The following is a 288,358-nucleotide window of genomic DNA, read 5'->3' on the forward strand; positions in this document are numbered from 1 at the left end:
GGGGTGAGGCCCCTCTGTCTTCAAGGACAGGCCACTGCTGGAAGGGAGGAAACGAGGGGGAGAAAATTAGAGTAAGTCAAGATATTAGTTTATATAGCACTTAGACCACCCTAATGTATCTTCAAAGCACTGAAGGGGAAGACTAGAATGACTGGAGGTGTAGCCTTAAGGAAACAAAATCAGATGAATATTGGGGGTGAGGGGGGTTGTTTTATAATGCTGGTGGTTTGTGTGACCTATAATTGTATACAGAATAGAATTTTGTTCTGTAAAGGTTACCTTCCAATACACACCTTAAAGCTAGACGCACACCCTTGCACTATTGTGGTTGCTGCACTGAATGAAATGTTAGTAAAAATATAAAATTATTTGCAATATAGCAAGTATACATAAAATCCTTAATCGGCTTGTGAAAAACAACACTTTTTAATGAGACCACTCCTCAATTCTCAAAACTGAACCAAGAAAGGAAAGCTGCTTATGCAATCCTTCAACCCCACCGTTGCAGGCCCAAAGTGTAAGAAGATTTGTCATTAATATTTACAATGTATAACTCACTTTCAATGACAGACTAATGAACCCCCTCCTGTCTGAAATGAAAATCTTCTTTACCAATGTCCTCATGCGATAGCCAGCTAATATCGTTAATGATGCAGAACTGGTGAAGCTCTCTATTGAACTTACGCTGGGCTCTGTTAATGGCAGAAAACATTTCGGTACCCCTCCAAACCCGCCTTGGCACCAGTGCGGTGAATATGATTAGGATGTCACAATTTTTGCCAAGTCAGCATTAACATCCAGAAAACCAGGCCCGACAGCGGCACCAAGTCATCCCCCCCCCCCCCCCCCCAATGAAGCAGTAAATCCATAGGTAATGGCTTAGAAGAAGCCAATGTGTATAAACTGGGCAAAAGCTGACCCCAACACATCACTCTTACCAAACCAGAAACTGTCAGTGTCCTCAAAACAAAAACCCAAATTTTAACCATAGTGACGACTTTCACCTTGTTTGGCCGCCCATCTCACGAATGAGTGTCCGATCCATACATTCGCCATGGATGCCGGTGAGGATATTTGGGGACCTAGAAAGAAATGAATGTTGGCAAGAATGAAATGATTTCTTAGTCATTCAAATCTCTAACCTATTTTAAACAGCAATTTGATGTCCAGCGGCCTAATCGTTGCAGCTGCTTTAAGGAAAAACCCCTTCTGAAGCTGCTACTATTCGAAAAGAATGGGTACCAAATTCTAGAGGGTTTAGGCCTAGTAAAAGCAAAGATTTTCTCAGTACTTCTCAAAGCTGGGAAGCGGTTAGTGCAGTTCCATTCTGATGCTGAAAAATAAAATTAGGGTAACTTTTTCAAACTCTTGAAATTGTAACCAAGCAAACCATGGGCATAGCGGACTGACAAACTTCCGCAACACTGCAGTAGCCCCTTTACTACTTTAATCCGTTTGGATTATTCTAAATAAATACGTAGTGAATCTGATAAGGTTTACACATTGAAATACTTTAAACCTTGAATGAACGATTTAACTAAACGCCCAGATATCCTAAAACCCCCAAAGAATAACCACAACATGCATAGTTCTAACAGTGTGGCTTCAAACTTGGAATAACAGTGTGGTTAGTATTGGTAAAAGCCCTCCCAATAAGGGAAAATATATAGGTTTGCGCAATACCGTTCTGTGCTTCTTTACCTTAGACCAACCTAGTCAAATTCTCCCAACGAGGGGTCATTACCCCAAAAACATTTACCATAACAAGAGATGCATGAAAGTTTCCCCGCAATAGTGGTAGCTGCTATATTCTTGTCAATGTTGCTCAGAACATAATGTAGTATGTCATCATTATGTAGTAAAGAGCCTATTTGATCATTGTTACAACAAGCCGCACCGGAGAAATTCCTCCCATGCCCTTCTGTAAGCCAAACATGTGCTGATAGCAAGAGTGCTCCATCAACATCCTTAATCTACAGTCTGCTAGAAACCATAGCTCCTGAGGAATTGGAGTCTTTTCTGGATCTGCTGTGGGTGCCAAACCACAGAATCTCTACCAGAGAGAATGCATCTGCTATATTATTATCCAGACTAGGAATATGCTTCACTCTAAAAGTTATATTCAGCAACTCGGCATAAACCTTTGCAACAATTGAAGCAGGTGTTTTATCTTTCGCCCTCTGAACGCTATTCGGATCAATGACCGTTTTATGGTTGACATGAAAAAGCACGGATGTATTAGCCAAAAACTTGCCCTAAACAAAGCTACCACCAAGGGAAATTCAAGGAACGCAATGCTGCGCTTCTTGACCACCCACTTCAGAGGCCATGATTCCGCGCACAGTTTTCCATCCCAGAAAATTCTATAATTGTTAGCTCATGACGCATCGGAAAAAATCTGTATGGACCACACAGTGATCATCAAAAGACATGTAGGAACACCATTGAAGTTTTTAAGGAACCTCAATCTGATCTCATGTAAAGAGACACCCTGACCCTGTGATGAGGTAATGACACACCAGCCATAGCACTGCCCAACCTCTGACAAAGATCTCCCAGCTTTTACTACTCAGCAGGCAAAGTTTTGTTCCCCCAATAAACGCTGCATCTTGAACAAAGTGAGTTTTGGTGACCTCTTGGCATGATCCAGAAATTTTACAATTGCTTGCACCTTAACTGGCAACCTGGCTTCCATTTTGACTGTATCAATCTCGATACCTAGAAATGACATGTCTCTCTTGCCAATGGCACACCTAATTCTTGCCTCAAGGTTTGGAAAAATTGTTGTTGCTAACTACACTGTTGTGATCCACCTTGGCCAACAAAGATAATTGTACAAATAATGAGACACTTGCATGTAACCTGAGTGAGAAAAATCCATTGTAAGAAAGGGCTAAAGTCTTCGAACAACTGACAAGACTGCACACTCCATAGGTTACACTTTGTCAACAAAGAAATGGCCTTGAAAATGTGTACATTGTGATTCAAAATCTTGGATGAACTGAAAGCAACCTTAAAGTGGATTTAATATTGCATTTGGCTAACTCTGCTCCTGAGCTGGCCCTTTTAACCAGATCAAGAGTTGCATCCACGGAGAACTGCACTACGGTATCTTCTTTGGCTATAAAACAATTTACTGACCAACATTGTGGCCAGGACAAATGTTAAATCATGTGAAATTCTCCTTGCGTCTTTTTTGGTACCACTCCTGAAGGAGACCTGATCAGATTGGGACGGTTCCAAGAAAGGAAGGGGCTGGCCATCCTATTCAGGAATTTCTGAGTGTAATTTGTGGGCAATTGCCTGTGGGAATTGCTTTGCAGACTTCAGGTTTTGTACAAACCTGTGCTTTCTGGGACCCTGACAACCCTCCTTAAACCCCCACTCCAACTTTAAAGCTTGCTCCCTGAGAGGGTAAAATTGAAGCCAATAACAGAGCTTGGAAATATTAATTGATGTAACTGCTTTTGAAGTGATGCTGGAAAGGGGTGCCTCTCCCTCTACCGGTAAGGAAGCTGGAGGTCTGTTTGCTAAAACATTGCAACATGGTGTGCTTTCTGCCACATTTAGAACATTTGTACCTGTATTTACATGGATTCTTCTGGCTGAAACCCCTGTTAAAATTCCAACAGGCTCCTGTAGTAAAAGCTGAGGATTTAGCCCACCCCTCCCAGAGTGGGTCTGTTAAGAAAGGGTCGGGGAGCAATAGCAAGCCCATTGGCGATATGCATTGTAGGGGGAGGCCTCTGGGGATACATCCATTGTGCCCATAATTGTTAACTTCACCCCAGGGTCTCTCTGGAATTAGCACTGGACGAGCTCTAAACTCTTCATCATAATGCAGCCAGGCAAAACCTCAAGACACTGCCTGAGGCTTTATAATTGTATCCAAGTATTTGAAAATTGAAACCAAATGATCTGGAAACTTTTCGCAATAAACACTTGCAAAAATCAGAGGCTTAGGTACAGGAAGCAATATTAGTGGGAACCCTGGGTCTCTTTGCCAGCTCCCAAGCCTCCTCCCTAGAACCTTCTTTGGATTGGATCTCCCTATGCAGCAACTTAAAATCATCCACGAATATTCTGTTCCAAATTATTTCTTTAGTATGCTTATTAAGATGTGAACCGAATAGCATGGACAGCCCCATGTAGGGACTCTGTTTTAAACCTATTGTTATTTCCTTACCGTCCTTCTCCCTGCGAGAATTTGTGCTAGATGCCAAAACTTGTCTTGAACTGTCTGTTTTAGGAGAGAACATTCTGAAACTTTGAAGAAGACTCTCAATGGCAACTAACCTTAGCATCTTTGGCTTTACCGACCACTGCGTCTGCTTTAAGTTTCCTAAAATTGGATTATTTAACATGACTCAGTGACCGGCTCACCTGGTTGACCAGGCTTGTCCAGCATTGCACGTCCTTTTGTATTGGCGCCGTCAGATGCCTTGGACAACCGCTCTAGCTCCCAACTCCTTTCAGATTCTTTCGTCTGCAAAATATTAGCTTGGGAAATCTTGTTAGTAAGCCCCCCCCCCCCCCACCACCACCTCCCCGTTTGGAGAGAAAAAGGCGGTTCGACAATTCATTCTGACTAGCAAGCTTGCCCTCTTCCAGGTCCAATAACTCCTCCTCGTCATTAGCATGAACCCCCTGTGTAGCCCCACTGCAGGTTGGCTGAGCTCCATCCCTCACACCACCATTTAATTGCCTCCAGTTCACCACTTTTTTGAACTGAGAGAGCCTATGATCAGGTAACTGTGTTGGGGAAAATCGCATCAGCATTCTTAACTTGGTTGCAATGAGATGAACAGACCGCTTGAAACCTGCTCAGCGGCAGTCACTGCACCTGAGGCCCTTCTGCAGCATCAACATAGCGTTGGCATGCAAGTCACCATTACTTAAAGACATGTGGGTTTCCTTAAATTGGTTGGGCATCACAGGGCAGAATCGCCCTTATCCGGAACATCAATCCATACCCACCTACCCGCACTTGGCGGCCCACTACCTGATCTAACCGAACAAACATTTGTGCCACCAACTTCATAGGCTGAACAACTAGCCTTACCCATCAGATTTACATGGAAACCCTAACAGTTCAAATCAGCATTTACCAAAGAAAAACCACTTGGACAAGCCTTTGTGGAGACATTTTGATAAAACTGAAACTGTTCAATGATAAATTGCTAGTATCAGAAGAAATGACAGGTGAAAGTGGCCTCTTGCAAGAACCGGAAACCCCAGCCTTAGACAATTGAAATTTAGTACCAAAAATAGGAATGTCACGTCTGTTAGACACAGTTGCAGAAAAAACATCTTGAACATCACCAAAACTGCTGAAATGTAAATTGCCACTAGATGGCGCCAATGTCTCACTGTCAGACAAAGTAATTCCCTCAAATTCTAGATAGCCCTTTAAGAGAGACTTGCTTCCTGGCAAACTTGCCCCTGACTGAGCGTGTGCGAGCCCTCCCTCTTCCCTACACAACAGAAGCTGGCTGCTGGACAGAAGTAAGAAGGGGAGCTTCCTTTGACATTTTACTCATTGCATTGCTAACTTTTACAGGCACAATCTGAGGGGAACTATCAGACTAGCACAGGCAACCACTACAGCAGACACACCTTCAGAGGAAGCCCTTTTCTTTATTTACAAACCAGTCCAAGTCTCATCCAAAACACCAGGGGCTAATAAATCCTCTCTCCCAGCCTGGCATAATACTCAATATTTTTGTTTGAAATTCTGGGTGGATTTACTAACACATTGAGCCTGGTTTGCAAACCTGGTGCATAGTGTTGTTTTGGGGCTTACTTTCCAGCACAAATCTTGTATTGCACTGGACAGTAAAGTTGAAGTAATATTCATGTAGCAATATGTGCTATTTTATGTCCGGAGGCGGAACATGGACATTCCCATGCAGTCACCCATGGATTTTGATGCTAATCCCTACTTACTAACTTTGATAGAAAGGGATTTGCAACATAAAATTACGCTTTCTCAAGGTCTAAAGTTGGAGATAAAATTAATTTTCTCCAAACCTTTCCAACTTTGCATGTGTGCTGCACCTAAAAGCGCATATACAGTGGTAAATTAATACAATTTGTCAAAGCATAGAATTTTGTACTGGAAGGGTACCCTTCAGGTATAAAATCTATGCTTGACATCACTTACACACCCTTGTACTATATTGCATGGGTGTGCGCATTGGGCAAAGCAACCTAAGACATGCCAGCACTAGCGTAAGGCGCATCAGCGCCATACATTATTAGATATAAGGTGATGAATATCTTATTAGATATGGTTCTGTTCTCTCTCCTTTTCATGCAATGCAGCACAGCAACTTTAGTTACTGTGCATTGGAAACATTTAGTTAATCTGCCCTTCGTTTTCCCAGACCAAGCACCCTTAACTTGTAATGCCTGCCAGAATGGATGACGTGACTCCTACACCTTTCAGTCCTCACTGCCTTAAGTAACATTTCCTCCACCTTGGTTTACACACTTGTATGACTCATTATCTCTGTGTAATATGTTTGCAATGCAAAGGGCTCCGACAATCTCCATTAGGATTAATAGCGCTATAAAATAAGTTATTGTGAGAGAGGGGCACCATTAGTGGGTGGTGGTGAGGAAATTTGTGCAGGAGGAGGTCATTGCCGTGGGTGCCAACAAAGGTGGTCGCACCGGGCATACCAGTGCTAAAGCAAGCACTCATTCTCAATATGTAGACGGTTGAGTGGCTATAAAGCTCTCGGACTGCTCTGTCATTTGTACAACTCAATAGGACATTAGGCCCCATATTCTGCTTTTTGAGGAGCCACTTTTCTATATCCTTCTCTAATTTCACAGACATGATACCAGATACTACAGAAAGATTGAATATCTTACAAATAGTTTTCATTAATCCAGGTGGATTTTGAGGGAACACCATAATTGGAAGTGGATCTAAAGGGAAGCATGACATTTCCTTGTAAGATTTTTAATTCTCTAACACTTTTTGAAAAATTGACAGTTTGTGGTTTGACGGTATAGCAAATGCCTGGGCAGTTGTATTCTGGAGTAGTTTAGCACAATGATGGTCTGAATAGGAGTTATTGGTGAAGAAGTTAGAAAAATCACTGCTGAGATTTTGGGAAGAGGTGATCCGTAGAGCTAAATTAGTAATGTTAGAGTTTAACCACATTGAAAATCTGTTTCTGCTTATTGCAAGTTGAAAGATTACAGTTAGAATAATATTTTAGGAGCTGTAAGCTTGGCCTGTTTATAGGTGTAGCTTCTTTTTATAGATTAGTATGAGATCAGACAAATACCAAGAAGTTATTTGCTTTCTGCTTGTCTTGTCTAACTGCAATGTTTGTAGTAAAGGAGTAAACAGAGAAACCTTTAATTTATCTTTGTAGATTATCTGACCAAGAGGCATTCATATCTCCTATGGAAGTTTCTCCCCCCCCCCCCCAAACCCTAATACCAAGGGCCTAATTCACAGAGGTAATTTACACTTTTGAATAATTTACACTTTTGAGAAAGTTTACTCATTTTTGGCTTGTCATAAAATCAGAGTGCAAATTTAATCAAATTGTAACTTGCATGTCTCCACCAAACTGAAGGGCTTTGGGGATATACGCTTTTGAGTAAGTTTAGTCAATTTTAGCTTATTCACAAAATCCAAGAATACATTTACTCCAAAAATGTAACTTAAATTCGGAGTTTGTGAACATCCAAATAGTGGTAAACATACTCAAAAGTATGAATCGGTCAAAATGGTAAATTACCTTTGTGAATTAGGCCCAGAATTCTGAGTAATAGGACTCTATACTGGATAGGAAGGGAAGAGTGCTGAAAGCATTGTTTAAGGGCAGTGGACTGATCATGTTCCAGTGCCTACATGTAACATAATACTTGTGAATTTATTTTCTACAAGGAGCACAAAAGGAGTAATCTCAATAGATAGAAGATGGTTGAGTGGAACTCAGTGTCATGGGTGTGGCCTGCACTGAGTGGAATCCTAATTAATAGTCAAGCCACATTTTTTTGCGGTGTTTAATCGTTTCGGACAGGTCTAAATCAACCATTTCATGAAAATATAGGTTAATGTCCCCCAAAAAACGGGATTAATTGTAAGTAAAACAAGCACTGGCGTAGCCAATAGGTCTCGCCTTTGGGACCTTATAAGTATTTAGTTATGCAGCACAATATCCTTGGTGCAACATTAACTGTTGCATGGTTAAACACTTATAAGGCCCCAAAGGTGAGACCTTTTGGCTATGCCAATGTTTGGTTTTTTTTGTTAAAAGGACAACAGTGCTATCAGGCTCTGGCTGCCACTTGGAGGTAGAGAGAGAGGTGGGGAGAGAGAGGTATAGAGCGAGAGCGGTAGAAAGAGGTTGAGCGAGAGAGGTTGAGAGAGAGAGAGGTTGAGAGAGGGTGGAGGAAGAGAGCGAGAGGGCGGAGGAAACTGCAGCCTACTTGCTACATAGTTGCAGTTGTTTCTCAGCCAAAAAAATGCAAACAGTAGATTATTGCAGCCTAAATTGTAGCCAGGCAGTCTGCGGCATTTGCATAATGAAATGCAGAGAGGTGATCTGGCTGACTTATTATTTCAGAGAGGGTTTAACTTTACTACAATTCAATTTCTGGAAGACGTGTCACTCAAACCAACCCGCCATTTGTAAACAGAAACAATTGCCATGGTATACCGGTCACACTGCTATTCAGGGTTAAGTGGCTCTGCGTCATGGCCAAAGATGATAGGCGCATACCCTGTTTATGTAGCAGCACAGAAATAACAGAATGGAAAGTCCAGGCAGGCCCTTCAATTCCCTCTGAATTTAAGGACAGGCAAAAGTAGGTCTGGGGAAAAGGACATTTCTATAGGCAGAGTAGAATGAAGTGGACGTTTGGCTAATTGCTTTGCCATATCTTATTGTACAAACCTCATGTGAAAGAGAACTTAGAATGCCTAGTGATAGAAATGTGACGTCCGTGCGCAGACATGAACAGCAATAGCATGGTAGTTGCAGCATCCTCCTGCAAAATACACACAATCTATGATGAACAATACCGCCTTGGAACTTTGAAGCTGCTGTCTACAATCCGGCTCGGTGTTACAGCCATGGCATAATGCAGTAGTGACTGTCATCCACAGACGTTGAGAGATTGAGGGGTGACAACAAAAGAGTGCGTGAGAGACAAAGAGGACACGTGAGGATGAGAGAGAGTCTAGAGAAAGAGCTGGGAGAAAGAATCAAAACATACTAACACTGCAGGAAAGATAGACATGTTGTCCAGATGGAAAGCCCCTTCACACACAGTAAATAAGTTGGTGGTCTTTCAGTCAATTATCAGTGACAAAAGTAGAGTACAGCGTCATCCAGTGTTAGTTTGTGGGTGCTCTTCATGCAGAGGAGCTATGCAGCAGGCTTGATGGACATTTGTGAAATGCATGGTCACATGACCTGGCGTTACATACTGATTTAATCTTGTAAAAATGTTTTAAATAAAATCCAGCAAACTATTCTGTTTCATGAAGGTTAGCAAGGGGGAAGGATTCATTCAGACCAGCTGTAGAATGTTGGCGTGTTCCACATTCGGATAATCTCTCCCAGTGTTCTCTTTAGCTGCCTTGGTCCCGGATGGGTACACAAACGAGGGGCTGTGGTTTCCCCGCTCAAAGGATGCGAGCCTGGAGCAGGCCTTGCTACCTCTACATTTTCTCTATGATGTTGCTCCGACAGCAGGAGCAAACAGTTTACCCGACACTGCTTTTACCGTGAGGTGAGGGGAGGGGTGGCTTAATTGCGCTCATAATTGTAATCACGGCCACCATTGTTGTCTCGGGTTTGGTTGTAGTTTCCAGTGGGGAGTACAGGCAGCCATGTAGTTAGCACATTAAAGAGACTGCGCATCTTCCTATGCATTATTAAATAGCTGCAATATTGAACCACTCGTTTATTGGGATGGCTGAGAAACATTTGGCACGTGCCAATTGAAATGCGCGTCTTTAATTAGAGTGTTTTTAATCGTCTTCGCCGGGTCAGCGGCTGTGCGGAGGATGGCATGCTGCGTGCTAAGTTCACAAAACAAGTTATGCTTTCGGATACTGCATTCTATTTTAAGGATTTTGTTCACTGAGATAAATGTGGCTGGAAACATACTGCACAAGTTTGTTCTACAGCCCATGTGGGCACACAAGGCTGAAGTCATTTCTTTCTGTTCTAATCATCGTGGTGTTGTACTGTTACAAGCATTTATATTACACAAAGTTGGCTATGAAATCAGCAGAGTGCTGTCTGCAGGGGGGAGAAATCAGGGAAGGGAACAATTCATAAATCCTGTAAACACTAGAAAGGGTTGGGGTGTATCCCAACAGGGGGCAGAGGTGGGGGGTTTGGGATAAGAATCCAATGAGATAGAGAAAAAGAGAAGCTAATCAAGCAGAGAGGCGACTGAGGGAGAATGAGCGATAGACGGAAGACGCGCTCTGTGGTGGGGAGCAGCGCTGAAGTGCAGAGAGCAAGCAAGAGGAAAGCCAGATGGCGCCTGATCGCGTGTTGTAAGGGTGCCCATGAGCGATATGCATCACTGTGCGCGTAACCGCACGTTCTATGCCGCCCAAAAAGCTGTGGTCGGCTTTTTAAAGCCCCACTCAATAAATGTCTTGCCAGAGTAGCACATGCGCTGGCTCAGGCGATACCTAAAAATGAAGAAATTAGTTCTATAGTCCTGAAAAGAGAAGGTGGCATGCCTGGAGGACAGTAATTAAGCATTATTGAAGTAGTGTTAAATAGGGAGAGTGCAGAAAATGTTACTAAGATCTCAGAACCTCCAACATTAAGGTTCTGAGTATTAAAGGTGGTAAACATTTTCCAAAAAATAATGGCAGCTCATCCCATGCGTCTCTCTACCAGTTTATTGTATCTAAGTATAGAATATCTGCGGGGATGGCTTTCAGCTGACGTGAGGTAATACAATTCTTTTAGGCAGGTCTCAGAGAATATCAAAGTTGTGTAAAGTTAAAATGTCTATTTCGGGCAAAATTAGGTCTGGGACGTATGAACGCTTATCCCCCAATACATAGTAATATCTCCCTCCCAAAGGTCTTTAATGATGGGCATATAAGATATTGGTATGACAAGGGTGTGAGGATATTTGAGGATGTTCTAGACGAGACAGGGGTATTATTGTTCTTTAAAAGGGACAGATTTGAGCTGGATTATGCAGTTTTTTTTAATATCTTCAGATAAGAGATTTTTTTAGTTAAGAAGGCGGGGTGTTCCTGTGGGTTTTCTAGGGTGAGCTTAATGGAGATGCTACCTAGTGGTTCAATCACATTCGGCGGGATATAAAAAATTCTGAATGAGTTGATACCTTATGATTTGACTAAACATTCTGATCGGTGGCAGGAACTTATACAGGTGAGATTGGGGGAAGTTGAAGACTCATTGTACTTGGCCTAGACATCATTTATTACGGCTAATCTTCAACTTCAGTGTTTTAAAACATGGTTCAATCTTTACATTACACCAGCTAAGATTGCTAAATGGAGTTGGGCGGCAGGATCAACCTGCTGCGGCACGGTTTTCAAGCTGCCGATAGTGTTCATGTGTTCACCTCCTGCCCTCTTTTAGGTACTTTGAAACAGGATGTTACCATTACTTTGGAAATTGCTGGGAAGGAAAATTGATTTGTCAGTACAACTGATTGTACTCTGGGTGGGTTGTCCTTTATTTTCAAGTCCGATTCAGACCTTTTTGTATATTGCCATGACGTTTTTTAGACTTTGCCTGGCCACCCATTGGCTTGATCCTGTTGCCCCAACCTGTCAACAGTGATTAGGAAGATTTCTAGCTGTGATAAACCTAGAGAACAACTGATTCATAGCATTATACCATGTACTACCGATAGTCAAGTGAATGGCCCTAAAAAAATATAACATTTTTGATAAAAAGAGCATCTTAATGACATTACATCACCCCACCGTCGTAAGTTTAAGGTTCTCAAGTCTGATACATTCAGTTTTAAACTTGGAGAGTAATGGGTTCAAATACATTTCTGTTATTTTAGACACATCTGCCGTTACCTCCACTCCATGATATACTGCTTTCTGTACCACTTGCGGATCATTCTGCTGGTGCCCCTTGCCAACCAGAACTTAGGTTTTATTTTGATTAAGGCGGTAAACAGAAATCTTCCCAAAAGTATCAGCTTCATTTTCAATCTCCTCTAATACATCCATGGGATTCGAGGTAATAATTGCAAGATCATCGGCATATGACAATATCTTAGTGCTCCCTCCATTGCTTTGTACTCCTAAAATCCAATTATTACACTCAATCTTTCTAACTAGTGGATCGATATATAATGCAAACAATAGGGGGTAGCACGGACATCCCTGACGGGTCCCACTGCTGATCAAAACAGGATCCAACATCTCACCCATTATTGATATTCTAGCCACCAGGTTATTACACACTATTTCAATAGCCCTAATGAAACTTTCCCCCAGCCCTCTGCTCTTTAACCTGTTGGCTGCTTCGAACGTTCTGCGCCAGTGCTGAACGTTCGAAGAAACGGGTGGGGCCGCGTCAGCCAACGGACGTGCGCAGCACTACCGAGGTAGTGCTCGTGACGACCGTTGGCCAACGGCAGCAGACAATGGGTTAAAGTTGCCCACAAAAAAGACAAGACCCTTTCAAAGGCTTTCTCCGCATCTAGCAGGATAAGCCAGATAGGGTCACTGGTAATACCTGCAGCATCAAAAAGAGCAATAACTCCCTGAATATGGTCTATTGTACTGCGTCCTGGGACAAACCCATGCTGAGTTGGGAAAAACAGTTTCCTAATAAGTCCACAATCGTTTAGCCAAAATCTTGGCATATACCTTAACGTCGCTATTTATTAATGTGATAGGACGATAAGACCCCCATCTCTCTGACCTGCTTGCCTTTCTTGGGGAATACGGCAATAGCTCCTTGCCCAGCCTGAGCTTCCAAAAACACATCTTTCTTCAATTCCTGTAGGGAGGGATCAAAGATTTTACAGAATTCCCCCGGAATGGAGTCTGTTCTTAACGCCTTCCCATTTACCAGCAAACGAATTGCCCCTTGAATTTTCTCTGCCGTAATTGGTACCTCTAACGCCTCACTTTCTTCTAGGGACAATTTCTCACATGACATCCCGGCTATGTAGTTCGGAATTGCTTCCTCCTCATTGCTAGTGTCTTCCGTATAGAGTTTCTGGTAAAAGCGTTGAAAGGCGGTCCGTATTTCCAAAGGCTCAGCGACTAAACCTACTCCCGGATCCTCAGTTTGCTCTATCCCCCCTTGTGTTATCCGCTGTCTAGTACGAAGCACTAGGAGATGTCCCACTCTCTTGTTACATTCATACATTTTGGACCGCCAGGTACAGTATTTCCCAGCTGCCTTAATTGCTGACAAATCCAGAATTGTGAATTTTGCCAAGGCCACCTTTATTTGTGCCTGCTCTACTTCCCCATTATTTGTAAGTGCCTGTACCAACTAGGTTTCTGCCTCACGTAGTCTTCTATACTGTTCTTGAGGATATTCCTTTTCCTTCAACTGCAAGACCCATCCATATATTGAAGTTTCTCCTCTTATCCCAGCTTTTAATGCATCCCTACTGTCCCTAACCACGCACTACCCCATTATCAGTTATAAATCTTGGAATCCATGACCTCATATGTTGAATATATTCTCCCTGATAAAGAAGTGCTCTGTTGAAGGTCCTGCGAGATATAGGGGGCTTTAGTGTTTGCATTGAAATTTCTAGGACTAACGGAATGTGATCGGACATCACACGGGGAAAGTTTACAATGGAACATTTGTCAGCACCTCCTGAGACACAAAAACATAATCTAACCTAACGTCAGTTTGATGTGGGGCAGAAAAAGAGGTATATCCTGGATCTTGCAATTCCAGTCTGGCCCAAACATCAGTAAGCCCATGGGTCGTACATAAGTCACATAATACCTTGAAAACTTTGGGCTTACGGACATGATATTACCGCTCACAAAGCTTAATATTGTTAGTACTTACATTTATATTAAAATCCCCACAAATGATCTGGGGCAATGGCCACCCAACCAACTCCGTATTCAGCCAATTAAGCAAGGCAGGGTCGTCAAATACAGAGCCATACACTGAACAAAGAGTGAAAGAAAATGTATCCACAACACATTGCATGATAACCCATCTGCCGAGTTGGTCCGATTCATATTGTGGAAATCTAAATGTTTTCTTGCGAGCCATAACAGCTCCCCCTCTAGTACATGTTCCCTGTGATGTGGCAGCAATCAACTGATATCCAGCTAGTTCAGCTGCTTTCTGTCGGGTAGCCTCTATGTGTTTCTCTTGCAAACATATTATGTCTGCCTTCAGATATTGAATATCTTCATTGACTCTTCATTTTTTAAGAGGTATATTCAAACCACAAATGTTAACAGAGGCAATTCTTAAATTACCCAAACCCTTTGATACAGGAAAAATCCAGTCTGTTTCTAATCCATGATACCATTACATCAAAGTTGGCCTGCTGGATCAGCCCCACTTCAGTCCCCCCACCCACCTCCCCCGGACCAAACCACCCCTTCCCCATCCCTAGACAAAATAAGTTTCCAAAGACCCTTGTGATGGCTCCTGTATAGTGCTGCACCCCACCGCCACCCATCCACTCCATCCAAAAGAGAAAAAAAAGAGAAGGAAAACCACTTATTTACACAGATTCATCCGAACTCCATCTAATCACCCCTCAGGTTCTAACTGGTTTCTGGTCTCAGAAATCTCAAGTTGAAAATCCTGAGCTTGTATCTCCGATGAGAATACTCTGGTGGTTACCCCATATATAATTTTAAGTTGAGGCAGACTTAATAAATGAGCCTCACACCCTGTCTTTTGGAAAGGCATTATTAATTGACGAAGCTTCCACCTTCTTTCCACCGAAGTGTGGCAAAAATCTGGCCTGATAAAGAAGGTGTGCCCCTCGACCGAGCGACATGCTTCTGGCCGGGCTTTATCGAATACTGCCTTTCGTAAGAGAACATTTCCCAAAAAATATTAGGATGGCTCTGGGCTTTTCATTTACAATATTCTGCCCTTTCCTACTCCTGGGCATAAGTAGGAAGCGATGAACACACTGGACCTCCGTCGCCCAATCCCAGTGTGCTAGTTCGGGGAAGCCACCCTTCAATAAGCACAACACAAAAGCTCTAATATCTTCCCCTTCTTCATTTTCAGGTATGCCCAAAAGTCTCAAGTTACTGCGCCTTTGGTGATTTTCAAAATGTTCAAGTTTCCCCATGACATCCACCATCTGAGATTAATTTGCAGTGGGTTGACGAGCAAAACTCTCAGTTCCAGCCTCTAGTACTACTATTCGCTCTTCCAAAGCAGAAGTTCTCTCTGTAATCTCAGTACATGCCTTGTTCACTTTCCTAATAGCACCTTCAAGTTTTTGTTGTTGCAAGATGGGCCCTCTTGTGCTCCTGTCTAGCTTCCCCCTGTATCTGTTTAAGCGTAGAATAGATTAAGCTCATTGAAGGGGAGGAATCCACTGCATTCTTAGGTTCATCGAGCAGCTCTTTAGCCCCTTGTATGATATCCTCTCCCTCAGGACCACTGTCGTCCGCAAAGAAATGCAAAGTTGAATAATCCCATCGTAATAGACTAAGAGAAAATATTTTTTCACCATATTCTGGGGTCTCACCAGATTTACCCTGAGCATGTAAAAATGTAGGGCCATTTACTAAGCCATCATACCCTGTTTCCTTTGCCAAAATAGTCTATACCGCCATGTAAGGACTCTAAAAGTTACAAGCCTCGTATTCAGATTGTCCAGGAGTGAGGGGCTAGAATTATCCACAGAAGGTTTAAGCAAAGTCTCACCGTCAACACTAGCAGGAATATCTCCCTTCTCCTTCACCTTGCCACGGCCAGCAAACTTCCCTGGGATCACCTGCTGCTTCGGAGGTCCCACCACCTCACTAAGATGCTGACCTTTGGTTTTGTTTTTCCCCACCTCCAACTCGCTGTTTCCTGTTATGGGAGCAGCATCTCCAGCCTTCCTTCCAGCCAGTGCCTTCTGCGGAGCTAAAGGACCACGGGGATTCCCCACCACCCAGCCCCCGTTGCACTGCCCTCCGTCCAGTCCCAGGGGTGCTTCACTTGTTTTGGAGGCATACCGAAGAGCAGTAGGCGGCGTCTCCCGCTGCACCAATCAAGCAACACCCTCCGTATAGCGCAAAGCAACAGGTGAGGGAAATCGTCGATTCTTTGCTTTAATATTCTTCCTCCTGGCTGCCTCAAGTCCTCCAAATCCAAGGGGTAACCATCATGATCGCTTCAAGCCATTTCCGAGTAGTTTCAAGCAGTTTCACGATTAGCCATGGAGTGGTCGATGGGTGGCTACTTGCAACACTTACACAGCCGCCATCTTGTCTGAGTGGGGTTTAGCTCTTTAAAATGTCAATTAGTTACCCTTTGTTAAAAAAGACATGTTTAACAATTGAACCTGTGGGTGTGCTGTGCACCTAGAAATTATACATCTCAATAGTGCGTCCAGATGTTGGGTTGATTGGGACGGTGTTAACCTCAAGTCATGAGGTAATGCATCAAAGAGACAAGGTTTAAAACAGCATTTCAAAATGCAGTCAATGACAGTATCATTTAAAAAAATTAGTTCTGGAGCACAATTTAGGAAACCACAAAAGCATATTATACAAATTCGAAAGCACAATACAGAGATAGTAAAATGCAGATGCAGAAGTAGTTTTCTTTAAATACATAAAGTCATTGTCATCAAGGCTCTTAGTAAATTGAACAATACTGACTATTAGGCACAATCAGAAATAGACTGAGTCCCAAATGTGCAGCACATCAGTGAAAAATCGGGCAGCGTCGTTGAGGGTCAGGATAAGTCTTTTGGCTTCCCACCAAATACAAGGGTTTACATACAATTTTCTTGCATATGAAAGTATAAAGTCAGCATGGTATGGTCATTGCCTCCAACAAATCAGTTTTACAATTTTTAACATCACATAACCCTAAATATTGATTCAGCTCTTCTGACCTAAAGTCATCCAAAGGCGTCAGAATAAACCGTTGTGAATAAATCCAATACCGCATGTAAGTGAAAGGTCATTGGGAAATGTTGCAAAAAGATCTTTCCAGCAGGGTGTTTGAACACAGAGGGCCCGATTCACAGAACGAACTTAAGACTAAATCCTAAACTTACTACCATTTTGGTATTCACAGAATGCACTTACTACTTTCGGCATTCACAGAATGAACTTACTACTATTGGGATTCACAGAATGAACTTACTACTTTCGGTATTCACAGAATAGACTTAGGACTACTAACTTTACGTCCGCCGCCGGGCCGTATTTTCCGCCACCGGGCCGGAATTTACGGCAGTTTGGCGGACTTTACTATTACGGGCCGGAAAACCCGATTTTTGGCAGTTGGCCATGTTAGCCAAGGGTAAACACGTGTGTACCATCCCCCACCATTGATCAGTTGACACACTGCAGCCAATCCCAGCCCACAAACTTGGATAAATGCAGTGCAGGCACAAACAAACCCTATCAGGATGTCTCTGAATGTATTTGTAGCACTGCCCCTTGCCATGCGGCAAAACTACTTGAGGAGGAGGAGGAGGAGGAGGAGGAGAGCAGAGAGCAGAGAGGATTTTCAGGCAGAGGATCAATCTATTTGGAATGACCAGCCAAGATGTAAGGGCCAGGTACCGTTTCCCACCAGAAGTCATCTTGGATATGGTCTGTGAGTGGGAGCAGGAACTTGATTCTGTGACCTGCTGCTCACATGCAATACCAGCATATCTCAAGATCCTTTCTGCTCTCCACTTCTTTGCCACTGGCTCTTTCCAAAGGGTCACCAGTGACCATGTGGGCATTTCCCAGGCGAGCCAGTTGCGGTGCCTGCATCAGGTCCTGAGATGCATCACTGCTAGAGCCCCCAACTACATACAAATGCCAAATACACTGGCCATGAGACAAACGGCAGCAAGAGATTTTTATCTCCTTGCACAATTCCCACGTGTGCTGGGTGCAATTGACTGCACCCAGGTGGCCCTTCAGCCACCCCGCCACATTGCACACATCTTCTGCAACAGACACAGATGGCATTCCATCAATGTGCAAGCTGTCTGTGATGCCAGTGGGAGGTTCATCGACTTGCATGCAGTGTTCCCAGGCAGTACGCATGACAGCTTCATATTCCGCATGTCACCTCTTGCCCGGCGGATGGCTGCTGGAGAATTTGGCAACATGTGGCTACTGGGTAAGTACCAAGCACTAAAAATGAGTGATATGTGCCATTGTAATGTCTGAATGCCCCCCAATATTAACCATTGTACAATGAGAATCATGGCCCAACAGACACTGCATGTACAAACGTATAGATCATGTTCTGTGCAAGTCAGAGAGGAAAATGTTAACAACTGCCCTTTCTTCCCTCCAGGTGACGCTGGCTATGCACTCTCCCCACATCTACTCACCCCTTACAGGCGTGCAAACACTGTACCTCAGCGTAGGTACAATAGGGCACACATACAGACTAGAGCCATCATAGAGTGCACTTTTGGTCTGTTGAAGTCGCAATTCAGATGTCTCCACCGTACAGGGGGTGTGCTGCAGTACTCCCCAGAAGTCGTGTGCAAGATTACCTTAGCCTGTTGTGTCTTGCACAACATTGCTTTAATGCATGGCTTACACATGCCTCTGGAACCTCGGCTAGCTCTGAATCTGGGAAACCGGGCCATTGCACATGACCGACGGCAGGGCGTGCAAGTCCGTGATCAGCTCGTTGCCACGTTTTTCACATGAGCAACCTGTAGTGTCATGGACAAAATGTGGTTTGCTGTCAACTTGGATAGACACAACAGTGTCAATATATCCCACCCTGAGACGACTTAGCAAGTCACACTAACTGCATGCAAATCACAGCCGCTGGCAGTAGTCATAAGGTAGAGTGTGCCTCAGGTAATGTGCCCATGTCAGTGATCAGTGTAGTGGACATCCCTAAAACCAACAATTCACACTGATGACAGACAATACATGTCCTGGGAGACATACCTGGACCTCATAAGGATGGGTCACCAATTCACAAAAGGCCATAACCCTTGCATTCTCAGGCCTGTGACCTCAACAGATTTGACTCCACCACAAATGATGGGCCCTGAATATGAGTGATGATGTCATGGGAGAATCAGGCACCATAGGTCATATTTACAATAACTGGTGCATCCCTGCATATCGTCCATCAACTGTCCCCACGATTAGGAACAGAGTGTCCTCCTGTGTTCCAGCCATCATTTGGAACTACGCAGAACTCGTGATCTCCTGATTTTATATGTGGCTCCTGAAGAAGGCGTTCTTGTTCAAACGCCGAAACGCGCGTCGAAGATTATTACTGTTTGCCACTGTTTTATGAATTTATAATTAATTGTGTCATTGATATTTTTACTTTGTATGTCAATCAGTGTTGTTTTTTTTAATTAGAATAGGTCAAGTGTATATTTTGGTTATATATTTGAACCCAAATGTTTTTATCCTGAGTATATACACTCAATAATAAAGTAGAATTTTGTACTTTTAATTTGTATGTTGCGCCTTGTGTTGTCGCTACCTCCCTGGTGATATCATATTTGATGGTTACTTTTCACAGCATCCCTGCATATCAGCAGGGATGCCCCAGTTATTGTGCGTCACGACAGACACCCATGTGCCATCATGGATGCACCGCATTTACAATACAGCGTGCCACGGGGCAAGTATAGACAGAAGTGTGACGCATATGCTGCCATAAAGGTGAAGCACTGCTAGAGTTGTGTTGCAAGCGCAATGCAGGTCCAGCAAGGCAAGCGCTGACCCTATGCCTAACATGCTGCGTCAATCTTTACACCTTCAACTAGCAGGTGCAGGGATGTGACGCAACATGGCCATTAAAGTGACTGAGTGAAATTTTTCAGATTACACCCTGTCACTTCCTGTGCTAGGCCCCCCCCCCCCGCGCAGGAACGCGGAACTGTGGCGCAGGTCCTTACAACATGACACATATCCCAGATGCGTCACGTTAAAAATAACCCACAGCATGGCGTTGGCTTCGCACTGCCGCTGCGTCAGTAAAGTGACGCGAATGTGGCGCAAATGTGGCATGCAGGGCTCTTAAATCTGCCCCCATGTGTCTGTGATATGTCCACACTGCTCCACACCAATGTTACGTAACACATCACACAACTCTGATACTGAGCACTCAATATGGACTACATGTCCCATAATGCAAAGTATGCGAAAAAGAAACCGGGGTCTGATGTTGTCTGCCCCCCCCCCCCCCCTGCCTTTGCAGAAATTTCATGAAATTATCTGTTCCCCCTTTAGATACATATTCATGATTCATACCTGCACTGTCATTTCACTTTATACTACAACAGAACAACAGGATGGCAGTGGATTAGATTACTGTTTGTGGATGGACCTGGATGAATTCAAAATGGCTGCCAACTACTTCCTGGGATGTATTTACTGTTTCACACTTCCTGTATAACATCTCCTGTATGATATTTTGTGTTCCGGGTCATTTTCGGAACTTACGGCGCAAAATCGTAATTTCCGCCGCCGCATCGTAATGCGCATGCGCGTATACTACGCTTCGGAACCGGAAACTACGTTTTCGGGCCGCAAATTGCGAAAATAGACTAGAACACATCATTTCATACAGGCAATGTTATACAGGGAGTAGGAGACAGGAAATACATCACAGGAAGTAGTTGGCAGCCATTTTGTGTTCATTCTGAGTCATCCTCTTTCACTGAGCAGATCCACCGGCATCCTGCTGCTCTCTTCCAACTTATTTCCCCATAATGGCTGAGGATTATGAGGAGAGAGCACCCCCTTTCTCAGAAAGGGAATTGGGCATCTTGGTGGAGGGGGTGCTGGCAAAATTTCCTCAGCTATATGGGGACCCGGAGCACCAGCTGAGCACTGCAGCCCGGGGCAGGCTATGGGACAACATCGCAGAGCGCTGCAGTACAGTGGGAGTATCCACCAGGAGTGCTAGGGCGTGCCGCAAGCGCTGGGAGGACCTAAAGCGCTGGGCCCGTCACAAGGCCACGGAGCTGGCTGGCCTGTCTTCCCAGCACCATGTGCATCGTCCTCGCCTCTCCCCACTGTACAGGAAGGTCCTGCAAGCAGCTTGGCCGAGCCTCCATGCTCAGCTGGAGGAGCATGAGCAGCAGGGACATAGTAAGTGCATCATATGCAATATGTGTCTGGGAGTATGATGTGAGTGAAACAGTGCTGTACCATTGTGTGTCCCATGCCTCCATTCACCAATCCTGTGTCCACGTAGCAGTCACCAAGATTAAAAAAGGCACACTGTGGCATATGGATTGTACAGGGCAAAGTGCATTTTGGGAGTTGTAGTTTCTTCATTACAACTGGGTAAATGAGCCACACTCATGCATTCTTATTGAATTGTGCTCTGCCAGCACCACTACCATTGAACCAAGTAAATCATAACTGATGTGTGCATTGGATGAGCTATGGTACAGAGACTGTCCAGTGTGCGCATGGAATGACATAGGGTATTGGATGTTGTGATTCGCATTGCACCTGTAGAGTTGGGTTCCAATTGAGACAGATTATCATGTGCCATGGAGTCAAGACAGACTTTGAGATCCTTGCATCACTCTTAGGTGTTCCTAAATTTGCAAGGAGTGCCTACTGACAGACATCTCACCCTCAGTGGCCTGTATGACATTTTACATGTACAGGTAGCTGTCACAACCACCCACCACTGTTCACTGGTGTACGGCACCAACTTTTAAGTCAACAAAGCCAATATGTGGCACTGGATTGTCCGATGATTGGTGGGGATGGCAGAAGGCTAGACTCACAATGTAGCCAGAGTAATAGTCCAGACCCTATGTGGATCTGTGACCCACATTTGGCTTGTCCCATACAATGCTCCAAAGCAGATGACACTTGTCCAGACGTTAAATAGCTGCAAATCCATATCAATGACAAGAATCAATTTAATCTGGACTCTCCATGTTCTCTTTTGGTGGACTGGTTTTTGAAGTGCCACATGTAGCAGTGACAGGACACACAGATCACAGAATGCCAAAGTTAAGGTTCGGCCAAGACAGTTGCGTAAGCCACAACAATACACATCAGATGCCCATGTCGAACTCAATTCAGTATATGACAGTGAACATACATGTGATGTAAGTTCATAAACAAAATGGGGTTTGGGAGCACACTGCCTCACAGTCCCAGCACTGTTCGCCCCTTTGCATCCTGGTAAATGCAGTACACAGTTCGAACTCACTTCTAAGTAATCTGGAGTCAATCATCAAAGTTGGTGCAGACATAGCTGTAAATCTCTAGACACGTGTTACTGGATTGAGCGTTTCATAGAGTGCAGCAGTTTTAGAGAGCAAAGAAAAATCTTTTTGGGTTGCTGTGTGCCTGTGAGTGGTACTGTGACATGAGAGGTACTTGGCAGCATTTCCAGCAACCACAAATGAATTTGAAGTAAGTTTGAACTGTGTACTGCATTTACCAGGATGCAAAGGGGCGAACAGTGCTGGGACTGTGAGGCAGTGTGCTCCCAACCCCCATTAAGTCCATAAAGACTGAGGGGAAGATTTACAAGGCACTTGCGCCTCTTTTACGCCGCCATTGGGTCACTTTTGTGACGCTGCGGCGGAGCAAACAAAGCGCAATGCTGCTGGGTAATTACAATGTGATGCATCTGGTGCAGGGGCGCCTCCTAAAAGTGGCGGAGTGAAATCTACAAGATTTCACTCAGTCACTTTTAGGGCCATGCTGCGTCAAAACTCTGGGCATTATTGAAGCAGGTGTAAGGATTGACGCAGCATGTTAGCAATCGTGCACCCCCGAGCCTTGCTGGAGTGGGCTCGCAATTGGCACGCCACTCCAGCAAAGCACCGCTATTCCACCAGGGATGCATCACGCATCTGCCCACCCAAGCACCACGGTGTGCCGCATTGCAAATGCGGCGCATCAGGGGTGGCACACGGGTGGGCAGATGCGTCGCAACTCTTCTTGTACCCCTCTGCTGATTAGCAGAGATGCGCCAGAAGTTGTAAATTGGCCGCTGACAACTGTAGAGTGTGATCAGAGGAGAAATAAATCTGGCCTTGGCTCAGCTATGTATGTGTATCGTCCTGCATTAAACAACCACCACATCAGGATTTTGCTTACATCTCTGCAGGCACGGTTGGTGAGACATCCGATGTGCAGGAACAAGTCCGGAGCAGGAGGCCATCAGTTCAGTGGAGGCTACACCCTCTTTCCACCAGCGAGGAAGAGGAGGAGAAGACATCTGCAGGCCAGGGGGTTTTGCCCACCCGGGATGAGGAAGAACTCAAATCTGGTACTACGTCCCGGGTGGAGGCTGTGGACATTGTAGGGGGGGAGGAAGGACCGGACATCTCGGACCATGATGTAGTGGAGAGCCACTCACCCACACACTCTTCACCAGTGGCTCACAATGAGGTGTCCCCGGGGCAGGCCAACATTCTACCTGGGCCTGCCACCTGCCCCTCCCTATCTCTAGAGTCCCCCATGCTATCGGGGGCTCCAGCTCGATCCTCTGAAACCTGGCCCCCTCCACGTTGCCGCCAAGCTGGACAAATTAGCTCCGGACCAGAGGCACCACATCCCTTCTGTCCCCCCCCCCCAACCCCTCCCAGTGTTGTACCTCCTGTGGTTGTGCCAGAGGACTTGATGTGGATGGTCGAGGGTGAACCTGACAGGTCCGCTCGCATGTTGCTACAAGTGTGTCTGGAGATACGCTCCATGCGAGCGGAACTTGTCAACCTCAGCACCCACATCCAGGCCATGAGCACAGCCATGACGTCTTTTGTCTCCCAAACCCCTTCCCATACCACCGTCAATGTGTCCCCCTGTCCGTTGCCCCACACTGTTTTCCCCCGTATTCCTCGTGTGTCACGTCCCCATGTGGTGCCAGTTCCTGCACTAGCCAGCCGTGTGGATGTGTCCGACCCTGAGGATCTTGACATTGTGGTCCTGGAGGATGACCAGAAAGACACTTGACTTTTGGACTAAGACATTGTTCTGGACGAGGATTTATTTTTCCCCTTGTGAATAGACTGGTTTACCTGACGCTCCCTGACGTATTATATTTGTTTTTCCCCACCCCAATCCAAGTTCCCTTCTCCTTCTGCATTAAGATCATCATTTTTTTCCTTTCTCCCTTCCAATTGGACGGCTAGTTTTTGTTGCCAGATAAATCTCTTTGCGGAAATCTACTTTGTTTAACTTGTTTGACTTCATTATGAATGTCTGTTTCCAAAGATGGACACACATTTGGTTAGTCATGTGCTTGGCACATAATAATGTGTTGCTATGTTGGGTCACTCTTGTGACTGTCTCGCACACACACACACACACACACACACGTCTACATCGTTAGACAGGACATGATACACAACAGGATATTACTTTTGTAGATCTTTATTTACACTATACACATAAGGACCCAAAGACAAATTGGCCAGGTGATTTTCAGTGCCGATCGTGTTTGCGTTTCCGCATTAGTGGGGGTGATGACCGCGGGGAGGGGTGAGGTGGAGCTTGATGCCTCCGTGTATGTGGGTGTTGTCCAGGGTGATCAAGAGGTGCAGGTGCAGGTGCAGATGGTGTCTGCACATTTGGAGTCTGTACCTGGACAAGGGCTGGTTGTGCAGGTGGTGAAAGTGACTGTCCAGAGGTTGGTGGTGTTTTTGCAGGGGGTGGGGGTGGTTGGAGTGACGGTCCAGAGGTTGATGGTGTTTTTGCAGGTGATGGGGGTGATTGGAGTGACGGTCCAGAGGTTGGTGGTGTTTTTGCAGGTGATGGGGGTGATTGGAGCGACGGTCCAGAGGTTGGTGGTGTTTTTGCAGGTGGTGGGGGTGGTTGGAGTGACTGTCCAGAGGTTGGTGGTGTTTTTGCAGGTGGTGGGGGTGGTTGGAGTGACTGTCCAGAGGTTTGTGGTGCTTTTGCAGGTGGTGGGAGTGACTGTTCAGAGGTTGGTGGTGTTTGTGCAGGGGGTGGGGGTGGTGGGGGTGCCTGATCAGGGTGCAGGTGTGTTTGTGTACCTTGGCTGTGGTGCTGTGCAGTTGGTGTTACAGGTCTGGGGATGTGCTGTCCTGCAGGCTGACATGATTGTTCCCCTCCCTGCGTTGGCCATGAAGAGTGACTTTGGAACACTCTCACCATGCCCTCCATCATCTTCATGGCCAAGGTATGGCGTCTTGCACTCTCTTCCCTTTGGATGGATATCAGGTCAGTCATATTTCTAGACATTTCCTGCCAAGTGCTATCCATCCTATCCAAAGCTTGGCACATCCTGTCCACTCCCTGAGGGAATTGGACCATGTCCTGCAGGGACCCTGACATGACTGCCAAGGTCGCCCCTATGGCACGAATGTCCTGCCTCACATCTGTCTGCTGTTGGTAGAAGTCCTGCTCCCACTGGCCACCATCGCCACGTGCAGGCCCCCTCCGCAGGTGTCTGCAGGGATGAGATGAGCAGGTCCAACAACAGGGGGGTTGGCAGGTGGAAAACTGTGGGCAGGAGAAGGGTGCCCAGGAGATACCTGCACCGCAACAGGGCTGTTACTTCCCACAGATGGTAGAGAGGGTGTCAGGGATACACTGCGTAGGGAAGAGTGGGTAGGGGAACTATCATGTCGGTCCCGGACATGAGGGCTGTGAGGGGGTGATGTTTGTGACTGGATGTGTGTGAGCCGTGGCTGGTGTGATCTGTGCTGAGGACATGGTATTGTTTGTGTGAGAGGAGACAGACGAGCGGTGCTTGGCAGTGGATGTGATGCCGTGATGTCAGTATTGTCAGCCCCCAAGTCAATTGATATGTGGTCTTCCTCCTCCTCCTCCTCCATGTCAACGTCTTCATCTTGATCCTCCTCTTGGGCCTGACTTGCTGCCGACATTACTGCCTGGAGGATCAAGGGATTCTCCCCTCTGATTCCCCGTCGGCCAGCACTGGTTGTCGGTCTGTCATCCTCTCCCCTGGCACGATCTGAAACACAGAGGTTGCAACCGTATTATTGATTGACCAGGTATTACATGTGCTGCAACACCAGGGTTGTATTAACTGTATTAAACATCAGCAGATGAGGAACATGTGATCTGCTTAGGGTACCACCACAAATTACCGCTCACACCATGGCACTGAGGAGTTCCACGGAGATGTACATAATACTAGCAGACTCACCAGCTCTAGCCACAACTCGCTGTCCCTTTGCGTTCCCCCCTGGTGTATCCTGCTGCACCTGTCTCATAGTTGTTGTAGACATAGCTGTAGAGGGTAGAAACTACATTCTCAATGATCTGCATCAGCAATTGTCAGACAGGCATATGTGATACTCCTGGTTCGTATTTTACTTTGTAAACAACAACTGTGCAGAATGGGATCTCGATCTCTGTCATGGTTTAGTAATCTAAGCTGGTGACACACCTCATCCACTATTTACCTGAAGGACAGGTGCGTGATGGTTTCACGGCTGCAGCCAGGATGACATGCATTTCCCGGGATGTTGTCCGCTGCAGTGGTCTGGTCCGGTCAGCACCTGTGATGTGAATTACATGTCCATATTTTAGTACAACAGATTGTAGCTATGAGCCAACATTTAATTCTCATTAACCATTTGCGGATTATCAAGGACGATGTGCAGCATGTTTACCTCATTGACTTTACATGTGGGCACCTGCTCACAAGCAGCATTTGACAGCTGTTACATCCATGCAGCAATGACATCAATTAGATGACACATCAACTGACACACTTGTATGAGAAGGTTACTGATAGTTCAAGGAAGGGGATAAATGAGCCTGACTCATCTGCATCACACTGATTTCACCTTTACCATTGAGACTAACTTTTATCATGGGTGAAATGTTGTCTGTTAACAAGTCAGAAAGGAGTTCATGTGTGAGATGTGCAGTTGTCAGGGACATGATGTTGCCCATTTTTGCTTTCCTAACCATGAGGTCACAGGGCTAATTTCTGAATGAGAGAACACAGATTACTTATGTCCATTCTTTGAGTGTTCTCTGTTCCCATACTCCATTTCCAACATCATGTTACTACTTACATGACAACGGATGGTGTCTTGTGCAGCAGACATTCAAACCTCATTTGTCAAACACTCACCTATATATGTGAATACGATAGGAGGGAGGCAAGCAGAAAACAACATTTGGTTATGATCACACATTGCATATGAGGTGAGAAGCTTTGAGGCTTCCCGCCTGCACTGGATTATCGTGTTGCTCATCAGCCAATTCATTCTGCAGGTGTAACTGCATGAAGAGTCACCTTAGCAGCCCCTACAACCATCTGATATGTACACAACTGGCACCAGTGTGTGCCTCAGCCATACCTATTTCATTTTGATTTAACCATGTACAGTTTGCTTGGGATTCATCCTATTATTGAAGTGCAAGCCTGTTGTGTTTTGGTCAGTTCATATGACACATTGTTCCATTGTATGTCCATTCTGCACACACTTGGCATACATTTTGTGTCAACCTCTCAATTGCCACCAGGGTCTGATCAGCAATGTGTTCAAATGCCCTATGTGAGCATATTGTGATGCAGGACACCAGTGTTGTACAACACATACGGTGGAGGTGAAAGGCACAATTAATGAGCATTCAGCCAGGTTGACTTACCTTGGCCCAGCACCGGAGCAGTGTGTGGTCCCAGGACAGATGTCAAGTCCAACCTAGTAGCAGAAGTCTGTGCGCGTCTTTGATTCTGGGAGGACCACATTGTACCTAAAATGATAATTATGTTTGGCAACTTTATATTCCTGCTGCCACATGTGATGCATTCTATTTCTGGCACAGTGGATGAGCACAAGCAGTTCTGTGCACCACCGTTGCAGAAGTGTGTCATACATAATGCAATGAGTGATCCCACATGGGCCCACTACCTTGGTGCTACCTATATCACAATGACATGCCTATGAATCCAGAGGTAAGGTCCACCAGAGTGCAAATAGATTTTCTTGATTAGGTCTACAGACACTATTGCAATATAGTGGGTAAACCCTTTTGACTAGTTGTGGCCCTCGATTACAGGATTGGTTTCCCCGGTCTGTCTGTGAAATACATGTTGAGTACCACAATTACAAAGGGATGATGAGGCAATACATTTCATATTTTGTCTTTCGCTGTTCACAAATGTCAAATGGTAAAGGTGAATGTCCATTGACAACTCCAAATGTAATGAAGCAAATTTTGCATCTCTGGTTGACTTACATAGGTGGTAAGCCATAGAGGCGCTTGTGATGCCTTACTATGAATTCCACAAGCATGGTGGTCTCTTCTGCTGTGAAGTTCCTTTTCCTCCTCATGCCCATTTTCAGGGTCACTGTGTGTGTAGTAGATACAAACTCTCTGTGGTCAAACCTGTTCCTTCAATGTGTGCTGCTTTTATGTGTTTTCTAGTGCTGGTCAATTATTGTTAATTGGCTTCAGCTGGAGCGTGGTGGGGGATGGTAGGCACTGGCAACATTCTCCATGCCAAAATGGAGCAGTTGGCTGGGATTGGCTGCAGTGTGTCAGCTGATCAATGGTGGGGGATGGTACACACTTGGACAGGTGTTTATCCTTGGCTAACATGGCCAACTGACAAAATCGGCCCGTAATCGGATTTTCCGGCCCGTAATTAGAAATTACGGCACCGTATCGGAAAGTGCGGGCCGGATTCGTAAAGTCCGCCAAAGTGCCGTAAATTCCGGCCCGGTGGCGGAAAATACGGCCCGGCGGCGGACGTAAAATTAGTAGTCCTAAGTCTATTCTGTGAATACCGAAAGTAGTAAGTTCATTCTGTGAATCCCAATAGTAGTAAGTTCCTTCTGTGAATGCCGAAAGTAGTAAGTGCATTCTGTGAATACCAAAATGGTAGTAAGTTTAGGATTTAGTCTTAAATTCGTTCTGTGAATTGGGCCCAGAGGGCCTGATTTAGATTTTGGTGGATGGGTAGCTGCATCAAAACATATCCGGTCCACTGAAATATAAATCCCATTATGTCCTATGGGATTTATATTTTTGCCATCATAATGTACCAGCAAGGCTACTTTAGTATATATGTGTGTGTGTGTGTGTGTATATATATGTATATATATATATATATATATATATATATATATACACACACACACACACACACTGGAGAGGTTTCTACTGAACAGTTATTTCTACTAATGCAGTGTTTAATTTGTTTAAAAACAATAAAGGGCCAGGCCTTAAACAGGGTGTGCGGGCGCTGTGCTCGACTCAACAGTGAGGATCTGAACACTTTATATAGTACAGCTCTGCATTCAGATGTTTCCTGAATAGCAAGTGGGGGCATGCCCAGGGGTGTACCTACTGTTGGTGCAGTAAGTGCAGTGACACCGTGGTCCATTGAACCCTGATACTTGCTGTTCTTAAAACCCCAACAACAATCAAAAGGGCTATTCCCTTGCTTGCTCCAGGGCTCATGACTTCCTTACTACGCTACTGGCATAGCCATAAGTTGTTGAAAGGATACACCACCCTTCTTAGCCTTCCTCAGTAAGGCCAGCTGATCAGTGCTTAATTTATAAAAGAAAGAATGCAGGTGCCCAAAGCTCTGTTCAGAATCTCTCTGCATGGTGATAAATAAAGCCGTAAGTCTTAAATCCACTTTGTGCCTCATTAACTAATAGACCCTACCTGTGTCTTTATCTCACTCTTAAATTTTTCTGCTTTTTCCCTTTGTGAAGTTTTTTGCATCTTTCTCTTCCTCCGTCTTTAGTTGTGTGTTTTTCCCCGTCTTGTGCTCTGTAAATACCTGATGTGGAAAAATAAGAGCAGGTCCACAAAAAGGAGTGCCTGTGGGCTCAACCGGAAACTACCTGCTCAAATTAAGTACTGTAGCCAATGTAGACCTTAAAGCGAGAAGAGGTGCGTATTTAAGGAACAAACTCTTAAGGTAGCAAGGTCTTTGATCAATAGTGCGATAACAACTTTGAAAATGCCCCTTTTGTACGGATTAAGCCTGTGTAATCACCATAAATGATGACAGACAGGCTTGTATTTCTTGATGCCCAATTAAAGATGAGCAGCAGCATTCTGGATGGCCTGTAGCCTATGAAGATATGTTTGGGACAGGCCAATAAAGAATAAAGTGTGGAAATACAGGGAATGGCCCGACTATCCAAGGGACAGGGTACCAGCATATGTCAAAGAATAAAATATCCCTTGGGTAGAGCAATCAAACTACCTGATAATGCACACTGGACTCACGCATTCATACTTCACCTTTTCCTTTTTATTTATACCATACATATACTCAATGATTCTAGATACAAATCACCCCTCAATTATAATTATAAACAAACCTGAACAATTCAATATCACAATGTGTGAATTTATTATATTAGAGTCAAATATCAATTAAAAACATTAAAAATAATACAGCAGAAATCTTCCTTCATAAACAATTAAACACACTATACAAATCTAAAAGCAGGAAAGAGACTCGAAATCCGTGATGTAATATACAAACATCGGTATGTCAATTCATAGGAATCAGAATATCAACCACCACAATCAAATAAATCCGTTCTGATACATTGCTCCTTGAATTTAACTTGCAAAGGATGTGCCCGGAGGAGTCTTTGAAGGACTTTTTATTGCGGCTGAACATGGGGGACGTAAACCTAAAATTCACAGCGAACTACAGTAACAGTGTAGTGAGTTTCCTAGATTTAAACATAAAACATGTGAGCGGTAAACTCGAGGTTGAATTATATTCCAAACCCACGGATAAAAATACATTACTGCATTATAGCAGCTATCACCCTCGAGCTCAAAAAGATAACATACCGTTTGGACAGTTCCTTCGGTTACGGAGGAACTGTTCAACCCTCCCAGACTTTTATAAACATTCAGAAAATTTGAAGACAAAGTTAAAGGACAGGGGATATCCTAGGAGACTCATTAATCATTCTTTTAAAAGAGCAAGGTTTTACAATAGGGACAGTAGGTTTGAACAACCTATGAATGGTAGCAGTGAAGAAAAAAAAACCTGATAAAATTGTGTTCATAAGTCAATTCTCAAGCTTGAGTAACAAGATCAAAAATATTATTAACTCAAACTGGGCGATATTAAATGATAATGAACAAATTAAGCTGAATCGCCCTATGTTTGCTTTCCGAAGAAACAACAATCTCAAAATGAATCTAGTCCAGACCTACAGGGAACCTTGTAAATTCAAACAATTAGATCTGACAGGACAGAAAGCTGTAGGAAACTACAGGTGCGGCAATTGCAGCATATGTGATTGCTGCATTGAAGGAAAAAGTTTGACATATAACAATCACACCATAATGGCGAGGGACCTTAATAATTGTAGAAGTAAAAATGTAATTTACTTTCTCATATGTCCATGTCAGTTAGGATATGTTGGCGAGACATGTCGGGAATTAAGAACCCGCCTGTCGGAGCATAAATCAGCTATTGCCAATAAGAAGTTAAATGCTCCTTTAGTAGAACATTGTATCTCAAAAGGACACACCTTTGAGGACATTAGGAAGTTCGTGATTGAAAAAATTGTAGGGAGCAAACGCGGTGGAGATATGACCATGAAAAGGAAACAGCGCGAGCAATGGTACATATCAATATTGAACACCGTACGCAAAGGGCTCAACTCCAAGGAGGAGTGGGAGCGAATTATAGGTACAGCATAATCTGACTTTAGAACTAGGCATTTGAGCAATGCTGTCACAACATCATATCAGAACAATAATGTAAATTGAAATATCTGGAGAGGGGGCCATTAAGGGGTAGCAGCGGTATCACCGGCCTTGGGGGAGTCATCCAGCCGACACACCTGAGGTTGGTGGCCCGCGTTACTCCGTGGCATCCTGGTTTAAATTCCTTGATGGGTTTAAATAAGTCACTAACACCCAGAACTAATAAGAGAGAGATGTAGAATATAAAGATGAGTGGCAACCTCGATAGAGATCGAACTGTTAAATAGGAAATGATTACTTGCACTGGAACCTTAGAACAAAACAGAGTAAAAATGTGTAGGTCAAAATATCGGCGCATCGTTTATGCGATCTCTGATGTGCCTTGAGTAATGGATATATTATCAGCATTACGGTAAAAAGGACCAGGGAACACGCGATGACGCGGCACGTAGATCACGTGTTGAGAAAGGCGGAAGTAAGCAGCTCGGCTACACACCGGCGGCTTAGTACGGGTAATTATTTATCCTATATATACCGAAGCATTCGGTCATCTAAATTCTTTCCTGATCCCAGTAGAACTTTACCGGACCGCGATACAGGTATTTTCCTTGAGGCGTAAAACTCGAGCCGATCCCGGAGGGCGATACATGGACAGGGAGGGGCGGTTTAAATGTTGAAAAGTCTCGGCACCCCAGATAACAACGAGGGGGGTTGGTGACAAATTATTGTTTTGTTACCAAAAAGTGGTTTATATAACGGGAGTCTACTTTTGACAATGCCACTTGGCTTAATACAGAGTCTGCCGACATTCCGTAATAGGACGGCATACAGGGAGCGAGGGGTGGTTTAAAAACAGCTAACCCCGGGCACGCAAAATAACAACTAGGTTAATAGCTGAGATAATATCGCCATGTCCCTAGGTGGTAGGTCGGAAAAACGGAAGCCTAATGAGTCAATGTTATATGCTTTACTGTAGGATCCGCCGTACATGGGGACCTGAGGCTGTTTCCTTAAAGGCACGATCGGTCTCTACAATAGACCACGGAAGCCGACAGAAAAACTATCGGTGATCAGTCACACACTATTGGATACCAATTCCAGGTATGAAACGAAGTGGAACCTGGATAGGTATATTGTTGGAAATCGTAATTAACCCAAGACTAAAAGGGTTTTTCCATGTATATATTTGTAGATTAGACCATACAGAAAGCAAGTATTGGTCCCATGACACAGCACCAAATCAGGAGAGTGTTAGGAGTGATCTACCGGGTGTGATCTCGTACAGGTAATAATTTTCCTGAGAGTTCAGGTATCGAATATAAATACGACCTGAAAGTAGAATCAAATTATAATTTTGGTTTACCCGATAGATCCAGTGGGGTTGTTGAAAAATATTGTAGAAACTTCCCGAGGAGTGACTAGCACCCGGCACTTCAAAAGTTATATGGTATGTGAATGCATGCAGATATGGAGAGTATATTAGAAGTAGAGGGTGAAGGAGGTTTGGTAGTGGATGTATGAACAATTATGACTCTCTGGGTACGCAATCTAGAGTAAGAAATCCGCACGGGGGATGGGACAATATAATGTAAGAATTTGTGGAATAGGGTGTGAAATGTTTTTATATATATATATATATAGAAAAATTGTGTGCAGAACACTGATGGTTTTAAAATGTCTACAATTAGGCTTGTATGGGTACATAGGTAATGTTGGGCAGATTGTGCTTAAAAATGTGAACAGGAGGTAGGGCGACATTGTGTCCTGGGGCCATGTGTTGAAAATGTAGCCATACAATAGTTGTTTTGGGAGAAGAAAAGAGAATCCATTAGTATTGAAAATTAATAGAGGATTACTAGCAATGGGTTTGTTAAAAAGCAATGTAAAACAATAATGAACATAGCCTGAATAGTTCTATATAGTCATTGTATAATAATATTTTATAACACAGCCTGAGCAATTTCGAATAGCCGATGTGTAATTTTATTTTAATCTTTTTTATTTGTTTAGATAAAATTTGTTCAATTTGTGGGTTACGAAAGAGACAGAAAGAACATTTATTCGTGATAAAGGTGGTGCACATTAAGCAACACACCGAAACGCGTTGACGCATCCTTTGCAAGTTAAATTCAAGGAACAATGTACCAGAACGGATTTATTTGATTCTGGTGGTTGCTATTCTGATTCCTATGAATTGACATACTGATGTTTGTATATTACATCACGGATTTCGAGTCTCTTTCCTGCTTTTAGAATTGTATAATGTGTTTAATTGTTTATGAAGGAAGATTTCTGCTGTATTGTTTTTTATTGATATTTGACTCTAATAAATTCACACATTGTGATATTGAATTGTTCAGGTTTGTTTATAATTATAATTAAGGGGTGATTTGTATCTAGAATCATTGAGTATATGTATGATATAAATAATAAGGAAAAGGTGAAGTATGAGTCCAGTGTGCATGATCAGGTAGTTTGATTGCTCTACCCAAGGGATATTTTATTCTTTGACAATAAAGAATAAAGTACAATAATCCATTCTTGGTAGAATAGATGCTTGAATCTAATTTGTACAGCAATCTTAGGGCATACGTCCTATCGACCTCTTTAAAACTTTTAAGAAAAATAAACATTTTGAAACAGTTTTAGAAATTAGTTCCTGAAAAATGAGGTTAGTGTCAAGAGATACACAAATTTCTTGCAAAAAAGGCAGCGGTAAGTCTGAGTTCTAAATGTCTTGCAGAAAAGGCCGTGGTAAGTCTGAGTTCTAAATGTCTTGCAGAAAAGGCCGCGGTAAGTCTGAGTTCTAAATTGAGGGACCTCCGAAACCCAACACCTCTGTTTTAGAAGAGTTGAGACTGTGCATCCATCCATTCAGCAATCATGAACATGGATTGTATAAACCTGAATTTGAGGGTAGAAAGACCCCCTCCCGCCCAACAATGAGTTGTGTATCATAGGGATTCTAGAAGTAGAGGAAACACAAAGAACAGATGTTTTTTGCTGAAGGGATAACATGGGGGTGGAATAAGAGTGGTTCAAAATAGAGCCTTGAGGGATGCCACACTGCATACTTGGCAAAACTGAATTGAAAAGGAAGGATGATGATGGCATGTGATCTATTAGACAGACACGAGTGGAACCACTTAAGGATACAGCCTCCCACACGTTTCCAGAGGTCTGTGGAGTTTAATAGGGTGGGACACAATGCCGAAAGTGTCTGACAAGTGCAATAAAGTAAAATATAACAGATCTTCCTGCATTTGGGCAAAGTCAGTAAGTAATATTGCACATTTTTGCACGGCAAGGACTGTGCAGCCCGTACCATGAAGGAACGTGTGCCCCCTGCATGAGCCCCCATGCATAGGAGCAAGGGGGCCTTTTAGGGCCCTGTGTTTCTTCACCGCCAGCCTTTACATGGCAAGGGAACGGCCATGAGACCGCTGGCGGTGAGGAAACTCATAATATGCTTGGTGGTGCTGCAGCGGCACCACCTCTAATGCGAGTTTGGCAGTCCCATGGACTGCCAAATTTGGAGTAAGACCCTTAGTAATTTCCAGTGGAAGACCAGAATTGCTTGAAAGACGGTAAGAGATTTTTGATTTTATTCAGAAAGTATTCAGAAAATCCTACATTTCCCTACCTAGATGTGAGAGCCTGAGACATCTTCCATCTTGTGATGATATCAGGGGTCTCGTTCGGAGTTAGCCATGTGGCATTATCAAAAAATTATCCTTCCGCCCTATCAGATACATTCCAGTGCAGAATATATAAGAACATACCTCATGCTAATTCCACAGGGACGAGGTGCAAGTCGTGAGAAGATTAGATGCAGACAACTACTGATCCCATGCGATGCACTGCTTGAAGTCTATGCATAGTAGAGGGAGGCAAGTGCTTCTAAATCAAGTCTAACAAAAATGTACTAAAATAAGACAAGGAGGAGCAGCAGAAGTAGAAGGGCAGAACTGGCCAGAAATGGGTAGCCCCAGAGAGAAAATCACTGCTTCCTGTTTGATGACTGGATAAATGAGACACTAGTATGGGAATTGGTGCTGCACATAAATGGGGTAGAGCTCATTCGTGCTAAGGGTAGTTCGCACTCAGCTGCACGAAAAGTACTAAAAGGGACAGTGCTGTTTTTGGAGAAGCTTCAACCCACAGCCTGTTAGGATGGACAGAGAGCAGGACAGGGTTGGATTTACAAGGGGAACGATACTCCGCATATACTAGTGTTCAGGAAACATTTGCAGAAATGTATGGTTTTTAAGCCAGATGGATGGTAATTCTGTAGTTTGCGCAACCGTATGTGTATTTGTTATCAGAACTGCTATTTTTTCTTTCAGGGAGGTAGGCAAAAAGAACTTAGGGGCAGATTTATGAAGGCCTTGCGCCGCCGGTGCGTCACTTTTTCCCATGTTAAAAATGACGCACCGGCGGCGCAAGGCCTTCATAAATCTGCCCCCTAGGTTGGTATTATTAATGTTGAAAACCTTCATGAATACGGTAAATTTTTTAAACAGTTTTGTCATTAAATATGTTTCCTATTGTACATTTTTCTTGAATTCTATTCATTATAATAAAAAAAAACACAAAACAATGCCTCTGACCCTGGATAAAGCCAACTTATGGGCACTTTCTAGTTGTCTGCTTTCTTATTTTGAAGCCCAGGAAAGGCAGTTAATGGAGTGGTTCATGTTGCGAGTTATCTTCAGATTTTGACCATCCTTTGAGAGGACCATACATCTGGCCCCACCGGACTTCCATAGGTACAGTATACTGGGAGAGGTGTCTATCTAGCTCAAGATGGGCTTTTCTTGCAGAATTCAAAGAAATACTTGAAGTGCTAACAATATTATTATAAACCTTAAAATACTAATGTGGCACAGCCTCTTTTGTAATGGTAGACCTTGGCTTGGTGGACCTCTTGTGTAGCTTTGTCTTTTTGCAGATGTCCCAGAAGGGAGTCGTTTTCGAAGATTAACTACCACCGGAGGAAGTCTATCACATTTTGGGAGGTCAATATATTGCCCCCCCCCCCCACCTCTGTTTCCATTGTGATCAAATATATTCCTGCGTGGGTATCAGAAAAGTAAATATAGAAACATCGGAATCCTCCTCTGCAAAGATTTGCTTCAGTACTAAGGTGGACATAGTTTCAAGTAAATGTTTCCCTCCATGTAGGAAACCAGCTGTGGCTTATTCGTTCGGGCAGAGGGGCTACGCCCCAACACATTTCTTCCCGACAAGAGTGTCAGTCGGCCTCAGCAAAGGTCTGCCTGACAGATACTCTTCTTGTTCAGGTCAGGCAGCTAGAAGCTAGACATGCACTAAGTGGACAGGTGTCTGGCTGCCTGAGCTGAACTTTGCCAGGTTGATAATTTCATAGCACTGTGGGTGTGACCTCCTTAGCCTGGAATAAGTGCCTCAAGGCCCTCCCCCTCATGATGAGGGGGAGCGTCACTGGTTGCCTTAGGCCTAGGTGCTTCAGTTTTAAGCCCTCAAGTGCCCAGGGCCGTGTGTCAATTAGTAACACTTTGTCATAGAGTAGGATGGGGTCAGCAGTCTCACTGACCCCATCCCAGACTATGACGAGTAAGGCAATGCTGCCTCTTCTCATTGGCTGACCTTTGAAACTAGGCAGCAGTACCAACCCTCCTGGGCCCACCAAGGCTTTCCTGCTGAGCTGCAGTGCAGGTAAATTTAAGGTTTTCGAATGTTTAGCGTGTGCATGAATGAATGTTTGAATTTGTGGGTATGTGCAGACATGTATGAATGCATGGATTTGAGTGAGTGCGTATTTGTGTGTGTGGCCCGCCCCTGCTAAAATTACTGGAAGCCACTGTAGGAAACTTTCATTAAGTGTTGAAGTCTGGCCTTCTTTCAAATAAGGTAGAACCTGAACTTGTGAAACATGAAGGTGGTTGACTGATGCGCAATGTTTATTTCCTTGACCAAAAGCCTTTCATAAGACAGTGGTTTGGCAAGGGATATATATGGAAACCTTTGTGGTGCAGAAAGGCTATCACTGCAAATCCCGCAAAGTTTCTGAAAAACACTCTTGGCGCAGATTTTAACACAAAAAGAACTTTCATCCCATAGTGCTGCTTCTCCAACACAAAGTAGAAAATGCTTGAAACTATGTTGTCACAGCGATGGGGAGTCTAGAAGATCTAGCATGGCCATGTAGACATCTTTCTGAAAAGGAAACATCACCATTTTGAATTGCTCTTTTTCTACAAATTTCTTTAGGTATCTCAATGCTAAGATGCTTTTTTTATTGTCAAGACCTTTCTTGAGTAAAAATCCTGTCACCAATCTTGTTGTCACTAAGAGGTCTGTTACCAATGAAGATTTCCTGTAGTTGCACTGGTTGTGGCACGAATTAATCATTTTATACCCAATGGCCTATACCCCATCCCCGATTTTCCCCCTTCTCTTCTGAAACCCCTAGTTGCATATCTATGCGATTATGGGTTTTTTCATAGCGCCTGGTTAAACAATATATGACGGTTGCACTTTTATTTGTATCTCATATTGTTCTTCGTAAAGTGCCTTAATGCCAATCCGGTGGAACAAGTGCTGCATAAAACTATTGTTAGAACTGGCTATTTCTGGTAGGCTAAGGCTGACGCCAAAGCCAGGCAGAAACCACCATTCTAGTCAGGGCAAGGGAGTCACACGCCAAGATAACCCCTGCTCACCCCCTTGGTAGCTTGGCACGAGCAGTTAGGCTAAACTCGGAGGCAATGTGTAAAGCATTTGCGCAAGCACACAACAGCAACAACATCTTAGGCACACCACAAAAGGAACTCCACACAAGCTTATATTAACATAACTTTTGTATTGTCAAAACACATCAGATAGAAATCACACATGTACTGGCACGGGCAATATTCACAAGGGATTATATACAAGACAGGGCCACATGGGCCACTGTCAGAATCAACACTTTTAGAAATTAGAATAAGTATAGCACAAAATAACAGTTATAAATCACACCCAGTAACTACTGGGAACAGGTAAGTACCACCTACGCAACCCTAACCACCTTAGGAGAATATCACGCAGGGAACCAGGACCTTACTAGGACCACCTGTACTGGAAAGAACAACCACCTAAGAATAAAATACATTTAGGGGTGTAAGCAAGAACACATTACACATGATGCATCAAAACATTCAGAGGTGTAGGGAAAAAGGTAAACATATGATGTATAAAAACACATTCAGCGGTGTAATAATAGGGCACATGATGCATCATAAACACATTCAGAGGTGCAGGGAAGGAAAAACACATGATGCATAAACCAACACATTGAGAGGTGTAAAATCAAGGAAGACACATGATGCATAAAAACATTCAGAGGTGCCAGACCATAACTCAATAGCGCAACAACACATGATGCATAAAAACATTCAGAGGTGTAAGATCAAGGTGCGTAATCATATTAAATGCATTACATTTCCTAGCACCATATCACATTGCGCAAAACTCACATTAGGCAAATACCATCACATAGATAATCACATTGCGCCTAAATAAAGTCACATACCAGCCCCCATATAATAAAGGGACTAAAGAGCCCTGTGTCCAGAATGTCAGGGCGCGCTGCCAATGCAGCGCTAGTCAGGGGTGCGCCAATGGCGCAAAACCTAAACATTTCAGGTGCCCACTACTTGCTGGGCACCTGGGAAGAATCACAAGACCTAAACGGTGCAGCTGCCCACTAATTGCTGGGCAGCTGTGAATCAAAAACTGCAACAGGGTCCTCACTGACCCTTAGGCGCAAACTGCGCCCACTGCTGGAGCCACACAGGCTCTGACAATACTCGCGTCCATGTTGGAGCCACACAGGCTCTGACATATCACATGCCCCCAAACGTTGGAGCCACACAGGCTCTGAAACAAATATGCCCCATGGAGCCCTCAGACTCTGAAAACAACTGTGCCCCCTAGAGCCTGAGGCTCTAAACACAAAATTGGCCCGTCGTGGGAGCCTTGCAGGGCTCAGAACAAACAATGCCCCTGAGCCTCTCTGGGCGGTGGGGTCCCTCACAGGGGACCCGGGAACACAGGGGGCACCTTGAGCCTCTCGGGGCTCTAAGCAACACTGGCGCCGCTTTGCTGGAGTCCCCCTCCTGGGGACTCAAAAGGACAATGGCCCCTGGAGCCCTCGTGGGCTCGAAATCAGTAAAAATGCCCCATAAGCCCTTGTGGGCTTCACAAGCACAAGGTGCATGAGATCGCGCTACTGGGGGGGGGGGGCGGACACCGGCAATGTGTCCCGACGCCCCCCCCCCCTCTCCTCACAGAAACATCCCTGACTCACCGGGACTTCGCCTCCACTTGGCGCTCTCTCCTCGCAAGCCGCATTCCCTGTCTCCCTCTCCCTACGGGAGACCGGCAACGAACGAAGAAAACAGGCTTCCTTGGGGTGGACCAATGAGGTCGCAGCTCCACGGACGAGCCTCCCTGACGTCACAGCTTCTGCGGGCAATGCAGCAAATCGGAGCGCAGCTCTCTGGGACAGGCCTACGGCAAAGGCCAATCAGAGCGCGGCTCCTGTCAACGAATGACCAATCAGGTCGCGGCCCCTTTGTTTCTTTCTCCACGGCTTCTGGTCAATTTCAGGCCTCGGGCCGCGGTGGTGAGAACACGGGGCAATGCCGGGTGGGCACCGGCTTTAAATAATTACTCAAATCGAGGTGGGCACTCGATAGGCTCCTCAATCCTGGGCAAATGCCGGGTGGGCACCGGCCAAAGCTCTCCCCAGCGCTAGAACCACATAAGGCGCTATGGGCAAGGATAAAGCGCTCCTAAGCACTAGGGACAGCATACAAGCGCTTCCAGGAGCTAGAAGCTACAAGTCAAGCGCTCCCAAGCGCTAGCAGGCAAAAAGAAGGTCCAAGTAAAAATAAACGCTCCCAGGCGCTAAGGAACAACAAGTCCAGCAAAGTCCTTCAGGAGCCCAGGACCTCAGCAGTCCAGGACATAAGGTGGAGCACAGCAGCTCCCAGAGAAGGAAAGTCCATCAGGTGTCCAGGGCCTGGGCAGGGCCCAGGGATTCCCCTGGGCACAAGCAGCAGCACGCCCCTGGCAGGATTCAAGTTAGAAACAAGAACATTTTGGAAGGGGACACAGCCCCTTTCTATACTATAACATCCTTTGTCTAAAGGGTGCAGGCAGTGTGAGAACCAGCTAGAACTGGTTATAGGGAACTCCTTTCAGGGTGAGGGGCATAGGCGACAGTCGCCCAGCAGGAGGTGGAGCCAGCATTGTGGCAGGCAGGCACAGCCCTATTCACTACCAGGTGCTATCTCCTCCCACTTCCCTGGCAGCAGATGCAGCCTTTCATCCACGGGCTGACTCAGACAACCTCCTGGGGGCTCCCCAGCCCCTGTCATCCTCAAACCAGGCAGTCAATCCACAAGCAGGCCCAGGCACTCCTGGGCCAGGCTCACCAGCCAATCACACGCCAGGCACAAATTACACAAATATGCCAACTTCTAAAAGTGGCACTTCTACACTAGACACAATCATGCCGCATATACCATTTCGCAGCATTCAATCTCACGAGTTCGCACATACCAAACCCGACCCTGCACTCCCCACACATCAGGAACTACCATGGGCATACATATTCCCCATTCATTCCTATGGGAGGGCAGGTCACTCACCACACATACACAGAGAGCTCACGCACTTTACACTGTACCACAGTGAAAAAGTGCGCAGAGGCCTAGAATCACGAACACCAGGTCAAAGAAACAGGCTAGGAAAAAGGAAAAAGTTTCGGGGTGAACCTGCCAAAAGGGCCAGGTCCAACAACTATTAAATAAATTATTTGATGCCAAAGATTCTTGTGCCAAGGATGATGAGAAACTCCATACACCAAGAATTCAATATCTAAGGAGAATTGGTAGCATAAGGAGTCGGTTTGCCTTGCGTCTTCTTGTGAATTCTAATTTTTTTTAAAACTCCGGTGACGCTCCATGAAGGCCTGGGGCTTTTTCTTGGACCACGGTCAGCAGACAGTGGTATGAAGCTCAGATGAAAGTGGATAACTTACTTACCTGTAATCCTAGTTCTCTTCCAGGGGTATCCTCATCAAAATCAAAAGCACTGAATATTCCCGCCCAAGTGCGGGGACCCCTGAAATATTATAAAAATATATATGTAAATTACATATAAATAGTTCCACAAATATGTATGCACATATATCATTTTTTCTCACACCAATGCAGCCCCACATATGAGGCTAAGCAGCAATGTAAATAATCATACATATACTGAATTAGCAATGAAACAAAAAAACACATTAGGCCAAATAGGTCTTGAACTCTGTGTTTTAATGATCAAAAGACTCAGAAATCTTGTAAATTGCCAATAAATATACATTGTTAGCCACAGGCTGCATTGAACAGCAATAGCATAGAAAATGAAACCATTTTCAACAAAAACTGGCACCGTGCCTTTAAGGCAGCCATGACCCCTGGCTTCCCATCATGCCTCAGGGGTGACAGTTAGGTCAGTTGTTCTTTACATAACCCTGAAGTCAGGGCTCAACCACAAATCATAGAACAGACCACTCTCATTTACCTGGGGAGGAGGGTGTGTGTGCTTATGACTTTGATGAGGATACCCCTGGAAGAGAACTAGGATTACAGGTAAGTAACTTATCCTTCTCTTCCAGGGGATCCTCATCAATAGTCATAAGCACTGAATAGAGTAGCAAGCCCACCTGCAGGTAAATGAGAAATATATGACCCAACCAAAAAAACACTTATAACAGCTGAGTACTCAGCTGCTAAACAGATTCCGCAAGGAGGCCTGGCCTACCTGGGTATCTGCTCTAGTGTCAGAATCAAGACAGTAATGTCTGGTAAATGTATGTACGGACCTCCAGGTCGCCGCCTTACAGATCTCAGACATGGGCACATTCTGGAGAAAAGCTGCAGTCGCAGCTCTAGCCCTGGTGGAATGCGCTTTGGGAGAAAACCCGAGAGTTTTCTGCGCCAACTGGTAAGCAAGCTTGATACACGAAACGATCCATCTCGAAATAGACCGTTTCGAGGCTGCATGACCTGTTCTGATCGATCCATAGTTAACAAACAGTTGATCAGAATGACGTATAGCCTTGGACCTATCCAGATAGAATTTTAAAACCCTTTTCAGGTCCAAAGAGTGCAAAGCCCTCTCAGCTGGAGAAGAGGGATTGGGAAAGAAAGTGGGCAGAGAAATGGTCTGATTGACATGGAAATTTGACACCACTTTAGGAAGAAAGGACGGATGTGTCCTTAGTACCACTCTGTTCAAATGAAACACAGTATAGGGTTCCTTGGAACAGAGAGCTTGGATCTCGCTCACCCTATTAGCTGACGTGATTGCTACCAAAAATGCCACCTTCCAGGAAAGGTGCTGCAAAGTAGCTTTATGAATGGGTTCAAAGGGCGGACCCATTAACTTCGATAGCACCAGGTTCAGCTCCCATGGAGGAGAAGGCTGATGCACTGGAGGGTACACTTTTTTCAACCCTTGCAGTAAGTCCTTTACAGCCGGTAACTGGAAAAAAGAAGGTTGTGACGGTGACCGCCTATACGCTGTTATAGCGGCTAGATGCACCTTAATAGAATTAAACTTTAAACCTGCTTTTGCCAGATATAACAAATAAGGAAGAACAACTTCTTAATAGGATGATGACCATTTTGCATGCACCACGGATAGAAGCGCTTCCATTTACAGGCATAGGAATGTCTCGTGGAAGGTCGTCTCGCTTCCTTCAGGATGGACATGCAGTCCTGTGGCAATCCTAGATGGCCGTATTGTATGACCTCAGGAGCCATGCTGTCAAGTTCAGTGACGGAAGGTTGGGATGATGAATCCTCCCGTTCATTTTGGATAACAGGTCCAGCCTGCATGGCAGTCTCTTGTGAGGAGCCACTGACAGATGAAGCAGGTCCGTGTACCACCATTGTCTCGACCAGTCGGGGGCAATGAGGATCATTGTTGTGCACGAGTGTGTCAGCTTGCGCACCACCTTCAGGATCAGCGGAAGTGGTGGAAAGGCATACACAAATTCCCCTGACTGGTCCATCAAAAGGGCATTCCCTCTTGCTCCTGGATGGTAAAACCGCGAGGCAAAGTCTTGGCATTTGGTGTTTTTGTCGTCCGCGAACAGATCTAAGGCGGGACAACCCCAAGACTGGAAGATTCCTTCGAGCACCTCGTTGTTTAGAACCCAGTCCTCTCTGTCTTCGAAATGCCGACTCAGCGCGTCCGCCCTCACATTCTGTTCTCCTGGGACGTGGACCGCCGTGACCGACAATTTGCGAGCCAGAAGCCAATGCCAGATGCGCTGGCCCTCCAGTGACAGAGTCTGTGAGCGCGTTCCCCCCTGCTTGTTTAAGTAGTACATTGTGGTGGTGTTGTCCGTTTGTACTAATATTGATGTTTCCTGAAGCGAGGGGAGGAACGCTTTGAGAGCCAGGTGGACTGCTATCAACTCCAGCATGTTGATGTGATACGTAAATTCCTTGGGAGACCACAAACCTTGCACTTTGAGGTGACCAATGTGTGCCCCCCAGCCTTGAAGAGAAGCATCGGTGATCAAGGTCTGTGCAGGAGGTTGATGGATCAGAATTCCCACCTGCATGTTCTGTTTCTTTGTCCACCATGGAATGGAAGCTCAAGCTATTTCTGACAGAATAATCCGATCGTCCCAGCGAGCTGACTGTTGGTCCCACTTGTCCTCCAGATCCTGCTGAAGAGGACGCATCCGAAGCATGGCATTCGTGAATAGAAAGATGCATGAAGCCATCAAACCTAGTAGGGAGGCAATCTTTCGCACTTTCTGAACCTTGTGGCGAAGTACCAGCTGACACTTTTGGGTTATAGAACACTGTCTCTCCTCCGAAGGAAACACTTTTCCTACCTCGGAGTCTAGAAGAGCTCCTAGGAAGTGAATCTTCTGGGTGGGTTGCGAGACTGATTTGCTGAAGTTGACACGTAAACCCAACCGGTGACAGAGCTGGATGCAGGTTTGGAATTGATTCCTTACAGCGTCTGGGGAAGGACCTTTCAGTAGCCAGTCGTCCAGATACGGGTACACGAAGCCTCCCCTTCGGCGTAGAGCGGCCGCTACTACTGCAACACATTTTGTGAATACCCGGGGAGCTGACTTCAACCCGAAGGGCAGGACCTTTAATTGGTAGTGAGAGGTCCCCACCTGGAACCGCAGGAATCTTCTGTGTTTGAGGTGCACGGGACATGGAAGTAGGCATCTAGGAGGTCCATCGAACACATCCAATCTCCCTATTTGAGATTCGGATATATTTGGTGAAGTGCCAACATGCGGAACTTTTCTTTTTTGATGTGCAGGTTGAGCGTTCTCAAGTCCAGAATGGGCCTGAATTCTGCCTTTTGCCCCTTTTTTCTGAACAAGAAATATCAGGAGTACACTCCCTTCCCCCTCTGAGCGATAGGAACCCTCTCGATGGCTGATTTTGCGAGAAGTATCGCTACTTCTTTTTTCAAAGGATGAGCTGATGACTTAAGGTTGGCCTTGGGGGGACGGGTGGAGGCAGGTATTTGAAACGAAAACAGTACCCATTCCGAAGTGTAGTCAACACCCATATGTCCTGAGTAATGCTTTCCCACTCTGACATATGATGCGCAATGCTTCCCCCCACTGGAGTGGTCAACGGCGCTGGGGGAAGGAAGAACTCATTGCTTCTGCTGGGACTTATTGGAATTATTGCCCTGGCGTTGATTTCCACCTCCTCTGGAATTTCACTTGCCTCTGAACTGGGACTTCTGTTGCCCCTGTTGGTCCTGCCCCTTCTGCCATTGAGGGGTTTGAACCCTCTGTTTGGAAGGGCCCTTGTTGTAGGAGCGGTACTTCCTCTGAAATTCCTTCTTCTTTTCAAGCCCTACGGCCTTAAGAGTGTCCAACTCTGACTTCATGCGTTGCATTTCCTCATCTGTGCTTGCCCCAAACAGTGATGTATCCGAAAAGGGCAAGTTCAAGATCCTAGCCTGAGCCTCAGATTTCAAGGCTATCAGGCGCAACCATGAAGACCTCCTCGCCATCATTCCATGCGCATAGCCATGCGCTGCAAGGGTAGCTCCATCCACCGCGGTACGTATGATCTGATTGGAGACCTGGCTGCCCTCCAAAAGAATCTCCTCAAAATCTTTACGGTCCTCTTGAGGGAGCTTCTCAATGAACCTTTGGAGAGAATCCCACAGGGATCTGTCATACCTCCCCAGAAGGGCTTCCGCATTAGAGACTTTGAGAAAAGAGGCTGAGGTGTTGCAGACTCTTCTCCCCCACTAATCTTGTATTTTGCTTTCCTTATCTGGAGGCACTGTGGATGAGGAAGCTACAGCACTGGATTTCTTCGCCGCCGCAATGATCACAGAGTCTGGTGGTGGGTCAGACCTGAGGAAGATTGGAGCCTCCTCTGGCGAGCGATACTTTTAAAGAATCCTTGCTAGGGCGGCCTTTATAGTCGCTGGAGTAAGGAAGACCTAATTCACGGGATCTATGATTCCAGGTACCAAAGGCAGCAGAGGCTTGGGTGCTGTGATGCAAGGTCTCAAAGATCACAGAAGTCTTGACCTGTGGAGAAGTCATGGGCACTCCCAGTTTCAAAGCACCCCTGCCCACAATGTCTTGAAAAGTGAAAATGTCATCTATAGGGGATATTCTTGATGGAGGACTGTCAGTCAGAGTCGGAGAATAATCCCTGTGAGAACGGGTTGTAGATGAAGAAGTAGTCGGAGATCTGCGAGCCCGTCTCCTAGACCTCGATCTTCGCCCATGGAGCGCACTCGGGAGCGCAATCTCTCCCTGGGTCGGGAGACTTGTTGGTCCCGATGAGCTTGCAACCTGGCTGCTGTGTCTTTGTCTGGAGCCCAGTGATGCAGAGGCCTACACCATCTTGGAGATAGCCTGATGGAAGGAGACTTCTGGGTGCACTCTCTCACTGGCGAACGTGCCGGAGGAGGCAAATCCGTTTGCCCATGCTGAGAACGAGCAGGAGAATGTCTGGACCTCTCACTATCCGAGGAGTAGAGGATCACATCTGAAGGTCGTCCACGGTGAGACCGGGAGCCCGAAGAGGATGATGACAAACTCACCGGAGACCCCCTCTGGGATGGTGTCTGGAGGTAGACCTTGTGCGACTTCTTGTAGCACGTTCGTCCGATACTCTTTTTCTCTTGGCCGGAGGACTCCTATGCACGATGCCGATCTTGGAGACCTCTGCTGTGGTGTTAAGGCATGAGCCTGATCCGAGGGTTGACTAGCTGTTTCCTGAGCAGTCTGCCCTGAAGGTGACCTCCCCTGAGATCTTGGAGGAGAGACTTGCCTCAAAGATATATCTTTTGACGTCAACCCACGCTGCTGCGACAATGACAGGGACCCTCTCGACGTCGAACGCCGTTGACCAGGCGCCGACGGAGGCTGCTTCGACGTCGAACGTTGATGCTGTGACATCAACGGGGATCTTCTCGACGTTGACCATTGATGGTGTGACAGCGAAGGAGGATGCCTCGACGTCGAGCGTCGCTGGCCAGACGCCGAAGGAGGGTGCCTCGACGTCGAAGGCCGATGACCGGGCATCGACGGACGGTGCCTCGACATCGAACGCCGATGACCTGGCCTCGACGGAGGAAGCCACGACGTCGAAGACTGGTGATGATGCTTCGACGCCGGCTGTCTCGACGTCGAGCTCCTATGCTCCAACGGAGACATTTCTCTTGACGCTGCACGCCCCGTAGACTGCAGCGGAGGTACCTTGCTTCTCGACGCTGAAGTCTTCATCGTCTTCGCCGTCATCGACGGCCTCTTCAACGCCGATCCCGATGCCGAAGGAGAGCAAGTCGGGACTTCTCACGACGCCGATCGCGTCCTGCGCTTCTTCTGCCTCTTAGGAGACCTACCTCTCTCAGAGAGACCATAAATACGAATTCTCTCCCTATCTTTGAGAGTTCTATTTGATAATGTCTTGCAGTGTTCACAAGAACTCACAGAATGAGAATCAGGGAGGCAGAGGATACACACAGGATGTGTGTCAGTCTTGGCCTTCTTCTTCCCACAGGAAGGGCAGTTGTCAAAGAGAGAAGGCATTTTTGACAGAAAAATTCCTTTTTTCAGATTAAAAAAAGGTAGCACTAACACTCTATGCCCAAAAGACGTCGAGTGAAAGTAAATATTTTTAGAAATTCTCTAGTATTTTTTGACAGAAAGTCAAAAAGAAAGGGAGCTGTTGAACCAGGGTCCCCCGAAAGAACAACTGACCTAACTGTCACCCCTGAGGCATGATGGAAGCCAGGGGTCATAGCTACCTTAAAGGCACGGTGCCAGTTTTTGTTGAAAATAGTTTCATTTTCTATGCTGTTGCTGTTCAATGCAGCCTGTGGCTAACAATGTATATTTATTGGCAATTTACAAGATTGATGAGCCTTTTGCTCATTAAAACACAGAGTTCAAGGGCTATTTGGCCTAATGTGTTTTTTGTTTCATTGCTAATTCAGTATATGTATGATTATTTACATTGCTTAGCCTCATTTTTGGGGCTGCATTGGTGTGAGAAAAAATGATATATGTGCATACATATTTGTGGAGCTATTTATATGTAATTTACATATATATTTTTATAATATTTCCGGGGTCCCCGCATGTGGGCGGGAATATTCAGTGCTTATGACTATTGATGAGGATCCCCTGGAAGAGAACATAAGAGGCATGCAGAATGCCTGTTTAATTATGTCATCTCAGCATCACAGTGTGCACAGCACTTCAAACATGAGCAGAGACCACAGATGGCTGTCAGAAATCTTTTCCACTCAGAGGAGGAAAAAGTGTCTCCAAAATGAGCGGTAAAGCCAAACATCAAGAAGACATTAAAATTGAAAAATAAGGCGAGTGTTCAAAAATCGTTCTCAAAGTTGTACACAAGAAGTAAGGTGGCTGTCCTCGGATCTGAACATTCTGAGAAGTCAGTGAGAACTGCAACAAAATTGTGTACCACTTAGCCTTTTAGCTGTCCATTATGCAATTTTTTTTCAATTTTGTCTGCAATGGTTTAAAAAGAAAATACATACTTGCATTGCTTGTCATTTTAGAAATAGGTTGGAATAAAAGCTATGTCAAGGTCCCATCAAGCAGTGTCAATGTATTTTACATCTTATTAATATGGAGAGGATGTTCTGCTGCAGTTTACTTATCTATACACTTGCATCATTTTCTATCATTTCTGTAAGCTGCCAGATGTTCAGCACCAGTTCATCTTTTGAAAATTCTGTTCGTCATAAGACGATAGATTACCTTAAAGACCTGCCCAGACAAATAACTTCTGATGCCTTCTCGTTATCTGGGTGAAATTGGCCAAGAAAATTAGAACTAGAAACTTAGTCTTAATGCTGTCTGTACAGGCAAACAATAAACAAATTCAAAGGAGCTCAGAACATCCTTATCCCACTCAACTTCCTTCTGCAGACAATCCTTTCCATCAACGCTACAACAGATTAATGAACATATTATCACATCGAATTTTCACGCGAGTTCACTACCCTGGTTAAAACTAAAAAAATATGCACACTCCCACTCTAAGGTTTGTGGGTGACCCGGACTGGTAGCAGCGCAGGGGTAGGGATACGGGTGGTCACACATGTACTTCAATGAAGCCCTGACCACCACCAAAAAGTGTAGGTAGGTCAATTTTTTTGGGTCCTGAGGAATTGCCATCAATAGATAAAAGGCAAGAAACATGTTGACCTATTACACCAGCACATATCTCCACAAACCTTAGAGTGGGTTGTGCGTTTTTCTAGTTTTAACCAGGGTAGTGACCACAACTCATTAAAATTGTTTTGAGTGGACCACTATTCCCTGTTTTAGTTCACACACTCACAACATCACCACCTACACCCCTATCTCACACCAGTTCCCTCACACGCACTGCACACAACGGCTTAAGGAATAAAGATCTCCGCCAAGTAGGCCCCATCATGGGCGCCTGATCGGGTATTGCTTGTAGATAGAACAGGAGTAAGGTACCCGTCAACCTTGTTGGGATTGGGGCGTAATAGTATAAGAACAACAGTGTCCCAACTGGTATTAATTAAAGACAATTAGTGGAGATATGTAAATACATTATCTGAAAGGAAACAAGGAGACTTTCTATAATTCTGACATGTGCTAAAAGCATCATTTTATGTATAAAACATTTTTGGGGAAAAAGAACAGAAGTATAGTTTACAGTTATAGCAGCACTGCAGTATATAAACCACAGCAACTGAAAAAACAACCCAAATTGTACGTGGTGCTCTAGGTGTAACAGTGAACACCAATATAGCGACGCAGGTGACAATGTGAAACAGCGTGAGTGGCGCAAAGTGACTAGGGAATAAATATACAGTGTATTCATTGATATACGGCGGTTCCAGATAGATTAGAGGTTCAATTCGAAAGTATTCAATGTGTTCAAACGCTTCGTATCTCGCGCCAATATTTGTGCTGAAAGGTCGACGGCGTTTCGATCCAAGTTACTACAGGATCTTCATCAGGACTGGGTCGTTGGCAGTGCTGGGGGCCGTTTGGCTGGTAATCAATCGCCGGTTGACAATAGCCCAGAGGTATATTGAGCTTCTGATTCTGTAAATGGCAGGCGGTTAGTTACGAAGTGCAAAGGGACTTCTTGGCCCGGGTCTGTGTGGTTGTGTCCCGTGGCAATCCCGGGAAAAAATGGCTCCAATATGGCCAATCACAAGCGTACTCAGTTGGCTGTGAAGATCCGGGTCAGAGATATCAAGTTCCTTCCCGATCCCGGAAGAAGTTAATTTCTAGAAAGCCGATCCCTAGCGTGGTCGGCTGGCTGAGAGTCAATCTCAGATGTAAACCACCTCGCGAACTGTCCGTGGGATCGAAAGTCTCCACACCGGGATCGGGTATTGCAGCGCCAACCTGAGTAGGAGTAGACCCAATGATGAAGCAAGACACCTGCTTGTTGGGTGTGTGAGGGTCTTTTCTAAAAAGGAGGAACCACCTCTCCTGCCAGTGTGAATACCACACAACGGGGTTCACTTTCGAGATCACATACCTCCACCTGCAACACTCATTAGGAACTGCATACCTTGTTGGTTACACTGGTTAAATTAAAGCTTCCTCCGCACGCCTAACTTGAATGACAAAATGAGCTAATTGGTGATTTTGCATTTACCCATACATAATCCAACGCCCTAAATATTATATACACAGTGGTTTCAATTCCAATATCACGCATTTGGATTTTATCCTTTAGCTTAATCTCATGCTGCATTTTTTTTAGTTTCCTTCTGATCAATTCTCTTTTCAATTTAAATTTGAAGATCACATATTGGGCGTGCACCCGACCATTCATCTGTATCCTAAAGTCTTCAGTTGTATTGACGTGGTCGGAGGGCTTTCAACAGAAAATGATGCTGGGTGTGCATTTGTAGGTATTGCAGCTTTTTCAACATGTCTGCTTGCAAGCAAGCATAGATTCCATAGCAGTTATTCAGTTCAGGAGCACTACAAGGACAGGCACTCTCTTGTGAGTCAGTGATATGAGGAGAAGGCGCTCCTAAGACACCTTGGGCTAGATGTAGGTAAATCTATTTTACCACTTCTTAAATACCGAATTTTACAGATTCGGTATTTAAGAAGTGGTAAAATAGAGGGGGGGAGATGTAGGTAATGCCAGATGTGGAATTACCGAATCGGTAATATTCGGTATTTACCGATTCGGTAAATACCGAATCGGTATTTCCTATTGATTCCTATGGGCTGTGAAGCCCATAGGAATCAATGGGAAATACCGATTCTGTAATTACAGAATCGGTAAATACCGATTTTAGCAAGGGTGCAGGGGGTGTCACTTTGACACCCTCTGGCACCCCAAAAATTGACATGTGCGCCATGTGGCACACAGACATGCCCTAAGGGCATGTCTGTCTGTCACATGGCATAGGTGTGCATGCACACATGTGCATGCACACCTGAATTCGGTATTTTAACACCCAACTGGATTGGGTGGTAAAATACCGAATTTGTAGGGCCTTTGGGACTCTGAAGAGTCCCACCTACATCTGAGATTTACCGAATCGGTAAAAATCCCATTTCGGTATTTTACAAATTCGGTAAATTTACCGAATCGGTAAATTTACAGATTCTGTAAAAAAGTGCCCCTACATACCGAAAACCCATTTACCGGTCGGTAACGGCCGAAATCGGCCGTTACCGGTCTGTAAATGGCTCCTACATCTGGCCCCCAATGTGGTACAAGGCTGAAGTCATGATGTCATTGTGGTGTGAATTAGAGGTGTAAGTCAAACATAAGGTACAGTATAAAAACTATAAGGGAAGATTTGTTTTTTGTTTATAAAAGTTGATGTTACTTTATTCTGCTTCTCTACTGCTTCCTTTAGAAGTGTTTAAGTGAAACGACACGTGTGTAGTAGAATTTATTTATTATATACAACTTTCTTCAAATTCAACAATCTTGATATGTTCTTTTCCTAATGGGTTAAATGGAAATTAATTAAGAGAACTAAAAATATTAAGTAACCCACAAGCTTTGTACCTATGGTTTATGGTGAGAATTGGCTGATTGTGGACCTTCATACCAATAGACCCGGGCCATCAAGGAGGGTCTTTGTTTTGGCTGCATCTAGGCACATGCAGTTTGCTTTCATTCTTGTGAATGGGTAGGAGGATGTAAGTCATTGACAGCTACCAGTCCCATTAAGTCCCAATGGTATTAAAAAATAATTTAGCATCATAAATTACATTATCGAACTAAAATTAAGTGACAGCAGTCCCACTTAAGATATTTTACGCACCCCTTACTCCTACCCCAGTAATGACAATACATCCTCAAAGTAGAGTGCTTTGGTTCCTTTGGAGACGTACAGCTGCCATGAATGCAGACTAATTTGTCGTTAGAGTAACTGGTGGCTAACCCAGTAAAGTTAATTCGCCCTGTACCTATTTTTTCTCTGCTTTTATCTCAACTTCATTATTTTGGAAGTAAAGATAACCCTTAAAAGGAACCATTCTACTAATTTTACGATGATACAAAATGTCATGCATTTTTGGTTTGAGTTCTATTAATGCAGAAAGGAAAAGGTTTTCTGACAATATAGATCACATTGGAGAGAGTGCTGATGAGCAAGAGCTTGCCCCATTTAATCTGCTACATTCTTATGGTGGGAGAAATCATCCACATCAAATATAATACACAGATCACTATCACTCGATGAAAATTACTGAAGTACTACTACACTTCAAACAAATGGTGCAGAGTTTGAAGTCGGCAAGAGCAAAACAGCCAAAAAAAAGCAAAATAAAAATATGTCTCATGCCTTCTGGTGATTCCATGCTTACCTTGAACACCCTAGAAAAATTTCAAAGCAATATCAGTGAATAAACAACATTACGATGCAATATGAAAAGAATGAGTACTTAAAATGTTTCTGCCATGATATGTGTTGGAAAATACACAGATGAAGCATCTTATTTAAAGATGCCTTGATAACTGGCAACAAAAAGACAAATAATAGCTCTACAAATCTATGCTGATAAAGCTGTAGGCTGTTTACCTGCCACCAGCTGAGAACCTGTTGGCACAGTGTGTGAAAACCTATAAAGTATCAGTGGTTCCTCAACAAATGAGAATCGAAGGGGGAGGGAATTCACGAAAGAGAGAATGAGTAATTTTGACTACAAGCGCAACTTAAAATGATGCACTTTCAGGAAAACACAGAAAGAGGTATAAATCCAGCCAAGTTTTGACAAGCTCCACAATAACTAAGACCACGTTTTATTAATCATAATAATACATAGTAGTGAATCCGTACAAGATATACTAATTAATAAGGCTCTCTTCATGTGTGGAGGCAGATTGGGATCTGTACCAAGAGCTTCTTTTTGAAGAGTTTGCAGAGGCTCGTGAACTCCTGCCGTCTGAATTTGATGCTTCCTTTTTGGCTAATATTTTCGCCAAGAACTAAAAGAGAAGAACAAAATAACATTATTTAAGATGGCTCCTAACTCCATTAACATGAGGGAATGATACAGGTGTTAATAATTATCATTATTCCTAGCCAGTGGTGTATTATCATTAAACTATGCAGCCAAGCAGTAGGAATAACAGGATATTTCATCAAACAGAGGACCCAAGCACTTTACTATACTTGATTTACAAGCTTAGGAAAAGGATACATAGATCAGACTCTGAAATGGGTAAAGGCACAGGAAGTTCCCCTCTGTCAAGCAATGACACACTTGTACATAAAAGCTGAGAAGGGAGATAGCAGGGTTTGGTAAATGGCTGGGGTACAGCTTATAGGACACTGGTTTTCAAACTGTGGGGCAATCCCTGGAGGGTGCTTCAAGAGAGGCTGAAGCCTGTGGCCAAGGAAAGCACTCCTATCTCTGTGGAAAGGAGACACACTTCGTGTTGATACACATTGGTGAGATAAAGTGAAATAAAATTAAGCGGCTTCGAGCCTCTATGCAATGGGTAATTAGTAACTCTTTTCTTATTAATGTCCTGGCTGGATAAAGAAGCTCTGATAATATCCTTTCCCTACGCTCTATTGACTTACCTGCTTAGTTTTTATCACGGCTAACACTCTGGACATTCTTAGGGCACCAGGTCTGCCAGTAGCATGTTGGCAATCGTGTTTGAGTGTGCTTATAAAAGGGATAATTGAACATCACTGCAATGTCCAACAATGTTAACTGTAGTGATGGCTGCCAAGTGGACCATTACCTGTGCAACACCTCCAACCAATCCTAGTATTTAGGTAACGGTGCACTGCATTTTGGGAGTTGTAATTTTGCTTTTAACATGGCAAGTTTAAGTGCAAAAATCCCACTCTGAGCTTTTGTGTAGGGTGGGGTGGAGGGTGAGGGTGTGTAAAGTAGGGGATGGAAGAGGAAGCATTGTTTGTTCCCCACTGCCAGAAATAAATAGGAAAGAGGCTTGTCTGCTGCTGCAGCTAAAGTTGCATGCAAGTTTGCCTGGTCGAACTGCCGCCCAGGAAAATTGGGTCCAGGAAAGCCAGTTGTGGAAACACCAGCCCACTCGGAATAAGGCAGACAGGAATTTCAAATGGTAATTCCACTCTGACTGAATCATAATCACGGCCTCAGTATGATAATGTGAAAAAATAAACATACATTTTAGTTTTTTATTTCTTGGATGCCCTTCAAAGCCCCTTACCCATTTTGATTCTTTTGCTCTCAACATGTTTTAACATGTACAAATGGGATTTGGTATTATAAAAGCTAACAAAGAACATTGATTTTGAGATTATTTTCATAAAATTCCACCAGCCCTGCAATCTCAATCGAAATGCTGGGCTTGCTTCATATATTTTCCAGTAGATACATCTATTGTTATCATTTCAAAAGCATTACTGAATATCAGTTTTTCTAAATTTATGAGAAGGTCTGCTCTCAAGCCCCATGGATTTTACCTTCATTTAAGTGGATGTGTAGGTGGCTGTGAGTTATTAGTTGACGGTTACCAGCACCTTCCTATAGCTAGAGGTTGATTTTTATTATCAGTTTCCATAAGGTAGTCAGTCTTATTGCTGCATGCTATCAAGTTAGTGGGCCAGGTAAACACTGAAGAGTGCAGGTGATGTATGATCGCTAAGGAGCTTCAAGCGGGATCATCGTGATCAAAAGTGTGAAGGGTGAAAGTTTTGGCGTGATCCACGAGGAAGGTGGCAAACCATTTTAGAGAGATTCCATTGATTCTTTGAGTGGGTGAACCTGTCAAATGTGTACAAGTTGCTGGAGAGATCAAGAACGATCTATACACAGGAGAAGCCCCGGTGGTGGGCAGCAATTGCATAATACACTTTAGGAGTGTTTCGATACTCCACGTGGGACTGAATTCTGATTGATAGTCGCTCCGAAGTCCAGTTGCTGGTGATAAAAACACTCATACTAAATATACCCAGGTTACTTAGAGATGTGCTGATGAGTTGTTTTAAGAGACTTGTGTTGCAGTAAGACCATACGTGGCCAGACTTCACAGCAGATGTTGTAGGAAGACAATCAAGTTTTTAAATACTTTAAATCCCTTTCAACAGCTTTGTCAGTGAGACAACAAAGGAGGGGACTGAAATAAAGAGGCATTGGGAGGGACACAGATAGTGATAAAAATTACTTGTTTCTTATATGATAATTTATATCAAACTTCTGTTGTTTCAAATTAAATAATTCTACCAAATAACCGGCCTTTGAAGGATCGAAGGCTTAGTTATCCTTGTCGAAATTCAAACTAGTGATCTTCAGATCACCGCAAGCGTTCAATAAATTGAGTCATTCTGCAATGACATGGGACCACCAGCAGTAGTAGTTCAAACAGCCTCGCCCTGGGTGCAGAAAAAACAATACCTCACCAGCTCAACAGTCACATTGAACATTTTCACAGACACCCTCCGTGGCTAACCTCAGACTCCCGCATCAAAGACGAATCGCCTACACCAGGCATATTAAGGACTCCAAAGCAACATTCTTTCAAAACCAACTGGACACTGCTACTAATAGACCTAAGAAATTGTTCCAAATCATTAGAACCCAATCAACCTTCAAAAGCGATCCTGCTTCCACAAACAACAAAGCACCCCCTAACTGTGAATCCTTTGCCCCATTTTTTACTGAGAAAACATTGTTAATCACTAACAACATCTAGACCACCATCAATCTTCTGCCCCAACCCCTCCTACACAGGAACCATAAAGCTCGCCCGTATAATCGCCTCATCTCTCCCAAAAATGGCGCCACCTTGTACGACTCTGGAAAACAGACTGAGTTTGAAAACCTGGCTCTTCCCTTGATCCCTTCTGCCTTCGCACTCTCCCCCTACTACCTATCACCAGCGCTGGGACGCTCAAGGGCAGCCATGCGCTTTATAAATCCTCATTTCATTTCATTTCAACTGCGAACTTGCACGCTTTCATTTAAAACTAGCATTTGCAATGCAATAGGTCTTGCATTTACGTGAGTTTGAACTATTGGCATTGCAAACCAATGCCTTTTATTTTCGTTTTTAAAACATAAATAAAAGACTTTGTCAATTACAATGCCAATAGCTTAAACTCACGTAAATGTGAGACCTTTTGCATTGCATATGCTTGTTAAATCTAAGCTGCAGAATCAAAGGACAATCGAAAGTATTTCATGACTGTATTAAGCTTCTGAAATGTAGAGCAGTATACAATTTCTGATGAAAAATGGAAAAAAGCAATAATAAAAGCAAAGCGTTCCATAAACACAGGTAAAACACTGTTTCAGTTGTTTTTTATGGCGCAAAAATGAGTACCCACTGAAAAGAACTGTTTTTTGAGGTATTGAAATCACTGAAAAACACTGAAAAAACACCACTAGAATTTGCCAAAAATAGAAACTGAAAACAGGAAAGCCTAAATGCAGTATAGCATGTTGACAGATCATAAATTGAGCAAGAAGAAACCACAGCGTTCATGGTATCCAGACCTTCATATTGATAAAATGTTACAACAAATACAATTAAAGAAAGTAGCAGTAATGCAAATTTCACTAAAATATAGTTCAGGAGTCTCCTCCCTTCGGCTCCGCTATTTCCTTCCCAATCAGGTACTCCTGGAAAAGTCCCCAAAAGCCCTTGGGGCGGCATTGTGGTGGGAGTAGCTCATTATATGCGTCGGACCGCGTATAACAATAAAGCATGTCCACGCCCCATTCCGTAATAAGGGGTATGGGGCCCTTCGCCCAGTGCATGGCACTCTACGCTTGGCTAGCAATAATCCCATTGCTACCACTTTCCTGCAGCTGGCTGTTACCTCCTTGACATACCCCAGCAGTGCAACCTGAGGGCAGGGCTTCAAAGGTTGCCCAGTGACCTCGCCAAGCGCCAAATAGACCTTCTCCCAGAATGCCAGTACATTCGGACATTCCCAAGCAACATGAAGGAACACAGCATCTAGCTCCCCACATCTATCGCATTCGGCACTATCCCTTAGCCCATAGAGGCATAGTCTTTTGGGAGTGTAATTCACCCAGTTGATGTGTTTAAAGTTAATTAGGCGGTGCCTGCCATTTAGGGACACATGCCTTGTAGCATTACAGCAGTATGACCAGCACTTATCATCTATAGGGGTGTCAAGATCGCGCTGCCACTCTTGCCGGCTCCCTATGCAATTGTGCCTTCCTGGATTTCAGGGCAGAACAATATAACGCAAATATAAGTTTCACAGGGGTGTCCACACATATAATATGTGCGAGCGCAGACAGTGTGGGGGTTCCTGCATGTCATTCTATATAAGCTCCTACCATGTATGCCGGACCCTAAGGAACTGAAACTTATCCAATAGCAAAAGATCCAGCAAATCAGCAGACACGTCCTCACAACTACGCATCTCCCCGTTCTGGAAGAAGTCATCCAACAAACGCATAAACTTAATGGCTTAACTATTAACAGCAGGCCCAAGGGTACATAGGAGGTAAGGTGGTTTGATGACATATGCTCTAGGGCCCATAGGAATTTAATTTATGCCCTTAAGCAATGCCCGAGGGATGAGGCAGAGGTTAGGTCTTCCAGAAGGGCATATAAACTAGCAATCCAACAGAGGAAGAAGACTATTAGGGCCCAGGCATGGGAGGATCTTGTTCAGGCAATTGTGTTGACAAACAGCAGAAAGTTCTGGGAGGTGGTAAATAGCCCCTTTTTTCAGACACAGCAAATGCCAGAACAGATTGCACTATAGCCACTGAAAGATGGGTTCTTCACTCTGAAGGGATGTGTAGTGACGATAATGTAGTGGGGTTTGACTCACAGTGGGACATTGGCACACAATAGTGTCCCATTGCATTTTAATATCGAAGAGGTACATAAAGCTATCCTGGCCACAGCCGGGGGGGAAAGCGTTGGGCCCGGATGGAGTCTCAGCGAATTTGTATAGAGCAGACCCCCTGACCTGGGCCAGGATACTGGCACGATTATTAAATGTGGCCAGTTCTAGTGACTTCCCCTCTTCCTGGTCAATGGCCATTACAATACCTATTTTTAGCCTCTTTGATGCGTCGGACGGCCCCCAGCCTTCCGATGCAACGGTGGGCGTGTGCGTCGGATGGCCAGGGGCCGTCCGTTCTGCGCACGAATCAAAATCCGGCGCACCGCGGCGGAATTTGCGCCGTGGCAAAGCGGTTAAAAAGGGCTCGAGGGACAATCCAGCGTGTTACTAACCAATTTCCCTCGTAAACTCGGCTGTAAAAATAATGGGAAAAGTGTTCCTGGATCGGCTAACCTTCTGGTTAGGTAAGTATAAGATTATCTCAGACCTCCAATACGTCTTTAGACAGGGCAGAGGGACGCTAAATTGGTGCATTAACCTACATCTGTTGGTGGGGAAATAGCTAAGAAAAAAGGCCTGCATATGCATTAATGGATCTAATATCGGCATTAGACCTTGTCAAAAGATCCAAGCTATGGTCGATTCTCCTGGAGCTGGGTTTGGAGGTAGACCTAGTGGCTTTTTTACATTTTGCCAATAACAATACCAAGGCTGCGGTGAGATATAACGAGCACGGTTGTGTGTCAGCTTCCTGGGATGTCAAGAGAGGGGTCAGGCAGGGGTGTATTCTGGCTCCTCTGTTGTTCAAGCTGTATATTAACAAGCTGAGTGACATTCTCTCGGCAACTAGTAAAAACATCCCGAGTGCAGGCTCTAAACTTATACCAGCACTTCTGTATGCAGATGATGCAGTGTTGTTTTCCAGGACAGATTTAGGTGTCCAAAAACTTCTTGATACTTTTATAGATTTTATGGACTTGCTTGACCTTGCACCCAATTTTTCTAAATCACATACCATGACAATTGGCACTAAGAAGGCTGTTAGATGTAAGTTTTTCTGCAGGGAGTAGAATTAACTAAAGTTCCAACCTTTCATTATCTAGGTGTGTTGTTTGACAAGAATGGGTCATGGGTTGCGCAGAGAGCACACAAAAAGAAAGATCTTGCAAGAGCAGTGGGGGCTACTATGGATTTTGCAAAAAAGACTGGGGACAAAGCCCGTTCCTATACTGTTAAAGGTGTACAGTGAGAAATGTATTCCTGTGGCCACCTATGGTTGCGATGTGTGGGTGTATAAGGGTGTGAATGACTTGCAGGTGGTGGAAAATAAATGTATTCGTAGGCTCCTTGATGTCCCCTGTAGTACCCCGGCCTTTACGCTGCATGAGGAGCTTGGCATGGGATACCTTTCTGATTACACTGCAGTTGCGCCCTTAGTGCAGCTTTGGTTCGCTGGTTGAGAATTTGGTCTTTCCCAGGCCCCACCTTGAATCAACTTGTTATAGCAAACTGTATGGCTCTCAAGGGGGGCTTGCATATCTTTTGGCTAAGGTATATATCGGAGCAGATGAGCTGGCTAGGCTGCTCCGATTTGTACATTAAGCCCAAATATATACTATATTCCGCCGCAGCGCTAACGGTCGCGGGAGGGCGCGGGAGGGCGCGCGGCTCACCTGCGCGGGTGACAGAACCGTTCCGTCACGGCTCGCGGGTGAGCTGTACTTGTGACGGAACGGTTCCGTCTCGGCCCCGCCCGCTTAATGAAAGGCGCCGCGCAGGCGCGAAATCAGCGCCGCACAGGCGCGGCAGCGGGCGGTGGCGGAACCGTTCCGTCATGAGCACAGCCCACCCGAGGGGCGTGATGGAACGGTTCCGTCAATAGCGTCCAAGGACTTAAGTACCGATTTCTGGCCAGGCGGCAGGAAGACAGGGAGGGTATAGAAACTGCTAAGCCCACGGTGAGAAATGACATCACACTTAGCCCAATCCCACTGGCGTATCCCTCCCTGTCTCTAGTTAATAACATACATCACAGCTTTTTGCTACCCAGATTCAGACTGAATCTTATTCACTGGTTACTAGCTTTTCCAAAAGGCTTTGCGAAGCCCGGGGACTTAAAGCCATGTCCATGTGCCAACTTTTCCGATCAGGACACTTTGCACTTTACTTTTTTTTGTGAACTTGATGTCACTCTGCGGAAAAAGTACATTCTTCCACTTTTAAGCTCATGTAATTTTGTTCAAGCAAGGCCAGCATTATAATATCTACAGATGCTTTCCTCGCCCATGGTCTGTTTTGGGTTTTACAAGCTGAACTGTCATTGTATGTATCTCTAATAATATTTTTACTCTTTTTGTAAATATGGTTTTAGGAAAACTCGTAGGGGCAAATTGTATTTGTTATGTATTTCATTACCCTTTTTATGTCTTGTTTAAATAACTGTTGTTGGTACATTTATTTTCTTTTATCTTTGTGCACTTATGGCTTCTGGTAGCTGAATAAAGAATTTTTGACTGCCTGACAAGGAGAGTGGCTTTTCAGTGCTGTTGGAGACCATGTAGGATGACCGTGGAGGCAATGTGATTCACCTCGATGAACTGCAGGGTTCGAGTGCCCTACCTATCCACTTTCTAAGGCCAATGGGTAATACCTGTCCAGATTTCACACAGATTACATAGCAGTAATGTCTCTAGCTGCAGGTGATTATAAGAAAAAGAACCTCTTAGAATGATTCACTCTTACATTTAAACGCAAAGTGCCCAAGTGAAGAAATTATACTTGATTGTGATTTTGTTATCCTGTCTCTAGGATAAGCACTGCAAAAATGTGAACTTGTAATTTTTGACATTAAATTATCTTTTTGGGATTACTTGATCTCACCAGGGCATTATGCTTGTGGCAAGCACCTACTATACAGCTGGCTCTTTGAACTATTTAGCATGTTACCTGTGACCACAAACTAAGCAAGAGGATATTAACAGGGTGTGATGATAGGCTCCTTACAGTTGCAGCTGCAGCAAATATACAGTGGTAGGTCGGGGCGGGGGCGATGAATAAGACATTTTAAAAAAAGACTTACCTGATACTGCCAGCTGCCTCGTGCCTCGGTGCTCCTCTGCTCTCCTGCTGCTCCTGTAGTTCCTGGGACACCATCACAGACTCCCCATCCAATCCAGATGCTGCTGTCATCCTATGAGAGCAGCGCTGGGAGTGATCTGAGAGAGCTGGTTTGACGTTCGCTCAGGTACGGGGGATCTGTGTCGTTTCTCCACCCGACCGTGGAATAGAGCTGGGTTGCAGAAACCTAAGTGCGCATGTCGGTTTGGCCATTCTAAGATGCCTGGTCAAACTGACATGGTCACTTACAGAGCCAACCACTCTTCCTCCCTGCCATGGCTGCCACATGCATGGCTCACTAAGTCACTTAAAAAAATAAAATGATAATAAGATTGTTTTATTATCATTTTATTTTCAACTACTGGATTTGCGTAGTGCGGTGACGCTCCTCTGCCATTACGGAGGAGCCGTCACTGGCTTTTTAAGAAATTCAACAATATTGCTTTGGATGGCCTGTGTGAACACATTAGTTTCTTTTTGTTCACTGTTACAGTGTGCAAACAAAGCTGCAAAAGCTAGTAGTGGGGATGAATTAAAAAAGAAGATATTCAGCATAATATTATTTTCTGTTGGCCTTCATTACCAGTAGCTTGGCTGTCACAAGGGAGCTTGTGAAGGTCAGCAGGGGTTGCTAGACTCTGGTTTGGTTGATTTATTTGCTGAACGTTACTTGTTTTTTAAATCACCGGGTTGTGCTGAGTAGCTTCCCCCGACATGCTCCCCCGACACGCCCACCCGATGCGGGGCTTCAAAGCCAGCTCTACAGTGCGTCCGCGCAGCTCCCGGAAGGAAGATTCAACCTTCAGACACTGTGCTTTCAGAACCTCTAATTTCCATGTAACAAGAGCGTGTATCTAAGGTGCCTGGCTCTCTGGTCGCCATCTTGTCATGATAGACTCCCTCTTCTATTAGATTTATTTGATGCTTTTATTAGTGTTTTACATTATAATTTCCTGTTTGTCTTCGTTAACAGTAGCTGTGCTATAAAAAGGGAGCTTGTGAAAATTGCTTGACCTTGGTTTGTTTGACTTATTTGCCCTCATGTTACTTGTTATTAATATCACCGTGTGGCGCTGAGTAGCGCCTCCCTACATGCCCCCACCGAACCACCCCAAGATGGCGTAAAACTAAGGTTCTGTTATTCAGCAGAAATACATCCTTCTGGTCTAGTAAGTGGTGGCCGCAGGAGCCTGCGAAGCTCCCTGCCCCGTCACCATTTGAACAACTTAGGGGTTTACTTTGATAACAAGATCTCCTTTGAAGGCCACATAAATTCCATCGCTCCCTTCTCCTTTTTCCTGCTAAAAACTCTTAGGAAAGTCTTTTCTTTCATCCAGTTAGATTTGCAGAAATTCTTGAGGTCTACACTTATGTCCAAAATTGATTACTGTAGCGCACTTTTCACCAACATCCAGAAAAGATACTTAAACAAATTGCAGACTCTACAGAACACGACTGCCTGGCTTCTTCTGGTCATTCCAAAACATCAATGGGTATTGCACATTCTCCACCAAATACATTGGCTTCCCATTATAAAACGAATTGAATTTATGGCTCTCTGTATCGCTTTTAAAGCAATGTATAACTAGGGACCTGATTACCTCTAACAACTTTTTTAATGATACGTCCCCAATAGATCCCTGCGCTCTTCTTCTGCATCAAATCTTGTGATATCTAAAGTCAGAAGATCCAACTGGGGAGGCAGGAGCTTTATAGCATGCACAGCTAGGTTGTGGCACTAGGTTGTGGCACTGCCTTTTTCTTAAGAAAAAGAGAGGTGTGCTTTCCTTTTGAAAAGCCCTCAAAACCTGGCTTTTCATTCAGTAGTTTCTTACAGCTAATGTTTCTCTCTGTTTTCTGTTTCATGTCTCCTTTTTTTCCTTCCGAGAAGCAGTTTCTAGACATCCTAGAGTAGTAGAGCTCTTTATAAATTTGCACACAAAAAAGTAGAGGGAGAGAAAATAGTCCCTCCTTTTCACAACAAAACAAGGTCTGATGTAAGCAATTGAAGGCTAAATCATCCAATCCAAACACTGACACTGAAATGCTCCTGGCTGGGATAAAATCCAAGAATAGGGCAGAAAACCATTAATTCAGGAGCAAAGTGAGATAGCATTAAACCCATTCATCATATGCAAAGAGCTGACCAAAGCCCATTCTGTGTATATGTAATGCATTTGAAACGATGGGTCTCCAACAGGAAGTAGCCGAGACTTAAGAGAGAAGCTGTTGCTACTGGGACCATTCCTTGAAAGATCTTGAAGAGAGGCTTGGAAGGAGACTCTGAGAAATTATCTGAACAAGGTTCCAATCCATTGATACAGATGCAGCTACCATAGTCCTAACTATGAGCTATATTACAGAATGTTTTCACTGGTGCAAACAACAATGAAATTCCATGAATTCCACTTTTACTACTTGTGTATTATGTAATGGAGGAAACAAAATCTGTCCTGAGTCCACATTACAGACAGTTTTCAACTGGGAAAAATAAGGGAAATGGAATGTGAAAAAATCTATAGCGTCCTCCTTAGGAGCCAGTCATCGGTTCCTAAGGAGGACGCTGCGTTTTATTGTGCATCGTCTCAGTACGCAGCTGCGGTCTCCGGATTTATTCATTCAATTTTGCCGGAATTGTATTTTTTTTTATAAAAGAGAACCACTCAACCACGCCCCAGTATTCCCATGCCAATTGGTTTCCCCCTCTGTAAATGGACGACACAAGTTGGTTCCCTCACCTGTTGAGGCAATTTCTTAATCATGTCAGGCATGTATTCATTAATGTCCTGAAGATGATCCTATTATCATGTTTAAAGGATCGAAACGTCGACTCTTGTTAGACAGTTCTGCGCATTACTCAATGTATAAAACAAGTGCACTAACTGTCTTTAAAAAGCTTGATATAATTTGTAATTTGACAAACTATACTTGACTTGCCTAAAATGTCTTTGTGTATGTTTTGTGCTTGTCATGTTCTAGAGAGGATACAGGACTGTGTCCCATTAGATTGATGTTCTCAACCACGGTTGTCCAATTGTTCATATCATTAAAATTATTGTCCGGCTCGACATGTGTCACATAGCTCTGATTTCAGTCTATATTTATCGTGCTATAACTCTGATTGTTTAAGGCCATTTTTATTGCCGTTTTGTAAAACAAATTGCCTTGATCGATTTAAGCTTAAGGTGGAAAGGGATCCTTTCTGTTATTCATGTATATACCCTGTCCCTTTTCCGTGAATAAGGGTAACTCCTTTGTAAGTTTGTGATGTCAGCCTCTCACCTACACTCTTCAATATATACATGGAACTCCTCACCACCATACTCAAACAAGCAAACATCCTCTATCACCTCTATGCGGATGACACCCAGATCTACCTGGAAATATCTTCACTAGAAAACGTACGACAACTTAACACAACTCTCATAAAAGTCTAAAACTGGCTCTCACGAATCACCTCAAACTTAACCAAGATAAGACGGAAATCCTACTCCTATCCAACAAGACCCCCTCAGGCCCAAGAGTGTATAAACTCCATTGACGCTTTGAACTGCAAACTGATGCTTTCCAAATCCGTCACCTCTTTAGGGACATCCCTTGACCCAAGTGTGAGCATGAGCCAACACATAAAGAACACAGCTAAGAGGGCATTCGACAACCTAAAACTCCTACCAACACAAAATCAAATCCCCCCCCCCCCACAATGATCTAAAAAAAGCCACACAAGCATTGGTACTGTCTAGATTGGACTACAGAAATGCCACCCTCGCAGACCACAAAATGGCACCTAGTCCCCTTCAGAGCCACACTAAATACAGCAGCAAGGATGGTCACCAGAGCAAAAAGACAAGATCACATCTCCTCCTCTCTAAAAAATCTTAATTGGCTCCTGATCACAGCCCATTGCTGCTTCAAAATGGCCTGCCTCACTCACAAAGTCCTCCATACAGGGAAACCAGCTTACCTTGCGTCCAAACTATCTAAGGCTGGCCAGAAAAGAAATCTTAGAAGCACCAACACTCTGCTTCTCATACCTCCTAAAAAGCACAAACAAAATTCACTCATGCGCTCCTTTTCGGGAAATACACCCAAAATCTAGAACGCCCTCCCAGTGCATATCAGGACGAACCCCTCCTTCATAAGCTTCAAAAGACAATTAAAATACCTTCTCCTCCACTGACTCTTCCACCCTTCGGACCTCAACACCTAGTCCACCACTAGACTCTCTTCTTCATATCAGTTGTTTACCCTCCATGAACTACTGCAACCTAAATCTCAACAAGTATGAATTTTACAATCTATGCTCTCCAACACTGCCTTGTCTATTGTCTTTGTCATTGTCTGTAAAGTGCACTGAAACCGGGTCTTGCCAGCAATGCAATATTTAAAACTCTTTAAATTAAGCAATAGATCAAAATAAATATTGCGTTTTAGGCCCTTTCCAGCTGCAGGCACTATGTTCACTCACACAATGAGGTACAATTTTACTCCAGAGACATGGGGAAATGCAAGGTAGTAGGAAATGTGTGGCTCTACATATTCCAGACCTTTGCATCACACAAAAGTGAGGACCATTTGTGTTTTAGCCAAAGTTTGAGGTTGGCAAGGGTTTCTGGGTACATAAACCTTGTAAGAGACATGCAAGTCACACCATCGTGCAGTTCCCTTGGTGTCTAGTTTTCATAAATCTGCAGGTTTGGTAGTTTCAGCAGGTGCCATCTGTGCAAGGGCCCAAAATACACCGCTATCCAAATTGCAAAAAAAGGTGGGTTTTGAGTGGAAAATTTGATGTGTACATGTTGCGTTTTGAGCTTTTCCTATCGCAGGCGCTAGGTCAATCCACACAAGTGAAGTTCTATTTTATCAGGAGATGTGGGGAAATGCAGGTTAGTAGGAAATGTTTGGCTCCTCACAGATTCCAGAACTTTCTCTCACATACATTTAAGGGAAATGTGTTTTTGGCTAAATTGTGAGGTCTGCAAGGGCTTCTGGTTAGGAAAACCTGGTGAGAGCCACACAAGTCACAGCACCCTGGACACATCTGGCTGTTCAGTTTTCAGAAATGTCTGGGTATGGTAGGTTTACCTGGGTGACGGGTGAGCTAGGGCACAAAATCCAAATTGTAAAAAAGTGTGGATTCTGCTGGGTGAAATATGTTGTCCCAGTTTGGGTTTTGGGTCATTTTGTGTTGCAGGTGCTAGGCCCAGTCATAGAACTGAGGTAGATCCACTCAAGGAACACAAGGGGTCTAAAGCAACACAGCGTGTGGATAGCTATCCTAAACTCCAATCTAGCTTGTGAGTTGGTGCCCTTGTCACCCTAGATAGCCTATAAGGTAACAATACAATGTTACAATGGGTCTGTGTGCATGGATTTACGTACATACCGTGCCAATTTACTTAATCCCAGAAAGCTCAAAAGTGGATAACCATCAAAATGAACATAGTGATCAGTCCTATCATATGGTTCACCAGTATCAAGTGGTAGGTCCCTTGATCATCGAGACCATTTAACCACGATATTGATAGTGGAGCAAGTTCAAGTGCATCGGCACTTATGGACCTCCATGCGACAGCCGATCAATGATGGTTGAAAAAGTAGTAAGAACGCAGTGCAAACGATAAAGTGGTGATTATAAAATAGAGTGGAATGTTCCTAAAAAATCTTTATTAGGTGAAGGACATGCCCTCTAATTAAAAACAGAACAGTGCAGGCGACAGTGGAAACAAATATCTGTCGTTAAACAAGGCCAACATGTTTCTGCTTATCAGGGCAAAGAAGTCCCCTTGGCTTTCATCAGGGCCTCTGCTCTTAGTGTATTGCTACTGCTATACAATTGGTGTAAATAATAAATGTGACCAAATAAACAAAGGTTAGAACAAATACAACCTGTGATTTGCTAATCCTCCATGTCAGTGGATGCATAAGTACATCCAGCTTGACCGGGGACTGGACCTCACCTCACCTGGACCGTGCTCAGGTATCTCAAGGCCCCGCTCTCTCCGTCGGTGCCTCAAAGCTCAAGCCTGAGTCGTTGGGGGAGGTTTAACGACAGATATTTGTTTCCACTGTCGCCTGCACTGTTCTGTTTTTAATTAGAGGGCATGTCCTTCACCTAATAAAGATTTTTTAGGAACATTCCACTCTATTTTATAATCACCACTTTATCGTTTGCACTGCGTTCTCACTACTTTTTCAACCATCATTGATCGGCTGTCGCATGGTGGTCCATAAGTGCCGATGGACTTGAACTTGCTCCACTATCAATTTCGTGGTTAAATGGTCTCGATGATCAAGGGACCTACCATGTGATACTGGTGAACCATATGATAGGACTGATCACTATGTTCATTTTGATGGTTATCCACTTTTGAGCTTTCTGGGATTAAGTAAATTGGCACGGTATGTACGTAAATCCATGCACACAGACCCATTGTAACATTGTATTGTTACCTTATAGGCTATCTAGGGTGACAAGGGCACCATTTCACAAGCTAGATTGGAGTTTAGGATAGCTAGCCACACGCTGTGTTGCTTTAGACCCCTTGTGTTCCTTGAGTGTATCTTGTATTGAGCTGCGGACTTGAAGCAAGAGTGGTCTTTAAATATGTGTTTGTCCCTGTGACCCTCTCCTCCCCGTTTGTTTTGAATAGAACTGAGGTACCCTTTTTATCAGAAGACACGTGGGAACACAGAATAGTAGAACATTTGTTATTACCAATTAGATTTTGCTGCATTTGTGGCTTCCAAATGTAAGCCAGTGTTTAAGAAAGAAGACATTTTGAAAAATGCCCTCTGTATCGCATGGATAGTATGGGCAAAGCCCAAATTCAGAGGTGTACAAACAACCACTGCTCCAAAACTCAGTATGTACAGTACATATCAAAAATACATAGGTTTCATTCATATCCATTTTTCATTCTTATTTTTCACCTCGGGTTCTTGGGCAATCTACAACCCCTATATATCCCTGTGACCAGAAGGCTCTAAACAATGTAAAACGTACTGGTGTATATCTTTTGTAAATTGCCCATTGTGACAAGAAGTTACAGATGGAAACCCTATAACAAATGGCTGTTTTTTTCTACTCAGTTTTAACACTTTTTTTATTTCGACAATTAGTTTCTTTGAGAAAACATTGGGGAATCTACAGTCTACATAAATGACGCCTTGCTGAATTCAGAATTTGTCTGCTTTTCAGAAATCTATAGCTTGCCGGGATCACACGAGTTTTTACCATAAACTGTAATTAGGTTGAAAATTGGCTACATGCCTTGCTTGTTGTAAAACAATGTTTTTGATACAACTCTGATTGAGCCTTAAAGCTAGGAAGATGGTGATTTTAGCACAGCAAACCTTTTGTTGATGCAATTTTTAGGGAAAAACCAGACACTTTGATGCAGAGCAGTTGCTTCCCATTTTTCCCCAAACCCTCAAATTGTAGCTATATTTTTGCCATTTTCTGTGCCCCCTCCAGGGGAATCAAAAAACCCTGGGTATTCTTAGAATCCCCATGATGTTGGGAACAAATTATGCAAATTTGGCATGAAAATCTTATGTGGAAACACAGTACTGACAGCCTTAGAGCAAAGTGCCCCAAATAGCCAAAAAGGGGCTTAGCATTTGGGTGGAAAAGCCTCCGTATTCAAGGGGTTAGACATGCTTGAATTATAAACAAATTAGTCCAGAAGAGCAAGTTAGTTACCTTCAGTAACACATTATCTGATAGGGACTTTATCTTAACCTGAATATCCTGGACTTGCTGATCAGGGGGATAGGCCTGAAACTGAACTGTATCCAGAACAGCCACGATGAAAGGGAGTGTCTGAGAAGGAGTCAGGTGTGACTTCGGCACGTTTATCGAGACCCCAGCGAATGCAAGAGGTCTGCTGTAATCTGAAGGTGGGATACGACAGCTTGGGGCGAGGTCGCCTTCAACAGCCAGACGTTGAGTTAGGGGAAGACTGGCACCCCTAACCTACGCAGATGAGCTGCGACTACCGCCATCACCTTGGTGAAGACCTGAAGTGCACTGGCATGGCTGAAGGGGAGCACGGTAAACTGAAAGTGCTCGCGACCTAACTTGAACTGCAGGTAATACCTGTGGCCCGACAGGATGGGGATGTGAAAATACGCATACTGTAGGTCCAACACTACCATCCAGTCTTCTTGGTACAGGGCAGACAAAACCTGAGCTAACATGAGCATCTTAAACTTCTCCATCTTCATGAAGAGATTGACGGTCGAAAGATCTAAAATGGGCCGCAATCCTTTGTACTTTTTCGGAATCAGAAAGTAGAGGGAATAACAGCCACTGCCTACTTCTGAATCTCGGACCCTCTCTATAGCTCCCTTGTCCAGGAGAGTTGTAACTTCCTATTGGATTGCATTCTTGATTTGGCAGAACGGGAGAAGGAAAAGAAAGGAACGGAAGAGAATAGCCCTGCAGAATGATCTGCAAGAACCTCTTGTCCGATGTTATGGACCTCCAGCGGGGGAGATGATGGATTCGCCCACCAACTAGAGTGGTGTGGTCTTGCACTGTCAGACTAGGAGTACTTTGAGGCCTGCAGCTGCTGAGGGCAGGGTGCCCGATGACTTCTGAATTCCGTTCCTTGGTCGGAATGAAACGCGTCCACGTCCCCACACAACTTGGGAAGTCTGGGCAGGACGGTGGATGGGATAAGGCTGACGCGGCTGGAAACCCCTTCCGTTGCCACGAAAGGGGCAAAAGGTAGACTGGCCATGAGGAAAGGAAGAGAGGCCCAAGGATCTGGCCATAGCTCGAGAGTCCTTGAACTGCACTAGGGTCGAATCTGCCTTTCCCCCAAAAAGACGGGTTCCGTCAAAGAACATGTCCATCAGATTTGCCTGGACATCGCCGGAGAAACAAGTTGCTCTAAGGCAGGCATGGAGTTGCAAGGACATTGTCGAAAGAAATTGCTCTGCCCAGCAAATCAGTCATGTCAAGGCCACATCTGATGGCAAATTTTGCTGCATCTCTCAAATCAAATCAGCAATTTGCCCCGGAAGTCTCATGGCGCTTTGCAGAATACTCAGGAGTTGGTTTAGACAGAAGCCAGTTAGGAGTCAAACAGCCATGTTTTTAGCTCCCCGCGAAAACAATTATGATCTGAGATAACGCGTACTTGTAAAGGCAGTTTATTCCAGAGAGCAGGTGCGAGGAAAGAAAAATATCTTCTCCCCTTTCTTATGGCACAAATTTTGATGGGTGTTGGAAGGAGTTTGTTGCTGGATCTTAAAGTCCTGCATGGCCGGTACCAACTGAGTTTCTTTTTCCAGTAACCGGGATCATTGCTGTATATGTTCTTATGGGTTAGGCGGAGAATCTTGAAACGGGTCCGCTTCCTGACAGGAAGCCAGTGAAGAAGTCTTAAGTTGGGTGCCGAAAGGGATCCCGAAGGAAGATTCAGCACCAACCTGGCAGCAGTATTCTGCCGGATTTGGAGCCTTGTAAGAAGATCTTCATTTTTTGAAGACAGCAAAGCATTTCCGTAATCCATACGGTTGATCATCAAACCTTAGACTAATGGTTTCCTGGCTACCATTGGACTGGGACCATTGCCGTATATGTTCTTATGGGTTAGGCGGAGAATCTTGAAACGGGTCCGCTTCCTGACTAGAAGCCAGTGAAGAAGTTTTAAGTTGGGTGCCGAAAGGGATCCCGAAGGAAGATTCAGCACCAACCTGGCAGCAGTATTCTGCAGGATTTGGAGCCTGGTAAGAAGATCTTCATTTATTGAAGACAGCAAAGCATTTCCTTAATCCATATGGTTGATGATCAAACCTTGGACTAATGGCATTGGGAGCCATTTAAAAACTTTGCGTAAATTTTGCATAATGCCAAAACAGGAACCAATTAGGTAGTTGACCTGGTCTTTCATAGACAGTTGGTTGTCTATTTGGATGCCTAAGTTCCGAACTGATTGTCTTGGCACTGGGCAAGGGCCAAGGGTTTGAGGCCACCAGTCACTTGACCAGTGTTCATGTGCTTTGCCAAAAATAACTATTTCAGTTTTATCTCCGTTTAGTTGTAGGTGATTTAGGTTCATCCACCTGTCGATTTGGGTCATACAATTTTTAAAACATGATTTTGTGTCTGTTGAATCTGGGCCAAGAGTGATCAGGACCTGCATCTCTCCTGTCCTAAACCGCCTGAGAGAGGGCAGCCCGGGCCTCCTCAGGGACTTGTGGCAGCACTTGAGCAACCTTCCCACAAAGGGAGTGGGCGAAACGGTCCAACAAGCATGCAGTATTCATTGACCACAATGTCAGGCTGGAGGAAGAAAACATCTTTTTCCAAAGTGAGTCCAGCCTCTTGGATTTCCTATCCGGAGGGCAGGTAAGGGAATGCACCCTGGAAGCGTGCACCACCAAGCTTTCAGGGGTGGGGTGCTGGGTCGCGCGGAGCCGGGTGATAGCGGCGTGCAATTGTCCTATTAACAGGAGCCCCTGTGCTAGGCGTGAACCATGTGCCGAGAAGGACATCAGTAGGTGCCTCATTAAAGGGCAAAAGGGGTTCGGAGGTGGAAGCCCCAAGTTGAAGCGCTTTGGTTAGGAGATTAGTCCTGACCTGCACAGATGGCAACTCTAGCCCAAGGACCTGGCTTCCCTCTTAACCACCATGGCATAAGATGCCCCCTCCTCCATAGCCACAGTTGGCGGTGAGAGCATGCCAGTATCTGGAGAAGCGTCCGGTCCACTGGCCTCCCCAAGTTACCCATACCAGACAATCTGCTCTGCAGAAACATCCTGGTATTCTAAAGGGTCCATAGACCCTTTCCATTCCTCTTCTGAGTCTAAAACATCCTCAAAATGAACAGGTGACAACATAGAACCCAAGGTTCTGTCAGAATCAGCATCGAGTGACGCTGTTCCAACTCTGTGTCATCGGGAATAAGGATGGTGCTGGCACCAGCGGCACTGACTTTGGGTCTGATGCTGGGAAAGTGCGCGTTGGCACGGCCAGATTTGTCCCTGATCTGGGATCGGATTCTTGAGGCCCCACTGGCACCGTGGCCGGAGCCAATGGTGTTGGGTCCGATAGGGCCCATTCTGAACCTGCAGGCCCGAGAGCACACCAGAGGGGTCGAGCGGTTCAAATATGCGGTGCACGGCCTCTTAAAAATCTTTAATTTAAGCGGGTCGCTCCGGCACCCGGAAAGGGAGGGAGGTGCAGAGTCGACCTTGGTTCCGGCTCCGCAGAACCGTGCCTAGATCATCGGTGCTCCTTACCTTGGTCATTGAGGGATGACAGTCGAGGCAAAGATGAAGTCCGCTTGGACTTCTTCTTCTTTTGTGCCTTTTACCTGAGTGTCCCGATGGCCTAGAGTGGGACGAAGAGGACTTGGAGCTCCGGGAGCGCGACCTCCTCTTTTTTGATCAGGAACGGGACCTCCGCGCAGTTTCGCTGGTTGGTGTAGACTGCAAGGAGCTTTATAGCCAGCTTCCGCAAGGCCTTCATAGTCATAGCCCGACAGTCCGAGCATGATTTCGAATCGTGGTCGCGCTCGAGACACTAGACAAAGACGAGGTGAGGATCGGTAACCGACACCATACGGTGACAAGCACCGTACAGTTTAAATCCTGTCTTCCTCGAAGACATCCTCGCACACAATGTAGAAAAAAATCTGAAGTCGACAAAAAGTTGAAAAAGGCCTGTCAAAAAGCTTCAGAGGGGTGGTTCTTCCCGGATCGGTGCTTAACTGGCATGGAAAGAAAAGAACTGATGTCCGTGCACCTGGGTGGCCCTTATATAAGTGACCGAGACCTCCTAACCCGCGCTGCTGATGACATCACGCAGAGCCGAATGGAGCCACCCGACGGCGCGGGCAAGGGGTATTGCTCGAGCAAAAGTTTCCAGATCCAGCCTGACGCCTGTGAAATTCAATGGTTATGAATCTGCAGCTAGAAGTCACTATCAGATACCCATAAATTGGGGGCCAATAAGTGGTGGGGGGAAAAGGGGCAGTATCACGATGGGTGGAATTATAAATAGAGCAGTCAACGTATGTGTTCATTTAAAAAAAAAAAAAAACCTTTGCTGCAAGGAACCTGGAAACAAGGAGAAATGCCACAGTAAATCTGTTCTGGCTTACTTAATTGGTCATTTAAAAAATCCTACAGGGTTAGGCACCTGCAGCAGAGATCTCTGTGCACCCAGTAATTTGCTGAGGATAATAATAATGGTAGAATCTGTGTTTTGTCTAGCCACAGTTTTGACATCATGTAACATGCAAGAATTATATATTTTAAAGATAGGTAAGTTGGTTACCGCTTATCACACAGCTCCTTTTGTTATGTGAAGTTAATAAGCTGCAAACCTTCTATTATAGAACAGTAAGCTATGAACCAGTATCAACAAGGAGCATGCAAACTGCAAGGCATGGGTTTAGAATCTTACTGTTTTTTTCATCTGAATCTATTGTTATTCTGAGGTTGCTAAAAAAAAGTTTCCTTGGGATAATAAAGTCTTGATAGTACAGACAACCCTAAACACTGTTACATTTTAAATCTTGACTACACGCCCTTAACGTATATTACCTACCACTAAGGACGATAATGACTTCTACATCTTCTAACCCTCCCGGTCATATGTAACATTTCCTGTACAATGATATACAGGGACACATATATATTTATTACCTACTGGCAGTTGCCAGTAGGTAGTTATAGTTAGGACCTAGTTCCATAGGAAGAACGTTTTTTGTTTTGCTAATAACTTCGGCGCTGTTTGACAAATTTTCACAAACTTTTCAAAACTAGTTTGCCAGTCACTTGAGCTGCTGTCTGAAAAGTTTCAGGGTGATCCATCAAGCGGGGGCTGACAAAATGGGGAGTTCACATGACACATTTTCCCCATTTAATTTCCCAGAGGAATTTTAGACACAACTAGAGCCTGAATTGTTGAACGGAATCACACCAACTTTGGCAGAAACCTAGACCTTAGTCCAGAAAAAGTGTTTTGTTTGTTATTTGGTGTAAATCTGTTCCGTTGTTTTGGAGCTAGTAAAGTAAAAAGACTTATGTGTATCTAAAGACAAGGATCCACCACTGAAGATCCGCGGAGCCACGCACCAACAGCAATGCCTTGATTGGCTTGCCGCGAGCTGAAAAGAAAATTGCGACTGCCATTTTGTAAATGTAAATGTAAATGTAGTTGAGCTTATATAGCGCACAGCTACCCGCAGTGGGTGTCCCGGCGCTTGCTTAGGGAACCCTTCCTGGTATTCCCCTGTGAGATAGCAGGGTATCCACAAGGTGAAAGTCAGGCATCCCGCCACGAGGGGCCGTTGTGGAGATTAAGCAAGCTATTGCCCAGAGTCGCAGAGTGTGAACCCGTGAGTCGAGGAGGCACCGGGGCGAGAATTATCGAGTCCGTGGAATTTTTAGCCCAAGACCCGCCGAGGCGGGGAATTGAACCCTGGTCCAGGACCGATCTCAGCTTCCGGGTCTGCTGCCTCTAACCCCTGAGCCACACTTCTCCACATGTGCATCTAGATGCAGTTCCCAGGGGGAAAATAACATTTAAAAGGGATCAAAGGGGTCAGGGTAAAAGTACCCTGAACCCATGGGACTGATGCAGGGGTCTTTGAGGGGCCCCTCATGAGCAAGAAATTGTCTAAAAACATTTTTTTAGCGCACAACAGTTTGTGGATCCACCGCAGTGCTATATGTGACCCTCTGTTTGCTCTGCGGCAGATCTGCGGATCCAGACCCCAAATAAACAAGCATTTGCAATGCAATAAGTCTCGCATTAGGAAAGTGTGAGCTATTGGTATTGTAAATGACAATTTTTTTAAATATGTGTTGGCTTTGAAAATATATAAATTAATAGCATTGTTATTCACAAAGCCAATAGCTTACACTTTCCTAATGCGAGTCCTATTGGCTATGGCAATGCTTGTTGGTAGCAAGCAAGGACAGTGCTGTTGTGGTGCTGAGTGATGATGTGGTTGGGCTGAGTGATGTGGTGGTGTATTAGAGTGATGTGGTGGTGTCCTAGAGTGATGTGGTAGTGTCCCAGAGTGATGTGGTGGTGTCCCAGAGTGATGTGGTGGTGTCCCTGAGTGATGTGGCGATGTTCCTGTGTGATGTGGTGGTGTTCCTGAGTGATGTGGTGGTGCCCCTGAGTGATGTGGTGGTGGCCACGAGTGATGTGGTGGTGTCCCCGAGTGATGTGGTGGTGTCCCCGAGTGATGTGGTGGTGTCCCCGAGTGATGTGGTGGTGTCCCCGAGTGATGTGGTGGTGTCCCCGAGTGATGTGGTGGTGTCCCCGAGTGATGTGGTGGTGTCCCCGAGTGATGTGGTGGTGTCCCCGAGTGATGTGGTGGTGTTCCTGAGTGATGTGGTGGTGTCCCTGAGTGGTGTGTTGGTGCCCCTCCTGAGTGATGTGGTGGTGTCCCAGAGTGATGTGGTGGTGTCCCCGAGTGATGTGGTGGTGTCCCTGAGTGATCCTGAGTGATGTGGTGGTGTCCCCGAGTGATGTGGTGGTGTCCCCGAGTGATGTGGTGATTTCCCTGAGTGATGTGGTGGTGTCCCTGAGTGATGTAGTGGTGCCCCTGAGTGGTGCCCCTGAGTGATGTGGTGGTGCCCCTGAGTGATGTGGTGGTGCCCCTGAGTGGTGTGGTGGTGCCCCTGAGTGATGTGGTGGTGTTCCTGAGTGATGTGGCGGTGTCCCTGAGTAAATGTAAAAATGTAAATTGATACTTGTATAGCGCACTACTCACCCGCAAGGGTCTCAAGGCGCTTGTACGAATACCGCTGTGGAACCCATCCTGGCTTTCCCTGTGAGGTGTCCACTCCTGGGCACCCCCAAGGTGGAGGCCAGGCATCCTTAGCGTTGTGGGGGCCGTTGTGGAGATTAAGCAAGCTATTGCCCAGAGTTGCAGAGTGGGACTCCATGATTGGAATAGGCACCGAGGCGAGAATTATCAGGTCCGTGGAATTTTGAGCCCAAGACCCGCCGAGGCGGGGAATTGAACCCTGGTCCCGGGCGAGACCTTTGCATCAGGGTCTGCCGCTCTAACCATTGAGCCACACTTCTCCACGATGTGGTGGTGTCCCTGAGTGATGTGGTGGTGTTCCAGAGTGATGTGGTGGTATTCGAAAGTGATGTGGTGGTGTACCTGAGTGATGTGGTGGTGTCCCTATGTGATGTGGTGGTGCCCCTGAGTGGTGTTCCTGAGTGATGTGGTGATGTCCCTGAGTGATGAGGTGGTGTCCCTGAGTGATGTGGTGGTGCCCCTGAGTGGTGCACCTGAGTGATGAGGTGGTGTCCCTGAGTGATGTGGTGGTGTTCCTGAGTGATGTGGTGGTGTCCCAGAGTGATGTGGTGATGCTGTGGAATACAACGTAAACAAACAAGACACTAATAACCTGGAAAAAGTCGTAAATGTAACCAACTGATTTTGGCCTCAGAAGTTCACGTGCCCACGCGCACTTTCCCAGCATCAGACCCAAAGTCACAAAAATTACTTTTAAAAACACTTAAAAGTTAACTTATTACTTCATACTGCCTGGTTAATACATCCTGAAGCCCGTTGGGACTTTTTGCGTGCTTTAGGAACTAATAAATACACTCTAATAGCACTAGGTAGCGCCCCGGGCCGCTTCCTATTGGTTTAAACACCGCACAGAGATGGGCGAATAGATAGGGACAGAGCGACTAGTGGGATTGGCGCCTCTTCTTACTCCGCAGCCCTGCCTGGCCCCCTCACTTGTGAGCGCCACTGCCCTAGCTGTAGGTTCAGTTAAGTGACTGATTAACTCTTCCCCCCCGCCCCCACAGGGATAAACACGGCTTCCCCCCTCCCCTGTAATGAAAAGTAGAGGTTTCAGAGAGGGCTGTTTTTAATCCCCTACCCCCTCCGTTCGCAATTAAAAACTAGGTTGTCTTTGGACGCTGCAGTAAGTTATGCTTAATTTACGTGCAGGTAAAGAACTGCAGGTCAGGTGACTTCCACCGCAGGGAGCCCGTGTGGTAAGTGTCTGTTAGTCACTGACAGCCCGTTCCCTAAGTAGGACAGAGTGTGCCAAGGAAGTCCTCTGTGCAGCGCACATGCCCTGAATCTGCCTACAGGTGGGTGGGGGTTTTCGGGTGTCAGGGGGGCAATTTTAGGGTTCAGGCTGGGTATGGGTTTTGGGGTGCCAGGGGGTAATTTTAGGGTTTAGGGTGGTAATGGGTTTTGGGGTGCCATGGGGTTCATTTTAGGGTTCAATGCGGGTATGGGTTTTAGGGTGTGAGGGGGGGACATTTTAGGTTTCAGAGTGGGTGTGGGTTTTTGGGTGTCAGGGGGCAATTTTAGGGTTCAGGGTGGGTATGGTTTTGGGGTGCCAGGGAAGAATTTAATGTTCAGCATGGGTATGGGTTTTGGGGTGCCAGGGGTAATTTTAAGGTTCAGGGTGGGTATGGGTTTTGGGGGGCAAGGGAATAATTTTAGGGTTCAGTGTGGGTATAAGTTTTGGGGCTCCAGGGGGGTGATTTTAGGGTTCAGAGTGGTAATGGGTTTTGGGGTCCAGGGGGTAATTTTAGGGTTCAGGTTGGTATGGGTTGTGGTGTGCTAGGGGGGTAATTTTGGGGTTCAGGGTGGTAATGGATTTGAGGGGGCAAGGGTGTCATTTTAGAGATCAGTGCGGGTATGGGTTTTGGGGTGCCAGAGGTAATTTTAGGGTTCAGGGTGGGTATGGGTTTTGGGGGGTAAGGGTGTAATTTTAGGGATCAGCGTGGGTTTGGGGTTCTAGGGGGATGATTTCAGGGTGGTAACGGGTTTTGGGGTGCGAGGGGGTAATTTTAGGGTTGCATGTTTTCTCCGCTTGACCTGAGCATTAATCGATCCTGATTATCTGCCATTTTAGCCCCGCCCCATTGATTAACATTAGCCCCGCCCCTTCATTTGCCATGTTAGCACCCCCCCCCCCGAAATTAAGACCTAGTTGCGCCCCTGCGTGGGACCCTAGTGCAAACAAGGTCTGCTGTTTGCAAAACATAAGTGAGGGCTTGGTAACAGACTCTGTCTTCTACGGGCAGATGGGACAGATTGCATACACCTTCCTGTCCCGTGACAGAGAGCTCTGTAACAAAAGGGTGGGTCATTTCTGTAAACAGCTTGCCCTTGTCGTGTGTCTGAGGTTAAGGGCCAGTGTATTCGGGCAAAGAGGGCGCTGTGCGATGTAAACAAAGGAGAGTCATGTTCTAAGCGCAATGAGGCTAATGGTCCAACCAGAGTCAGCTTACACGGCTCGAAATCACGCTGCACAACACCAGAAGTACACGCAGAACCTCCCCTAACAAACCCTGAAGCAAGATAGAATAAGTCACCAGTAGCAGAGGATGTGGCGCAACGGCCATAGCTGCCGACTTTGATGTTCAAGTCTCGGCGTTGGCTCTAAATCGTGCTGATGTAAAGCACTCCAATACCCTTCGGTTAAGTTTGCGCTATATAAAAACTGCAAAAAAAATCGAGCTACACGAAGGGCATGGCTGGGGAGGGAGGGAGAACAATGAAGGACGGGTCCACAGATTTCTCTAATTAACACAGTGCCCGCTTTGCGCGGCGTCTGTGCAGCAGGGGAGGGACAAGCATATTTTAAAGTTATAGCCGATGCCCATTAAGCGAAAGTGAAAGCACGCATAGCGCTGTAAATAACCAAAAGCTCCATTGTTAAAGCTGGCCTTCCACCAGTGCTTTTTAGATTAATTAAGCAAAGAGTTCTCTGAACGGCTAATGCACATACATGCCAACATTTCAGGAGAGCAAAGTGGGAGATTAAAACAAACAGCAGCCTTTGATGTGCGAGCGCGTTTGAGAAGTGAGGCGCGCGCTGGCGAAGCGTCACGTTGATTATCTCACATGCATTGAGGACAATCCTCGCTGGTTTCAAGAGTTATTTTGCCTACAATACTCTCGAAGAACAACGCATGCGCGTTGGTTCTACGAGACCTAAAAATCACATACACCCACTCACAGACCCACACTGTCACTCACACACCCACACAACCCCTCATACACCCACTCACACACCCACACAGCCACTCCCAGACCCACTTACACAACCACACAGCCACTCATATACACAGTCACTCACTCACCCATACACAGGTGATACAATGGCATATGATGTGTATTAAATGAGTTGTTTGTGAGTGTGATGTAAAGCGCTCTGATTTACCTTACACTGGGATGAGCAGTGCTATAATAGAATCACATTTTTAAAAATGTGTGTTATTTAAATCAATATTTGTGTAATTACTCACACAGACCGATACATCTGACATTCATACAGTGAATGCACGTATCTTGCATACAGGGGTTGAACAAAGTCAAAAACCTGTCTCCAACCCATATTTTTTTTAAGTTCTGGTGATGTGATAAATGTGTGCTTTTGTTTCCCTCCATTGCAGTGACGATTTTAAATAAGGCCTTTGTTTTGGTCTCCTTCACCCCCGGCCGGTTGTTGCTCTAAAAGCAGCCGGATACGGATGGATTCCCCTTATTTCCTTCACTTGCCCTTAAATTAAAGGCATTTTGAAAAATGCAGAACGCCGCAGTTAATTTACGACAAGTTACTCTCTCCCCATCGTTTCCCCGTGGCTTGGTCTCATCACTATTACTATTGTTTTCTTACCTCGGGGTTCCTGTAGCCCTTGCTCTCGATAAATTCCTTAAAAGCCGTTGTTCCGTGGAGTTCTATTAGTTCCAAATCCTGAAATAAGGTTTAAAACAGATTTGATTAACTAGAAAGCCATTTTTTGGAATCTGAAGAACAGAGGTATCATACTACCCTCTAGTGATAGCTAGTGGAAGTTTCATGCTGGAAGCATCTTGAATATTTTTGGCACATTATTTCAAAGTCTGTTCAATAAGGATGTTTTGTGACAATCCGAATTATTAGGCAGTAGGTACCCAAGACTTTCATTAGCTACAACTCCATAACCTTATACTTATGGCTGCCCACTACATTATTTTACTAAAGAGTGCGATACATGCAGTTCAGTGATAGAAGTAGGCGGGGACGGAAGGGCACGGCGTGCCCCTACTTCTAAAAAATTGTTCAGTCCGTTCCCCTACTTCTTGCTTTCAAAAAAGCGTCCCTGGACTGCAAGAATAGTCCAACTTTAAAATGATAACTTTTTTCTTTCCGCTTCCAGGGGCTGCTCGCACTTCTCTGTTGAAGTCCAGAGGCTGCAGCAGCCCCCGCCCCCCCTGAGCTCGCACAGGCTGAGGGCAGGCCCATTGTCATTCCGATTGAGGCAGATTAGCCCCTTTAGAATGACAATGCGCCCGCCCTCTGCCTTTAACATATCAAGTGCCCCTGAGATCGGAGTTGGTGATTAGAGAGGAGCTTTCCCCAAGCAGAGTACTGTGGGGAACTTGACACCTTTGTCAATGTTGTACACGGAGTGAAGTGAACTGGGCAGGAGCAGTGACCACAGTGACCGGACAGAAGAGGCGACAGGAAAGGAGAGGAACTAGGGCAGGAGAGGTGTCGGGGCAGGAGAATTGACAGGGCAGGAGAATTGACAGGGCAGGAGAGGTGACGGGGCAGGGGAGGTGACCGGGCAGGGGAGGTGACGAGGCAGGAGAGGTGACCGGGCAGGAGAGGTGACGGGGCAGGAGAGGTGACGGGGCAGGAGAGGTGACGGGGCAGGAGAGGTGACGGGGCAGGGGAGATGACGGGGCAGGGGAGGTGACGAGGCAGGAGAGGTGACGGGGCAGGAGAGGTGACGGGGCAGGAGAGGTGACGGGGCAGGAGAGGTGACGGGGCAGGAGAGGTGACGGGGCAGGAGAGGTGACGGGGCAGGGGAGGTGACGGGGCAGGGGAGGTGACCGGGCAGGGGAGATGACGGGCACGAGAGGTGACGGGGCAGGGGAGGTGACGGGGCAGGGGAGGTGACGGGGCAGGGGAGGTGACGGGGCAGGGGAGATGACGGGGCAGGGGAGGTGACGAGGCAGGAGAGGTGACGGGGCAGGAGAGGTGACGGGGCAGGAGAGGTGACGGGGCAGGAGAGGTGACGGGGCAGGGGAGATGACGGGGCAGGGGAGGTGACGAGGCAGGAGAGGTGACGGGGCAGGAGAGGTGACGGGGCAGGAGAGGTGACGGGGCAGGAGAGGTGACGGGGCAGGAGAGGTGACGGGGCAGGGGAGGTGACGGGGCAGGGGAGGTGACGGGGCAGGGGAGGTGACCGGGCAGGGGAGGTGACCGGGCAGGGGAGATGACGGGCACGAGAGGTGACGGGGCAGGGGAGGTGACGGGGCAGGGGAGGTGACGGGGCAGGGGAGGTGACGGGGCAGGGGAGGTGACGGGGCAGGAGAAGTGAAGGGACAGGAGAAGTGAAGGGACAGGAGAAGTGACGGGACAGAAGCAGGGCCGGACTGGCTACTGGGCAGTTAGGAATGCTGCTGAGCTGGGGGGTGATTTCGATAATGGGGACCTGCGTGAGCTAAACGAAATTCGTTTTGCTTTCAGGATTTCGCAGCACACGCAGGTCTCCACGGACGAAATCCGCCTCCACTGCAGTAAAATCAGGCAGCAGCTCGGCAGCATTCCTAACTGCCCTGTAGCCAGTCCAGCCCTGGACAGGAGAAGTGAAGGGACAGGAGAAGTGACGGGGGCAGGAGAAGTGACGGGGGCAGGAGAAGTGACGGGGGAGGAGAAGTGACGGGGCAGGAGCAGTGACGGGGGCAGGAGAAGGGAGGGGGCAGGAGAAGGGAGGGGGCAGGACTGTTCCTATTGGGTGCAGAATCTAGACTGATTTGCATATGGCTGGGTCCAAACTGGAATGGCATGGTGAGCAAAGAAACAATGGATTTAGGCCCAGATCTCTGTACTGGGGAGAATGTATGATATTGTTCTGCAGTCAGTTGTTCTTTTTGCTATATTATGATTGAGCAGCTAGCTGGCTGACATGAATATGAAGGAGCCTTTGTGGGTTTCCGTGAGTATAGATTCTCCTGAAGAGTTCCTTTCTCTTCTGAGCCCTGCATAACACGTGTACAGGAGGAGCCCTGTATTCATGTCATCAATGTTTGAGACAAAAAATAATCATGGATTTCTGAACATTGAGTAAAAGCATTAAGGTAACATGTTGTTCCTGGTTAGTGTTTGCTTTTTCTAGAATTAAACCTCAAACATATTTATCCATTGTTTTAATTAAATAACGTTATAAGCTGTAACTGGTCAGTGAAATGCTAAACGTACTAAAAATGGGTATGTTTTGCTATTTCTAGCCACGCCCCTGACTCCGCCCACTGATTCAATCTTCGGTTATTCCCGCCCCCTGATTCTCCACCCACAGTTCCCCTACTTTTTTTTCCCCACTTCGACCACTGGATACATGTGTCTTTATTGTTTCCTTTGCTTGGAAAAGGCAGCATGGTTTAAGCTCTCAAGTCATTTATCGGTATCCCCCCCCCCCCACCCCAAATCCCCCCCGCCCCCCGAATTGCTACAATGTGGTGAGGAACACGTGGCTAGCGAATGACAGGGGCATTTTTGGCTATAAACATCAGGGTCGGACTGAGACAGAAAATAGGGCCAGGCACCAAAATAAATGTGGTACCCGTTATTGAATTGGAAAGTTAAGAAAGTGGTCCACGTTCGCAAATTGGGGTAGTTTTGAACATGTAAAGTGTTTTCCAAAATATATGGACAACTGCATCGATTTGGGCATGTTGTAGGCAACGTCTGATATTATATCAGGGAAATCAACAGTAAAAACCGAGTCAGCAGACCATAAAACAGGTCCACAAACAGCCACAAAAGCGGCCCACACACTGGCCTTTCAGAGTAGCCCTTCAGACAATGCCTGTTTGACCCATAAGCCAGTCCGCCCTTGGTAAAACATCTGCTTGCGGATGAAAATGTTTTTTATTTTAAGACTGTCAGAAATTCACATAAGGACTCCTGACCTGTTAAAATGGTTTTACTACTATGTAATTCTTTGCCGCGAGTGCGTAGTACGCCTTAAGGCTGATTCTTGAGCTTTTTTGAGGCCCTGCCTGTTATAACTTATAACAGAACCTTGACAGTTTCTTCTTGAGGCAGCTAATCAGCATTACCACTAGGTGGCGCCACATACCGTGTTTTCTGTTTTCTCAAACTACTTGCTTTGTTAATTATGACCTGGTCTTTCGATCGCAAAGGCTCAAAAGCTTCAGAGATGTCGGTCGTAGAAAAACACGACAGTAAACCCTACGCAGGGGGGCGGGGGAGGAGGAGCGGACACAGAGTGGTGTGCCTTGTACATTTAAGAATACCCACAAAGCTCTGAGAGTTTGTTGACATTCAAACTCTGATCCAAATATTTGTCACCCTGGAAACATGGTGGCGTGTTACTCCAACATAGGTTTGGAAAAATTCCCCTTCCAGAGTAGAAAAGGGAATAGATCTGATCGGTCTATTGGGGAAAAAAATTTATTTAAGAGAAAAAACGAAAACAAGTCAATTTGCACTTCCGGCTCTAATTCCCCAATCCGTAGATATCCAGGCATACCATAGGGAGTATTCGTAAATTGCAAGTGGAAAAGATTGTTGAAATGAAGCTGTAAATCTCCGCAACGACATTTACTCTTCGACTGTTAATTTGGACTCGAGGACAAACAGGAAGAAGGAGTTAAAAGAGTGAGATGGTGTGTGAAGGTGGGTGCAGTAAAAGCAAGATGGTGCCGTCACTGCAGCAATGAGAAAGGGGAACATATGGACCATTAATGGGAGGGAACATTATTGGAGTGGATTTTTGTTAGTATTTCTCTGTTGATAAATGTTTTGTCCTCGAGTGCTAAAGTCATTCCTAAGGGGAAATCATGCAGCTTAAATATCTTTTCTTTTTGTACTTTGTTCCTAAATGCTTTAGCCACATAATAGATCTCGGGTAAAGTTAGATTGTTCTAAGGGTGTTGGGGGGAGAGGGGAGTTTTTTTCCACAGTTATTTAACTTTTAGAACTTTGGATGTTCATGCAAAGATTAAGTTAAAATTCTGGCCAAGAGCAATTTAGGCTTTGAAAGAGCAACCAAATCGAATATATATATTTAGAATAGGGAACCCAGTAGAAGCCCAACTGAATGCAAATTTAGAAGGTGAGGACTGTGCTGCAAGAGAGACCTCAACACAGACCGAATACAGCGTCACACAGACACTAGCTCTCTTTACCTGTTGATGGAGCCGAATTCTTGTTTTTGGGCTCATGGTATCTTCTCCATCATGGGGATCATTTAAGGTCTCGTTCGCCTGTAGCTTTCTCCAGAGGTTCGGCTTAATGTACCAAGCTCCATACTTTATTTTCACCCAGCTTGGCTGGTAAGTTGATTCCTGCATATAGCAGAACATTAAAAACATAGGATTTTGAGTTGGTTGCAACAGTGGCAATGGTAGGGTGGTACATTACTCACAGAACTTGAAAGCCATTATCTCACGTTTCCATATATCTTAATGCATGAATGCACAGATAAAAGGCATACAACTGTAAATCAGTAAAGGTCAATTAGAGATTCCCAAAAATGCAAACGACTTTACTCACACTGTGAGTACATTTCCTTACATGGGCAGGTTGAGAGTGTTTCAGGAAAATAAATACCTTCACAAGGCAGCAAACTCATAGTAAGTCACACATTTTGGCCATTTGTTGATAGTTTCTCACTTTGAAAATGTTTGCAGATTTACACTTGTCACAGATAAGTTTACATTCTTTTTCAGGATGTTAAAGGGGATGCTCCAAAATTTGATAGGTTTTTAATTCTGGAAAAATTGCCCACAACCTTATTAAACCAAAGATTTGACATAAGGAATTCCTTACTTTAAGAACAACATCTGTTTATTTTAAAAGCGATGGTTGTTTCCATTGTTTCGTTCATGCTAGAGGTTTGCATTGTCAGAAACTGTGATAATGTATCATCACCCAAAGGCATCCGACGTGGGTTTGCTATTACCATCATCGGTGTACCCTATTGATATTTTATGAAGCTTGAAACTTCTTGACATTTAGCTAGATCAGGAAAACCCAAACCACAGTGGCACATTTAAGTTTTAAAGATCACCGATGCGAAAATCAGAACTTTCTTTCATCCCTAAACAAACTAAGAAAATTATATTACAAACTTCACTCAGAGAGTTCTCAGGTAAAGCAATAAGAATACAAGAAATGCATGCAATATCTTTTACTGCATATTTATATTTGTTTAGTATTTACTATGATCCATAATCCACACTGCCAAATTTAAAAGAGGCAACATTTCATACCTTTTTATTTTTGCTAGAACGTCTTTATTTGAGGCAGATCACAAATAATTTAAAAATCTAAGATAGTGAACTTTTTGTTTGCCTACTTAATTCTCCATCAAGACAATGGAATGTACTATTTAAAGCTTCATCTCTCTGTGCAATACCTAAAACAGGTCTTCAAACCTGAAAATAAATACATTTTTAAACATTGATCCAAGTCTTCCTGTTTGCTTTAAGATATGATCCAAGGACACCTAACGATCTGATAATAACAAAACAATATCACGAACATAAAATAAATCTCAGACTCTTTTCTGAACAAAAGACTCCAATAACATGTTTTATCTAACTGCGAAGCAACCCAAGAAGTTCAATCACAAGGTCAAACAAAATAGGGGGAAAAGGACAACGTTGTCGTCCCCTATAGAAAGAAATGGTATTGGAAGCTAAACCATTTGTCTTGCCACATGTCTTTGCTCTTGAATACTTTGTCTAAATAAACTTTACAAAAAGAGGCGGAACCATGGTCAAATGTGTCCCCCTCCCACCTCAATCAAGATAACAGCTGCAAAGAGAATATATTTAAAAACATTTAAATTAATTATATTAGTCAGAGAATTTGTTTGAATGATCATGCCTGTCCTTAACTAAAGTGCACAGGGAAAGGTGAATCAATTTAGCTAAAATAGATGGTCCGTAGTCCATAACTGCAAGTAACAATTGTAATGCTTATGTTCAAGTCAGAAATTAGTCAGTAATTTTTTTATGAACCTTGCAATCTCCATCTGGCTTGTGGACCAATGTAACCAAAGGCAACCCCCATGCAAGGAGGTTTTAGACCATTATGAAGTGTTTCTGAATAAACCTGAGTTATTAGGGGAGACAATGATTTTGAAAATCTATCATAAAATTGTATTGGGAAGTCAACTAACCGAGAACTTTCCTTTCTTAAGAATGTTAAGAGTTTCAAAAACATTCTTGCAAAGAGATATCTGCTAGCAAATTCTTCAAGTTCTTTAAAAAGGGAAGTCAGTAAATAATTATACACTTCTGAGTTACAGATACTGGAAATATATACTTCCTATCATATCTGCCACTAAAGACTTAGTCCATGTGCCAATAAGAAAAAGAGAACCCACTGGACTGCAACACCCTGTAACTCACTGAGCATTACTTGGGTAAGGTGCATACTAGGTAACAAACAATCCTGTGAGATTCACAGGGATACTCTGTGGAAACCAACCCCTCTTTTATGATGAAAAAAACACTCAAGAACTCTAGGAAACATGGAATATATTTTTAAGATTTATTAAAATTAAAAGGCTATCTTGGTGCACCCAATATGAATAGTAGTCATTATGAAAAAATAAAACAAGGTAGTGACAATGAAATTTGTCAATAGGTAGAACAAAAAATATTGTAACAGTATGACAGTATCTTAAGGTTTTGCAACATTGATAGCCTCAAACCTCCCTTCTCCCTACCCTCGGCTAACTAACCTGACCTTGGCACCAAAATGGGACCTACTCAAGTTTCATGGGTGCCTTTTCTGAATCTTAGAAGCAGTGTTCAATCAGGAGACAGCTGACATTATCGTCTCTGCGCACACAGGCAGATACGCCCAAGGAATGCATGTGCCATTCCTGTAGCCTTCAACCAGGAAAGGTGTTTACAGCTACTGAAAGATCCATAGTCTGAAGTCTCTGGATTAAAGTTCCTCTCGATCTAAGAATGCTTCTTTCTAGTTTATATACTGAATCTGAACATTGTTGGACATTGTCAAGCTAATAATGCCCATCTAGCCTTTCACCTGCTTATATTATGTAAACATTGCTTACTGTTCAAAAATAAACACTGAGAAATCAAGATATTAATTTCTATGAAGCATTGTTACTTATTTAACCACAATAATTAGAAAAAGCCATTCAAACCATTCTAAAATAAACATGACAATATTTGACCAAGTTGAATTACAATGTTGCAATAAAGCACATTTTTTATATGTGACGCATACACCTGAATGTATGAATATGTATAAACCAAAAGGGATACATAAATAGAAAATCTTTGTAGATTATCCCAGAATCTACACAAGAAATCTGTGGTAAAAGCAATTCATTCAAGGAGGAGGATATATTAGCAGTGGACCTTTGCTAGACACTAGGATGAGAGATGATTTTAGTGACCACTGTGATTTCTGTATCCTCAAACCTATAACCCCAAGGGTGAACAGAACTTAGGTCGAATTAATAATAGGTTTTGGGGTTGTGAGGAGACAGCAAGTTAAATAAGCAGATGTGTAACTGTTGTCTGTAAACGAATAATTATATATCCAAATCATAGGGAACTTGTGCTGAAATTATAACTATTTTTAGGACGTCTTAGGAAGGATTACCCAAAGTACTAATGGGGAGAGTATGGCTTGCTTGCCAGGCAACATTATTGTAATATTTCATTACTGTCCCTCAGACACTATGTTTTTAGTTAATTTCTGTGATAATTCTTCTGTAAAATTGACCAGTGTGCCCTTTTTTGATTTTTGGGGGGGGGGGGGGGGGGTAGAGCCACCTTATAACCTTTAAATAAAGTCAGACTCACTTGCACAGTCAAATTCAAGAAAGGTATTTATGCACCGCTACTTTAAACATTAATCTGCTTCCTAAAGATATGGGCTCCTGCCCTCCAGGAAAACCTCTTGCACACAGAGTTTGTAGAAATTTTGATAAGAGAATCAGGTACTTCTCAATGGATATTCCACTCATACGAGGAGTTATCAAACTTGCTCAGTCTGTTGATGCCTGCCAAGTGGCATACCAGTAAGAACATGCTCCTACTGCCTTATTTCTACTGCCAGCCTTCAGGGTTGCTGAAAACCAGACTGCCCTGCTTTTAAATATTCAGTGATGTGCAAAAATAAAGATTCAATGGTTTTACATATTAAGACATATGTGGCATTCATCCATCCTCAACAAGTCCAACGCATAATTTTAACCTCATGTGACAACAATCACAAATTTTACTTTGTCATTTTTTAATAAACAAAAAACAGCCAACATTTTATGACTTTGTGAGAAAAAGTAGGTGCATTCTCTGATTCTGTAACATGTGAAAACTTTCTTTGTAACTGGAAGTAAATAGTTCCTTATCATACTCTAACATCATATGGGAGAAATCTTCGCCCACTCCTTCTGCAAACTGATTAAGGTGAGATATTGAGGGTACTCATTATCCACAGCTCTCACTAGGACCCACCCCAGCAATTTCAATGGGTTTGAGGTTTGGACTTTCCGGAAATGATCATTCTTTTCACTACTAGCCATTCCGTTGTACATTTACTGGTGTGTTTTGGACCACTACCCTGGCGCATGACTCACTTTGAACTAAGCTTTAACTGCTGTATGGGCTTACATTTTGTTCTAGAATGCACGGGTTTATAGTGTAATTCACGATGGACTCAATGTCCTTGGGGCGTCCAGTTCCTCTGACTGTAAAGTAGACCCATATCATCGCCCATCCACTGCTATGCTTGATAGTAGGTTCATGTAGTGAAACACAATGTTAAATTTGTAACAGTCTTTCTTAATGAGAAATGATGGAGTTCATAGTGTTTGGAAATCATTTCATAATCCTTTCCAGACTTATGAGCAGGACATCTTTTGACCTAGGCATAAAGTGTTAACACAAACATGAATACTCCAGACTAAAAATACAATGCTTCTTATTTGGTACCCTGGTGGTAGCCCTGGTTGACGCTCAAGGAGTGTTGTACACTTGTTTAGCAGCAGTTGATTCTAATTACCTTCTTAACTAACATGAAACAGTAGGGGAAGGTTATTTTTTCTTGCAACACCTTCTGAATGGTAGATTAGCTTTTTGTTCAATAAATTATGACACAGTAAAAAGTTGTTTGTGATGTTTATGAAATAGGATTAAACTTCTCTACTGCTAGAAATTAGTAAGGACTAAATGGATGCAAAATATATATAAATAAATATATAAATCTAAAGAATCGTTAGAGGGTGTGCTTTCCTTTTCTCGTCATTGTGGGCTATGGTGTTGCCCATGTGGGCCATCTCACTCTAGACAGGACCAGTGGAAATAAGGCATCGACAGAAAAACTGTTTCATTCCGAGTACAATTATGTTGATGGTTTGAAGCTGACCTGTCCACAAGGCGTTTAACCCCTTCGACGCTCATGACGAGCTGGGCTCGTCATGAGGTAGCCTCCTCGCACGCTCATGACGAGCCCAGCTCGTCATGTAAAGTGCGAATCCGCAAAATCCAGCGTACGGGCGGAAATCATGCCGCACGCATGCGGTTAAAGGAGGGATGCCCAAAGTAGGTCCCAAGTGCCAAAACTAGAACTCTCATGAATCAATACTGACCATGAGTCTTGACAGCAATTTGTGGCTTCACTAAGTAAAGTGCCACTCCACTAGAATGTTGTACGGATAGGCCCAGCATCTCAGTTGGTATGACACAGACAGGTTTGGACTGTCTGTTCAGTAACGGATCCAAGTGATCTACCAGGCGGAGCTACAGAGAACATATTTTGAGCTCCATGTGAGGAGCCATCTTGGACCAAGATGCATGTAGTATCTGAAGCCACTGGAAGCACCAGGCTGACAGTGTTGTTTTTCAGTTGACAGTTAGTAGCTTGACCGATGGCCAATACTGTCCAGGGAGACAATTCTTAGCAACAAATGGCACAAATGAAGTAGTTCTCGTTTAACAGTATCAGTTAGGAACTTGGGTAGGGCATTTAAAAAGCAAGCTCAAACAGGACCCTGTGGGTCAGGCGGGATTCTGCAAGTTCACTTGATAAAGCGGTGTCTAAGGAATCACCTCAGCAGGAGCAGTAGTGTACTGTCTGCCACCAAAGAAAGTGAGCCAATGGGCCAGGGTCTTGGTGAAGAACTGAGGAGTTATGTTAAAGTTTAAGAGCACTGTTTTGGCTGGTTGTCTTGAATTCTCAACATGTGTTCCTGCAGGTTCAATGAAGTGAATTTTCCTGTGCTTTCATTTTAAGGGCCGAAAATTCATGTCAGTCTGCACTCAGATGTACCTTTGCCTTGGTTTAGAATAAATGTATACTCTTTCTGAGTATAGTATGCAAGTAAGATGATGCAGCAGTTGACCTAGCGCCACAAGCGCAACAAAAAGATCACCATAATGGAAATGGAATTATTCTGTCTGATAAACATATGTAGCTGGTACATCTTCTGCTTTAGGATTCAAGACCCTTTGCTTCTTTGTCCATGTCGAAGAATGAAAATTTGTTCTTCAGAAAATCTGTCAGGGAAGTTTCGTAGCACAAAGAGAGAACTGTCTTTTGGTGTCCATTATTTTTTTCCAGATACTATGAAAAAATTGTCTTAAAGTATGGCTTTTTCCAGAACTCCTGTACCAGCTTAAAAATCTGTGGTTCAATGCGAGTGCCGGCCTTGTTGAGGCAGCTCAGGCTGCCACCATCATATTATATGCACTCATTCTTCATCTGGTGCACTGTGCCACTGATGTCTCAAAGGTCACAGCCTTAAGGGCTGTGGTTAGCACTGAATAATACTGAGGGGTGGGGTGAGTAGTAGTATCGGCTTGGTTTGGTTCTAGTCTGGCTACCAGCTAGACATGGGTACCATCCTCAATGTTAGAGTGCAAGTAATCTCTCCAGATCTCCAAGCCCAGCCACATATATGGAGAAGCCCATAAGAGATGGAACAACTGCAGCCAGGTCCAGGAGGGTGGTGCTTGAAGTTGCCTCCTTGTAGCTTGTTCCGGGTGCAGTACTACAAATAGGAGGTGCAATCAGAGCTGGTAAGGAGACAGTCCTCCGGGGAATAAGGCTACCTCACTGGCATTGAACTTGGGGTTTTATAAGAGACTCTAGTATAACCTTTGACCTGCAAATACGTAGAATTGATGTGAGAAGGGAAATGTCCTGCCAAAAGGACTTGTTAGCTGGTCCTGCATCGGTGGGGAATGAGGCACATAGCGCTTCCTTTTTGTACAACTTGTGCTATTGGAGAAATTAAGTCTGCATCTGACCACCAGGAGAGGAAAGGCTTTTAGTCTCCTCTCTGGGCTCGTATTCTCACTTGTTGGCTTAATAGTCTTCCTTTTATGAGTGGTCTCATACATCACGTGAGAGCAAGGCTCAATCTTAGGGGAAGAGAAGCATGCAGAAGTTTGGGGTATCTTGTTAGGCTAAGATTGCAACACATGGTGCTCATTGGAGGAGGTAACCTCCACTTCACAACGCACCATCCATGAGTCCCTGGGGCACATTAAGAGTAAATCCCCTGTCCCACCTCCAGAAAGGGATACAAGCTTCATCCATTGGTAAAATAGGTCAGCAACACCATTCCCTAAAGGAGAGAGTGTCTCAAATCAATGGTGACATGGCAGTAGGGATCTCTACACTGAGACAAGGAGTGCACCTCAACTCAATGGTGCCATATCCTCCGAATTAACAGATGATGTGCTCCGCAAACGGCCCTCAGCACTCTAAGGGCCTGATTATGAGTCTGGCAGCCCACGGACCGCCAGCGCCGGACTCACGGTGGTGCGGCAGTGGTGGTCCAGCCACCGACGCACAGGTGGTCTGACCGACCTATTACAACTAGGGCTTCGGACTGTCAATGCACTGCTGCAACCTCCAGAGATCAGTGATCCCTGGCAGTGGTGCAGCAGTCTTGAGGCTGTAATATGCTTGACGGGACTGCCGCAGTGTGCATGCACCCTAGTACCTGCACTGCATGGACTGCACAAGTCCATGCTGTGCAGGTACTGCCTTTGACGCACCCAGTGTGGTGCCTTTTTCATAGGCACTGCTGTGGGACTGCCAAAGAACCGCCCGCCAGAGACAAAAAAAGGTGCAATCTGGCAGGCAGTGCGCACACAGGTTTGGTGGTGCGGGAGCAGCCTGGCGGCTATGCGGTCGCGGTCCTGCACCACCAGACTCATAATCAAGCCCTAAGTGTTTGGTGCTCCTTTCCAGGATACCAACACTTGACAACTTGATCTGGCTGAAATAGAGTGTCAAGGACCTTAGGAAAATGACTGTGGTATTTTCACCCTCCCTTAGATTGCTCACATCACCTGCATACAGTGGGAGAGAGAGACCGCCAAATCAGAAAGGTGGGTGGATTGCCTCGGGAAGGTACCATGTTGGGTTTCCAAACCCTTATAGTAACTCAATTTCCTATAATACCTCATCATTGAATTTCTCCTGCACAACAAGGCTATACTCACACAGCATGAACACCAGAAAGTTGGAGATGGATCATTTACTGATAGCAGCACAGTGCACAGGCATGCACTTAATATATGATGCAGCCGTTATGCGCATGAGCTGTGGCAAACATCCAGTGACAACTAGAATGACTATAACTCAGTGTTTACGTATAAGTTACCCAAGTTGAAGAATGAAGAGGGCAAATAGTGAGAAAACAGCTGAATCCAAAGGCATAACAACGCAGTCCCAGTTCAGAAAATTACTGAGCATGAGAGAAGCTGGTCCCAGTCCACACTGATGAGAGGAAAAAAGGAAACTAGTGAGGATATGTACCAGGACAGGGGGTGTCGTACACCAGCAGAGAGAAGTAACACACTTTTCACTACTGTGATTCGTTAATAGTTCCAAAGCAAAACCTTCTCAGCAAGATTTGCTTCCTAAAGGTTACCATGCCAAGGACATAGGACCTGAAATAAAGAGTAAAGAAGATGGACTAAAACAATAACACTGACATTTCAAATGGAAAGAAGCATTGGCAAAGCCAACAGTTCTCGCCCTACTTGGTAATGCTTTTTTTCCCCTCAGATGACTGTCATGCATCCACACACATGCATGGTGTCCATCTTGAAATAAGTCTTATGAAAGCAAAAGAAAAACCATTTCGAAATGGCATGGTGTGTCTGTTGCACTGTGGACACTCAAAAGGAAAACTCTCAGAGTATTAAGTATACAGAATTGGTGGAATTAGAGAAAGAAGGAACTTAAACAAGGATGTCATTATATGAGTGTAAGAAAGGAGGCTGAATGAGTAATGAGTTGTAAGATCAACAATATAAATTAACTTTCAAGTATCTCCTATGTTACTGAGCTTTGAAGAATTAACTATTAGGGATGTTTCTAAAGTTTATTCCAGCTGGAAAGAAGTCACCAACTGAGTGCGCTGCTGTCTCTCACTCCCTCCGTTTTCCCTTGTGCTCGAAGGTTTCCTTTATTTTATTTCCATTTTCGGGGAGTCTGCCAAGCCCCGTAGCACAAGGATTACTCAAAACGCAGATATGTGCTTCCTAATGATACACTTTGTATACCTTGTAGGAGGGCTAACCCTAAAATGGTCTCCTACGGAGCAGTCTAAACATGGATCATGGAACATGGACATTTGTCTGAATTCCCAAACTATGATCCACCTCATTTCCATCCTGGAAATGGTACACGATTTACTCCAACTCAGAACTAGCCTAAGTCTCTTTCCAGGGTGGAATGGAGAAGTGACCAAAGAGGATTTGGTTGGACTGCAGGGCAAGGGCTTTCTTTCTCCACGGGGAAACATACTTTCCACAAAGTGAATTTTTTTTTTAAAAGTACATCTACGCGAGGGAATCATTCTCCATTTACGGAAATCTCTGCTGCTCAGAACAACCTAAAGGGAAAATTAAAACAAGTTTTTCCAAAAGGAATCTGGCTGGAACCAGGCACCGTTTTCGATGCAGAGTCCAATACGAATTTGATTATTAAAAGTAATACATCTGCGCACACACACATAAAAGTATATCTGTGGGTGTAGATTTACTACTTTTGTAGAGAGGATCTCCTAATATGAATATGTTTAAAAGGAAGGAAATATGTCCATAACTGAAGCATGATTAAGAGAGATCATTGAGGTCGTGACAAGCTGCTATGCACGTTGCACTTTATAAATGCATATTGGGGTCAAATACATTTTTGTTTGTTATTGGCTAAATTCTTAAAATTTTTCTAAAACATTTTAAACATATTTGAGATTTTGTGCAGTGTATTGTATTGAGTATTGAGGAGAAATTTTACATGCTTGTAATGGTATAATTTGTAAGTATGTGTGGCTGAAAGATATAACCATGTATAATTGTTTTAGGCTATTTTAAAATTGTCTATTTTGGAGTAAATTTAGAAATATTCCCAGGATGGACATGGCCATGCAAATCGTTTGTGCAAACTCATAGCATGAACTTTGTGGGTGTTCCATGTTCCCTCCATGGCTTCCCTAGTTAAAAACACTGGGGCCGATTCACAAAGGGCCTCGTGGCAGGGCCCCCAAAATGGGTAACTGCAGTACGGAGGTCCCGCCACGAATGCGGGTCTCCGTCACGAGCGCGGATACCCTTTCTGAGTAGGGTCCACTATGCCTAAACAGAACAGAGAATAACATGGCCAGATCATCACATTAGGCTAACTATTAGTGTACAGATGAAAATTAAATGCAGGTTTTGAATAACTATAATTTGAACCTAACATGAAAAGCCAAACAGTGTAAGGCATGTGTAAGCTATGACAAAAGCACTTTTGAAGCATTTATAAGTTTTACTTTAAGTACAAAGATCATGACAGTGTGAACAGAAAGAAATTAGGGAGATCCACTAGAGTATCAAAATGCTCCAGCCATGCTTCTAAGGAACCAAATCACCCTCTCCATACCTTGTAGGTGTTGGGATCCGGCAGAAGAGGGCCTTCCTTTCTCAGTCACAATTCATAAGAGTGTCTCTAGGTGCAGCTTGTGCTGTACCGCATTCCTTCACTTGCAAAGTTCCTCCTTTCTGAACGGTCTAAAAGCGCGGCAGAGTATTGTCTCATCATGCCACAAATGCTGTGGAATTTGTTACCAAAGAGTTCATTTGTGGTTGTGTGGAAGGCCACCAATAGGAGCCTCAGATCACTTAGACTGAAGGGCCGGGATAGTCATGCCAGTCTACAGATGAGTAAAAAATTGGATTAAGAGGCGAGTATCTTCCATTTACTTCATTGGACTGTCTGATGAGTTGCTGTTGCGCTAGGTTACATTTTGTTGTTTTATGTTATAATAGTAAAACCTTGTGGATGGAAGAGTCAGCTTTGAAAAGGTAATGGCTGTCTTAGGCATCTGACAACCCAGTTGTAAGGAGGGGGCAATGAGTGTACCTGGTAACAGACCACCATGAAATGCTCGGTCTTCGGGCCTTTGCAAAACTTTGCAAAATCCCTTTAGGGCCGGCTCTCAGATGTAGAGGGAGGGCACTGGACAGGTGGATGCCTTGGGTCTACTGGGATTTTATGCTGATTTTTTTTTTATCTGGATGAGCAGATACGAAATATGTTATCAGTGACTCATCTTTGGCTACAGGGACATGACATGAAAGCACATCTCCCTTTTCAGTTTTCCTAATCCCAAAAACATGGCTGATCCACCACTAATGATGTACTGTACCATTTCTCGTTCTTTTCCTTTGCTTCTGCTATGTTTCTCCTCATGTTAATCTCTCAAAAGCCTTAAAACTGATTGAAAACCGATATGGGTGATCCAGAGAAGATCAGAATTTGATTCAATGCTCCATAAAGCTGCTGACAATCTAGAGAAAAGGAACCATCTCTGTAGCATCCATGTGATATACAAAATACGAAAGATAACAGAAGCTTTAATAACCTTTCGCTTCAAACCAAGTGTGTTTTATTAGTCAATGCAAACCCTTAAACTTCGGGGCATTATAAAAATAACTCCATGTATCCTTGATGGCACAGCCCATTACTTTGACCATGGCATCATCTGAACTACAAAATCAACTCACTGCAGGATTGGAAATCTTCATATACACCCCACTCCCTGTTTTTCTTTTACTTTCATAAAAAGTAGACTTGTACTTGCCTTCCGTTTCAATTCCTGGTCCTTTCCCTTCGATGCTTTCAAACCAGAGCGTGGCTTTGTAGCTCCAACAGACTTCCTCAGCTCCGCCGGCACGTTGTTCAGCTCCACCACATGGATGGGCACGGAAAGAGCTGGCGTAGTATCAAAACCGCTAGCAAACAGACTGAAAATGGTGGATTCATCAATGTTGTAAGTGTCTCCACCCTGAAAAGAGAATGTGATTCATCAGTAGTAAGGAACATCGATTTTTCTGAGATATTGTGGCATAAATTAAAACAGTTTCAGGCACAAGACAAAACCTTTGCTAATGCCTGCAAATAATGTAAATACATTGCTGAAGTTCTTCATGGGCTAGACTTTCTGCAAATGGCCTAAATATGCCTAGTACATTAGAGGTTCTTCAAGGAGAGAATTTATGTAAGAAAGGCAGTTTTGAACATGAGTGGGCATTAATTGTGTAAAATGCAGGAAAACCGACTTCTTCCACACAATGTTAGGTGATGAGCATAACGCGCAGATGCCACGACTTTGGCAAAGGCAGGGAGTGCCAAGCTAAACCACAAAATGAGCACTGTTCTGCTAACATACCTGGAAATCTCTATGAGGGTATTGCATAGGGATGTGGAATTATGAACCCTTCAAGCCAAATGAAAACAGTCAATGTGTCATATGTTCAAGATCTTGAAGAAATCACTCGGAAGAAAGACGTTAAAGTTTATGACAGTTCAAAGACCCTCCTTCACGTTCTCCACCACAAAGAGTCTGGAGCAAAACCAGAAATCCCCCCCCCTCGAAGAATGATCCTAATGTGTAGCTCAAACAGGCTAGCAATTGAGGTCTTTGAGATCTGGGAAATGAGGCAGGGAAGAAGAGCATAAACTATAAACTTGAATAGCCCCCCGAAATACCCTATTAAATACCCTAAAGGAAGAAATCATTCTTGCTTCTTTTGATGGGGAGACGCAAACACAGGGTAAAAGGTATTTGAGGAGTTCTGCTGCTCGTTTTGTGATGTTTCTTGGATCATCTAATAGGGCTTATATGCAGGCATAGCCAATACCCCATGGAAGCCACAGTATTGGTATGTTGTCAATGGTTCATCGCTGCTGGTCTCCCAAAATAGGAGGCCATGTATGCTCTCTTGAGCATCTTGAGATGTAGACGGAGCAGAGCAAAAGACTAGTAGAACCCCCCATTTATGTCAAACCCTATTGGCCGTCTTGAGATGGTCAAATCTAGAGACAAGGAACCATCTCTGTAGCATCTCTGTGATATACAAAATACGAAACACAACAGAAGCTTTAATAACCTTTCGCTTCAAACCAAGTGTGTTTCACTAGTCAATGCACACCCTAAATCTTGGGACATTGTGGAAATAACTCCAGGTATACTTGATGGCACAGCCCATTACTTTGACCATGGCATCATCTGAACTACAAAATCAACTCACTGCAGGATTGGAAATCTTCATATACACCCCACCCCCTGACTTGGGAAAGTAGCACCTGCTGGAGAATGGCAGCAGGAATGCCCTCCTTTTAACTTATCTACAATTTGATGAAAACATGAACTTTAAGATAGGCCCTTTATCTGGGTACTCAGTATATTGATCAGCCTACTGCTCACATGAGCTGCCTTTACAATAGATTGGTGCTCCAGCAGCTGCCAACCTTGCTCACCTTTGTGTATAGATGTTGCTTAGGCCCCACCACCTTGGGGCAGGTCATTCTTTCTTCCCTTCTGGTATATTTGGAAGTTTCTACTAGAGGTGGGCAAGTCAACAAATTAACAAGGAGTGCCAAGACAGAGCCGAGCCAAGGGCCTAGCTTGGCTCTAAAAGCCCATGCATGAGCCAAGCCATTAAAGATTTGCAAGGTAATTCATGCAACAAACATCTTGTAAAATATGATAACGTCTTTTTTAAATTGTTGATTTCTTTGAGAGACAGAAGTGTTTTGCCTTAGTACATCAGACTTTATCACTGCATCAAGAAGCATTCATTAATTGATAGCTTGTAAACATGATCACAGAAACATTCCTGCCCACTCACCCTGAAGACAATGCTATTATCATGCACACCCTACACGTGGCTCTGACTTTTACTGCAGATGGAGTAACTTTCTAGTCTATTACCACAAGAGGTTTTTGTAAAGCGCATATCCTGAGTTTACATGGTTTAAAGGTGCTCTCATATTTGATAATGAGCCAAAAAGGAGGCTTGGCAAAATAAGATATTTGACTAGGATAACATATTTAGGTAAATAGGGAAAGCTGTGATTGATCAAGGTTTTCTGTTTTTACAATCTGCAATTCAATCGCAAAAATTGTATTTCTTTCCCTCTCCTTTTTTACGTTTGAGCTTGGTCAGCCGGCAGAAGCCATGGGAGAACTAAGCTCATTTTTGGCTCGAGAGCCCTAGAGAGCCTCGAGCTGAGCCACAGGTAGACATCTGGCTCAAGCTTTCAGTGGCTCACCTACCTCTAGTTTTTACTCAGCCTGCAAACTTTGATCGAGGCACAATGTGGACAGAATTCTAAAAATGTTTTCTGTCGAATTATCAAGGGCCCTACTAATGTATTTGAGGTTTCTTTCAATGCATCTATTTTAGAAGAAGTAGCTGGCACTTGTCAACAAGTTCAGGTTACACTGAATAGAGATTCAACAGGGTTTTCTAGGAAACATTTGAGGACATGTGTGACAATTTTGTATCATTTATTTCATTTGACCTCATCAGTGATGCTATTCATGATTTCACAGAACTTGTCAATTTCACAATTTTTTATAGATTAAAAAGATTTGTTTTAACTGACATGTTCCCCTAACTAAGATACTGCTTTAATATCTGTTTTTGTTCAGCGAATTTGTAATGCTTATTAATGTAAAGTAAGATATTATTACCATAACTAACTATAATGTCACGATAACCTTTCTTTTTTCCCCAAAGAAATAATAGGGTTTTTGTAATGTAAAGTAATAGATCATTACCATATCTTACTATATCAACTTAGCACCATGCTTGGCCGAAGAATGTGTGCAGCAAGGGGGTGGGCGTTGGCCAGGCCCCTGGGCCCATCCCTCTGTGGGCAGCAGAACACGGCTTGGAGTTTGGCATGCGACTGTGACCTATGCCATAACACCCCCCCTTCCCGTGAACAGCCAATCGCCATGTATGGACAATGCCTCGGGCCCACCCTGTCCCCTTATATGTTTATTTTATTTCATATAACACGGGGACTCTGTCGTCGACCCCTAAAATTATGGCAAAAAACATTTTCTTCAGGTGGCAGCCAGCCAATCAGATCACATAGTTTGAGCTCGAGGAATCTCCGCGAAGGTACCTCAGCTGAAATATACATACATTTGAAGCTCAATTTCTCAAAAACTACTGAACGGATTTAAACCAAATCTCTGTGAAGAGTTTTGCACGGGTCCTAACTAAAATTACCCAGTGGCAACTGACATTGTCATTCTTCATTTTTAACCCTTTGGTTATGTCAACAATGTCACATATTTTACAGTAATTGTATTTGTAAAATCCTGTTTTAGCGTTAAACCAGCTTAATTATTTCATTTGTCTGAAACGACTGTGTAGCAAGGTGTCTTTAGTACTTCTTGCTCTCTTGTATGTAATGATTGGATGTCTCACTAAGATTCTGTCAAAAGTTGAATCACTTTTCAATATTCCCTAATTTTTCTTTATTATCCGTTTTTCTGACAAATGCTAGGTCAGCTGTCAATATTGTCCTTAATTTGATGGCTTTTGCATCATTGATATCTTATTATCTTTCTTTTTTGCTTTCTGTAAGTCCTTTCTATTCCGTGTTGCATCTCTTTCAACACCTTTCTGTAGGCCCAGTCCCCTTTTGTTCATCTACAGCTCCAGAAATTGTTCTCAGGAGGGTACTGGAGATGGCACATGTATGCCTGGCTATTTGTAAAGAAGGGGGACCCCTACTAGTGATGCATTCACTACTCGTAGGGAAACATATGAGAACTTTCTTGCAAGGCAATAAGTAGTGAGAAATATTATAACGCCAAAAATCCAAGACAGCGACAATTAATTACACAGTTATTGTGACATGTAATTGAAAGCTGATAAAGACAACAATTATTCTTATGATATGAATTAATATTTTTGTTTTATTTCAATATTTTTTAGCATTTTAGAAGAACATATTTAATTTATAAAAATATACATTTCTAAGTTAAAAAGTACGTGATAAACATGTTAATTTGTCAGGTGAAAAAATACAAAAAGAAGAAAAATACAGGGTGGGCAACAAAGATGACTCCGATGTTAAATAGGGCTTGATTGTATTAAGCAAAGCGGTAGATAGGACTCTACGCGCGTTTCGGCATTAGCCTTCTTCAGGAGTCCGTCAATTTGCAGTGTAAACATAGACACAACAATAGGATTATTAAGGTGCACTATTGTGCTGTTGATGTTAGTTGAAGGCAACTCTTGAGGATTATCTTTTTCTTTATTCTTGTCTTATTATTCTTTGTTGACAGAAGAAGAGTGTACACTTAATGAGAGACTGATCCAAGTTGTAGGTATGATATAGCCTACTACTATAACTCCTTTTAGGTATTGATTCCTGTCTTTAAACATCTGAGACAACTCAGCTCTCTAGATAACTACAGGCACAGTGACCGTGTCCTTGATATAGATATAGTAAAAGTTGGGCCACGTACGTAGGTAGTCTTCAGATTAAAACTTGTTGATTGTATGTTGCCTAATATAACCGGGAGTCAGAGCTGGTCCATCGTGATGGTCATGCCGAAAAGCATGTATTTCAAAGGCAATGGTTCTGTTCACTTTTAGCAGCACACACAACCACACACACAACACACACAACCACACACAACCACACATACAACCACACACACAACCAAAACCACACACAACCACACACAACCACACGCATTACAACACATACAACCACACATACAACCACACACACAACCACACACACAACCACACATGTATGCCTGGCACCAGTCTATGGGTCAGAGAAACTCCTGGCCACTCCTTAAGCAATGGGGTAAGGGTTTCCAGGAGTGACCCTACGTACTTTTGCAGTCTTTCCAATGTGTTCTACTGCAAACAGTCATACAGTGTCTCTCTCTGCCTAAAACCAAGATGGCATATCTGTCTTCCCCTGTTCAGAGGTCTTGTTCCCATCCCTGAGATGTGGCCAGGGAAATGAGCAACCCCTCCTCTGTGATCGCTCTAAACCAGTTCAGGGGGTAGCTTATCTCCCACTGGGATTAGTGCCTGGCTGGCTGAGGTACAAAGATAGACCCCAGCCAGGTTTCAGCCAACATTTGCCTGTGACAAGGTAGGCCTCTTTAAAGATATTCAAGCTCTTGTGAATAGTCCAGATGACCCTCCTGCCAAAGGAACAGAAAACACCTCCCTACACCCATCTGCTCTGGGAGAAGTTTATACACCTCACCAAAGGGGCTAGTCAGGTGGCAGTTGAAGCACATGCATATGGGCCTTCTGAGGCTTTAGGTAGGGAAAAGGTAACTTTACACAAGTATATTTTCCAAAATATTTATTACAAATTCAACTTCACCAGTGAATTGAGCTTAAAATAACGATTTCAAAAAGTCCAAGAATTAATTTTGCAGGTGTTTTCTAGACAGAGATAAAAAAATAATATAATATTGTATCCCTATGTTTTCCTATGGAGCAGTCAACCCAAATACAGTCAACATAGCTTTTAGGACATTGTCACTGTGAGGAGATGCTTAACATTAAACTTTTAGATGTCTTACTTTTACACACCATGCACCCGGCCCTAAGGGCAGTAAGGACTACTTCGGGGGGACTTATTAATATTTAAAAGAAAGGCTTAGGCCGGTCGAGGGGTTATTTTGACAGAATTTGCAGTTTTAAAACTGCACTGCCAGGCTACACAAGGTAGGTATTCAGGTATGCTTACAATATCACTGTAGTGGATGGACAAATGGTTGCTGCAGGCCACTGGTGACATTAAGCTTACAGGTCTTGGGTACACTTTTGGACCATATACTAGTGACTTAGAGGTAAGTTAAATACGGAAATCAGTCCAAGTTTTAACTTGGCAAGTTGAAAATACCAATGTTATCATGTTGAAAGGGGGCACACAGGCTCTTTACCATGCGTTAGCAGGGGTAAAGTATACAGAGGTTCTACGGCCAGCAAACTAGGGTACAGCAAAAAAAAGGGTGACCCTGCAGAAACGGAAAATTTACAACTTACACACACATGAATTCACTGAAAAAATAACAAAGGCTTAAGGGAAGTTTTAGTTAGGTGAAATGTTAGTTAAAACATACTGTTTTAAACTAATAAAACTACTGACATTTCCCAGTTATTGGTATCGTAAGTAACTATAGCTCGTGACATAAAGTTACTATAACTCGTGCCCATGCCATGAACAGTGTTGTCATCCATGATGTAATTTCAGATGTTGCAGTGATGTTAATGTTATCAATGATGTCATAGATCAGTGCCCATGGACCGCATGAGGCCCTCCTGATCTTAACGTGCGCCCCCCACCATAATAACTGCACGGGCTGCTGTTTACTTGATCGAACAGTTACATTCAGAAAGATCTTAACTAAACAGAAACATTAATTTACACTTACTGAAGTAAAAGAGAAGCAGCAAATAAACTGTCCTGCACCACTTAACTTTAGGAAAGCATTAATATTTTTTAAGACATTTTGCAACAAACGTGTAAAAATAAGATAAGTCTCTTCAAAATTCAACAAGCATTTGCAATGCAATAGGTCTCGCATTAATTAAGTTTGAGCTATTGGCATTGCTAAATATTGCAACATCAATTGCAACAAAAGTCTATAATTTGTAGGCCAAAGAAAATGTGTATTTATTTTTTAAGCAATGGTGGCCCGCTGTGCTTTAGATGAATATGTTTAAAAGTAAAGTGTGCCATACTGCGATTGCTACAATAGTTTATTGTGGATGCGTTAACAATTGCTGTGTGCACCAATAGCTGGTGGTGTGTGTGCCTGTAGAAATTGTGCACTGATGGCTGGTGATGTGTGTGCCTGGTGGAAGTGTTGCCTGCCGGCTGGTGGTGGTGTGCCTGGTGGAAGCGTGCACTGACGGCTGATGGTGTGTGTGCCTGGTGAAAGTGTGCACTGACGGCTGGTGGTGTGTGTGTGTGTAGTGAAAGTGTGCACTGATGGCTGGTGGTGTGTGTGTGTGCCTGGTGAAAGCATGCACTGACGTCTGGTGGTGTGTGCATGGTGGAAGCGTGCACTGACAGCTGGTGGTGTCTGTGCCTGGTGAAAGTGTGCACCGACGGTGTGGTTGTGTGTGTGGTTGTGTGTGTGTGTGGTTGTGTGTGTGTGGTTGTGTGTGTGTGGTTGTGTGTGTGTTTGTGTGTGCGTATGTGTGGTTGTGTGTGTGGTTGTGTGTGTGGTTGTATGTGTGGTTGTATGTGTTGTAATGCGTGTGGTTGTGTGTGGTTGTGTGTGGTTTTGGTTGTGTGTGTGGTTGTATGTGTGGTTGTGTGTGGTTGTGTGTGTTGTGTGTGTGGTTGTGTGTGCTGCTAAAAGTGAACAGAACCATTGCCTTTGAAAGAAAGTGTAAGCAAATAGGGGGGAAAAGAAATTTCTGTAACTAAGTAAAGTAAAGCAGTTACACAACAGCTTCTGGAGTGCGGTGCTTCTTTTGATTGAAAATGGTTTGTGAGGTATTGTCCAACCTTGACATCTGGCACCTACTGTGAAAAGAGCGCCGTTTAAGGACTGTTTTGTAAAATGATTTCATTTGAAACGGCGGCGCCCAACATTAAGCACTGTGGTATTCAGTGGAGAATAGAAACGGTAACATTGAGGAGGGCACAGAGCAAACATTGCTATCCAGTCTTGGAGAGAATTCTACAAACTATTTGTTCTGTGTTGGCTCATTCGAACGAAAAATCTCAAGTAAAAGCAATAAGAGGCCACGCAGACAAGCAAAAGTGAGGCACAGCTGTTTTTCTGAACCCGGAGGGGGAGCACCGACAAGCGGAACCAGTGGACACTGCCTGATCAGAGACTTGCCAGGCAAAGAGCAGACTGGGGGCCTGACTGCCACCTGAATTTTATTTCACCAATGTTTCAGCAACCGGTGAAATTTGGGCACAGACATTAAGTCCAAGTTACCGCTCAGAAGCAGGAAACTGATTGAGCACACGCCACATAAAGCCAAAACACAATCTGGAGTGAGACGGGACGCAGTGATTTTGCAGATCACAATCCCTTCTAAACAAACAAATAACAACAAAATGAAAGCGAGAGAAGCAAAGAGGTGCTTAAAAGCAGAAACACTCTTTAACAAGTATTTGCAATGGGGGGGATGGACATGCGAGGGAGAGCAGGCACGGACAACAGGAGGGAGAGAAGACATGACAACGGGAGGGAGGGAATGGATAAAGAAGGCGCCAAAGCCTGTCGTGCCTGAGGAGGAGATGTGATCACTTTCGCTGCCGCTTTGATGTTCTCAGTAGCCACGCGGCTCACTGAGAACATCAAAGCGGCCGCGAAAGGGCTCCCAAAGGTTGCAGGCGGACAAAGGGTGCACGCCCCCGGCGCACATGCACTGAGCCTGATCCGCATGCAGACTTTAAGAACATTTTTGAAAGCCCCTTACTATACTCTCCCGCAGAACAACGCATGCGCGTTGGTTCAGCGAGACCTAAAATGTGCAATAACATGCAGATGCATTTCACCTTAGTACATCAGAGTATATCAGTGCATTCAGAAGTATTTTTAAAACTGATAGTTTTCAAAAATGAACGTAGAAACATTCACGCCTCCACCTACCCTGACAACATTGCAAATAGTGTACTAAGAGGCAAGGCAGTTGTCACATAGAACCTTCTGGATGGTCTGGGTTGTTCTTACACATTGACAACATTATAGGTTATTAAATCAAACACAAGAGAGAAGGTTTTGTACAGTAAATATCCTGATCTAGTTTATTTCAATGTGCTATTATATATCATTATGAAGGAAATTGAGACAAAGTGAAATTAAACAATTGTCTAGGATCACAAATTTGGTGAAGCAGGGAAGCCAGGATTGACCCCAGGTTTTCTGGTTTCACATTGTACAATTCTATTTCATTCCAATGCACTTATCAAGTGACTTGCTTTTCACAAATGAATCTCTCAGGCTAGCCATAGCACCCACCTTAACCCCTCTCCTCACAAAGTGCCACTTCCACCATGCTGGCTTCAATCCGGCCCTCAAGCACAGCACAAACCACACTTTGCAGCGTGGAGTGGCGACGAGTGGAGTGGCGGAGAGCGGTGGCGAAGATTGTAGTGGAGCGAGGTACAGTGTAGTGGGATGCAGTACAATAGCGTAGAATACACTATCCTACAGTGGAATGGCCATAGAGTGTAATAGTACATAGTGGAGTGTCGTAGAGTAAAATAGCATATAGTGGGGTGACGTACAGTGAAGTGCAGTGGAGTGGTGTAGAATGGAACAGAGTAGAGTGTAGTTGGGAGAGTGGAGCTGCGAACAGTGGAATAGCATACTGTGGTGTAGCTTAGAGAAGACTTGCAGAGAGTGGCGTGACATAGGGCCATATGTATGTGAGGAAATACCAGTCGGTAACAGTGAAATTCGGTAAATTTCACCGTTACAGACCGGTATTTAGGGATTTGAGATGTAGGAGGCAGGTTTCAAGGATTCAGTAATTTACCGAATCGGTAATTTATGGAATCGGTAAATTACTGAATTCTTAAAATTCCGATTCGGTAAATTACCGAATCCTGAAACCTATGTAGGAGGCACTCAAGTGAGTGCATTTTTGCATTCAGGATTCGTTATTTACCACCAACTATAAGTTGGTGGTAAATTCCGAATACCTTTAAAAAAGCATTTTTTTGCTTTTTTGTCAGTGTCATTTGGCAGACATACATGCCCTTAGGGCATTTATGTGTGCTACATGTGCAATTCAGGGGTGCAACAGAGTGTCAATGTGACACCCTGCCACCCTTGGATATGTTCCCCCTATAACCGATTCGGTATTTACCGAATCGGTAATAGTGAATGGCTTCCCATTCATTCCTATGGGCCTCGAGGAAAGAGTTTTGACAGCTATTTCTTTATTATAGTAAAAGAGAATGCCCTTTCACAATATCTACCTCTGATTTTAAGGCAGTAAGCAAGGCATGTCGAATAGTGTGCAGGGCTTATTAAAAACAATCGGGGCCTTACCATGAAGACTAAGTGATTTTGAGTAAATCTAGAGAATTTACAGAAATCTGTGAATTGCCTGAAGAAAAATTAAATAATGGTCTCAGAATAAGGCCTCTTTAATGTATACCACAATTTGAAATTAAGATGAGTAACTAAACAATCATACACAAAATGTCACTAACTGCACATTTGTCTCCAACTAAATGATCCCTCCGACTGTTAATGTGTTAGCAGCTAATAGGGTGGTTATAGCCTCTGAGGAGGTAGTAGTCTAAGGTGCTTTCTTTATTACGTCAAAGCAGAACTAAAGAGGCTCATCTCATGTCTTGTTGCGAAGACATGTTCTTCAAACTGAATTCACCTTCCAAGCAGGAAATCCATAAAATGGAACAGCTAAAGTCTTCACATAAACCCAGGGCCACTGGAACTATGTGATTGTGTGGCTGCATCGAGTTTTGCATTCTTATAGATTTGCCAAATTTGCCACATAATCTGTCATCTGGTGCATAATCTGCAGATTTTAACAAAATAAACAGGTTTCTTGCTCAAACGGTTCAAAAGTTTCTAAAAAAAGCAGCAGCACAAGTGAGAGCGTAGAGAAAGGCATTTTGCAAAGATTGGTCGCCTTTCTATTGCTTATTGCTATATTCGGGTATTAAACTGGTACTAATGAGGTACATCTAATGCCCAGACAGTCTTAACAAGTGTAAAAATTGCAAAATAAAGGATTAACTCTATTGAAAAAATGTGTTGCATTACGCTGCATAATGTAACTTTTCTTGCTGCATATTATCTCAACCTTGCCGCATAATTTGGCCCTCTCCTGGTGCATAAATCCAGTGGCCCTGCATGTACCTTAGTTCCTGTGTACCGCTATGATTTCTCCAGCCCATAACTAATGTACACATCCGTCCAAATGTCAAATCCCCTCACAACTGCATCTATCAGTGTTTAGTAGCAGATATCTACCCTTTTAATAATAGACCTCTTGCTTCAGATTGTATGCCTTCTGGAAGTAAACTCAAAAGATTGTTTCTGTGTGTCTCAATTGTTATCTGTCAGTTCTGGCTAAAATAGCCACAATATTCACTACTCTGATCAATGGTACTCCTGCAGATATCATTCATCCCCAACCCCAATTAGGTGTAACATCCTTATTTCCTCTAAGGTGGAACTGCTGATAGACATAGTGGATTCTGTGATCTTTGTCACATAAACATAAAGTTTTAGCAAAGACATTGCCAGGCGTAGGGTCCACTTTGAAAGTTAAAATATTGTTTCTTCTGATTTTTACGAATGACATGCCAATCCGAGGGCATGCGTGTGTCACTGCATCAACGGGTGTGTATTACCTATCTCGATTCCCTTTACATCAAAGTTGGGAAGCACTATGTAGTTCTCCCAAGAGTCCACATATTGCTTTTGAAGAGCAAGCTTCTACTAGTTTCCCTTGTCTTCCTCGCGGTCACACTGTGACGCTTATTACAAGATAGATAGAAATTCACCTTGCTAGGCAGGGCAGCACTCTGTAAGATGGTGGTCCTCCTCATATTCTTTTATGTGTTTCAGAATACATCATTCTAGATAACAGACTCCTACTTCCAAAATGTTGAGTTTTCAAAAATACAACTGGGATCACGTCAATATGCATACATGGGCCTAACAAGTGAACTAGAAATATCAGGAAATTCCCAGACGTCTGGCCATATTGTCACCAATGCAGGGAGAGTCTTGTATTACACAACTTGGAAAGGGGGGGGGGTGGGATGGGGGTTGGATCTGAAGGGATCTCGGTGAGTGCATTTACATAATGCTGAGTTCCAGCTGAGTTCCAGCATAGCTCATAGAAGGTTGTCAGATGTTGATGTTTAGCGACAGAGAAGATATAGATATTGTGACAGCATTTACTTACCGTAGAAAACCAGGCTTGAAATGCTTTCTGAAACATAAAGATGATTTGAAACAGAGTTCCTTATTTTCATCAGATTAGCTCTAAGTTCAATATCAAGTGGCTATTATATATTCAACCGACTCTTCATAAGCAAGAGTTAAAAGCTTGTTGGATGTACAGAGATTCAGTATGAGGCTGAATGTTTATGATCAACTGGGTATCATCAGCATAGGAACAGTAGAGGAAACAGCATTCTTTATAAAATGATTAAGTGAGATACGATAGAGATTGAAAAGTAGGGGACGCAAAACCAAGCCTTGTAGAACTCTGCTGAGTAGAGGTGAAATGCTGAGCAGCATGAGGAAACTTTGTCTGTTGTTTCTGTGTCGGACAGGAAAGAAGAAATCCACACATGGACACAGTGCTTCACAACCTTCATTTTGTAGTATGTAAAGTAGTAGTTCAGTAAACTACTTACTCTAAAATGAAATTCACAAGCCTACAAGTGTAAATCTCCACCTCTGCCTCTTTTCTCTTTTTTATGGGGAGATCCTCACACATGTAAGTTTATCTCTTAGCAGTAAATGTGGAGGGACCAGGAGAGTGGCTGGAAAAAAGGGCACATTTACTACTAATTGGAAGGGGTTTAGGAATGAGTAAGGAACAGTTTATGGGGGGCTACGAAGGGTTTCAAGGAGACATACACCCTCCCACAAGAGCAAGGACATTGCTATTCACAAACTGCACTTCTAGGATTCCTACAGCCAAAAAGGATCCAAAACAGTAGCAAATGTTTTCCAGTTCAGAGCTGGAGTAAGTACAGCACCACACATGGCAAACTACTGGTACTGCAACATCATCCACAGACAATGGAGGCAGGGACTTAAAATTAAACCCCATAAGAAATAATGTTAAGTTACATTAAATTAGTTAAACTAATTATCAATAAAACTAATATAAGGTTAAAAAATATGTAAAACTGAATAATCTTTCAATGTCAAATATTTTAATAACTTTTTAAATGTAAAAATCAATGTACCATTATTTTTTATTAAAATACACCACTTTCAATGATATTTAATAATCAATCAAATATTTCCTATTAGGTGTAATTTGAAAAATATATTTTTATTACATTGGATATATTCAAAATAATTAAATGTTAAAATCAAATTAAGTTAATAGTGCTGTAACATTATGTTATTTTGTTCTACATTTTAAATATTTCGAGGCAAATTTAGTGACCATTTCAATGGAACTGTGCTATCTGCAGCACTTTGGTTATATATTTGCGACAGTGTGCTCCAAAATGCACAACAAGGTACACATTACACCCTTACTACTCTCCTGCTGAATATATTTGCTCCACTTCGTGTGAAGTTAGAATTTCTCACAATCCCTATGACTTCAGTGATGTAACATAGATGTCGCCACCCCCACACTGTAAATTGCTTCCCATACTCTGCTCCAGAAGGGGTTTTTCAGATTTGCTGAAATCACTGGTATCAACACCAATATTTTTCAGAAGCCTTACAATTTTAGTGATACTTATGTAAACAATGGTCTAGGTAGAGGCCCAAGTGGTCCTCTAGTAGCCTGGGCTGAATTATTTTACAATAGATTAAATCAGGTAAACAATTCCATGAGGAGTCCTCGAAGGACTAGGATATTTAGTATGCATGGACACAAGGTTTTTGTTTTTATGACAACAAATGTATTATCTTCATAAATTAACTTTGATATACTTTCTATGTAGTGTTAAGTGCTCACAAAGGGCTTTAAAAGTGAGTGAAGTGAAGGTGTGTAGGTGACATTTTAAAATACATCGCATTGAACAACAATCATAATTTAAAAAAATCCACAAATAAAGGAAAGCGGTAATGGAGTTTTTGTTGGGAAGGTCAACGGTATTTCGATCTGAAGTTACTGAGATCATCATCAGGACGTGAGCCTGTGAGCACTAATAATCTGGAGGAGGAGAAAGTGTATTTAGAACCTTGGTCCACGGGGGTATACATACATACTTTTCTGGTAGTGTGCATGCCTGGTTGACAGGGGTAGTAGTAAAACCAGTCACCTAAGTTATCAAGTTCAGGGGGGTACCTTGCCAGATCATAAAAACATCATCGTGAACAAAGAAACATGGGAATGTTGGAGCTCCGGGCTTATACCAGCCATTATAAGCCCGGAACACTGTAGAACCGGCTTTTTGGAGACCCCTCCCCACTAGGAGAGTCAAAGCCATCGGTGCAGGGAACACCTAGAATCTACAGGTTCTTCTTGCTTGAATCATACATTACCAAAGAGACCAGGACAACCAGCCCTGGAGGGAAGTAAGTTATTTATTAGCTCGAGCTAAGGACAATGTCCCAGAATGGTAGAAAGACAATTTTACGGAGACTGCTGCTTCAATCCGCAACGCACACATTATTATAGTACTAGCCACGCCCATTTGCACAATACAAGTTTCTTATTTCGATAAGTTCCTCATCTGACACGTTCTTCGTCAGTCTTGTATGGTGCAATCGTGGCCAGGTGTCATCTGTCTCTGATTTCACAATGTACACAGCCTCGTGCTTCCTTGCCCAATTGGTGTGGTCATGGGGTACAGCCTCGTGCTTCCTCTATCAGTTGGTGTGGTCACGGGACACCACCTCGTGCTTCCTCGATCAGTTGGTGTGGTCACGGGGCAGTTGGTCGTGACAGGCTGAGTTACCAACAATGGACAGGATGTGGCTGAGTCTCTGGCACAACTGGGGGGGTGAGGCACACAGGCAGCTTCTCGGAATCGGCTCGACCACAAGGAGCGGGGAGGGTTGTGCAAGTTTCAACAGGGACGTGGAAAGCAATTCTTCACCAGGTTACCGAGAGCATGGCAACACAAAATGGAGTCATGTGGGTCATTTTAAAATACAGTTCAACAGTCCCTCCTTTTGCCATGCAGAGGCAACAATCAATCGTCGTCTAGGTCAATGTCCATCATTTCCTGGACCTCTCTCTCGATCATCATCATGGCATTGTGATGGTGTAATTTAATTTGTTTGGGTGTCAAAGAGGTGACACAGAGCCCACATAGCACGGGCATTCATTGAACACAGAGGCAGCAAGAGAACAATGCGGCTGCAATGATGGCAATGAAAATCATTATCTTTCATCCCCACTGAGATTCCATGCTCCAAAACCAGTCGGTTAGGGACCATGAACCCTCATCCTGAGAGATGTCGGAAGCAATTTTATGCAGTCTCTGTATTGCTTGATAGACTGTTGGCGCATTATCAGGTATGTATATACAGCAGCTTGTTCTGATGAATGTGCAGACTCCCCCACGGTCCGCCAGTATTATGTCAAGCGCCATTCTGTTCTGTAAAGTCATGAGGCGGTCTGCTTGAAGTTCCGCCGTGATGTTACTGAGAGCACCGGCAGTTGCGTTGATGGTGGCCTCTACCACCCTTGTGAGATGTCGCAGACTGCGACTATTGACCATAGGGCCCCAAAAGGGGATGAACCCCTTAGCAAAGTCCCCAAACTCTTGGCCAGCTGTGTCTTCAGTGTCAATCACACCTCTCTTCTAGATGTGGTGTGTTGCATCGGCGGTGTAGGTGGGGGGAACAACCAAGCAATGTAACAGGTGCCGGCCCAGTACTTGGGCAGCCAGGTGTAGGCCTTGCTCCCACACACAAAGTACGTATTCAGTGAGGACACCAGAACTGGGAGAGTCGAACCATTGAGCTGGAGCATGTAGGTGCAGTCACTTTGCCCCACCCATACTGTTCCATTGCTTTTCATGCAGTATTTTCCGGGATGTGGGTAGACAGGGAGATCCCTGAGAGGTGGCAGTCTTTTCTTTCCCCCACCATTGTAGATGTTCGATGGATAAAAAGACCCATGATTGTTCTCATATTCATTCTTTTCTGCTGAATCTTTATCCATGCTTGACCACTCCGCAGCCATGATGTGGCGGAATGCTTGTCTGCTACTGATCTTCCCCAGGGATCGTGTGGATGTGTCACCTGAATAGAATGCGTCAAAGAACACAGTGTACCAGCCGTAGGCTGATCCAGCTCGAGAAAAAGGAGCAGGAATCAGGGACATCCCAGTGCTTGCAGTATGGGGCAGCAACCCACATAATCAACAGTTTGTTGTGTTCACCACAAGCTGGTGCTGGTGTAACATTTGAATGAAAGTGTTGCTGAAGAAAACTGTCCTTCTGTTTTTCTCATGGGTGGGTAATGACACATGTTGATGAGGTGATTCTGTAGAGGTAGGAGACTCAGGTGCTGCAAGGGCAGCGTCTATTACTCACACGAGCCAGGCCAGTACCAGTGAAATAGTCATGAGTACGAGTAGACAGATCGAGTACCGGCCACGTATTGTCTTTATGTACTCTTGTTTTTTCATTTCTTTGCGCTTCAAGCTTTCAGCGTTCATTTTGGTCACCGTCTGCTTCCCTTGGTCTTCCCTAGTTGCTGCCTGTGATTGGTGGTTGCTTCACTGGTCAGTGATTCCAGCAGTCCTATTGGCATGCTCCGGTCCGCTGTACCGGCTCTGGTCAAATGCGCCGGTGTATCACAGCCCTGAAGCAATTTGTCGGACCATGTCAAGCAGAGGGCAGAGACCTTTGTCTCTTTAGTCCTTTTTTCTGGGTCGGAGGTTGTACCGGGTGGACCTGGGCGTTGTTTGATCAGGAAACAAAGGCTCTGGCTGTTGAGTGTCCCGCAACCTCGGATGCGGAGGAACAGCAGATTGCAGGATGTCGTCGCCCTCTCGTTCAGATGAAGCCCAGGCAAGGTTGGCGCCACTGAAGGGTACAAAGCGCGGGACTTTCTGACATTCGTCGTCTCCCAGGCCTTCCTTGACCCACCGGTCGTATGGTAGTGGTAGAGGCACCTTCTTGCAGTGCACTCCGTGAATCCAGTTTTTTCTTCCTGCCACCTTCACTGCAGACCTGGTAGCCAGCAACACTTGCTGGGGCGGTTTCCACCTCGGCTCCAAGTTCTTTGTTCTCTGGAAATTGCGGATGCAGACCCAGTCGCCTGGCTGGATGGTGTGACCAAGGCCCTCGGGTTTGGGTGGCAGAATATCTTGTACTTTCTCAATAGTATCCTCATGCATCCCCTTCTCCGGTGTCCAGTTTGAGGGACCAGTTACATACATACGGGTAGAGACATCTCTAGCTGTTTCCTTTGCAGTCTGGTCAGCAAATGCATTACCCCTTCCTATATCATCAGTCACCTTGTTGAGGGTGCTACATTTGACCACAGCTACATTTGAAGGAGGAGCCAATGCTTCTAACAGCCTGCTGACCAGATGACCATGCTGTATTTTAGTACAGTGAGAAGTAAAAATTCCCCTCTCAGCCCAAAGTCGCCCAAAATTATGGCGTACTGGCTGTCAGTGTAGATGTTGACGGTCATCCCCGTACTCAGTTCACACGCTCTTATCAGTGCTACCAACTCGGCGGCCTGTGCTGATTGGTAAGGTATTCTCTCACTTTCCACTACTGTCTGTAACATGGTGATAGCATAGGCATCATTTGTGCTACCATCAGGAAGTTTGAAGCAAGAACCATCCACATACAGGGTACCATCAGGGTCAGTGAGGGGTGTGTCAGTCAAATCCACACAGCCTTTAGTCTCTTCCTCCGTCCGGAGGACACAATCATGCAGATCAGAATTAGTGTCACCATCAACAAAGGGTAACAATGTGGCTGGATTTAGTGTAGTGCAGCGGCGGATGGTGATATGACTGGCTAAGAGAGTCAATTCATATCCGGACAAACGTGCACTAGTAAGATGTTGAGTTTTTGTCCTATTTAATAAAGTGTCAACTGCGTGAGGACCCATAACTGTAAGTGCAGTATCAAGCACCAGGCCAGCAGATTGGCGAATGGATATGGCAGCTGCAGCTGCTGTTCTCAAGCAACTGGGTAGTGCACGGGCCAAGGGGGTCTAGAACTGCAGAAAAATATGCACAGGGGCGTTGTCTGTCACCAAAACACTGTGTTAGCACTGATAATGCGCAACCATTATGCTCGTGTACAAAAAGAGTGAAGGGCTTCTGATAACTAGGGGTGCCTAGCACCGGGGCCAAACACAAGGCTGTTTTCAGTTCTTCAAATGCATGCTGGCACTCATTTGTCCAAAGGAGTGGGTGGGGAACATCTTTAAGTGTGAGGGTCAAAAAGGTTTAATGAGTAAAGAAAAATTGGGTATCCACTGGCGGCAGTAGGAGGTGATACCAATAAAAGCACGGACCTCTTTCTGCGTTTTTGGTGGGGGCATTTTACTGTTTGTTTGTATTCGTTCAGGGGTGAGGCAGCGTCCCTCCTTCGACAGGAGAGGACCTAAGTAGGTCACCTCATTTCGACAATATTGGAGTTTGGAGAGGGAAACTTTGTGATTGAACTGTGCTAGATGCAGGAGCAATTTCATTGTAGCTTCTTTACATAATTCCTCGGTGTCTGCCGCTATAAGAAAATCATCAATGCACTGGAGTAATGCGGTACCTTGGGGTAGGGACAGGGAATCAAGTTGGCCCTTGAGGGCCTGACTATAAATGGAAGGGCTCTCTGTATATCCTTGTGGAGCTCTGCAGAACCGGAAACTTCGTCCTGCCAGTGAGAATCCAAAAAGATCCCTACTCTGTTGATCGACTGGTATACTAAAAAAGGCATTTTTTAAGTCGATGACAGATAAAAACATGCAGTCGGGGGAACCATAGTAAGTAGGGTGGTGATATCTGGGACCACAGGAAACTGGAGAACTACGATTTTGTTTATCTCGCGCAAATCAATGACAAAACGATAAACAGGGGGCTTGGAAGTATCGGTGCATTTTAGGACAGGCAAAATTGGGCTATTGCATACATTTTCTCTTGTCTCTTCAACCACACTCTTGTGGACAAGTTCATAAATGATGTGGAGTAATTGCCTTTCCCCTTCTTTGGGTATTTTGTATTAGGGAAGTCGGGGAGGGCGATCATTTTCCTTCAGGGTAAAATAAAAGGGGGGTATGGAGAAAAGGCCGACATCAGTATCACCATGGGCCATTCTGAAGTTCCTGGGGAATTGGATCCGAGAAGGCTAAATATACTGGATGTGTGGTAGGGGGACCCATAGTGATGTAAACCCCATCAGGAGAACAGTATATGGTGGCATGTAATCTTTTTAACAGATCTAAACCCAACAGATTTTCGTCACAATTGGAAGTCAAAACCAAAGAGGAATCAACTGTGTAGGGTCCTATCGTTAGTTCCAGTGGTTGTGAAACGGGACTAAATACTGGGGTACCAGAAAATCCCACCGAAATTTTATTTGCGCCAGACAAGGGGCCCCAGGGACTTTAGACCTAGCAATAGAACTTTTGGTTTCACTAGTGTCGACCAAAAATGTCTCCGTAGAGCCCAGTGTTGTAACATGGATAAACAGTCCCTTCTGGTCCACAGGAATAGGCACGGGTCCCTTCTCTTGGGCAATCCTAGTGGGACAGGAACCCCGTCCCTTCTTCAGGCTCATAATCCTCAGTAAAATAATTGCGGTCTTCATAATTAGCGGTATCAAATCTGTTCTCTTTCATAAGGGGGCGCATGTCCAGTAACTGCGTTCTAGGCCCGCCTCGCCCTCGTCCTCTCTGGGGACGTTGGCCTGTGAAGCGGTCAGCAGGGGCAGAGTTGTTCTGAGCCAACAAGGGACACTCATCGTGCCAATGACCCTCCAGGTGACAATAAGCGCACTGGTTGGGTCCCAGCAACGGGTAAGGAGTCACAGGGGCAGGTCTCTAAGCTGTTCGTTGGAACTTAGGGGCACCTCTGTTTTGGGTCGGGGTCGGGTATGCTTGTTGGAGTAAGACCTTTGTCTTTAAGTCTTTAGTCTTTTTATCCGTTCTATCTCGCTCTTCATTCTACCTATTCTCATAGTACTGGGTCATTGTCAAAATGCCAGACGGGGTGGAGATGGGCCATGCACTTTCTGACATTTTGAGCTTAGTCCCAAGCTCTGGTAACAGATTGGACACAAATGTATCCACAAACAGTCGCTGTCCCCTTCTGAAGTCATGTCCTGTCCACTATAGTCCATGAATGTGCTTTCAAATCGTGTGAAAAAGTCAGAGACACTTTCATCTTTCTTTTGCCTGCAAGCAGCTAATCTGTCCCAATTTATACGGTGAGGTGTCAACATATTTTTCATGGCGGTAAGTATCTGGATCGGAAGGGCTAAGATCATGGGATCAGGTTTCTCACCACCAGTTCGAGCCCTGTCAGCTTCCTCAAATTCTTTCCACGTATGGCCAAATTCTGCCTGATCATTATGGCGTATTTTAGACCATACTTCAGTCAGTATTACCCATCCCATTAACATATCTATATCTGCTAAAGTCATCACGCAAGATTGGAGTGTGTGAGTTAATTCCTTGTAATAACCTGCTGGATTTTTACGCGGGTCAGGCATTTGACTTTTAAGTTGGAGGACGTCAGACCTTTTCCAAGGGACCTAGACCCAAATTTGTCTAAAACGTGCCGGTGTGTCAGGGTTGCCATCTATGTCAACAACGCAGTCTCTCCAAACAGGCTGTACCTCCCTCATTGGAAAACCCTTATTTAACGTAACACCAGAAAAAGAGTCTCTGTAGGCTACTAGCGTGATCAGATTGCATAATAGTGCTGGGCCCTGTATGTCCCCTCTTTCAACCTTATGGCGAAGGTCAGACAGACCAGGGGGTGGACCTGATTCTACAAAATCTTCCCACATTTGGATCAGTATGTCACATATTTCACAAAAATTGTCAATCTGTTGGATGCGTGTCCACTGATCCATTGTCATCCATATATCCTGAGCGGTGTACATAGTGTTATTTTCCATCCACCTACTAGCTTGTTGACCCATAGCGAGTTGTTCCTGTGTATTACCTATTAGTCTGCGCAAAGTGCGCCATCTGGGAGTGGGTGGTCTATGCGGAGTTACATAAGGGATATAATCACGGACCACTGACCAAGCATTCGCTAATAGCCCTGCACTGGGGGAAGGTGTCGGATGACTGTTAGAACCGGCTATTTCTGGTAGGCTAAGGCTGACGCCAAAGCCAGGCAGAAACCACCATTCTAGACAGGGCAAGGAAGTCACACGCCAAGATAACCCCTGCTCACCCTCTAGGTAGCTTGGCACGAGCAGCAAGGCTAAACTCGGAGGCGATGTGTAAAGCATTTGCGCCAGCGCACAACAGCAACAACATACTAGGCACACCACAAAAGAGACTCCACACAAGGTTATATTAAAATAACTTTTGTATTGTCAAAACATATCGGATAGAAATCACACATGTACATTGTGCCAACTGGCACGGCAATATTCACAAGGGATTATTTACAAGACAGGGTCACATGGGCCACTGTCAGAATCAACACTTTTCGAAATAGAAATAGTACTTATAGAACTTAGAATAAAAGTGTATAAAATCACTGTAACACAAAGTAACAGTTATAGATCACATCCAGTAACTACTGGGAACAGGTAAGTACCTCCTACGCAACCCTAAACCCTTAGGAGAGAGGACCTCACTAGGACCACCTGTACTAAAAAGAACACCCACCTAAGTATCACACAGCATTTAGGGGTCTAAGAAAGAACACATTACCCATGATGCATAAATATACATTCAGAGGAGTAGTAAAGAGAAACACCTAATGTATAAACCTACACATTCAGCGGTGTTAAGAATAAAGCACATGATGCAATACAAATACATTCAGAGGTACCAGAATACTACAGTAGCGCAAAAGTCACATGATGTCTAAAAACATTCAGAGGTGCAGGAATAACACATGATGCAAGAAATCACATTCAGAGGTGCAAATAACCATACAATTGCGCAAGACCTACATAAGCCACCACCTGTGGCAGTCCCTAGGCCAACTGGCCTTGTTGGGGCTAGAACGCCCTGAGTCTCAATGTCAGGGGCCTAAACGATGCAGGTGCCCACTACTTGCTGGGCACCTGGGAACACTCATAAGGGCCTAAACGCTGCAGCTGGCACTAAGTGCTGCGCAGCTGTGACTGGCCGGGCACCTCTGTGCCATCTCTATCCCTCTCAGGAACTCGCTCTCCATCTTGCGCCTAAACGGTGCAGCTGCCCACTAATTGCTGGGCAGCTGGAGAATCATCAAAACTGCGCCAGGGCCCTCACTGGCCCTCAGGCGCCAACTGCGCCACGCTGGAGCCACCCAGGCTCTACAAACACCTATGTCCACGTTGGAGCCACACAGGCTCTGGCATTACTCGTGCCCAACGTTGGAGCCACACAGGCTCTGGGCATCACATGCCCCACATGTAGCCACACAGGCTCTGCACCCACGGTGGGGCGACCCACTGCCATTCGGGGCCGCCCTTTCTCAGTGCCTTGAAGCGGCACCAACATACAGCCGTGCGGGCCCTCAGGAGCCCCTCGCGGGATCTGCAACCACGGTGGGGCGACCCACTGCCATTCGGGGCCGCCCTTCACTCAGTGCCTCGGCCGGCACCACACGGAGCTTCCCCCCCCCGCAGCCCTTCACTCACCGGGGCTTCTGTGCGGCGGGGGCAGGCTTCGGCGGCATCTGCGGAGCTCCTGCTCCTCGCAGTCTCTCCTCGCTTTGCCCGGTCCCCCGTCTCGGGACCGGGACTCAGGGTGAAGCCAGCAAGGCTCCCGGCAGCAGTCCCTTCTCGCGGGGGTGAAGGCGGGGCTCTCCCGATCACATGGGAGCCTCGCTACTCCCGCGCCGGACTTCTCCCTCTCTGCAGGGCTCCCTCGGCACACGGGAGCCCTGCCAACCGGCCGCCTCTTCTCCTCGGGGCTCCCTCAGCCGAGAGGAGCCCCGCGAACGGCCGCCATCTCCCGCGCCTTCTCCTTTCTTCCCCGAACTGCCGGGGCGGGCACTTCCGGCCGGCCGCGCTGAGATTGGCCGGCCGGCCAACCGCTTCCGGGTCGCTGCGGGCAGCGCAGCGGCCCTTCTCCTTAGGCAGGCAGGCGGGGGCTGATTTCTCTTACGGCCAATAATTAAAGGGGGGAAACAAAGCGCGCCAAAGCGCTTCGAACACAGCTCGAGCGCTCCCCGGCGCTGACGGATATTTAAAGCGCCCCATGCGCTAAAGGGCAAAACCACGCGCCCAAAAGTACAAATAAAGCGCTATCAGCGCTCGGGATCCAAATACAGCGCTAGAACCAACATAAAGCGCTCTTTAGCGCTAGAGCACCATCCACAGCGCTCCCAGCGCTAGAACAGCAGGCAGAGCGCTTCCAGGCTCTCAGGGGGAAGCACAGCGCCTCCAGGCGCTAGAAATACCACTCCAGCGCTCTTCACAGGAAAATGCAGCCTCTCCATGCTGCAACGGTCCCAGAGCTTCCCAGGGGGGCAAAGCCAAGTCCCCCCATCAGCCCAGGCAGGGCAGAGGGGTCCCCCAGGAGTCCAGGAATCCAGGCATCCAGGGGCTGGGCAGCGCCCACCCCTGGTAGATTCAAGTCAGCCTCAAGAGCAAGAACAAGAACATTTTGGAAGGGGACACAGCCCCTTCTTATACACAGAAAAGTCTTTGAAGTCCTTTGAAGTCTTTGTGTAAGCAGGCCCTGAGCCCTGGGTGTTTCTGGTTTCCCTCTCCTGTCAGCCTCAGGTCAGAGGTGACAGTGGGCCATCAGGAGGGAGAGCCAGCATGGTGGGCAGGCAGACACAGCCCGGCACCATCTCCTCCCGCTTCCCTGATAGCAGATGTGGCCTTTCATCCTTGGGATGGCTCCGACCCCCTCCGGGGGCCCTGCAGCCCCTGTCCCACTCAAACCAGACAGTAAATCCACAAGCAGGCCCAGGCACTCCTGGGCCAGGCTCATCACCCAATCACGTGCCAGCGGACTCACCACACAAATATGCCAACTTCTAAAAGTGGCGCTTCTGGACTAGACACAGCCATGCCGCATATACCATTATGCAGCACTCATTCTCACGAGTTCACACATATCAAACTCGACCCTGCACTCCCCACGCATCAGGAATCTACCATGGGCATACATATTCCCCATTCATTCCTATGGGAGGGCAGGTCACTCACCACACATACACAAAGAGCACACGCACTTTACACTGTACCACAGTGAAAAAGTGCGCAGAGGCCTAAAATCACCAACCCTGGTTCCAGAAACAGGCTAGGAAAAATCAAAAAAGTCTCGGGGTGAACCTGCCCAAAGGACCGGGTCCAACACGACCCCCTTCCAGCCAAAACGCAGGGTAGACCAATCACACCACTGATGGACTTCACTGCTTTGGGCGACAAAACCACGGACACGGGCCTGCACGGCAGGGACACCTTCCAGTTTTTCGCCAATCTGAACCCACATAGATTTCTCTCAGAAAAAAACTCTCTGGCACAACTAGGATACCCCACTGGTACACACTAGTCATCCACAGCCAGGACCAGGCCCTAGGCCATCCAAATATCACAGGTCCTAACCAATCCACAGAGTGGGGGCAGTAGCCCCTGGCACACAATAGCCAATCTCCACTCTCTCTCTCAGGGTAGCTACAACTACCACTGATCCAACAACCTTGGGACCACACCCTCAGGTTGACCAGAGGTCACGGCAAGAATGCCCCACCCTACCTCTATTCCACCAATGTTAGAACTGGGGTCTCTAGTTGGCAGAGGTAAGCACCTTAGACCAAGTAGGGACCCTTGCTTCTAGTCAGGGTGAAGGAATAACCCTCACAGGGAAGCACTCACCAGAACACAACTCTCCTACCAGATCAGGACCTCACTCCGTCACTGGTCTACCACCTGGAAACTATTCCACTTCTGAGGTACAAAGCACACAGCACAGTCCCTCTTCAAGCAGGTGGGGGGGGGCACAGCACACAGCAAAGCCCCCTTTCCTCTACCTTAGTGGAAACAACAAACTGCAGGTGGGCCCCAGAACACACAGCAAGGGCAGCCCCCTCGGTCTCTTCAGCTGATCCACTTTGGTAGAGTTCCTCTTGACCTAGAAGTTTCCTAATCTCCCAACCTAGGATCTAACCCCTCAGGTTGCACCGGGGTCAGAAGTACACCGTCCTTCTGCACCCCCTTCCAGTTCCGTGATTACAGGCCCAGTATGTCTCAGGCTAGACAGAGCACACGCCAGCGGCGTATCATCAACACACTTTCCTCCAGTACTCCCTATCACAGTGGTATTCTCAGTATGTCTCAGGCTAGACAGAGCACACGCCAGCAGCGTATCAGCAACACACTTTCCTCCCCCCGGGGTCAGAAGTAAGGACACCGTCCCTCTGCACCCCCCTCCAGAGTTCTGCACCCTCCCACCTTGGAGCGGTACCCCTGGAAGCCAACACCAGGTCAGGGCACGGATTACAGATGCCCTTCCCTCCAGGTCAGGCTGAACCTGAACCTGGCCTCCCCCCTCCTCGGGGAACAACCTCCAGAGGCCCCAAAAAATGGGCAAGCACTCTAGACGGTCAAATGCCCAGGGAACCAGGACTTTTGCACTTTCCACTTAGGAGCGGTACTGCCCAACACTAGGACCGCCGGAGTTCTGATTACAGACACTCCCCGTCCTCTAGACACTGGAAGGTCCTCCTCAAATGACCTGTAAGTACAGCCTAGGCCCCCGACCTGGCGCTCCCTTAGGGAACCCTCCAGGCCCTGAGATATGGTTTCGGGCCAACGTGGGACACACCGTCCCACACTCACTCCGCCTCCGCTGAGACAGGACGTGAGCCCCTACACCCCTACCATCCTAATGGGACCTAGCTGGGCTACACATGAACCTCTTCACCTACACAGGATCATCAGATACACAAGCCACTACTTTTAGAATTACTTCCCTAATGTCTCTGTAAGACATCTAGCACACCGCCAGACATCCACCTTCTTGTCCAATGCCTCCGCAGGACCTCCTGCACACCACCAGAGGTATACCTCACGTGCAAGCTCCTTAACAAAACTCACACGAACTCCTCCAGTTCAAGACACCACTCATCCACCCACTCCCCCTCCAGACTGGTGAGACAGTTCCTCACTGCCTCTGACTCTCAACCTGTCACCCTCTTACAGAGCACCAGGCACCATACTCTGGGAACTGGGAATGGGAATTCACGCACTGGACCTATTTAAGCTGCCACCACTGGATCCTACCCTACTGGGGAATCCAGACACACACACTACACTCAGGGAATAACCACCCTCCTGAGCAAGCAATTTCTCCTCCACCCTCCCTCTCTTCCATCTACCCACACAGGGACAGGAACAGGAATTGGACACTGGACCCAGCAAGGGATTCCTAATCTATGGGAACCTCCCCTCTCTACTGGCGTCCCGCCCTGTTATTTTCTCTCATCTGCCACTAAACATAAAGCGCAGGAACACCGTCTGAAAATGACACTCTTGAGGAAAAACAAAATCAAAAACAATAATCCCAAACATGTGACTATCTGAAAAATGCAGTGTTTTGTAATGTAGCCAGTTGTCGCTATGGCACTGCCCAAACACAAGTCCAAATGCGCACCGCTGACTAACAATGTTAGAACCGGCTATTTCTGGTAGGCTAAGGCTGACGCCAAAGCCAGGCAGAAACCACCATTCTAGTCAGGGCAAGGAAGTCACACGCCAAGATAACCCCTGCTCACCCTCTAGGTAGCTTGGCACGAGCAGCAAGGCTAAACTCGGAGGCGATGTGTAAAGCATTTGCGCCAGCGCACAACAGCAACAACATACTAGGCACACCACAAAAGAGACTCCACACAAGGTTATATTAAAATAACTTTTGTATTGTCAAAACATATCAGATAGAAATCACACATGTACATTGTGCCAACTGGCACGGCAATATTCACAAGGGATTATTTACAAGACAGGGTCACATGGGCCACTGTCAGAATCAACACTTTTAGAAATAGAAATAGTACTTATGGAACTTAGAATAAAAGTGTATAAAATCACTGTAACACAAAGTAACAGTTATAGATCACATCCAGTAACTACTGGGAACAGGTAAGTACCTCCTACGCAACCCTAAACCCTTAGGAGACTGTCACGCAGGGGACCAGGACCTCACTAGGACCACCTGTACTAAAAAGAACACCCACCTAAGTATCACACAGCATTTAGGGGTCTAAGAAAGAACACATTACCCATGATGCATAACTATACATTCAGAGGAGTAGTAAAGAGAAACACCTAATGTATAAACCTACACATTCAGCGGTGTTAAGAATAAAGCACATGATGCAATACAAATACATTCAGAGGTACCAGAATACTACAGTAGCGCAAAAGTCACATGATGTCTAAAAACATTCAGAGGTGCAGGAATAAAACATGATGCAAGAAATCACATTCAGAGGTGCAAATAACCATACAATTGCGCAAGACCTACATAAGCCACCACCTGTGGCAGTCCCTAGGCCAACTGGCCTTGTTGGGGCTAGAACGCCCTGAGTCTCAATGTCAGGGGCCTAAACGATGCAGGTGCCCACTACTTGCTGGGCACCTGGGAACACTCACAAGGGCCTAAACGCTGCAGCTGGCACTAAGTGCTGCGCAGCTGTGACTGGCCGGGCACCTCTGTGCCATCTCTATCCCTCTCAGGGACTCGCTCTCCATCTTGCGCCTAAACGGTGCAGCTGCCCACTAATTGCTGGGCAGCTGGAGAATCATCAAAACTGCGCCAGGGCCCTCACTGGCCCTCAGGCGCCAACTGCGCCACGCTGGAGCCACCCAGGCTCTACAAACACCTATGTCCACGTTGGAGCCACACAGGCTCTGGCATTACTCGTGCCCAACGTTGGAGCCACACAGGCTCTGCACCCACGGTGGGGCGACCCACTGCCATTCGGGGCCGCCCTTTCTCAGTGCCTTGAAGCGGCACCAACATACAGCCGTGCGGGCCCTCAGGAGCCCCTCGCGGGCTCTGCAACCACGGTGGGGCGACCCACTGCCATTCGGGGCCGCCCTTCACTCAGTGCCTCGGCTGGCACCACACGGAGCTTCCCCCCCCGCAGCCCTTCACTCACCGGGGCTTCTGTGCGGCGGGGGCGGGCTTCGGCGGCATCTGCGGAGCTCCTGCTCCTCGCAGTCTCTCCTCGCTTTGCCCGGTCCCCCGTCTCGGGACCGGGACTCAGGGTGGAGCCAGCAAGGCTCCCGGCAGCAGTCCCTTCTCGCGGGGGTGAAGGCGGGGCTCTCCCGATCACATGGGAGCCTCGCTACTCCCGCGCCGGACTTCTCCCTCTCTGCAGGGCTCCCTCGGCACACGGGAGCCCTGCCAACCGTCCGCCTCTTCTCCTCGGGGCTCCCTCAGCCGAGAGGAGCCCCGCGAACGGCCGCCATCTCCCGCGCCTTCTCCTTTCTTTCCCGAACTGCCGGGGCGGGAACTTCCGGCTGGCCGCGCTGAGATTGGCCGGCCGGCCAACCGCTTCCGGGTCACTGCGGGCAGCGCAGCGGCCCTTCTCCTTAGGCAGGCAGGCGGGGGCTGATTTCTCTTACGGCCAATAATTAAAGGGGGAAACAAAGCGCGCCATAGCGCTTCGAACACAGCTCGAGCGCTCCCCGGCGCCGACGGAGATTTAAAGCGCCCCATGCGCTAAAGGGCAAAACCACGCACCCAAAAGTACAAATAAAGCGCTATCAGCGCTCAGGATCCAAATACAGCGCTAGAACCAACATAAAGCGCTCTTTAGCGCTAGAGCACCATCCACAGCGCTCCCAGCGCTAGAACAGCAGGCAGAGCGCTTCCAGGCTCTCAGGGGGAAGCACAGCGCCTCCAGGCGCTAGAAATACCACTCCAGCGCTCTTCACAGGAAAATGCAGCCTCTCCATGCTGCAACGGTCCCAGAGCTTCCCAGGGGGGCAAAGCCAAGTCCCCCCATCAGCCCAGGCAGGGCAGAGGGGTCCCCCAGGAGTCCAGGAATCCAGGCATCCAGGGGCTGGGCAGCGCCCACCCCTGGTAGATTCAAGTCAGCCTCAAGAGCAAGAACAAGAACATTTTGGAAGGGGACACAGCCCCTTCTTATACACAGAAAAGTCTTTGAAGTCCTTTGAAGTCTTTGTGTAAGCAGGCCCTGAGCCCTGGGTGTTTCTGGTTTCCCTCTCCTGTCAGCCTCAGGTCAGAGGTGACAGTGGGCCATCAGGAGGGAGAGCCAGCATGGTGGGCAGGCAGACAAAGCCCGGCACCATCTCCTCCCGCTTCCCTGATAGCAGATGTGGCCTTTCATCCTTGGGATGGCTCCGACCCCCTCCGGGGGCCCTGCAGCCCCTGTCCCACTCAAACCAGACAGTAAATCCACAAGCAGGCCCAGGCACTCCTGGGCCAGGCTCATCACCCAATCACGTGCCAGCGGACTCACCACACAAATATGCCAACTTCTAAAAGTGGCGCTTCTGGACTAGACACAGCCATGCCGCATATACCATTATGCAGCACTCATTCTCATGAGTTCACACATATCAAACTCGACCCTGCACTCCCCACGCATCAGGAATCTACCATGGGCATACATATTCCCCATTCATTCCTATGGGAGGGCAGGTCACTCACCACACATACACAGAGAGCACACGCACTTTACACTGTACCACAGTGAAAAAGTGCGCAGGGGCCTAAAATCACCAACCCAGGTTCCAGAAACAGGCTAGGAAAAATCAAAAAAGTCTCGGGGTGAACCTGCCCAAAGGACCGGGTCCAACAATGACTGTCAACAATAAATGGGTTGGTCGCAACGGGAGTTGAAGGCATATTAGGTTGGACAGGTACAGGACCAGTGGAAGGTGCAACAAGGGGAAGGGAAGGGTGGACTTGCATTGGTACAAAGGCCTGGACAGTCGGGGCGTTGGGAACAAGTGGCTGAGGAAACGGACAAACCAGGGCATGGGCAGGGGCAACAACTGGAGCAGTAGCGGGAGTCAATTGTGCGGGATCAAGGGCCGGATACATGGCGGGAGTATAAGGTGGAGGGGTGCTCAACATGGAGGACATGAGAGGGTCATCCTCCTTGTCTCTGGCCTTTTCGGGAACCTTCTTTGTAATGTAACATCCATTTACCTGCATTCGATGTAATCTATCATGTATTATTATACCCTCTTCTATTCTAAGATTATCATGATCCTGGGCTTTCTGAATCACACTCATACGCATTACTTTAGCTTCACTTTTTTTGAGTTTGATTTCCTTCTGTTTGGATCTCTTGCACCAAACCCGAAAGGAATCAAACATCACAGGTCTAGCTTTTCTTTGAAACAACTTCTCCTCTAAATTATCTAGTACAGGAGGTTCAAAACTACCATATGTTGGCCACTGTAACTCAGCATTACCCTTTGTATACTTATGCCATAGTGAGCAAAACATAATCGGGCCAACACCATGTTTAGCATAAACTTCATGATTAGGGGTCCCCAAAGGAGGAATCGGACACGATTCCTCCAATGCGGAGTCCTGTATACAATAACGACAACACCATTTCCGAAACGTACTAAATCCAGGCAACTCTAGACGTGTATCCTGGTTCCAAACATCAAAGGGTAAAATCTAATGTTTACAGCATACAACTGTACTTACCCTTTGGCTTCGGCTTTTGCAAAAGTTGAACAATACCCAAAACCAAAATACAATTCACCAAAGAAGTGGGCCACTCCCACTCTTACCTGACCATTAATCTTCCATCAAACGGCAAGTGTCACAAAGGTCCTGATCTCCCAAAACTAGGAACCAGAACTGGGGCGTCAGTCGGGGCCACAGTCAGGTAGCCTACTGGAGGGAGGAATCACGCAATCGGAGACCTCGGGCCCACAAAGACAATTTTCAGCCAATTTAGTGGCGCGCCTCCCTCAGAATTCAATCACGGACTCCTCACCACCACCAGGCTCGATGACGACCACCGAAGACGCGCCACGTTGGGTGCCAAATTATAGAACCAGCTTTTTGGAGACCCCTCCCCACTAGGAGAGTCAAAGGCAGCGGTGCAGGGGACACCTAGAATGTACAGGTTCTTCTTGCTTGAATCATACATTACCAAAGAGACCAGGACAACCAGCCGTGGAGGGAAGTAAGTTATTTATTAGCTCGAGCTAATGACAGGGTCCCAGAATGGTACAAAGACAATTCTACGGAGACTGTTGCTTCAATCCGCAGCGCACACATTATTATAGTACTAGCCACGCCCATTTGCACAATACAAGTTCCTTATTTCGATAAGTTCCTCATCTGACAAGTTCTTTGTCAGTCTTGTGTGGTGCAATCATGGCCAGGGGACATCTGTCTCTGATTGCACAATGTACACAGCCTTGTGCTTCCTTGCCCAATTGATGTGGTCATGGGGCACAGCCTCGTGCTTCCTCTATCAGTTGGTGTGGTCACGGGGCACAGCCTCGTGCTTTCTCGATCAGTTGGTGTGGTCACGGGGCAGTTGGTCGTGACAGGCTGAGTTACCAACAATGGACAGGATGTGGCTGAGTCTCTGGCACAACTGGGGGGGTGAGGCACACAGGCACCTTCTCGGAATCGGCTCGACCACAAGGAGGGTTGTGCAAGTTTCAACAGGGACGAGCAAAGCAAGTCTTCACCAGGTTGCCGAGACCATGGCAACACAAAATGAAGCCATGTGGGTCATTTTAAAATACAGTTCAACAGCACTCCATTTTTTTCAATGGAGCTACCAACATACCAATGTTCTAATTCTTTGCATGGCTGCTGATTTGGTGGAATACTTTGACACAAAAACCATCCGATGTTACGATGCCTTAATGTGAGTTGTGAGTAAAACCGGTCTATAGATGTTAGAAATTCTTGTGACACCATCAGAAAGAGTAGATGATGGGTAACCCCTCTGCTGAATATTGCAAATTTGACTCTCAGTGGCAATGGTCAAAGCTTCTTACGTAGATGTAAACCTTTAAGTTCTCAACAACTGTGAGAATGGGAGATATTGAATGAGACTCGGAGGATGAAAACTCGAGAATAGCAAAAGATTGTTTCTATCAGTCTTCTTCTTGAAAACAGTAGTTTCCAAATTGTTCAATCCTTGAACAGTCAGTACATCAAGAAAAGTCAAGCTTGTCTTGCTGATAGTATGTGTGAATTGAATACAAGAATTCCTTCGATTCAATTCTTGAATCTTGAGATCCAGTTGGGTGTGAGACTTGTTTCAAATTAAAAAGATGTAATCTACGAATCTTCCATAGAAAACCAAGTTAGAATGCCATTCTGGATCTGCAAAGATGTAATCCTGCTCAAATTTAGACATGAATATGTTGGCATAGGCTGATGCCCCAGAAAAACGCATGGATGTACAGCTTATTCGTAAATAGAACTGTCCTTTACAAACAAGGTAGCTATATTGTAGACAAAAGTGTAGCAGTTCGAGAATGAACACTTTATTGGCTTCAATTGCAGGAAGCTGGAGCAGGGTCCACTCGCATGCGTCCATGCCCTCTTGCAGTGGTATGGAAGTATACAAAGATGTTACATCAATGGAACATAACAACCATTGTTCATACAATTGGGTGTCCAAATTGTTGAGATGTTGGAGAAAGTGGGTCATGCCTTTGATGTATGATTTCCAATTCTGTACGAAGGATTGCAAAAAATGATCAATGTACTGTCCCAATGGTTCAAAAACTGAGCCACAACCAGACACGATGGGTCTGAATAGGGGATTTTGCAAGTTTTTATGAACTTTCGGCAGCATGTATAGACGTGGGCGTCTGGGATATTGAACTTTGAGAAAATTGCGAGTGTGTGTTGAAATCCAGTTCATGCCCATAGCTTTATCTAAGATCTGATCTAGAGTCACCATGATTTTGTTGGTAGGGTCTTTCTTCAAATTAACGTATGTATTCATGTCCTGGAGATGCTCAGTGACTTATTGTTCATAGAAACTAGTGTCCATCAAAATTAGCGCCACCTTTGTCTGCTGATTGAAACGTTAAATGCTGTTCCTTATCTAGTTGATGCAGAATCCGTTCCTCAGTTCTGGAAAAATTAGATCTAGTTTTGGGTTGCAAGTTTAATTTGGAAATGTCTTGTTTAACCATAGTTTCAAACGTATCCAGGAGTTTGTGCTACGTCAGTGCCATATACGTACTCCACGGTTTAAACTCTTTGTACGGTGTCTCAATTTCAATGGACAAGTTGGACTCCATCAATATCTTGGCCACAGTCAAATGAAGACATATCGAAAGGCGTAGTGAATGTTGTGACACTTGTAAACAAGTGCTGTTAGATCTGGGGGTCTCTAGTTGGCAATGGTATTCACCTTTGTCCAAATAGGGACCCTTACTTCCAAGTCAGGATAAGGGGATTACATTCCTTAATAACCCCTGCTCACCCCCTTGGTAGCTTGGCACGAGCAGACAGGCTTATCTCAGAGGCATTGTGTTAAGCATTTGTGAATATACACAGTAATACAGTGAAATAATAATAATAATCCACATTTGTAAAGCGCACAATCACCCGTAAGGGTCTCTAGGCGCTGGGGGCCGTCGGGAAGATTAAGCAAGCTATTGCCCAGAGTCACATGGTGCTGGGCTAACCTGCCGCCGGAGCCGGGGATCGAACCCTGATCCTCAGATTCCAGCGTCAGTCGCCCTGGCCGCGGCGCCACACCTCTCCCAAAACACTACAGATGGATACAACACAGGTTTTATAAAAATAAGTATTCTTCATATAGACTTAACACAAGACCACAAACGACAAAAATCCACAATACTACACTTAAGATTGCTTAAAGATGATAAAACGTTGCTTAGTTCAAGTTGATGATAAATGCGACAAAGTTCTCAACAAAGTACCTGGATGCGTAACGCAAAGTAAACAAAAGGCTTGCAAAAGGGGAGATGCGTCGGTTCCGTGATACGGGTGAGATGATGCGTCATGCCGCAATGCTTGCGCAGAGTAGGGGATGCATTGTGATACTTACCGGTGTGGAGGTGATGCATAGATTCTCGGCCTGCCGGCCCATTGAGGTGCGCAAGATGGCGCCTTGATGCGATGCGATGATCCGGTTGCGATGCGAGAAGATGGTGTCCTTGAAGTGACAATGCGATGACGATGCCCTAGCAGCCTTGCGACGACTCTGCACTTTGGAGCTGCAACAGGCCCTGCGACACACTTCTCCGGTGATGCAATGGCGACACTCTCGATGGCGTCACGCTTCTCCGGTGATGCGACAGCAGGTAGCTTCGATGAACACACGCTTCCAGGGAGATGCGGCGAAGGCTCGCTTCTCTGGCGATGCAATGATTTCAGCTGCGGCGGCGACAGGCTTCCTCTCGATGCGTCGCGCTTCCAGCTCCCAGTGACACGCAAATGTCTGGAGTTGAGAATTTCCAGCAAGGGAATTCCGAGGGGAGCCGGAGATGAAGTCTTTTGTCCCTGAGACTTCAGCAGGAGGCAAGCACAGTTCGAGCCCTTGGAGAATATTCTGTAAATGATGAAAGTCCTTAAAAGTTCCTTCTCCTTTCCTTGGAAATGAAGTAACCACTGCAGGCCAACCCAGCAAACAGCACACTGGCAGAGGGGCAGTAAAACTCCTACAGCTTCCTTGGTTCTTCTCCTTGGCAAAAGGTTTCTTGTTCCAGAAGTGATCTCATTTCTTGGGATCAGGGTCCCAATATTTATACCCCAAAATCCTTTCTTCTCTGAAGGCAGAAAGGCCTCTGCCTAGTCCAAACCAGTTCCTGAGCACTTTGTTAACATGACTCTCTCCTTCCTTTCACTGTGCAGGGCAGAGACATCAGCCGCCCCACAGGAGGTGGAGCCAGCACAGGGACGGAAGGCACAGCTCTGGAGCACGTTGTTGACATGATTCCTTCTCTCCTTTCATAGTGCAGGGCAGAGACATCAGACACACCACTGGAGGTGGAGCCAGCGTTGTAGAGGGAAGGCCCAGCCCTACTCAGGTCCCAAGTGCAACTCCTCCCTCCCATCTAGATGCAAACCTCTCTATTCACCACTGGGCTGCCCCAGCCTGTCTCCTAGAACCCACAAGCCCTGTCACTCACAAACCCAGACAAGGAATACGCAACCTAGCAGAGGCAGGCCTGGACAGTTAGGCAAGAAAATACCTACTTTCTAAAAGTGGTATTTTCAAACACAGAATATTAAAACCAACTTTACTAAAAGATGTATTTTATCATTCTGAGTTCAGGCATATTAAATTAGATGTTCCACCATGTTCCCTGAGTCAGTTAAGATTATAAGAATGTAATAATGTAATAATGTAATGTATTAGGACATGCTACACACACCAGAGCATGTCCTACCTTATACTTACAATGCACCCTGCCCTTGGGCCTACCATAGGGGTGTCTAATATGAAGCAAAGGGAAGGTTTAGGGACTGGCAAGTGGGTGCACTTGGCCAAGTCAATATGGCAGTGCTAGACTGCACATAGGCCTTGCAATGGCAGGCCCGAGACACACTTTACAAGCTGCTTCTGTGGGTAGCACAACCAGTGCTGCAAGCCCACCAGCAGCATTTGATTTACAAGCCCTGGGCACACATGGTGCAATGTACCAGGGGCTGACGGATAAATCAAATAACCCAATCATGGAATCACCAATTAGTACATCAATTTAACATAGGGAGCACTTGCACTATGGCACTGATTAGCAGTGGCACAGTGCCCAAAGCATAAAACATTGAAAAACTAAGGAGGTATGTCCATGTAAGGGGTGGGGTAGGCTGGACCCTATCATATAATAGCAAACACAAATTGCCTGTACCCACCTTTTCTTCAACCACTTCTTTAGAACAATAGGGCAAACAATTTTTTTTAAGTTTGACCTGGTATTTTATTTATACCTTTTTACTTCAATATTTTCCAATTATTTTTCATATGAATTAAACAGAAAAGGAAAAAAATACATTCAATATATTTCAATTAGACCTATACAAAACTATTTACAAACCAAAAATGTGTACATTTCATATATACAATTATCATACATTCTACACATAATACACAACACAAAAAAGAATACATTTTATTTTTTTTCTTAATAGAGCTAAACTATATCCATAAAAAAGGGGAAAAGGACAAAGTCAAAAAGAAAGAGCAAAAATATTTAGTTGCCAAACAACTTGACAACTGGCCGCAGCCAGTTGGAACGCTTGATGTTATAAATAGCTCCTTCAGATGTGCCGACGCGTTTCTAGTCCAAGGAAACCAGTTCCTGGACTTTCATCAGGGCTTTGTCACTTGTCTGTTAATATCTGAAATCCTGGCCCCTTACGATGTCTTCAGGCTCAGACAAAAATATTCCGTACACTGTTGTACTATTCTATTGGGATTCAGGACACTACCACCTCACTTGTCAAGGATTCAAATCTCAGTCACGGCTGTTTATCCAAAGTAAAGTAAAGCAAAGTGGGTCGTGAATGTTTGATTTTTCTGAAAAATTGGATCTTGGTTCTTAAAAGTTTGTGAAGAACTGCCCTAGGGCAAATACGGAGGAAGTGATCCTCTGAAGTAGCCAAAGCTCACTGGGGCAGAAACAAAGGCTTGGGAAGCTGTGAACTGGAGGGGAGCTTGGCACGGTGTGCTGCTATTACAACTGGGACTTGGTGATCCTTGGAGACTTGGGTAAGTGCTTAATTTGTGCCGGTGCTTTCCGGTGCTTAGCACCGGCACTTATTTCTCAGGGCCGGGTCTATGTCTCCGGGACACTGGTTGAGATTGCCAATGCTTGTTGGCAACCGCGTTGCAGTTTTTCTGGTCCGTTTTCTGTTTCCTACATGATCCCGCTAAATTGTCTCTGCCTCGGTCGGAAGCGGAAATTGAGTTGCAGTTGAACTGAGGGGTCAAGAGATGTTCTGCTGCTTGAACACTGTGCTTGTTCGGGCCAAGCTTAGAAGAAACCATTGCTTCGTTTTGTTGGTATGTTTTGAATGGTGGGAGACTAGAGAGGGAAGAGGCATAAAGTGACCGAGGCGGGTGTGATTTTTGCTGCCTCGTTGCACTGTGAGTACTCTGCAAACGGCAAGATGTTTTTCAAAGGTGGGAACTGTCACTCAGTTATGCGACGCTTAAATGTAGTGCGACATTAGTGAAAGCTGTAATTTATTACAAGTGTCGAGGTTTCACTTTCCCATTAACAGGCATCATATCACTCCACAGCATACCTTTGGAGTATGGCAATAAAGTAAGGAAAAGAGTTGGGCTGCAGTTTTAATAATGTTAAACGTGTTTGTTTAAATTTAGGGGCATGGGAAAGCAAGGAAGTTAAATGCATGTATCGCAGTAGCTCATAAATCTTGCTGAAAGGCTGAATGGAAATCGGTGGGGGGAGGAGGGGTACATCTTGGACCTGCGCTGAAGGTGCGGGTGTGCACATAAAGAAATAATGAGAGGCCAGTGAGCTCGAGTTGGCCAATGAGCCGAAAAAGTATTTTTTATTTCAGTTATAATGCTGTTCCAGCTGGAGGCTTCCGGTGTGTATGTCTGTGTGTGTGCTTGTTTGTTTTCTGGTGTTTTTCTGGCCTCAGCCTGTAGGTGTGGATCTGATTATTTTAAGCGCGAAGACACTAAGTAAGTGTTAAAGCTTAAGGTGTAGCTGTGAAGCAATAAATGAATAAGTTCTTTTTTTCTTTTGTGTGGCTTCCACTTTAACCACTTTCACAGTAATGAGAGAACGCTGGGAAATTCTACCTTCACTGGTCTTTCTCCATCTAGCCCGCGCAAATGGTTGGAATGAAGTTCTGGTTCCTGATCTGGCTTTTACCATGGGTGACGCGGGGCCCGTAGCTGTCTCATTAAAAGTCCTGCACACAACATCCCTCTTGATTTCAGAGATTCATATTAAACTGCTTTAAATCATATTTTTTACTTGCCGAAGGTGCCGTTTGACACCCCCATTAAACCCCCTCCCGTCTCCCTCTTACCCTCTGCTGCCGCGTACCAGCACTGCTCTATTCTAATCCTGTCTCATGCACTACACATTCTGCAATTGTAACCAAATCATTTTATTTTCCATGTTTGTGATACTACTCCGATTACAGCCTGATTCCTTTCCTACAGGTTCTACTGCCCCACATACATTTCTATTAATACCTCGTGTTTGGGAAGCTAAAACTACAATAGGTGTTCTCTGTACTTCACTGCTCATTGAAATTGGGCTTCTGTTAGTATCAAGCAAAACAAAATAAGCACTAACAAAACCAATAGGTTGAACTTTTGAATTGTGGAAGCAGAGATGCATGCAAGCCCACAATATTGATTTGCATATTAACAGAAAACACATATTGACGCAGACAGACCAAGGTCTCTACAAAAATGCATGCATATACAGCCAACCAAAAGAAGAAGGGTACACTTTCATCCCAATATGCAAGTAGTGCCCCCATGACTGGAAGCAAAGTTCCTCTGAAGTGTAGTACCAGAGCGCGGTATGACAGGAAAGTGCTTATATGCAGTGCCAGATCTTCAGCTTCTTGGGGAAATCAAGTGGGGATCTGGCTGTGATGTGTTGAGTCTTGTGGATGCGGGTGGAACCAATAAAGGAAGTGGGTGGAGTCAGTGGATGAAGTGGGCGGGGACGGGAAAGTGAGTATGACCTCCTACAGAAAATGTGAGCACCTGCACCTAATATTTTACAAATTAAGCACTGATCCCGCCGGATACCACAAGTGGGCTGCTATATAAGTATAGGGGGGGGGGGGGCATCTGAAGACAAGACAGAATAAATCTATATGTAACCCTTAACAAAGACTTTGAACTAACCGATTCCCAATACTTGTAATACTTACAAGTCAAACACTTTTTACCATTGGAATCAGAACACCTGCAGTGGATCGAAGAAGCATCCCCAGTCAAATATAGACTACTCATTGCCCGCTGCTCAGGCGTTTTATAAAGCTTGGGTATAGGACTCTATTGCACCACTCAAAATGGGAACAGGATATAGAGATGTTGTTATGTGAAAGCAACTTGTGAGCTGTAGCTATAAGACTGGGCTTCAGGAAGTGCACTTAATAATCCTACACACATTTTAATATACACAGACACAATTATCTATGCTGCTGATATTCTCAACAAAGCTGAATATTCTAAAGTACCACCAATACTGCGCTGGTGCTTAGAGATCAATTTGTTTGCACTCCTTTGTAAATATTCCAAATTGCCTGATGATAAATTCCACTTTGGTACTTTGATGAGGACTGGGCATTTTTGCTTTGTAAATATCTGGCTAGAAAAACAAGGCGTCATTTTCAATGAAGAAACAATAATGATTTGCATATGGATAATCTCTGATAAATCAGAATGTGGCATACGTAATTATCAGTAACTGAGATTAATGTAAGCATTGCACTGCTTTCTTCTTCAGGTGGGCACTACATCCAAGGATGACAACTTTGATCTCACCATTGAAGTGACCTACATTTTGGGACCCTGGGTACGAAAAAAGTCCCTGTGGATATTCTTGTTGTCCATCACTAATTTTCATCTGCTGCATATACACGCACCTATTCACAAAGGTAAATATACACATGTATATTTACTCATGTGTATGTTTACTGGTACACCTAGGTTTAAGTCTACACTTTTTTGCTGATTTAGATTTACATCTAGGTGTACACTTACATGTCTTCACACCTCAAATCAGGGGGCAAAGCTTTCTAGAATAGGATTTATGAGTGTAGAATCTACATGAATAGTACTACTGAAGAACTATTCTAAGTACTACAAAATACAGGTGGTGAACAGGCCCCACTGTGTTTTAGACAAAACACTTGTACAGTACCTGGGGAATTGTGATTGGTAATAGAAATGTACACTTGCTTCATCTCTGTCAATCATCACCACATTTCTCCAGTGTTTATGTTTTTAATAATCTATAAAATGACAGCTCAGCACGGAATAATAGACCTAGCTGCAAAAGAAGCAGTTGCCACACTTATGGCACCATATACACTTTGGGACTGCAAGTCAGTATAATGCCCCAACAGTTGCACCTTCTATCTCCTATTCGTAGTCCTACTACATTCCTACGTTGAATTGCTCTGAAAAGATGAATGTTATGGTGATGACCATATTTTCAAAGGTGAGCCTTTCTTTTCACATATAGGTTTTTTAAGAAATCGTTGTAACATGGAAAAAAAACCTTTAGGCAAACAGTTTTAAAGTTGCAGTGTTAGAGGCAAAGTTCTCTTAGGAGCTCCCTTCTTTTCAGGACTAGGTTTCATGAATGTATTTACAAATAGTGCACATCTACACGTGTGAGGTTAGTAACAATGGGCTAAATATAGTACGCTGTAAAGAGCACATTGTAGAAGGGCTAAAAAACACAAAACTTTTTCCTGCTGAGGCAATTGACTAGCAGAGGCCAGGTTTTCCCTCTGACTACTAACTAGCTGCATCAATAGGTGAGAACCAACAGATGTGAATATGACAGTGGGATCGCAGCAAGCCCTTTGGGACTCCGGAGAGGGAAGACAGCATACTCTCTGAGACTCTGGTCTTATCCACCTCTCTTCCCATTGACATGTATAAATAGATAAATGCCGTTCTGGTTTTTCACTATGTTCACTCGTCGTACAGCTAAGAGAACTGATAAAGAAGTTCACTCTGAGCTTACCAGAGATTTGATCCAGTCACAGAACTCTTTTGTTGCTTCTTTCACATTCTCAGGTATGCGAGGAGTCGTGCTCTGCATCTTCTTGCAGGTCAAATCTTCTTTTACTACACCATCATGTGTAGAAATCCACTTATAAGGATTTTTGGTCTTAGACTTTCCATTTCTAGAGGTGGGATAAAATAGGAATAATCATGTTTATCATCCAGACTAACTACTAGGGGTATGCAGCCCTTGTGTGGAGATGGGATATAGCCCTTTCAAGTGTAAGCAGGGCTGTGCTCAGCTCCAACCCCCACCCGCCCACCCTCTCCATCCTGCTGTGATGGCCCATCCGGGCATACCTAAGCTCTCTATTGTGTGTGGCTATCTAGGAGGAATACACAAAGCTCAACTGCAAGCTACACCCAGTCTTGTGATCCAGAGACAGGTTCGCTGGCATTAAATGACTACAGCAGGAAAATGCCACTTTTCTAAAAGTTAAAGACCCAAGAAAGGTTTGGGTCCCTATGCAAACTAGATCGGACCACTAATACATTGTATACAAACAAGTATCTAGTTGCAATAATACACTGAAAGAATATTAAACAAATAACGGGCTGATGTCTCGAATACACAAGCTCTTGTGATTTATTCCACTTTTCTTTATCACTTTTTAGAAAAATGTTAGATGCAATTTCATCATGTCATCGTAAAGGACAGCTCAAAATTATAACAGATTTTTCAACATTCATCACAAACTTAGAAGGTGTATCACAAATACATAAATAGAGTATGCATATCTTAACAAATTTGGGAAAAGGCAAAATGCTGACCCCACTATTATCTTTACACGCTCTTGAATGTGAGCAACAAATCAATACTTAGTTCCGATTTGTACGGTACCATTTATTTATACCATTTACTCCTTCTTTTTTAAGTTTTTAAACAAATCCGATTGTGTGAGAGAGATATCACATTGACATTACAATTAAGACATTAACATGCAAGGTTAACACGACAATTCATTATATACACATATATACATTGCATCATTATTGCACCTTTGCTATGCAGCAAATTCAAATCTTCGCATTTGTGATTGGACAAATCATATTTTCACAATGCTTATAAAGGATAAAGTCGCTTTAGGAAAAGGAGGTAAAATCAATGTAAATGACACGAAACTTTTAAATCAAAACAATCCAACTGAGACTAAACAACTTAATCTGATTTCTAGTCAGTCCAGTTATTTGGTTTGTTCTTTCTATCAACTATCAATTGCCTCCTTTATTGCCGACGCGTTTCAAACTCGCTGATTCATTTGGCGAGTTCTCATCAGGGCTTTATCTTTTGAGATCTGCAAATTAGGTACAAAAGTAAAAAAAGGGGGGGGCTCAGTGTCTGAATGATCTGAGACTACCTTTCTCTGACACATTGTCTCTTAGATGGAACAATGCATACCTTTATCCTGGAAATGTAGCAAGTTTCCGAGGTTCACTAGTTTTTCGTAGTTGTCAGTTCTAAAAGGAATCAAAAGAATTTACAAGATCTGATTTGAGTGATTTTCTACAAGTGGTGCATACAAACAACGCAAACGCACTAGGATCTACCTGTTTAATTAGGGTCTTGCGCTCTCGAAGATGTTCTAGCGCTGTATGTGCCTGAGTTCAGGCCCCAAGTCAAGGAAGCAGCAGAGGTTGTTCCCCACCTGTAGAGAAAACAATATGTTGCTTCTAAATATCTTATGTCTGTTTTCGACATAACGCACCCCAAGTGTTCGTGCTTACATAAAATATGTTGTGTTTGTACCTTATATTGGTGTGCCCAATATCGTGACCGGCTCTCTTTGTGGTGCTGCTCACTTTGCACTGTATTTTTCCATTCTGCTGCACTGGCTCGTATTTTCAATTCTAACGGGAAAAGGAGAAACGGCAATCACTCTCCGTTGCACTTTCGTGTCTCAGTATCAACCCGTCCCCACCGCGAGTAGACTTACCCGGAGAATTCAATTCCCTGTTTTAGTTCGGTAACCGTCACCCTCGTCTCTCACGTTTGTGTGCAAACACCGCACCTTCACGTAAGTGCTCATTATCACGGAGCGTGTGGGATTTGCCTGCATCACATGACCATTTGGAATTCTGGGAGATGTAGTCCATCGGCCTGTTTCTTAGTGTATGCTTGCTGTTTATAAAGCGCGCAGCCCGGTGAGCATTGCCAATTCGAGCATTCTTACAGTCTCGCAATTTCGGACATTGTATTCAGCCCTGTTTGCATGCTATTGAAGCGCAAAATTAAATAGGCCTCCTTTCTCAATAAGACATCTTTCAGGTCAGTGGTGTACTTAACATGTGTTGTGGTGAAAAGAACAGTCCATTTAAATTCTATTTCAGTATGGCCCTTCTCTATAAAGTGTTGGACCATTGGGGCAGTTATTACTTTGTTCTTGATACGGGATCTGTGTTGTGTTATGCGGGTATTAACCTGCTGGTTGGTTTTGCCTATGTACAGTTTCCCACATCCACAAACGATGGCATATACAACGTTTCTGGTCCTACAATTAGAGAACCCCTCATTTTTCCATCGGACATTTTTGTGAAAAAATTCGCTGCCTTCAATCGTTGTGTCACATGACACACAATTGCCACATCTGTGGTGTCCCTCAATCGGCTTGAGGCCCCATATAGCAAGTAAGTCATGTTTGGGTTTTTGAATCTTCACATCAGCGCGCACAATCTGTTGTCCAATGCTGCGACTTTTTTTGTATGCAAAGATCGGTCTGGGAAACGGGTACTCTAGTTCTTCTAATAAATGCCAGTTTTTGAGTATTGCTTGTCTGATTTGATGGGTTTGAGGACCAAATGTTGTGACACAGACCATTTTGTCCAATTCTTGTTTCTCTCTACCTTGTAGTAAGCACTCTCTCGGCGTGTAGCGGGCTCTTTTATAGGCATGTTTAAGTAATTTTCTGGGGTAGCCCCTAGTTGTCATTTCTTCACAAAAATTATTTGCATGTGTGTCATACTCTTCTACTTCCGAGCAGTTCCTTCGAATTCGGAGTAATTGCCCATATGGTAGATTGGTTTTCAAATTCCTTGGGTGAGCACTTCGGTGATGTAAAATAGTATTTTTGTCGGTCTTTTTTTTTTTAAAAGAGATGATTGGAGATGACCATTGACACAACTAATTTCAACATCCAAAAATGTCATTTTTGAATTACTGCACTCCTTGGAGAACTTAATGTCTTGATGTTTATTGTTCAACCATTGGTGGAACTCTACCAACTCCGTGCGGCTCCCCTGCCACAGGAGCCACACGTCGTCGATATATCTCAACCACTGTTTGATACATTTTTGGTAGGGATTATTGTTTTCAACGAATCTCTTTTCGTATTGCGCCATAAACAATACGGCCATCTCCGGCGCATAAGGACAGCCCATGGCTGTCCCTTTGATTTGTATGAAGAACTCTTCATTGAAACGAAAATAATTTCTTTTCAGTGTTAGTTCTGCCAATTTTAAGATGTATGATGTAGGGACCCTATGTGGGCGGTCTCTGGTTTCAAGGTACATCTCCATCACCTCCAGTGCCTCTTCCTGGGGTATTTGAGTGTAAAGAGACGTCACGTCCATAGTTACCAATAATTCAGTTTGAGAGTCAAATTCTGTCCCTTCCACTTTAACTAAAAAATCCGTTGTGTCTTTCAGATACGATTTTACCTTATGCACAAAGGGCTTTAAGAAAAAGTCCACATACTTAGAAAGTGGCTCTAAACATGAGTCACACCCTGAGACGATTGGTCGTCCAGGGGGCTCATTGAGATTTTTATGGATTTTAGTAAGAAAGTACACTATGGGGGTGCGTGGAAATTTTTTGATCAAAAATTCACTTTCTTTCAATCCAACATAGCCCTCCTCTCTACCTTGTTGCACCAGTGTCACTATTTCCCCTTGTATTTCCTTAGTGGGATCTTCCTTCACCTTCCTGTACCATGTTAGGTTGTTAACCTGTGACTCACCTTCCCTCAAGTATTTCTCTCTAGGCCAAAGGACTAATGCTCCGCCCTTATCGGCCGGTTTAATTATAACCGATGCATCATCTTTTAATCCATTCAGTGCCTCACGTTGGCCTTTGCTTATGTTCTGTTTAACAAACTTCGTGTTTTTTTCAAGTTTGTTTAGAGTTGATAATACTGCTGTTTCAAACGCCAAGACCTGTTTGGGGATGTTCTGGCTGGGAGTAAAAGTCGATTTGTTTCTTAATCCTGTCGTTTCGATGTCCAGAGGTGGTGGATGGTTTGCAAAGAAAGCTTTTAGTCGTATCTTCCGACAGAAAGCAATCATTTCCATTTTTATCTTTGTGAAGTCTGTTCTTTGGTTAGGGACAAACTTCAGACCCAAATTTAGCACAGATTCTTCGTCAGTTGTTAGGATTTTAGAGGATAAGACGAGGGTGACGGTTACCGAACTAAAACAGGGAATTGAATTCTCCGGGTAAGTCTACTCGCGGTGGGGACGGGTTGATACTGAGACACGAAAGGGCAACGGAGAGTGATTGCCGTTTCTCCTTTTCCCGTTAGAATTGAAAATACGAGCCAGTGCAGCAGAATGGAAAAATACAGTGCAAAGTGAGCAGCACCACAAAGAGAGCCGGTCACGATATTGGGCACACCAATATAAGGTACAAACACAACATATTTTATGTAAGCACGAACACTTGGGGTGCGTTATGTCGAAAACAGACATAAGATATTTAGAAGCAACATATTGTTTTCTCTATAGGTGGGGAACAACCTCTGCTGCTTCCTTATAATTAAACCGGCCGATAAGGGCGGAGCATTAGTCCTTTGGCCTAGAGAGAAATACTTGAGGGAAGGTGAGTCACAGGTTAACAACCTAACATGGTACAGGAAGGTGAAGGAAGATCCCACTAAGGAAATACAAGGGGAAATAGTGACACTGGTGCAACAAGGTAGAGAGGAGGGCTATGTTGGATTGAAAGAAAGTGAATTTTTGATCAAAAAATTTCCACGCACCCCCATAGTGTACTTTCTTCCTAAAATCCATAAAAATCTCAATGAGCCCCCTGGACGACCAATCGTCTCAGGGTGTGACTCATGTTTAGAGCCACTTTCTAAGTATGTGGACTTTTTCTTAAAGCCCTTTGTGCATAAGGTAAACTCGTATCTGAAAGACACAACGGATTTTTTAGTTAAAGTGGAAGGGACAGAATTCGACTCTCAAACTGAATTATTGGTAACTATGGACGTGACGTCTCTTTACACTCAAATACCCCAGGAAGAGGCACTGGAGGTGATGGAGATGTACCTTGAAACCAGAGACCGCCCACATAGGGTCCCTACATCATACATCTTAAAATTGGCAGAACTAACACTGAAAAGAAATTATTTTCGTTTCAATGAAGAGTTCTTCATACAAATCAAAGGGACAGCCATGGGCTGTCCTTATGCGCCGGAGATGGCCGTATTGTTTATGGCGCAATACGAAAAGAGATTCGTTGAAAACAATAATCCCTACCAAAAATGTATCAAACAGTGGTTGAGATATATCGACGACGTGTGGCTCCTGTGGCAGGGGAGCCGCACGGAGTTGGTAGAGTTCCACCAATGGTTGAACAATAAACATCAAGACATTAAGTTCTCCATGGAGTGCAGTAATTCAAAAATGACATTTTTGGATGTTGAAATTAGTTGTGTCAATGGTCATCTCCAATCATCTCTTTTAAAAAAAAAAGACCGACAAAAATACTATTTTACATCACCGAAGTGCTCACCCAAGGAATTTGAAAACCAATCTACCATATGGGCAATTACTCCGAATTCGAAGGAACTGCTCGGAAGTAGAAGAGTATGACACACATGCAAAGAATTTTTGTGAAGAAATGACAACTAGGGGCTACCCCAGAAAATTACCTAAACATGCCTATAAAAGAGCCCGCTACACGCCGAGAGAGTGCTTACTACAAGGTAGAGAGAAACAAGAATTGGACAAAATGGTCTGTGTCACAACATTTGGTCCTCAAACCCATCAAATCAGACAAGCAATACTCAAAAACTGGCATTTATTAGAAGAACTAGAGTACCCGTTTCCCAGACCGATCTTTGCATACAAAAAAAGTCGCAGCATTGGACAACAAATTGTGCGCGCTGATGTGAAGATTCAAAAACCCAAACATGACTTACTTGCTATATGGGGCCTCAAGCCGATTGAGGGACACCACAGATGTGGCAATTGTGTGTCATGTGACACAACGATTGAAGGCAGCGAATTTTTTCACAAAAATGTCCGATGGAAAAATGAGGGGTTCTCTAATTGTAGGACCAGAAACGTTGTATATGCCATCGTTTGTGGATGTGGGAAACTGTACATAGGCAAAACCAACCAGCAGGTTAATACCCGCATAACACAACACAGATCCCGTATCAAGAACAAAGTAATAACTGCCCCAATGGTCCAACACTTTATAGAGAAGGGCCATACTGAAACAGAATTTAAATGGACTGTTCTTTTCACCACAACACATGTTAAGTACACCACTGACCTGGATGATGTCTTATTGAGAAAGGAGGCCTATTTAATTTTGCGCTTCAATAGCATGCAAACAGGGCTGAATACAATGTCCGAAATTGCGAGACTGTAAGAATGCTCGAATTGGCAATGCTCACCGGGCTGCGCGCTTTATAAACAGCAAGCATACACTAAGAAACAGGCCGATGGACTACATCTCCCAGAATTCCAAATGGTCATGTGATGCAGGCAAATCCCACACGCTCCGTGATAATGAGCACTTACGTGAAGGTGCGGTGTTTGCACACAAACGTGAGAGACGAGGGTGACGGTTACCGAACTAAAACAGGGAATTGAATTCTCCGGGTAAGTCTACTCGCGGTGGGGACGGGTTGATACTGAGACACGAAAGGGCAACGGAGAGTGATTGCCGTTTCTCCTTTTCCCGTTAGAATTGAAAATACGAGCCAGTGCAGCAGAATGGAAAAATACAGTGCAAAGTGAGCAGCACCACAAAGAGAGCCGGTCCCGATATTGGGCACACCAATATAAGGTACAAACACAACATATTTTATGTAAGCACGAACACTTGGGGTGCGTTATGTCGAAAACAGACATAAGATATTTAGAAGCAACATATTGTTTTCTCTATAGGTGGGGAACAACCTCTGCTGCTTCCTTGACTTGGGGCCTGAACTCAGGCACATACAGCGCTAGAACATCTTCGAGAGCGCAAGACCCTAATTAAACAGGTAGATCCTAGGAGTGCGTTTGCGTTGTTTGTATGCACCACTTGTAGAAAATCACTCAAATCAGATCTTGTAAATTCTTTTGATTCCTTTTAGAACTGACAACTACGAAAAACTAGTGAACCTCGGAAACTTGCTACATTTCCAGGATAAAGGTATGCATTGTTCCATCTAAGAGACAATGTGTCAGAGAAAGGTAGTCTCAGATCATTCAGACACTGAGCCCCCCCTTTTTTTCCTTTTGTACCTAATTTGCAGATCTCAAAAGATAAAGCCCTGATGAGAACTCGCCAAATGAATCAGCGAGTTTGAAACGCGTCGGCAATAAAGGAGGCAATTGATAGTTGATAGAAAGAACAAACCAAATAACTGGACTGACTGGAAATCAGATTAAGTTGTTTAGTCTCAGTTGGATTGTTTTGATTTAAAAGTTTCGTGTCATTTACATTGATTTTACCTTCTTTTCCTAAAGCGACTTTATCCTTTATAAGCATTGTGAAAATATGATTTGTCCAATCACAAATGCGAAGATTTGAATTTGCTGCATAGCAAAGGTGCAATAATGATGCAATGTATATATGTGTATATAATGAATTGTCGTGTTAACCTTGCATGTTAATGTCTTAATTGTAATGTCAATGTGATATCTTTCTCACACAATCGGATTTGTTTAAAAACTTAAAAAAGAAGGAGTAAATGGTATAAATAAATGATACCGTACAAATCGGAACTAAGTATTGATTTGTTGCTCACATTCAAGAGCGTGTAAAGATAATAGTGGGGTCAGCATTTTGCCTTTTCCCAGCATTATATGGTCCAGCTGACCCTACGTCCCAGGACCTATCTCCCCAGTTTCACATATCTTAACAAAATTGGCAACGTTAAGTACTGGTTAGCAGTGGTAAAGTGCGGAGAGTCCTAGAAGCCAATAAAAATGGGTTAAGAAAGCAGGAGGGTGAAGGCAAACACGTTGGGTATGACCCTGCAGAGAGGGCCGAGTCCAACAACTATAAATACAAATGTAAATCAATAAAATACATAAACTGCCTTCTCCAGTTTAGGATGTTGGGTAGGACATGAAAAGGTGGACAAATTGAGGAAAAAGATGTAAACATATCAGACAAGCTTTGCTGAGAAGTCTTAGCCACTTGTGTATCTCCTCTTGAGTTATTCAAAACAGTTCAGTTTGGTAAAGAAATGACTGATCCCAAAATGGCCACTGTGCAAATGTAATTGATAAGACTGTTCCTCTCAAGAGCAGCCAACATGCCATATTCCTTGAGCAATTGACTAAAGAAATGACTGTAAGAGATCTGTTAACTGTTCTCATAGCACGTAGCAATGCACAACATTATCCACTGTACCGGGCTGACAGTGGCAAAGATTACTCGCTTGCCAGAATCAAAGGTGTGAACTGTGGCTCAGAGAAAGGTAACTAGCCAAAGAAGAAAACTACACATCAATGGATGCATTAGTAAATGTAAATTCCCCTGAGAAGGTAGGACTGGTAAACTCTCAGCGATAAATTACTATGGAGTACTATAAAGCTCATAGACAAAAGGCCTTTGTTTAGCTCATCCTTTAAGCTGATATAATAGAGATTATGAATAATTTCTTGAAAGATGTTTGTTTATGGTCAAACTTGTGCCTAAGTTAAAAGGGAATTGGAAAACCTAAGGAGTTAGGCCCTTGAGGACAGGTGGGTAGGCTGGACCCTATTTAAATAAGAAAAACATGAAAGTGCCTAGCCACCTAGATTTATATCCACAGTTAAAGAGGGTCGAAAACACTGTTTGTCTAGATCGACCAGGTATTTTTATTTATACCACTTATCTTATATTTATTTAATGATTTTTCAAGAACATTTTCTTTAGCAGAAAAAATGACATCTCTATATCCACATATTTACACTACTTTACACAAATATACAATGAAATTTACACACAAATAAATGACAATTACAACCAGACTAAAAAATAAATCAAGTGTCTACATCCTAAACATCCCACATGAAACACAAAATTTGTTAAACACAACAATACATCATATAATCATGTGCGTTGAAAAATGACAAGTGATTCAATACAAGTGAAAATAGCGAATAAATCAACACAAAATCCAAGGAGTTAAGTCAATCTATGACAACTAATTAAACCAGCATTTGCTGGTATGGGGAAGTTAACCGAAAATACTCCTTAATACATGCCCGCTGTCAATGTATCTGTGGGAGATGCGAAGAATACAATAAAGTTTTATTTGCAAAACTCCTGGCTCAAATCCTTTCAACTGAGACTCAGAGTATGTAACCTTAACAAGGACCTACCAAAATATTTGAGAGAATGGGGATTGAAAAAACGTTCGAGTATGTCCACGGAAATCTTCACGTGGGGTAGCCTTAGAAGTCTTCCTTCTCTATTCATGTCAATGCCTCCATATTGAGTTGCAAGTAAAGGGGTCAACCTGTTAAAATGAATAAACCGAAGATGTCACTCGGCTGACTAAGCTACTCCTTCGAGAGGATGTTTACAAATGCAAGAGACACGTACCTTTAATTATTGTTATCAAAGGCGGCTTGCGGCTTGTGCGCGGATGCCGCCGGCTTCGTATTCTGTGATTCCCAAATTGTATCTGCCGATAGGTTGGGTGCTAAACAAACAAGAGGGGTATGTCAGTACTGTCACTGGCTGGCGCGTATTATCTCGCGTGCCTCTGTCTAATACACTCTGATGGTAACATACCTCAAATGTCGGGTGGTATGCGAAATTAATTTCAGGACTTCCAAACAGCACTGTTCAATCCGCTGTGGGAATAATAAGAGTAGTTGTCATCCTCTATTTCTCCCCAGATCTAAACTTTACTGTTTAGATTGCTGCTCGAGCAAGCGGCACCTACCTCTCTCCTTCCTCATCGCTGGCTCACTCTGCGGTCATCTCAAGATGGCTGCCGGGCACAATACTGCTTATTAAATCTATTGGACCGGGCCTTTGCATTGTGGGAGATGTCGTTTTTTTACGAAGACTGCATGTGAGCTATGTGAAATTACCGTTTGTGTGAAAGGTATAATTTTATTGGGGCAACAGGCGTGGCTCTATTTGCTCAGGAATATGCATAATACCATCTAATATGCTTCCTTGAATGAAAGTTAAAACATGATATTGTACATTCATATAGGGTAGCGTGTTGCATCTCTACAATATGGGTCGGCTAAGGTGTTTCAAAGAATAAAGGGAAAGTGCACAGTTTATTGGGGACACATTCACCGAGTGCCTTGTTGTGCAGAGAACAGAAATGCCAGGGTTGCTGCGGACGCTCAAAGAACTTCGGAATTGCCATTTAATTTATAGCCTTGCTATCTCAGACAAACTGTTCAGCTCTGATTGCGTGCTGTTAAACTTAAGGATTAGATATGCTTCTTTTTGTAGGAGCATTTTATCCACGTCTGCAGTACGGTGCGTTGGTCTCAAAGTGTACAATACTGTCCACTTAGGGTCGTTTTCATCATGTTTAGCCGCTACATAGTGTTCAACCATTGGTGCAGTCAGGATTTTATTTTTTATCCTAGATCTATGCTGGCTGATGCGAAAATTAACCTGCTGGCATGTTTTACCAATATATATCCTTTCGCATGGGCATTGAACCAAATAGACCACGTTCTTGGTCTTACAGTTATAAAATTCGAGATGTTTCCACTTGGTTCCTGCATGATGGAACTCGCTGCCTTCCATAGTACTGGGGCAAGCAACGCAGGTACCACATTTGTGGTGCCCTGTAATTGGTTTGAGATTCCACTGTGCCAGCAGGTAATTTTTCTTTTTTGGCAATGAGACATCTGCTCTCATGATCTGTTGGCCAAGGTTCAGATTTTTCTTATAGGCGAACAAAGGACGTGGAAAAGAACATTCTAGGTTTTCCAATAAGTGCCAATTGTTCAGAACAACTTTCCTAAGCTTGTGGGTGTCTGGGCCAAAGTTGGTGACACACACTAGTCTTTCTAATTCAGGCTTCTTTCGCACTTGGAGAAGGCATTCACGAGGAGTGAAGCGTGCTCTTTTGAGTGAATGTTTTAATAGCTTCTTCGGATACCCTCTTTGCTTCATCTCATCACAGAACTTATGGGCATGTGACGAAAAATCATTAACATCCGAGCAGTTTCTCCTTATGCGCAATAGTTGCCCATAGGGGAGATTGATTTCAGATTCCTCGGATGGGCGCTTTTATGGTGCAGGATGGTATTTCTGTCTGTGGTTTTCTTATAGAGGGATGATTTCAATTCGCCCTCGACTTCTTTTTGAAACCCTTCTTGACTCAAGTGAAGTCTTATCTGAGAGACACAACAGATTTTCTGTTGAAAGTTGAAGGTACACAATTCGACCCAGAAGTTCAACTAATGGTCACAATGGATGTCACCTCCCTCTATACGCAGATCCCACAGGAGGAAGCGTTAGAGGTGTTGGAGGTATACCTTGACAAGAGAGAAAGACCCCATAGAGTGCCCACCTCGTTCATCCTAAGACTGGCTGAAATCGCTCTTAAAAAGAATTATTTCTCCTTTAATGGTGAATACTTCATGCAGGTTAAGGGCACCGCGATGGGGTGCCCTTATGGCCCAGAAATGGCCGTACTGTTTATGGCACAATATGGGGAGAGGTTTGTTGACAACAATAATCCGTTCAGCCAACATATCGTCCAGTGGTATCGGTATATAGATGACGTCTGGGTCCTGTGGCAGGGGAGCCAGGCTAGTCTGTTGGCGTTCCACGAATGGCTCAACATGAGGCATGGAGATATTAAATTCTCCATAGCACACAGTGACACCAGGATGACCTTCCTCGATGTTGAAATAACATGCGTCGAGGGCGAATTGAAATCATCCCTCTATAAGAAAACCACGGACAGAAATACCATCCTGCACCATAAAAGCGCCCATCCGAGGAATCTGAAATCAAATCTCCCCTATGGGCAACTATTTCCAAGTGCGAAAGAAGCCTGAATTAGAAAGACTAGTGTGTGTCACCACCTTTGACCCAGACACCCACAAGCTTAGGAAAGCTGTTCTGAACAATTGGCACTTATTGGAAAACCTTGAATTTTCTTTTCCACGTCCTTTGTTCGCCAATAAGAAAAATCTGAACCTTGGCCAACAGATCATGAGAGCAGATGTCTCATTGCCAAAAAAGAAAAATGACCTGCTGGCACAGTGGAATCTCAAACCAATTACAGGGCACCACAAATGTGGTACCTGCGTTGCTTGCCCCAGTACTATGGAAGGCAGCGAGTTCCATCATACAGGAACCAAGTGGAAACATCTCGAATTTTATAACCGTAAGACCAAGAACGTGGTCTATTTGGTTCAATGCCCATGCGAAAGGATATATATTGGTAAAACATGCCAGCAGGTCAATTTACGCATCAGCCAGCATAGATCTAGGATCAAAAATAAAATCCTGACTGCACCAATGGTTGAACACTATGTAGCAGCTAAACATGATGAAAATGACCTTAAGTGGACAGTATTGTACACTTTGAGACCAACGCACCGTACTGCAGACGTGGATAAAATGCTCCTACAAAAAGAAGCATATCTAATCCTTAAGTTTAACAGCCCGCAATCAGGGCTGAACAGTTTGTCTGAGATAGCAAGGCTATAAATTAAATGCCAATTCCGAAGTTCTTTGAGCGTCCGCAGCAACCCTGGCATTTCTGTTCTCTGCACAACAAGGCACTCAGTGAATGTGTCCCCAATAAACTGTGCACTTTCACTTTATTCTTTGAAACACCTTAGCCGACCCATATTGTAGAGAAGCAACACGCTACCCTATATGAATGTACAATATCATGTTTTAACTTTCATTCAAGGAAGCATATTCAATGGTATTATGCATATTCCTGAGCGAATAGATCCACGCCTGTTCCCCCAATAAAATTCTACCTTTCACACAAATGGTAATTTCACATAGATCACATGCAGTCTTCGTAAAAAACTACATCTCCCACAACGCAAAGGCCCGGTCCAATAGATTTAATAAGCAGTATTGTGCCTGGCAGCCATCTTGAGATGACCGCAGAGTGAGCCAGCGATGAGGGAGGAGAGAGGTAGGTGCTGCTTGCTCGAGCAGCAATCTAAACAGTAAAATTTAAATCCGGGGAGAAATAGAGGATGACAACTACTCTTATTATTCCCACAGCGGATTGAACGGTGCTGTTTGGAAGTCCAATAAAATTATTTTCGCATACCACCCGACATTTGAGGTATGTTACCATCAGAGTGTATTAGACAGAGGCACGCGAGATAATACGCGCCAGCCAGTGACAGTACTGACATCCCCCTCTCGTTTGTTTAGCACCCAACCTATCGGCAGATACAATTTGGGAATCACAGAATACGAAGCCGGCGGCATCCGCGCACAAGCCGCGAGCCGCCTTTGATATCAATAATTAAAAGGTATGTGTCTCTTGCATTTGTAAACATCCTCTCGAAGGAGTAGCTTAGCCAGCCGAGTGACATCGTCGATTTATTCATTTTAACAGGTTGGCCCCTTTACTTGCAACTCAATATGGAGGCATTGACATGAATAGAGAAGGAAGACTTCTAAGACTACCCCACGTGAAGATTTCCGTGGACATACTCAAACGTTTTTTCAATCCCCATTCTCCCAAATATTTTGGTAGTTCCTTGGTAAGGTTACATACTCTGAGTCTCATTTGAAAGGATTTGAGCCAGGAGTTTTGCAAATAAAACTTTATTGTTTTCTTTGCATCTCCCACAGATACATTGACAACGGGCATGTATTAAGGAGTATTTTCGGTTAACTTCCCCATACCAGCAAATGCTGGTTTAATTAGTTGTCATAGATTGACTTAACTCCTTGGATTTTGTGTTGATTTATTCGCTATTTTCACTTGTATTGAATCATTTTTCAACGCACATGATTATATGATGTATTGTTGTGTTTAACAAATTTTGTGTTTCATGTGGGATGTATAGGATGTAGACACTTGATTTATTTTTTTGTCTGGTTGTAATTGTCATTTATTTGTGTGTAAATTTCATTGTATATTTGTGTAAATTAGTGTAAATATGTGGTTATAGAGATGTCATTTTTTCTGCTAAAGAAAATGTTCTTGAAAAATCATTAAATAAATATAAAATAAGCGGTATAAATAAAAATACCTGGTCGATCTAGACAAACAGTGTTTTCGACCTTCTTTAACTGTGGATATAAATCTAGGTGGCTAGGCACTTTCATGTTTTTCTTAAGTTAAAAGGGAAGGCCCATCAATATTGAAAGGCCTATTTTTAGTTCCCACCCCAGAGATGATCTTATCAAGGGGTAGATTCTCTTTAGATCCTCTAAAAAAACACAGGAGGCACTGGAATGGTGAAAAGGATTACTGTGAGGGATATTTTCAATAAGCTGTAAAGGCTACATAAGTTTAATTAAAGGAAGTAATGTTTCTTCTGAATAGAGTCACAGATCAATCTCTGTCTATAGGCACCCAATTGAGAACCTCCAGTATTGGGGTGGAAATTACCCCCTGGAAAATGTTGTGTTTCAATCTCTGCCCTGATTTATCCAGAAGTAAGTCTCTAGCATGTGATGACTTTTAAGCCTTAAATGCACTCAATCATGCATGTACACTCATGGGGATGAGTCCGTTTTTTGGGTATCAGAAATTGAAGACTCCCAGCCTTACCATCTCCTGACTACCACTATTGTACTGCTAATAGGTCGATGGGCTAACATTTCAGTAATAGTTTCCATAATTATGTGTCATTTGTTGTGCTCTAAAATTGCATACAATACAGATTTCTAACTAAACAGTAGTGGTATTCATTTACTACATTCTGACTATATAATGAGGATGATTAAGGGCCTTTTTACGAGTTTGACAGTCCTCATGTCTGCACACCACCGCCACGCCTACAGGAGGACTGTCAAGCCAGTTGTGCACCCGCCTGCCGGATTACAACTGTAATTCATGGCGGGCAGGCCTGCAGTGGTCTCACAGAAGGGTCTGTATATGGCTCATAGGTGAGCCTCTAACAACAAGCGCCACCGTAACAGCGCCTGCAGCACATTCCTGCATGGTATGGCATGCATGCCACTCCATGCAGGAACTGAGGTGCAATTCCAGGGGGCCTAACATGCCCCACCGTATGCACCCCCAGACCCACGAGTGGCAGATGGCCCTGTTAGGGTCCCCTGAGTTGCCTCTCTGCCACCCTTTTCATGGCGGGCAAACTGCCTTGAAAGAGGCGGTTGACAAGCAACTCAGAATAGGCGCAGCGGTGCTGCAGCAACACTGCAAGCACATTGCTGCCACCTGTCCACTGAGTGACCAATGCGGGATTCTGGATCACAGGCTGCACAGCAGGCCTGTGGTAGTCCAACCACCACACTCCTAATACTCAGTGCGGGCCCTCGGTGTGGCAGTGGTTGGCATTCAACACTAGTACCACCCATGGAGCCAGTGAGGATTTGTGGTTGTTAAGAGTCAAACTGTGGAGTCCCCAGAACTCTCTTCTTTCTCCCAATTTTTTTATTACTGATCACCCCTTGGTTCTGGTATAAAGGTATGATGAGGGTACTCAAGTATACATCTAATTTTACCTTGATAGCAGATCCTCAGCCTCTCTTCAAAATATCTTAATCAGTATTCTGAGACGGATGCTGGATAATTACCTCCAGTTCACTAGTGCAATACCTTTTCCCTTCATTTCGCTAATTAACCCTTGGAGAAGGAACCCTAGGGCTGAAGACATACTTCCACATCAACAAAAAGAGGTGCCCCATTATGGCCAAGCAGTCGCAGAACAATAGCATCTATTAAAGTAAATGACTGAGTAGAAGATACATATGGAGGTGAAAGAGGGCTGAAACACAGCGCGAGTGGATGGTTTTGATTTAAGGACCAGAGGCAAGCTGGTAGGAGTACTCAGTAATTTGTAAGTAAACACTGTGCCTCTGCACTCCAAAAGTACTTGTTTTAGTCATGGCAAGTAGGAAAAAGCAATACCCAAAACAATTTCTCAAATCTGCTCACTATCACAAATCAATCTTGATGAATCATACAAGAAATTTCTTGGATCTATGCTGAAGAGTTTTAATTGTTTGACAACAATGCTCCACTCCACAATAATAACATATCAATCCAGTGTAGAAACACAAAAACTATTTGAACAGATTGAATTCATGTTCTTGATGTTTTCCTTGGTGTCAAAGAAATGATGGCAGCCGACCCGTGTTTCGTTACTCGCTGTAACTTCTTCAAGGCTTTGATTCTTACTTCTCCTGCTATTTTAGGTGAGGAACAAAATGAAATCTAAAATGTTAAGAGATTCTGAAGTATCCTTTTATGAAAGGCATCAAGGTTTCAAGTAGTCATATATCCGATTCACATGAGAATTCAGTAGTTCTCTGGAAGGGTCTAGAAGCGTAAGTCCGGATCACAGTTTCCAGTCCTTGTATGAAAGGCATCAAAATTTCAAGAGGACATATGTCTGATTAACAAGAGAATTCAATAGTTCTCTGGAAGGGTCCTAGAAGTGTATATCCAGATCCCTGGTTCCAGTTCTATAACACGCCACTGTTGTAAAGAAGTTGTCAAATTTATCTGGTTCTTAACATAATGAAACAATGATGACAGTGGTAAAGTATTATACATTATCTAGGCAACAGAAATGCTACTGGGGTCTATCTGGCTTCCTCAAAAAACTGAGCAGCCTCTGTCAGGAAATACATACTTTAAATCATATTTGGAAAGATCCAATATTAAGAGAGATTAACCATTTTATAGCTGTGTAATTTGTATACTGGTGATAGAGTGTGGATTGTTCGACTGAGTTTTAACAGAACACACTTGAGGGGTTTTCCTATCCGAGGATGTTGCTATGCCCTATGTTAATCTCATTAATTTGATGGCCCTCAAACATTTTTGATAGGGAGACCCATCCTGTTGTGTAGTAAAAGTAGGGTTTGGTTTGGAGTCTGGTCAGATTGTGGCAGAGGGGCTTCTTTACTTCCTTTGTAAGAGAAGAACTGTTAATGCATTAGCACTCTAACCAGGGGCTCATACCAGGTGTGTTCTCCCTTGAGACATCCTGCCACACAGTTTCTACCTCTGTGTAAGCAAGCATCAAGGACACCCCAAAATGGACTCTTACATTACCTTACATACTACAAGCAACACGAAGAGAAAAACTGCAGGCCTGACAACCGTATTGCACATACTCTGATTGCATACCATAGAGTGGGCAGAGGGTGGACTCGTTCGATGGTGTGAATATAGGGTGGACTTGGAAAAAGGAATGGGGCATAGGAACAGTTGTGTCTGTTGCTAATGACAGTTGGCATGTAAAGACGGTACAAGAATATCTCTCTATTTTGTCCCATACTGATCTCCAAACAGACTTTCATTGCACTGACCATGCCTTATTGTGACTCAGGCTTTTAGCACCTAGGTTAGATCCTGCCCTATCAGTACCAATTCAGGGCACTATACTTGTTGAATAATGCAAGGATGAGATTTGGTAGTGGCAGCTAACTGGGGGAAGTTCTCTAGTCCAAACAGATGAGAGTCAAAGATGCCTGATATTCAAATGTGCCTATTAACGGACTCATTGCTGCACATGACCAGCAAAGGACATACCAGTATTTGATAACAAAAATTTGCTACTTCCTCCATTGACATATCTCATGGTGATCACGGTCCAGGACCAACAGAATGAAGCAAGGACTATTAGATGATGCTAGGAACCTAATTAAGACAAGTGATGCAAATTGCATTTTTCCTGTGATATACCGCTGAAGGTACATTGTAGCCTATACTGCAGACACATATTTTATTTTTATTTTCACTTTTGTAAATACATACCATTGTTTTTACATTGAGATACGTGAGTAAGGTGGGGAAGTTGTGCACTACGTCCTGAAGAAGGAGCTCAGCCTCCGAAACATGTCGACGCACACATGAGGTTCTGTCCTTAATTACGACAAAAATACCTCGCACTCCACTTCTTTTAATAGTACCAGCCCGGGGACCGAATTAAAGTTTTTTTCAAGAGTCCCACGAGCCAGGCACTTTTTAATTTCACTCATCCCACCACTCACTCACTGCACTGTAATAATACCCTCACATGCACCATACATAGTCTACCACTATAAGTGCTCCCGCGTAGTCGTAGGTCGTAGCACGCCGCATCCCGTAGTGGGGTGCGATGACCCCTATGATGAAGCATGACACCAAGGGTCCTTTTGGTGTGTGAGGGGTATTTTAAAAAACACTAAGTGCTCCACACCACTGTGTGAACACTTCTCTATTAGGTGGATTCTTGCTGTTTATGTAATCTGACTAGGGAGTACGAATCCATCAGTGAAACTCTCTTTCCCCCCCACTGTTTTTTCATGAAGCCTTAGAATCCCCAGCAACTTTCTGATCTGCGGACGAACGTACAGAGGAGATCTGGCTCTGGTGGCTCTGCCCTTTCCTTATTGTTAAAGGAATCAGGACAGTAAAGGAGGCTATTAGCCTTATGGTGGATAAGAGTAGCATGGTCCTTGGAGAAGATGTGGTCCACGTCATAAGTATAGACTGACTACAAAAGAGGCATGTATTGCAAACTATGTCTAAGCTCCCAGGTAGTACCTAGGAATCTTGTATTTAGCATCTTCTGTGGTGCCCAGGTCCTGCTCTTAATTTTATTAAAAATCGTTGGATTTGTATCTAAATTTCTAATAACATTTGTTGTTGCTATTGTAATTACCTAGGGTACAAAGACTGGCACTTAGACTCGGTCAGCATTCTATTAAAAGTCAAGTGGTGGGCACTGATTCAGATCAATCCTTCGAAATCCGCGTGTTACATCAAAGCAAAGACTCTTTCTTTCAGAAACACAACACAATAGTTTCTCACGTTCATGTATTAATTTCTTACATTGGAGACTGTCTGGTGCTCAAATCTTTGGTCTTCAAGCTCCGTCTGCCTTGCTGTTCTTTTTCAGGTGTCTTGCATTCGTCTACCTGCTCCTCAACTGGAGTTATACAGGATTCAGTTTCATCGTCCAACCGCATATCTGGATCAAGGATGTCAATAACATCTTCAAAGAGCTGCAAAAGTATCAGAGGTACATGTTATGTTATGTTATTTAATTTTATAAGGCACTCAGCCACCCAAAGGTTTCCCGGTGCCGCCTGCATAGCTGCCTGCATGTTATATTGGATATTTCAATAGTCTTTAAAAGCTTGCTATATTAGGTTCCTATTTCAAATTCTTTCATATACAATTCCTTTTCTGCATGTAAATATGAAAACATTCCCTTATTTATTTGGTTTGGCCAGCAGTGGCACCCAGAATAAATTATACACCAGCTGGACTATTCAAAAAGGTTAATCACACTTGTGAGTAACTTTACTACTTTGGATATTTTCAAAATAAGAGTGTAAAGTCACTCAAAGTCCACCTCTCGATTCCCTGAAAAAGGGGGTTGAGCCAAATTTAGGAGTGTAAGATCCTACTAAAAAAACAGAAGCAAGTCCAGCACTACACATGGCCAACCACTGGTATTGCAACCCCCACCCATAGAAAATAATGGAGTTATTTATTTAATAATATTAATTTAATATGTAATTAAATTATTTAAAATAGTCATAAATATAAATAAATATGTCACACATTATTTGTTAAAATATTACAGATTTTTAAATCTAAATATAAAATGTTTTAATAGAATGTTTCATTTAAAAATTAATGTAACTATGATGTTAATAAAAGATAATTCATTATTTTAATACATTCTATACATCACGTTTAATAACCATTAATACATAATAAAAAAACGTTTTTTACTTTAGGTGGGAATTTGTTTTTTTGTTTAAACTACAATTTTTGTTTTAATTTAATGTATTATATTAAGGTCCTACCTTGCCTTGTCACATATTCAGTTCCACGTCTCCCGGGAAACCCTTGACTACAGAGACACCCTTTCCCTCCTGCTCCCGAGAAACAAGGAACCAAGCAAAAGTGGGTTGGATTCCAAAAGAAGAAAAGGGCAAGTACATTCACTGTCTAAGCATGCACTAGCTTGCACGCATCACATATACAAAATAGTTTAATGAGCTAAACAAACTGGGGAGGTGAGTTGCTTCACCCTGACGAAAGCCCCAAACCTACTTATTCCCTTACTGTAGGGCTGAAAAATGTTGGAAAAAGGTAATAGGACCATTACATCCTAAATACCCCTTCAATTTCTAGTTTTAACATCCCCGGCTACTCCGTCAATGAAGGGATACATTGGAGCATTTGAGGGAATTTTAATCTTTAGTTATGCCCACTGGACTTTTTCTTTTATGAGCTTCCTTGAAGACGGTTGAGTCCACCTTGACCTTTAGTAGCCAGGGTGAACCCAATGATGAAGCATGACACTACTAGTGTGTGTGAGGGTTATTTTAAGAAAAGGAAGTCTTTCCGTTCCCGCATTCAGAAAGGCGATGTCATAGTGAGGACCAGCATTCCCCAGCATGCAACATCTGGAACCGTAGGTTGGATACTTAAGATATATATACATACAGATAGGACGACATATTCCCCCCTTTTCTTCCTTTCAGACAGTGAAAGGGACTCTACCCTCCAGATCTGAGCTGGAGCCACCAACCCTCACAGATCTTACTGTGTGGTGACATGTCCATATCCCCTGGAGAAACAAAGAAAATAGTTAAGACCCATTTTCAAACAAGCCAATTATGAAAAAAACGCAATATACTTTTATTTAGTGACACCGCCTCAAGTACCCTAACGTCGCTTTAGGAGTTGCATTGTTTTTTAAGTCTTTTTTAATCGTTTTTGGTGACCTTAAACTTTTTTGTAGCATAAATGCCCTTAATCTTAATGTTATTTTAATGTCTTTTTGTAAAGGTTTATTAACAAAGTATACAATAAATAAATATTGAACTACTGACTGCACATGCTGTTGGCCACTTTAGGCGGTCAGTGAATCCTGGGGTCTGAAAGGAACTGCTGTTCCACTCTCAATAATGTTTTACGACACAGAAGTAGCATTTCCCACCTCAAAATGATATTAGCTATAAACAAATGGTCAGGTTTTCCAAAATCTATTGTCAACAGATCAGTCACCATGATTTCTCACAAATAGCTCCATGATGCAAAACAAATAAATAGTGCATGTGAGAACAAAGATTTTACCTCTGGAGGAATACCATCTTCTAAGTGAGGATAGAGAGCCAGAGGGTGCTTTGTCAGGCCATACTCTATTTCGTCGATGTACTCCCTCCTGGCTTGCTGTAATGGGAGCAGCTTTGAAAAAACTATTTGATCTTTTGTAAACCTTCTCCTGGGCTTTTTTTGATCTCTGGCACCAGGCGGCTCATGCAGGTTGTGAATGATGGGTGTAGCGCCCTTCGTTTGCAGAGGAGATAAGCAACTGGATTGAGGAGGGTAGCCATCTCTGAAATCATCCACTGCTGGGTCCAAGAACCGCCACCGACAGCCATTTAGGGAACCGGATAAATTCCTTTTGGTGTGGGGATCCTTGAGATACTTAGTCGTCACCCTTTCCTTGTACCTGGGAGCAAACACTTTTGAGTTAATGTTAAAAGAGTGAATGCATGTCATGCTAGTTGGCAAAGCACATTTATGCAACTCGGGCTTTTACTCTAAAGTAGTTTATAATCCACAAGTGCTTTGTAGGGCAAAATTAAATGTCCAGTCTGCCTTTCTTAGAGATTTTCATAAAATTACAATTACCTTCACAAACAAATACCGTTAGGGTTTTTAATATTCTTTTAAGCAAATACATTTATGCCTCAAATCAACTCTGTGGTCAAGGGTTTGAATAAGAAACACCTCTCCCAAAAAATGATTCTTCTCGTGCAGACTGCTCCCTTGCGTGATGCATTCTGGGCGCAAGTCTTGTCCATTGTACTGTGATCTACTTGGGCACTCAAAAAAAATCACTCACTGGGCACAAAATCTTCAAACCATGGCTGGTAGGTTACAATTTAGCTGCTCTAGTTTACTCTTTGTAAATAAAAAACCTACTATTTATAAAAGCTAGAAATCCGAATGGACAGTGAGTTAATTGAGGGTTATTACGTACGCCTCGCAGAGTTCCAAATCCGCTACACCCCTTCTGAAGTAAATCTTGACTGCTCGCCCACTCTACCCTTGACAAGTCAAGCACACAAACGCAAAGAATGTAATTTGCTCAACATGAATCTTTCTGTGTGGTGGGTGGCTTTGAAAAGGGGGGGGAGTCAATCAGAAGCACATTGCCACATACCTTTTCTGAACAATCTCAGGTGCCTGAATGGCTTGTGTGCAATTTTCCTTGTGGGTGTAGAGTTCGGTACTATGAAGAAGTGAGACATTGTGCTGGGTATTCTTAGTGAGATCCTTGATGCATTGAGTAGAAAAACATTCACTTGCAGAGGTGAGCAGCTTTTGGGAGATCCCTCAGACTTCCAAGAGATCAGAACAGAGTTGCCAGAGGCATGAGAAAGGGGTAAACACTTAGGGCCCAATTACGATGTCGGACAGACCAGAGTCCATCCAACATCGTTTGGCTACTGAAACCAAACAACCTCCTATCATCGGTCCCGACCCAGCAATTAGGATGCGACCGAACACTGTTAGGTCGCAATCCTATTCTTCACAATGGGAGCATGCATTCTGAACGGAATGCATGTTTTCATTGTAAAGAGCGGAGGTGCAGTTCATCCCTGCACCCGGTGTACATGGATCAACAGGGGGGCACCATAGGTGCCCCCTAGTCTGCCGTCCGGAGGCCTTGCACCCATTGGGCCCTGCTGGGGGCCCCCAAAGTCAGATTCCCACAGCCTTTCTTTGTCAGAAAGGCTGGCACAGAAAGGTTGCCGAACACTGCTATTGTAATCTCGCGGGCGGAAAGAGCCCCTTTCCGAATAGCCCCTTTCTGAATAGCAGACGTGCACTCTGAGCCCGCCGTAAGTCATTCGGAAAGCCTGTTTAAAAAAAAAAATGTTAACACAATTTTATTAGCATCTTCAAATATGCATCATAAAACAGCATGCAGTTACATTTTTAGTGGTATATACGTCATCCAGTTGCTTATATATCTTGACAATCGTCCGTAATATTTTGTATCAAAGCATACAAGTATTCGGCCCATGAGTCCATGGCTCCAATTTAAACTACATTAATGCGTTTAGAGCAAAATTTCTGACATCACTGCATATCATCTGCTACCCATTCATACCCGCCCTAGATATCTCAGCCACAATTATCCCTCCCTACAAACTGTTAACTATAAACTTGGCTGCTATATTCCAATTTATTATGCCGACTGGGTCTCGAGGGTTCGCCAAAGTAGTGTTGCTCCAGTGTGTCCCTATGCGGGGGGTGGCGGGGGTGCGAGGGGGGAGGGAGGAGGGAATAAAGGAGCCGACTGGCACCCAGGAAGGGGGCTGAATGTTCGGGGGAAAGAGAGCGAGGGGGGGCTGGTCACTAGCGCAATCCCCCGTCATGCTCGGGTTGCTGCCCAAACCAGAATTAGGCAGATGCAGCCAACTAAACCGAGGGATCCAGGGCTGCACCCACATCGTCTCCCGTCACTGCTTTAAATTGCTCTAACACATGAGCCCCATCTAGCGCTTTTGGTTTTTTCCTCGATCCCCTATAGTCCTCATGAGCTAACGCCTCCTCCTCCTCTACCGACCATCTAATGACCTCTTCTCTCCATTTGCCCTCTCATGGTGCCCTACAAGACTTTCACAGCTGTGTTATTAGTTGATTAGCGAGCATCAGAGCCAACCCCGCAAAGTGACGCAGCAGTTTGGCTTTCTTCTGGAGTGGGAGGAGACCCTATAAACACACTTCCATAGTGTCCAATCTGGTGCGTTCCGTAAGTGCAGATAACCCACTGGTAACTTCAGACCAAAACCTTCCCAGGACAGGACATGACCATATCATATGAGTAAAATCGGCAGGGTTGTGGGGACATCTGGGTCAGTGTGCAGCAGCTAGGGGGTACATCCTGTGGATAGCCTGCGTGGTAAGATGAGCCTTGTGTAGTATTAGTAATTGTATGGATTTCAGCCGAAAATTACGGGACACCCGACGGGGATGTTCCAGGGCAGCATCCCATTCCCTATCCTCCAATTCCCTTCCCAGTGCCATGTCCCATTTTTGACGGAGCAGCAACAGTGGCACATACAGGTGTTCACGCAGTCCACGGTATAGCCAGCGTACCAGGTGGCGTCCATGGCCCATGATGTACAGTGACCGCAACATTTGAAATGTAGGGGGTTCCGTCTGCGTTACCAATATTTCCAGACATACAGTACAACTGATGCATGCGTGAGGAACAGATTCTCTGGTACCGCTCTAGTGCGGGCAAATTTGTCATGTGTCATCAGTGCACCGTCGGAAGAGATCTCCAAGTGTGGCTGAGCCCGCCTGCAACCAGTCCCTTACCTGGCCAGCCGACAACACACCACATCGGTAGGTAAACCACAAAGGGGGAAATTTGGAGCATATGGGTTTAGGGCTTTAGCAGATTTCTGTGCCTGCTTCCAGTAGTGGATGGCAATGGACAATAGGAAGGGAGGGTCACGCATCCTGTCATCCCCGGGGCATAGCAGTGCTTGTAACTTCCCACTCTGTAAGTGCGCCAGGGTGTAACCAATTTCGAACAAATTATGGCCTGCCAGCCAATAGGTCACCCACTGCAACTACCCAACAATACAGTAAATTTTAAAAACAGGTGCCCCCATGCCGTCCGCCGTGCTTGACAGCTGCATCTTGGATAACGCTAGTCTGTGCCTCCCTTGTCCTCATAACAAGGACGTGAACAATGTATTTAGTGACCTAAAAATCCAGGCCGGCAAGATCACAGGGACATTTACAAAATGGTATAAAAGTCTAGGTAGCATGACCATTTTGGACACTGCTAACTGGCTCGCCATGGACAATGGCAGGGTGTTCCAGAAGGATACTTGCGACCGGAGCGAGTTGATAGTCCGCACCACATTCCCATCAATAGTGTCGGCGGAGGACCTATACATTTTTATCCCCAGATATTTAAATGTTGCAGGTTCTACTCTGAACTGCACTTGACCAAATTGTAGGTGGGTCCCCTAGAACATGCCAGAGAAGGAATATGCTACCGACTTCGCGGCTCTAATGCGCAGACCAGAGATGTCTCCAAACTGCGAGAATAGGCTGGCAACAACCCGCATGTCCACACCAAGGTCCCTAAAAAATAACAACATGTCGTCCGCATAGAGTGAGACTGAATGTGTTATTGGTGGTATTGGTATGCCATAAGGGGCCATCAAGTAGCGCAGTCGCTCCGCCATTGGCTGCATTGCCAACATAAACTACAGGGGCAGCCATTCGGAAAGCCTGTTTAGGTTAATTTCTGACTGAAACCATCCAAATGGGTTGGTCGGAAATTAATCCAAACAGGAGATTACGATGCCTTAGGAACGGCTTCGACCGAGTGTCGGTGCCATTTCTTACGGCATCGTAATCAGGCCCTTAGTCGTGTCTAGATTCTGTTTAATGTGCCACTATGTCATCTAAGATCAGATGGCAAAGTGGCACCTAGCTAGATGTGTGGTGCTTCTCACTGGGCTGAGGTGAAAGTACAGTTGCCTGTTGTCAGCAAATTTGTAGGAGAATCCAAAGAGGCTCCATGTATATGATTAATAGCATTTCTAGGTCATTTATATATAAACAAAATAAAAAGGGGGCAAGAACGCAGCCCTGATGGACCCCATCTTTATTGGGGCAGTGAGTTCACCACCTGCTCCATATCGAACTCTCCCTGTCACTTAATGATGCATTGCTGCTGAAAAAAATGCGCGATGGGCTGTTCAATGCCCATAGTCAACATCTTCTACCCAGAGCCTTCCTCTCTGCACCCAGTCACAAGCGGACGTCATGTCCATGAACCCAAGGTGGAGGGATCCAGGCTTGGCTAGAGACCAGTTATGAACATGGCAGCCCGGCTCATAACAGATGTTAAATGGATTGAACACATCACTCCTGCTCTCAAGATCCTCAACTCGCTTCCCATCAAAGGAAGATATACTTACAAGACTGCCTGCATCACCCACAAAGCCTTTTACTAACATACCCTCACCTACTTAGACAACAAGCCTACGAAATCTAGGAGCATTAGATCTTTGAGAAGCTGCAACGCACTTTTGCTCCGGCCTCCCAAACTAAACAAGCATTTGCAATGCAATAGGTTTCGCATTAATTAAGTTTGAGCTATTGGCATTGTTAAATATTGCAACACCAAATGCATCAAAAGTAAATTGTAGGCCAAAAAAATGTGTATTTATTTTTGTAGCAATGATGGCATGCTGTGCTTGAGATTAATATGTTTAAAAGTAAAGTGCCCCATACTGCGATTGCTACAATAGTTAATTATGGATCCGTTAATAATTGATGTGTGCACTGATGGCTGGTGGTGTGTGTGCCTGCAGAAATTCTGCACTGATGGCTGGTGGTGTGTGTGCCTGGTGGAAGCGTGCACTGACGGCTGGTGGTTTGTGTGCCTGGTGGAAGCCTGCACTGACGGCTGGTGGTGTGTGTGCCTGGTGAAAGCGTGCACTGACAGCTGGTGGTGTGTGCCTGGTGAGAGCGTGCACTGATGGCTGGTGGTGTGTGTGTGCCTGGTGAAAGTGTGCACTGACGGCTGGTGGTGTGTGTGTGCATGGTGAAAGCGTGCACTGACGGCTGGTGGTGTGTGTGTGCCTGCTGAAAGCGTGCACTGACGTCTGGTGGTGTGTGCCTGGTGGAGGCGTGCACTGACGGCTGGTGGTGTTTGTGCCCGGTGAAAGCGCGCACTGACGGCTGGTGGTGTTTGTGCCCGGTGAAAGTGTGCACTGACGACTGATGGTGTCTGTGCCTGGTGAAAGTGTGCACCGACGGTGTGGTTGTGTGTGTGGTTGTGTGTGTGGTTGTATGTGTGGTTGTGGTTGTGTGTGTGGTTGTGTGGTTGTGTGTGTGGTTGTGTGTGTGGGGTTGTGTGTGTGTGGTTGTGCTTTGTGTGTGTGGTTGTATGTGTGTGGTTGTGTGTGTGTGGTTGTGTGTGTTGTTTGTGGTTGTGTGTGTGCTTGTGTGTGTGCTTGTGTGGGTGGTTGTGTGTGTGTGTGTAGTTGTGTGTGTGTGTGTGTGTGTGTGTATGTGGTTGTGTGTGTGTGGTTGTGTGTGTATTGTGTGTTGTGGTTGTGTGGGTTGTGGTTGAGTGTGTGGTTGTGTGTGTGGTTGTGTGTGTGGTTGTTTGTGTGGTTGTGTGTGTGGTTGTGTGTGTGGTTGTGTGTGTGTGGCTGCGTGTGTGGCTGTGTGTGTGGTTGTGTGTGTTGTGTTTGTGGTTGTGTGTCCAGTTGTGTGGTGTTGTGTGTGGTTGTGTGTGTGGTTGTGTGTGTGCTTGTGGTTGTGTGGGTGTGGTTGGGTGTGGTTGTGTGTGTGTGTGTGGTTGTGTGTGTTTATGTGTGATTGGTTGTGTGTGTGTAAGTGTGGGTGGGTGTTGTGTGTGTTTATGTGTGTGTGGCTGTGTGTGTGTGGTTGTGGTTCTGTGTGTGGTTGTGTGCGTGTGTGGTTGTGTGTGTTTGTGGTTGATTGTGTGGTTGTGTGTGATTGTGTGTGTGGTTGTATGTGTGCTTGTGGTTGTGTGTGTGGTTTGGCGTGGTTGTGTGTGGTCGTGTGTGTGGTTGTGTGTGGTTGTGTGTATGTGTGGTTGTGTGTGTGTGTGGTTGTGTGTGTTTGTGTGTGTGGTTGGGTGTGGTTGTATGTGTAGTTTTGGTTGTGTGTGATTGTGGTTGTGTGTGTGGTTGTGTCTGGTTGTGTGTGTGGGGTTGTGTGTGTGGTTGTGTGAGTGGTTGCATGGGTATGCGTGTGGTTGTGTCTGTGGGTGAGTGTGTGGTTGAGTGTGTGTGGTTGTGTGTGTGGTTGTGTGTGTTTGTGTGTGTGGTTGTGTGCGGTTGTATGTGGTGGTGTGTGTAGTTGTGGTTGTGTGTGGTTGTGGTTGTGTGTGGTTGGGTGTGGTTGTGTGTGTGTGGTTGAGTGTTTGGTTGTGTGTGTGTGGTTGTGTGTGTGGTTGTGTGTGTGGTTGCGTGTGTGTGTGGTTGTGTGTGTGGTTGTATGTGTAGTTGTCTGTGTGGTTGTATGTTTGGTGGGGTTGTCTGTGTGATTGTGTGTGTGTGGTTGTGTGTGTGGTAGGTTGTGTGTGTGTGGCTGTGTGTGTGTGTGGTTGTGTGTGTGTGGTTGTATGTGTAGTTGTGTGTGTGGTTGTATGTGTGGTTGTGTATGTGGTTGTGTGTGGTTGTGGTTGGGTGTGTGGTTGTGTGTGGTGTTGTGTGTGTGTGCTTGTGTGTGTGCTTGTGTGTGTGCTTGTGGTTGGGTGTGGTTGTGTGTGTGTGGTTGTGTATGTTTATGTGTGTGTGGTTGTGTGTGTGTGGGTGGGTGGGTGTTATGTGTGTCTATGTGTGTGTGGTTGTGTGTGTGTGTGGTTGTGGTTCTGTGTGCGGTTGTGTGTGTGGTTGTGTGTGTGTGTGGTTGTGTGTGTTTTGTAGTTGTGTGTGTGGTTGTGTGTGATTTTGTGTGTGGTTGTATGTGTGTGTGTGGTTGTGTGTGGTTGTGTGTGTGGTTGTTTGTGTGGTTGTGTGTATGTGTAGTTGTGGGTGTGTGTGGTTGTGTGTGTGGTTGTGTGTGTGTGTGGTTGTGTGTGTGGTTGGGTGTGGTTGTATGTGGTGGTGTGTGTAGTTGTGGTTGTGTGTTATTGTGGTTGTGTGTGTGGTTGGGTGTGGTTATGTGTGTGTGGGGTTGTGTGTGTGGTTGTGTGTGTGGTTGCATGGGTATGCATGTGGTTGTGTGTGTGGTTGTGGTTGAGTGTGTGGTTGTGTGTGTGGTTGTGTGCGTGTGGTTGTGTGTGTTTGTGTGTGTGGTTGGGTGTGGTTGTATGTGGTGGTGTGTGTAGTTGTGGTTGTGTGTGATTGTGGCTGGGTGTGGTTGGGTGTGGTTGTGTGTGTGTGGTTGAGTGTGTGGTTGTGTGGTTGTGTGTGTGGTTGTATGTGTGGTTGTATGTGTGGTGGGGTTGTCTGTGTGGTTGTGTGTGTGGTTGTGTGTGTGTGTGGTTGTATGTGTGGTTGTATGTGTGGTTGTGTGTGTGGTTGTATGTGTGTGGTTGTGTGTGTGTGTGGTTGTGTGTGTGTGGTTGTGTGTGTGGTTGTGTGTGGTTGTGTGTGTGGATGTGTGTGGATGTGGTTGTGTGTGTGGTTGTGTGTTTATGTGTGTGTGTTTATGTGTGTGTGCTTGTGTGTGTGTGGTTGTGTGTGTGGTTGTGGTTGTATGTGTGTGGTTGTGTGTGTGGTTGTGTGTGTGGTTGTGATTGTGTGTGTGGTTGTGTGTGTGGCTGTGTGTTTGTGTGGTTGTGTGTGTGTGGTTGTGTGGTTGTGGTTGTGTGTGTGGTTGTGGTTGTGTGTGTGTGTGGTTGGGTGTGTGTGGTTGTGTGTGTTGTTGGGTGTGTTTGTGTGTTTGGTTGTGGGTGTGTGGTTTTGTGTGGTTGTGTGTGTGTGGTTGGGTGGTTGTGTGTGGTTTTGTGTGTGTGGTTGTGTGTGTGGTTGTGTGTGGGACAGTAATACAAAAAGCATCTCAAAATATAGGAACACAAACAACGAGTTTGTGGAAAGAGAAAGCAGGTTGTAAGTCAAACGGGCAGCAGCAAAGCATTAACACAACATGTTCTTTGATGTTTGATGTTCTTTGATCGAGAACATCAAAGAGGTGCTGTGAAAGTGATCGCGGGCAAAAGTGAAAGTGATCGCGGGCGCTTAATGAGCATGACGAGGTTTGCCATATGGTGCCTCTGCTCCTAAGCGCCCCGCCACACATGCACTGTAGCTCTAGGCTGGCCATGGTAGCATTTTTTGAGCCCTCACTAAAAGTCTCACAAGAGCAGCGCATGCGAGACCTAAAAATACATTAACTAAGACTTGCTCTTTTTCTAGAAATGCACCGAGCATATACGGATCTCTCTACCTAGCAATCTACGATGCAACCCCTCTTTCCCTTGCTTCAAAAGAGAGCTGAAACTCCTCCTCCTCAACGATTACTTTAACTCTTATGATTACTTTAACTCTTAAACTTACTGAACTTGGTTAATTATTTCTCATTACAGGTCTAGACCCTCTGTCAAAGTTGGTTGTTTTGTTTGCTTATGCTCTCTATTAGATCTTCTCGAATTTTTCTTTGATTTTCTTTGATGTGTCCTATAATGTATTGAGTCTTCGTTCATATGGTATTACGTTCTTGATTTACTCTACTCTTCACTATCATGTAAAGCGCTCTGATACCCTTGGGTGTAGCTAGCACTATATAAAACGTATGAATAAAAATAAAAGATCGTAATCAGTTACTATGTCTCCTTTTTCCAAACTTTTAACTAGCCCACTAAACCAAAACTGGGGTAGTATGACTCGGACGGAAAGGCCAAGGGGCTGCTTTTGCTAGAAAAAATGTCACTGCATTATGGGCTCGACCCAGCTTTATAATACAGCGTTTATTTACAGCAGATTTAGGTGAAGTGGTTGTAGTGTTCTCCGATCTCCGACGCGCTGTAGCGGTGCAGTCTACCTGCGTCGGAGAAGTTACGCTAGCGCTGGCGCGTGTCGTCAAAATAAAGGGGTGTGTCCCAGGGCGATCAGTGGGGACTACGCAGTAAAAGAGCACGAGTGTCCCGAGTATTTACTGCGGCCGCGGTGCTCACACCACGCGCTCCAGCGGCCCCTTCCCCCACCACACTGGCAACGAGGGGCAGAAACTACCACATGCTGTGCTATACATTTACCACCTTCTGTACCTGATGAGAGGCAATTAGTGGGCCTTTGATAACAGCCCTGGGCCCAAGGTGAGCAGCCCGAGTGTTCCTGGCCTGCTGTGTGCCCTCAAGGGAGCCTGTGGCCTGCAGCTCCTGAATGTGCTTTGCTGAGGCAGAGGCCCCTGCGCACACGGTGGAATCCTTGCTTGCGTGCGCCCCAGCATCTGGAGAGAGGAGGATACGTCGTTGAGGCCTGAAACCTACTAGCCACAGGAGAGGACCCTGACGGCGTCATCTTCACCCTCGGCCGGGCGGCTGCTGGTGTCCTTCGGGGGTGAGCAGTGCACGTGCTGCGAGGTGTGACCACGTCTGCGCTAAGATGGCGTTGATTCCCGCCATTGAACCCTTTGTCGTGGATGGAGCACCCTCATCTCTCGCCCCGCGATGGAAAGACTGGACTGATCGCCTCCAGATCTACTTTGAAGGGGCTGGCATAGCTCGGGAAAGGCGCATGGCCCTGCTCCTCCACCTTTCAGGCAAAGACATCCACCGCATCTAAAAAACCCTGGTAGAAGCCACGCCCAAGACGTATGTCACGCTTCTCAACGCCCTAAATGCGCACTTCGAGCCGATGGTGAACAGGGACTATGAAAGATTCATTTTTCGTCAGGCCAAGCAAGAAGCGGAGGAATCACTAGATGCATTCCACGGGCGTTTGAAAGAGCTGGCCAGCACGTGCGGATTCCGTGATGAACAGGAGGAGATCCGAGGTCAGATAATACAAGGATGCTATTCGTCCAAACTGAGAGTGAACATTCTTCAGGAGGATAGTAAGCCCCTGGCGGACCTCCTCACCCTGGGGCGGTCAAAGGAGTTGTCGCAAGCCCGAGCGTCCCATATGGAAGCGGCCCTCCACCGACCCATCAAGACGGAACAAGTCAACGTGGTGGAAAAGGCGAATGTGGTGAGGCCCAAAGTGTGCCAAAACACAGTGAGACGACAGCAAGACAGGAAGAGGGAGTGTGGCTACTGCGGAGGCGCGCCCCATCGCATGCAAGACTGCCCAGCAGGAGGAAAAAAGTGCAGTGCATGCGGGTGGATGAACCACTTTGCAGCAGTATGCTGGTCGGCGAAATCAAGGAAGGAGGCAGCGCAAGCGGTAGCTGAGGAGCGAGACAGCGAGGACATGGATGATGACACGGGAGACTACCCGGTTCAGTACGTATTCGCAGTCGATCAGCCGCGAAAGAAGAGAAAACGACTCCCAAGATGCAGAATTAAGATCCACCACCAGGAGGTGAGAGCCACCGTTGACACGGGGGCGTTGATCGAACTGATGGCTGCCAACGTATATAATCAACTAAGTCCACGCCCGCCATTACATGAGGCCAGGATCAGAGTATTTGCATACGGCCAGAAGACACCCATCCCACTGCTGGGATGTTTCAAGACTGAACTGCAACACAAGGACCTCAAGACCCCCACCACGGTATACGTGTCCAAAGAAGGAAGTAGTATGCTGATAAGCGGTCAATCCGCAGAAGAACTAAAGCTAATAGAGGCCATCATGGAGGACGTCTTCAAAGGTATTGGATGCCTGAAAGGAAAAGAGGTCTCCCTCCATATTGACCCGTCAGTCCAACCGGTGGCGCTGAGGCACAGGCGCATTGCGTTCCACCTGAGACAGAAGGTGGAAGAAGAGCTAGAGGCGTTGGAGAGGCAAGGTATTATCAAAAAGGTCAGAGGACCCACACCAGGGGTATCCCCGATCGTAGTGGCACGGAAGCCGAAACAACCGGGGCAGGTCCGCATCTGTGTGGACATGCGCATCTCAAACGCTGCGGTAAAGAGGGAACGCCACCTAACCCCCACCATTGACGATATATTGGGAGAACTGAACGGCGCAAGGTGGTTCTCGAAGATGGACCTCCGGTCCGGCTATCACCAACTACCGCTACACCCGGACTCCCGATACATCTCCACCTTCTCCACGCACGTTGGTCTCAGGAGATACCGACGCCTCAATTTCGGGATCTCGATCGCTGCGCAGGTGTTTCAAAACACCATCCGCGAAGTCCTCAGCGGGCTCCCAGGAGTCTTAAACGTAAGTGACGAGCTACTCATCTATGCGTCATCAATCAAAGACCACCATTGGAGACTTTGTGGGGTCCTCCAGAGGATCAAATATTCCGGACTGACTCTACATCGAGAAAAGTGCCAGTTCCTAAAGAACAAGATTAGCTTCTTGGCTACACATCCTCGGACTAAGGAGAGGCCCCAGACCCTGACAAGGTACGTGATGTACAAGAAGCTCCGGCGCCAACTAACATCTCAGAAATAAGAAGCTTCCTGGGCATGGTGAACTTTTGTGAACATTTTGTCCCAGACTTGTCAAAGCTCACGAAACCCCTCAGGGAACTGACCAAAGCTTCCTCCACATGGCAGTGGGGCCCGGAGGAGGAGCAAGCCTTCAAAGACACTAAGTCAGCTCTGTCAGCAGACACGACACTGTCACACTTCGACCCAACCCGATCTACCAACGTCGCTGTGAACGCTAGCCCACATGGGCTTGGAGCAGTACTCACTCAACTACAAGGGAACGGAAAGTGGGCCCCGATAGCGTATGCGAGTCGGTCCCTGACGGACACAGAACAGAGATACTCACAAATCGAACGAGAAGCAATCGCCATCCACTGGGCCTGTCGGCATTTTCACGTCTACGTGTATGGCCATTCATTCACAGTGTCCACAGACCACAAGCCCCTGATTCCCCTGTTTCAAGAATCAGCGTCCAAACCTCCGCCAAGGATTGAAAAGTTGATACTTCAACTGCAGGGATACAACTACCGTGTGGAGTACAAACCGGGCTCGACCAATCCAGCGGACTACCTCTCGAGGCACCCCAGGGCGGCCACCAAAGCGGAAGAGGAGGATGCCGAAGACACTGAAGAATATGTTCCCTTTTGTATCGGAAAGATCCCGACCACTGCCCATGAGTCTCAAGACCATTGTAGAAGCTACCCAGAAGGATGAATGCCTGCAACTGGCCGTAAGCGCAGTCCAATCGAATGACTGGCACCCGATTCAATCCACCATGACCCGAAGGACGCCACAAGCCAAGACTTGTGCGAGTCAAAGATGAACTTTCGGTCGATAGCAGAGGGTTTCTGCTCCGAGGCCTGCGACTAGTGATACCATCAAATTTGACTCAACAGGCAGTAGACCTTGCACACAGGGGACACCAAGGCGTGGTAAAAACCAAGAGCCGACTGAGAGCTAAGGTGTGGTTCCTGGGAATGGACCCACTGGTTGAACAAATAGTCAGGGCATGCGCATGGTGCCAGGCAGCGGGCCAACCAGACCGCTCTCACCCAGTCATCACGGAAGAGAACCCTCAACGACCCTGGGAGTGAGTGAGTGTAGACTTTGGACACCTCCCAGACGGACGCTATGCTCTAGTAATCATCGATGATTACACAAAATACCCGGAGGTCGAGATCGTGGGAAGTCAGACAGCCACGGAGGTCATAACTAAGCTTGAGAAGACCATCGCTACCCATGGAATATTCGAAGTGGTGAAGACAGACAACGGTCCACCCTTCCAGGGAAGAAGTGGATTAACTGATGCCACCGATGAGGGAAGGCATAGGTATGTAGCTCCGCGGACTAGCCACGACACCAAACTGGAAGTGTTACTACAATCTCATGTTCCTTTTCTTTTACTTTTCATTTTAAACTAGAGAATTAAGAATCCTCCATTTATCAGTTTAAAATTAGACACACGTGGTGCTTTCAGCCTATAAACTTGGTGGTGAGTAAACAATTCTATATTAATAATTCTTTCTAGACACAACTATAATAGTTATTTAACTTTTATTAAGATGTATGTAAATATGTCATATTCAGACATGAATTAGTTTACTTATTATTATTATAATTTGTTTGGGTTGCAGCCCTGAGGAAGTCGTAGGTCTGATCAGACCAGACGAAACGTACGTTGGCTGCTGTTCTGTTGAAAATAATACGAGGACTGTTTCAATGAAGATATAATTGTGACAAGAATCAAGAAAGCAATAAATGGAACACTAATATTGGACTGTTTTGTGTGCTCGATGATTATAGTATTCCAGGGATAGGAGTTTGCAGACTATCTCAAGGCCTGGGGGATCCAGCACCGGAAAGTGACCCCGCGCTGGCCTCAGGCAAATGGGGAAGTAGAGAGGTTCATGCGTACTCTCAACAAATTGATACGCATTGCGCATGCAGATGGATCACCGCTCGAGAGGGCCATATACAGCTTCCTGGGGGAATACCATCTGACGCCCCATCTCACAACTGAGGCAGCTCCGGGACCAGCAAGCATGGGCCGAGTAGTGCGGGACACCATACCACATCACTCGAGCTGGACCCCGTCTCCGATCGACGCGGGAAGGACCCTAGCCAACAGGTCCAGCTCCAACAACCAAGCCAGTGCCTGCCAACGGGCCCGGATGTCTGCCATTCAAGTGGGAGACAGAGTTTATGTCAAGGACAGGTACCCAGGAAGCAAGTTCCGGCTTCCATTCGAACCTAGGCCTTGGACAGTTGCCCGCAGGACCGGCACCTTGATAACTGCCAGAAGAGGAACGAAGGAAGTCACCCACAACGTCTCATTCTTCAAAAAGGTGGATGCCGGGACTCCAGACCTGTCAGAATCTGAAAACATGGACACATGCCCACGTCAACAGGCAGAGGAGGAGGTCCCAGACGGTGATCACGAATCAACCACCACTGGGGACGAGACCAGGTCAGACCAGGGCGCACCTTCCCGGCAGGGAAAACCAGTTGCGAGTCCGCCGAGCTGTTCTGCAAGATCCCAGGGGAGCCAAGCCTCGCAAAGGGTGACCCCATCTCTGCCAACATCACGGGGAGAACACTCCAGGTATGGCCTGCAAGGAAACCCAGCTCCATCCTCCCGGCTGACCGACTTCTTGGTGTGACGAATTGGGACTGGAATTCTAGTGACTGGTAATAGATCTATTTTGATCATGGTTTGTTGTTTAATGAAGGTTAGAAGGAATGTAGTGTTCTCCGACGCGAGGTAGCAGTGCAGTCTAATCGCGTCAGAGAAGTTACGCTAACGCTGGTGCGTGTCGTCACGTGCCAGCTATAAAATAAAGGGGCGTGTCCCAGGGTGATCAGTGGGGACTACGCAGTAAAAGAGCACGAGTGTCCCGAGTATTTACTTCGCCCGCGGCGCTCACACCACGCACTCCAGCTGCGCCTTCCCCCCACCACAGTGGTAATCTTGAGATTAGATTTCCTGTCTTCTAGTTCCATGACTAAAGCCTCCCCGTTGATGCCAGGTCCTGCAGCAGTAAGTAGTTAGTAGCCAGCATGCATGGTCATACATGCCAATAGCATACATGCAAATAGACCCGATTCAGGCGGGAGACTAGCGATTTTTCAAGCCAAAAATGGTTTTATTTCAGCTGTCTCCCGCCTGAAATTGCATTTTCTATAATTGAAGTCAATGGGGAATTTTCATTCTCCCGATTTTTTAACTTTAAATCTCCCACGTCCCTGTCCTAAAATGTTGGCATGTATGCAATAGGCCCATTCGGGGGGAAGATTTTGAAGCCAAAAATGCATTTATATTGCTGTCTCCTGTCTGAAATTGCCTCTGCTTCAATAGAAATCTATGGTGGTAATACCTACTCCCAATTATTATTTTTAAATCTCCCTATTGCCTCTTCTTAAATGTTGGCATATATGGTATGTTAGATGCGGATATTTGCCATTTGAGAGTCTAAATGTAAGACAATTTCATTCCATTTGGATGCCAGAGTTGTTCATTTCCTAAACATGTCTTGCAATAGCGGCGGGCAAGGCTTAGATCAGGAGGTGATAAAGCCAGGTAAGAGATAGTCATTATAGGCTATTTAAAAGTTCATCCTTCAGAAAATCCGCCCACCGATCCCTGCGAGCATTCGTCAGGGAACTCACCATGGTTGTTGTTTGTACTGCCCCTGCTCCTGCATGGTTATTTCAAATGAGACTGAATGACCTACGGCTTGAATAGAGCTCTCGCTGCAAGATCACTTCATTCCAAAGGCATAGCATAGTCACGGGATCTCGTGTACTCCCAAGCGCAGGAAAGTGGTCGCCATATGCCGCTTCTGTATGTACACACCGTGGTCACCATGGCGACCGCGTCCCTTCTCGCGAAGTAACCAAGTTTGTATTGGTCACGCGGACGAGGCCATTTTAAACTCAGGCATTAAAGAGCCAGGGCGTGGCAAAGCCATGTCCGTGTATTAAAACTTCGGTGTCAATGATACATTTGATTCGATTGCATTCATTCATTCATACGCGAGTTGCTGCACGTTAACATGGATGGGCTGTTGCCAACAACTAAGAATAAAAAGAGAGGAAAGACGATCCTATAATTACACTCGGGGCCGACGCCTAACCCGCCCGTAGCCATTTTAAAATGAAGGTGGACACATAAAACTCAGTGAATAGAACTTTCCGTTAACATGAAGTTATTCACCACAAAATTATATAGTACTGAATTCTTTGGCATTTCGAAAAATAGGCAAAATATATAACATTATGTGTCAAACTGTAATGTTCCCTACAATTATATTTGTAACGTTTTTTGTAAAAAAAAAAAAAAAAAACAAGTGCAAAAACATCTGGTTTCCCCTATTTGTTAATAGTTCGAGGTTGATTTCATGATTTGTGAACGTTAGCCTCTACCTCCATATGTTAATATTCCTATTCAAAATGGCGATCAAACTATCGAAACCACGCATTGCAAACTTCGTCTTGAATGCATTGTCCTCTTTCCCTCTCTATACTGTGTGTAGTTAGTGTCACGTCTTGTACGGAAGTGGCCCTTGAATTTCTGGAGTCTGCAGAGGAACAATCAGCAGGTCGTGGGGATGGACGCCGGCGAAGCTGATAAAAGGCTGCGAGAGTCGCGGAGGGAGGAGGCTCGCTCCTGTTTGCGTGAGCTCTCTCAGCACTCATTCTGGTTCGACATTTGGGTCTTTCTCTTGTTCGACCTGTTTCTTCTAGTCGTCATCTTTTTGCTTCCCTTCTGAGTGTCCACCTCAGCCACGTCAAAGGGTGAGTTCTGCTGAGGTGTCGATCGAGGAGGGTTGGTGGGTCTGTGGTGTCCTCAAGCTGACACAATACTAGACATAACGCTGTCACACTCACCCTCGGATAGGAGCAGCTGAGACACTCCTCAGGAAACCTTTCACCGAATAGAAAACAGCAGGGTAAAATTATATGCAATGTTTTAATTCACTATGACCACAGCAAGGAAAACAAGCCAATGGTCATGAAGCTGTACAAACCAAAGAAATGGCTTTTGGGGCTGAAAGTCTTCCACATGTCTCTGGAGAGCCGCCTCGTGATGTCACTGCAGTTTCAGTTGTGTTTTGCCATGCATTACCTCTTTGTAAGTCTTCCTCGCCACATGAATAACGAAGTGAGCTTCAGCTCCACACCAGAACCCTCCAAAGCAGAAGTTAAGCCTCCCATGTCTCCCATCCCTTCCCAACATGGCCGACCCCTATCACCCCTGACCTCTATAAGAGGCCCAACACTTAAGCCTGTTTTTTTAGTTCTGCGCTGCAGATTCTTCAGAGCGTGTTTCAGGTAAGTGGTTCCAGCTGGTCCCTGGTTGGTGGCCATCCTCCTTCCTTTCCCCAGTATCCATTCTCTAGCAAGCCACGGGTTTGCAGGAGGCCGGGCGAGGGGGTCTGGGGCTCTTCCTGGCTGCCGTTGTCCTGTCCTCTCGTCCGTGTGGGCAGAGGATTTGATTGTTTTACTCGTGCCCGGTCCCACCCCCCCATATCCATGTTTTCCTGTTATGCCTGCTGGTCATTAACTGGGACGGCTTGGTGTGTAGTGAGGGGTGGGAGCGCACAGTGGTCCGATCTACGGTCCCCGGGCGCGCCTCCCCTTCATTGTTTTGTTTTTCGCAGGCCCCATGGGGCCTCCGTGTGGCCTTCACTATCCCGGGTGTGGAGCTGATTGGCGACTAACTGCTCTATTGTTGTGGCTTGTTGCACGCCAGAGGCTGCACCGGCAAGCTGCCTCTCTTCCTTGCTACCTCTTCCTTGCTACCAGCAAAGCTTCGCCTTTCCTGCCCCAGAAGCCGCACCACCTGAATTGCAGGGTCCGCTGCTGCTTACTGACCTGCAATCACTGCTGCTTCCATAGGGCTCTGGCTGCTGCCGGGCTCCAATTCCCTAGTGTATCTTGGTAAGCGGTTTGGTCTGGCTTCTTTTGGCCCATCTGGCTCTTAGAGGGGCACTGTCTCTTTGGGCTTTGCCTCGATTGTTCGCCTGCTGGGCAGGGTTTGGTTCTGTGCAGCTCCCCGGGCCTGGTTGGGTGCTCTCGCACTCTCAGGAGCAGCGCGCGTCTGCCATTGCCCCTGGTATTCCCGGTCCCAATGATTCATTGCCCCTGGTATTCCCGGTCCCAATGATTCTGCACGCTCGCCCGTTCCTCATTCTGAGGGCATGCGGCCTGTACATTAATTGTGTCCTTTGTGTGGCACATGTCCTTATGGGATTCTTTCTGTCTTATTTCAGGTCCTAGTGGGTTGTGGTCACTTTTCCACACGTCGCTTCTGGGCATTTAATTTGTTTGCGGTGTCTTGCATGCGTGCTCCATTATAGCTCACGCTGCGACATTGGGAACATGGTTTAAAGCTGTGTGTGTGCGCAAGTGTTCATTGGCGATCTCGGCTCTTCTGCTGCCTGTCTTTTTCGACACTGCTGACTCGTGCTGTGCCATGGGGCCTGCGTACTCTGGGTGTCTTTTTTTATATTTCTATGCATATTTTTGCAATCCTGGAGGGGTTTCAGACACCAGTTGCTGCGGTATTTGCCTAGCAGCTTTTATTGGTTCCTTGGTTTTCTCATCTGGGTGCTGATTTGTATTTGTTTCCCCCATTCTGCCCTAGTGTTATCGGTCCTGGCAGATTACGTGTTTGTGCTTTCTGTTTGTTGGGCCTCTATGTACAGCTGGTCATTTGTCTATTTTGGTTGTGCATGTTGGTGTTCTGGTCAGCGGCGTTGAGGAGCTGTGCATACACTGTACCGCGCACTTTCATGACACAGCTTTGTGCCCTTCACATTCTTTGTTCTGCAGTTACCTGGAGGGTTTCCGTTGGGTGGTAATATGCTCTCAGTGGTGGCGCATTCTGCGCCCATTTTTTCCTGTGGGGTGTGTGTTCCTGTCCTGGTGTGTTACTGGCGTTTGGGGTGTGTTGCTGGGCCACAGCTTCGTTTTGTTTGCTGTTTGTCCCTGGATCCTTCTTCCCTTCCATGAGAACATCTGTTCTCGTCTGTCTCAGCAGTTGAGCTGGGTCTGGCCTGTTTGGGGGACCACCTGGGATTACCAGGTGCTTTTGTCTTATTTGCCCCTTTGGTTTTTTGGCACGGTTGTGCTGTCCTTGACTGGGTCACTTGTTCCGGTTTGCGTCCCCGGTGGTGGCTCTGTCTGCCTTCTCGTCCTGGCTCCCGGCTTCGCGTTTTCCTCTGTTCCCTTTTGCATTAGGGGATCTGGGCTTGTCTGGCCTGGATGGGGTGTTTGACCTCTTGGTAGTTCTCGCTTGGTTTCTGCTGCTGTGTGTTGGACCGTGGAGCTGTGGCTCGATGGTCAGTTTTGTGCTTCTGGGGGCACGTTCTTGCACAGGCCGAGGGTTTGTTTCCTGCCACGGCTTTCGAGTTTTCCCGGGGTGGTTTGTGTTCGTACAGTGCTTTTCATTGTCCAGGGCTGCAGGGTTTTCCTGGTTCTCCTTCCCTGGGCGGGGTTCTGCGCTTCCTGTGTGGAATTTGCATCCTCTTCGTCCCTGGTTTTGGGGTGCTGGGGCCTGCCGGCTCGGGTTTGCTCCCTTGAGGTTTTGACGTTGCTCTGGCTCGTTTCGCCCAGTCTTCTGTCCTTCTCGCCTATGGTGTGTTTCTGCCTGTGGCTTTTTCTCCCTGTGCGCTCCTGTTCCTGTTGGCTCTTTTTTGTTCGGCTGGGTCGGGCCTGTTGGCTGGCAGTGTAGACGCCTGGGTGCTCGCTTCAGCGGCTCGCTTCCTTCTTGTGGAACGTTACTGGGACAGTTTGCTTGGTCCCTGTGCTGGGCGGTCTCGCTCCTCCATTCTGCGTTTCACTCCCTGCCGGGTTCTCTGTGCTCTCTTCTGCATGGTGGCCTCTGGTGGTCATTCGCTTCCTTTCTGGTAGCCTGGCCTTGGGCCTGGTCCCTTCCGCTCTTCGGGTTCCGTGGGCGCCCTTGTGGGCCTTCTGCTTTTTTTGCTTTTGGTCGTTTGGGTTCCCTTGGTGGCCAGGTCTCTTAGGAGTCGTTTCCTGTGACTTCCTAGGTCTGTTTTGCCTTGTTCCTGCCTGGGTTCTCTCCTTGGTGTCGCGCTCCCTTCCGGGGGGGTTCTTGGAGCGACTGGGGTCCGTGTCCCGCCTGTTTATATCCTTGCAGGTGGGGTTGTGGTGACCTTCGTTTTTTTGGTTGTTTGGTTGGCGTGCTGGGTTCCTTCTGCACATCTATCCGTTCTTGTGGCTCCTACCTGCCTGTCTGTCTTGGTTGCGTCTGGTTCCGCTGCTCCGGTCCTCTGGTGGTTTCGGTTGGTGGTCCACCATGCGGTGTTGCTGTATTTCAGTTCGACTGCGTCTCTTTTCTAATGTGGCTTTTTGTTGGGATGCTGTGGGGGGAGTGCCCTCTGTTTTTTCGGTTCTGCTGTCTGGACTTTTGCTCCCCACTTGCTTTTGGCTGTCCATTGGGTGGCCTTGGTGTGTTTAAACCGGCTTGCTGCTTTCTGTTCTGGGGCCTGTTTGTTGTTGCTCTGGTTCCATGTGGTCTGGTTCCGTGCCTTCTCTGTCCTCCTTCGGACATTGGTTTGGGCGGAGTTTCTGGCGGCCCGTCGTCTCTCTGGGATCTGGTTTTCGGCCTCCCTGTGTCTCTCTGTCCCGGCCTGGTTCTTCTTGCTCGTGGTTGCCTCTCTTGGGTGGTCCTTCCCCTCATCTGGTCTTTTGGGTTTGCCTGCTTCACTGGCTTCCCCTTTTGGTCCGTTGGTCTCTTGTGAGTTTCTGTGAAGCCGCTTGGCTTTGGGTATGTGCTCACTTCGTTTTGCATGTGGCGAGGAAGACTTACGAGGACGTAATGCCCCGGTTACTGACCGGTACTCCTCATTACTACGAGTATAGTCTTCTGCGCCACATGAGTTCCCATCCCTCCCTCCCTGGCTGGCTATCTGCTTCATGTTTCTGTTTGGTATTTTCAGGCTGAAGGGTTGGGCCGGCCCTCCTCTTATAGAGGTCAGGGATGATAAGGGTCAGCCATGTTGGGAAGGGATGGGAGGCATGAAAAGCTAACTCTTGCTTTGGAGGGTTCTGTGGTTGAGGTGAAGCGCACTTCGTTATTCATGTGGCGAGACAGACTATACTCTGAGTAATGGAGATTACCCGTAATTAACAAGGGCATTTTTGGCTATGTGGTCTTATTCTGACTGCAAATAAGTAGAATACATACATGCATTTCATAATGACTCAGACAAAGTAAAAACAAAAGTCACGAAAAATAAACAGTTGGCACTTGGGAGGAATATTCATACGATTAACAATGTGACATGTGATTGGTAAAGTGAAAAATGTATCCCATCATTTCGAACAGATTAAGACAATACAAAAACTAAACAATTGTTATTGTAAGATTACAGAACCATCACGGGTACTCTCGAAAATGATGTTGCGTATGAACTAGGGGACTGAATTAAAAGCCACGGTTTACTCACAAAGGGTGCACAAGTCAATCCATATGAATATACTGGGACCATGAAAATATGAGGGAGGTGTCAATATGAGGGAGGTGTCAAGGAGGAGCAGACCTGGTCGTGTACGGTGCTTTCCAAACATTTTAGAACCACAACCCACTTCTTAGAATGACAAACGTTTGAGACCCACCTGGCTTTAATGGACATGAGACAAGCAATTTTTGATGTAACCAAAGCATTGTGTGGAAGACGGGACATTTTCCATTGAAATTGCCTCAGCATTTTTATTTACTAAATACAACTATATTGCGCACAAATGATGATGTGTGAAAATTGAGTTTCAGTGAATATTTATTATTTGTGCATCACCAAGTAACGTGTCCTGATTGTTTTGATATTGATACAATCTTGGTTTCCATCACACTTCAGAATGACAAAAAATGTGCTTTATTGTAGCTTTTCTATCTGCTGAATGTGTACAGTACATTTACAGGTATTTACATTTTACTGTTACAAAAATCATAATTCTACAACCTATACCTACACACTCTCTGTACCACAGGAAGATTGTCACATACATTATCTTTCTTTGTCTGACCACAAAGTGAGAGTTGTTTGTAAACAGCAGTCCCCATGTTAAATAAATATGCATCAGTTTGTCAGAATATATAGCCTGACTTTTGACCTCTGGCTGTAAGACACAGCAAATACAACAAGATAAATACAGAATTTAAAGGCATCTTTTTAGGGCTCGCAAAGCGAAGAGCCCTTTTGTAGGGGTTTAAAAATGGACCTTGAAATTCCACACAAAATTATTTCCTCTTTATCGGCCTATGTGGTCTGTGTTTCCGGGTCTCGGGCGCCGCAAAGGCCGTTGCTGTTTATGTGGGTTGATCAGTCTACCCACCAGGGACCGGAGCCCCCCATTTGAGACCAAGAAGCTGACGGAGTCCTACATCCAGCTGGGCCTACGCTGCGGGGCCAAGGGTGACGTCTACAACAGCCTGGTGTCCGTCTTCGACGCCGAGGCCGCCATGTTGGGCCCTGAGGCCCAGGGGCTCCTGTTTGGGGTCTTCGAGAAGGCGGACCGCCAGTCGGCCCTCTGTGTCTTCCGCTTCGGTGACATTGAAGAGAGCATCAGGAGGGCAGGGAGCCGCTGCTTCGAGGCGTCCAACGTGGAGGAGGTGACGGTGCTGGACAGCGTAGTGCAGGGCACCGGCCCACACTGGCAGAAGATGAGCATCAGAGTAAGTGTGAGTACGAGCCCCTCGTAAGGGGGGGAATAGCGCTTCCTGGACCACTCCTGGGGCAGCACCTTTATACCTGGCTCATTCAGGGCGACCACCTCACTCAATGTCCTCATGGACACTGTTTGCAGTTCTGAACTTTTCATCTACAAATCACTGCTACCATATGTGTCAGTCAAATGACGAGTTTGTGTCAAATATTTGTGACTGCAGTAACAGACCGTCTCCGCTACAGGTGGCTGGTAAACCCTACATACCACCGAAATGTCCTTCCTTAGCAAAGTTAAGTCTGTTGTATCCCAAGCAAGATCAAAAGTACAATTGTTTACAAATGAGTGTCCAATAAAGGGTTCAAGTCCACACTTCTACTTTCTCTTCTCAATGTCATGCACTTCGTAAAATCTGTATCCTTGCTGCAATTTCGGCGTGCTTGATAGTGCTCGCCAAAGGGTATCGAGTTAATTTGTGACCTTGGATGGGCACTATATGCATGTAGCACCGAATTACAGGAAGTGGCCTTTCTGTAGAGTTTACTACAAACCTTACCAGCGTCAATAAATAGCTCAACATCAAGAACACTTATCTCGGTTATGGGTCATGGTAAAAGTCATGTTAAAGCATCGCCTCGAACCATCCCATGAAGATACAGGCAAAAGACGGTGCAAATCTGGAACCCATGGCCTTGCATGACTATTTGTTATGCGATATGGATTATTGATTGCGGTGTAAGAATATATCTTATTGGTATTGGTGAGTTTGTGTTTGCACTCATCACCTTAGGGTGGGCTCTCTTGGTTTTTCTTGGTCTATATTTGGCGCTTTTGTTTGGTTATTTTTCTTTTTCTTTTTCTTTTAGTCCTGGTATTACCTTTATGTTATCCTCCTTATACAAACCCTTTACTTTACCTCAGGCCTGTCTATTTTTATTTATTGGTGCTTTCTCATGTTTGGTGTTGCTCTATTTAAAGGGGATTGGAGCTTTTTGACTAGTACTGGTTTGTTTTTTCTATGATTTCACACATAATTCCCTTCACCCTTGGATGTGGTTTCTATGTCCCTCTTTGAGTCTCAGTATGATATTTAATTTGGGGTTCAGTAATTACCTTTTTGTTGTACATTCTAGCCCTGAGGAAGTCTTTTGCGTATACCGCTCTTAGACGAAACACGTGTTGGCTAGGATCCACATAGATGCTGCTATGAAAAAATAAAGGAAGAAGATAAAGTAGAAGTGTGGACTTGAACCCTTTATTGAACACTCATTTGTAAACAATTGTACTTTTGTTCTTGCTCGGGATACAACGACTTAACTTTATTGATGTGGATGTTCTCTACATTAATTGTGATGGTTGGATGGACATCACTTTTATCCCTAGGAGCAGTCTAATATTGTCTGGAACTACGAATCACAACTGAGCGTAACATTATAACCAATCATCTGTTTCTTGCTTTGATTTGTCCTTCCTAAGCAGCTTGGGTCACAGTTGCAAGCCCAGATTGCCATTGTGGAAGCGTGTTTAACTTTATTCTGCTTCTAAACCAACTTTGTGCAGTACATCACACAGGGACAGATGGAGCATGCATTTAGATAATGTGAGGATAAGTGCCCGGGCGTTAACTCGTCTGAGGGGACGCCAGGAATTCATGTCCGCGATGAAATGCTTTTCCCCAAGGCGAAATGTACATACATGGAAAACACGTGTGGAATGTATATGTACTGCGATCATGTAGCGCTTGGTACTGGAGTTCGCTAGTTTCGATGTACTCCCAGTTTTAGCCTGCAACGCATGCATCGGGCCAGGATGTAAGCGGATTTTGTGTGATCTTGTTTTGATCGGGCATGTAATAAGTAATTTAACAGGAGTACTCTGTGTTTAAATGTGTAACATGTACATATAGTGCAGTTTCAGTAATGGCATGCTCCTGTATGCCGTACTTGAAAAGTTATATTAAATTACATGACGATGTTCTATAGTGCTCTAATATAAAAAAAATGGCGCTTGGAAGAGGTTTGCGGGTGGTCTGAGACTGGAAATAATGGGGCAGGAACATTTATCATCTTTTGGGGACATGATGACTACGGGGTTGACGTGTTTTAGTCCGAGGCTGAGCGCATGGACAGACCCGTAGAAACAAGTTCATAAACTCAGTGCACCCTTCTCACAACAGCCAAACTCAGATCTGAGACCGGGGTCTTGAGTGGTTGTTGCTATCGCCGCCTCACATACCACAAACCTAATGCAAGGATGTGTGTTTTTATTGCCAGATTTATTGCTGATCATTTTATTCGTCCAAGGCGGGTGACTCGCTGAGTTACAATTGTCGGGAGATTGAATTGTAGATGACAAGTTATATCTAACTCTCTGTAGCATGCGCTTAACTTGCTGAGCTGTTTAACTGAGCGGCTGCGGACTAGTCCCGACATTTTAGACAACAGACTGCGGGTCCTGATGTTTTTAATTCCCGACTCTCCCAGTAGGCCATATTATTTTATCCTGGGCAAACCATTTAACTCTCACGATCTAAGTTCCAATAAATACCAGAGTTAGGAGGGTGTAAAAAGTTGCTTTTATTGGCAAATACCTGCTAGATCCAAGTTTAAATTGCTCGTTTTTAGGTCTCGCCTGTCAATGCGCATGCGCATTGAGCAGAGCGAGACTATGGGGGCTTAAACAAAGCTTACCTACACTGGCGATTCACTGGCGATTTGATGAAGTGCATGTGCGCTTTTAACTCAATGCGCAAGCGCAATTAGTTAAAATGCGCGTGCACAGCATCAAATCGTCAGCTTAGTGCCGCCAGCAGCTCTTCCCGCTCCGCCCCCTGCTGCATCAAAGGCTTGGCGCTCTGCCTCAGCCCAGCCATTCTCCTCCCCTAATTACCCCTGCTGCATCAAAGGCTTTTTCACGGCCGGCCGGCCGTGCTTTCAGTTTCACGGCTGGCCGGCCGTGCTGTATCCCAGCAGTGTTGTGTGCATCGCGCAGCTTCCACTTTTGTAACGTCAAAGTGAGTTTTATGACATTGCATGCATAGAGTGTGCTGGAGTGGAAAGTTTACATCTTGCAAATTTGTAGTGTTTGGTCTCGTTGTCATTGAGTATCTGTCGTCTTCTCTCCTGCTTGCACTCTTGCATTTTCTATTAACACTTCTACTTTTCCTTGCTCGATTTGTCTTTGCTTTGAACGTTTTTGCCTCCGTGCAATTTCAGTCAAAGCTTCAGCAATGACACTGAAGAGTGCTTGAGCAAATGAGCTTAAAATCCTCGGCGCAAGACGAATAGCCAATTAAGTCCGGGGAAAAGAAATGCTCCGTAATAGAGATTGATGACTCGCTTTATGTACGGCCTCAGAAAGGATTGGAATCATTTAAATTAATATATTCAATTACGGTTTTAAAAAACAGCCGTTTGGTTTCTTGGCATTTAGCCGAGTATTTAGTTTGTGTTGATGAGCCATACATTCTCCCTCTAACAAGCAAGGACGCATTTATTCTCGCGCTGCCTGCTGCTTCCCTTCAAGTAATCACCTCCCTACTTAAAGCAAGCATTGGCATAGCCAATAGGTCTCGCTTTTGGGACCTTATAATAGTTTAGTGTCCAGCACAGTATCCTTGTTTTTTAAACGCAGCGCTTACAAACAGACAGCATACACAAAAGCTTTCTCAAAATACAGCATGAGAGAATTCTTCACACACACAGACACGCACGCACTCACACACACGCATGCACTTGCAAACAGACTCGCATGCATGCACTCACATACACACACCCACATGCACACACATGCATTGCGAAAGTTATAACTATTGGCATTGTAAATGACAGAGCTATTAATTTAGCTATTTTAACAAACACATAAATAAAAAAAAATGTAATTTATAAGACCAGTAGCTCAAACTTTCCTAATGCGAGACCTATTGCATTTCCAATGCTTGTTCATAGGTGTCACTGGCGGGGCATTATCTCATTTAGCACTGATGAGTAGAGCCAAGCAGACCCTGGCGGTAGACACTAAAGTCAGTCATTGCTTGTCGTTGGATAACACCTTGCCAAGAAGGAGAAACCGCTCCGGCCTCTGGTGACCTGGGGTCGGGAGGGATGTGAGGGGTAATGGGGTGACTCTGCAGTAGATAGCAAGAGCTGGGAAGGAATTAGGGACGGGTACCCCTAGAATGTGACAGCAGACAAGAAAACCCAGGTCTCGTGTCATTCACCAGCCGGCTGCTCACTCTTAACCCAGCGCAGTCTTCAGCTTCACACATACACTACACTTCTACCCCTTCTTCCCAGCCTCCCTTTCAGACCGCATTTAATCCATTCAGGGTTATTTCCGTGTTCACGCCTCTTAATTTCTAGAAGAATCATATTGTGTTCTTAGTTGATGTGGAAGAGGCATCTCCAACGAGTAGCTTGTAGACTTGTTTCTTTCGCAGTGCCGCTTAAAAATAGCTTATTCATCTACAGGACCGAACCCGTGACCTGCGAGTTACACATCTCTGCATCGGGCTATTATTCTAGTAAACCGCGTTAAAACTTCAGAGATGGTTATCACCGCCGAGCACATATACCAATTCTGGTTTGGGTGCTGTGTGGCAGTGATGGGGTAAGGAATAATATTTTGGGTGGTACTTTGGGTCTACAGAAAGAGGTCTGCGAATCATGTGTGCTTTGACATTATATGGCGTGCAGAAATAATTCCATTAAACATAAGCCTCAGAAAGCAAAGCCCTTTTCCGTGCTGCCACTCGGCACATAAAAAAGCTAAAAACGGGTGAGCCCTGCTCAAATTAGGTTTTTAGGAGGGCCGAAATATTAGGAACCCGGAAGGAGACAAAATCGGGAGTGTAGCTCCTAGAGGCTAGCAGCTAAACGCACAACCTCTTCAAGCGGAGGACGCAGTCACCAGCACCACTCCTTCCAGCTTCTCCTGTACGTTCATTAAAACCCAGTTACTAAAGCAACGTGCCGTTCTCCGTAACAGCTGTTACTTTTAGCGATGCGACGTCTAAAACGTTGGAACATAGTGCTACATAAAACTAGAATAAATAATGCACCACAGACGCTTTTAAAAACATAGATATAAAACAATGCCATTTACAATACCAACAACTTCAAACTTTGCTAATGCGAGACGTATTGCATTGCAAATGCTTGTTCTTATTATTTGGACTTTCACAACCCACCAAAATCGGCTTGCAATCCACAGATTAGCAAACACTGTCCTAGTGTATTTTGGTGTTTGATTCTACAGTCTTGTCTAAAACGAGAAACGTGGGAAGAAACTGAGTACAAGCATTGAGTCTGAGCTTTCATCCTCCATTCCATGTTGTGGTGAAACATTTTCAATAGATTTTTTGAATCCTAGTTAACAACTGTACAATTATTCTCGGACGTTTCTGGTATGTGTTTTTAAGCTAATTGAGCCATACGATCAAACTTCACTTGCAGCAACCTTCTCTAAGAGCCATGCTAGTGATTTGTTGTGGATAGCCTCGCTAGAGTTCTGCTGGTGGCTTGGGACACATTCATGATTGCAGTGTTTCTATCGTCTCTCAATAGTACTCTTTTCTTCCCATTTTCTTCAACTGGCACATGGCAATTTAATTTTAAAATATTACTTGTGCCGTATTGGCTTGAGTGATGAGTGCCTTTATAATTGTGTTATGAGATGAACTTTTAAAGACTAGTAAAATAGCATCAAAAGTATTAGACACCGGGCAACTTTTCTTAAGAATTTATATTGAGATGCAGAGTGTTTAATCTAGACTTGTGTGTAGCTTGTTTCTAAGTTGAGCCCCAAAAATGCATTCCTAGCCTTTGCAGTTACTTATTTTACTTTTTCATGCTTGTGAGAAATTGCATTATTAAATGGGTTGGTTACTACCCATCTCAAGGAATAATCACAACACTTGTTCGGGAACCACTAAAGCTACTAAATAAACTTGACCTCAACTCCCTGGTAGCAGTAGCATAGAGCAGGCTGGCTTAGTTTAGAGCAATGTTAAAGTATTTTTACAGCACCAAAATAGTAGTATTCAAAATGCTAAATAATAAAAATACCAAATACAGAAATTTAGTAGCATTTCATTTACAAAATGACCACATTTCAATTAGGGGAAACTGAGATAATCCTAATTAAAACTTTAAAAAGGTGCCACATGTATGCCTGGCATGAGCTTGTGGGTGAGAGACTCCAGGGCATGCCATAACCAATGGAGTAAAAGTTCCGGGGCCAACCCTACCCACTTTGGGTAGTTTCGAAATGACAAAAGTCTTCGACCACACTTAACTTGGGCTGGGGTGTGTGTGGGGAGTGTACTAGCACCATCCCCCATCTAACTCTTAAGGCAACGGCAGTACCCACAATAAACCCAGAGATGGTAGTTTGCTACAACAAAAGCAGGGTTTTCAAGCAACCAGGCAGTCTATATGCAATAATTAAACAGACTGTTTTTTTTAGGTCTTTTAATCATTTATACTGTGTAATCAAAGATACTTGAATAAATCAAGAGAATTTTATTGGTATTGATTCAAAAAGTACTTCATAGGCCAACACGTGTTTCAAAACCTGTTGCTTCATCAGGGCCAAAAGATTCATATTTTATAAATGCAAATATGGGAATCTTTAACAGTTAGAAGGGTAAAAAGAAGATACAATATTATTAGTTTTAATTCTGAATAACTTCAACAGATACATTTCGAATTATAGTTGTAGCCCTGATGAAGCAATATGTTGTTGTGAAACACGTGTTGGCCTATGAATAACTTTTGAATCAATAAAAACCTCTTGATTTAGTCATCGATCTTTGATTACTAAGTATTACTTGTTCAGCCTTAAGACCTAAAAAAAAACGGTCTTTGCTGACTAAAATTGCATACCGGACTGGAGAGGGTTATTCTTTAATCCTTTTTGAAGTCGGTGTCTAACCCTTTGGAGAGCCTCTGTCACCCCTCCCTTTCTTTTGTAGCTTTCGTAATAATTGTCTACACATCCTGGTCCCGTCCTTTAATGTGCACCCCCAATGTTGTATGTAAACTCAGCAGATCTGGCAAGCAGGGTTTGACGCTCAAACAGGATTTGACAAAAGGATGCTCATAGCCCCCACCCTTCTGCTTAGTTCAAGAGTCAATCCTGCCTATTCAGATCGACCTGTCTATCACACTGCCCTAATGTGTGGATTGCGGGAGGAAATTCACACCTGTTTAATAATTATCTGCTGGGAGAATTTGGAGAGAAAATAGCAGATTTAGCTTCCAGGAATTTCAGGTGGGATAAAGGTAACATTCAGTAAGTAATTTTTTCTTAATATTATTAGAAATCCGACTTCACTTTTGAATTGAATTTTTAATAACCTCTTTAAATATTATTCTATATGGTCCCACTCCCAAGACACAACATTATGATTTTAAGCTGTATTCTGTATTTTTTTAATACTTGAGCCGCCTAGGCCTGCCACAGTGAAAGGCTAGTCACTGTAAAGTCATGTTCACATTTAATTTCTACATGTTCTACGTTTATATACCATGCTCCCTCCATTGTGGACTACAAGGCCTGCATAGTGTTGACTTATTTATATTTGAAAGGGAGGTTTTGGCCTGTTGAGTCTTTGTTCGAAATGCCATTTTTTACACTGCTAGTCAGGCTCCACCAATAGGTCTGAAGCTGTGTAGGCACTGCTACTGTAGTGGATGGCACAATATGTGCTGCAGTCTACTAGAGACATTTAAATTACAAGACCTGGGTATACTATGTACCATATAGGTAAGTTGTGTATGCCATTTAGGCGTATGCCAACTTCAACATGTTAAATGGAGGAGTGGGGTATCTTTGGTTACAGAACCTGCAGAACATGGGGTTCTGTAACCATGTGATGATGAGCCGGTGTTGCGTAGCCTGCACATCATCACTAGAATGTAGGATGTGGAATTGAGAGGGCATTTGCTGAAAGCCTGCAACTCTCCCTGGCTGTGAATTAAGTCTCTATTCCTTTATACTTAAATAAAGGACGATGTCCGCGCATGCGCAAGGGTCTGTGCGCGACAGGCGTTGCTTTGCTACGCTCTGTCCCTGCGCGCTCACCCTGAGTGCAATTTGCATGACAGCGTAACGCTGCAATGTCTCAACTTCACGTCTGGAAGCCATCTTGTGCCTACGTCCGCTCTGACGCTGACTTTTGCATCACGCTTATGGAGTTCTCGCTTAGCGTGCGATAAAAGGTACTGATTATTAACTGGGTAAGCTGCGTTCTTCAACATTTCTACTTAACGAGCAAAAAGGTGATGTGCTCAACCTTGGTAAAATTTTAAAGATATAATCTCATATTGCGCGAGAAGGATATTCCACTGTAAGTTGTTTTGCTTTTCATACTTGGCTGTTTTTCATCAACGTGCGCAACGGCGATGCCCTCATCTTTGGTAAAATCGTAACCTTTTTCAGTACATCTTCAAAACAGTGACTTGGTTTCACATTATATCTGTGACTTTTGTATTCTATTATTACAGTGTGTTGTGCATTGTCATTTTTATTTTGTGGCCCGTTTAAGGGAGTTATCTGTCAAGTGCAATTTTGGTTCAATGGCAGACTAAATGAACGCGACCAGTTGATTGTGCAATGCAACAACAAAAAGATACAAGAAAGACTATGGGCAGCAAAGAACCCGACCTTGAAAGTCGCGGTGGATCTGTCTAAAGGGGTCGAACAGTCCGAAATTTGTATGAAGGAATTGCAAAAGTCCGGTGCCCAGGCGCAGATATCTGGAAGTATCTGAGAAAAATTCGCAAGAAGGTGAATGTGTTGATGAGGAGTCCATTGCTGCGCTTAAATCACAAGGAAGGTGTTGTACTTACATTTATGCTGCTCAGCCAGTGTGTATGTGTGTATGTATGGAACCTTGGAATGAGTGATGACTGCGTGGAATGTTGGTGTGCATGGTGGATGAGAAGAATGACAGTTGGTGAGAGGTGGGCTGAGCAGCGAAGATGCAGCTCCTGGTGGGGCTCTGTTCCAACTTTGAACCAGCTCTTGAATTAGCCTGGAACCTGTAACTACTATCTTGGAACTTGACTAATAAACCTCTACATGATAATACCACTTGGCTACACCTTGTCATCTATCAAGAAATGACTACAACATTTTGGCGACGCTTGGGATCAAATCCTGTATGTTTTGGGAAGCAACCTAATGAAGGTGAGAAACCTGCGTTCATCTATTGAAGGTGAGGAAACCTACAGTTGTACGGAACGTTTTTTTTAAATTCAAGTAACAAAGTAAAGCAGTCTTAAGGGAAAAAAAAATAACAAGAAGGAGAAGAACGCCCGTTTAGCCCCACCAGTGCCCATTACTATCGGGACAGCCTACTCCGGGCGCTTCACACTCCTCGTGTTTATCACCTTTAAAGAAAAGGAAGGCGTTAATGAAAAGAAGTGTGTGTAAACAGTTGGTATTGTGTTGTTTAAAGATATCCGTCACTGTTTCACACCAAAGTCTCTAGCCTTCCAAAAACGTCACTAAGAATCATTTATCTGCATTTTACCAAGACTTTTAATTGATAGACAATGTGAAGAATGCAAACTTTCGGCATCAGAAGAGATCGCACATCTACATTTTCGAGCTGTGATTTTAGATTGTCTAACAGCGTTAGGATCAAGCGCCATCTAGTGGGCCTGCCCGTATACTCCATTTTCCGCCTTCAAGCACATGAATATGTTGTTGTTTACAGTTTCAAAAGTGAATTGTAGTGTCTGACAGCGTGATTGCAGTATTTAAATGACAATTTGGCCAGCATTTCAGTCCTGAGTAGCAGTCGCAGACTTCAAGTATGTAAAAAAAAAAAAAAAAAAAACTCTTGCCGGTAATTCAGAATCCATTAAGCAAACTGAAATTGGATTATCAACGGACTTTGGGAATGTGCCGTCAGTGGTTAGTGTATTAACTTTTATTCCTATCGTCAAACCAACTTGAAAGTCGTTACCTTCAATGTGAGCTCGAGCGAACTGTCCAACTGTTTCTTCACGGTCATCGAGCTGATGGTATGCCACGTCACAGGTTGTTTGTGCTCAATCTCCTGATAGAAACAGCACTTGCATCACCAGTAAACCCAACTTTCCGTAGAAAGGACGCAAATACGACGTTGGAGGCCATCTTGGGTAACATCACCATGACAACACCACGGCAAGTCATTTATCGACATGTCGGATCGGAGCTGTTTCTGGCATAAGATATTCGTTTTTAAGGTATTTTGAGACAAAGGAAAAATAAAGACTGCGCTACTCTATAGACGGACTGCCACACCAGCAAATCTCGAATTCTCTTCACAATACATTTTGCTGCAGCTACTCGAAGTATCTATGGAAAAGCTAATATATTGCTTTAAAATCTCGGGTGAGAGTTCGCTCACCGGAGTTTGCTCACAAAACATTGTCACCTTAACTGTTTATGAACAATTATTTAACATGCCTATTAATATGCTTATAATCTATTTAATGATTTAAGGAAGATGGTGTTGTGTTTAGCAATTGCTGAGTAAGAAGAAATTGACCACAGTCCTTGTTTTATGTTATGGTGGTACTACACTATTTTCATTTGCACTTTAATTGAGTTTTTTACTGTAGGTATGTTTTTCGTGAGAGCTTCATTTGTTCCAGGTTGGACTGTTTGTGGAATCGCTAGTGTATTAACTTATACTTTTTCTGTAGGGTAGTTGTGTACGGGAGCTGGTCTCCATACATTCGGCCTAATCTTCAGTGTGGGTGGTGCGCACACCCTTCTCACTGTTACACTCTACATGGTCTTTGATTTTACCTAGCTTCAGTGTTACCAATTACTCGTACCACATTTTTCATCCACTAGTGTGAATTACTGTTTCTTCTTAGTTTTTATTGTGTTTACTCATTCCTTCATGATGAACAATGGACTGGAGACCCTTATCTTGTTGTAGTGCGCATTGGACTTTGTATCCACTTTTATGGGAATATGCGCGATGGACAGTTGGTCCATGTTTTAGCCTCTTTGTTGGACAGTGGATCCATACTTTTGGCATGTGTTTTGAGCTAAGTGCCTTGAATTGTGCACCCATATTTTGTTATGCGCATTGGGCTCTGTACCCACTTTTATTGGATTATGCGCGATGGACAGTTGTTCCATGTTTTGGCCTCTTTGTTGGTCAGTGGTCCATACTTTTGGTATGTGTTTTGGGTTATGCACCAATTTTCTTTTGTTATGCACATATACTTGGTTATGCGGGATGAGCAGTGACCCATAATTTTGCCTTGGCTTTGTAGTGTTTTGGGCGATGTACCCATACTTTGGCCTCTGTTAAAGCGGTGCCTATATTTTATCTGTGTTTGAAATACCAGGGCTCGAAAAATCCCAAAAATAGTACTAGTCCTGCAGGACTAGTACCTTAAAAAATGTCCTCGACCTAACTGCAACCTACTTGACCTCAGTCTCTGAAAGCGGTGCAAATGTAACAAGATAACAAGAGTTAAAGGCATCTTTGTTGCTCATTAACTTTGTGAGCAATAAAAATGCCTTTAAATCTTTGTTATCTTGTCACATTTGCTCCGTTTTCACAGACCGAGGACAAAAGTTGGTTTGTTTTCCTACTCGCCAGAAAGGGCGAGTAGGACCTAAAAATAGCTCGACCGTGTTAAATTTAGCTCGACTATGCGAGCGGTCGAGTGAAATTTTCGAGCCCTGAATACACATTAGGCCTTGCAACCAAAAATGTTTTCATTTTTATTATACAATGAGTCGTGTCCTTTACTCTTGTACCTTTGAAATCTTTTATTTACATGATTATTATGTACACTTCATTAATGTGTACCAAGAACTCATTTGTGTAGGATACTTAATGGTTTGGTGTTTACACACCGCGGGTGTTCCCCATTCTATTAGTTTTGCGCAGTGTTTTCTTTTGTGTGTGTTATGTAAGAATGGGTGATTAGTTTGAATTTTACATCTTCTTTATTTCTACTTTTCTCCCATTCCCACACACTAAGATTATGTTACTTACTTATTGCATTTTATATTTTCTTCATGATGTTCCCAAGGGAAGGGGATGTGCCTAGCTATATCTTCCTGCTTGCACTCTTTCCTTGCTGGTTTTCTATACTTTTCATTTCCTTCTTCGTTCTTCTGCAATATGTACTCATCTTGCCCTGCTTCACAATTCTTTCCACTTTCATTCTTCTTTATAGTTAAATTGATCTGTTTGCAATGTTGTATCATTTTGTTTACAGACAGATGTTGCTCTCTCTTAGAGTTAAAACTAATCTTTGTTGATTGTTTCCATAAAGAGAGAGGATATGTTGTACTTACATTTATGCTGCTCAGCCAGTGTGTATGTGTGTATGTATGGAACCTTGGAATGAGTGATGACTGCGTGGAATGTTGGTGTGCATGGTGGATGAGAAGAATGACAGTTGGTGAGAGTGGGCTGAGCAGCGAAGATGCAGCTCCTGGTGGGGCTCTGTTCCAGCTTTGAACCAGCTCTTGAATTAGCCTGGAACCTGTAACTACTATCTTGGAACTTGACTAATAAACCTCTACATGATAATACCACTTGGCTACACCTTGTCATCTATCAAGAAATGACTACAACAGAAGGTTTATTAATAAACAAAAGCATTTTGTAAAGACTCCAACGAAATTTTGCTCAAGATGTGGGAGCAATACACATGCTTCAGAAGCAAAATTTAGTTTTGCTAATAACAAAGAATGTTTAAAATGTGGGATACTAGGCCATTTTTCTAAAATGTGTAGATACAAAGGAAGACAAAGGGTAGTAGTTGTTGATGAAAATTCTATTGAAATTAAGAGAGAGGATACAATTTTAGTGGTTGATGAATCCATTAATGATATTCATGTAATTAATGAGAAGAGAGAAAAATGCAAAAGGCAGATTTTGACATCGGTCAAGTGGTAACGTTAATGGTGGACACTGGCTCAAGATATACTATAATTCCTGAACCTTTATATAAGAAAGAATGGGGTAACAGACCACTTACACCATGTGATATTTGTCCTACTGAATTTCAAGGTGAATGTGTAGACATGTTAGGATATTTTGATGCTAATATTTCCTTTTCAGGCAAATCTACCGAAGGTAAAGTTTATGTTGCCATTGATGGTCCCCAATCCTTGGGTGAATTCATCAATCTGATTTACATATAATTGTTAATCCTAGAGCACCTTGCCAAGTAATGGTTGTGGATGAGTTTTCACTTGATAATATTTTACAAGGGGTCCAGCAGTTTATTTATTTTGAAGGTTTTATATAGCGCGAACCAGACTCTTGCGAGTATCGGAGCGTTTTACATGACAAGTAGAAATATATACAGAATATATTACGATATGAGTCACGCAATAATTACGTACTAGATACATCTAGAACAAGACAAGGCGGTGCGATGCTAGTGCAAAATGGCAAAGATATAATCGAAGGACGAATATAAGCGAGGAAAAGTAAGTAATAAAGTACAGCGAATAGAACAAAGAGTTCACGTGGATTGAGCCATGAGGATAGCTTTTACTTCTCTTTTCAAGGAAGCCGGGGAAGGGTTCATTCTAGTTTCACTGGGCAGAGCATTCCAAATCCTTGGAGCCATACCGTAGAAGGACCGGTTATACGTTTTTTTCTTGGCAAATCGCTGAGATTGTTTTTAGAAATGAATTAGGTAAGTTGGTTTTTAGAAATGAATTGGATGAGTTGGTTATGTACACAAAATGTTGTTTAAGAATAATTCAGTTCCTATTCAACACAAACTGAGGAGAGTTCCCTTAGCGGTTAGGGAGTTAAGTCTTTGATTAATGAAATGCAACAAGGTGGCATTATTGAACCAGTGGAAGCATCAACTTGGATGTTTCCGGTTGTGATTTCTCGCAAATCTGATGGGAAAATTAGGTTCTGTGTGGACCTTAGGTCTCTCAATAAAAGTGTAATAGCTGATACCTTTCCGCTTCCCAATATCAGGTACTTTTCAGTTCACTAGACTCCCTTTTGGGTTAACCTCCGCTGCCAGTGTTTTTCAGCGGATGGTCACAGAACTTTTTAAGAGTGTTGAGAAGGCAGTCTTTTTCCAGGATGATATCTTGATTTTTGGTGAAACCATTGATGATCACAATCGTACTCTCAAAGAGGTTTTACACAGAACTGAAGACGCTGGTCTAACTCTACGTAAAGAAAAGTGCTCATTTTTAGTACAACAAATTGAGTATCTAGGCTACGAAATTTCAGCACAGGGTGTCAAATGAAACAAAAAAATGTGTTAGAAGCCATACGCTCAGCACCGTGCCCTACTGATAAAGATCAATTACGATCTTTTATGGGGCTTTTTGGATTTTTTTCAAAGTTTGTAAAAAAAAAATTCTGATAAAATGTTGACCTTGAGGCTTCTTCTTAAAAAAAGGTGTGAAAATGTTGTGAAATTTATGTGGAGTGATTGTCATACAGTGTTTTAATGACATAAAAAGGAATTGTGCGAAGCTAAAGTATTGGCAGCTTTTGATATTAGACGTCCCTCTATACTTATGGTGGATGCTAGTACCACAAGCCTAGGGGCTGTTCTTCTCCCGAAGTATGATGATGGTGACGGAACTATTGTGTTTGCTTCACTCAGTTTCGGAACAAAATGATTCTGTAATCAAAAAGGAAGCTTTGGGTGCTGCATGGAGTGTGCAATATTTTAGGACTTATCTGTGGGGTACCATTTTTAAGCTTATGACAGATCATAAACCTTTGATTTGTGTTTTATCGCCTGGTGGTGCTGGGAAAGGTTCTCCTAGGCTAGCAAGGCTTGCATCCAGACTTCAATAGTTCCATTATGACATTTCTTCTATTCAGGGTTGGCGAAATATACAAGCTGACTGTTTATCAAGATTGTCTATCAAGAGTGAAAGTTCTAAGGACTAGTCATGTGAGGTTCAGGATGATGGAGCTATTGTCTTTGTTCAAGATGTTGTGGCATTATGTGAAGGCACTTTTGATAGGGAAGAGTGGTGTTCTGCCATGTCTAAAGACAGTGTTCTACTGCGTGTCATGGATTTGATCAAGTTAGGTGCCAGACGTGAAAGTTGTGTCCAAAATTCTGTCCGCCCTTATATTAAAGTTTTGGATGAATTATCTGTGTCGAGTGATCATATTCTCATGAGAGGTGATAGGTTTATTCCTCCATTTTCTTTGAGACCAAAGATTGTGAAATTAAGCCACGACAGTGAGAAGATTTAAACTAGCTTCTACACAAACCTCGAACAGTATTTCCACTCCTAAACAACCTTGGCATAGTATATGCCTTGATTTCATTGGTCCTATGGGTGAATTACCATTAGATCAACGTTTTGCTATTGTGGTAGTAGATTTGTTTTCTAAATGGCTTACTGTTAAATTTGTTAAGGATATCACCACTGAATGTACCATAGAATTTCTAATAAATGTATTCCATGAGGAAGGGTGTCCTTCTATCTTGACAGACAATGGCACTCAGCTCACATCACACATTATGCGTGCCTTTTTATCTGGTTGTGGTGTGGCACACCACCGTCCTCTTCTTTATAATACTCAAGGGAATGGTGTATGCGAGAGAGCTAATAGAGTGGTTAAAGGCATTATACAATTGTCTTGTTGTTCTGGTGGGTTTGCAAATGAGATGGTACAAGACTTGTTGTGGGCTTACCACACCACTTCTCATGAACTTAATGGTAAGTCTCCATTAGAATTAATGCGTGGAAGACATCCTGGTACCAAATTGACGCCATCATGGATCAAAAACAAAATTGACAATATCACAAATTTTGATTGTTGTTCCTCCAGTCAAGTCTATTTTTCCTGGTGACTTGGTAAAAGTTAAACCTGACAGATTCACTAAGGATCTTAATAAGTTATGGTGTCCTTTATAGAGTTAAAGAATCCTTTCCTAGTTATATTGTACTTGATAATGGTGAGAAGTAGAATTTTTGGAGAGTGGCTTTGTATAAAAAATCTCCCTCTTCAAATTTAGATACTTTTACTCATGTAAGTCAATCTATGTCTAACTCGGGATATATGCTGTCCACTTCCCATGAGGTCACTCCATCTTTTTCCTTTGTTTCTCGTAGGGAAGAAGGTGGTGGTGATGCCTTTCAAAGTGAGGTTTCTCAAGGAGGTTCCAGATCTGTGGAAACCAGAAGTGTAAGACTGCGTAGCAGGGGTGTGGAATTTATTAAAATATCTACTTGTGCATGGGGCAGGTTGCTTCATAAATCTACTTGTCCTGTAACAAAATCCACATGTTCCTTTGGTGCCATGTAATGCTGCCACAAATTGTGGCAGCAATCTCATTATATAAGAGCTCTTAAATAGCCTCTCTGATTATGCCAGGGTATATCCCATAGTAGTGTTTGAATACTAGTAATCATTTTATGTTGCCACGTTTCCACAGCTCCACATACTGGGACTGAAGATGGTGGTAAGCAGTAGTTTCAGGCTTGGAATGCCCTATTGCGTCTGTGCAAACCTACTAACTTGCATGTTTTAGGGTTTTCAACAAATCTTCTCTAATCTTTCCCATACTGAGAAATGGAGGAAATTTACTCCTGAGAGTGGCATACGTAAACCTTTTTTTCAGAGTTGGGGAAACAAGTAGTTGGAGGGAAAATGAACTTTCAAACATCCAGGTTTTCACATGAGCAAATCTACACCTGCATATTTACTCATGCTAAAATGCAGTTCACAAATATTTGGTGGAAGTACAATTTCTTGCCCTACTAATGTAAATTCTTGTGAATTTACGAAAGCCATATACCAAAGGTGCACTTTTGAGACTTTCTTTAATAATTGGGCCCCTAATTTGGTCTGGCGTTAACCATGAACTTTTGTGTTTATTAAAATTCTCTCTCTCTCTGAATCGGCTGGCTTCACTGTGAGTGACAGCATTCTGCTCTTTCACAAGGAGCATATCGGTACACAAAGTAGTTTTGTTCAGTGCCAGTAACTAATGTGGCAGTGTGTGCTTTTTTGAGACCAAAAACTATTTTTGCGTTTGCCAATATTTGTTATAATGGTGAGGGCACGGCAGCTCTCACATCAATACGATTTTACAATAGCCATGCCAAAACAAGTCACGCATTGCCAAAACAAACAAGCATTGGCATAGCCAATAGGTCTCGCTTGTGGGACCTTAATAAGTATTTAGTTTTGCAGCACAATATCCTTGGTGCAACAACACCAGCTGTTGCACGGCTAAACCTTGTACCTTATAAGTGTTTAGGCATGCAACAGTTGATGTTGTTACAGCCGGTCAAAGAACAAGGCTGTTAATGAGGGGAAAGACGAAGCGGTTCGAGTCAATGAGGGAGGTGCTGCACGACCGGGGGGTGGGGGTGGGGGAGGGGGGTTAATTTTTTCCTGAAAGGAAGGAGGTTGTGTTCCTTCCGATGGCTCTCAGGCAGGTTGTTCCAGATGGAGGGGATAACTGATGAGAAGGGCAGTGTGTGAGGGGTCAGTGTGGAGGGGTCAGTGTGAGTGGTCTGTGTGAGGGGGCAGTGTGTGAGGGGCCTGATGCAGGCGACTTGCGTGTGTTGGCGTCAATAATGTACACCTAAGCAAGGTAGTCACAGCCATTTACAACTGGTGTGCCAGGAGCAAACATGTTTTTCGATTTTAAGTGCCACTTTAAAAAGTTAGTAGCTGCCAGTATTCGCAGACTGTTAAATTGTTCAGGGATTTGCATATATTTGAAAATGTCTGTTTTTCAAAACAACTGCGTTGTTGGTCACACCTCATCTGGGAGCGCTGTCTGGGCCTGTGAGGATGGGTGCACTGGGCACTTCCCGAGCAGCAGAGATTTTAGAAAGGTTTCTTTATGGCATTCCCTCTCGGCCTGCTGCAGGATAAAGAGGCGTGGGGAGTGGAGAGGCCAGCAGAGTGACGCGATCTAAACAGACATTAGGATTAAGTATAAAGTAACTCACAATTTCTGAAACATTTTATTTGCGCGAAAGAGTTTTGAGACCGCACCATCCACGTGAAGTTTGTTCATTGTCACTAATTTAAACAGCATTCAAATGTAAATGGCACCGACTCTCTGCCTGCTGCAGGATAAAGAGGCGGGGGTGGCGGGGGGAGTGGAGAGGCCAGCAGAGTGACGCGATTTGTTTCGGTGGAGGGAATTGAAGCGTGAATGGAAAGTGCACAAACAACGCACCACACTGCAAAGTGAATTAGAAGCTTGCAGCAGTATCTAGGTGAAAGCATACGTGTTTGGGTGCGTGAAGTAAAAACATTATATTAAAAGTAAATAAGAGAGGAATGCAGAACACAGAGGCAGGAGAGTATTGAAGTCGAGGGCAGGCAGCAAGAGACACAGAGGTGAATCATGGATATCAGAAACAGGGAACCTAATTATAATGTGGAAAGCAAGCTATCTAAACAGACATTAACTACTTCCTGAAGACTAATATCGAGTTGTGTTCCCATTTGAACTACAACAGTTTTGGCGACGCTTGGCTAGACATAACATGGTGTCAGAGATAGATTAAAAACACGAACTCAAATCGACATGTAAAGCAGCTTAGGTGAGGAGTAACAGCAGGGAAAGGTTGAAATGTTGTGTCTAAGCTGACTGGGAAGACACACGTTACACCCTGCGGGCAATGTGGACAAATGAAAAAAACTGCCGAAAGACTTGTGCTGCGAAGAAGGAAGGAGATTCAAAATGGCAAGAAGGCTGAGATAAGTGTTTTACGTGACGATGCAGTGAAGTGGAGGAATTGAAACGCAAATGGTAAGGATAGCACAGCTGGGAGTTTAGCCTATGAGCGCAGATCCAGAGTAAAAAAGAAATCAGACAGTTAATTGACGAAAGCTGTCGCGTTAAAAAAAAAAACCAGCTGTAAGGCAAGCGATGGTACCTGAAATTTTACAGTAGTTTAGCAAAATATTATTTCCCTACTTTCATTTTTTAGGAACATTTTATATTGAAAGCAAAGAAACATTAATCTTGCTTTCAAGCTTCTGCAACTATTTGCATCTAATCAGAGAGCATTTTGTGCATACCCTTATGTTGCTAAACTTTGAAACCGTGTGTACTCAATGCACTCGATTGCAAGGAACTTTTCGCCGTGGTCAAAGAATTTGCCATACCCCGCACAGACCGCAGACATCCCCATACCCAGCAACAACCTTGGCACCTACTTCCACTGCAAGATCAAGGAGATATACAACAGCTTTGACAGTCTCGGTACCCAAGACCCTCCCACCCACACCCACAACCACCACACCCCTCGATGAAAGACCCCAACAGATCCTACTCTACTAGACCCCCTCACCGCGGACGACACCCTCAAGATCATGAATAGCATCCACTCCGGAGCATCTTCGAACCTCTACCCGCATCACATCTTCAATAGAGCAGGCACCACCATCTCCTTCAGACTCTGCCGCACCATCAACTCCGTCACCTTCAGCCACCTTCCGCCAGACTGGAAACACACAGATATCGACTCCTTGCTGAAGAAACCCTCTGCCGGTCGACCGGACCTCAAGAACTTTAGACCCATCTCTCTTTTCCCCTTCCTAGCCAAGGTCATTGAGAAGACCATCAACGCCCACCTTTCCAAGTTAATCAAAGCAAACCACATCCTGGACCGCTCCCAATCAGGCTTCCGAAGCAACCACAGCAACAAGTACGCCCTCCTCGTCACCACAGACCACATCTGCGCCCTCCTTGACTGAAGTGAAACTGCAGCCCTTATCCTCCTGGACCTCTTGGCCACCTTAGACAGTCTCTCACCGCACCCTATGCACAAGACTCCACGACCCCGGTGTCCATAACAAAGCCCTGGAATGGATCCGCTCCTTCTCTGGCCAAACCTAGTCAGACTACCTCCGTTCCGAACCCACAGAGATCAGCTGCGGAGTACCTCAGGGCTCCTTCCTTAGCCCCACGCTTTTCAACATCTACATGGCCCCCTCTCACAGTCCTTGTCAGAAACCAGACTCATCATAGTCTCCTACGCTGATGACATCCAGTTGATTCTCCCTCACCAACTAACCCAGAATCACCAAGAATAACTTTCACAGTGGGATGAAGAGTGTCTCCGCCTGGATGAAGGACAGCTGCTTCAAGCTCAACTAATAGAATACCTAAGTCCTCATCATGGGCTCCACCCCCTCCACCAGGAATGACTCCTGGTGGCCGCAGAACTTGGAACCCCCACGACCACACGCGGAAGCTTCGGATCATCCTGGACTCCTCACTCACCATGAACTGCCAGATCAACGCAGTCTCATTATCCTGCTTCTGCACACTACGCCTTCTCTGAAAGATCTTCAAATGGATCCCCAATTATTCCAGAAAGATAGTCACCCACGCACTCGTCAGCAGCAGATTTGGTTACGACTACGCACTCTACGCTGGCATTACCCAGAAACTGCAGAAAATCTAAACGCCTCTGCAGACTCTTTCTCAACATCCCCTGCCGCAGCCTCCACTGGCTCCCAGTCAACAAAAGAATCACCTTGCCCCTCACGCCTACAAAGCCCTACACAATGCGGGACCTGGGTACCTCAACCACAGGCTCATATTCCACATACCCACCAGAGACCTTGGCCCTGGCTACAGTCCCACGTATAAACAAGACCACAACTGGAGGAAGATCCTTCTTTAGGAAGGACCTCCAGACCTGGCTCTTCAACTGAACCAAAGCGCCTTCGACAGGCCAGCAGCTCCACCCAGCGCCTTGAGACCCTTACGGGTGAGTAGTCTCGCTTTACAAGCCATTGACTATCTGCAACAATCATGTAATGCAACACGCCTCATTGCCGGTTCATTATCTCTGCATCACAGTGCCACTCTGCCTTTGAGCTCAGACGTGCTTGTGCTCTGCGTGTCCACATTAGACAGCCATATTGGTTTGGGCTTCGAGTCCATTGGAGTCGGATGTGTTGCATTTGTCTAAAACAGCTGTTCCTTTTTCTCGGGTATCTGTCACCTCAGTGACACATGCACCTTCTCAATATTACAGCTGGGGGCAGGTGGAATTTTGAGAGGGCAGATGGTGGAAGCCTGCAACTCTCCCTGGCTGTGGATGGGGGTCTCTGTTCCTTTATACCTATAAAAATGAGTTTAATCTCTATACTTGAAGGTGACATGGCTGATTTACCGGTCATAACAAGGAGCACAAACACTTTACCACTGGTTATCCGGGGTAAAATGTACACCGCTCTAAAGTCAGCAAAGGTATAGGATCCAGCAAACCGCAAATTATATGGGGTGACCACACAAAAAAGGCACATTTCCTACAACGCCTCCCGATTGGATCAGAAAAGTTTGGCTGTCTGGGTCACTGTTGGCCTGACAATTGTTGGTGGATATGATCTTGGATTATGTTTTCACCCTTAGCAACTTTGCAGGGGGCTTTGGTAGCTCTTTTGATTTTTGTTGTCGCTAGGTTTACTAAATACTCATTCTATGGACCGAATACATTGAGTTGGTAGGAATTGCTAGCTGGTATAGTGCAAGCTCCACGGTTTGACCAGGGCTATTTTCATGTGAGATCTCTGCTTCACCAGTTCTCGGGTTGGGTCCCAAAATTCCTGTAGGTTTACTCTAGAACCACACTTATGATGTTGGAACTCAACTCGGGAAGTGGGAATTCAGTGTGCACTCTTGTTTGGAGCCAAAGGCTATGATGATATTGCAGACTTGTGTTTGGGCTGGGACTTTTTTAGGGGTTTTGCCAAGTTTCTGGCATTATCCATGTCTATCTTTTTTCTCAGTCTAGCGTGTCTCTCAGGGACTGATTGGGTGAACAAGATGGGCAGTGAGGATTTCTCTATTCTCAGATAATTTAGTTTAAGCTGGATTATGGCAGACTGCCTCTACTGCATTGGGTAGTTTGTTAAAAGAACGCACAAGTTCCACCATTGTTGTTGGATGCCAATGTATCTCTTAGGTTGCTGACCCTTGTATTTTTTCCTGTGAACGTTACTATGCACTGTAAACCCTAGAGCTGTAAAGGGATCCCAATTCTATTAATACCCCTGCACAAAACGAACTTTGGGATCCTTTTCAATGCATGTGTAACTGGCCCTTAATGAGCAGCAGTGGTCACCTGCAGGGATGTTACTATTTCTTGTTTAGAGAATGCATTTCCTCTGTGCTCACAGTTCCAGATTGTTCTTTCTCTTTCCTCTTCCTTTCTCTACCAGAATTAATTGCCTGAATTTTAGGTCTGAGTAGAGAGGGCACTTCCCTTTACATCCTGCTGGGGTCCAAAGTAGGCAGGCCATAACAAACGAGTACTCACAAACGTTTTTCCAGGGGTCAAAAAGTATGGTCTGTTGTGTGACCGAGGGCTGCATTGAAGCCAGCCGGCTGAGTGGCTTGGGGGCTGGCAGTGGGATGGTTGGTGGGCGTAGAGTAAGCGAAGCATGTACATGGTGTGCATATTGAGATGTGGAGTTATTTGAGAGTTCCAGTATAACCTGCCTCTTAAGTCTCTAGAAGAGTACAGATTTGATATTACTGTGTTGTGCTGTATCTGAGCCACTGTCCCTCTACTGCGCACTAGGGAAAGCCTCTCTGCTTGCTATCGCTACCTTTGAAGAGCCAAGTGCAGAAAGAAAATGACTTGGCTATTGAACTGGAATTAAATAGAATTTTAGTCCTCACAATCCGCTTATGCCTTTAGTCTCCTATCTGTAAGTATAAAGAGTGCTAAGAAACAGGCACTGTTAAAGTAGCCAGTGCTTTAAAAAATAAATAAAGAGAACCGCCTCCCTTCAATAAGGTGTCTAATTCACCTAGGTGGGCAGACGCAAACTTCTAGCATCAACCGCTTGACATGAGATAGTGGGAACGTTTTAGCCATGTCACTACGAGGCTTGACATTTTATCCTAGTTTTACCACTTTACCAAAATACGTCTGTTTGAAATCTGCTTGAGGTTCCACAGCAGAGTAGCATATCTTTGGTGATATTAGTCTGAGTCTCACCATTGTAACCACTCCCACATCAGTTGCTGTGTAATGAGTAAGAAAGCAATATTGAAACTATGGAACCAGAAAACATTTGGAAAGGAGGCAGTCATCACGGGCAAGGGAAAGCTAATTTTCGACGGATTATACACGGTCCTCCTTCGCCTCCCAGAGCCACTGCAAGGTTTTAATTGTGCAAACTATTTCCATCAAATTCAGAATTCTCTACCAGATGGCAAGTCTCCCATCAGCCATGCTGCCCCCCCCCAGGAAGGGACTCAAAATGTATGTCAAGCGTTAAAGTACCTACAGCAAGTTTCATCCGCAAAGCAGTCTCGAATATTGTAGCACATAGAATTATGGCTCAGGGCTCAGAATATGCAAACACGATTAGACTTTAAATGGTATAAGTGCATATCTTGTTTAACAACTGCTGTACTGAGATATTTAACCTGCAAAATACCTCTGCCTTTCTATAAGATGTACCCAACCATCTCCTGGCAATCTTCTCATGCCTTTGGAGATCACCTTCATTCTCCATCTAGCTGGCTGACATTGTTAATATGTACATCAGGCATTTTGGGTATGAGCAGGGTATTGCTATGACGTGAGGCTGAAGACCGTGAGAAGCAGCTAAAAAAATGTGACTGTCAGCTTTTAGAAGTATGAAGCGCCATTCTAGGAGAAGGAAAGTACGGTACAAAAATAAAGTAACCTGTAAAGATCCACTCTGCGTAGAGTAGGAAGATTATTATCTTTTATTGGAGCAAGATATATTTTTTAAACATTTATTTATTTATATAATCACAAAGCACTTCCAGCGATTCCTCCCGGCTTCTCAGCCCCCAGCTGCACATGGCTGTTTGTGCAGTTTCGGAAGGAATTGGAGCACGGCGAAGAAGGAAGGGTTTGTGCGTAGATGGAATCTCAATGACTGCGCGAGACTGGATTTAAAAGTAAGCACGTAACTAAAGTCATACAAGTATAGCGATTCAAATGCGGCCTCCGTTTTGCTCCTGGCAGAATTTAGGCATGAACATGACAAAGAGAAACACGGTTGCGCGATTACAGTGACTGGTAGAGCAATCGCTCTGCAGCTTTTAAGAGTAGCCACAACTCTTCCGACAATGAAAGTGAAGTCAAAGAATTCATGCAGCCAAAGTTACTCAAAGTATAGAGATCCAAAATGGGAAATCTCATACCAAACAGTAGATCTCACAAAGTCTATCGCCACAGGCAAGCACTGAGTCGGGTAGTAATCACACTGCACTGTAGGCGTAAAGGTACTGACAGTGGGAATCGAAGCAAAAATACACGCAGTAAAATGTACTTGTAGGATAGTATGGAAGATTTAAGCTGGGGAGATGCCACTTCTCAAGTAGTAGACAATTAAAATTCAGTTGTCACACGCATGGTACTCACAATGCTGCAGCCGTTATTGCTCCTTTAAGTAGTAGGCAGTTCAAACACACACTGCTGTTTTTCCAGGGGTAGAGGTACTGGTTGTCTGCCCCCCTGCGCTGCCGCGAGACCCGCTCTGTGGTGGGGAGGGGCATCCAAGCGCGAGGAATACAGAGAGGCGGAGCGAGGCGCACGCGATTGGGAGCGCAAGAGAAAAGCCAGATGGCGCCTCAGCTCGTGCCTGTGCGCGTAACCGCATGCTCTATGCCACCCACAAAGCTGTGGTCTGCTTTTTAAAGCCCACTCACTAAATGTCTCGCTAGACCAGCGCATGTGCTGGCTCAGGCGAGACCTAAAAAACCAACACTACATACAAATACACATCCAAAAGTTAATAACACTACCAAAACCCTCAAAAAGTACACTACCCTACACTACTAAAACACCACTACACTACCCTAAACCCTAAATCACTCCCCCCCCCCCCCCTGCACGACACTGCCCCTATCCCCAGTCCTGTCCCTACTCCCAAACACTACCCAGCACGACCCCAAACCCTAAAACGTTACCCTACACTACACAAACTCCACAACACTACCCTAAAACACTACCCTCAGCACGACCGTGCCCTTAGCCTCAGTCCTGTCCCTACTCCCAAACACTACCCTGCACGACCCCCCGACACAACCCTAAAACACTACCCTACACTAACACCAGAACACTTACCCTAAACCCTAAAACACTACCCCCAGCACAACCCTGCCCTTACCCCAGTCCTGTCCCTACTCCCAAACACTACCCTGCTCGACCCCGACACTACTCTACCCCACTGCACACCACTAACTTCTAGCCATGCTGAACAGCAGCCACACTGGTGTATAGCATGGCTAAAAAACATTGCCAAAGCAATAACTCTTACATAGGCGAGACCTATTGGCTTTGCCAGTGTGTTTATTTTTTACTGCTTCAGATGGGTGACTGCCATCTTGTATTTGTAAAGTGGAGGGCAAAGAAAACAAAATGGGTGCAGCTTCATAATGCTTGCAGGCGCATATGCCATGACACTGGCGTGTACCTGCATCCTGACATATGGTGGCCATTTTTAATGTTTCCTGCTGGGTTAACTGCAGTACTGAGTACAGAGCTTATTCTAAAAATAGCATAGGCCCTATTAACCACGGAGTTTAGAGAACTTGCCTGTCCCAAATACCTGCGTATACTCCAACTAACTGAATCCTCCCCTGACCTGAACACCTGCAATAGGTGAGAAACTAGGGAGGGGCCTCCGTTGCAACAGACACACCCATTGTTTAAGTGGTGAGTACTGGCGGGGGGGGGGGTGATTTGTTAATTAATACCTTTTGTTCCTTAAATGTTCACATAGAGCGCTGCAACACTCTTGCTTGACTTAAGTGATGCTCGCGGAATGTAATGTAGCCATATACAGTGGTACCACTGCCTTATATTTGTGAATAAAAATATTTAAACAATAAAAATAGCAGAGGAGGATAAGCACTTCAGTGTACCATGCATTAAAAAAAAATATATATATATATATAATATACTGTTTTTGGGATACAATCATGAGTTGGACAGGGTTGTGCTCCACCAAGTGTTTCAGATTGCTGCCTTTGTGGTGGCTCACATCACTATTTCTTGTGTGCTCTGGGCCAGAACCCCCACCTCGATGAGGAATGGTGCATATGACTGTACCGGCATCTTTCAGCAGCAGTGTAGTTTTTTTCATCCACCCTTATTCAGATGCACATAAGCTGCACAACCGTTGCAGCCACTAACTTAGCTCTGTAGGAAGAGCTGCTGCCCTCTCAATCCTAGGGACAGACAACATGGGGCATAAGGAATAAGTTACAGCAGTCACTCTGTTGTATGTCGGGCAGATTCCGTTTTACTGATGTTTGCCAAGGCCTGCTCACCTGTCCATGGCAACCCCTAGTTGTGAATACTCTAGATTTCTACAGACTAGTAAAGCTTTTTAATCTTTAATTTCCATTACAGAAATACTAAACTTTAAAATGTATATGTAATAAAACATAAACGAGAAAAAAGACCCTATTGCAAAGAAGGAAATGTTCACTTATTTGTGAGAGCGCCAACAGTTTTGTTGTATGCTATAATTGTATGGTATGTAAGGGCATCACAGGGATGGAGTAGGTAATTTACATGGTTTATGGGACTTATGGGACTTATGGGAGATGGGGGATGTTGGAATGGCATTGTTAGCAATTTTTGTGTTGTTTCCATGCGGAGATGGTTGAATTTGAGGATCGTATTGAGTATTCATCGTGAGGAGCGCTCATGCTCCTTGTGAAAATGTAGTTTTAGTGTAGAGGCCCCAGAAAAGGAAAAGCTTGAAGGCAGGATGTGGTGCATGGCCATTTAGGGACAACAAGAAAGTATTTTTATGGGAGAATGCAGTGTCCAGGTAGCTGTTTGTTAGCTCAGCATGGTGAAGAGATGGATTGGATGTTTCTTGAATAATGGGAAGAGACTGATAGAGAGCCTGTTCTTTGGATACAATCAATGTTAGGGCGTTGGGGCAATGTTGAGTCTGTCCACAGATGGAGTGATGGTGGGTGAAGTTAACTGAAAGCTTGTTTCCACATTAGCTTACTAATCAGAGGTGGCGAGTGATTTTGCAGGGACATGAGAATTCATTTTTTAGATTCTCAAATTAATTGAAATATAACCGAAGTAATGCTTGTGCAGTTGAGACTGGTAGACCTTGTCATGAGGAAAAAGAATGGCGCCAATCAAGAAGCGAAGAGTGAAAATGAATGGCAGTGGATGACCTATGCTTTGGAAGAGTTTTTAACATGTGAGCCTTGAGAGCCGTTTAGTGACCGTTATGATAGTCTGAAATTAGGTTGTAGCAGGGAAAGAGGTGTTGGTGGCGTATTAGTGATAGGGGAAGCAAACGGAAAAGATGGAGTGTGCTATGGTTGTATTGTACAGAGTGAGAAGGAGCAGTTAGCTAGCTAGAGGACAGTGAGCCAAGTGTGGCAACACTGATGCAGAGACGCTAGAATGGACCGCGATGTGGTCCACCATATTGAATTCCTCAATGTCATGGAAAAGACTAGATGTGACTGAATTGGTTGTGAAGAATGTTTCATTAAGTACTTTTAGCTAAACAGGGAGGCTGACAAGACTAATTCCTGCAATTTACAAAAACTATTCTTTATTTAACCTCGTGTTTTTCTATTTTTCAGAAACATTACTACTAATATTTTACCGTACAAATGGTGGGAGTAAGGACTGGATAAACTAACGTTGAGTAAGAGGCTGTGCTAGGTTAAGGGAGTGGATCCTGGTGCAAGACCAGTATGCATGAGGGAGAGCATGGTTTAGGGGTTGCTGTTGTATGGGTTTGGCAAGAGAGTGACGGGGATGCAGTAGAGGATGACAGTGTTGCTTGCCAGTGAGAGGGAAAGGAGATGTTGAGAAGACTTTTTTGGACATTTCTAGATGGACAATAGGATAAAATGAAAATCTAACAATGTGAACAAAAGTAGAGGCATGTTTTCAGCATATGTTGTTTCCGAGTCATCATACGGGTTGATTACATTAAGCATTGCATGCCCTTTAACAAAGGGACATATTCTTAATTTATTGTTTCTTTTCCTCTTAGATGAAACTACATGCATTCCAGTGGAGTATCCAGTTGTAATCACGAGTACAGGATGAAATGCGGAACGCTCTCTTGTCCCCTTGAAGACCACCTATCAAAAGGCGGCAGCAAAAGTGTGGTTTACACAGATGTTCGACTCGCCACAGACGTACTGCTACTGCTCATCTTCACTCATCTCCAAGAATGCTGTTCTACGGCTCGAGTGCTACAAAGAAGCGAACAACGTTAATAGTGTCTGCTTCGAAGAAATTTACACGCAATGTGCCTTACGTCCTATGTGATTAGGTCCGAAATTAAGTATTTGAGGCAGTCCTGTCATTAGTATTTGTAATAAAGTAATTTGTATGTATGCTGAATCAGTTTTATGATGGGCATAATTTATTTTCTTCTAATTTGTAGTTATGGAGGGGTTGGGGAGTGTCTCATTTGAAATTAGGTGGCTACTGCAAAGGGCCAGCAAACGTTTTAGAACTCAGCTTGGATTTTGAAGCTTAACGCAAGATGTCACTTGGAAATTCAGGGGTTAACCTATTCTTAAATACAGTTCATAAATTCCCCTTTAACTTAGTGTTCGGTTTTCATTGGTAATCTACCACAGAGATTGGTTAAATATTCTGCAGCGTTCGTTCATACCTTTCTTGTAACCTGTGACTGACTGTTTAATGAACCCATCATTATGTTTAACATTGTATGTTGTCGCACTAAGACTGATTCAGTCTCAACAGTTTTGGAGTACCATGGACTTTCTTCGAATTTGTTGGGATTGAAATATTGAAATACTTTGAGCAGCTCTGTCAAAAACACATTTTTACCTTTGTGAGCCCCCTCATATGTGCATCCCATGGTCTTCCATTGCACCATGGGATGCACATAAACTTTGTGTAGCTATTCTAGGATTATGAGCAAGAAGAACATTTGGTTGCTTTAACACAACAGCTGGATGTGTATTTCATCTGTTGAGTATGTAGGCCTTATTCCCATTCACTGAGATTAACAATAGATTTTATTTAAAGCTACTTTATATACCACCTTTATTAATGGCTGCGAGCATTGTCCCACTCAAAACTTTTAGTAAACTTACACAATCTGATAAAGAATGAACTAGAGGTATAACTCTGTACACACGTGGTCTTTAGAGAAAGTATGAGTGTGGCTTTTGTAGCTATTTGTAGTAAGATGTGCATAATTTAGGGCAATGCTTGTATTTGTTAAAGACTTGATTGATTTTTCGATTGCAAATATTATAGCTTCTAATACAACATGGACCTGGTACTTTAGATATTTAGACCTCTTTGTCCAGTGCAAAGTCTTGCACATAGCTGGTTGTGACATACCTAGTGTGTTCTAAGGGTAGCCTGGTTGAGACAAACAAAAGGAGGACGAACTACCTGTCTCCAATAGTAAGTTGAATCAGCAGCAACTTCTAGTGGGGCCATGCTGTAATTGTTATTTAATATCAACCACTATCTAATTTTCTGTTTTATTTCAAGGTAAAAGCCAAAATAATTATTTTGCAAATACAACGCGGCTTGAACCGGGCCCTGCCTTTAATTTTGGTGCTTTATCACCAGTAGGGGACCACATTTTTTTTTTATTTTTTTTTTTTATATTTTTATTATCAGCACATAATGAAAAGTTGAGCATAAACAATACATATATACCATCGTAATCTATACATAGAGCTATACAGGAAGGCATAAAATGAACGCTGAGAAAGAAATAGGTTAAAGAGTATACAAAAAAATTCATATCCTAGAATAAAAAGAAAATAAAGTCCCTGCAAAAAAGATTTTAAATAAAGTTGCCCCAAATTTTCTCAAATTTAAGCAAAGATCTAGTACCCCTTATTCGAGCTAGCCCAGCTTCCATGTTGTGGATTTCGTTAACCAGGAACCACCACTGCATAATCTGTGGTGGCTGTGGCGAGATCCACGCCCGAGCTATAATGAGTTTAGCACAAGATAGCAAAATAGTAATTAAAGCTTTTTGGGGTAAGGTAGTGCTGTGCATATCTAAGTACAGCAGATGCTGACAATTCTGGTGGTCTTACCATTTTGAATTTCAAAACTTTATCCAGATTAAACCAAAAGTCCTTCAGATGAGGGCAAGAAAATAACATATGTTCTATATTTGCCCCCACAGTATCACATTTAGGGCATTTGGTACGATCAGTATATAATGGGTTTGAAGACCAATTAAGAATCACTTCCGGGGTATAATATAGTAAACAAGAAGTTTTAAACTGTTGCAGGCGAAGGCTAGCTGAATGAACCAAACTGTTTATTTTAGAGAGCGAATGTGAGATCTGATCCGAATATATCGTAATTCCAAGTTTAGAACTCCATTTCTCCGCTAGTTTGGAGCAATCTTGTTTTACATAAGAAGTTAGACAATTGTAGCCGGTGCTTATTGCTGATTTGGTTTTAAATGAATAAAGGCAATCCCAAATATCAGATTCTGAAACAGTAAAAAATTTCATCCGACGTATCAAAAAGTCATGAATCTGAATATATTTAAACCTCATACATTCTGTCAGATGATATAGATGTTTTAATGTCTCAAAATCTAAAAAGCCATTAGTGCCATACATATCCCCTAAGGTTGATATACCATGGGTTGCCCAAACGCTAGCCCTGCTATCATTAAATATCCCTGGGAGTCCGGGGTTGTCCCAGAGCCTCAATTTAGAGTGATAAAAGGAGGTTTTACAAAAAAGCATGATACCAAACCAGATCTTAGCAATGTCTCGAGCTGTCTTAAATTGAACTCTTTTGTAAAAATGTGGGTCGTTCAATCTAAGCAGAAACATTCTTGCATCTAAATTCAGCATTATATTATGAAAAAAAAAATTATTAAGCTCAGGATTAAGTAAAGAACGGAGGCGCCCTATAAAGGTTGCCCAAAAATAAAGTTTGAAGTCTGGAAAGCAGAGACCACCCATATCAATAGATCCTTTTAATGAGGATAAACTTTTTCGAGCTTTTCTGTAACCCCAGATAAAGCTACCAAATATTCCGTCTAACTTTTTAAAAAAGATATTGTTTAATGACAAAGGAATAGAACGGAAGAGATAAAGAAATTTCGGCAGGATTTTCATCTTAATTAAGTTTATTCTGCTTATTATATTTAGTGGTAGTTTATGCCATTTGCTCTGTTGATTTGACCAGCACATCGCAGTTAATGGGGATTATATCTCTAATCTTGGATGAAATTTTAACCCCCAAATAATTAGCTGAACTACAGACTCCGATAATTCCCGATAGTTTATAGTTTGCAACTATCTGAGTTTTATTCGCATTTAGTTTGTAGCCAGAGACTTAGCCGAATTTTTCCGCTTCAACCATGATACCCTCTAATGCTGTTGTAATATTTGATGAATATACCGCTATGTCGTCCGCGTATGCGGTAATTTTCAAACTATGGGGTCCATAGCTAAGTGGAGTTATCTTGGGCTGAGCCAGGAGCGCTGATAGGAATGGCTCCATAGAGATTGAGAAAAGTAAAGGAGATAGCGGGCACCCCTGGCGGGTGCCGCGTGCGATTGGAAAAAGCAGAGGATAGTAGACCAGAATAACTGATTTTAGCCAAAGGTTGGTCATATAAGGCCCGAATCCAGTTGACTATGTTACCCCTCTGACCAATGAAAGATAGCACAGTCCACAGATAATCCCACCCCACTCGGTCAAAAGCCTTCTCGGCGTCTAGTAGGATCATGCCGAGTGGGGAGTCTTCAGTTTCTGCGATGTCAAAGGCTGTAATAGCTGTATTGGTATGAGTTGTGTCTCTGCCCAATACGAAACCGTGCTGTTCGCAAACAATCCCAGGAATAATCAGGGCCAATCTATTTGCCAGCACTTTGGCGAAAACCTTCGCGTCAGAATTGATCAAGGATATTGGCCTGTACGACCCACATTCCTCTGCCGGCTTATCTTTTTTTTAAAAAAGAAAATGATTTTCGTTATGTTCCAAGAGTTTGGGGCTTTCCCGGTTAACCCAATGTGCTATTACAAGAAGAAAAAGAGATTATTTCTTCAATACAAATTTTATATACTTCCAGAGGGATTGAATCCTCCCCTGAGACTTTTCCTGTTGGCAGAGATATAATAGCATGTCTCAGTTCCAGCTCAGTGCTATTATCTGAGAGATCTTCCAAGCCTGGAAGGTTAGATTTTTCCTTAATATTACTTTCTAGGTATTTAAGTATATCCAATGTAAGGGGTTGATTCTCCGGAGTATAGAGAGTATTATAATAATCTCTAAATTGAGTCGAAATCTGTGCCGGTTGATTATATTTAATTTGGTTAGGACCTTTAATACATTTAATATGAGTCTGGGCTCTGTCATCTGCTACTTTATAGGCCAGTAGCTTGCCGATCTTATCCTCTCCTTCGTAGCACTGGATTTTAGTCTTGAGCATTTTGGCACAGTTTTTTTCCATTAAGGTAATTTTAAGATTAGATTTTAATGATCCTAGTTTTAATTCTATGTCTAGAACATCAGTAGATCGTGAACAAAGTGCCTTTCCCAATAAAATTTAATATTCCCTAATATCTGCTATTAATTTGTTATTACCTCTTCGGCGTTCAGATTTCTGTTTAAGAATATATTGTTGCGCATGGCCTCTAATCAGACCCCCCAGGATATAGCGGCATGGATTAGCAAATTTAGCGGCACAAAAAAGGAAATTTAGCGGCACAAATATGGAAATTTAGCGGCAATTTTGCGCCATTTTTTTGGCCATTTTTCGTACAACAAACACAGATATCTTTGTTTTTGAGTTATTTAGCAACATGAAGCTATGAGACTCTATTGCTGCTGCTTTCTGTCCCGAAGGGAGACAAGAGAAGGCACAAGCGTACAGGAGATGTGCACGCGTACGGACAGGAGATGTGTATACCATATGCATGTACATCTCTTGTCCCCGGAGGCTGGCAGAGCCTTCAAACTCTTATGCAACAAGGCTTCATTTTACTCCACAAAATGAACCCCTTCTTCTCAGGTTGTACTGCCCATTTGTCTGGGTGATGGAACAGTATTTTTGGATTTCAAGGCTTGTCCTCACAACACCGCATTCATGCTTCCAGAAGTGATATGCCTGCTGAAACAGGATTGCAGTGACAGCATATTACACTGTCTTTGTACTTGCGTTACAACGATCATTTAGAGTAAAAACATGCAATTGTTCAGAGTGTGACAAAGCATCATCTCATTGGAGAACAAGGGGCCTCATTTATGAGGCCTTGCGTCAGTTTTGCGCTTCCGATGCGTCATTTTTTGTGTCTCATCTGCAGCGTAAAACATGCCTTCTGTTGCGCACTATTTACAAAGTGACGCATCTATAGCAGATGCGTCACTTTGTAAACCCCTGCGCTACTTTATACCTGCGTCAGGTATAATGTTATAATGTATGCAGAGGGGGCGTTCCCCCGCAAAAAGCCTCATAATAGTGACGCAGTGAAATCTATGAGATTTCACTGCGTCACTTTTAGGACGCTGTTGCGTCAAAATCTTGCGCCTGCCTCACAGCAGGCGTAAGACTGACGCAAGCCCTTTCACATGGGGCTTTCCCCATGTGAAAGGACGCATTGATGGAGTTGCGTCACTTTTGTGACACACTCCAGCAATGCGTAACTTTTGCACCTACAGATACGTCAGAAATACTGACATATCTGTAACTCCTTGCGCCATGATGCGTCATACTGTAAATATGACGCATCATTGGTGTCGCAAGGAGGACGCAGTGAAAAGTGACGCATCACTGTTTTCACGCAGCGATGCGTCACTTTTCGTAAATGAGGCCCAAGATCTCTAAGTAACCAGAGGGGTCAAGAAGTTAAAATACATTGTTGACTCTGACTTTCAACCTTCTGAGGCTGATAACAGAAAGAGTGGCTCAGTTGGCAATATTTAAAGCACAATAATGTCAGCGTGAGACAACCTACACGGCTTGTAGGTCTAATCCAGATCTTTCATGCAGATTACTGACTACAGTGAAGTCATTAATTAGAAACAAAATACAAACGTTTATTTTGCCTAAAAGTACTTTCTCTAAATGGAATGACTTTTATAATCTCAATAAAAAATAAAAGAAAACTAATGAGTCAAATAGCTTATCAGGAAAACTATCCGGGCATTTATCAAATGATTTGTCAATGGTGGGAATCTCTGGCTTTCATCAACCTTTGTGGCACAATAATACAAACTTGGCAGCAGCTGCCCCTGTAATTCTCGTAGGGTGCATGCTTAATGATTTGCCATTACCCCCTTTCCACATGTCAGATAAATAATTGGTGCGTGCATTGCCACTATTATTTGTGGTATGTGCAAAACAGTGGCAGGCTCAAAGGGCTTCAGCCCCCCTCCCTCCCCCGGAGTGTTTGTCAGCCCGGGCTGAGACAGCCCCGGGCTGGAGGCCGTCTTGTCTTATGGCAGCTCCAGGGGGGAGAGGAGGGGGTGTCAAATTCCTACAGCTATAGGCAGAGTGGAGGGGCAGGGGGCTCGAAGGGGTGAAAACAGAACAAAGCCTAGTTTACAAGTGAATGGTCTTTAATGACCTGTTAAGTACTCGGGTGCAGCTGCCTTAAGACAAGACGGCCGCCAGCCCGGGGCTGTCTCAGCCCGGGTTGACAAACACTCCGGGGGAGGGAGGGGGGCTGACGCCCTTTGAGCTTGCCACTGTAAACATGCATGCCTTCAGTGTTTTGGGCGCATTTCCTAAATTTCGCGGGCAGTTTTCTAAAAATCGCGGCCTTTTTACAAAACAGCCGATTTCGCGATTTTTTTGCAAATCGTGAAATCGCGAAATGCTGGAGGGTCTGTCTAATACTTGCCTTACATGTATCCCAAACACATATATGGGAGGCGGTATGAAGATTTATCTTGATGAATTCAAACAAATGGAGTTTAAGTTGGGAGATATAAACTGTGTCTGTCAAAAGGTAGCGGGGGAAAGAAAAAGATCTGATGTTGTTTTGGCCCTCATCATAGCTATAATATAGTAAGATGGGGTTGTGATCAGAGGACACCCGGGGAAAAATTTCCATAGAGCTGTTCTGAATAATTTGATCTGTTGCCCAAACCATATCTATCCGAGTACATAGTTTATGGGGAGCAGAATAAAACGTGTGACCAGGGATATTAGGATAGAGAGAGCGTCATACATCCTTAACATTGTGTACCCTGCTTAAATCTAAAATGGCAGTCCTAACTTTGTGCATACGTTGAACAGCCCCCGGTCTAGTAGTATCCTGCTTATAATCCATAATGCAATTAAAATCCCCCATCATGATTAATTCGCCCTCCCAACCCAATAGTTCCACATTTAATTCATCAAAAACAAAAGCTTCATCAGTGTTCGAGCCATAAACTCCACATAGTACATATTTACAATTGCCAATAAGGACTTGTGCGATCACCCATCGGCCCCGTTTATCAGTGCTAGATCTCATCATTTCAATTCTGGATCATTTATCCTTTAATATGGCAACCCCCCTTAGAGAAACTATTTGAGAGGAGCAGATTATGACCTCATAGCCCAAATGATTAAGTCATTTTCTGTCTTTATACGATATATGTGTCTCAGATAGAAAAAATAGCTGAGGATTATAAAGTTTTAATTCTTCAGCTATAAGTCTTCTTTTATTCTTATTGTTTAGGCCGGCTACGTTCCACGCTAGACATTTTAATGTATGCATTTTTGTAAATCTAAGTCAATTTTGCCATACTGTATATTATAAAGCAATGAAAATAGATTAAATAAAACAACAATGCAGCTCTTAAATTTAAACATTTATCATAATGTGCTGAATTTTTTGATATTTTAACCCTTCCCATACCACCCACCCCTCGGAGAACCTGGGCCCGCCCCCCACCCCCCCTCAGCCCATAACCAGAGGGAGCCCCTTCCTAACCTGCCTCTGTTCGAAAGGGCAGCACAGAGCACAGTAGCACTGGGGCTATTGGATCACCCGTCTCTCTCTTCTTTTTTTTTTTTCCTCCCTTTTACTTTTTCTATTCCCTTTCTTCCTTCTCCCCCTTTCCTCTTTTCTTTCTCCTCTTATTTTCCCCAGTTCCTCACTTTACCCCTCTTTTTTCTGTTTTTTTTCTTCCTCCTACCCCCTTCACCGCCCTATTTCCTCAGATTTCTCTCTTTTTTTTTTTTTTTTTTTCTCTCCCCCATCTCCCCCTTTAAGGACCCATGTGCAAAAAAAAATATATATATATTTTTAATAGCTATTATAATTACTAATCTCTAGCCCTGCAGTTAGCTCAAATTTGATAGCATACTCTGCGCTTCTTTTTCATCCAAAAAGTAGTAAGTGTGGGCACCTTTAATGACTTTAAGGCGGGCAGGCTCCTGCAAGAACGCTTGCCCCCAATAGCTTTGAAGGGGTCTATGAGCTTTTTTAGTCTCCAACTTCTATTCATCGTGTGTTTGCTCAAATCTGAGCGAACAAATATAGACATTCTCATATTTAATAGGAGAATTGGGGCGTGCTTTAAAAGCTACTGCCTCCCTCAAAAGAAAATTCCTAAAGTAAATTATAAAGGGCCTAGGGTATTTGTTATCTCTCTTCTTCTGAAATGTGGGGAGGCGGTGGACTCTCTGAACCTGAGAGTCCCAATCCCAATCAGGTAGAATTTTTTTAGTAATGCCACCACATATCCCCTAGCATCCGCCCCCTCCACTCCCTCCGATACACAAAAGAGTCTCAGATTTGATCGACGTTGGCGGTTTTCCAAGTCCTCAACCTTCAGCTGTAATGCCAGAATCTGGCTCTCATGAACCTTTAATGAAGTGTCGGTGTGGGCAGAGCACTCTTCAATGCCAACTACTCTCTGTTGAAGGTCTTATATTTCCTGCGACATCCCGCCTAACTTAGAGGTCATTTCGGTCAATGTTTTCTGGAGTTCGGTATTGTCCCCGCGTAATTGCAAAAAATGTTCTTGTGCCTCAGCACGATGGCTAGATAATGTGCGTAAGATAACCTCAAAAGGGGACATCTCAGGGCAGTTTTCCTCAGAACCATCTGGAGTGATATTGCAGGGAGGGTCGGAAGGCGAACGTGTCGATGTATCAAGACCATGACCATGACACGTTGGTTCATGGTTTACAGGGGAGATTGCCATTGTAGAACTGGTGGTTAAACAGGTCGGGTTTGGGAGCAGGGCAGGATCAGCGTCCGGAGCTAGTACGGACTCCGGCAGAGAATGAGCTTGGGGTAGAGAGAGAGTGTCCGTCTGTTTTTCCTGAGATTCATCAGCAGAAAGGGCTGAACCTGAGAGTCGAAGAGTAATACTCTTCACTAGTCCCTTAGCCTGCATCCATTTTCTGAGGGGGCTGTTATCTAGGTTAAGATTTTTCTTCATATTTGAAGCACGATTAATTAAAGATAAACCTTCTGCTGGAGTTCTTTTCCCTTTCTTGCTCTTATTCTTTGATTTCTTTTTTTTTGTCTAACTTTTCCCCTTAGATCCGCCCTAAATTTTGCTATTTCTGCAGCCGTTCCGCCCCTTATCTCATACTCTTCTCCATCTTCATACTCAGACTCCTCAGCAGAGCAGTCTCCGTCAACCTCGCCTTCAGCCTCGTCATCCTGAACCACGGCCTCGATTGTTGAGTTGACAGTGCTTTCTCCGATAGTAGTTCCTGTAAGGTTGATTAAGTCCAACTCCAACTCCTTAGACCCCCCACAAGCGGCTGCCTCTTTAACATTGGCTAATAGCATATTCAGCGCCTGAGGTGAAGATTCTCCAGCCTCTCCTAGACTTGAAGCACCTTGTTGAGCCAATATGCTAAGTGAATCATTTTTGGCTAGAGAGATGATTTCCTTAGACCTCTCATACTCCTTTTCATTGTCATTATTCCTTCCCAGGTCCTGGCTGTTATCTACAATGGGAACCGAGTTGGTGGTTAATCCCTTAAGAGATTTAGTTGCAGTTTTTTTAGGAGGAATAGTATTGTCAACAATCAACACAGGAGGGCGCAGTACCTGTTTGCTTGTCGCTGTGCCCCTTACTGGTGTATTTGCTGCCTCTGGTAAAGATCGTGATACCGCCAGTGTAGTTGTCCCAGCTGCCCAGGTGGTCCGCCCTGGCGATGTTGTAATTTGATCCATTGCTGCAGTCTTAGTTGTTCGAGTAGACCTGGGCACGTTTTTAGGAGCCATCCTCTCCACCTCAGCAGCCCGAGGCAAACGTCCGCGCTGCAGCCGCCACCAGCTAGATGTATAGCTGTGGGCTAAATGAATCAGGCGGGTAGTGGAAAACCACCCCAGATGGCGATTTAGCTAGAGCCAGAGCATTCGTTGATCATGAAATGCAGCAAAAAAGCAATAACGCTGAAGCAATCTGTCCGATGCAACAATGTAGCGGGGCCGTCAGCACGCAGAGGAGCACCGGGCGCACCCTGCACGTCACACCTTGCCTTCCGCAGCCCTCCGCAGATCTCAGCAGCCAACGCCGGCGGCAACGCCACCAGCAAGCCGCGTCAGTGAGCGCTCTCTCCACTTCGGGAAGGCCTTTCGGTTGGAAAGAGGGGAGGGTAGCTGAAAGGAGGAAACATCAACTCCCGACGGAGCTCCTTGCCGGATTGAACATCAAAGAAAACGGGTAAGTCCGAGAGCCCCGGCAGCTAGCTGTGCTCAAGGGCGACCTCACTCCCCATCTTGGACCGCCCCCAGTGACCAAAAGCTACTTTATATAGCAGCTTTATTAATGGCTGCGAGCACTGTCCCACTCAAAACTTTTAGTAAACATACAAAATCTGATAAAGAATGAACTAGAGGTATAACTCTGTACACACGTGGTCTTTAGAGAAAGTATGAGTGTGCCTTTTGTAGCTATTTGTAGTATTGCATAATTTAGGGCAATGCTTGTATTTGTTAAAGACTTGATTGATTTTTCGATTGCAAATATTATAGCTTCTAATACAACATGGACCTGGTACTTTAGATATTTAGACCTCTTTGTCCAGTGCAAAGTCTTGCACATAGCTGGTTGTGACATACCTAGTGTGTTCTAAGGGTAGCCTGGTTGAGACAAACAAAAGGAGGACGCACTACCAGTCTACAATAGTAAGTTGAATCAGCAGCAACTTCTAGTGGGGCCAGGCTGTAAATGTTATTTAATATCAACCACTATCTAATTTTCTGTTTTATTTCAAGGTAAAAGCCAAAATAATTATTTTGCAAATACAACGCGGCTTGAACCGGGCCCTGCCTTTAATTTTGGTGCTTTATCTCCAGTAGGGGACCACCTTTTCTTAGTCTTGCACCATTCGAACAGGGATGGGCTGTATGTACGCTATTCCTGTTCCACATTCAGAGGTCCACATGATGCGCCACTGCTCCTTGGGTGAACCCCACAGTGACCAACCAATCTGATCCCAGGTGCCTAGAGACCAAGAAGCTGATGGGTAGGTATGTGCTTTACAAAAGCTGCCTAACAACGGTCCTGGTGACTGATTGCTATTACACCTCAAACTCTTCCTTTTTCATGGTCAGTATTTTACCACAGAACATATTGATGACATCTGGGCACCTCTACTCCACTATAGTTTGGTACTTACGATTCATTATTGCAGGAGGTTAGAACAATGACGAGTCAGTCCATCATCACAGAACAAGAGATTCCAGCAGATGCCATCAAAATCAATGCATGCATCAAGTCAGATCTGGGTGAGGGAGGACTAAACCTGCACCTCTTTGCCTTGGGAAATGCAGCAACTAGCAGCATTGCTTGGGAGGAGCCCTGTACTTTTGGAAAAAGATTTTAGAAGTTGAATATGTGTTGATGTTTTGGAGCAGCCTGTCCAAACCATGTCGGCCTTCACCTGAGGCTTATGTGGGAGGAGACTGGGTAAGCAGGGTCAGGGAGACAGACCAGTGTGCAAGTGTTGGGTGCATGATTGATGAGCTGTGTCCGAGCAGAGTGGCCTGTGGCAGCAGCCTGTTGTGAGGCACGGAGAGACTCAAATTTCATGGGTACCCCCTGCAACTTGCTGATGCTTTACATGGCAGCCTTCAGTAAAGCACGGGAGCGGCCCAGTGGGAGCCTGGATTGGCAGGAGGAGGCAGTGAGTCCTCGAGACTCACCTGCTATCAGAAGCCGTCCAGGTCTTAAAAGGATGTGTTTGTGGTGCATGGCAGTGAGCGCGCTCTAGCCCCAGAGGCTGCAGGGCGATACTGAGCGGCTCTGGGAAGAGCTTTGTGCTGGAGAGACTGTTCCCATATCAGTGAGCAACACATGCCATGCTTCGAGAGGAGCATCTGGTGATGCACCACAAATTGGACCTGACCTGCGGGGAAGGTGTTACCAGCCGCGCGTGCTGTGAAGGTGTAGGGTGCAGAAGGGACGAATATGAGGCATCCAAGCATGTGCACTTACCAGCCTTTTCTGCCCCAACAACACTGCTTGTGTTATCCAGTTACTGAGGGCGACGTCTCACGGAGAGTGGAGTATGATGTCGTCTCACCAAGGTATTGGGCTGTGTGACTTATACCAGGTTTGGAAACTACCCGCAGCCGTCCCTCAACAGTCTTCCTAAGATGGGGCGGACAAGGTCCGTGAAGTGCCCCTTGGATGGCCAACAGGTGGCAGCTGGGCCCGAACATACCCCACCTCATACTCAGGAACCACAACTTGGAGAGGGAGAGACCCAGGTGCATGTTGCCACCTCAGACGATAAACTTAATTGCATATTAGAGGCGATTAATACCTCAAGGGGAACTCTAAAACAGAAAATTTACAACGTTGTGATCGATTTTAAATAAATGAGACCATCGCCCCAAATTATCAGACAAAGTGAAAAAGAATGACACTACTCTCAAAGACCTATACAGGTAATGACGTATGACACAACGGAACACACTGTAACTTGGCTCATGACTGTATACAGAGTTCACTGAGCTGGGTCTATATTTGTACTTTGAGCAATTTGGGCTTTTTCCGGAGTTGACCACCCCCTGCTTTGGTACAGTTGGGGTTGATGAAAACAGATTAATATAGGATGATGGGCATGGAGGTGACGGGGCCTATAGAGGCCAGCGCTGGGCCAACACCCCTCCTCGAGCTCCTTGGCTCAGCAGGAACGATGGAGCATGGTTTGCAATCCCTTTATTTATGAGTTGTGGACATCTGACAGTTGAAGTTGGGGGACTGTCCTTATGTGTTTGTTGGGCATCATATCTAGGCAGACTTTCAGAGTCATGTGATCATATAAGGGCGGCTGTACAAATGGTGAGGGCTGGATGGACCGGGTCAAGGACTCCCTATTATGGACACAGCATGGGCACGGATATGGCATCCTATTCTATTCCACAGTGGCTCAGTCCGTACACAACTACAACATCCTTACGTGGAATATCTGGAGCATGAACTCTGTTAGCAAGCAGTATTGGATATACACGTACTTGAAACTTAGAGTTGTGGATTTTGCACTGCTTCAGAAGACACTTTTGTTAGGGACTGAGGTCTTTAAGTTGAAGAGCAGGTGGAGGTAACAGGTGTTTGCTACAATCTACTCATACGTAGGGGAGGTGGTGTTACTTTGAATACAAGGGGTGTTCCTTTTGTATGTGTTCATCATAAGTAATAGACTGGGAGGGGAGATACACCATTGTGAAGGGAGTTCTGAATGGCTTGCGTTAGTTATAGGCAGTTTGTGTCCTCAATGTGGGCCAGACAATGTTTCTGGACTCCATAACTGCAATTAAGTGGCAGTATCTTGGCTGTGCAAATACTGGGTGCAGACTTTAACGGAGTTGCAGACCTGTCCCTTCCTTGCTTTACCCATACCTGTTAAGACTCCCCAGCCCACAATGGGTCACCTCGCTTAAAAGGACTGAAAGTTAACTGTGACCTCCCGGAGTGTTGGGACTCTGGAACAGTGAAGTTAGGGATCAGTCTGTTCTGGTATATGGCCTGCATGCCCACTTGGACAAGCTATTGGTCTCAACACACATAGGAAGGAAAGTTACCCAGGTGGAGTACTTGCATGCATTCTCTGGCCATAATCCATTACTAATGTAAGTGGGCTGCTGGATGAAACTGGCTCCAATTCCAACTTCGAGACTTTGTCAGGAGTTGCTGCACAACCCCATTTTCTGTGATTAGCTGTCAGATGCTGTTAAATGTTGATTACAATATTCTTCAATATTCTGGCTAGATGCTTTAAACCGCATTTACAGAAACTTTTTAATGTAAATCAATAGTTTTGTTCACCAACACAATAACTCCCTAACAATGGATGCCTGTTAGACCTGGCTTTTCCAGCAGGTTTATCCCCAGACTTTTTGGCCTCATGTTTTGGACCCTGTTTTGTTGATTTTATTTTAGGGCACTTTACCACTGCTGATCTGTGCTAAAGTGCATATGTTCTACCTGTAAATGGTGTTTTTGGATTGGTGATTCCATGATTGGCATATTTGATTTACTGGCAAGTCCATAATATAGTGTACCGTGTATGCCAAGGGCCTGTAAATTAAATGCTGCCAGTGGGCCTGCAGCACTGATTGTGCCACCTACATGAGCAGCCTGTAACTCAGACCTGCCACTGCAGTTTCTGTACGCAGTTTTGTACTGCCATGTCCACTTGGCAAGTGCACCCACTTGCCAGGCCCTAACCTTCCCTTTTCTTACATACAAGGCACCTCTAAGGTAGGCCCAAGGCAGCCCCATGGGCAGGGTGCAGTGTACGCGAAAGGTAGGACATATACTGAAGTGTGTGACATGTTCTTATAGTGAAAAACGGTGTACTTCGTTTTTCACGATTGAAAGGCTATCTGTCCTATAGGATAGATTGAGAGTTTATTTATAACGTCTTATAAATGTAACTTCCGATGAGGACAAGATTGGAAAATGGATTTTAGTATGCCTGAACTCCGACTATAAATAGTCATCTTTTAGTAAGGATGATTTTTTATATTCGGGGTTTGAAAATACCACTTTTAGAAAATAGGTATTTTCTTGCTTAGCCGTCCAGTGTGCCTCTGCTAGGTTTGTGTTTTGACTGACTGGCTTTGGAGTGGCAGGGGCTGGGGATGTGCATTCTGTTCAGACAGCCACTTGGGGGGGGGGGGGGGGGGGTGAGGTGTGTCCTGCGTTTCCTGGGTGAGTGAGTGCTGGGCTAAATCGACCTGGGCTGCTTTCAGAGTAGGGGGGGAGATTTCTTTCACACCAGAATGGGCCCGGTCTGCGTTTGACAAATCTGCATCCAACTCCTGCCGGGCAGCTGCACCAGAGAGGACAGAACTGTTCTGGCTGGGTGAAGACACTCTGCCTCCAGAGAACAAAGTAATTTGCGCTATAAGAAGTGGGGCCCAGACCCCTGAACTTTAGATCACTTTTGTATTTCAAGAGGAACCTCTGCCAAGGAGAAGAGCTGGAAGAAACTGGAGGAGGAGTACTGCCCCTTTGCTTTGAGCTGTCTGGGGTTAGCCTGCAGTAGCTGTATCTGCCAAGGAGAGGAACGGTTTGTGTATCCTGCTTGAGAAATTATCTCCAAGAGCTTGGAAGGGGAGCTTGCCCCCTGTTCAAGAGATATTAGGAACAGCAAAAACCTCACCATCCTTCTGGGAATCATCTTTGGAACCGCTGGTTTCAGTCACCGCAGAAGACAAGGGCAACTGACTCTGTCACCGAGTCAGTCACCGAATTCCGTGTCGTGAAGGCCCCACAGAAGGCACTGCAGCACTTCGCACTGCGTCCTCGGTCTCACCGACACTGTCTTGACGATCGTCACTGAGCCGTTGCTCGCACTGCATCCTGTGGGCACCGCATTCTGCACCGCCTCGCTTCACCCTTCCTGGATGTCACCGACACAGTCGCTGCCCGACCGGTACATCGACCGGCTCTGTTGCCTGCACCGCAGCCTGCAAGCACCGCCTCACCCTGCACCGTAAGCCTTGGTTTCACTGACGCCGTCTGGACGATCGTCGCTAAGCCGCTGCCTACACCACACCACATCGCAAGGGCACTGCACCCTGCACTGCTTCCACTTTTGCAACACAACTGCGACGGTTGCTCTGACTGGCTTGTACCATTGTGTCTGCCGCAACGAGAAAGATACTGTTTTCGAGTCTATCTTCGCTTTAGCTGATCACGCACTGACTCGGTTAGCTGGAATTGTTAGTCTGTTTTCAGCATCGTGGTAGCCCTGGACAGAGCTACCAACTCGGAAGAACTGTGTTTTGTGGATATTTGTGCAATATAAAGGTTATTGTATGTTGGACTTTTGTCGTATTGGTCTTATTGCTTTAGATAAAGTCTTACTTATTTTTCTAAACTGGTGTGGTGTCCATTTGTAGTGTTTTCACTCTGTTATTAATATAAGTATGCACAATTGCTTTACACACTGCCTCTGAGATAAGCCTGTCTGCGCATGCCAGACTACCAAGGGGGTGATCAGGAGTTATTTTGGACAGACCTTCCAGGATTTCGTGATTTGCAAAAAATCGCGAAATCTGCAGTTTTGTAAAAATGCTGCGATTTTTACAAAACTGCCGCGAAATTTGGGAAACGTGATAATTCTTTTTGTTTAAGACGTGAGCTGCATGGATTTATCAATGAAAATAAGACTTCTCTGTTTGCTGGAAAAACACCTTTTTGCAGAATTGAGGGCTGTTGAGGTATGGTGTCTCCTTCTAAGGTATGGATCTCTAGGACAATGAAACTGCTCCCAGCGCAAACGAAGATAGGCTCTTGTTGACTCCAAGGGCAGAGTTATCTACGTCCTGCTTGCTCCATAAGGAATATCTTTTAGGGTGCTTGGCGAGTGCCGAAGGTTCTGGAAACTGAGGGAGCAAACCACCGGACCTGTGCAACTGGACACTTTTATCAGCTGTTGTCAGTGGAGCTTCTCCCCGGTGTCTGGGGGTGAAGGGGGTCCTGTGCCCTGAGAACAGTTGTTGCTGCTCACCAAGGCCTAGGACTAGCTGAACTGCATGTTTTACTGTGGGCCTGAAAGGTTGCAGCTACAGGGGGTCCCCACAACTTCCTAATGACTCAACAAGTACTTACAAGTCATGAAGATTTCCACATTAGTCATCGAGTGTTTTATTTCCAAGAACATTCGATGCTACGTGTAAGTTTCAGTTCCAAAAAGGAATGCTCTCTTGCCGGCTTGCTTCAGATTTGAGGGCCATTTCCAACTTATTTTTATATTTCCCCCTTTTTCAAGTCTGGCTTTTATCATCAGACATTGTAATTCATTTGTTGCTATAGCGTTTGAGCCCTATCATACTTTTCATTTTTGTGACAGTTTGCTTATTCATTTCCCATTCCTATAACCAACTTGGTTTGGAAATGTTCCATATTTTTATAATTGCATTGTTGTTTCAGTGGCTTTGCAAGCTCCACACACCACTCTGTGATGAAATACTGCCAAGGACGTGCTGGATATGCCTCTAAGAAAACATTTCGGCCAGATCATGTATGCTTTGAAAGAGCTCAGTCACAGCTAACAGCTCACATTAGGGTGCGACTGCTGCTTCCCCAAGCCGGACAATGCAGTTGTGTACACACACACACACACAATACAAGCCTTGCGCTGGTTGCCCATGATTTCACAAGGAACGGATATATATTCTATACAGTCACCTTGCTATGATTTACTGATTGGAACTCAAAGATGTCTTGATTCATAGAAAATATAATTCTTGATAGCTGACAAAATGAAAACAGATCTTTTCACCTCTCAATTCCCAACTTTTGGGAAACGAGGACCTCTTGTGGCCATGTTATGATGTCCACAATATTATTACATGAATCACAAGTATTATAAGAGAGAAGATTGTGGACCCATAGAGAGTGAAAATGACCTAACAGGCCCATCTGCTCTGGCTAAAATCCTGCCTTCTTAACCCTCTGGATAATAAAAGCCTTTTTGTACGTATTTGCATTTGAATGTTTTGATTACCAAACAAATGGCAAATTGAGCAGTAGCTCATCCATCTATGGCTGAGGCAGGAGCATGCCTGGCACATGCACTGCGGAAAGCTCCAGACTAGGAGCAGGAAGCCCACAACTGGAGCTCTGGCCAGACTCGAAAGTTTCCTCTTCACATTCTCCGGAGGTGGGGGTATCTGATTGCATACGCTACTGTCTGGCAGTTTACCAATCCTAACCTTACACAACAAATTGACTCATCTAGACCCCAGACTTCACCCTTGCTTTGGGAGGGACTATTCATGCATTTGGTAACTCTTAGCACATCTTTAGCAACATCTGCACGTGTTTCAGAAACACATGCATGCATCGTTGTATCATTACCTCACAGCATTACTGCATAATTCTGACTGCCCATCACACTGGCATTACTACACTGTCCAGGCTACCTACAGCTTCTGAGAGGAATTCATCATGGGCTCTACTGAACCCTTAGTGACGGGGCCAATGACCCTGGACTGACTTGGAGCAGGTTAAGATTACCAGCTGCTAGGCAGCAAGGTCATATTACATATTAACTCACTTGTCACGTAAAGGGTTGGCGGAGTACAGGGAAGGGAAGAAGTATTGACTAGCCAGTAAGGCAGTTGGGAGAATTTCCTATCAGCCAATCCACCTGTTAAAGGCTGGTGGGGCTGGGACCACAGAAGAGTAGAGTTGAACAAGTGCCCCATCCCACCCAGTAAGGATCTTGCACACACCTGTAGCACAGTCACTAGTTGTTTTTAGTACTCTAGTACACTGTTGGTTGCAGAAAATACAAACTGTATCTACTCCTCCCGCAAGATCACACCAGTCCCCCTTAAGTTTGTCTCACTAATACTTGTGGAAGAAAACAATGATGGACTGGAAAGACACCTTTTCATTATAAATTGTATGCAAAAGTGTAGAATTACACTCTTAACTACAGAGAAGTCAATCAGGGGTATCAAGCAGCAGAGTTACCACCTCTGGCTTGTCCTCTGCTACCCCTTGCAATGGGTCTGATATCCATGGTCTCAGGGATAATGTAGGCAGAAGCAGGAATAGAAAGAAAGCATGGCTTTAAGAGTTGCATTCACTTTCCCCCTTGCTATTCCCAGACCCCTCAGTTGCAATCAGGAGGTTGCTGATGGGGGAAAGGGTAGTATAATGGGTGAACTTTGTAATGGTCCTGTAGGTGAAAGGGTGTGTGATATCACTTCTGGAATTTTGATCCACCCTACCGAAGATCCCAAACAGGCTGAAACTGGTCTGGGCTGCTGTTAGGTTTCACAGGGGACCTGGCCTGGCAGTGCAGGCTGGACTGTTCCTCCTTGAGCAGGACCAAGGCTGATTTGCATGTGGATGATCCTTTCTGGGGTAGTATGGTGTGCAACTAAAACATCCAGTGGACTGGAATGCAGCTCCCAGTAATTTCCAGTGGCTGAGATTAGTTTAATCATTCCGCTCATCAATGTTTTGCTTTCCTTGGCATCCAAGCACGTTGTTCCTGCAGTAAGAGAAACTCAATAAAAACATTTAGAAATACAGCTCCCTCCTAGGAGGTTAGGACTGGAGCTGTGCATCTGTGGAGCTGAAAACACTTTAAGCACGCCTATTTCAAAGTGGAATACTCTGCTAAAACAGTTTCCATTGATAACAGGCTGAAAATTAATGATTATGAGTAAAATAAAGTGCCGCAAAAATGCAGCTAAATTTCCATATTTGTGCCACTAAATTTCCCAATCCATGCTGCAATATCCTGGGGGGGTCTGTTTAGAAGTGTATCCCCTTAATCCAGACTAGGAAGAAGGGACCCTACTTAGACAAAGGTGCAAACCCTTGCCAACTAGAGACACCCGTTTCTAGCAATGCATTTTTCTAATGCGGAATAAGACTCATTTGGCAGGATTCCTGAGCGCTGTGGTCCTCTTGGTAGACATGCGCAAGACCTTCGAGACGATTCATTGGAGTTGCATGCATTCTATGATGCAGTATATGAATCTGGGTCCTTGTTGGGATAACTGGATAGTGCTTTTGTATGAGGGGCATTCAAGACAGGGTTAAGTCAGGGCAGAACACCACCAATGTATTCAATATGAACACTGGTACTGGGAAGGGTGGTCTGCTATCTCCTATGCTGTTTGCACTGGTCATAGAACTTTTTGCAAGCATAGTCAGGAAGCACAGGGAAAAGGTATCCCACTAGAAGACACAGAACACAGCATATCGCTGTAGAAAAATGATGTGCTTCTGTTTCTTTTTAAATATTATTTCTGGAGTGGAATGGAGCATCTTACTATTAAAGCAGTTGGGAGAGGTATCTAGCCTTTATACAAGCTGGGAGTAAACGTGTCTTTTCTGTATCCACTGAGGTACAGTGAATCCTGCAGGCAGTGCCAAGGAGCCATATTGAGTGGAAGATTCGAATGTTTAAATGGATGTATGTTCATACATCGTGCACCATTCCATCGTGAGCTTTTACCATGCATATCATACATCGCAAAGACCACTACAGCGGCAATTTTTACATTGCACGTTGTTGCAAAGCCAATGCGTTGTTTCTTATTGGCAAGTACATAACATCGCACACTGCAAAGGCACACGTCATTACAACGCATTCTTTGTGCGTTGCCCAGCCTACCACAGTTTTTGAATTTTTTTGGCCCAATGCGTGATCCCGCCTCTAACCCCTGGCCCCCACTGCCACCCGCCGTCCCCACAACGCAAATTCTTACCTTTTTTTTTTATTTCCCAATTTTTTTTTGTTTAGTTTGTGTCAATAAATATTGCAATTGAAAATCCTACATTATTTAAATGCTTCCCTTCACTATTGGGAAGAACTTATTGGGGGGGGGGGGATACAAAAGGTGTCGCCCACCGGGTCTCCAGCCATTTCTGACTCTATTGTCCAGCTGCCCAGACATGAGTCCAACGTTCCTGTGCCCAGACATCCGCCATATCCAGTAAGTTGAACCCAGTAATGGCTGAGCGAAGTAAGTCTTACCAATGCAAGTGATGTAACCCAAATACATTTCTAAGTGAGTTAAGTTTAATGCCGTCCTGCCTATCATAAAGAAGAGAACACCATTTGTGTCCCTAGCTGTTGCACTGCTGAGGTGAGAAGAAACTCTTCGTAAATTCTCCAGACTTTCGAATTTAACCCAAGTACTCCATGTTTAATCCAATGACTGTATACCATCTTTGTAATCCATATTCTTCAAATTCTATATTATTCACTCCAGAGACAGCAGATGATGTAAGAATGTTTTAATTAGCATTTTCAAATGTCTTATGTTGCGAAAAAGCTTAAACATAAACATGTGCGTTCAACATTCCTTCGACCACGCCAGAATAAAACCCAATACATTTCGAACTCTTCATTAGTTCTTCGTCAGGGGTACTGAAATAAATTTAGAAAGGGCCACGTAAACAAATACCCAAGAACACAAACCCTACATTTTTGTACATTGAAAAAACACCACGTATATAACTTCAAATTAAATTACCTTCGCCCAACCCTCCCATGCAACGAGTCAAACCAAATTAACATGAAAAACGAGCCCACAACCCTCCACATTTGAAATCTGCCTAAAATTGAACCACATTAACCAAGAACCATTGCTTCATTTCCTCTCCCTCCCGTATATGCATGACAAGAACCAAATATTAAATACCGATGAAATGCTCTCCCCACCCCCTTGCTGTTCTATCATTTATGCCACTAACCAATAAATCTTTTTACCTTGCTACCGAGGTCGGTGGCTTCAACTACGTGTCTTCGTTCTTGTGAAACATCAACCTGTGCGTCGTTAATACCAGCTGTTCCCCTCCCATCTCGCCTGTTGTTAAAACCTCCTTTCGCGCTTTTTCTCAATGAGTCCTTAATTAAGACCCCGTGACCTCCTACATTTTCTAAACTGTGCTTTACAAAACTAACAACCCACAGCTGGTATTAACGTCGCGCAGGTTGATGTTTCACAAGAACGAAGACACGTAGTTGAAGCCACCAACCTTGGTAGCAAGGTAAAAAGATTTATTGGTTAGTGGCATAAATGATAGAACAGCAAGGGGGTGGGGAGAGAATTTCATCGGTATTTAATCTTTGGTTCTTGTCATGCATATACGGGAGGGAGAGGAAATGAAGCAATGGTTCTTGATTAATGTGGTTCGATTTTAGACAGATTTCAAATGTGGAGGGTTGTGGGCGAGTTTTTCATGTTAATTTGGTTTGACTCGTTGCATGGGAGGGTTGGGCGAAGGTAATATAATTTGAAGCTATATACGTGGTGTTTTTTCAATGTACAAAAATGTAGGGTTTGTGTTCTTGGGTATTTGTTTACGTGGCCCTTTCTAAATTTATTTCAGTACCCCTGACGAAGAACTAATGAAGAGTTCGAAATGCATTGGGTTTTATTCTGGCGTGGTCGAAGGAATGTTGAACGCACATGTTTATGTTTAAGCTTTTTCACAACATTAGACATTTGAAAATGCTAATTAAAACATTCTTACATCATCTGGCTGTCTCTGGAGTGAATAATATAGAAGTTGAAGAATATGGATTACAAAGATGGTATAAAGTCATTCGATTTAACATGGAGTACTTGGGTTAAATTCGAAAGTCTGGAGAATTTACGAAGAGTTTCTTCTCACAAATGGTGTTCTCTTCTTTATATCAGTTTGAAAAGCTGTGTGGGGACGAGCACAGCGCTAATTGCACGCTTGAACTTGCAGTCACAGCAGAAACAAAAAATTTTGAAAGGGAAGGAGTGCACACGCAATTCAAATCTGTCTAGTCCTGCCTATCATGGCATCAACGATTTAAATGACTAAACACTCATTCAATGTCATCGGACTAAGTCACATGTGGAGGAGCCAGCGGCAAAAGGGAGTTCTGTGCCACAGTGGGACGGGGGGCCATCGGACTAACTGACATGTGGAGGAGACAGCGGCGAAAGGGAGTTCCGTGCCATAGTGGGGACCGCTACGGAGTATATATCCGGGGCCTGGGTGCATGATAAAAACTACACCACTTAGATCGTGCTGCTGCTGCTGCTGGGGATAGCTGGCACCTGATGGTGCAGCAACATCTGTTGCAGGCGGCAGGCAAACACCGCTTGCCTGCCCACCAGACAATATTTTAGTCAGAGAGGGGTACTGAAGTGTGGAGTTTCTGTGGAGAAGTGCCAAGCAATCTCCACGTCGGGAGACGAGGCGTCACCCACTCAGACCCTGCAGAGCATGGTGAGTACTGGTGTGACAATAGCAGCCACTCAGGGGCTGCAAGGTGAGGGTATCACCAGTGCAAACCCCCTGCTTATGGACATGGGGAGTGCCTGACCCCACCTATTCAGGCACGCAACATGACAGGGTTAATCCCTCTGCCACACTGTGGCGCACTCGGAAGTAGTGGGACCAGCCAGGTGAGTGCCTCTCCCATGCACTTGCAAACAGCAGACCAGGGTGGAGTGCCTGTGCCCAGGCCCGGACTGGCCGTTGCGGGCACCGGGCAATCCCCGGTGCACCGCACGGGTGGGGGCCGGTTCTGGGCGCTTGGGGGCCGTTTTTTGTTAGAGGGACGTTTTTGCAGCATAGCTGCAAAATCGGCCCTGTAACGAAATCTTCAGAAAACTGGCCCTGGCAAAGAGCTCGGCGGCACCCCCAACCCTCGGCCGAGCACTTTCCCGGGGCCGGTTTTGGTTTCCAGTCCGGCCCTGCCTGTGCCATACTGTCACTCACACACGAGTAACAGGAGCAGGATTCAGTGTCTCTCCCACACTGCCACACACTCACCAGTGCCCCTCCCACGCTATCACACGCTCACTAGCAGTGCTTGGACCAAGGTAAAAGAGACTTACTCAGAATCTGCTGTGAGGGAGTGTGTGTCATCGAGGGAGAGGCACTCAGCTGCTACTGAGTGATATTTGCAGTTCAAAATTCCTAATCCCGATGAACAGGGTTTTTCCAACACATTCAGTTGATTATCTGTGTAAGTAGGCCCAGGGTAATAAGTTTGGCCATTGGAATCTGCAGTGTGCACGAATAACATTTTTGGTGTAAAGGTTTGCGTACAGAGCCTTCCAGTTGTTTCAAAAATTCAAATATGTGAAGCAGGCAACTTGTGGTCTTTTCTGGCTTTACCTTTATTCTCCCTATCCACTTCCCTGGCCATTAAGCACTTGTCCCAGCACTCGGCTGTAGCCAAAAACACCATAGACTGCTTTTATAGTATCTGCCACTTGGTGGCATAGGAGTCACGTCTCTTTTACATGCTCACTATTTTATAACGGACCTTTGAAATAATATCCTGTAGCATGAAATGCAACAATTCTGCCCTTACAGTGCCAGAGACTTTGAAAATATATGTATTCCAGAGGGAACAACAATCCCCAGTAGTTCTGTTTGTTTAGCTTAGTCCATTTGAAATGCAGATCACAAAGTGCACATAATGTAAATAGGTCAGTGGGCTACAGCTTTTGTCAGAGAGATCATTTTGTTACATGCAGTTTAGAAGTTAAATTCCTAACATAGAACAGTGAGCTATTAACTAAGAGCTGCATACAAACAGCAAGGTATAAATTACAGTGTTCCTCCTTATATATTAAGAACTGTAATATCACCATTTGACATTAGGTGGAATTTTTCCTCTTTTATTGCAACCTGAATCTGTCAACTTGTCTGTGTATTACAATACTATATGTACTATACTATATGTACTATATTTTGGTTTTGCCTTTTCCCCCAGCTAATGTCTGGATCAAAGATGGCGAAATACATCACCTCCAGCAGAGGAAACCGCCTACTAGAACATGGTGGTTGTGTGTATTGCAAAGAGCGAAATTCTGAACCTCTGTGCCATTGGAGGTGTGTGCAATACTACTCCACTCATTGCAGAGGTAGAGCGGTTACACTGGGTGACTCTGTTCTAAGAAGCCCAGACCATAGCCACTCTGCCTCTGCAACAGTGATTCAAGCAAGAGAATCTGTTAATGAAATTAAAGAAATTGCAGTCAACTTTAATGAACCGTGCAGTGCAATTTTAAGGGAGGTAGCCCAACATATCCTTGAGCATGTTGCAACGAGTATGCCTAGTATCCCAATTTTGCGTAGAATTATACAATGTAGAAAACAGGCATGCAACCCTAAAAGAGTTATCCCTCAAACATTTTCCGATATATGTATTCCTCTGCAACTGTCTGTCACTGCTTGTAATGAATATATCCTATTATATGACAACGCAAACAACCAAAAGCGTATTTTAATCTTTGTTCTCCAACCTCACAAGGTTTCTGGGGGTGCTAGTGAGGTGGATGAAGGATGGTACATTTAAAAGCACGCTCCACCCTTTCACACAAATATATACAACTAGCAGCCCGTCCCGACGTTGTCCGGGTATGAATTGCTGCTGGCCAGTAGTATATTGTTTTGTAGGATTTCGTTTTGATAGCATTTCTTATCTGTGACAGGCCTGTGAAACGCTCCGATTCACAGTGCACTGCTGATGCACTTAAGAGTGCGCGTTCAGTAGTGTGTGAACTCGAGTTTCTCTACTTTATTTTTCCTTGCAATATTATATAGTGCGAACTCGACAACATGGCATGAGCACAATTTACATTACAGAAGAACACATTCATTTGTGGTAGGCACGGGGAGACAAAGTGATTTGCCTGGAATCACAGGATGTTGAGCTGATGCAGAGATTAGAACGTAGCTCCCCAGCTCTAAGGTTCGCAATTCTAGAACTTGTGGCGGGAGGTGTGTCTAAAAGTGTATGTCGGTGCTGGCCATCAATGAGAGAGACCTGTGCGTTTTTCAAATCGGTGGTGAAAAAATATGAGTATGTTGCTGGAGATGTGGGCCGCCGTGCCACCAATGTACTTACCCGGGGAGGGTAAACACCCATTATTCCGCAACTTTCTTTCCGCATACTTTCATTACGAAAGTACCATGACTCCGCAATGCCATTATAACGCATGGCATTACATTTTATATGCTTTTACTACGCATACATTTACAACGAAATTCGTTGTAAATGCATTAATGGTAAAAGCATGTTTTTTTTAATGTTTGGATAAGGTAAGTATGGGTATAGAGGTATATGTTTTGGGATACTGAGGTATATGTTTTTGGGTGTTTGTGTATTTTTTTAAGGGTTCAGATATAGTTTTGGGTTATGGGGTACAGGGGAAGGTTTGGGTTTTGGGGTACAGGGGTATTTTAAGGGTTCAGGGCTAGGTTTGGGTTTTGGGGTACAGGGGTATTTTTAGGGTTCAGGGCTAGGTTTGGGTTTTAGGGTACAGGGGTATTTTAGGGTTCAGGGGTAGGTTTGGGTTTTGGGGTACAGGGGTATTTTAGGGTTCAGGGGTAGGTATGGGTTTTGGGGTACAGGGGTATTTTTAAGTTTCAGGGCTAGGTTTGGGTTTTGGGGTACAGGGGTATTTTTAGGGTTCAGGGATATGTTTGGGTTTTGAGGTACAGGGGTATTTAAAGGGTTCAGGGCTAGGTTTGGGTTTTGGGGTACAGGGGTATTTTTAGGGTTTAGGGATAGGTTTTGGTTTTGGGGTACAGGGTATATTCATAGGGTTAAGATGGGTTAGTGTTTAAGGGTGTTGGGGTATTTTAAGGAGTAAGGGTGGGTTATGATTATGTGGTGCAGGGGTATTTAAAGGGAGCAGGGTGGACACCCGGAGCTGGAATGTACAGAACCTGGGAAGAAAAAACAATGAAATATTGGGCACAACGCTCGCTTTTTTTTCCGTAATCCTGCATCCCGCACACGCCCACGCCCCCAACACACGCCCACAGCACACGATATGAGACATGGCATGAAGGGCGGAACGTACCACATGCCCCCAGCGTTTGTCACGCCCCCAGCACACGCCCACAGCACAACGCAGACACGCCCACGAGGGACTACTTTGCTGGCACAGTTCTTTTACCTTTTAAATGTATATGGTGGGCGTCTGCATAGCCTATGTCCTTCTGCTGCAACGGCCCTTTCCAACGCTGTATTGGGTGTTGTGATTGGTGCTGTGGTTCCTGAGATTACCCGCCTCAAAGGTTTGGGCTCTCTCTTTATTATATTAGTATAGTATTATTAGTATTCATGGGTACTGTAACAACACAGTTGTCCCCTTGGTGTACAGTTTGCTCCTAGACAAACAATCGTCCACGTATAGTGAGTTTTTATCAGTTGTAAAATTCAAAACCTCTGGCAAAAGTCCTCGAAAAGTTATATTGGACTTTGAATTGCCAATGATGAATACTGTAACGAAATTGTACTGTGAGACAAAACTTCAAGGTTGTTTTTTCTCAGGCCTGTTGGCGCAAAATCCCCAAAACATCTCTAATTGCAGATTATGTGTGTGACAGCAAACTGCAGTTTGAGTTAAAAAAATTAACAGCACTTTGCTTTGTTCCTCCTGAAAGTGTAGACGAGTACTACACCTCTTTTACTGAGTCTGATTACTTTACGTCAAATGAAGAAAAATTGGCACCTATCCTCAATTATTTCGAAGACACATGGATTGGCCATCTAAGCAGGTCGGGTCGCAGGAGGAAGCCACGTTTTCTTGTGGACTGGTGGAACTGCTACTCGACCTGCTTAGAGGGAGGAGAAAAGACAAATAATGCCATCGAGGGATGGCACATCTCCTCAAACCACTCAAATGGCAAACCGCACCCTAATTTGTCAAATTTTTGGGAAGTTTTGGTTAAGGAGCAAAGTTTTCAAGAAATACATATGTCTCAATCTTCAACAGGTAATCTTAACCCACGTATTTCCCATAGAACAAAGGAAATATCGGCAAGACTATTGGCAGCATTACAACTCTTTAATGTGTCTGTGGCTTCAGACTACCTTTGTACCCTGGCCCACATACTGAATTCCTATGTGTAAGTATTGTAGTACTTTTCTTGTAACATACATAATGTAACACTGTCATCTTACCTTAAGAATATGTTGACGATGTAAATAAAAAAATTAATAATGCAATACAGTGATGAATAATTTTCTGTTAAAAAGTGTAACCTACATGTAAATAAAAACTTGAAAGACTACATACATTGTCCTAGCATTTCCTGTTAAGCCGTACATGCAACCAACGATATCCTAATTACACAAGGCCATGGCCGCCTGTACCACTAAATGTTAATGTATGCAACGCAACAAGTCGCATTTTTAATAAATGTAACATTAACATCCATTAATGTAATACCATGATGTCATGACGTCATAGCTAGCATGTGCAAGTCTAGCAGTTAGCATGTGCGAGTCCACGATGCTAGAGTAGGCAACGTATCCAATAAAAGCGTGAAATTAATCCGTCCAGCACGTTTGTGCAAATAAAAGCGTTGTGAAAATCTGCAAAGTTACATGCCATTAACACCACAATAAATCTAACATTAACATCCATTAATGTAATACCATGATGTCATGACGTCATAGTTGGAAAAACCAAGCACTATCACAGGGCTAGAGGGATATTTAGAGACCAAGCCTAAGTATTATCCCCCATTGGAACTAAACTAATAAACAACAAACTTAGGGGTCTATTTTAGAAATCCAATAGTGATTCTATAATCTTTTGTGCCCATGTCAATTGTACATGAGGACAAACACAGTTGAACTATCAGACCATATCACCAAAAGTGAAGCACCAGTAAGCGTAAGTCACCCCTAGTAAAGGATTCCCATCAAAAGTCTTGTATGGATCAATATTCTCATTTGGTAATCCTTATCGGGTATTGTATCTCTTGATCATTGAGACCAGCGTACCCTGATAGCCAGTTCGGGGTAGCGACCCACAATCACTCGGTACGACAGTTTTCTAATTGCAATAGTACCAACCTTATCTACCTCATAACGTGTACGTGCAACGAACGCTATGTAGGTATGACCACGAGAAAGGTGCGTGTGAGAATGCAAGAGCATAGAAGTACGTTTCGGTGCAAGAAAGATATTTCCAGACTCACGAAACACTTTATAACACACAACCATGCAGAAACAGACTTCAGGTGGCATGTTTTGGAAAAACCTTTTATCCCACCACACGTGAGTGATGTGTCGAGATTTTTGTTCTTGCGTGAACAAAAATGGGTTTTCAAATTGGGTACAGACAAGCGAGGATTGAACGATGATATACCCTGGCTCAATCTATCGTAGCTGTACATAAAGTTAGGCTAAAGAGTTGGGCCTTTCTATTCTTGGGCTGCACGAGTTTGGCTAAGTAAATATGATGACTAGTTCTCTCATGCATACGACTGAAAAATGAGCAAGCTAAAAGAGATTGGTCCCTTAGTTTTATGCCACTCATGTGCCCCAGAGATCCCTAGCGACCTTTCTGAATCATACCATCTAATTAGGGTGGTAACGATGGGGGTTCCTGATTGGTTCATGTGCCATGGTGCCACCTTTTGGCATGACGAACAAACTTTCCTCGAGCAATATATATTTTTAACTTGTATTTTTGCTCGTGTTTATTCCGCATTTTTTTGCCTTGTATTTTAGTATTTTTGTCTCTTCTAATTAGGAAGGGTGCAACACATTCAGAGTGAGCATGTAGAATTACACCGCTATGGCTTCACCCCGTTAGGAACTACCTACATGACGAATATGACGTCATTTGGTAGTTCCGTCCTTTAGCCCGTGATTCTGCCTCAGTGGGCGGAAGTCTAAACCAATAGACTACACAAGCTCGAGGCGTGACATCACTTGGTAGTTTTCTACCGGGTAGCCTCGCGAGACTACGTGCATGAATCTGACAAACTAACGCGGAGCGGCGGAGATACACATCAGCCCCCCCATCTGCTAATAAAGAACCCCTGACATCATAGTTCGGCGCTATAGAATTATGAATATTTATTTATTTATTTTTTATTTATTTATTAGTTTATATAGCGCTAGAATCACTCCGTAAGGAGTATCTCTGCGCTTCATGCCCAATAAAATTAGTAACTACACAGTGGAATGGAATTAGATTTCGTTTTTAAACAGAATAGTTTTTAGTTGTTTTCGGAAGGTTAAATGCTCTTTGCATAGCCTTAAGGCCAGCGGAAGCTTGTTCCACATCTTGGGGCCCATAGTTGACAGGGCTCTTCCTCCATGTCTAACTTTTTTGATATGCGGCACCACAAGAAGAAAGTTGTTGCTTGATCTAAGGGACCGTAAAGGGACATATGGTCTAAATTTCCTTTCCAGGTAGGCGGGTCCTAGTCCGTTCAAGCATTTGTGGATTAGGCAGCATATCTTGAATTTAGCCCTTTGTCTAACATTAAGCCAATGTAGTTGCTCCAGGAGGGGTTTGGATGCAGTTCTTGGGGGGGCATTCAGAACCAGGCGAGCCGCCGTGTTCTGCACAACCTGCAATTTATCCAATAGCCCTTCATTGACTGAAAGTAGCAACCCATTACAGTAATCAATCCGGCTCAGGATAAGTGCCTGAACCAGGATCTTTCTTGTAGAGTTGGGTAAGAGTGGAAAAATTTTCCTGAGTAAGCCAATGGTGTGGAAGCATATCCCTGAAATGTAGGTGACATGTTGTTTTAAGGACAGGTCGTGATCAAGTCGAATTCCAAGATTCTTCACGACCTGTTTGGGTTCAGGGACTGCTCCCAGCTCTGTTGGCCACCAATCAGGAGTCCAAAGCATCTTAGCTTCCCCAAATAGCATGATCTCCGTCTTGCTGACGTTACATTGGAGGTAGTTGTTGGACATCCAATTGGCCACTTCCTCCATGCCAGACGAGAAGGAGTTCCTAACCTCAGCGGAAAGGGTTCTAAAGGGAAACAGGAGCTGTGTGTCATCTGCGTAAGACACGGGAACAAACCCGTGTCTACGCAGCACTCCTGCCAGGGGTGCCACATAGATATTGAAGAGCGTCGGGCTCAGGCATGAGCCCTGTGGCACCCCCTTAGAGATCCCGGTTTCCGCTGAGCGAAATGCCCCCATGGTGACTGTCTGGGTGCGATCTGTTAGGAAACTCCTTAGCCAATCTAGGGCTTTGTTCTTTAGGCCAGCGTTCGACAACCGTTGAGTCAGGATGGAATGTGACACGGTGTCGAACGCTGCCGATAGATCTAACAGTACAAGTATGACAGAGAAACCCTTGTCCTGGTAGGCGTGGAGGTCATCGGTGACAGACAGCAAGGTGGATTCGGTGCTATATCTGGGGCGGAATCCTGATTGGGATTCATCAAGGGCTTGCACTTGTTCAATATGGCTGGACAAGTGTTTGTTAACATGCTTTTCTATAACTTTCCCCAGGAAAGGTAGCAGGGAGATGGGCCTTAGATTACTCAAGTCCGACCAAGGTATGGAGGTATTTTTCCTGGTTGGTCTGACGAGTGCTCGCTTCCATTCCTTGGGGACTGTGCCTAAAGTGAGTGATAGATTAACTAGTTCTGTAACCAGGGGGCTTAAATGTTCTTCCAACATAGGCATGAGTTTAGCAGGAATAACATCCTCTGGGCTTCCACTCTTAACTCGTTTTAAAAGGGCAGAGGTTTCTAGACATAAAATAGGGGGAAAGCTGTCCAGGGATTGCGTGTCCCCGATAGGATTCATGGAATCTGAGTGAAGTGTCTCCTTGAGGGGTCGGGATTGATTGGTGCATAAGATCTTATCGTAGATTTTGTCAATTTTGTTGGTAAAAAAACAGGAAACTTCGTTACACAGTTTTTGAGATGCTATATCCGGGGCTTCACATGCTGACGGTTTAGCCAACGTCTGCACTATCTGAAAGAGGACTCTAGGTGAGTTCCCAGCCTCCTGTATTTGGGTAGCAATATGTGCTTTCCGTGCACCCCTTATTGCTTTATGATACGAAGATAGGCTAGCCCAATATCTTTCTCTATCTTCAAGGAGATGGGAAGTTCGCCACTTTTTCTCCAGTTTTCTGGCTCCTTGTTTAAGAGTTCGTAAATGGGCAGAGAACCAGACTGCATGCTTTTGTACTGGCCTAGGTTTAAAACACTTTAAAGGGGCAATTTTATCAATAGTTGTCTTTATTTCGTCTCCGAATTTCTTGAGAGCAGCCTCAATATCATCCGAAGGCCGAAAGACGGGAGAGGTAAAATTTTCTGAAAAAGTGGACATATTAACTTTGTGCCACTGTCTGCGAGTGCACGGCAGGTTGCTGGAATATGCTAAACTAGGTTCTCGACGAGGTGTGGTAAATTCAACAATAAAATGATCAGTCCAGCTGACCTGAGTAGCAGGTGGGCATAATGTCGCCTGAACATTGGAGAAGACTAGGTCTAAAGTGTGGCCAGCCTGGTGAGTAGGGCCACTGTTTTTCATCAATAAACCTAGACTAGATAAGTCTGTTATTAGTGACTGGGCATCACCACAATCCATTTTCTCACAGTGGACATTAAAGTCCCCAACTAATGTAAACTCATCGTTATCAGCAATATAAGGGGCAAGTAATTCCACTAAATTATTACTAAATTGTTTATATGGACCTGGTGGCCTATAGACCAGGGCACCTTTGTAACTCTCTTTCGAAGCTGATTGTATTTTGAAGATAAGGATTTCCATATCAGGGGAGCTGAGTTCCTCCAAAATTGTGGCTCTCAGATCCTCTCTATACACCACAGCAATACCCCCGCCAGTTTTCACCGGGCGGTCCAGTCTCAGGATTTTATAATTGTCCGGAATAGCGAGAGTAATGGCAGGGGTACAGTGAGGTTTGGGCCAAGTTTCTGTGAGAAAACACAGCTCAGGTAGATTAGAAGCAATCATGTCCCAGACCTCCGCAGTATGTTTGGAGAGGGACCTGATGTTGCATAACAGATTTTTCCTGCCTGACAGGGTGGTCTCTGTGGTTAATGATGGTGAGAATGTCCTGAAACCGCGCCGCAAAGTGTCATGGGTCAGTGTCTGATCACAAGTAAATTGGGTGTAGCAAAAACGACATATGACTCGTGCCAGCCCGTCAGGACAGCCCCTCCCTTGCGTTGTTTTGATTGGTTGTTTCTAGCACAACAGACGAGTGAAATGGGAGCCACGTAGTACACCCGGTGCCTCCCCCTGACTCAGTAACAGTCAGAGACAACGACGGACAGGTAGGACCACCATCCCACTGCTCTTACTTTAATATCTTTGTATCTAGTTGTCTTCTGACTGCTCACTTAGCGTTCTAAACGCTATTATTGACTCACACTATAGTTAACAATAGAATGGATAGTAGGTTTAATTGATAACCAGTGGCTAGATGCTATTGAGCTCCAGGTATAGAAGACCTTGGTACTTCGTATTTTTATACACTGCCAGAGCAGATCAACGTTTGATCCCTCTGTTCCTTGTCCTTACGAAGTCGGCTTTTGTCCTTGTAGAGCGGGGTCTCACATATCCTGAGCCAGGTCCAGGAAGAGGTGAGGTCCACTCCCCGGGCACTCTGGGTGAGTAAGGTATTTTTTGAATTTTTGTATGTATTTAAGAAACAATGCACCTCTTGCTATAGACCATGATATCTGATTGTGATTTATTTGTACGTTTGTTCCCTACATACAGTAATAAGTCAACCAGGTACCGAAGAGAGGAGTTTACACAGATGAAGGAATATTATATCCTTTACTGATGTTCACTTGTGTGTGGTTTTTTTTTTTGTATAGTTTTTCACACTTTATTCACTTAGAATCAGTAGCATATATATAGAACAGAGACCCTGACGAAAGCCCTGGTAATCTTCCCGTTGTGGCTGAAACATGTTGGTCTCCTCGCAGCTATTTGTGTGTACTGCGATGATGATGTTACACTGTTCTTGTTTTTAAAGAGGAAGGGACTAACTCTTATTAAAATTTGTTTGTTGTTAAGTTCCTATCCTTTTTTAATCACCACTTATTCGTTTTGCACTGCACTTTCCCATCATATCAACATCATTGGTAGTACCGAGTGATTGTGGGTCGCTACCCCGAACTGGCTATCAGGGTACGCTGGTCTCAATGATCAAGAGATACAATACCCGATAAGGATTACCAAATGAGAATATTGATCCATACAAGACTTTTGATGGGAATCCTTTACTAGGGGTGACTTACGCTTACTGGTGCTTCACTTTTGGTGATATGGTCTGATAGTTCAACTGTGTTTGTCCTCATGTACAATTGACATGGGCACAAAAGAATATAGAATCACTATTGGATTTCTAAAATAGACCCCTAAGTTTGTTGTTTATTAATGACGTCATAGTTAGCATGTGCAAGTCTAGCAGTTAGCATGTGCAAGTCCGCGATGTTAGAGTATGCGACGTATCCAATAAAAGCGTGAAATGAATCCATCCAGCACGTTTGTGAAAATAAAGGCGTTGTGAAAATCCGTGATGTTACATGTGCAAGTCAGCACGTGTGAATAACCGGGATGTTTGAGCCTGCGATGTATCCAATAAAAGCGTTAAAGGAATCCACCCAGCATGTTTAAATTAATCCGTCCAGCTTGTTTGTGCAATATAAATGCGTCTGCGGTGTATCCAATATGTTAAATTAATCCGTCCAGCATATTTAAATGAATCCGATGTTCCAATTAATCCATCCAGCATGTTTAAATTAATCCGTCCAGCTTTTTTGTGCAATTAAATTAATACGTCCAGCTTGTTTGTGCAAATAAATGCGTCTGCGATGTAACCGCATACAATTTATCCGTCCAGCATGTTTAAATTAATCCATCCAGCATGTTTAAATTGTTTGTGCAAATAAATGCGTCTGCAAATAAATGCGTCTGCGATCCCGTTTGCGCAAATAAATACATTGTGAAAATCCGTGATGTTACAGCATGCGCGATGTAACCGCATGCGTTGTGGAAACATTGTATGCAAACGTTTCCGCAATGTAAAAGGTGCGTTGGAATGCACCCGCAATGTGCTGTCATCGTTGTAATCGGTGTTCGCCGTTTAAATACCTAGGGGTCAAAATATACCACCATGATGTAGACACTAGAGTGCAATCTCAATGGGGTACTCTCGTTGAAAAAGGTGTCGCGTTCTGGTACACACTGAAGCTTCTGATTATGGTGCAAGGAGCACTTCCAAAGATGATCATGCTCCCCCGAGTTCTATACTTTTTTGTGAATCTTCCAATCTGGATTCCCCAGTATTGATGCAAATCTCTGAATATGTTGCAAGATTTATTCTGAGTCAGTGGTAGATGACGAGTCTCATTATGCATCCAGCTACGGGCTAAGGGTTTTGGTGTCTTTGAATTGTTTCATGTGGCAGCTCAGTTGCGCTGGCTAGATGCATGACCGGCCTTAACCGAGAGGAAATGAATGATATAAAGGATGCACGTCAGAAAGGTGCACTGATTGCCCTATTGATAGGAACACATATGGTCTCATTGTCATTGCCAAAGTTATCGATAGCACTATTAATAAAAAAAAACAGACACCACCTATGCAACCTTGCTCTGTTGTTGGTTAGGACTTCCTACAACTGGAAATTGGTTTTTCACAGCAATTAGATGTTGGTGTGGACAGCTGTAGAATACTCACAGCTGGGGACTGCTCTGAAGGTGGGATGTTGAGGAGGTTGAAGCCGAGCTGCCAGAATCCCAGTTCTTAACATATGTGGCAGTAACTTTAGCTGTACACATTATTGGGGAAGGGGGTGTGGTATATAGCGAAAATTAACCAAATACACAATTGTTGCAAATTCTTCTCCCGTATTGGTTATGTTGTACGTTAGCACTGTTCATGACCAAAACTTGATCTTGCACCCAAAAGAAGTTGGAAGAAGTATCTAGGAATACAAGATTTTGGTACACTGTTTAATACACAACTTATCTCACACCCCACAAATTGAATAGGATTAATGGGATGATGGATAAAGCTTGCCCGAGTTGTAACACATTGGATGCAGGCTTTTGCATGTGACCTGGTCCTTCTTATAGATTGTATGGGTTTGTCAGGCAGAGATGGGAGTGCTGGAGAACAGGATACTGATAGTTGTATGCTAAGCTGAAAGGTGCAAAAGCGAACACCTGGTTTCTTGAGCCCGCTCTGGTGTTGTCTAAGTGTGCCATTGAGATCCCCTGAATGTTTGCCCCATAGTAGATGGAAAAGAGATGTGGAGTAGTTGGTGATTGCTGACGGAGTGGCTCTGAGAGCAGAAGAAATGAGCGTACTACATAAGAAATCTATTGCTGATGACTGATATGACATTTTAAGGCTTTTACAGGAGTGGCAGGCTTCTGAATGTTGAAACGTTCATAAAAGTAGGGATTATGGGTATAAGGATGGGGGTTGAGCAAATGAGAGCACAGTTCTGCTCGCTGGCCCCTACTAATGTGATTGTCTATGGATAGCCATGCACAAAGAAAATTGATCCAGTAAAAATTTGGTAACTGCCTAATGTAGCTCGCTGTTTTAGTGTATGCATTGCACTGCCCTATACCAACACACATTTGGATGCATGGTTGATTACCTCCTGAGTGCACCGTAGTGCTACAATTCTGCAGTATACTAATACACACCATCAAACATCAGCTAGATAGCTGAACCTTGCATATACCTTTGATGCAAACCATGAACTAGACAACTATCTAATTATACTGTGCGTATATGCTTGAAGTTGAAAAACAAATAGAAGAAATACTTTTTCAATTTTTTTTTCTTTTAAGTGTTGCAGCTGAAGGGGGTGTTTGAGATAGATGTTAGTCTGCCGGTACAATTGGGGTTACTTTTGGACCAGGTATCTGTACTGAGGGCCTGTCCATGGTAGTCTGAGCTGGCACTGGTGAGGTTGTCTGGACATAATGCTAGGGCAGAAAATAGGTATTTAGAAAAGACATGTGTGATGGATTATATGAATTGATATTTTGGCTATATGGGGGGGGGGTTCATTTTCTTTGGTTTATAGGTGCCACTGTTGGTGCACAATGAGGGAATAAAGGGTGAGACAGATGAGGTTTTCCTGTGTTGCTCCATGAATCTTCAAACAACTACCACCCAGAGCTGATTGGCACTACTGCACGAATCTGGATTAAACCCTTCTCTGTAACTTAATTCTATAACCTTTATAAATGCATTTCAAATTCCAAGAACAGTCTAAGGATATGGTGGCTCCATTCTTTATTTATGAACAACCACATTTGATATACAGGGAACCCGCAAGGACCATCTCACTGGTTTACAGGCGATCATCTGCAAAGTCTTGAAGAGAGCAATACTACTCCATGGCTATAGGGATGGACTGGTAATACTTGACTGGTTCTTGCATAATGTAATTGATGAAAAAAAGATATGGAGGAGACATATTTTCCCCAAACAATTCTGTACATGGTAGCATGCCCAAAGACCATTAGTTACTTTCTTACCTATAAACTGTGGTTCTCCAGTATTGGTGTCTTTCATACATTCACATGCTTGAATATTCCCCGTCGTCAAAGTGGGAGTCCCACAGTACATAAAATAGCAGTAATATATATATATATATATCTCTACATACATATAGAAAAATATCATAATTATACATATACATATAAAATATAATACATCTAAAGTATAGAAATAAAGGTGAAAGTACCATAGAACTGAAAAGGCCCATTGAAGCCTTAAAGGGAGAATTCACTTTAATAGCATTTCAGTGTCATTATTATAGTCCACATTTCAGCCAATCAGGCAGCAGCACCCTCTAGAACCTTCTCCTCAGAAGCTCAGGCCCTCAGATTTTCGTAGCACCAAAGTGAGCCATAGTGCATGAGGAGAAGAGAGCCCCTGAGGAGAGGAAGGGTGGGTCACATGTGAATCTATGAAAGACACCAATACTGGAGAACCACAGTTTACAGGTAAGTAACTAATGTTCTTCTCCAGTATTAGGGGTGTATTTCATAGATTCACATGCTTGAATAAGAATAGAAAGCAGTAAACCAATACATGAGTCATAAAAGGCAGTGTAAAACCAAAGTAGGTAAAGTCAGTGCACATATGAACATAGCATACATTTAGACATATGGCAAAACCTTTTATGACAGGAGGCGGGAAGCAACAGAGGCTCACCTTAGTTGAAAAGATTTCGTAGCACTGCTTGGTCCACAGCAGCGTTTGCAGCGTCCGCTGCCTCGTAAACGTGTGTCTGCTCGACCACGTTGCAGCTCTGCAGATCTGGCGCAGAGGCACTCCAGCAAAGAGGGCGGTAAATGATGCCACAGCCCTTGTCGAGTGTGCTCGCACCGGAGCAGAAAGAGGCTTTCCAGCCCGTTGATGGCAGAAGGAGATGGCAGAAGAAATCCATCTAGTAATGGATTGTTTAGTGACTGGCTGTCCTTTGCACATTCGGCCATAGGCCACAAAGAGCTGGTCTGATTGTCGAAAAGGAGCGGTGTGCTGAATGTAGAATTTCAGGCAACGGTTTAAATCCAAGGAATGTAGAGAATGCTCAGCGGGAGACTGAGGATTTGGGAAGAAAGTCCTGAGAATGACAGGCTCATTAAGATGGAAATCCGTAGGAACCTTGGGGATAAATTTTGGATTTGTACGTAAAGTAACAGCGTCCTTGGAAAATTGAAGAAATGGAGGTTGAATTGTGAATGCTTGAATGTCACTTACTCACCTGGAGGATGTAAGCGCGAGTAGGAGAGCAACCTTCCATGTGAGGAATTTTATGTCCGCTGAATAGATGGGCTCAAAAGGAGGTAGGATGAGCTGAGATAAAAGCATATTCAGGCGCCAAGCAGGCGGCGGACGACGTATGGGCGGATACATTCGAAAGAAGCCCCTGAAGAACTGCCGGATGATCCGAGAGGAATACAGTGATGTGGAACCATCATGACGACAGCGAGAAATCGCTGCCAGAAAGACTTTAGGAGTGGAATGAGAAAGTCCTGACTTCGCTAGAGATAGGAATAAAGGCAGGATTTGCTCTGGCTTGGCGTGCATCGGATCAAGTGCTTCCTTGTGACACCAGACACAAAAACACTTCCATTTCAATTGATAAGTCTTAATGGTGGAAGGAGCGCGTGCATGAGCCAGCACTTCCCTGCACTCCGGAGCAATATTCAAACATGCAAACTAATTGTGCTCAGATTCCAAGCATGCAGTTGGAGATAATCCGGATGGCAAATCCGTCCCTGGTTCATGGTGAGCAGGTGAGGCAGAGGGCGAAGAAGAATTGGATCGCACTGAGAAAATAGGAGGAGATCCGTGAACCATGGGCGACGTGGCCACCTGGGCGCAATCAGTATGATGTGACAGGGTTGAAGCCTCATCCTGTGCAACAGGCGCGGAACGAGAGGGAGTGGAGGAAAAGCGTAAACGAATTCGTTCGACCAATTGATCGAAAACTCATTCCCGCTCGACTCTCTGTGGGGATGCCGAATTGCAAAGCGTAGGCATTTGCGGTTGGTCGGAGTCGCATACAGATCAATCTGTGGTTGGCCCCACTGACGAAAGATGTCCTTCAGAGTTGGTTGGTGGAGTTCCCACTCGTGATTGTCTGCAAGTGATCTGCTGAGAGAGTCGGCAAGGGCGTTGGAGACACCCAGCACGTGAACTGCTGTCAGGAGGACCTGATGGTGAATCGCCCATTCCCAGGTTTCTTGCGCCTGCTTGGAAAGCAGAAGAGACCTCGTACCTCCCTGTTTGTTAAGGTAGTGCATGCTGGTGGTGTTGTCTGTCCGCACCAGCAGCGATTGGCCTTGTATCAGCATCCGGAAAGATTTTAGGGCGAGGAAGATGGCCAAGAGTTCTAGGTGATTTATATGCCATGTGCGTTGAACTGCAGTCCATTTGCCCTTGACCGACATCCCGTCGATGGTGTGCCCCCCAACCCTCCAAGGAAGCGTCTGTTGTGAGGGTAAGCGTAGGAACTGTATCCTGGAAGGGCCGCCCAGCGGCGATGTTTGGAAGGTGAGCCCACCATTCCAATGCTGTTTGAATGCGGGGGTCAGGTAGAGTTTGTCGTTGAACGACCCCGAGATTTGTTTCCATTGTTTGTCCAACTCCTCTTGTATTACTCTCATATGAAGTCTGCAGTGCGGAATCAGAAGTATGCAAGAGGAGGCCATGCCCAGAAAGGATTTCAATATCCAGACAGAAACTGACCTTTTTGATTTTAGAAAAGCGACCATCTTGAGTATGCAAACTTGTCGCTCCTGTGAGACAAACACCTGTGCCAGACGAGAATCGATTAAGGCTCCTAGTAAGATTCTCTGTTGTGATGGGCGAAGATGAGACTGTTCCTGATTGACAGAAAGGCCCAAGGTGCGAAAAAGTGACAGGCAAGTCTGAGTGTGTTGCCTTGCTGCTTGACATGTCTGAGCCTTTATCAGGCAATCGTCTAAATAAGGGTAAAATTGAATGCCCTGCAGGCGAAGGAAAGCTGCGACCGGAGCCATGATCTTTGTAAGAACTCTTGGCGCTGAACGAAGGCCGAATGGCAACACCTTGAACTGCAAGTGCTTCGATCCGACAGTGAAGCAAAGATATTTTCTGTGTTTGTGATGTATTGGCACATGAAAATATGCATCTTGGAGGTCGATAGTGGAGAGGAACTCCCCGGGATTGAGGTACTGTAAAATTTCCAGTAAGGTTAACATCCGAATGTTTGTGATTTGATGAACTTGTTGAGGGCTTGTAAGTCCTGAATGGGGCGCCACTCTCCCGACTTTTTCTTGATTAGAAAGAAGCGTGAATAAAAGCCATTGCCCTGTTGTACTCGAGGAACCACTTCGACAGCCCCTTTTTGTATCATGATCTTGACTTGAGCCAACAGTTCTTTTAGATGAGCTGGGGGCGGGCCAGAGGGTTGGCGGGTGGGCGGAAATTTTGTAAATTCGAGAACTTGTCCCTTTAAGATGACATCTAGGACCCAACGATCCGAAGTGATATGTAACCAATTGTAGAAGTTTTGGGAGATTCGACCTCCAATTTTCAGAGTCGGAGAACACTTATCCTGAGGAAGTCACTGCTTTTTAGAGGTGGTACCACCTCTGTAGCTATTTTTTCTCCCATAAGGTCTTGAATCGGATTGGCGATTTTGAGACTGGTAATTGTATCTCTGCTTGTTGTCGCCATAGGAACGATACTGGGAGGAGCCACGAAAATTTGAAGAGTTGCCTCTGCCACTTGCTCCCCGAAAAGGCCGCTTCCTGTATTGGAGGGTTCCTAAGGCACGAGCAGTATCCGTGTCTTTTTTGATGGATTCCAGGGCATTTATTTATTTATTTATTTTATTTATTTATTTAATGCCATTTATAAAGCGCGTGCAATTACCCTTAGGCGTCTCGGCGCTGAAATTGCATTAAAGTCTCACCCTCGACAGAAAACAACAGGCAGTGATTTATTGATTAAAAAGCCATGTCTTCAGTTTTTTTCTAAACTGAAGAAGAGTGGAGCTGGTCCTAATATCAATGGGTAGGGTATTCCAGAGTCTGGGGGCCGAGATTAAAAAACGGCGATCACCCCAGGAAACTGTGCGACTACGTTGGACCACTAGCTGGTTGGCAGATGTGGATCGAAGCTTTCTCACAGGATTGTACGGAGTCAGTTGCTTTTTAAAGAATCGAGGTCCTAAATCCTGAAGTGATTTAAAAACCGTGCACAAAGATTTGAATTTGACCCTATTGTGAATGGACAGCCAGTGGTATTTTTTAAGCGTGTCCGAAATGGGGGCAAATCTGGGTTTTTTTGCGAGTACACGGGCAGCAGCATTTTGAACGGTCTGTAATTTTTTGATGACTCTGTTCTGGGCGTTAAGCAACAGACCGTTACAATAGTCTAATGAAGACAGCACTAGCGAAAAAACTAGTGTTTTTGCTGCTGATTCAGGTAAGTATGGTATGATTTTCCTGACAATACGTAACTTGAAGTGAGCATTAGCAGCCACTTTATTCGCATGGGCCATAAAATTGAGCTGGTTGTCAAAGGTGACACCTAAGTTTCTCACTTTGACCGAAGGGGAAGGAGGTGTACCCATGGCTGCTGGCCACCAGGTTGCCGACCAGGGTGGGGAGAGCTTACCGAAGATAACCACCTCTGTTTTATCAGAGTTGAGCTTCAGGCAATTTCTTGCCATCCACTCACCAATTGCAGTCATCCCGTCTTGGAAACTCTCCGCCATCTTCTGTCCATCGTCTCTTATGGCCAAAACCAACTGAGTATCGTCGGCGTATGAGGTCAGGCCCATCCCGTAGGCTTTGATGACACTAGCAAGGTCCGACACATATATATTAAATAGTGTCGGACTCAGGGATGAGCCTTGTGGGACCCCACACGGCAACGACAGGTCGGCAGATTGAAAGGGGCCCAGGGTAACTGCCTGGGTTCTATTGGCCAGAAAAGAGGCCAGAAGATCTCTGGCAGCAAGCTGAATGCCCATCCTCTCGACACGGTCGACCAAGATCTTGTGGTCGACCGTGTCGAAAGCAGCAGACAAATCCAGGAGGACTAATACCGCAGTACCTCCTTGGTCACGGATGACTCTTATGTCGTCGGCTGCTTTAATGAGTGCGGTTTCCGTGCCATGATGTTTGCGGAAACCGAACTGTGTATCGTCCAGCAGATGATTGTTCTCTATATAGGCTGACAACTGCTGGTTCATGGCCTTTTCTATAACCTTCGCTAGGAAAGGGAGGCTTGCAATCGGGCGGTAATTTTTTAATTCGCTTTTGTCTAACCCCGGTTTTTTCAGCAGAGGTTTGATTAGTGTGTTCTTCAGCGCATCTGGGTAGGTTCCTGATGCCAGAATGGTGTTACAGAGTGTGGTTATAATAGGGATAACTATATCTGGTACTGTGGCAAGTACAGAGGTAGGGCAGGGATCCAAGGCTGATCCAGCTTTAATCGTGTTAACGATACTTTTAACTTGATCGGTAGTGAGGGCATCAAAGGATGTCATGGTAGTGCTAACCGGTGCCACTGCCGTGACCGAAGAAATAGTGTCACTACTATGGACCTGGTCAGGATTGAAATCTTGATAAATATCATTAACTTTGGTAAAGAAAAAGTCTGACAAGGCATCGCATAGGGTTTGTGATGGGGGTGGATTAAGATCCGGGGCCTTACCCGCAAGGGTTTTTGCAATGAGATAAAGCTCTTTGCTAGAATTTTTGGCAGATTCTATATGGCGAGTGTAGTAATCCTTTTTTGCTGTTATTATCATTGATTTATAAGTAGCCAGGGTTTTCTTATAATTGACCTTGGTTTCAGTGTCGTAGGTTCTACGCCATTGTCGTTCTTTATTCCTCGTAAGTTGTTTTTGGTCTTTTAGTTGTTTCGTGTACCACTTAGCTTTAGGCCTATTTCTATTTTTAGAAATTGATTTGGTGGGTGCCAACTGAGTTGAAGCGTCACCCAACCATTTGTGAAATTGATTAGTGGCAGTCGTTGGGTCAGCGGATAATTCTGGGGTTGTGGTGTGGAGAAGCAGTCTTAAGTCATTGGGATTAATGTCTTTCCACGCTTTGAACGTGCCCTTTATAGCCGGAGACCTTATTTTACTCTGCGGCCCTTTGATGGTAAGTTCACTCATGATAACTGAATGGTCTGTCCAGGTCATTGGAAGAACAGAAGTGATAGACAGTCCTTCCACATTGGTGAAGATACCGTCCAGCGTATGGCCTGCCTGGTGAGTAGAGGTCATTACCAACTGTCTGAGGCCCATCGTGTCAAGGTCTGATATGAGGGAGATGGTATCCCTATCACTGTGAAGCTCTAGATGAAAGTTGAAATCTCCCAATATCGTTGTGAATTCCTCTGCCACTATAGATTCGGTGATATTGGTAAGATTTGTGAGAAACGCGGATCTGGTACCAGGGGGTCTGTATATCAATATCCCCTTAAAATTATACGTGGGAGCCAGCTTAATATCAAAATGCATGGCTTCGCATGCATTAATAGGGATAAGTGAGCAACGCGTTTTGTACGAGTCTCTTGCTATGATGGCTATTCCACCTCCTTTACCTTTAGGCCTATCCTGCCGATAGGCACTAAAGCCAGGGGGAACTGCTATAACATAGTCAGGGGCAGATGCTTCATCGGACCAAGTCTCGGTGATGAAAAGGATGTCTAAGTTATGATCATTTATTAGGTCGGCTATGTCCTGACAGTGTTTACTGAGTGAGCGCGCATTAACAAGTGCCATGGAGATGAGTGTGTCTTCCTCCATAGCTCGTGTTTTAATATGCCGCGTAGGGTTAACCAGAATGGGTAAAGAGTTACAGTGTAAACACCGTATGCCTGAAACCAATGGAATAAGTGATACATCCGCTTTAGTACATAGCGGAGCATAAGAAGGGCACAGCTCCATAAGTTCGTTACGAGAGTAGATGGTGCGAGAAGCAGGGGTTGTGGCCCTGGGCCCGGTCCCGGCGCGGACGGGCGCAGACGGGCCCGCCTTTGGCGCGCCTTCGGCGCGCCGCCGGCGCGCCCGCTGCGCCCGCCCGCTGCGCGGACGGGATGATGCCATGCTTTTATTCATCAGTGGTCGGAGGAGGGTGGGAGGGTTCTATCGACTGGAGCGCTGACCTTCCCTCACCAAGATGGCGCCTCGGGAGGGTCAGGTGAGATCAGGGCGCCTTCTAGCAGCGCGCTTTGTCTGGCAACAACCCGGAGACCTCAGGTGAAGTAATCTCACCCACGAGGTAATGTCCGGTTAAAAATGAGCAATTAAAATATTTTACAATTTTTTAAAATTGGTCGTTTGTGAGTCAGCGACTGAAGGCTAAATAATCAGATTTAAAGGGTAAAGAGAGATTCCCCCGGCTTTTCGCCTCAGGGGAGAGCAAAAACGCAATTACCTTCCCCTACCCAGTCCCTTCTTTAAGTACCTGGGAGGGCGGGAGGGTTCTATCGACTGGAGCGCTGACCTTCCCTCACCAAGATGGCGCCTCGGGAGGGTCAGGTGAGATCAGGGCGCCTTCTAGCAGCGCGCTTTGTCTGGCAACAACCCGGAGACCTCAGGTGAAGTAATCTCACCCACGAGGTAATGTCCGGTTAAAAATGAGCAATTAAAATATTTTACAATTTTTTAAAATTGGTCGTTTGTGAGTCAGCGACTGAAGGCTAAATAATCAGATTTAAAGGGTAAAGAGAGATTCCCCCGGCTTTTCGCCTCAGGGGAGAGCAAAAACGCAATTACCTTCCCCTACCCAGTCCCTTCTTTAAGTACCTGGGAGGGCGGGAGGGTTCTATCGACTGGAGCGCTGACCTTCCCTCACCAAGATGGCGCCTCGGGAGGGTCAGGTGAGATCAGGGCGCCTTCTAGCAGCGCGCTTTGTCTGGCAACAACCCGGAGACCTCAGGTGAAGTAATCTCACCCACGAGGTAATGTCCGGTTAAAAATGAGCAATTAAAATATTTTACAATGTTTTAAAATTGGTCGTTTGTGAGTCAGCGACTGAAGGCTAAATAATCAGATTTAAAGGGTAAAGAGAGATTCCCCCGGCTTTTCGCCTCAGGGGAGAGCAAAAACGCAATTACCTTCCCCTACCCAGTCCCTTCTTTAAGTACCTGGGAGGGCGGGAGGGTTCTATCGACTGGAGCGCTGACCTTCCCTCACCAAGATGGCGCCTCGGGAGGGTCAGGTGAGATCAGGGCGCCTTCTAGCAGCGCGCTTTGTCTGGCAACAACCCGGAGACCTCAGGTGAAGTAATCTCACCCACGAGGTAATGTCCGGTTAAAAATGAGCAATTAAAATATTTTACAATGTTTTAAAATTGGTCGTTTGTGAGTCAGCGACTGAAGGCTAAATAATCAGATTTAAAGGGTAAAGAGAGATTCCCCCGGCTTTTCGCCTCAGGGGAGAGCAAAAACGCAATTACCTTCCCCTACCCAGTCCCTTCTTTAAGTACCTGGGAGGGCGGGAGGGTTCTATCGACTGGAGCGCTGACCTTCCCTCACCAAGATGGCGCCTCGGGAGGGTCAGGTGAGATCAGGGCGCCTTCTAGCAGCGCGCTTTGTCTGGCAACAACCCGGAGACCTCAGGTGAAGTAATCTCACCCACGAGGTAATGTCCGGTTAAAAATGAGCAATTAAAATATTTTACAATGTTTTAAAATTGGTCGTTTGTGAGTCAGCGACTGAAGGCTAAATAATCAGATTTAAAGGGTAAAGAGAGATTCCCCCGGCTTTTCGCCTCAGGGGAGAGCAAAAACGCATCGTTGACATGCTTGCCAAAAAGGGAATCACCATCGTATGGCAAGACAAGAACTCTCGCCTGTACTTCAGGGTGAAAAGCCGTAGATTTGAGCCAGCCTTGGTGTCTTAAAACATTTGCTCCAGCAAGTTGTCTGGATCCTGTTGAAGAAATGTCAACAGCACAATCAATAATCTCCGAAGAGATCTTCTCTCCTTCTTGGACAATTGTCTGGGCCTCGGCTCGGATGGAATCTAGAGGCTGGGTAACCAAAGCTGCAATTTCTGACCACATTTGACGGTCATATCTTCCGAGGATGGCCAGGGAGTTGACCGCTCTGACCATTGTGGCAGCCATGATGGTGAATTTCTTTCCGAAAGAGTCTAATCGGCGCCCTTCCTGGTCCGGAGGAGAAGTTAGCGGAGTGGCAGGATTATGCGACCGCTTCTGGGCCGCCTGCGTGATGACTGAGTCCACCTTAGGATGTGAAACAAGGCATGCTGGTGAGTCTGCAGGCGCCTTGTATTTCTTGTCAAGACGTGGTAGTACAGCTGGGATGGAATTTGGCCACTCCATAAGTTTAAGACCCTCTTGCCAAATAAAATCAATAATTGGTATGGTATGGGCCTGCTTTAGAGGCTGGTCCTTGAAATCACAGAGGAAGCAATATTTTTGCTTCACGTCCAGGGTTCAATGGAAACGCTTGGCAGCACGTACCATTAGATTGTGGAAACTTTCGATGTCCACTGGCGGGGAAGCCAAGGGTGATGTCGGTGATGTAGATGGCGTTTGGGCCCTATAGTTATCCCAATCCGTGAGGACGTCATCGTCATCCTACTCTGTGTCCTGGTGCACATTCTCATCATTATCTGTATCCGGCTCTGGACGAACCGGTGACCTCGGCGTTGCAGCAGGTAATGGTGCTGGCGGCGAAGGTTGAGGAGCAGGTGAAGTGGGCGCAGATGGAGGGAATCTGCGATTGTAAGCGTCCAGCATATGTTGCAGGTTGGACACCAAAGAGAACGGTATTTGAGTCATTGGTTCCTCATGAGGTGCATCGAACTGATTGTCATGGATGGGAAAGAGAGCACTCCCCTCCTCCCCCATCCTGATCTTCTTGGCACTTTATATTGAGTTCAGAAGGACTGGACGCAGGACGAAAAACGTCATCCACATAAGAACAATCATTGGAGTTCTGTTCTGCGGACTCAAATAACTGTGCTGGAAGACTAGCACCACTAGTAATAGGACTCAAGTCTAGTGGATCCGGGCGTTTGACCACTGAAGCTGTTACCACTGTGAAAGTAGTTGCAGTAGCAAGTGAATGGTGTGTCGTCGACAATCCCGTTGACGAGGTGGCAGTGGAAACAATTGTAGATGGTATTGTCAAAGCGGGACCCGCTGACGAAGGTTTTGGAGCCGTCGACGGTGATAATGTTTCCCCCTTAGCTTTCGTCGACGTAGATTTTCGCGTCGTCGACAACCCTTATTGATGATTGGTTGTAAGTCAACCTTTTAGACCAGCTATCCTAGTAGCATGGACACGAGCAGTCTTCAGGCTAAACTCTAGAGGGCGTGTTAAGCCAGCTGTTTTACCATCACATATACCCCTTGAACACCAAGTGAAAGGACACCACACAAGTTGTTATGAAAATAAAGGATATTTATTTATAACAAGTCTACCCTGAACTCTTTATGAGTCAGGGAGCTAAGCACAATACAAAACTCTTTGGAAAATACTATAAGTTACACAATTTACACAAATGCCCGAGGGGCACGACAAACCATATACACAAAAAGTGGAATGCGAAATACTAGCAGGTAAGTAACAGGATCCAGAGGCTTCAGGATCGCTAGGACTACACTACTGAACCCTAAGGTTAGGAGCAGGAGGCCTAGGGAGATCGGGTGCAGAGTGTGCACTCTCACGCGGGATGCGGGAAGAAGTCTATGGATGCTAGATTTCGTAAAGTTAGTGTTATCGGACGAATCCGACTAGTTAGGCTGAAAACGAAAAAGGATCTGGACACTTAGATAGTGGACCTACGTTGGAGCACCGAAATGCTCGAGTTACCTAGCCCAGGGGCTGCGGCTGCATAGGGTTCAAAAGACGTCGGGAATCCTCGTTACAGTCTATGAAGCCTGAAAGAAGAAGTTGCTGGCAGGCGACCAGTGATGAAGTTCGATGGGATCCAAGCCTGGATCAGAGTTGAAGATGACCTGAAAGCAGAGGGGACTCAGTTCTTGATCACTAGCCAGTGATCAGATAGGCACCAGGATGGCACCGGATGAAATCACCTCGACCAGGTGAGTGGGCGACGCTGGGCTCTGCCGTCTCTCGGACCAGGAGGCGTTGTCGGTGACCAGGGTGGAGGGGCGAGCTGTCCCACGAAGGTCTCTGCCGTCGGTGCTGCTGAAACCAGGATTGGAGCAACAAGCCTTGGCAAATTCAAGCCCACGCGGTGGACTCAAAATGGCGTCTGGAGTGGACCAGGAGGGTCCGGGGTGCTCCTCTGTTGGAGGGGAGCAAGGGCCAGTCTGGAGCAACCAGACCAGTGGTGAAAGTGTCGTCGTTCGTCTTCAGGAGGGCCACAAGCCAGCAGGCAAGTAGCCGGACAACGCGGTGAGCAGCAAAGAGCAGAAGGGCCCCACGCAGATCTCGTGGATGCTGGGGGCTGGACTTCGGTGCTGGAGCTGCTCAGGGTTAGGGCTTCTCAAACCCTAGTGCACTTACTCGAGGGTCTCTCGGGGGTCGTGCTGGTGAAGCGTCGTGCAGGTCTTGAAGATGGCCGGTCCCACGGGTCTCGTCACACCCACGAATCTCAGCTGGGCTGGATGATGTAGGTAGAGGTCAGAGATGGCGGGAAGACCGGGTCTCGTCGAGCTGGGCAGTCTTGATCCGGAGGATGGACTTACAGCAAACCGCAAGAGCTTCGATGGTGCATGCTGGTGCAGGGTGGCTACTCCTTAGCCACAAGGGAGAGTCTTCAGAAAAAGTCAAGAGTTCCTTTCGTGGAAAGTAATCAAGATTCAGATTTATCTAATTTGGGAAGGGGACCTGCTCCTACCTTTATTCTGAGAAAAGGGGCTGGCACGCGACTAGGTCCTGGCCTATGGGTGGGACCAGGAGGGGGGTGGTTACACCCATTTCCTTTGTCCAGTCTCTCCCCAGCTCAGGGGCTGGTGTGCCCCAGGAACTGGTTTGAGCCGGCATATGCACAGTGAGCACCGGGGTGCCACTTGCAGTCACCTTCCTTTCAGCCCTGCCTACCTGGGATACACAAAATCCTGTCTGGGATGGTGCTAGCACCGCCCCTGACAGGAAACCCTTTGTCCAGGCCTCCGTTGCTGGAAGGACTCCCAGCAGCAGGAGGGCAGACTGGTGTCTCGGTGGCAGCATCCATTTTGTGGAGCTGAGGCTATGTCTGACTTTAACCGGGGTTCACAGTTACATACATGTCGTGTCCCTCTAGAAGGGTGGAATGCTAACCCCGTCGCCAGAATTGGTGAGGCGTTAGTATTCCAATTCGTATGACACCTTACTCGACATGTTTTGATAATGCTATACCAAAGTTAGCATTTAACCGCGAGGATTATAATGCACTTAAGAGTATATGGTATAGCGTTATCATGGAACAGCTATTTGGACTTGGTTCCGCAAGCTGCAAACGGGCTCAGCTCATGCCAGAGCACCATCTCACATAATTCCAAGCACTCTGCCTTCAGGATTGATAAGGCCTGCCATAGGAGTGACTGATAGGAATATATGTGTCCATTTTAGGGTTAGATATAAGTATACTATATCTAAAGCAAAGGGTGATTACACCACCATGCCCCAGCTGTCTTGCAGCCAGTTGTGTCAGTTTTGGATGGCCAGCGAGGGGTGGCATAATACATGCTTCAGCCCCTGGTAGGCCCTGGGTACACCGATGCCCTGGATACCTAAGGTATTCTATACAGGGACTGATAAGGTGACTCAGTATCCAATTAGATATGTACCTAGGGTACATGGAGTCCATTTTAACAGAGAGAGCAGGAAGCCTGGGGTCCTGGATAGCAAGATCCCAGGCCAACTAAGTCAGAAACCAGCAAAACACTAGGCAAAAAGTTGGGGGCAACCATAGTCAGGTATCCACCTTCCTACACTTGACTAAATTGTGTGAGTAGAAAATGTAAATAATGTTCTGTGATGCTGCATATTTTGGGGTAGCATTGCTTTATTATTTAGAATTTTTCTAAACACAGTAATACTGAGGAAAGATTTCACCCCATCAGTACTAGTTTATAACCAAAATACAGCAATTAACATCAGAAAGATGTCTAGTCAACCTATGTGAAGGGCCTCCCAATCCGCAGGAATACGCGCTGCCACATTAGAAGCTCACCTGGCCATGGCTGGGAGCAGCAAGGGTGCATTCAAACCGTGGCGGTCTTGTGCAGAGTGAAGCAGTTTACCCATGCCCCTTTCCTCTCACCCCCTTCCTTCCACTTCCTTCCATCCCTCTCTTCTCTCCTCTCCCGACCCCGGATCCCTCTCTCACATTGCAGGCAGATGGTTATTAGCCGCAGGACACCTTTTGGTAACAGTAGCGCACTACAATGTAAATAATAAGCAGAAGCAGGGTATCCACTAGACCCAAAATTCGGGAGGGGGGGATTTAACACTCCCAGCCAGGGCTTGTCCAAGCACTGTTAGCATACGGTGCAACAGTCTTTCCACCTTCTCCATGAATTCCCTCACTACCACTCACCAACAATACACCTCATCTCTCTATAGCACCTGTCTGACAAACATTTCATTTTTTTATAGCGCTACTCATAGTTTACTCACACTCAGTTCTGTGATGTGCATGGTACATCTTCTTTGTACCAGGCACTTTAACCTTCTGCACTGTGTGGGTGACAAGAGTGCCCATGTGACTGCACGGTGAGCAATGCAACAGTGTGAGAGTAGGGTAAAAGGGGTGACTGCAGGGTGAGTGAGGTGACCATATGAATTTGGGTTCGGCAGTAAGTGCAGAGTGGGACAAATTAATGCATGGTTAGTGATGGCCTTGTTTGAGTTAGCTACAGATTGAGCAGTAAGGGGGGTCAGGTGAGTGAAGTGTCACAAGAGTGCAGGGTAAGAAGTGTGCTCATGTGACTGCAGGGTGAGGTACAGAGTGAACAATGCAAGCGAATTTTTAGTGCAGTGATCACTGTGAGAGCAGGGTGAGCGGGTGAAAGGTGTGAGTGCATGGTGATTGGTGTGAGTGCAGGGTGAGCGAGTAAATGATGAGAGTGCATGGCGATCAGTGTGAGTGCATTGTGATCAGTGTGAGAGCATTATGATCACTGTGAGTGCAGGGTGAGCGGGTGAATGGTGTGAGTGCATGGTGATTGGTGTGAGTGCAGGGTGAGCGAGTGAATGATGTGAGTGCATGGCGATCAGTGTGAGTGCATTGTGATCAGTGTGAGTGTATTGTGATCGCTGGGAGTGCAGGGTGAACGTGAAAGTGAAGGCGAGAATGGAAGTGAGTAGTCTGAAAGCAGGGTGCATTCCCAAAAACTTGAAGCGTAGGGTTTCAGATATAAGTTAAACTATTGCTATAATGGCATTAATCAGGGTTCGAGGGTGGAGGAAATAAAGAATGTGCTGATCCTGCAACAAACTTCCAGTCTAATGATTAGGGTTACCAGCTCATTATTTTGATGGCCCAGAAATAAGCAGTCACCTACAGCTGTATTTTTTGCACTTATCTGTGAATACTTAGAACAGCAAATATAAATATAAAGCACTTTTAATTGTGTTCTAGGGATGCCTCAATGATCCATGACTAATAATTAAAGAGAATAAAGACAGAAAAGTCACATAACTAATTAATACATACTTTTTTATTTATAACTCAATTTAGTGTCAAGAGCAGGTCTCTGCAGGATCTTTAAACAACACATAGCAGGCATGTTTCTTTTGGCAACCCAATTTTATATTTCTTTTCATTAAATGCATTCTCACACTACAGCAGTAAGTGTAACAAGCATTGGAAATGCAATCAGGCTCAGATTTATTTGAGTTTCAGCTAATGGCTTTGTAAATGCCAATGTATTGTTGCTATGTGTTATGGAGTGTGTTCATGTGGCGTGTACTGCCAGTGATCTCCTTGTGAGTGTGAGAATATTGCACCGTTACTGCCTGTGATGTCCTTCTTGTGAGTGTGAGAAGCTTGCACCTCTGCTGCCTGTGGTCTCCTTGTGAGTGTAAGAAGTTTGCACTGCTGCTGCCTGTGATGTCATTCTTGTGAGTGTGAGAAGCTTGCACCGCTGCTGCTTGTGATGTCCTTCTTGTGAGTGGGAGAAGCTTGCACCTCAGCTGCCTGTGGTCTCCTTGTGCGTGTAAGAAGCTTGCACAGCTGCTGCCTGTGATGTCCTTCTTGTGAGTGTGAGAAGCTTGCACCGCTGCTGCCTGTGAGTATGAGAAGAGTGCATTGTGCATCTCTGTGCTGTGCCTGTTCTTTGTAAGGGACTCTTGCTCTGTTGCTGCTGTTGCCTTGGCACAGTACCTGCTGTGAGTGCGTAAGGGAAGCTTGCACCACTGCTGCTTGTGATGTCCTTCTTGCGAGTGTGGCTGTAGTAGTGGTAGTACTGGTGGCTGTAGTAGTGGTAGTACTGCTGGTGGTAGTACTGGTAGTACTGATGGTGGTAGTACTGGTAGTACTTGTGGTGGTGGTACTGGTAGTGGTAGTACTGGTGGTGGTGGTACTGGTAGTGGTAGTATTGGTGGTGGTGGTGGTACTGGTAGTGGTAGTATTGGTGGTGGTGGTGGTACTGGTAGCGGTAGTACTGGTGGTGGTGGTACTGGTAGCAGTAGCATTGGTGGTGGTGGTACTGCTGGCCGTAGTACTGGTAGTGGTAGTACTGGTGGTGGTGGTACTGGTGGTGGTAGTACTGGTGGTGGTAGTGGTATTGGTAGTGGTAGTACTGGTAGTGGTAGTACTGGTGGTTGTGGTACTGGTAGTACTGGTGGTGGTGGTAGTGGTAGTACTGGTGGCTGTAGTACTGGTGGTGGTGGTGGTACTGGTAGTGGTAGTACTGGTGGTGGTGGTGGTACTGGTAGTACTGGTGGTGGTAGTACTGGTGGTGGTGGTGGTACTGGTGGTGGTGGTAGTGGTACTGGTAGTACTAGTAGTGGTAGTACTGGTAGTGGTGGTGCTGGTGGTGGTGGTACTGGTAGTACTGGTGGTGGTGGTGATGGTGGTAGTGGTAGTACTGGTGGCTGTAGTAGTGGTAGTACTGGTGGCTGTAGTAGTGGTTGTACTGCTGGTGGTAGTATTGGTAGTACTGATGGTGGTAGTACTGGTAGTACTGGTGGTGGTGGTACTGGTAGTGGTAGTACTGGTGGTGGTGGTACTGGTAGTACTGGTGGTGGTGGTACTGGTAGTACTGGTGGTGGTGGTACTGGTAGTGGTAGTAGTGGTAGTACTGGAGGTGGTGGTACTGGTAGTGGTAGTACTGGTGGTGGTAGTACTGGTGCTGGTAGTACTGGTAGTGGTGGTACTGGTGGTGGTGGTACTGGTAGCAGTAGTACTGGTGGTGGTGGTACTGGTAGCAGTAGCATTGGTGGTGGTGGTACTGCTGGCCGTAGTACTGGTAGTGGTAGTACTGGTGGTGGTGGTACTGGAAGTACTGGTGGTGGTAGTGGTACTGGTAGTGGTAGTACTGGTAGTGGTAGTACTGGTGGTGGTAGTGGTACTGGTAGTACTGGTGGTGGTAGTACTGGTGGCTGTAGTACTGGTAGTACTGGTGGTGGTGGTGGTACTGGTAGTGGTAGTACTGGTGGTGGTGGTGGTACTGGTAGTACTGGTGGTGGTGGTACTGGTAGTGGTAGTAGTGGTAGTACTGGAGGTGGTGGTACTGGTAGTGGTAGTACCGGTGGTGGTAGTACTGGTGGTGGTAGTACTGGTAGTGGTGGTACTGGTGGTGGTGGTACTGATAGCGGTAGTACTGGTGGTGGTGGTACTGGTAGCAGTAGCATTGGTGGTGGTGGTACTGCTGGCCGTAGTACTGGTAGTGGTAGTACTGGTGGTGGTGGTACTGGTGGTGGTAGTACTGGTGGTGGTAGTGGTACTGGTAGTGGTAGTACTGGTAGTGGTAGTACTGGTGGTCGTGGTACTGGTAGTACTGGTGGTGGTAGTACTGGTGGCTGTAGTACTGGTAGTACTGGTGGTGGTACTGGTAGTGGTAGTACTGGTGGTGGTGGTGGTACTGGTAGTACTGGTGGTGGTGGTACTGGTAGTGGTAGTACTGGAGGTGGTGGTTCTGGTAGTGGTAGTACTGGTGGTGGTAGTACTGGTGGTGGTAGTACTGGTAGTGGTGGTACTGGTGGTGGTGGTACTGGTAGCGGTAGTACTGGTGGTGGTGGTACTGGTAGCAGTAGCATTGGTGGTGGTGGTACTGCTGGCCGTAGTACTGGTAGTGGTAGTACTGGTGGTGGTGGTACTGGTGGTGGTAGTACTGGTAGTTGTACTGGTAGTGGTAGTACTGGTAGTGGTAGTACTGGTGGTCGTGGTACTGGTAGTACAGGTTGTGGTGGTAGTGGTAGTACTGGTGGCTGTAGTACTGGTGGTGGTGGTGGTACTGGTAGTGGTAGTACTGGTGGTGGTGGTACTGGTAGTGGTAGTAGTGGTAGTACTGGAGGTGGTGGTACTGGTAGTGGTAGTACTGTTGGTGGTTGTACTGGTGGTGGTAGTACTGGTAGTGGTGGTACTGGTGGTGGTACTGGTAGTGGTAGTACTGGTGGTGGTGGTAGTGGTAGTACTGGTGGTGGTACCGGTAGTGGTAGTGCTAGTGGTGGTGGTTCTGCTGGCCGTAGTACTGGTAGTGGTAGTACTGGTGGTGGTGGTACTGGTGGTGGTAGTGGTACTGGTAGTGGTAGTACTGGTAGTGGTAGTACTGGTGGTCGTGGTACTGGTAGTACTGGTGGTGGTGGTAGTGGTAGTACTGGTGGCTGTAGTACTGGTAGTACTGGTGGTGGTGGTGGTACTGGTAGTGGTAGTACTGGTGGTGGTGGTGGTACTGGTAGTACTGGTGGTGGTAGTACTGGTGGTGGTGGTACTGGTGGTGGTGGTAGTGGTACTGGTAGTACTGGTAGTGGTAGTAGTGGTAGTACTGGTGGTGGTGGTACTGGTAGTACTGGTGGTGGTAGTACTGGTGGTGGTGGTAGTGGAAGTACTGGTGGCTGTAGTAGTGGTAGTACTGTTGGTGGTAGTACTGGTAGTACTGATGGTGGTAGTACTGGTAGTACTGGTGGTGGTGGTGGTACTGGTAGTGGTAGTACTAGTGGTGGTGGTTCTGGTAGTGGTAGTACTGGTGGTGGTGGTACTGGTAGTACTGGTGGTGGTGGTACTGGTAGTGGTAGTAGTGGTAGTACTGGAGGTGGTGGTACTGGTAGTGGTAGTACTGGTGGTGGTGGTACTGGTAGTACTGGTGGTGGTGGTACTGGTAGTGGTAGTAGTGGTAGTACTGGAGGTGGTGGTACTGGTAGTACTGGCGGTGGTAGTGCTGGTGGTGGTAGTACTGGTAGTGGTGGTACTGGTGGTGGTACTGGTAGTGGTAGTACTGGTGGTGGTGGTAGTGGTAGTACTGGTGGTGGTACCGGTAGTGGTAGTGCTAGTGGTGGTGGTACTGCTGGACGTAGTACTGGTAGTGGTAGTACTGGTGGTGGTGGTACTGGTGGTGGTAGTACTGGTGGTGGTAGTGGTACTGGTAGTTGTAGTACTGGTAGTGGTAGTACTTGTGGTCGTGGTACTGGTAGTACTGGTGGTGGTGGTAGTGGTAGTACTGGTGGCTGTAGTACTGGTAGTACTGGTGGTGGTGGTGGTACTGGTAGTGGTAGTACTGGTGGTGGTGGTGGTACTGGTAGTACTGGTGGTGGTAGTACTGGTGGTGGTAGTACTGATGGTGGTAGTACTGGTGGTGGTACTGGTGGTGGTGGTACTGGTGGTGGTGGTAGTGGTACTGGTAGTACTGGTAGTGGTAGTACTGGTGGTGGTGGTGGTACTGGTAGTACTGGTGGTGGTGGTGGTAGTGGTAGTACTGGTGGCTGTAGTAGTGGTAGTACTGGTGGCTGTAGTAGTGGTAGTACTGGTGGTGGTAGTACTGGTAGTACTGATGGTGGTAGTACTGGTAGTACTGGTGGTGGTGGTGGTACTGGTAGTGGTAGTGGTGGTACTGGTAGTACTGGTGGTGGTGGTACTGGTAGTGGTAGTAGTGGTAGTACTGGAGGTGGTGGTACTGGTAGTGGTAGTACTGGTGGTGGTAGTACTGGTGGTGGTAGTACTGGTAGTGGTGGTACTGGTGGTGGCGGTACTGGTAGCGGTAGTACTGGTGGTGGTGGTACTGGTAGCAGTAGCATTGGTGATGGTGGTACTGCTGGCCGTAGTACTGGTAGTGGTAGTACTGGTGGTGGTGGTACTGGTGGTGGTAGTACTGGTGGTGGTAGTACTGGTGGTGGTAGTGGTACTGGTAGTGGTAGTACTGGTAGTGGTAGTACTGGTGGTTGTGGTACTGGTAGTACTGGTGGTGGTGGTAGTGGTAGTACTGGTGTCTGTAGTACTGGTAGTACTGGTGGTGGTGGTACTGGTAGTGGTAGTACTGGTGGTGGTGGTACTGGTAGTGGTAGTACTGGTGGTGGTGGTGGTACTGGTAGCACTGGTAGTGGTGGTACTGGTGGTGGTGGTAGTGGTAATGGTAGTACTGGTAGTGGTAGTACTGGTGGTGGTACTGGTAGTACTGGTGGTGGTGTTAGTACTGGTGGTGGTGGTAGTGGTAGTACTGGTGGCTGTAGTAGTGGTAGTACTGGTGGCTGTAGTAGTGGTAGTACTGGTGGTGGTAGTACTGATGGTGGTAGTACTGGTAGTACTGGTGGTGGTGGTGGTACTGGTAGTACTGGTGGTGGTGGTACTGGTAGTGGTAGTACTGGTGGTGGTGGTACTGGTAGTACTGGTGGTGGTGGTACTGGTAGTACTGGTGGTGGTGGTACTGGTAGTAGTAGTAGTGGTAGTACTGGAGGTGGTGGTACTGGTAGTGGTAGTACTGGTGGTGGTAGTACTGGTGCTGGTAGTACTGGTAGTGGTGGTACTGGTGGTGGTGGTACTGGTAGCGGTAGTACTGGTGGTGGTGGTACTGGTAGCAGTAGCATTGGTGGTGGTGGTACTGCTGGCCGTAGTACTGGTAGTGGTAGTACTGGTGGTGGTGGTACTGGTAGTACTGGTGGTGGTAGTGGTACTGGTAGTGGTAGTACTGGTAGTGGTAGTACTGGTGGCCGTGGTACTGGTAGTACTGGTGGTGGTAGTACTGGTTGCTGTAGTACTGGTAGTACTGGTGGTGGTGGTGGTACTGGTAGTGGTAGTACTGGTGGTGGTGGTGGTACTGGTAGTACTGGTGGTGGTGGTACTGGTAGTGGTAGTACTGGAGGTGGTGGTACTGGTAGTGGTAGTACTGGTGGTGGTAGTACTGGTGGTGTTAGTACTGGTAGTGGTGGTAATGGTGGTGGTGGTACTGGTAGCGGTAGTACTGGTGGTGGTGGTACTGGTAGCAGTAGCATTGGTGGTGGTGGTACTGCTGGCCGTAGTACTGGTAGTGGTAGTACTGGTGGTGGTGGTACTGGTGGTGGTAGTACTGGTGGTGGTAGTGGTACTGGTAGTGGTAGTACTGGTAGTGGTAGGTACTGGTGGTCGTGGTACTGGTAGTACTGGTGGTGGTAGTACTGGTGGCTGTAGTACTGGTAGTACTGGTGGTGGTACTGGTAGTGGTAGTACTGGTGGTGGTGGTACTGGTAGTACTGGTGGTGGTGGTACTGGTAGTGGTAGTACTGGAGGTGGTGGTACTGGTAGTGGTAGTACTGGTGGTGGTAGTACTGGTGGTGGTAGTACTGGTAGTGGTGGTACTGGTGGTGGTGGTACTGGTAGCGGTAGTACTGGTGGTGGTGGTACTGGTAGCAGTAGCATTGGTGGTGGTGGTACTGCTGGCCGTAGTACTGGTAGTGGTGGTACTGGTGGTGGTGGTACTGGTGGTGGTAGTACTGGTGGTGGTAGTGGTACTGGTAGTGGTAGTACTGGTAGTGGTAGTACTGGTGGTCGTGGTACTGGTAGTACTGGTTGTGGTGGTAGTGGTAGTACTGGTGGCTGTAGTACTGGTGGTGGTGGTGGTACTGGTAGTGGTAGTACTGGTGGTGGTGGTACTGGTAGTGGTAGTAGTGGTAGTACTGGAGGTGGTGGTACTGGTACTGGTAGTACTGTTGGTGGTAGTACTGGTGGTGGTAGTACTGGTAGTGGTGGTACTGGTGGTGGTACTGGTAGTGGTAGTACTGGTGGTGGTGGTAGTGGTAGTACTGGTGGTGGTACCGGTAGTGGTAGTGCTAGTGGTGGTGGTTCTGCAGGCCGTAGTACTGGTAGTGGTAGTACTGGTGGTGGTGGTACTGGTGGTGGTAGTACTGGTGGTGGTAGTGGTACTGGTAGTGGTAGTACTGGTAGTGGTAGTACTGGTGGTCGTGGTACTGGTAGTACTGGTTGTGGTGGTAGTGGTAGTACTGGTGGCTTTAGTACTGGTAGTACTGGTGGTGGTGGTGGTACTGGTAGTGGTAGTACTGGTGGTGGTGGTGGTACTGGTAGTACTGGTGGTGGTAGTACTGGTGGTGGTGGTACTGGTGGTGGTGGTAGTGGTACTGGTAGTACTGGTAGTGGTAGTAGTGGTAGTACTGGTGGTGGTGGTACTGGTAGTACTGGTGGTGGTGGTACTGGTGGTGGTGGTAGTGGTAGTACTGGTGGCTGTAGTAGTGGTAGTACTGTTGGTAGTACTGGTAGTACTGATGGTGGTAGTACTGGTAGTACTGGTGGTGGTGGTGGTACTGGTAGTGGTAGTACTGGTGGTGGTGGTACTGGTAGTGGTAGTACTGGTGGTGGTGGTACTGGTAGTACTGGTGGTGGTGGTACTGGTAGTGGTAGTAGTGGTAGTACTGGAGGTGGTGGTACTGGTAGTGGTAGTACTGGTGGTGGTAGTACTGGTGGTGGTAGTACTGGTGGTGGTGGTACTGGTAGCGGTAGTACTGGTGGTGGTCGTACTGGTAGCAGTAGCATTGGTGATGGTGGTACTGCTGGCCGTAGTACTGGTAGTGGTAGTACTGGTGGTGGTGGTACTGGTGGTGGTAGTACTGGTGGTGGTAGTACTGGTGGTGGTAGTGGTACTGGTAGTGGTAGTACTGGTAGTGGTAGTACTGGTGGTCGTGGTACTGGTAGTACTGGTGGTGGTGGTAGTGGTAGTACTGGTGGCTGTAGTACTGGTAGTACTGGTGGTGGTGGTGGTAGTGGTAGTACTGGTGGTGGTGGTAGTGGTAGTACTGGTGGTGGTGGTGGTACTGGTAGTACTGGTGGTGGTGGTGGTACTGGTAGTACTGGTGGTGGTAGTACTGGTGGTGGTGGTTCTGGTGGTAGTGGTACTGGTAGTACTGGTAGTGGTAGTAATGGTAGTGGTAGTACTGGTGGTGGTAATGGTAGTACTGGTGGTGGTGGTAGTACTGGTGGTGGTGGTAGTGGTAGTACTGATGGCTGTAGTAGTGGTAGTACTGGTGGCTGTAGTAGTGGTAGTACTGGTGGTGGTAGTACTGATGGTGGTAGTACTGGTAGTACTGGTGGTGGTGGTGGTTGTACTGGTAGTGGTAGCACTGGTGGTGGTGGTACTGGTAGTGGTGGTGGTGGTGGTGGTGGTGGTGGTACTGGTAGTACTAGTGGTGGTGGTACTGGTAGTACTGGTGGTGGTGGTACTGGTAGTGGTAGTAGTGGTAGTACTGGAGGTGGTGGTACTGGTAGTGGTAGTACTGGTGGTGGTAGTACTGGTGGTGGTAGTACTGGTAGTGGTGGTACTGGTGGTGGTGGTACTGGTAGCGGTAGTACAGGTGGTGGTGGTACTGGTAGCAGTAGCATTGGTGGTGGTGGTACTGCTGGCCGTAGTACTGGTAGTGGTAGTACTGGTGGTGGTGGTACTGGTAGTGGTAGTACTGGTGGTGGTAGAGGTACTGGTAGTGGTAGTACTGGTAGTGGTAGTACTGGTGGCCTTGGTACTGGTAGTACTGGTGGTGGTGGTAGTGGTAGTACTGGTGGCTGTAGTACTGGTAGTACTGGTGGTGGTGGTGGTACTGGTAGTGGTAGTACTGGTGGTGGTACTGGTAGTACTGGTGGTGGTGGTAGTAGTACTGGTAGTACTGGTAGTGGTAGTACTGGTACTGGTGGTGCTGGTGGTGGTGGTACTGGTAGTACTGGTTGTGGTGGTGGTGGTGGTAGTGGTAGTACTGGTGGCTGTAGTAGTGGTAGTACTGGTGGCTGTAGTAGTGGTAGTACTGCTGGTGGTAATACTGGTAGTACTGATGGTGGTAGTACTGGTGGTGGTACTGGTAGTGGTAGTACTGGTGGTGGTGGTACTGGTAGTGGTGGTACTGGTAGTGGTAGTACTGGTGGTGGTGGTACTGGTAGTACTGGTGGTGGTGGTACTGGTAGTGGTAGTAGTGGTAGTACTGGAGGTGGTGGTACTGCTAGTGGTAGTACTGGTGGTTGTACTACTGGTAGTGGTGGTACTGGTGGTGGTACTGGTAGTGGTAGTACTGGTGGTGGTGGTGGTACTGGTAGTGGTAGTACTGGTGGTGGTACCGGTAGTGGTAGTGCTAGTGGTGGTGGTACTGCTGGCCGTAGTACTGGTAGTGTTAGTACTGGTGGTGGTGGTTGTACTGTTGGTGGTAGTACTGGTGGTGGTAGTGGTACTGGTAGTGGTAGTACTGGTAGTGGTAGTACTGGTGGTCGTGGTACTGATAGTACTGGTGGTGGTGGTAGTGGTAGTACTGGTGGCTGTAGTACTGGTAGTACTGGTGGTGGTGGTAGTGGTAGTACTGGTGGTGGTGGTGGTACTGGTAGTACTGGTGGTGGTAGTACTTGTGGTAGTGGTACTGGTGGTGGTAGTGGTACTGGTAGTACTGGTAGTGGTAGTACTGGTAGTGGTAGTACTGGTAGTGGTAGTACTGGTGATGGTGGTACTGGTAGTACTGGTGGTGGTGGTAGTACTGGTGGTGGTGGTAGTGGTAGTACTGGTGGCTGTAGTAGTGGTAGTACTGGTGGCTGTAGTAGTGGTAGTACTGGTGGTGGTGGTAGTGGTAGTTCTGGTTGCTTTAGTAGTGGTAGTACTGGTGGCTGTAGTAGTGGTAGTACTGGTGGTGGTAGTACTGATGGTGGTAGTACTGGTAGTACTGGTGGTGGTGGTGGTACTGGTAGTGGTACTACTGGTGGTGGTGGTACTGGTAGTGGTAGTACTGGTGGTGGTGGTAATGGTAGTACTGGTGGTGGTGGTACTGGTACTGGTAGTGGTAGTAGTGGTAGTACTGGAGGTGGTGGTACTGGTAGTGGTAGTACTGGTGGTGGTAGTACTGGTGGTGGTAGTACTGGTAGTGGTGGTACTGGTGGTGGTGGTACTGGTAGCGGTAGTACTGGTGGTGGTGGTACTGGTAGCAGTAGCATTGGTGGTGGTGGTACTGCTGGCCGTAGTACTGGTAGTGGTAGTACTGGTGGTGGTGGTACTTGTAGTGGTAGTACTAGTGGTACTGGTAGTGGTAGTACTGGTAGTGGTAGTACTGGTGGTCGTGGTACTGGTAGTACTGCTGGTGGTAGTACTGGTGGCTGTAGTACTGGTAGTACTGGTGGTGGTGGTGGTACTGGTAGTGGAAGTACTGGTGGTGGTGGTGGTACTGGTAGTACTGGTGGTGGTGGTACTGGTAGTGGTAGTACTGGAGGTGGTGGTACTGGTAGTGGTAGTACTGGTGGTGGTAGTACTGGTAGTGGTGGTACTGGTGGTGGTGGTGCTGGTAGCGGTAGTACTGGTGGTGGTGGTACTGGTAGCAGTAGCATTGGTGGTGGTGGTACTGTTGGCCGTAGTATTGGTAGTGGTAGTACTGGTGGTGGTGGTACTGGTGGAGGTAGTACTGGTGGTGGTAGTGGTACTGGTAGTGGTAGTACTGGTAGTGGTAGTACTGGTGGTCGTGGTACTGGTAGTACTGGTGGTGGTGGTAGTGGTAGTACTGGTGGCTGTAGTACTGGTAGTACTGGTGGTGGTGGTGGTACTAGTAGTGGTAGTACTGGTGGTGGTGGTACTGGTAGTGGTAGTAGTGGTAGTACTGGAGGTGGTGGTACTGGTGGTGGTAGTACTGGTGGTGGTAGTACTGGTAGTGGTGGTACTGGTGGTGGTACTGGTAGTGGTAGTACTGGTGGTGGTGGTAGTGGTAGTACTGGTGGTGGTACCGATGGTGGTAGTGCTAGTGGTGGTGGTTCTGCTGGCCGTAGTACTGGTAGTGGTAGTACTGGTGGTGGTGGTACTGGTGGTGATAGTACTGGTGGTGGTAGTGGTACTGGTAGTGGTAGTACTGGTAGTGGTAGTACTGGTGGTCGTGGTACTGGTAGTACTGGTGGTGGTGGTAGTACTGGTGGCTGTAGTACTGGTGGTGGTGGTACTGGTAGTACTGGTGGTGGTAGTACTGGTGGTGGTGGTACTGGTGGTGGTGGTAGTGGTACTGGTAGTACTGGTAGTGGTAGTACTGGTGGTGGTGGTACTGGTAGTACTGGTGGTGGTAGTACTGGTGGTGGTGGTAGTACTGGTGGCTGTAGTAGTGGTAGCACTGTTGGTGGTAGTACTGGTAGTACTGATGGTGGTTGTACTGGTAGTACTGGTGGTGGTGGTACTGGTAGTGGTAGTACTGGTGGTGGTGGTACTGGTAGTACTGGTGGTGGTGGTACTGGTACTGGTAGTGGTAGTAGTGGTAGTACTGGAGGTGGTGGTACTGGTAGTGGTAGTACTGGTGGTGGTAGTACTGGTGGTGGTAGTGGTACTGGTAGTGGTAGTACTGGTAGTGGTAGTACTGGTGGTCGTGGTACTGGTAGTACTGGTGGTGGTGGTGGTACTGGTAGTGGTAGTACTGGTGGTGGTGGTGGTACTGGTAGTGGTGGTACTGGTGGTGGTGGTGGTACTGGTAGTACTGGTGGTGGTGGTACTGGTGGTGGTGGTAGTGGTACTGGTAGTGGTAGTAATGGTAGTGGTAGTACTGGTGGTGGTGGTACTGGTAGTACTGGTGGTGGTGGTAGTACTGGCGGTGGTGGTAGTGGTAGTACTGGTGGCTGTAGTAGTGGTAGTACTGGTGGCTGTAGTAGTGGTAGTACTGGTGGTGGTAGTACTGATGGTGGTAGTACTGGTAGTACTGGTGGTGGTGGTGGTACTGGTAGTGGTAGTACTGGTGGTGGTGGTACTGGTAGTGGTAGTACTGGTGGTGGTTGTACTGGTAGTACTAGTGGTGGTGGTACTGGTAGTACTAGTGGTGGTGGTACTGGTAGTAGTGGTAGTACTGGAGGTGGTGGTGCTGGTAGTGGTAGTACTGGTGGTGGTAGTACTGGTAGTGGTGGTACTGGTAGCGGTAGTACTGGTGGTGGTGGTGCTGGTAGCAGTAGCATTGGTGGTGGTGGTACTGCTGGCCGTAGTACTGGTAGTGGTAGTACTGGTGGTGGTGGTACTGGTAGTGGTAGTACTGGTGGTGGTGGTAGTGGTAGTACTGGTGGTGGTACCGATGGTGGTAGTGCTAGTGGTGGTGGTTCTGCTGGCCGTAGTACTGGTAGTGGTGGTACTGGTGGTGATAGTACTGGTAGTGGTACTGGTAGTGGTAGTACTGGTAGTGGTAGTACTGGTGGTCGTGGTACTGGTAGTACTGGTGGTGGTGGTAGTACTGGTGGCTGTAGTACTGGTGGTGGTGGTGGTACTGGTAGTACTGGTGGTGGTAGTACTGGTGGTGGTGGTACTGGTGGTGGTGGTAGTGGTACTGGTAGTACTGGTAGTGGTAGTACTGGTGGTGGTGGTACTGGTAGTACTGGTGGTGGTAGTACTGGTGGTGGTAGTACTGGTGGTGGTGGTAGTACTGGTGGCTGTAGTAGTGGTAGCACTGTTGGTGGTAGTACTGGTAGTACTGATGGTGGTTGTACTGGTAGTACTGGTGGTGGTGGTACTGGTAGTGGTAGTACTGGTGGTGGTGGTACTGGTAGTACTGGTGGTGGTGGTACTGGTACTGGTAGTGGTAGTAGTGGTAGTACTGGAGGTGGTGGTACTGGTAGTGGTAGTACTGGTGGTGGTAGTACTGGTGGTGGTAGTGGTACTGGTAGTGGTAGTACTGGTAGTGGTAGTACTGGTGGTCGTGGTACTGGTAGTACTGGTGGTGGTGGTGGTACTGGTAGTGGTAGTACTGGTGGTGGTGGTGGTACTGGTAGTGGTGGTACTGGTGGTGGTGGTGGTACTGGTAGTACTGGTGGTGGTGGTACTGGTGGTGGTGGTAGTGGTACTGGTAGTGGTAGTAATGGTAGTGGTAGTACTGGTGGTGGTGGTACTGGTAGTACTGGTGGTGGTGGTAGTACTGGCGGTGGTGGTAGTGGTAGTACTGGTGGCTGTAGTAGTGGTAGTACTGGTGGCTGTAGTAGTGGTAGTACTGGTGGTGGTAGTACTGATGGTGGTAGTACTGGTAGTACTGGTGGTGGTGGTGGTACTGGTAGTGGTAGTACTGGTGGTGGTGGTACTGGTAGTGGTAGTACTGGTGGTGGTTGTACTGGTAGTACTAGTGGTGGTACTAGTGGTGGTGGTACTGGTAGTAGTGGTAGTACTGGAAGTGGTGGTGCTGGTAGTGGTAGTACTGGTGGTGGTAGTACTGGTAGTGGTGGTACTGGTAGCGGTAGTACTGGTGGTGGTGGTGCTGGTAGCAGTAGCATTGGTGGTGGTGGTACTGCTGGCCGTAGTACTGGTAGTGGTAGTACTGGTGGTGGTGGTACTGGTAGTGGTAGTACTGGTGGTGGTACTGGTAGTGAAGTAGTGGTAGTACTGGTGGCCGTGGTACTGGTAGTACTGGTGGTGGTGGTAGTGGTAGTACTGGTGGCTGTAGTACTGGTAGTACTGGTGGTGGTGGTGGTACTGGTAGTGGTAGTACTGGTGGTGGTGGTACTGGTGGTAGTAGTACTGGTAGTGGTGGTGCTGGTGGTGGTGGTACTGGTAGTAGTGGTGGTGGTGGTGGTGGTGGTGGTAGTACTGGTGGCTGTAGTAGTGGTAGTACTGGTGGCTGTAGTAGTGGTAGTACTGCTGGTGGTAGTACTGGTAGTACTGATGGTGGTAGTACTGGTGGTGGTGGTACTGGTAGTGGTAGTACTGGTGGTGGTGGTACTGGTAGTGGTGGTACTGGTAGTGGTAGTACTGGTGGTGGTGGTACTGGTAGTACTGGTGGTGGTGGTACTGGTAGTGGTAGTAGTGGTAGTACTGGAGCTGGTGGTACTGGTAGTGGTAGTACTGGTGGTGGTGGTAATACTGGTGGTGGTGGTAGTAGTAGTACTGGTGGCTGTAGTAGTGGTAGTACTGGTGGCTGTAGTAGTGGTAGTACTGGTGGTGGTAGTACTGGTAGTACTGATGGTGGTAGTACTGGTAGTACTGGTAGTGGTAGTACTGGTAGTGGTAGTACTGGTTGTACTGGTAGTACTGGTGGTGGTGGTAGTACTGGTGGTGGTGGTAGTGGTAGTACCGGTGGCTGTAGTAGTGGTAGTACTGGTGGCTGTAGTAGTGGTAGTACTGGTAGTACTGATGGTGGTAGTACTGGTAGTACTGGTGGTGGTGGTAGTGGTAGTGGTAGTACTGGTGGTGGTGGTACTGGTGGTGGTGGTACTGGTGGTGGTGGTACTAGTGGTCGTAGTGGTACTGGTAGTGGTAGTACTGGTAGTGGTAGTACTGGTGGTCGTGGTAATGGTAGTACTGGTGGTGGTAGTGGTAGTACTGGTGGTGGTGGTGGTACTGGTAGTACTGGTGGTGGTAGTAGTGGTGGTGGTGGTGGTGGTGGTAGTGGTACTGTTAGTACTGGTAGTGGTAGTACTGGTAGTGGTAGTACTGGTGGTACTGGTAGTACTGGTGGTGGTGGTAGTACTGGTGGTGGTGGTAGTGGTAGTACTGGTGGCTGTAGTAGTGGGAGTACTGGTGGCTGTAGTAGTGGTAGTACTGGTGGTGGTAGTAGTGGTAGTACTGGTGGTGGTAGTACTGGTAGTACTGATGGTGGTAGTACTGGTAGTACTGGTGGTGGTAGTACTCGTGGTGGTGGTACTTGTAGTGGTGGTACTGGTGGTGGTGGTACTGGTAGCGGTAGTACTGGTGGTGGTGGTACTGGTAGCAGTAGCATTGGTGTTGGTGGTACTGCTGGCCTTAGTACTGGTAGTGGTAGTACTGGTGGTGGTGGTACTGGTAGTAGTGGTGGTGGTGGTGGTGGTGGTGGTGGTAGTACTGGTGGCTGTAGTAGTGGTAGTACTGGTGGCTGTAGTAGTGGTAGTACTGCTGGTGGTAGTACTGGTAGTACTGATGGTGGTAGTACTGGTGGTGGTGGTACTGGTAGTGGTAGTACTGGTGGTGGTGGTACTGGTAGTGGTGGTACTGGTACTGGTAGTACTGGTGGTGGTGGTACTGGTAGTACTGGTGGTGGTGGTACTGGTAGTGGTAGTAGTGGTAGTACTGGAGCTGGTGGTACTGGTAGTGGTAGTACTGGTGGTGGTGGTAGTGGTAGTACTGGTGGCTGTAGTAGTGGTAGTACTGGTGGCTGTAGTAGTGGTAGTACTGGTGGTGGTAGTACTGGTAGTACTGATGGTGGTAGTACTGGTAGTACTGGTAGTGGTAGTACTGGTAGTGGTAGTACTGGTTGTACTGGTAGTACTGGTGGTGGTGGTAGTACTGGTGGTGGTGGTAGTGGTAGTACCGGTGGCTGTAGTAGTGGTAGTACTGGTGGCTGTAGTAGTGGTAGTACTGGTAGTACTGATGGTGGTAGTACTGGTAGTACTGGTGGTGGTGGTAGTGGTAGTGGTAGTACTGGTGGTGGTGGTACTGGTGGTGGTGGTACTGGTGGTGGTGGTACTAGTGGTCGTAGTGGTACTGGTAGTGGTAGTACTGGTAGTGGTAGTACTGGTGGTCGTGGTAATGGTAGTACTGGTGGTGGTGGTGGTAGTTGTAGTACTGGTGGTGGTGGTGGTACTGGTAGTACTGGTGGTGGTAGTAGTGGTGGTGGTGGTACTGGTGGTGGTGGTAGTGGTACTGTTAGTACTGGTAGTGGTAGTACTGGTAGTGGTAGTACTGGTGGTACTGGTAGTACTGGTGGTGGTGGTAGTACTGGTGGTGGTGGTAGTGGTAGTACTGGTGGCTGTAGTAGTGGGAGTACTGGTGGCTGTAGTAGTGGTAGTACTGGTGGTGGTAGTAGTGGTAGTACTGGTGGTGGTAGTACTGGTAGTACTGATGGTGGTAGTACTGGTAGTACTGGTGGTGGTAGTACTCGTGGTGGTGGTACTGGTAGTGGTGGTACTGGTGGTGGTGGTACTGGTAGCGGTAGTACTGGTGGTGGTGGTACTGGTAGCAGTAGCATTGGTGTTGGTGGTACTGCTGGCCTTAGTACTGGTAGTGGTAGTACTGGTGGTGGTGGTACTGGTAGTGGTAGTACTGGTGGTGGTAGTACTGGTGGTGGTAGTACTGGTGGTGGTGGTACTGGTGGTGGTGGTACTGGTAGCGGTAGTACTGGTGGTGGTGGTACTGGTAGCAGTAGCATTGGTGTTGGTGGTACTGCTGGCCTTAGTACTGGTAGTGGTAGTACTGGTGGTGGTGGTACTGGTGGTGGTAGTACTGGTGGTGGTAGTACTGGTGGTGGTAGTGGTACTGGTAGTGGTAGTACTGGTAGTGGTAGTACTGGTGGTCGTGGTACTGGTAGTACTGGTGGTGGTGGTAGTGGTAGTACTGGTGGCTGTAGTACTGGTAGTACTGGTGGTGGTGGTGGTACTGGTAGTGGTAGTACTGGTGGTGGTGGTACTGGTAGTGGTAGTACTGGTGGTGGTGGTGGTACTGGTAGTACTGGTGGTGGTAGTACTGGTGGTGGTAGTACTGGTGGTGGTAGTACTGGTGGTGGTGGTACTGGTGGTGGTGGTAGTGGTACTGGTAGTACTGGTAGTGGTAGTACTGGTAGTGGTAGTACTGGTGGTGGTGGTACTGGTAGTACTGGTGGTGGTGGTAGTACTGGTGGTGGTGGTAGTGGTAGTACTGGTGGCTGTAGTAGTGGTAGTACTGGTGGCTGTAGTAGTGGTAGTACTGGTGGTGGTAGTACTGGTAGTACTGATGGTGGTAGTACTGGTAATACTGGTGGTGGTGGTGGTACTGGTAGTGTTAGTACTGGTGGTGGTGGTACTGGTAGTGCTGATGGTGGTGGTACTGGTAGTACTGGTGGTGGTGGTACTGGTAGTGGTAGTAGTGGTAGTACTGGAGGTGGTGGTACTGGTAGTGGTAGTACTGGTAGTGGTAGTACTGGTGGTGGTGGTGGTGGTACTGGTAGCGGTAGTACTGGTGGTGGTGGTACTGGTAGCAGTAGCATTGGTGGTGGTGGTGGTACTGCTGGCCGTAGTACGCGTGCCCACCAAACGCACTTCTCTTCCTGCCTATCTTTATTTGGAGGAGATAGCTGGCTCTTATCTGCACATACCGCGCCGTTGTGAACAACAAGCTGTTTGAACTGCGATGCAGACGAACGCGCGCCCACCAAACGCACTGCAGAATGGTGAACGCGCACACAGCATCTGGATTCCATTACAGCACATCCCTGACAGCTCCTAATTGATATTTATGGACGGTGTGCGCATAACCGCACAGAATATGCCAACAATGGCGACCGGAAATAACATGTAGCCTATCGCGTCAAGGCTACTAAAAAGACAGCACAGCGAAGACGAATCACTATGCAGATGCCAAACAAAATGACTGAAAAAGCTCGCGCACTGAGGAATTTATCCGGCACAAAACAGAATACCCTTTACAATACGGCTCGCAGCTCCGCCCCACTTCTGACGAAGTGGTGAAGTCGCAGAGCCCGTAAAAATACAAATGTAAGGAATAGGCAGAGTGGGGGCCCAGGGGGATCACATTTAATGAGTGTCTGCCGTCTTAAAAGCGATCATGATATAACTTAATTCCCAATGCAGGTGAGGCACTTTTCAGCTCTCAGATAACAGCGGTCGCCGCACAGCTGGAGTCAATGTGTGCCACTCATTTACTAACACTTCGCCCCCACGCACGCAGGCTGTGGATGGCTCCAATGCAGGATTCAATCAACAAGCATTAGTGGTACATAAACAGACTGTGATATCACTTCCTGAGTTTCCACTCATAGATCATGTGCACTTTTGCTTCACCCCAAACTCGATCTTCATTTAGAATGCAGAAATACATGCAGTCATTTCTTCTTTAAAAAACTATCCCCCAAAATCGCATTTCTTTGTCTGCTCCTAGCCATCCCCTCACCACCACTTCCTGCTGGTCAATTTAACTCCATCTCCCCTAAAGCATAGTTTAATGTGAGCGTGTTTAGCTTCGGCGCCTCGCTATGCCTTCCCCACCCATCACTGCATGTAAGGTGGCTGTTCTGTGTTTAAAAAAAAGAAAGGCGCTGCTCTTCAAACGCTTCAGCAGGTCTTTAAAGACCATTAGCATATCTACATGCCTTTGTAAACTGATTACCAAAGCTTAGTTTTTTTATGGTTCCAGTACCCCCGGGCCCTGGAACCATAAAAAAACTAAGCTTTGGCAATCAGTTAACAAAGGCATGTAGATATGCTAATGGTCTTTAACCGCTTCAGCGCTACCGCGAATTCCCGCCGTGCGCTGAAATTTCAAAAATGGCTTGTTTGTGACAAAGCCAGCTCGTCATGCGCGCAGCGCAGGTAACGCCCATGACGAGCTGGCTTTGTCACCCGCGCTGAAGGGGTTAAAGACCTGTGAAAAACTCGGGATGGAGATAAGACTCCAGACACTGCCCAGCCGAGGCCCCAGGAGCGCGAGCTGCACTGCAGCAGCCTGGGCTGAGACACAGGATGGGGGAAGAGGGGGGCTGAAGAGCCCTGGAGGCCAGGGCAGAAGTGACACTGTGAAGGCGCGACCCCCTTTGCATCGCTCCACGGCCCCCCTGGGGGTCGCGCCCCACCGTTTGAAGACCCCTGGCGTAGAGGCTGGCAGATCCTGTGGGGAGACAGTTTTAGAGGCGTTGACGAGCTTCTTTCTCTTCAGGAAAGGCGAAGGCATCTCTGTCTCTGACCCACGCTTAAGAGAGGCCTTAGAATGGAAAGAAGACACGCTCTCTATATCAGATGCTGGATTTGCTGAAGTCTTCAACTTCTGTAGCCACAGAAGGAGATGGGCCTCTCTATCTTTCAAAGTCTTTGAAGAGAAAGTCCTGCAAAACTTGCAGTTCCTTACCTCATGATCGGGGTAAAGCAGTAAATGCACTTACTGTGCGGATCTTCATGAAAAAGGCGAAGCTTTCCACAAGAAGAACATGGCCTGAATAAAGATTTTTTAGTTGAAGACATCTTAAGAGTTGAAGTAAGCAATAGAAGTGGAAAAAACTGAGCAGAGCTCAGGGAGACTCCCTTCACACGACGTGCGGTAGAAAATCTGAGGGCCTGAGCTTCTGAGGAGAAGGTTCTAGAGGGTGTTGCTGCCTGATTGGCTGGAATGTGGACTATTATAATGACACTGATATGCTACTAAAGTGAATTCTTCCTTTAAGGCTTCAATGGGCCATTTCAGTTCTATGGGACTTTCACCTTTATTTCTATACTTTAGATGTATTACATTTTATATGTATATGTATAATTATCATATTTTTCTATATGTATATATATATATATATATATATATATATATATATATATATATATATATATATATATATATATATATATATATATATATATATATATATTACTGCTATTTTATGTACCATGGGAATCCCACTTCAACGACGGGGAATATTCAAGCATGTGAATCTATGAAAGACACCCCGAATACTGGAGAATATTATGTACTGGTACACCCATCATTTGGCAACCCTTTTCCAAAAGTGTCCATGGCATTGAGCCCAATGCAAAACGGTGTTGACACTGTAATGTAAAACATGTGGAGAAACTCAATATTATTGAATTGTTGCATTAAACATTGACTATAATTAATGATCTAAATATTAGTTCATTCTATACTTACTCCCAGATCTTATTGTAAGTCTCTACTGAGGCTGTGTGTGTCTTGCATTGTCTGGCATATATCTTAATTACCTATCGCTTCTAACTTGTAAGAGTTGTAAGGGCATGAGTCTCAATCATCTCTTTGACCAAACATGAACACAGTTGTTTGAAATGCAGCCAGTCAGATGGAGGTGTCCTTTGCCAAAACTGCTTTCTTTCATTTTGATGGAACCATCAGTCACATAGGTCGCTGACTGCCACAATGCTACATCCGGACATGTAGTTAAGCACCAGCGTAGAGACTGACCATAGAAATGTATAATCATTTCTTGGGGATTACATCTATTCTATATTTTAGCCTGTGACAACCATCAAATGGTGTGCTTTTTAATTTGGTAAAGAATTGAGCTAGGTCTGGTCAGGCACATGGAGGCCAGATTGTAAGGAGCAGTTATCAAACAAAATTATCTTTCGTTCTGAGGTGTTACCTACAGTAGTCCAGCATTTTGTCTATGCAACGTAAGCTGCTCTGTAGTAACGTCAGAAGTCTGGAAAGGCCAATCCACACACTACCATAAGCATTTTCAAAAGCGGTAAGCAGACTCTTGCACACCTAAATGCTAGCAGACTTGAAAATCCAATTCAGCTTGTAGGGGGGCTGCTAATTGGTGCATTTGACTCAAATATAATAACTTGGGCATCTCATAGCAGTGATAGGCCAAAACACAATGATGCACAGCACGGTTTACTGTTTGGAGTAATCTTCTGCACCCAAGGTAACCATGTCAAAATTAAACCTCTAAAAGATGTGCGGATTACTGGGGGCATTAATTGCAAATGAATGATGTGTGAAGTCTATATGGACAACCTCCTTACATTGCCTGCCCTGCAGTGACATGAATTCGGCTTTGGTGTCATATGAATTAACAATCAAGTCATCGGCGTAACTTAAATTTTGTACTCAGACCACCAACCTTGATTTCTTATTGTTGTATTTTGTTTTCACCATCAATGTTATGGATTCATTCACAGTGGGAGAGGTGATGGGGGACAACTCTGTCTAGGCTCATCTGCAATAGTGCATCATGCATCCGTTATGGCATACATGAAGCCCAATTCACCCTATCAAAGGTCTTTTTTTTTGGGAAACTAGTTCCAACACTAGACCATCCAGGTGTGCATCAGTAGAAATGATACCCAGAAGTTTGTGCGTTTTATCTTTTGAATGACACCCACGAATTAAGCCAGAGTGGCCAGGCTAAACCGGTTTTGTAAGTAACTGGTCCAACCTGTGAGCAAGTATTAAGTGGGATTGGGTAACTTTACCATGGCAGTATCTTTACCCAGATTCGGAACAATAGAATTGTGACATTGTTCGTAAAGGCTAGGGGACGGAGCAGCAGTGAACCCAGTTTCCTTCCTTTGGAGGAGGTACATCAGTGCAAGAATGAGTAGAAGTCAATGGGAATAACTTTGGGACCCAATGTTATCCATTTGTTCAGACCGTTAATGGCACCCACTTTTTGTCATTTTGATAGGGGTATCAATTGCATCAGTGTTTCTGTAGATTAATAGGCAATGGAGAAGAAAAGATTTTGTCACGATCAATGGTTTGGTCATAATGATTGCAAAACACTTCGGGCCTCATTTATAATATTTTACCACACAGCAGCGCAGCAAGCCATCCTGCTTTACTGCCGTGCCTGAAAATAAAAGGGCAGGAATGCACTGTTTCTAAAAGATACAGCACATTCCAGTCCTTCTCCCCTGCGCCCGTGCACAAACAGCAGCCGTGAACCAGCGCAGACACCCTTGCGCCATTTTGCAAGGGTGCCTGCGCTGAGAGGATGATTGTGTTTGTGAAGGAAGGGACACCTTTAACCAATCATTAAAGGCAAGTTCCTCTTTCTAGCACACATAGAAAGAGGAAAAACAAGGAGAAATAAAAGTATTTCTCTATGTTGCGCCACCTTACGAATCCCCGGGGGAGGCGTCGCATTCTGACGCATTCTCAGGTTTACAAAATGTTGTAAATCTGGGAATGTGGCCGGTGCCATGGACGCTGCATGGGAACACCCACAGCAACAGCCATGGAACGCCCCTTTCACACAGTTATGTGTGAAAGGGAAACCTATTTACAAGGCCATGAAAAGTCATTCAAGGTGACTTTATATGGCCTTGTAAATATGAGGAAGCCCATTGCGCTGCCGGAGCACAGGCAGTGCAATGGGCTTGTAAATAATCCCTTCCTCCTTTGTAGCAGCAGTACATGTACTTTTTTCAATGGGAAGGTATGTTGCAATTTAAGGTACAGCTTTTGACCTTCCATTACCTTGTTGAATATATGTTGCCCAGAAGTACTTTTGCCCAAGTTTGAAGAGCATCAGAAGTGGCATAGTGCAACTGGCCAACAAAGGCTTTTAGAAGGAACTATTTGCATTTGTGAGGTACAGCCATATCTTGGAAAACAACAGCAAGGTTAATTGCTCAAGGGTGAATCTTGTGGTGGCTCTTGTGCCTATAACAAATGAGGGTCACCTTGCAAAGATCAAATGTAAGGAAAGGAACATTTCCCCCAGCAGTCCCACAACAAGCAACTCAGGTGAAGAGTCCTCTGAGGCAGGACCAGTCTACTACAGCAGCAGGCAGCTTACGAGCAACCGAAAATGTTGTTGCTGACCCTAAGCTATTTGCCCACCATGAATGTTGTGTGTGGGTTACTTTCCCAGAGTCTTGTCTAAGCCTACCATCAGCAGCAAGTCACAAACAACATGCGTCGCTCTGGGTAACTACGGCATGCTCTACGTGGCCTTACATGCAATCCTGCAGTGTGCAACAGATGCAGCAAAAGCTGGGATCATACCAGAAGGCATTGATCAGAAAACAGAAACGGTTGTGGAAATGCTCCCTACAGGAAGCAGGAGTCTCACCAGTAAATTCCACCGTTCCCAAGCAGCAGGGACAGCATTACAAGGTAGCCAATGGGCTACCTGTTGACAAGCCCTACACCAAGTGAGAAAATGCCTCTCTCTGTATGTTCACTCCCTCATTCTGGAATGATGCTTCTGGTTTTTCGACTCTTGAGAGTGCACTGAGGCCTGCTAATCAGGACACAGTGCTAGTTTTCTAACCCTATACAAAAGAGATGTTAAATTGGATACACCCAATTGGCAAGTACTGACTTACTTAAAAGTCCCTAGTATATGGTACCCAAGGATGTAAGGCAGAGTGCTCAGGTAGGGCGGCAGCACTGTTTATGTCAACATGAATGTGACCAGGACAAAATGGATCCCCACCTTCGACTGCAGACACTGCTAGTTCAAATTTTACATTCAACTAATGGCAAAGCCACCAATTTCCTTAATGATATATGTAAGTCTCCCCTATGGAAGGCCTATGGAGCCCTAAGGCATGGGGCTATATATTAAGTAGGACATACATTTTCTGATAAGTCTTAACAACAACACTTCCAAATTGTTGTTTTGGTGTAGAAAGGTTACTAGCCCCATTGGCTATTGCAGGGTTACCGGCTGGCATCCCAGCCCAGCTAACCTCTGAATGGGACTACCTAACTGAGTCAAGTAAGGTATCAAATTAATCATGGCTGTAAACCCTACCCGATGCCCAGGTCGAATTGGAAGTCACTATTAAAGTAAGCAACTTTTAAAACATCACTTTGCAATCCAGTTAGTCCAGTGGCCTCTCAAAGGCCCGGGTGAACAGACAGGCTTCTGACTGCCTAGGGAGATGTCTGAGTGACTCCCAGGAACAAAGGTCGTTGCTGTAGAGCGAGGTGAGACCTCCTATCCCAGAATTTCCACTCCAGGTGTTACCCCCGAAAGGCGAGCTTCAAAGGAGAAGCTGCCTTTGAAGGTCCGACTGTGACAACGCCCCAGAGCAGGATGCCTTTTTGTTCCTGCAAACAATTAGGAGGCAGAGCCAGAGAGGGAAAAACCATCTCCCAACTTGTTTCCCCATGGGTGTATAGCCCACTGGTAGCCACATCTCTAGGGTGGGCTACTGTGCTCCTCACGGGCAGGGCAGGGTCATGCCATTTTGAAAGTGCACCGTTCAACAAAATCAGATAGAGAAAAATCTCCTCATTACCTGCCTACACAAATTGCACTTTGCATATCAAATCCATACATATCCAAAGTTGGCCAACACAAATTCCAAAATTCCAAAGCTACAGTAAGCATTACTAAACTGCCTTACTCTTACCAATCAAAAGGTTGTCCAAATTCTAACTGCCAAGTTCTGAATGACCTAACGGTCTTTTTTAGAATACTCATGCCAAAAAGGTTCCCAGTCAGGAGTGACATTATGTGGAGGATCAAAATCAGGAAGATCAGAAATATACTGGGCTGCAGAGACAAAGAATCCCCAGAATCTCCGTGCACAGAGTACCTCCTTAGTAGAGTCCTGTCCTGTCCTCCTCAGTAGATTTCAGTCTCCTGACAAGATCACTCCCTCAGATAGCCACTTCTCGGATGAGCCCCACGTGGGCGCCAATTGAAGAAATCAATCTTCCTTCTCAGGGGTCTCACTAATACAAAGAAGAAGTTGACACAGAAGCTGAAATATAAAATAACATCTTTATTAAACTCAAATGAGTGAGACTACGTCACACAGAAGCCTTAGCAACTGAATGAGGCAGTCTAAAGAGTACAGAACACTGGGGCCTTATATATGTGAGGGTTACATACTCTGCATAAAAGTAAGGGGCAGTCCTAGCTCATGCAAGCATGCAAAATGCCTAATATGGACATGCAAGATCTGCCAAATATTAGCCAATAGGAAAACATTCAAAACAAGGCATCATGTAACCAGAACGTCCCCCTTGAGTCGTGTTTTTGCCTAACCCCATAAGTCAATCAATGACAGCACCTATAGGTCAATCAGTAATGGCAGGACATGTTTGTGTGCTTCAAAGGACAACTTGCAAAATAGGATAATGCGGGGAAGGAATACTGAAGGCCAATAGATAAGATAAGGCAGGGAAAGAATACTGAAGGCCAACAAATAGTTGGGACAAGGATTAGTCAGTCTAGACAAGGTTTAGTCAGTTTGGCTAGTTCCTGGAATTGGCTTCACAACAAGGAAGGGGAGGTTATTTAACACGTGACAGTACAAAGGGCAAAAACACTCGGTCTTCCAAGCTGCCTGAGTAAGGGCAACACAAAATGGCGATGGAATACAAAATGGAGTTGAAAATGAATTACTTCAGTGGATTGCCCCCGGCAGGCTGACGGTAGCCACCTCCGGCCTGGCGGGGGCTATCCACCCGCCATCCTCACTAAAATGACCCCCCGCCACATTAGGACGACCGTCTGCCGCTTTTCCGCCCCGGTCGCCTTGCGACCGGGGCGGAAAAGGTTTAATATGGTGGCGGTGTCTGTTTGACACCGCCAGCCATATTAGTATGGGCCCAATCTGATGCCGCCACGGAAAGGTAGGTAGTCTTCACTTCGTGGGCCCCCTGCAGGCCCCCAGAGTGAAGGCGAGGTGGGGGGTGCACACGGGGGGACCTGGGGTACCCCCCAGCATTTGCATACACGAAGCGGCAGGCACCGCGCGGTGCCTGCCGCTTTGTGTATGCAAAGGCCTACATGCATTTTTAGCATTGTGGCAGTAGTGCTGAGAGCACCGCCCGCCACATTGTTAAAAACGAGGGATGCGCCCGCCACTGTGGAAGGTGCATCCTAATCCCCCCCACGGGACCCCCGCCCTTATGGCGGGCGGTCCCAATCCCCGTGAGGATGGCGGGCGGGCAAAGTCCACCCGCCATCCTAATGACCCCCTTTGTCTTAATATATACTGATGCCAGTATCAGATTTATATGACATGCACCCAGAGGGCTCTATAGAGGTGCCCCTGAAATCCTACTAGCCACATAGTGGGTTGGCTGACTGGTATCTCCCAGCATGCCATCACAGACAAGTTTCTGCCACCCTGCCACGGAGAACCCATGCTCTCAGATGTCCGAAACAATGCCTGCTCTGACATAAGGTATTCACACCTCCAGCAGGATGGCTAGCAGATTAGCATTTCAATGCCAGAGGCGTCAAAGCGTCTACCACCTTTAAAATGCAACCATGGCTCCCCCAGACCAGGGGAACCCCACCCTCTGCCCTGAGGCCCATTTCTGTGGTTCCAGGAGGTCAGTCCCATCTCTCCACTGAGTTTCGAGATGCTAGACCCTCCAAGAGCCACTTTGTGCCAATACCTTGGGTACTGGAGCACTTGCAATAACCAAGGCTTGTTAAGTGTCCAGCCCAGACACCACCACTGCCAAAGCTGACCTGCACAATGAGGGACTTCAGGACCAATGAGGCTTACACTGAGAGCTGCCCTGCTGTCATGTTTTCCTCCCCTCTACAGGTCAAACCGAGAACCATGAGAGCCTCCACAGTAGATGGCCAGACAGACAAATGCCTCTGCACCCAAGCCCCACAGCCTGGGTTCACGACAACTGACTGTGCCCCCTTGCTCTAAATACTCTCACAAACCAGGGGGCGTGGCCAAGCAGCATGGCCGACAGGACGTGAGCTCCGCCAGCTCCCGTCCCGTGGACCCACTTATCCTTCACTTAGATCCTGTTTGGGCTCTTTTTACTCAGCTTCAAACACCCGAAGCTTCCCTTGTGCTGGGGGGGCCCCCGCGCTGAGGTGGCGGTTCGTGACACCCTCGTAAACTGACCTGGTGATACTGAGGAGCGCTAAGGGCTCCGGAGCAACCTACGCGAGGCCGTGGTCTGGGCCTTCACCGGAGTGCTGCGGAGGAGACGGCCCGCTCGTACGTGGCTTCTACCCGGCCCAGAGTCGGGCCCAGGATTGGCGGAGCCTTCCTTGATTGCGGCGACGTCTGCTGGGCGCTGATGAGCAGCTGGGTGACTCTGGACGGCCTCGGGCAACTGGCGGCCCTTGAACCTGGTGGAAAGGAGGCGCGGCGCTCACCCCTCCTCCTGACGCTGCAGTGGAGCGGAGCCTCGCAACGGGTGAGCGCCCCTGCGGTGGGCTTCCGTCTGCTCTCTGGGGGCCCGGGGGGCTGTGGCACGACCAGAGGCGAATCGAACTGCTGGGCACCGGGGAGTGGACGCGGCCGGATTGCCGCCCCTCCCCCACTGGCCGCCATTTTGTCCTCCACCCGACGCGCTTGTCTCTCTGCGCCACGGGAATCAACTGGCTGCAGGCCTGCTGACCTGAGCTAAGCTGCCACTGGGTGCGCGCTGTGAGGGGATGCCCCTGGTGCCTTGGGGATCGTGCTGCTGTTGCTTTGGGAGGTGAAAGGACGTCGCTCTGGGCGTCCGCCTCGGAGCGGGGACTCTGCCATTGGCCTCAACCGGATTCATACAGGTCCCGCCGCCTGTTCCGGCGGGTTGACTGTACGCCGCTGGACGCTCCATCAAGGGGAGTTCTCCGGAGAGCTGGACTGTGGTGTGTGGGGTGGGCTGCCTCTCTACCCCTGCTTGGCTCGACTGCACATTGGCTCTCTGTGATAACGCCCTGAGTTGCACCTGCTCGGAGCTACCTGGTGGGGAGCTTCATTCACCTGGCATTTCAAACTCCAGGACGTCC

General features: G+C 45.3%; 2 protein-coding genes and 1 long non-coding RNA gene across 3 annotated transcripts; 2 read left to right on the forward strand and 1 right to left on the reverse strand.

Moving 5' to 3' along the window:
* Window positions 1-20,784: 20,784 nt before the first annotated feature.
* Window positions 20,785-24,322, forward strand: LOC144818467 (uncharacterized). Its single transcript, XM_078675934.1, has 2 exons — window positions 20,785-21,268; window positions 23,265-24,322. Exons 1-2 carry the CDS (start codon window positions 20,887-20,889, stop codon window positions 24,107-24,109), a joined length of 1,227 nt encoding a protein of 408 aa, XP_078532060.1. The 5' UTR covers window positions 20,785-20,886; the 3' UTR covers window positions 24,110-24,322.
* A 29,315-nt stretch (window positions 24,323-53,637) lies between these two features.
* LOC144818468 (protein FAM47E-like) lies at window positions 53,638-175,054 on the reverse strand. Its single transcript, XM_078675935.1, has 8 exons — window positions 174,673-175,054; window positions 159,066-159,444; window positions 156,801-156,973; window positions 137,615-137,777; window positions 96,933-97,136; window positions 84,982-85,140; window positions 80,456-80,533; window positions 53,638-53,844 (listed from the first exon to the last, which is right to left on the reverse strand). Exons 1-8 carry the CDS (start codon window positions 174,705-174,707, stop codon window positions 53,704-53,706), a joined length of 1,332 nt encoding a protein of 443 aa, XP_078532061.1. The 5' UTR covers window positions 174,708-175,054; the 3' UTR covers window positions 53,638-53,703.
* Window positions 175,055-175,272: 218 nt separating this feature from the next.
* LOC144818469 (uncharacterized) lies at window positions 175,273-210,267 on the forward strand. The gene is made up of 2 exons (XR_013607111.1): window positions 175,273-175,800; window positions 209,705-210,267. It is a non-coding gene; the product is annotated as an uncharacterized LOC144818469 (long non-coding RNA).
* The last annotated feature ends 78,091 nt before the right edge of the window (window positions 210,268-288,358 follow it).

This window comes from Lissotriton helveticus, chromosome 2_1 (genome assembly GCF_964261635.1).
Source record: "Lissotriton helveticus chromosome 2_1, aLisHel1.1, whole genome shotgun sequence".
Lineage (NCBI taxonomy): Eukaryota > Metazoa > Chordata > Amphibia > Caudata > Salamandridae > Lissotriton > Lissotriton helveticus.

Coding starts and splice junctions, on each gene's coding strand:
- LOC144818467 (XM_078675934.1), top strand. CDS start 20,887: ATGGCTGAGGATTATGAGGAGAGAGCACCCCCTTTCTCAGAAAGGGAA. Junction 21,269..23,264: donor GCATGAGCAGCAGGGACATA/GTAAGTGCATCA, acceptor ACATCTCTGCAG/GCACGGTTGGTGAGACATCC.
- LOC144818468 (XM_078675935.1), bottom strand. CDS start 174,707: ATGCAGGAGCAGGGGCAGTACAAACAACAACCATG. Junction 156,974..159,065: donor AAGATGGTATTCCTCCAGAG/GTAAAATCTTTG, acceptor ATACTTTTGCAG/CTCTTTGAAGATGTTATTGA. Junction 53,845..80,455: donor AGGGCTACAGGAACCCCGAG/GTAAGAAAACAA, acceptor CTTCTCTTTTAG/TTCTTGGCGAAAATATTAGC.